We start from the raw sequence: 233662 nt of genomic DNA, 5'->3' as shown, positions 1-233662 counted from the left end.
CCAGAACAATTTTGCAAACAACACCTGCGCACGTTCTACCGCTATCTTTGGTGGGCAATGTTTGTAGAGGGTACAACACAAAATCAAACGCGCAATAAAGAAAAAAAAAGTGTGGGCGATAATATAAACTAGGACACCCTTTCGGAAATTACTTTTAATTCACGCTCGGTGCGTGCATCTCTTTAGCCTTTGCGGCAGGAACAAATTGCCAATTACAAAATTTTGCATAAGCTCATTCATTTATACCTTTGAACACAGGAAACATGCGTCATTTTCTCTAGCAAACTGAAAATGTTTTATCCACAGTAGATTATTAAAAGTTATCAATAATGTGCTAATCATTCTAGTTGAATGTTCCTCCTTTTTTGCTGCTGGGGCTTTGGAAAGATGAAGCCAAAGCCTGATGTCATCGTTTACGTTTGAAGCATCCTTGTATGTTTTGTCATGCTCCAAGCGGCACCAACTTTCTAGCCGTAAGGTTTCTTCCAGTCTTGAATTGTTGTATAGATGAAGGTTTGGTGTTAAAGAAACGGTCAAAGCTAGACGTTTTCTTTCTGTTTTCGCTGCAATCACGTTCACCTGTACTGGACTTCCCCGCTTATTGTGAACCTGTTTCTGGTGAAGGGTGCAAACATAGCACGTATCCTTCTAACCGAAAAAGCACGTTACCAAAATGTTTGTTTAGTCTACCGCGGCGTGAGTCGCGTTCAACACTCATTTTTACATGACTCTTGCAGAGGACAAAAACAACAACATTACAGTGCGCAGCATTTTCGCAAGGAATAGCTGAAACCAAGGTATTGTTTATGTTCATTTCCTTTCATGCCATTGTTTCTGTTGAAATCATAACACCGGAAAAGAGTTCCATGTCCTTTCCGTTATCAGGTAACCCTAATTCTTTGTTAAGTTTAGTTTTGATTTTTTATTGGTAAAGGTGGGAACGTGAAAAATGGATGCGACCCAAGAAATCGATCTCTCGGGCCATACCAATCGCGCTTTTCAGCAATCGCAGACGGAATTAAGCGAGTCTCCGAGGCTAGAGTTCCAACAAGCGAGCGGAGTGAATTGGCTGACACAAGCTCAACAACGACAGCAAGCTCTGACTGGACTTCAGTCTGTCCTCAAAAGAAGCATTCAAGACCAATCACCTAACATCACCGCGGGCAACTTCTGTAGTCTCTTTTCGCAAGAGGTATGTAAGATTCTTTTCTTTTAACTTACACAAAATCACGAAATACAATTGAAATCATCATTTTATCATTTCTTTGGACAGAATGTGTTGCAACTGGTGTTTAGATTGTTTGATCACGAATCCGAAGGTCGACTGGTTCAGCTCGATTTCGTCGATTCTCTCAAAGAGAAACTTCGGTAATAATGTTCGAAAATCAATTTACATAACTGGTCTGAATTCATATTTAATCTCAACTTAGCGAAAAACCGAAAGGGACTGAATTTGTTGACCTTTTGGATACCTTGTGGTACATGTTTCTTAAACAGGCAGACATCGATTTCGAGACCTTTTGTCACGTTTTCAAGTCCCGAGGGGTAATTAACTAGAGATAGCTTTATGCGCACGTACAAAAACATAACGTTGCTAATTTAAAAAAAACAAACACAGGTGTTGCCTAAACTTTTCAGTTTAATCGACACATACAAGGCGGGTCAGGTTTCAATAGAAGATGTGATGGCCTTCTTCACCGATTTGACTCTATACAGGTGAGCTGTTCGTTGCATTATACACAGGGATATGTATTTTATTGTCACAATTGCAAAGAAGGGAGGACGGCGTTGAAAGGTTAAAGCCCGGATTTGCTGATGAATTATTTCGATCCATCGTAAAAGACGACTCTCGAGAAATGAGTTTCCAAGAGTTCAAGAAGCTCATTCCGTCTAAAAACGTAATTTCTTTTCTCGAAAGATGGAATTCAAAGCTTATTTATAGCTTCTATTTTTCTAGAAATTTTTCGCCGAACGCATTTTTGGCATTTTCAATAAAGACGGCTCCAGCAGCATTTCAATGGCCGAATTCCGCGAGGGCCTTGAGCAATTTTGCGGACAAACGGATGAAGACAAAGTCCGATGCCTTTTCCAGATTTACGATGAGGATGGTAATGATCATTTAGCCCGCTCTCTCCTACTTTTTTTTTACTAATACACATTGATTAAAATTGTACATTTCCACAGGGGACGGTTTGATCAAACTGCACGAGCTCAAAGCCGTTTTAAAAGCGTGCATTGAAGAGAACGGAATGAAATTCAGTGAGATGCAAGTGGAACAACTCGCTTTGGCTCTCTACGAGGATGCCCAGGATTGCAGCGAAGAGCTCGACAATCGCTCAGAAAATGGTCTTACCTACACCGAGTTAAAAGCTCAAATGGCTAAACATCCTGGCTTACTAGAGAACCTTTCCATCAGGTCGAATGTCCATTTTATTTAAAGATCTACATTTATTGAATGTTTTGTTTGAACATTTCCTAAATTCAGCATGGACCGGTTTATACTACCTGCTAAGAAACCTCCTCCACCTCGTCTAACTTTCAAATCCATTTCTTCTTATATAAAGAACAATGGAGCCTACATTATCTTTGTCGCTATTTATGCGCTCATCAATATCTGTTTATTCGTCAGCCGAGCCATCCAATTTAAAGACACAAACATCTTCTATATTTTGGCTAGGGCTGGTGGTAATACTCAGAATTAACATGAAGCATAAGACGATGGTAGCTACAACAGATATTGAATTTACAGGACAGGCGTTGAACTTCAATTGTGCCTTCATTTTGGTGCTGATGCTTCGTCAGGTCATCACCTTGTTGAGACAAATCGGTTGTGCCAGTTTTCTACCACTCGACCAGCACGTCTATTTACACAAAGCATGTGGTATCGTCATCGTATTTTACAGCGTTCTCCACACAGTGATGCATCTCATCAATTTCCGTAAGCCAATCATAAACACGCTCCTTTTTAAAATGATACTTGATTTATTTTGTTCTTTTAGCTTTGAATATTGCCGGAACTCTTGTCTCTCCAGCAACAGGAAGAAATCACACTGCTGCTGGTAAGAATAGAAGCGGTCATAATTAACCCTCCAACATTGAAATCAATAACATTTGTTTCTTAAAGAATGGCTGTTTACCACAAACCCTGGAATGTTTGGGCTTTATCCGGGCATAGCTAACATAACCGGATGGCTGCTTTGCATTGTTTTGGCGATCATGGGTGTATGCTCTCTTCCGTCTGTACGTAAAGGCGGTTATTTTGAGGTAAATTTTTATATTATGACTATCTTTGCGCACCTGAAACAGATTGAGGCATTTCAATAGGTGTTTTACTGGAGTCATTTGCTTTACGTACCTTTCTGGATTCTCGTGATTCTGCACGGCCCTAGATTTTGGTATTGGTTTATCGTGCCAGGCTCCATTTTCATCATCCTGAAGATCCGCAGCGGAATTTATCGTCACTCTAACGAAAAAGGTCAGACGACCGTCTCTTCGGCCGTTCTGTTGCCATCTGGCGTTACTCACTTAGTGATTAAAAAACCACCGGGTTTTCATTTCAATCCTGGAGACTACCTCTATCTTAAAGTTCCAGCAATCACTAAAACCGAATGGCATCCGTTTACCATCAGTAGTGCACCTGAACTTCCAGGTAGGTTTCTCAGTTGCGGTTAACCATTAGGCGATTTTCTAATCACTGGACATTTCTGTTTCGAACAGATTACTTATGGCTACATATTCGCTGTGCTGGAGGCTGGACGAATAAGCTTCACGAATTTTTCGAGAAAGAGCAGGCTAGGCAAAATCTTTACGAAAATATCGGCCACGCTCCACAATTGAATAACGTCTCTAACTCTTCCACGTTAACAAGAAATCTATCTGCCAACGCCACGTTTGCTTACAATATCAATCCAACGGTAGACTCGCCATCGTTACGGTATTTGTTTTCCATTATTCGATGGATGTTGAAAATGCTGGTACTCATAATTTCGTTCTTCTAGGACACAATCATTGCCAGCAGATAATAGTTTGACTAATGCGCAAACAAGATCTCCTCAAGGTTCCGCTAAGCAAGCAGCCCATCATTACATACGCAGTGGACCTGCTGACGTCAGTATATCCATACCAGCCAATGGCAGAAATGTCCCCTTGGATTCGACCAAAGTGAGTTTGTCACCTCAAGCTTTGTCTGGTCCCAAAGCCATTTCGAGTGCAACAAGCAATTCAACGTTGAACGAGGAAGAGAAAGGCAAAAAAATTGTGAAAAGACGTCTGCCCAAAATTGGGGAAGCCGGTCGTATCTATTATCCATTACCGGTACTTTCTATTAGCCATTTCATTGCATCTTTGGCACTCTTAATATTCAAGTATCCGCATTTCTTAGGTATTTATTGATGGACCATATGGAGCACCCTCCAGTCACATCTTCCGTGCCGAACGGGCCGTTCTGATTGCCGCTGGTATTGGAGTGACACCTTTCGCTAGCATTTTGCATTCAATCATGCATCGTTATTATGCCATTCTGCAACAATGTCCCAATTGCCAACACTCGTGGGCGCCACAGATGCCCGATTCCATTATGAATCTTAGAAAGGTAATCTGACGAAAGGAATGCAAATTACAATTCAAATCTTAAACACATACCGATCGTTTATCGTCAGGTCGATTTCTTCTGGATCAACCGTGACCAACGTAGTTTCGAGTGGTTTGTTGACATGTTATCGCAATTGGAGATGGAACAGACAGATGTTGGGGGCGTACTCGATCGTTTCCTCAATTTACACATGTACATCACAAGCGCGCTGAAAAAGACTGACATGAAAGCTGTTGGATTGCAAATGGCCTTTGATTTGCTCTACGCTAAGGTAGTATTAGACATTAGTTTTATTTAACAGTGTTTTATTGCCCTTTGATTTAACAGGAAAAACGGGATTTGGTGACCGGATTGAAAACTCGCACGAACGCTGGCAGACCGAATTGGGATAAAGTTTTTCAAAAAATTCTTGACGAAGATAAAGGGAAGGTAACCGTATTCTATTGTGGTCCTCCTCAGTTGGCCAAAGAACTGACTAAGAAATGCAATGACTTTGGCTTCGATTTCCGCAAGGAAATCTTCTAACTTGTTGGGAAGGTTCTCATCAATGAAATACGTTTCGTTTGCCATGCCGTGCTATGTTGTGCCCTTTTGATTACGTACATTACATCAAGATACGGTGGTTGTTATGAATTTCCTTGGTACCCTTAGAGTCATTAAGTTCGTAATTAGATTTTAACAGGCAGGTTCTGAACAATTGCTTTATTGCTTATGGGTTAGCGATCGTGACTGTATACGTTTACAACAATCCATGGAACAATGAATTTAACGATGTAAAATATTTCAGTGATTCTGATAAAGCTTAGTTCTCTGCATGAACCACATAAGAAGGATTGAGCAATTCCGCCTGAGGCGTTTTGATCGAGGTGTTCGCCAAGCCAAACCACAAATTAGATAACGTGCGTTGAAAAATCATCAAATTGTCACGTACTTCTGATGCACAAGATTATATAGCGAAGGATTACCTCGCTGATGCAACTGTGTTAAAAAAAACGTGATCGTACCAGAGTCTAGAAAGCGCACACAACCGACATCACGAACACATGTAGAATCCTTTACAGGGTTTGCGCAAGTCAGCTCACCGTCCCTTCTACATTTTCCGTACGTGTCTATGCGCATATTTGTCTTATCAGAACATTTAAGAGCAAATGGTTGGTCTGCGTCATTGGATATTCCATTTTTCTGCATTTAGTATTCGGATCTCGACTGATGTTACATAGTTTATCATTTTGTCTTGACGCATCACACATGTAAGTGAAAATTGATCAGTGTCAATCAGTTCGTTATCGCTGTGGAATATCCCGCACAAGTTTGCCCTTTGCTTGGGAAATTATTATCCCCTCTATTAAGGAATAATTACAATAAAAGCAATTTTCGTTGAGCGGTAAGGAGAGTGCCGCGTGAATGTCGCAACCTTAGACGGATAGTGTTCGGTAATTTTGGTGACAGTTTTTATTGATTTTTCCGGATACGTACGTCCTCTTTCATCACGTAATAATCAAGATATCAGTCTATATCAGCTTTCCTACTTTGCTACCTGAAAGGACAATGACAACTGACAATCATGGGGAGGCTGGTAAAAGGTGCGATGGTGCACAACATAAAAAGCTATTTGGGCATTTAGAAGTGCATTGGTACTCGGTAAAGTAATCTACAAATCGTCTTTTAATTGTGTTGATAACGACGTGTAAAAAGAAGGAAAACTTTTTTAAAGTTGGCATTACCTTTGAGTCGATGAGTAGTTGTGGACAAAACGGGTCAAATTCATTTTCAGAGCTATCTTCTAGCATCTTAAAAGCATCTTGATAAACGATGGCATCGTCCTCCAGGCCTAGACCCAGTAACTTACAATTGGTAAGACATAAAAATTTATTATTATTATTTTTAATTTATTAAGCCATTACTGTACGAAATTTGGCCAATGATAAGGGATTTGCTGTGTGCCGCGGACATTACACGTTTAGTATATGTCCCATTAAACGTAACTCGTAATTTAAAAATACTCTTTAAGTTAGTGAACAGCGAAAAATTCGAACATTTCAAATATAACTTATTTTTAAGCTGCAATGAAAGTGCAGGTCTAGTTTCTTTGTCTACCATTTAATTTGCCCTAGCGTGTATCCGCGCCATCATGTTGTTGTAACGCCAACGCGTCCCATTTGACGAACTTTATCCCGAAACAAATAAACGTGGACTGAGTTTGCACGATTCTACACAACTTCCTAGATAACGAAGGGGGTTTTCAATGTTGAGCAGATTGGGAAACATGAATTATGGGTTACCTAGGACGAACTTGTTCCTTATTTATGTGACATGTAAGTCATGTTTTATCTTTTTGAAAGCTCAGAAGGTCACAGATTATGTTTGTCTTTCGAAATTTAGGACGTTTATACATGTGACCTTATTCTTGACGAATCCGTTTGAGTACGAATACTATTTTCTCCATTGTTTACGTTCGAGCGATGTCACATAACGCATTCGCTAAAACTTTTTTGCAGAAAATTATTTCCTTTTTCTACTTTCCATGCCAATACTTTATATTTCTAATGTTGCAGAATGTGGGTGATCAAAAAGGCGTGGTTGGAACCCCTAAAATCCAATGGAGATTTCAAGTCAATGGCTCCGATCAATCGCTCAACATCGTTAGGAATAGCAACGCGTCATCATCATGTCTTGATTCTCCATCATCAGCAAGTGGCCGACTGTCGCCCAGAACCAATAATCGACCGCAAGCCTTGGCAAATCTGCAATCTATGTGCTCACGTGCGGCTACGAAGCGCAATGCAAAATTTACAAAGGATAGCTTTTGCGAATTATTCGCGAAATATGTAGGTATTTCTTATGTCTAGGCGCTATGGTTTCATTTCATTTGCTTTTTGTTTGCAAGGAGATGCATCAACTGCTTTTCCAACTGTTTGATGACAAATCAAAGGGAAAGCTGGTTCAGTCGCATTTCGTCGATTTCCTCAACGAAAAACTGGGGTAAAATGCTATAATCTTCCAAAATAAAAAAGCAATTGTATTTAGGCTAATGCGCTGCATAAACTTTAGGAGAGAAGGCCAAGATTTCGTACACTTGGTTGATACGTTAGTCTATGTTATAGCAGGGGAAGCCGATTTGGATATCCAGCTCTTTTCTCGGGTATTCCAAACCCAAAAGGTAAAGGATTTACTGCTCATTTTGAATGCTTCTTAACTTGTTAACGTAAAAACCATTCCAGCTTCTTTCCAAGCTTTTCAAATTAATCGACGTTGATCGGTCCGGAAGTGTTTCCGTTGAGTGCATAGTAGTTTTCATCATGGATTTATCCTTGCCAAGGTAAGTGAACAACTATAAGGCTCAACGATGTCTACATATGGTGAAGAACAACGCTGCACATTCGATTAATGAACGTTTTAAATCATGTTTTTATAAGACCAAAAAGTAGAAATCTCAGAAAAGTGAGATTTGAAAGTATCGAGGAACTCTTCAGCAATGTCAATGGAAGAACAGAGCTTACCATTGAAGAATTCAAGAAGTTAATCCCATCAAAAGACGTGAGCTGGATTAGTATTTGATCCTTGTGTTTGTCTCTCTCAAGAAGTTTATCTTATCCATCAGGCGTTCTTCGCTGAGCGTGTGTTCCACATCTTGGATAAAGACGGTTCCAATGGTATCTCGACGTCTGAATTGAGACTAGGGCTAGAGCAGTTGTGCAGTCAATCAGTCGAAGATAGGGTCCGTTTCCTCTTCCAAATCTACGATCGAGATGGCAATATTTTATAGTAACAAATCGCCACCTGCAAAACAATTCTAAAAACTAGTTTATTATAGGTGACGGACTGATCCAACTGCATGACTTGAAAGCAGTCTTGAAGGCTTGCACAGAAGAAAACAAAATGAATTTTAGCGAAGAACAGCTCGATCAGCTTGCTTTAGCCCTCTACGAAGACGCTGTAGACTCTGTGAATAGCAATACGCCCAGCGCTAGTAATGGGCTTGAGTTTGAACATCTAAAGGCTCAGTTAGAGAAACATCCAGGACTTATAGACGAGCTTTCTTTCAGGTATCGATACGTTCTATTTCCTCTTTGTTTTCGTCACTCTATTTATAAATTGATTGTTTAAGCTTAGAGCGATTTTTGCTGCCATCAAGCACGCAAAGGAGCAGGAAGACGCGATGGTCTTCTAATGTAATCCGGTCTTACATTCGAAATAAGGCTGCGTTCATGTCCTTCCTCGGTGCATACATCTTCGTAAATCTCGTATTGTTTACCACTCGCGCCTTTAAGTACAGGAATGAAAACCTTCCCTACATGGTCGCAAGAGCTTGCGGTAAGTAGGCAACTTGTTTCACGTAACTTTGAGCATTGTACTTATTGTAGTGTGGTGTGAAATAGGCCAGGTGTTGAATTTCAATTGCGCCTTCGTTGTCGTCCTCATGTTGCACCATTGTATCACGTGGTTGAGGCAATCTAGGATGGCTATTTTTCTACCACTTGATCAGCATGTTTACCTACACAAACTCTGTGGCTTTGTAATAGTCTTATTCAGTGGTTTGCACACTGTCATGCATCTCATCAACTTTTGTGAGTATATTGTTACGTTACGTTATCAAATCTACAACCTGTTGCTCTTCTTATTCAACAGCTTCTAACGTAGCCGATCAAGTAGTTTCACCGGTTACTAATGAAACACACTCAGCTAAAGGTAAACGTGTATTTTAAATAAGGAATGATAATAATTATTGGTACAGTTGTAGTACTCGTAACTAACTGATTTTTAACGTCTTTAATAGAGTGGTTATTTACAATGATTCCTGGATTATATGGTCTCATCCCCGGTATTGCTAATCTCACCGGTTGGGCGTTATTAATAATATTAGGGATAATGATTCCGTGTTCTCTGCCTTTCGTCCGCAAAACGGGTTTTTTCGAGGCACTTATACTCAATCTATTATCTCTCAAGAGTTCAATAGTCTATCATTGTTTTGTTTTTGAATTTGCAGTTATTTTATTGGACGCACTTCCTTCATTATCCATTTTGGGCTTTGCTAATCTTGCATGGCCCTCACTTTTGGTATTGGTTTGTTGGTCCTGGCACACTTTTTATCATCCTAGAAAAATTACGTCGTCAAAGAAGGCGCATGACGGGCAAGGGCAGAACATTCATCAACTACACACTCCTACTGCCGTCACGCGTCACTCATCTAGTCTGCCGGAAACCCCCAAACTTCAGGTTTCATCCAGGCGATTATGTCTATCTTAACATACCAGCAATTGCCTCCTACGAATGGCACCCTTTTACAATTAGCAGTGCACCTGAACTTCCAGGTACGTGTGTTCATATTCATTTCAATGAAAAACAAGTCAATGAACCGACATCCTTTTTTATGAAATGGGTAGACGTTTTATGGTTCCACATCCGGGGTGTGGGCGGATGGACAAATAAGCTTTATGAATATTTTAAACGGGAACAAATCAAGCAAGAACAATTTCAATCATCAACTAGACCAACCTTACCTTTTGTTTCTTCTTACTGTTCCGAGTTGCAGCCGAACATGCAACCCATAACGGATGAGTCGTTCGAAAATAGCGCTGAGCAAAAATCTTCGCCCAAATGTACGGGAACTCGTATACCCTACAGGTACGACACGTTTCTAAGAGTAAATAATTTCACGTTTGTCATTCATTGTTAATTCAGTCCCCAAGTTTCAATTCCACTGAGTGAAGTGAGCATGAACGAGTCCGTTTTAGGAGCTCAGGCTGTCAGACATACAGGATACCGATACATGCGACACCCACCAGAAGTGATCAATTTACCGGTTCCGGACCCTCGTGATACAGACCTTCTAAGTGCACCGTGGCAAAAGTGGAGCAAGAAAAAGAATCCTCGTGATTCTTTTAGCACGGAAACATTGCGATCTCGAAGAAAAAAGTCGGAGAGAAAAGTGGAAGAAAATGTGATCGATAATTCTAAATTTTTTGATGCAACAGAATGTGAAACAAAAAGTACTAACAGAATGTAATTTAGGGAAATCCATCTACTGAAGACTGTGCATCGAATGGATTAGCATCCAGGGGTAACGATGTTCCAAACCCGTCGCAAACAACTGAGGGTGTAAGCATTTACCATCCGCTGGAGGTTCGTATGTGCTTTTGTTCTGTAAAATTGAACAACGTTGGCTAAGATCCATTTCTTTTTATACCGACTTCGTGAAAAATTTAGATCACCATTGACGGACCGTATGGAACTCCCTCTAGTCACATTTTCCGCGCCCAGCATGCCGTTCTTATCGCAGCTGGCATCGGAGTGACTCCGTTTGCCAGTATTCTGCAATCCATAATGCACCGCTATTATGCCAGTTTACAGGTTTGCCCAAATTGCCAATATTCATGGGCATCACGAATGCCAGATTCCATAATGAATCTAAAAAAGGTACTGACAACGCACATCATCAATGCATAGTAACGTCAAAATGAGTAGCATCAATTTTAGATTTTTCTTTCTTGCTGTTTGAAAGGTTGATTTTTTCTGGATTAATCGTGATCAGCGAAGTTTTGAATGGTTCGTTCACATGCTCTCGCAATTGGAAATGGAACAAGCTGAAATGGGCAGTGCTTTGGGCCGATTCCTCGATTTGCACATGTACATCACAAGCGCCCTGAAGAAGACTGATCTAAAGGCTGTTGGACTCCAAATGGCCCTCGATTTGCTGCACGCTAAGGTTGTTAACAGCAAGCAAGAAGCTATACTTAAATTTATTGTAGCTTTATAATTGGCCAATATTATTGCAGGAAAAGCGTGATCTCGTGACCGGTCTTAAGACTCGAACCAATGCCGGCAGGCCGAACTGGGATAAAGTATTCCAAAAGCTAATAGACGAAGATAAAGGAAATGTAACTGTTTTTTATTGCGGCCCTCCTCAGTTGGCCAAAGAACTGAAAAAGAAATGCAACAAGTTTGGCTTCAATTTTCATAAAGAAATTTTTTAATGTAACATATCTTAATTTGTACAGTTTTAGCCGCAATATAATCGCCATCAATATCCTAATACTCATCTCTACTCTTAGAAAAATGGGGAGGAGTTAAAAAAAAAAAAAAAAAAAAGGTCGATGGGCCACTATAATGGGCGTTTCAAGAGACAGGGAGTAGGTCGACGGGCAGACTTGAGAGGACAGGTAGAAGCAAAAAAATGTTAAACGCAAAAAAAAGAAAAATATTTATATAATATAACAACAAAGATTCGACCCCGTGAAATTAGTAAGGCAGCCGTAAACTACACCATAGCGCCATACTTCACTAATAACATCTATATACATAAGCTGCCTATCTGAATGGGAGACACCCAAAGCAAAATTTGGTTGGAATGTGCGGTCCTGGTACAGTTTGACCACGCTTTGTGTTCTGTAGTCCCCGGGTTCAAATCCCGCCACCGCCAATTTCCAGCTAATCATCGAGCTATGTGACCCTCTTCGATACCCGTAAGTTTTTGTTTTCCATGAACACCAGCAGGTATGTTGTAATTTTGTAAAAAAGGAAGGAAAGTGTATTCAATTAATGCAGTCATGCTACAACATAAAATAATGATTCATGGTGAGATTGCATGTTAACCGATCAAAAACTTCACGCGGACGGAGTAAAACGGACGGAATCAAGTTGCGATGTCACCTAATCCGTGTTGCACATCATGAAATTCTATATACTAAAATACGATGGAAATAAAACAAACCGGCTCCGGTGTGCATCACCCCCGGCAACAATCACTCATTCACATTCAAACACTTATGCAAAAATCTAATGCTGAAAGACAAAAAGTAAAGTCAGTGGTAATAAAATGGCTGTTAATGAGATTCGTATGTAGTCTGCACTAGCTCTAAAACTGAACGTCTGAATATATGATTCAGACGTGCTCCACGGGTTTTCACCATCATCGAAATTCATTGGGCATTGATCACCTATTTAGAAAGCAAAACATTGAAGGACGAACGATAATACTTAAATATTAAAAACCTACGTTCTCGCTCGTATTCCTCCATGTTTAGGTGAACAGCCGCTCCTTCTGTATAGTTCCAACTCGTCACATCTTGATTGAGAGGACAGTACGGGCCTAGCGCCTGAGACATGTAGATTTTGGTCAAGTCAGCCCGCTGGTATACCCAGCATCTGTAACGGCTGAATGCATCAAGCTCGTCGTAGGTGATAAGATATGAACGAAGATTCTCCTTCCAAAACCCGATACACTTTAGCTTGTAATCCGGGTCACCTATAAGAGTGATTAGAAAGAAATGAGAAAATATCCCAAGTTTGGCATACGAGAAAAGGTTAAAAAGCAGAAGAAACGCGATAAGCTGATAGCGGACTACAAAAATTCAAATAACCGAAGTTATCTAGAAAGCAAAGCACAGAAGCGAAGCGAAGCAACGTAAAGCCAATAATAAAATATTAGTAAACATGTAGCGAGCATCGACATCGACTGCAAAGCACCATCCTGTTAAGCAAATTATTAGAAAAGCTTCCAGCACCAAGCAAATTGCACCATCAAAGCGACGACACGAAAGAAAAAAAAAATCACGCAAACTGCATAGCATAATAAGCGGCGAAAATAAGCAGCGTTCAAAATAAAGGATATCTGTATACTGTAAATGTCAACGGGCCGTCCTTTGTAATCCACCGAAAGACAATAATGTTCGTCGATCCACATTTCTTTTTGCTCGGCATCGCAAACCGAAAAGTCTGAAATGTTCTCTTTGCAATAAATATCAGGACGAGGTGAATCAGTCACACCACCCAAAATTCGTGTTTCAAATTTGATGTCACCCTTTTGCGTGAATTTGAATTTCCCGGCCACTGGACAACGAATAGGAACTGGATCCCGGGCTATTTGATAAACCAGAAGACATTACTTAACAAATCCATGCGGCAGAACACCACTCTGAGTATAAACATTTGTACAACATTATTTATCGAATGAGATTTGTAGGAGTATAGCTGCGCGAAACCATCACTTCAGAGACCTATAAACAAGTAATATGGCCAATGCCATTAGTACGAAGAGGGAAACGGTGACTGAGGAAAGAGAAAAGAATAATGTCGGCAATTAAGTACTATAGATGTCAACAGGGCGTCCATAAGTGTCGGTGGAGAGGCAAAATTCTGCATCAATAACCATCTCTTTCTGTCCAGAATCACAGACTTGAAACGAGGACACCGAGTCCATGCAGTGGATTTCCGGACGAGGGGAATCCGTTACTCCGCCTAAAATACGGGTCTTAAACTTGATGTCGCCATTTTGCTGAAAACGGAACATGCCAGCCACGGGACAGCGAATAGGCACCGGCTCTTTGGCTGCCGTTTGGACAAAAAGTGTTACATTTTACATACAAAGTTGATGTCAAATTCACGACCCTCTGGCGACAACTCCTCAGAAAATTCGTGCAATTTAATTTTAATATGGTAAATAAAATTTTTAAAAAATTTGTTCCAAGTACTCGATTGTTTAACCAAACTGATTACATACCTAATAATAGATCATATTTCCAGGCATTCTTAGCAGGAAATTGTGTCCAAGAGCAGACAGTGTGAAAGTCATCTTTAATCATGGCAAGTCCTTTTCGATATCGGATAATGTTATGGTGTCGAGGTACGATGTCGAAGCAGATGTAGTCTTTTTGACTGAAACATTAATAACGCGTGTGATTGAACTGCAGAAACTATGTTACAACAGTTGTTACCATCCATCCACGTTGAGACGAGTAAGAAGAATCCTTGAATCACGTGACTCTTTGCAGACGTACACGGTTTTACGAGACCTTCCGATATCTGGGTGCCATGTCTCCACAATGTGAGTTTGATTAATATAAACATCAGCGTCAATATTGGCCGTGTTGATCCAATGTCCGGAAAAATTTAAAGGAAGATTACAACCGGGAGTAACAGTTTCCGATTTGACTGCACGTTCAAGCCGAAGATTAGATCAAATTTGTTTGGAAATCTACACCTAATAACATACCAGGAGTCATGCGATAACGCTCAGGACTGTCTTCAGGTGATTTTAAAGTATTACATTCTGGTGTGATAGATTTCCCCATATATTCGTCATCGTCACGATTTTTCAAAAAGCAACGGAATTTCTCATCCTTTCGTGATTCCTTAGTATTGGCTACAGCAAAATAATGATTTTTTCCAACAAACCAATCTCCTAAACAGCTAAATTCAACAGCTAAAAACAGTGGAAATTAATAAACATACCTTTTACAACGACTAAACCCAATGAAAACGCTACTTACTCCCATCCAAAGATTCACTCATCCCATCACATTTCCTGTAGCTTATGGTGAACTTCTGATTAGTAATCAAGAACTGGGATCCAGGTGTCTGGCAAGACTGAATAACATTGCCAGGATGATTGCATTCTCCAGTAAAACGGAATCGATTTTGATATGCAAATTGCCAGACACCTTCTAAACCTGATCTGCAATTGACTGGCACAAAATTTTCAGCATAGAGTGTAATGAGCTGCTGATCAGGATTGATTCCTTCACATATTGAATTCAAAGATGGAGATTTGTCCCTGAGTGTTTTGCATCCAGCTGTAAACAATAAATATAATAGAAGAAATTTGTAAAATATAATATGTTTACAGTGTGTTGAATGATTGCAACTCACATTCAATTTTGTCAAGGATGTTGACTGTTCTGACAAAAAATTTGACACAATGATAACAAGTTGTTTGTACATCATAAAAGACAAATGTGTAGTTGACATGATGTGAATGATGGGAAGAAAGACAATTTCCTCTTCCAGTCATGGAATCCCCATTGATTTCAGTAGTGAAGTATTCACCATTCTCTCGGTAAAACCATGTTCCTCTCACAACAAATGGAATGTCACAGTCTTTGGATGCAACACCTGCCAGAACAACGGCATTAATTTTAAATTGTCAATTATAATGTAGTATTATCAAGCACTGGATAACTCTGAACATGTGATCAATTTTCACTAATAATTGTGCACAGATCCTACCACAGGCCATTAGATTACAACTTGGTTATGCTCTTCCTATCATTAGGTATCAAACATTTCTTTACCTAATATGTTGCCTTGAAAACTCTTTAAGTTATAAAAATTAAGCGAAAATTACCTTGAATGCTGATGAATACAAAACACGATATAAAAGTAAACAGCATTTCAATCTTCAGACGGCACGCCCTAGTACAGCCCGCCATCATTCAAGCTGGAATGAAAGTCAGGTTGTGTTTAAGATACCTGTAATCAAGGTAAATACGGTGCTATAGTTTCTACAAATTCATAGCCGAAAAAGAGGGAAAAGGGGAGGAGCAAAGGTCTCAAAAGTTGAGCCGTTGTCCCGTATGCTTTTTCAAAGTAGTGGCAACACAGCATTAAACATTTCCGCCGAAATTGTACTTTACGAGTGCGCCACTAACATAACGTTTCATTACTGTCCTATCTTTCGTTAGATTCTTTGGCATTCCATAATTTAACGCCACACAATACTCCGTTTAAATTTGCGAGTATACATTTCTTAAAAAGTTTCATACATGTAAGCGTTTGGGGATAATTACCTGTATCACGTGACTCCTAAGTGTTTATTCTTTGCTACCAAATTAATACTGCAGCTAAACTGATCCGGTGCCTTGCCCTGCTATACTTTTTACTGGTCATGATAGGCTACTTGCCGACATTATACATTTGTAAACAGTCGGTCAGTCTCAGCTGGGACTCAACTCTTCCCTTTGTGATGTTCATGTGTGTAGTTGTCATCCATGAGTAAACGAAATGCCATGTACATTTGGTGTTGTCTATCGAATGGAAAAAATTTTTTCTGAGTCCCCTGTCCGGCAGAAATGGAAAGTTTAGCTCCAGTAGTTCACACACAGTGTATTTGATTTCTATACAATGTAAGCGCTTGTAAAACAAACAAACGTATGATAAAGTTAACCACAACAGACGAGGAAAACCAATCAAGACCAGCTTCGTTTTTTTCCCTCGCGTTAAATCATGGCGTTTAATATAATCCCGAGATACTATTCGACGTTATTAGGTTTATTAGTAGGAAAACAGAGATATAAATGTATTACTTATTAGAGGTGAAACTTATGACAAAGTGAGTTGTATTAGCACTTTAGCAGTCCCCAGTCAAAGGAGAACGCCGAGAGACAGGCAGCAAATGTTCAGTAGCTAGCGCCATCTTAAGGCATCAAATATTTTCGCCTTCATTTCAATAGCTTTCTCGATGAATACCCCTAAAGGCAGATTATTTGCAACAATAGTCTAGTCATCCAATCTACTAGAAGATTTCGATAAGTGTAGTTGGAAATCGCTCCTCTTCAGTCTGCCGTCCCGGAACTATTTACAAGGTATTGCCTGAGCTGTACTATGCGATGAGAATGCATGTTTCCTTAACTAGTATGAATCTTGTAGTATCTATTCTTTACATGGTTAACAATAAAGAGTTCAAAACGATTGACAATCTTTTCAATTTTTGGCGTGAAATAAATGATTAATGTCACTTTATTTTAAAGTTTAGCCGTGTTTATTTTTAGATTACACACGCACCATTTGACTACCATACTTTAAATAGAAAGCCTTAAGGACTTGCAGCAAGATGGTGTTGCTTAACACTCAAAGCCCGAAGGGCAATATTCCTCTTACTATAAATTACAAATAAATCGTTAAACACTGAATTGCAATATATGAATGATTAATAGAACTGCAATTATTTTCACGAAACGTATTCACTAGTCGCTTAAAAATTATATAGGACTAAACATAGGATTTGGAGAAGAAACATGTCCCTGCCGATACAGCATCCTATGGTTTAGTACATTCATCCGGGCTCCTTTTCAGCGCAGTCGCAGAAGTCACTCTTCTTTTTTGAGGCACTCACATCCCGTATAACCGAAGTTTCCACTAAATATTCTGCATTTACAGGTAAACATTGTGTGGCAAATGGAAAAGGAAATTGGAGTTCTTTAACTGGAATAGTTATGCGCGTTCAAGTATTTGATGTGCTTCACCCGAACAGGAGTTCATTGTAGCAACTGCAAACGGATTTATTTTGGATTGTGACTTTTTGGGCAAGAATGTATCTAGGTCGGGGCCGTGAGATTGGATGGCGAAATTTTTGGCGTTTAGGACACTGATAGTTAATATTAATCATACAATACTGATTTTATTATGCCACAGTTCCAGGTTTTATGCTAATTTTTAGTATTTAGACATTTGGAGGGCAAGATTGTATACTGACCTTCAGTAAAACAAAGTTGTGTGTTCTGACATAAGTCTATAATTTTTTTATTTCTTTTTGTTTACAGACTTTTCAGTAAAGCAGCCCCAGCTTCAGACCAGCTTCAGAACTACGACATAACTTTTAGCTATCTCTTCATTTACTTCTGGAAAACCAAAATGTCTTCGCTAAATCACAGTGGAGAAGAATCCTCTGAGTGCCCTCTCTGTATGGAACCTCTTGAAATGGATGACCTTAGCTTCTACCCTTGCACTTGTGGATACCAGGTCATTTTTTGCATCTTTATTCAGTACAGTGAAAAAATTGAATTGCCATAGAAACAATCTGGAATTGGCATTAGAACAGACTAATGAACTAGTGTTTAACAAAACAGAGATAGAACACACTTCATACAACTATCCACACTGATGGAATACTTTGTTTACTAGATATGTCGGTTTTGTTGGCATCGGATAAGGACAGATGAAAATGGGTTGTGCCCTGCTTGTCGGAAAGCATACCCAGAAAATCCAGCTGATTTCAAACCTCTTTCGACTCAAGAGATGCACAGAATCAAAGCTGAGAAGCGTCAGAAAGATCAACAAAAAAAACAGAAAGCAACAGAAAATAGAAAACATCTTGCTAATGTGAGGGTGGTTCAGAGGAATTTGGTTTTTGTGGTTGGACTCTCTCCACGACTAGCTGACCCAGAGGTAATTTTACTGAATTGCAGTCTGATAATCAGTCTTAAATGTTCACATTATATCATAGGTTTTGAAACGGCATGAGTACTTTGGTAAGCTTGGGAAGATACACAAGGTAGTCATCAATCATAGCACTCAATATGCAGGTTCTCAGGTATTACAGAAAAACATTATTTATTTGCCCCCATTAAATGCAAACTTTATGCTGTTTCTGTAGGGGCCAAGTGCTAGTGCCTATGTAACTTACATACGAGGAGAAGACGCTTTACGAGCGATACAGTCGGTTAATAATATTAGCGTCGACGGTAGAACTTTAAGGGCGTCCTTAGGAACCACTAAATACTGTTCACATTTTATGAAAAACCAAGTGTGTCCTAAACCAGATTGTATGTACCTTCACGAAATTGGTAAGTTGAATTATCTTTTTTTTTTCTCCCATGAACTGCGATGAGTCTGATTCATTTGCATAATAAAATAGGTGACGATGCAGCTAGTTTCACCAAAGAAGAGATGCAGCAAGGCAAACATACGGACTATGAGAGGCTATTGCATGAGCAACTCTTGTCGCCCTGTCAAAACCATAAAGAGGGCCGGTAATGTTCATGATGTGACTTTGCATGTTACACACGTTGCTGATCTATGAGTTATTATAATAAGCAGGAAAGCGTCGGCATCGCCTCCATTGAAAGAGGGAGCTTCAAATGCAACACACAGTGGACCTAAAGACGGTTGGCCTTCCCTGCCTCCCGGTTGTTCCACGGCCAATTCTTCTAGCCTTAATACCTCAGGTAAATGTCACGCAGTTTTATCTATTTCGGCGTGATACCTATGGAACTGAAAAGATGCAATTGATTTCAGGTAAAGTTGTCGCGCCGATTGCCAAGAATGAACCACCATTGACCAAAGAGAAGAGCGGGAAAATCAAAGGAAAGCCAGCACAGCAACCCCCAGTTAATTTGCCAGTGGCCGTCGTTCAACCGGAGGAACCTAGTTTGCCTCAAGCTAAGACGAACGGTTCAAATCGCAAGGCAAAAGAGAAAACAGTTGTGACTCCCGTGTTACCTCCTGTGTTAAATCCGACTGCTCCTGTCCCGACACAACCAACGAAACCGGAACGACAAAGGTCAACCTCGCTTTCTCCGGCCCTCTCTTCCTCCTCCAATCCTACACCACCACCCATTTCATCCTCGTCTTCGCCGTCATCCTCTCAAGACAGCGGCTTTTTGCCTTCAATTCAGCATCAGTTCGAAATTCTCAAACAAGGCGCTTCGATGGCTGCAGAAGAAGAGGAGATCGATAGAGCAAGAGATGAGGCCGAGGATTTCGGTAAGTGCAAACATTTTAGCTCGTTTTTTTTTCAGTCAACATTTTACATTTTTCCTCCTTTCTAGACCCTGCAGGAAATAAAGTGTCGGTCAATTCCTCTAGTTTCGCACACTCCATTCTCGATAATAACAGTAGTAACAGCCACAGCTTCTTCTCAACTGGTCCACTCCCAGCCTACACAGCGCGATCAAATGGCACATCACCCGCTGGCTGTAAGTCTTTCTTCTTGAAACGTTATCTGAAATCTTATTGAACTGTTCTCTTAACTATTTGGATAGGTTGGTTAGCGAATGGTGCTGAAGAAGAGTCAATTACCTCTTCACTCCCTAATCAAAGTGCAGCCGATTGGCAATTGGCGTTTAACGTAAGCCACACGTGTACCCTTCTCTTTCGTTATTACAGTTTTTTCTTTTGCGTTATCAGGATCTGGCATCGTCTTCACGCCTGGTTCCCAATGTGGCCCCAGTGGAAGATCCCAGCAGTCATCAGCAAAAGAACACTGACGACGACCTAGGATTCGATCCCTTCCACGAAACGCAGAAGGCTTTGGCCGAAATGCTTGAAAAAGAGTCCATCTCAAGCCTCCCCAACGGTTCGGCGTACAGCAATACCAACGGCTGTAGCAATCTGGGTTACTCTGGTCCCGTCCAGAGTTTATATTCCAACCCTCCCGTTCCGCCATCAATGGCCCGACACAGTCCAAGCTTTAGTCCTTTAGGGTTAGGACTTGGGCTGGGCGTCGGCGTAGCACCGCAGCCACAACCGACGCGTACAAGAATTCCTCCTCCGGGTTTCAATCCGACTCAGGTTCTGCGGATTATTTTAATCTCAGTTTTTTTATTCCTTGTAGTCTGAAAGAAGTATTCATTTTGTTTATTTTGCTTGGTTTTAGCATCTCGCTGGGTCGGTGAATCAAGGTGGTGTCAATCACTTTGGTTTGAGCCTTCCGAACCTCAGCTCAAATCGGCCAATGAATCGCCTGGACATGGGCACCAGTAAAATGTTGCCATTTATGAACAATCAGAGCACAGCAAACGGCGGTGTGAATGGTCCTTCGACAGGGTACGGTCCCCGTCATTATCACGAGTCACCGTCGTTAGGTTTGGGAATGTCAGGAATCGGAGGCATGAGCAGCGGTGGCATGTCGTCAAACATGAGTTACATGGGCGGTCAAAATGGTTCGCTAAGTCATATGTCAAACAACAAGCCTCAAGGTGGTGCTATTTTTAGTTATTTTCCCTCAAATGAATTTGACGATTTGTTCCATCGTTTGTAGGATATAATAGTGGAATGGGAAGCAACATGCCCTATTCCAACGGGAGCAATAGCCTTGGCCTTGGAACAAGTGGTATTGGCGATGCGGCACCAACCATGAAAGACTGGCAAGACGGGCTTCGTGCGCTCTTTCCTAACGTGAACATTTCCATGGGTAATGGAGGTGTTTCTAGCAGTAACGGCAGCAGTAACAACAGCAGTAGTCGTATGGGTGCCTTTCCTCCGGGACTATCTGGCCTCGGCAATGGTCAACAACAACAGCAGATGCACCATCAACAGCATCAACATCAAATGGCTCAACAACCAAACAATCTGGCCACCAAAGGCTGGAGAAACAATGTTTCCGATTGGACTTCCCTCGATCCCGCCATCGTCTCTAGTGGTCAGATAACCGAATCACGATCCGACTCGCCGCCACATTGGCTTCGTTCGCTGGAACAGTTGACAGAAACCGGAAACAGTCCGGCGCAGCAGCAGCCTCCCTCCAACCCTTCCAATCTTTTTGGCCTGGCCAATTCAACTCACTACACTTTGCCTTCGCTAGCTGGCCGTAGTAACGTCACACCCGCATCCGGTCTGGACGGATTGAATTCCATGGGCTCTTTCTGGCCACCGTCGGTCTCCCACACTACCCCCTCCATGCCTCCTCCTGGTTTCAGTCACATCAGACCTACTCCCAAAACAGCAGCAACGGCAGAGACACACAAAATTGACAGTAAGTCATCCCTCATCCATCCATTGACTCTTAGCTCGTACTAGACTCATCCGACGTCCGTTTTTCGCATTTTTTCTGATTACAGATCTCTGAGGTTGGCGTTTGCCTAGGTGTTGCATTTGTTAGGGATTGGCAGTGATACTATCGTTATTTTGAAATCCTTTTGTGTCTAATTCCTGTTCACATTTTTTTTTGTTTAATTTATCCTCAAATTTCTGATATGTTCGACTTCGACTCCCCTCTGCTCTTCTTATTATCTTTTCTCTTCTCTCCGCTACAGTACATCCCGTTCATCTTTTCTATTGGCCTTCGTCTTTCTACCTTCCTATCCTCATATCCTTTCTATTGGTTTTGGTTTTTTATTTTACATCCATCAAAAGAAGTTTAATTTAGAAGAAGTTGAAACATTCGGGAATCGGTTCTTTTCCTTCAAATAAAAAGAATTGAGGAAACGTTTGACTTAAGGAGGATCAAGTTTCTTGCACAAGATATTATAATTTCCTTTTGGGATGTTTGAGTGAACCGAAACTGTTTTCTTTGCATGTTGCAACTTTCTCGTTACTCGTTTTTGGTACAGCGTAATAGCTACCTAGAACATCCAAGATTTCTTGCTTTGCAAAACACCAATCAAGCAAGATTGATCTACTCCCAAAAGCCAATGTTGCCCTGCAAGGAAACATCGGATCGCGAAACCAAGAGTGCGTTCAGTCGACGTGCAGATCGCATGAAGAAACAGGAAAAATACCTTCCCCAATATCTCGCTTTCTCAATATCTCTACTTTCTTTCTTATTTTCATCCCATTCCCTTTTTTTTCCGGGAGGAAAGGTCTTGGTTGACCTGACATTTGATCGATAAAGAAAATGTTGGCCCTGTTTCGGCGCCGATGTGAAACAGAGAAGAACAAGTGTTCAGAACTGATGGCTTGTTGGAAATGCTGATTCAGAGAATAAACAAAATCATGAATTTAATGTTTTTAAAATATTTTTATAGTAGTATTTATATATACTTTATATATACTTATTATACTTTCGCAAAAGTTGCCCTCACTATACTGTAACACAAAGAACGATGTGGTATAAAGAAAGGGGATTTTATTTCTCAACACTTACATTCGGGAAGGGTTATGAATTTTCGGACTCTATATACGATGTGTACTGGTAGTCTTCAAAAACCATGGATGCTGTCGATTGTGCGTAGCTCACCAGATTAGATATCGTTGAATAGTTCAGTAGTAATCACTGGTATTGGTAAAGCACACACTTTTTAATATAAAGCTTTGATTTCTGGGGACAGTTTGTCGACATACAATTTGATTGCATATACCGATTCCTTATATAGTACATAGTGAAATTGGTATACAGCTATTGGTTGGAGAGAAGGGTATGTGATGACATTATTTTTTGCAGTCTGATGGGACTATTTTCTCCATTGTTGAAGACAACCGGTACCAAGGCGATGAACATCGCTTCTTCCATCCTTGGTGATAACAGTTCCATTTTTCTTAACCACAACAAGGCAAGGAATTCCACTGACATTATACTTTGCTTTTAGAGCCCTGAAAATGTTTAGAAATTAAATGTGGTGTAAATACCTAAAATAGTTTTTTTGTTTACGCTGAAAGTTGATTTCCCCATGGTGTAGCAAGCCAATCAGCATGTGACTCTTGCATGTATTGCATCATGTCATTTTCACTGCGATCTGAAGAGATAAAGATGCATTCTACTCCATCATCAGGCAAGTCCTTGGTTCCAAAGATAAAACAAAGATACTGATTAGCTTTGATACCTCTATGCAGGGAAGAACAATTTTTCTTTAATGAAAAGAATCTTACTCTATAGAAATCTGCCAGTATTGGAGTAAACATACGACAAGGAGGACTGCAAAATGTGTTGGTAAAAACATTTACTTATGAAATACAAAGAAAAAGAATTTATATCTAGCTCTTACCACCAGTGAGCTGAAAAGTAATAGCAAATAATATCCTTGTTCTGAAGAGCTACTTCAGCTGAAATAGATTGTCGTTGCTTGTTCACAAGCACCTGTCCTTGGAGCATATCCATCTTATCTGTAGAAAGAGTAATAATTTGTATTATGAAATACTACTGTTAGTAGTGTTTGGCTGGCGAGTAGAACAAAAAATTTTAATGAACAGTTAACTGCTGGTAACGACAAGGACTACGAGACACGACTGCAAGTCTGCAGTTAAGCAAAAAATGCTATTTAATGTCCCAATTAACACCTAAACACGCATCTAATTTTATTTATGAAATTTTTCCAAGTTGCAACAGTCGATGTGGGTAGATGTGGTGGTTACCTTCGGTAGCAGCTTTAATCTCGCTAAGCTAAGCTTAATAACGCAACAGCGGTCTGCTTCGATGTACTCTTAACATCAGGCACTTCAAAAAACTAAAAACGACGATGCCTGATACTAAAAGATAACTTTGTGATAACCTAAATAACTAAAAAATAAATGTTCTGAGAAGCATACTGAAAAGTTAAAGGTAGGCTACAGTATTGACGTCAAACTGTCGCGTTAGACAAGCTGATCCACACAATCATTTTAAAAATTAAGTTGCCAACTGTCTGCATATCACCATTCTTAGACTCCACGATGATCTTTCCTTTACTCACTTCAGGTGAGCATACATATCGATAACCTAATATACAGCCATTAAAACGCCCAAACTGTCATTTTCCAAGCGTGTATGTAACCTCGTATGCCATTTCATCAATGTGTAACATTTCAAAAGGTGTAAAATTGTCCTCATTCCTTATGCTGAATTATCTGCCAAATCGATTTTTTTAGAAAAAAGGGACCAACAAAAAATATTACTTTGGCAGATTCTAGAATTTTATTTTTTCTTAGTATACTCACCGTTAAACAGTCAAAAGTTAAATATCTGTTTTACCAACATTTAATTAACTCATCATTCCTCTTTATCCAGAAGCCGAGTTGCATGGCACTTTTAAAAGCGGGAAAAATGTTTTCGTTTCCAGAGATATATGTTGCACATAGGCCCAGCAGCCAGCCAATCAGAAAAATCCACGCGATTTTGCGCTGTTTCGTTTAGCGTGATGCAATAAGTAGTACATCTTTTTATTTTTAATAGAGAAACTATTTTGTCTCTGTTCTATTGAGATATTTATGCAAGAGCATATGTTTATTTCTGTAGTAATAAGAAGTATTGAAATTCCTAGTCTAAAAGCTAAACTAAGTTAACTGTACCTTGTTTCTTCTACAGACATTAGACGTCCAGCAGGCACCAACCATTCCTGGAGCGACTCGCGCACCTTCAATCACCATTTGACACGTGGCAACGTTTGATATCATTGAGTGTAGTGTCATCGTTGCACGATTTTATTGTTGCAGTTGCCGGTAGAGTAAGAAGTCTAAGAACTTCAGTTTAATACGTGGATCTAAGAATAATGCAAGACTTGATCTAATTTTCGTGAACGTGTTTACAGTTTGTCGCTCAAATCTTCAGTTTGAGAATTAATTTATTGTTTTTGTAAGTTAATTAGTTTGATTATTTTCTAGGGAAATAGTTTGTCAAATACTTGTTTGACACTTTTGAAGTATTTAACTTGTTTTCTTTTGACACAGGTAAAGAAAATGGCACGGTCACAATTTCTTTGTTTAAGCCTGCTTGCATTATGTGCCGTATCCTGGAATCCAGTGCAAGGATTGGCAGTTATGAGTGTGGACTTTGGAAGTGAATGGATGAAAATTGCAATTGTTTCGGTCAGTTATGAATATACCTATCCTTTCTTAAATGTCTATTATAATAATATTTTATAGCCTGGTGTACCTATGGAAATTGTTCTCAATAAAGAATCAAAGAGGAAAACTCCTGTTGCCATTGCATTCCGCAATGATGAGCGAACTGTTGGAGAAGATGCATACAATATTGGAGTGAAATTCCCTCCCAATATGTACTTCTATCTTCTAGAACTCTTGGGGAAAAGTATTGACAATCCACTTGTCCAACTTTATCAGAAAAGATTTCCATATTATAATATTGTGGAGGATCCTGAAAGGAAGACATTGCTTTTTCAACATGATAGGTGGTTTACTTTCCCCATTATTTAAGTTAAAATGAATTATAATTAGGATGTTGAAAACATGTTTCATTTTTATTCAGTGAAACAAAATTCAGCCCAGAAGAACTTGTTGCCATGATTTTGACAAAAGCGAAGGAATACGCTGAAAGCTTTGCGCAGCAACAAATTTCAGAAACTGTAATAACTGTACCTGCGTTCTTTGGTCAAGCAGAACGCAGGGCAATGTTGAAGGCCGCAGAACTTGCCGGAATCAAAGGTATCGAGCAAAACTTGGTCATTTAATAAATTTATCTTAAATGAATTCCGTGTTGTTTGCAGTACTACAACTTATCAACAGCAACACTGCCGCAGCCTTGGACTATGGTATTTTCCGGCGAAAGGATTTCAATGAAACTGCCCAGAATATCCTCTTCTACGACATGGGCGCCTCAAGCACCGTAGCTACAGTTGCTAGCTACCAAGTTGTTAAGACGAAAGAAAAGGGTTACGCAGAATATCATCCACAAGTTAGCGTGATTGGTCTTGGGTATGTTATCAGGCTAATTTCGATTCGACGGGTTCGCTAATCTCATTGCAATCTGCAGCTATGATCGCACGCTCGGTGGTTTGGAAATCCAAATTAGGTTACGCGATTTTCTCGGCAAAGCTTTTAATGAAATGAAGAAAACTAAAACTGATGTATTCCAAAATCCGAGAGCTATGGCCAAACTATTTAAGGAAGCCGGAAGAGTAAAAAATGTTCTGAGTGCAAATGTCGATCATTACGCCCAAGTGGAAAACTTGCTTGATGAACAAGATTTTCGTTATCAGGTAAGAAAATTTCAGCAACTAAATGTCTTAAAAGAATCGTTTTTTACGTATAAGTACTTTTAATAGGTGACGCGCGAACAGCTGGAGAACCTCTGCTCTGACCTGTTTGAAAGAGTTACTGTTCCGATCGAGCGCGCATTGGCATCAGCAAAGCTTACTTTGGACGAAATAGGTCATATTATCATAGTAGGAGCTGGAACTCGTATGCCGAAGGTTCAAGAAGTTTTGACCGCATTCACGAAACGGGAACTTGGCAAGAATTTGAATGCGGACGAAGCTGCAGCGTTGGGTGCCGTTTATCGAGCAGCCGACTTGAGCACTGGTTTCCAGGTTAAGAAATTCATGACGAAAGATGCCGTGGTGTTTCCCATCGAGGTACGGTCGACCATCTGCATTAATAGTTTAGAAACTAAAGCAATCCACCTGGCAAATTAGGTCGATTTCGAACGTGAGCTAGATGCCGGAGAGGACAACAAAAAAGTTGTTAAAATTGTACGTCGAACGCTATTCCCTGCCATGAACCCCTATCCACAGAAAAAGGTTCTGACGTTCAATAAGCACCATGAAGACTTTACCTTCTACGTCAATTACGGAAATATGTCATCTTTGCCGGAATCGGAAGTAGCCGTTATAGGGTCGACTAACTTGACCAGAGTGCAACTTAGTGGCATAGCCATTGGTTTGGCTAAGCACCAAGATGACGGTGCCGAATTCAAGGGCATAAAAGCGCACTTTTCTATTGATGATAGTGGACTGCTTGGTCTTAGCACAGTTGAAAGTACGTTCGAAAAAATCCATCCTGTCGTTGAAGAACAACCTGAAGCTGCAAATAACACTCAAGGTACTATATGTACTTCTATCTTCACATTTTATCTTCTGTTTATAACGCTGTTAAATTTGATTTGATAAGCCGACGGAACGAACAGTACAGAGGGCTCCAATTCTACAGAAAAGAATAACACTAGTACTAAACAAGAAAAGAAACCAAAAGTTGAAATCATAAAAGAAGAGATTAGCAAAACAGAATTTGTCCTTGATCTTCAGGATCTTACTGGTGCATCTCTCACCCTGGTCCAGAAAAGGTAATAAGTTTTACAAATGCTAAGAAGAATAACCTAACATTTACTAACTCCGATTTTTATTTTCCTGCAAAGAATTAACGAATTGAACGAAAAGGATCGCGCTCGCAAAGAAAAAGAAATAGCACAGAATAATCTAGAGACTTTCATTCTGGAAATCCAGGATAAATTGAGCCAGGAAGAATTTCAGGCACTTGTGACTGAAGAAGACCGCACAAAAATTTTGGAAAAATGCTCTGAAGTACGTTTTTTTTTTTTTTTTGCTAATAACATATATTGCTCTGTCATTTCTAAATTTTGAACCGAATGATAATTTAGACTTCAGAGTGGCTCTATGACGATGGGAGCGATGTTGAAGCAAAGGAATATCAGAAAAAGCTGCAAGTGTTGAAAGATCTTACTGGCGAAATGTTCGAGAGACACCGTGAACATCGAGACCGACCTGAGGTTATCGCAGCATTCAAAAACGCCCTGAATGTTTCAACACATTTTTTGAGTAAGTTAAGAAACGCTACTCCCGATGAAAAATATCTAGATGACGACGATCTCGACGGACTGGAAACGCTTCTTGAAGATAACCAAGTATGATACTACACCAAAAATATTTTCTTTTCTATTGGTTGTATAACGTTTCGAATATTCACGTGGCAGTCCTGGTTGGATAAGAAAATGCTGGCGCAAAAAGACGCACCGTTATACGAGGCTCCTGTTCTCACGCTTAGGGCTATCGCAGAAAAAATGAATACTATGGATAAAGAGGTAAAAGAAAAACAAACAAGGGAAATCAGTTTTAAACGGTGCTTTACTAATGTTAATGTTCAGGTAAAAATGCTTGTGAACAAAGCAAAAAATGCACGAACAAAACGTCTGAAAGAGTTAGCTGAGAAACTAAAGGAGTTCGACAAGAAGGCCAACGATACCACGGATGAAGCGAAAAAAGAAAGTGCCGAAAAGAAAGACAAAGACGCAGAAGACACAAAAGGAGACAGTGAAACTGAACAATCTACTAATCCTTTAGAAGATGATCATGTTGAACTGTAACTTTTTGCGAGACATGAACATCTAGGTTTTTTGAAGAATTTTTCTCGTATCTTTTTTTTTATGAAGAGAAATTTTTCTCTCCAAATAAGTCCCTTTCTTGTGAGTAACTGGCCGGGTACATTCCTTTTTTTTTGTTAGCTGTATGCATGCATGTCAGCCCACTACGTCGTTTTTTACCCGCTAGGAAGGGACGTCTCTAGGTAAAATACACTGACTTTCAACGACCATGATTTGTTCATCAACGGCCAGGAAAAAAATCGATCAGTAATGCAAGAATAAGTCGATTTATCAATATGTTTTCTTAACCGTATCCCGGACTCCGGCTGTATGCGACACAAAGCATTCCCTAGCAGACGATCGTTGATCAGGCATTTGGTGTTGTGAGTAGGCATTGGATTCATTTGCATCAATCGTCGTAGTACACATGTTTTAGTCAAACGATTTTATCTATTCTATTGGAGTTACGTCGGTGGCCAAGTAAAAGGAATTCAAATCATAGCCCATATTTCTTTTACTGAATGAGTATCAATTGTATGAAGAATCCATCAGAACGCCATGGCAGTGCCGCGACGTGGAGTACTTCGACATCACAAACAGCTAGCTGAAGCCGAAGTAAAAGATAAATTCGAAGATTTGTTAGTGTTTGGATACGCCTGCAAATTGTTTCGGGACGACGAGAAAGCAGCGGAAATTGATCAAGGGAAACTGCTAATACCATGGATGGGAGATGATTCAATCAAGATTGATAGGTGAGCGTGGCTCAAACATTTTATATTCCCTTCTTGCTTCCCTGATAGGATTGGTCCTGATGCTTCTTTGAAATAATTTATCCTCACTAATGTGTCAGACTCTACTCCAACAGGATTTATTGGGTGCGCTTAGATTCAAAGACAAAATTTCTGAGCTGAATTGTTGCCCAACATCTGCAGCACAAGTTTTGGATTACTTGAACAATGAAGGTTTGGATCGAATTGTGTTGTTTTTCCTCAGTGTGTGCTGATTGCTGCCTTTTCTGTGGTATCAGATTCTTTGTTAACTTGTTTTATTTTCTTCAAATTTACAGGTATGATGCGCGAGGCACGTTGTTTGACCTGAAATCGCACGAAACCCCCCAAGGCGGCTACGATCGCACCGAAGGGCTTACGTCTGAAGAAAAGCGCATTGAGAGATTGTGTGATGAGGAACGCTATTTCGCACTTTATAAAGATGAAGAGGAAGAGGCTGTCATTAAAGAAGAGGAAATCAAAAGGCTTAACCAAGAACTGAATGAAGTAACATCTGAGGAAGTTTCGTATCATCAGGTTCCCTTTAGCTACAACACCTCTTCTGAGGTTCGTATCTTTTCCTTTCCATATGAAAATATATAAAGCTTAACTAAAGGTATTGTCAAAACAGGCCGATGGTCCGAATTTGAGCCCAAAAGAAGCACCCCTTCAATCAACGCTTGGGCAGTTGGGTGATGCCGTCTACGTACCTCCACCTATGCTTGATGTACCACCAGACATCGTTGTGCCACCAACACAAAAGTTAGCAAGGATTGTCGAAAAAACTGCCAACTTTATTTCCTCTCATGGAACTCAAATGGAGATTATCGTCAAAGCCAAGCAGGCGAACAACCCCATGTTTCAGTTTCTACATTTTGACACCGCCTTGCATCCTTTTTACCGTCATATACTTGCAGCCATACGGAATGGAAGTTATGTCGTTCCAGCCGAAGATCCTGTCGAAAATGACGAGAAAGAAGAATGCAAAAACAATGGACATGTTAATGAATCTGACAGTGAAAACGAAAATTACTTACATCCTAGCTTACAACCTAAAGCTTCAGTCAGTTGATCAACTATCTGAAATCTGTTTACAAGTCAATCGTAACAATCTTAATGTTTCAGGAACAGGCTGTTCATCGTGCAATCGAGACAGATTCTACCGAAGATGTCCAGCCTATACAACCGTCACTGGACGTTCGTCTTCTAATGGATAAAACGGCAAGTTATATGTCACGCAATGGACGCCACCTTGAATCTGCTGTTCAAAGCAAAGGTACTACATTCGCCTGAATTCGTTTTTGATAAATGTTTTTAAAAATCTTTTCTTTATTATTTTCAACAAGGCGACCCACGTTTTGTTTTTCTCAACCCGGAACATGCTTTCCATGGTTATTACATTCAGAAACTATCCCTGTACAGTAGCATGAATCTGAACGTGGAAATAACCAAACAATCAGAAACACCCAACCAGTCCACAGATATAAAACTTGATGTCAGGGAGAAAAGCCCTGCAGAGCGTTGTGCTATTGATCCTGAACTTATGAAGACGGAACGTCGAAAAAAAGCTGCTTTATTCCTAGATCAAATGAAAAGGGACAAGGCTACAGGTACTAATAAACTTTATTACTTCAAAATTATCGAAAATATGTCCTTATTTTACTATATGTTAAGGTAAAAGTGCAATAGAAGATGCCGATCCGATAGGCATTGAATCTACAAGTAGCTCAACGAAAAATAGCAAATCGTGCAGTCCTGATGACATAGAGATCATTGGTGCAGTTTCTGGAGAGGGACGAGAAAGATCACGAAGGTGTGTTGTGTATATCGTTGCCTGTTGATAACAAAACTGACGTTTATTATTTAGCCGTTCGTTGTCTTGCTCTCCATCCGAAAGTCGGCCGGAAAGAAAACGACGAGATGTTCGTCGTCGTAGTCGGACACGCAGTCGAAGTCGAACACGACATCGAAGCGTGAGTCGAACAAGGCGACGAAGTAGAGAGAGAAGTCGAAGTCGTACTAGACCCGTTCGTAGAAGTCCTTCACCTGAAAGACGCAGACGTCAACATAAGAAACATCGCAGTCGTGACAGGTAGCTTTAGAAATGTTCCTATATTTTCACCTTTTTAATTTCGATTTATTTTCAACAGGCGCCGAAAGGAGAAGAAGAAACGCCACAGTCGTGATCGATTACGTAAGAAGCGTCGTCATCGATCTCGTAGTCGTTCAGCAAGTGATAGCCTCAGTCGAAGTAGAAGCCGAAGTAGAAGTCGTATGGACAGCAGTCGATCAGCCAGTGAGTCCAGGGTTTCACCGATTACGTCCGCTGTTCGTAAACTTGCAGCAGGTAAAAGGCCCTCTCGTTTTATGCATTTAAATTTTAAATTATAATTTTTTTTTTCATAGACGCTGCTGCTTCCAAGAGCTGTTCCGAGGCTTCGAGTCCACTGCCGTCGCAATTACTGACGATTCAGCCCGCTTTCGCGAAAATTGCTGAGGTAATTAAACCTTTGGGTTGTTACTTTAATTTCCTGAATTATTTAACCTTTTTTTATTACAGGGTATTCGAGCCAAGGTGATCGCCATGATTGAAGGCGATAAAAAGTAGCTGCATCCTAGAAGGGAAATGAAACCGGATATATGGCGTTTTTATTCGATCCTCCTGTTGCAACTAAATCAATAAATGGATAATAATTTTTTGCCTCTACCTTCAACTACGAATAAATGAATTAAATTGTTTTTTTTTGTTTTGCTTTGTGTGTAATAATCGATCAAAGAAATGACATGATCATGAAATCACTTTTTTCATTGTGCTAATAGAATATAACGATATTTGTGACATTTGTGTTTGATTATTCAACGTGAAAAATAATACAATTATCAACAGGAGTGCGGAGCGAAGGCACGTGATGCGGCATACCCCTTTGACTAGAGGGAATACACGAGAGAAAATAGAGGGACAACGAAGAACGTGTAAATTAAAACAATTTGTTTGCATTTGGAGTTCCAGTGAGTGAAGCCGAACTGGGGCCCGTCATCATCAGGTGATGGGGACCGTGCTGGAACATGGAAGAAAAGTGCATCATGGGGATCAAGGGCAAGTGGTGGGACCAGCCGGCCAGCCTTGGAGCAAAGACCGAAGAGTATGGATTGAGATGATGAGGATGTTGATGTCCACCAGCCATCCACGGATGCATCGCTGGATGAAGATGATGAAACGATGTTGGCTGATGTTGATGCATTTCCGGCTTGAAAACGATAGGTGCCGGGCTAGTTGTTTCTCCCACTAGACGGGCTATGGAGAAATTGGTGGAACATTTCACTGGCGATGTTACCGTCAACGAAGGTGGTGGTGTAACGGACTCTTGATGGACTCCCGGAGCCGTCGGTGGATTACATTCATCATCGGTGATGTTCAGTGATGAATGTGAACTCGACGCGCTGCTTGGACGCGATTTTTTACGATTATCTATGCAAATCAAACAGAAGAAATGAGTACAAAAAGATGTTCGAACAACATATTCAAATGATCTTACCAGGTGAGATGTCTCTTAATTGTCGCTTTTTCACACGCAGTTGGCCGTTCTCGCGAAATCCCTTGGCAAACGGATTGTTATCGATTTTCAATTGCGTCATTCGATCATTCTGCGATAACAAATAATTAATGTCAAAATGAAATTCGCTAAAAAAAAATCGTTTTGAAAACTTACAGCGTAGGCTGTGACAGCAATGAAACTGCAAACGTTGAAAGCCGCCGTGTTAATTGTGGTGGGCATTCCCCAATGAAGACTGGCATAATCTGATGCTGCAATGACGTGGATGCGTGGCACGTACTTGTGCATAGATGTGAGTACCAACTGTAGAACAAATCAATTATAATCTTTGTCTATGCAACGTTTTCTTATCACATTTTACGTACATGGCCTTGCTGATCCATCGTGTTGTTGGTTAACTTGACTTTCTGGAAAGACACTTCGTGTTTCATCCATTGAGCTCCGGTGGCCGGGCTGTCGGGATGTGTGTAAATCCGTGATGGCCATTGAGGTTCAGCCTTGCCGGAACGCAACCAACCCGCGTTGAAGCGGAATCGAGAATCATCGGCCAGGACGAGATCCAGAAGTACAAAGTACTTTGTGTTGGGATCCAAACCGCTTAAATTGACTTTTAATGTTGGGAACATTCGTCTAATTTCAAATTAAATTTCAGATTAAATGGCTGAAACAACAGCTGGATCACAAACGGCTGACGCACCTTCCCAACTTGGTGATGATCATTTCGGTGCCAATCTGGTGAAATTGCTGCCACAAATCGGCGTTTTCCAGAGAAATCTTGATGTTGGGATCGCTCTTGACGGAAGCGGCGGCAGCGGCGGCCAAATGACGATGGGCCATCATCGCTGCTGCCGAAGCACTGTGAGCTGCTGCTGAAGGAGGAAGTTGGTACGGCGATCCAGGGCCCATTGGAGGCAATTCTGTTGTTAATCGAATGAGAAATAAGTTAAATGTCAACAGGTGAGTTGAACGAACGAATCACTTGTTCGGTATGATTTATCAAACATACCGTAAGGTCTCCGTTCATTTGGAAATCGATTTCCGGCACTGATTGCCAATTGATGAATGTCATCCTCACGTGTATTAGATATCTTAGTCGCATCCATTTTATTTTCAAATGTCCTTTTGAGCACACACGAGCAAACAGTTGTTCACTACACACACAATGTCACACACACTCTGGTCAAATGTTTTTGACACACTTTGAAGAAGCAAATGCGGAAGACAACCGCACTGGGCTGAAATACTTGAACGACTGATGCTGGAGAGTGAAGACGATCCGATAGATATCATGTTTTTTTTTCGCAAGTCTCTAGTGGTGGAGACGGACCGTCGGAGCCCAAGATGGGGGTAGAGGAGCCCTTTGGGTGGGCCGCAAATAGGAAAAGGATACCTCCTTCGCTATTGGTTGGCTTTAAGCTTTGGCCTTCCTCTTTTCTTTCTTATTTTTCCATCCGTTTCAACCCCCAATCCGCTTTTTATTATCTCTCGGCCATTCAAGTCCGACGCGTTCGATCCCTCCTCCTGTTCGTCGTCGTCTCCGCGTTCATTTCCCCCTTTTTTTTTTTATCTTTTATCTAATTATCACCATCTGCTTTTCATAGAGATAGACGCACCACCTTCTTCCATGTGCCATTTATAGATGTGTGTTTTATTCCAGGGCCTTTTGTCCACCCACTTATTTAGCCCATTTATACAGAACACAGAAAATGTTAAAAAAAAAAATGATCCCGACATAGATACGTCTGGAACATACGCCGACAGTTTCTCGCTATATAAAGCGCGATAAATCGCCCTTCTTTTGTTTTATTTTTTAGTTTACACAGATTTCTTTTATCCATTTGGTTCACATTGCAAATTTGTTTGTGTTTTTCGTGTTGAAATACAATCGATTGCAATCGAGTGTCATTTTTGTCATGCAGAATTTTTGAAAAAAAAAGAGAAACGAGAACAAAAAAAAAAAAATAGTTCCAGTGGGAACTGATCGGCCGAGAAGAACATGGCGCCACGTCTGTTCCTCTTCTTTCAACTGCTACCTGAAAATGAAAGATAATCCACTCAGTCACGCTCCAAGGTTTACCGCAAAATTGGTCAATGAGATACACAATCTCGAAAGACACGCCACATCATCATGCAGTCCGTCCTACCGCTTTCACGCGACAATCGACGATGACGGACCGCGGTTGCAACCCACAGGCGTGTCTTGTATCATCCCCTCGACACAACGGCGACATGACCACGGTGGGGGGTTGACGACACACAACGCAATCATTTGCCTATGGGCGGGAATGATCAACGACATTTTTTTTCTAGAGTCTTTTTACTTTGAGTTTATCGGCCTTTTTTTTCTAATTATTCAAAGTTGGGTACATGTAGGCAAAAAAGAAACTGCTGTGAGTGATAACGTTGGCGCGACTGGGTCATCACTCCGGCGCGGAATTTCGAGCGAAAAAGAGGGAAAATACTTGTACCTCCGTTTTATGTACCCTAAAAAAAAAAAATGGCAGAGGGAGAGAGACCTTGTGGATTTGTGAGGGTTTGTTTCTGGTCAACAGCGATAACGAGCATGATTTTTTGTTTCACTAGAAAAATCCGGCCTCATCTTTGACAGGCATTTTTTTTTTCGAACGTTTAGCGAGTGGTTCCTTTTTAAAACAAAGCACAAAAAAAAAAAAAGGTTTGGAAACTATAAAGGTAAAAGAATTGGTGCTTCCCCGTCTGGAATTCCGGTTCCTCCATAAGAATAGTTAAAATCCTCGCGGGGCCTTGTGCGCGCGCGTTGCAGTTACTGGTGCGGATGCTGGACAGGGGGGTCCACACAGTACATTCATATGTATCTATTCTATCTCTCTACACATATATTTCATTTTTTTTTTTTTTTCGCCAGTTAAACACTGGCATGGGTAATGGGAAAATAACCACACAGAGCCAAGAGATATGAGGGGCTTTGGAATTTGTTCTTCTTCCACCTTATTATTCTTATATTTTGTGTATGTGAGGGGAACCTTTTCTTTTTGTACCTATTCTCTTTGACTGCTCTTCTTGTCTGAGGGGTTTGTTCCTATTCATCTTTCTTATATGTGTGTATATGCCTTGGGTAAATAAAGAGAAAAGAAGGGGGGTGGTTGAACATACACAAATAGATGGAGAGGCTATCTACGCTGGCCACCAGAGCAGCCAGGGGTAATTAGACGATTTGAGGGGAGAAATTATAAAGCAATCCGCAATGGTTCGGATTTGTTGTGGTTTGTGTGCGTGTGTTGTTTCTCCTCCGAGAGAACGAAAGCTGTTGCTAGATAATAGGGAATAATAAAAAATGGCCACACATACAGGTCATCCAACTAGAAACGTATTTTTTTTTTGTGTTTGTTCTTGTTTGAAAAAAATCCCTCTGACACATAGCTGGAGCCCCAACGATGGGGAGGGGTCTCCAAAATTCCTGCTAGAAGTAATGCTTTTAATAATGATAATTAGACTACGCGCATCGAGGAGACCTTTTTTTTCCCTTTTAGCATGACTATGCCCACTTTGAATGTGGGAGTTGTCGACAATAAACTTGGAGGGTTGGACTATTGTTATTATATGCATGCGACGAGACTGACTTTACATGTCTATAAAGATGGCTCGATGTCGGCGATGATGGAACAACCGCGCACAAGAAAGAGTTTGTGTGGTCCTCTACTTGTCTGCAGGCTTTTTGTTGGTATTGATGTCCTCGTGTCATGTTTCCGACCCAAACGTTTGCTGTTTTGCATCTGTTTCGGGTAGATATCAGGTCTCTTGAACTACATAGGGACCTCCCTGACGAACGACATTTGGCCTTTTAACAGCTTTTTAATAACCAAAAAATGAGTTTTCTTCGTCGCCATTTCTTCCCCTACAGTCATGGGGGGTTCTCTTGTTCACACATCACGAAATGGCCTTTGTTTTCTGATCATGGGGAGCGTGAACAATGTCATCTAGCAGTCGTGCAATGGCTCACTAATAAATAAAATGTACGAACATTTATAGTCATTTTGCATTTAAACGAAAGAGGGGTTTGTGTTTAAAAAAAATTTCCGGAGAAAGATGTACAGCGGTCTGTGTCAAAAGAAAGAATCCGTATGTGTGTTTTTGAAAAGCACAGGAATATAACGATAAGATAAAAGAAAACTCTTCTTCTTGTGGCTTTTTGTAGGTTCCGGAGTATAATCTCTTTCAGTTGTCAAATACAATCTCTTGACACACACACACAAGGAGCGACTGGCGACACTCGTTATCACAGAGCATCATTCTTCGTTAATCAATAGGTTGATTAACTATCATACAATTATTTTTGGAACAGCAGCTGGAGTCAATCAGGTGTAAACAATTTTATCCTTAAAAAAAAAATGGACTTTTTATTTGTTGATGTGCTAAAGAAAGACTTGAGAAAAAAAAAATGATGAGCGAAGATGCTAACCTACAGATGTTTACTTCGTTATCCGGTAACAATCGGCTCCAAGTGCGTGTGTGTATACATCGTACAGCACCGGCTGAAATTGTTTGTTTGACAACGAGAAGAGAGCAGCTTGTCAAACAGTCGGCATTTTCTATGCACATTGATGGTCTTGGCCAAATCCTGTACTTCAAACTTGGCTTTTTATACACACAAGGCCAAAAAGGACAACAACGTCGTTGGAAAACAGGGTGGCGGCTTCACTGGCGGCGGCGGATGAGATAGAAGAAGTGCCTGTGATGTGTGTAACTCGAGACGAGTTCTTCCATCGTGCCGACTCCCTTCACTTTTGCTCGGATAAAATTCGAGAGAAAAACGGGCTCCCGTTTCGTCATTCCATTCGATTTGTTGCTACTTTGCAGGCCCGTGCCCACCTGTCCTTTGTTTTTTAACCCCGACTTTCTAAATCTTCTTTGTACATCAAATTTTATTGACTCCCGGTCCGATAAACAAAACATTCCTTTTACATGCTGTTATTGACAGCTTGACCCATGTGCCTTATCCTCCACATCCACACGAATACTTAAAAATAATTTCTTCTACAACATAAATCTATAAACAAATTCTTTTTTTCTTTCCTACTTTAAGGCTTTAAAAAAAAAAACATCCACGTGTTTTCTAACTGTTGGTGGAATTGAATGAATAAGTGAATAATAATCGTTCTCATAAATCGTGAAGGGGGTGAAGGGCAAAACCAAACACCCTTGACGTTTTGAGAGGCGAAATTGAATAGAAAACCAAACAGATCCCGCTGAGTGTGTTATAACCCCAACAGCCCCAAAACATCCCAAACACACATACAGAGAAAAAAAAGGGGGAATAGAAAAAAAGGTATTTCAAATATTGGTTTTTCAAGTCCCACGGTTTTTTCCCCTACAAAAAGACCGAAAACCTAAAAAAAAAATCAAATCAATATATACAAATAAAAAAAAATGCATAATACATGCGCTATTCCGCCTTGGGCATTACCATTTCTAATGAAGATGTCTCTGTATTGAGTCTAACCCCTTAACGTATAGCCACAGCACCTTGACTAGAAGAAAAACATTTAAATAAAAAGAGAAAACTGCCTTGTACCTTACGTATGTTCACCTTTTTTAAAGGTACAAGAAGAGGTTCGGACTATACAAGAGGGGGGGGGGGGGGTCAGACGCACGCCTGAAAAAAAAAGGGCCCCAAGAAAACAATCCGTGTTGTCGCCAGGAAAAGTGGCGACTTGTCAGTTGTGTGTGTGTTATATCCACCATAGAAATGGAGAATATAAGGTAGTTAAAGACAGAGAGAAAAAGCCCCCAGTAGGAATAGGTTTTAAAGTGAAAAACCAACGGGGGGTCGTTGTATAGACATAGTAGACGAAGGCAAAAAAAAAAAAAAAAAAACAACACAAAAAAAAAAAAGGGTCTAACTGGAGGGTTAAGGTTCTACCATCCATTTTCATCGTCTCTCATGTTTTTTTGTGTGTCAGACAGTCAAAAAAAAAAAGTGTCAGATTCCCCAGTTTACATAGCGGAGCCAATCATATTGACTTAAAGAGGTCTGTGTTGTGGGAGGACTTGTGAGCACAAATTTCGATAAGAACGGGGAAGGTTGACACACAACCAGAAATATTTTTTTTTTTTTTTAAAGGAAGACGCGCCGACATAGGCGCCCGTCCGCGCTCAATTGCACCCGCGCGCGGCGCGCAAAAGCGGGGGGCGCCATCTCGGCGCCGGAATGGCACAACGAGGTGGAATTCTTCTAAGGGTCTTTTTGGTGTCGCCTCTTCCGCACTCGGTTTCATTTCGACCGCGAGCTGGACAGCAGCGGTTTTCCGTTTTTTTGGTGACAAAAGTCCAACCACCAGTAGCATCCACAGCTGAACTAACAGAATTTAAAAAAAATAATGATCAACTTGGAATAATGTTCGCAGGGCGCTTCCTCAGTTACCTGATGGGTTGAAATAAAAACCGCAATTCAATGACGGTAACGTGAAAATGACAAGCCATTCTAACGCGGTGATATAATAATGAGAGAGACTTGGACAGCCGCAGAAATTCGAATCTCACAGCGGTATGTGTCGCCTGCTGTCGTTTGTTTGATGTCTCATCCATCATCGTTAGAGCGACACAGTCCATTGTCAACGCAAAAGAAACGGCCATCCAGTGAGAATGGGCATTATGTGTGGAACATGTTACGTTGTCTTGTTATTATAGACGGGCTATGGCAAAAAAATTCTTGTTATTGTTCACTGTATTAAAAATCTACGAGCGCTTTAAGCAATGGTGGCATCGTCAGTCATCCGCCGGATGATGTTTCCATGGCGGCAGCTTCAGGGGGCGGTTCTGCACTTTGACTGATTAGACTAGGAGTTTTGTGGATTTTCACAGTTCGCCTTTCTCTCGAGTGTACGTGTCTTATATGTGTGTTTGAGTTGATGGTTTTCTCTTGAAACAAAGAGAAACCCTAGTCAAGAAAGAAAAAAACACACCCCCCCCCCCCCAAAAAAGAGGGGTTAGAAAAAAGCTGAAATATCTATCTCTCCGAGAAAAACACAAAAAACGCATAAAGGGTCGCGGCCGCCCTCCCCCGCGTTGGCTCCGGCGACTCCGCGGGTGCCCCGTGCATGGCCTCTCATCCCTATGTCTACTAGGCAAATATTAGGGTTAGGCCCTTCGTCTTTTAAAACAAGACTCGCACTCTGTACACACACACACACACAAGAAGCAGCAGTCCATCCAGCATGAAGAAGAAGGGCTTTTGTCTGCCTGCCCCCCAACCGCGCCGACCCCTCCCCCGTCTAGCTGAATGCCCAGCATGTTCATCTCTTGCTCGGCACCCCAGCAGAGGGGCCCCTTAATGGGGGGGTAGGCCCTGATAGACCCCCAATAAGGTGGCAATGGCTTAATGAGTTTGGCGCCGACTAGACTCTTGTCGCTCTCTTGTGTCCAGCCCGCAGTTAAAGAGAAACGAGAGAGAAGAGACACCCTTCTTTGTTTGACAAATCAAGTCGTGCGGATAAGTCTCTTTCACCCCATTCGGGCCCGCTCATTTTGTTTTCCGGCTGTATCTTTTGCTCCTTCAAGTCCGGCTTCCGAGTATGAAGACCTGCGTGTATGTCGCCGTTTCTTCATCATTTTGACCGAGAGATCCAGACTGAGATAACCTTTAACGGCACCAGTACCACTTTCCCATAGTCCCCCTTAAAGACAACGGATGGAAGAAGGTCAACGAAAGCTCATTGTCACTATTTTAGGCTGTCGGAAGCGATATCGATCCGAAACCTGTACGCACTGCTATAGTTTTTATACCTCACGGGCCTAATGATCTTTATAATGAAGGCCAGCAATACGTTGTCTTTATGGATTGTGCTATCGAAACGGGTCATCTTGGTCACACCATGCGATAGACATCGAAGAAAGTTTTATTAGATTTTAGTTCATTTCCTTGTCAATATAACTACTGTGGAATGTTGTACGGTTGTATACCTTCGTTAGCTATGCCATAATGTCCCATGTCTCTCTAAACGTGCAGGTTGGAATGATTTCTGGCTTTACGGTATGAAAAGTTCCACTAGTGATGGTCATCATAACATACTATTTAGCTCATCATCGTATGTTTAACATAAGGTAAATGATCTCTAGAACAGAGTCATTGATGCTTATCGAAAAGAAGTGGCACACGAATGCAGGTTTTCTCCTGGACCAATTACGCGCTTCCGTTAAGCATATTCCTAACTCCGTTCTTAGTGTTCATTAAGCAGGGAACTTTGATTCGCGTACATCCAATAAGATATTTCTACATCCGATAAGGATATTTCTTCGCTTATTGAAAGAACATTAAATATATACTAAGATCATTTCACAAATTTTGGTCACGTACGTACAGTCGACGGTAGCTAATCGAACTATTTTGGAATGTTTTTTTCTTTATTGGAGATTTTCATGGTGCATAAGCCGAATATTTATGCTGCTGTATCGCGCTAAATAATAATTTTTAAGCCCGACTAAATAAGCCCGACTTTTCTTATTTTTGCACCAAAATTCGGTGTAATTCAAAAACGGCTAACTTGACAAGAAAACGAATGACTTTTTCTGAATCAGCGTTAAATTTTGATTATACTGTGTGATTTTCATCGGATTCCAAGAGATGTCATTTTTGGCCGATTTTGACAAAAGTGGTAAGGCTATAGCCTTTGCACTTTTTCATTTTTGGCTAAATTTTAAATTTCGCTTAAAATACGTGATTTCCATTCAAAATTGAACGCTTATCACGAAAATCAAATTTATTTTTCAACTGGCCTTATGGTTTTTTAATTAAACGTAAAAAAACGAAAAAATAAGAAAAGTCGGGCTTATTTCGTCGGGCTTAAATTTTTTCTCTGCAAAAACTGAAACTCATTGTAATTGGTTGAATATCACAGGATATACTCAAAATTGGATGCTAATTCCGAAAAAATTGCTATTTTTTTCATCAAGTTAATCGTTTTTGAAATACACCGAATATTTAACGCATTGCTAGCGCGCCAGTACGCTACAGCGCTAGCGCGATGCTGTAGAAATATTCGGTATGGTTCCAAAATGGTTGAGTTAATTTGAATACTTATCACGGAAATCAAATTTATTTTTCTATTGGCCTTATCGTTTTTTAATTAAACGCAAAAAACGAAAAAATAACAAAAGTTGGGCTTATTTAGTCGGGATTAAAATTTTTTTATGCATAAACTGACACCTATCAGAATAACATAATATAATATAATACAACGCAACCACCAGTAACGAGTTTTTATTCAAATGCATTATTTATATCTTAAGCACGCAATTATTCTTATTATTATAAGAATTTTTATTTTCATTCCCATTGCTGCAGTATGAAATGGACTTATGCAATAGTTAATAGCAATAATAATTAAGTTAGGTAAATAGAATAGAAAAAATAGAATAGAACAAAGAAAATAAGGTTTATTTACAGTATATGTTAGTTAAGTAAAGTTAATAATTTAAAAGATTTTATTTTTCTATAGCTTGATATGTAAAGTTGTCTTCAGAGAATTTACTGGAAATCTTACCGGTAGATGGCAATAGCAGTAAAGCAAAAAAGAGGCAGATTTTTTGTGTAATCTTGAAAAATAGATAAACATAGAAAAGTGTAATATGACAAGTACTGTATTTCCAAAAGGATGCATGTTCTCATAATTGGTTGTACAGCCCAAAGAAGTATTCCACACAGATAAAAACAACTGGGTTAGGATGTCGCCTACTGTATATGACTGGACCGTAACCAACTTTATGTGTTAATCGGTGGATGAAAAAGAGGGAATTAAAATTCGGTGCAGAAACATGCGGACAATCATAATAATAAGAATACACTTAAAACAGACTTACGGATATTTCTTGATCATGCACAACAGCACGAGATGAGCTTTTTACTTGCTCGCTTCTTGATCTATAGTTTTATTCTCAGAATCTTGAGATTTGATTTCCAGATTTTTAAATTGTTTAGCTAACTTATCACATTCCTTTTTGTGGATGAACCAGTGTATCTTCTGACAATCCCGGTTGCAGTACTGTACAGACTTGCAAATGGAACATTTGCTGGGCACCTTTTCTTGGCCACAAGTCGCACACGAGTCGTCATCTTGAAATCCACGCTGACCGTTGATACACGACGTTAGAAGGTTGAGGGCCAGTGGGGAATCTTGCTTTGTTTTTGAGAGGTTGACAAGCAACTGGCGAAATATGGTTGTTTCTTTAAAAGGGAACGTGCGGATAGATTCTCTGATGAAATTATCCAAAAATTCAGGGAATCCATCCGACGGACGTTGCTTTAGGAAAGCTTTAATGTACTGATTAATCAAATCTACAACAGATTTCTCAGGGTGCTGCTGTTGCTCTTTTGCAATCCTTTCAACTAGGAAACGCAAGTAATGGTATTTAAGTGAGAGTATTTCATTTGCTTCTCGACCGCGTTTCATTTGATTCTCGCTAAGCAACTCTAGTGCGTTTTTTACTTTTGAAAGATTTTCGTAAAGCATAGGAAGTTTTTGAATGGTCAACAAAAGATGAACAGGATGCAGATTAACCTAAAAACAAAACCAACAAAAAGCTAAGTTAGGTGTCTTTTCGTGGTAAAACAAGAAATGACATGATGTGTCTATTCAAGCGCACAACCTGCATGACAAATTTGTGCAAAGCTGGTGCAGCAGCTGGTGGTAACTTTGATTCATTTTGGTCAGTGACTGTTGCAGTATAGAGCTCTATATCTGAACGGGGAATGAAGTTGTTGATAATGGACACAACTGTGTGGTTTCCTGTGATAATCTTTGGATTTAGTTCTGCATTGTTTCACAAGTGTGTTTAATTAATTAGATTACCTACAAATGCAGCCATTTGAGCTGCAGTCCTGCCTACTGAGTTAATTGTGTCAGGCTTGGAGCCATACTGAAGCAACTGTTGACAAATATCTAGATTGCCAGACAAAGCAGCAAAGTGAAGGGTAGAATATTGATGTTCATGATGGCCTCCATTAGGATCAGCTCCCTTACAGGAAAGAAAAACATTAGAATAACCAGCCGATATACCTTTAGCTACCAAATCACCTACCAGATCGAGAAGTAGCTGGCACATATCTTTTTTTCCTTTAAAGGCGGCATGTTGTAGCAATGTCATTCCATGTTCATCTTCACTATCAATGCCAACTTCCTGAGATTTAATGAGTTCTTGAAGACCCGTAGAATCATTGTTGTTTATCTTTTCGATAGCTTTATTAATATTCTCAGAAACCATTTTTTTTTACAAAATTTGCACAAATCTTTTTCAGAGGCAATTAGATTCGCAATTGTAAGGTAAACATATGAACATTCAGCTAGTCTTTGCGTCTGCAAATGGTTGCCTAGCAACCTATTATTTTATAAATAACGCAGCAATGCCGAAGAAATTGTCTAGTTGAAAAATGTTTTACTTTTATCCTTCAACTAAAACTAAACTATACTCATCACATAAATTTTTAGCGAGCAATTTTAATTTATTTTTTAGCTTTTTCACTGCGACTCAGTTTTGTGATTTCATATCGTGCTTCAGCGTGAAGTTTGTATTGTTATTTTCCCGCCTTCTGGATGTCGTACAGACGGAACCAAGCGAATATCAAACACTCGCACGTTTTAGAACGAAATATCTATCTAAGATAATTCTGTAAGTTTTGAAGAAAGTATGAACAGAAGGAATCAACCGAAACTCACCAGTGGAGCAATTCCAGTAAGTTTTTTGTTATTACGTCGCATTTTTCAGCAAAAATACGTTTCTTGTATTGTCTTTTACAGGCCATAATTGGAAATGGACTGTACGGTGAAACTCCGGTTCTACAAGTTTTGGTAGATTGAAAAAAAACTAAATCTTAAACCAAATCTCAGTATTTTTGTTCCAATAGGGTTATAAAAATCTTCAAGGAGAAAGTAATGACCGTTACAGAATTCTCATCTCTGATGGAAAATATTCCTATGCATATGGAATGTTGGCCACCCAACTAAATCATCTAATTACAGAGGGCAAACTTGAAATCTTTACAATTATTAAAGTAACAAAGTTTGTTGTGAATAAAGTTGCTACAAAGGCAACTGCAGGCAAAGATCAAAAAAAAATTATCATCCTTCTTGATGTTGAGCCAATTGCGCCTGGGAGTGAAGTATGACACTTTTGTACAGTCGTGCTCTTAAGGAAGTTTTTTAATGTTGTTATTTTTTAAGGTAGGAGAGAAAATCGGGAATCCCCAGACCTTGAATGATGTTGGAGAAGTGTCAGAAGATGCAACTGTGAACTCTAAACCAGCAGGTAGCATGAATTATTCAAAGCCTGCTCCAGCCAGCAAAACTGGTGGATATGGTCAGCAAGCTGCAAAGCCAGATATTATAACCCATCCAATTGTGAGCCTAACACCATACCAAAACAAGTAAATATTAAAATTGTAATAATTGGGAAACCACTAAATAGAAATTTTCATGTAAAACAGATGGACCATTAAAGTAAGGGTAACAAACAAGTCGGATATCCGTACGTGGAGCAATTCTAGAGGTGAAGGCAAACTTTTTTCAATGGACATGATGGACGAGACTGGAGAAATCCGTGCCACCGCATTTAATGCCGAATGTGATAAATTCTATCACATTATTGAGGTAGCTAAAATACATCTCTGTTTTAAAAATCTCCTATTACTTTCTCATTTCGTTTTTGTCGTATAGATCGACAAAGTCTACTACATTTCACAAGCACAATTAAAGGCCGCGAACAAGCAGTACACAAGTATCAAGAACGACTACGAAATGACGTTTAGTCAAAATACCACAGTGAGAAACAAAAAAAATATTGGCTTTAACTGCTTCATCAATATCTGAATAATCAAATTTGCAGGTGGTCCCTTGTCATGACGATACGTCAAACATCCCATCTATCACGTTCAACTTCGTCCCTATCAATCAACTGATTAATTTGGAAAAGGATAGTATCATTGGTAAGCCGATCTGCAACAGTAAAATTTGTAGTATGGTTTTGTATTTATTGTATTCACAGATATAATTGGAGTTGTAAAATCGGCAAATGATGTGCGCGTTATTGTTTCAAAGACGACAAGTAAAGAATTGAGGATGCGAGAAGTACAATTGGTGGACAGCTCCAACACTGAGGTATTACACTTGGATCTAGCCGATAATTTCATGTAAAGCCAATAATGTATTTTTTATGGAATAATTAAATCAGGTCAATTTGACCTTGTGGGGTAAAACCGGAGAGGAATTTGATGCAAGTTCTCAACCCGTTGTTGCATTGAAAGGCGTGAAGCTCTCTGATTTTGGAGGTCGTTCAATAGGAACAATATCGTCGACTGTCATGCAGGTATACATCTAATATGAAATGTGTAGTTGTGCCACTAATCTTACGAATCAATATTGTAATAAGATCAATCCTGACATGGCGGAAGCTCACAAACTACGTGGCTGGTACGACAATGGTGGGTCATCATCGGTAATTTCAAGCATATCGTCGGCTCGCGGCTCGGGCACTGGTGGTAGCGGGTCATACAAAACTTTCGCTGAAGCCAAATTCGAAAACCTTGGTGGAGGTGAAAAACCAGACTACTACAATGTGAAAGCAATGGTGGCTATGATTAACAAAGAGCGAGCGTTGTACATGGCTTGCCCTTCAGAAGACTGCAACAAAAAGGTAAAAATATGGGGAAAAAATGAATTATTGTAAATTACTTGGCTGCTTTGCATAAAACTAGTCTTTTACGATAGGTCATCGATCAGAACAATGGTCTCTACCGATGCGAAAAATGTCAACGTGAATTTCAGGACTTTAAGTGGCGTATGATGCTTTCGGTATAATAAGCTAATAGGTTAATAAATTAGCCATCGTAAATGTTTTATTCATTGACGCTAGGTCAACATTGCCGATGCCACAGAACAACAATGGGTAACTTGTTTTCAAGAAACTGCCGAAACTCTGCTTGGTAATTTTTTGTCAATTAAATTGTTTGACATAAATGTCAGTTTCATTCTGAACTGTAGGGAGATCGGCAGATGAAATTGGCAGATTGAAGGATACAGATAACGCCGAGTTCCAGAAGATTTTCGAAGAAGCCACTTTCAAGTGGTATATTTTCCGGCTGAGAGTTAAGATGGAGATGTACAATGTAAGGCTCCAAATATTGATAATTCCGTTTTCATCCTATTAACCGTAAGCGTTTTTTTTTTTCCAAAGGACGAAAATCGTCTAAAAACAAACGTCTACGAAGTCAAGGAGGTTAATTACAAAGAGCACAATGAGAGGTTGATCCGAGAAATGAAAGAAATGGCAATTGCTGAATAAAATATTGCAACATGTACCATCCACTACATCCCTAAACACTTACGAAATAATTTAATTTTTGTATGCAAATAATTTCTTGTATCATGTGCGAGCGAAAAAACAGTTAAAAAAAAAAAACGTTTGAAAAAGCAGAATACAGATACCGCTTATCACAGTGAATTTTCAGAATAAATTATTTTTAGGACAACTGCAAATGTATTGGTTTCATTTTTGCAGTTCATGTGCAATACATTTGACAATATTTCAACCACTGAGGCAAAGAAAAGAAATGAAAATAAATGAAGATCACAGTGCAGCGCACATTCACTGCTCTACAATGAAGTGAAGAGGATAAGGGGACCAGTTTCAAAGTTTTAATTTGCCTCATTAGCGTAGGATGAACACACATAATTTAATCACTTTAATCACTTGGCCTCTTTTCACTGTTCTTTTTAGTAAACTCTTCAGCATTTTTCATGAATTTTTTTCTGTCTTTGGAATACTCTTCAGCAAGATCAGCCCTGAGTGGGTGTTCAGGCTCTGGATCATTGACCAAGGCAACTAGTGCTTGTATCACTTGATCTGTTTTAGTGGCAGGTTTCCAGTTTTCAGCACTAATGATGGGCAAACAAACCTAATGGCGAAGATTTAAAAAAGTCAAATGATTAGCAACAAAACAATGGAATAGAACATTTTTCTTAATCAGCAAGGACTATAATATTAAGTATTTCTTTCAGTTTTACCTGTCCTTTCTCATCGATATTGGGATGGTAGATTTTGGTTTTAAATGCTATTTTAGGAGGTTTGAATGGATATTCAGCAGGAAAATTAATTTCAATCCGAAATGCACCTTTGTTATATGGAGCATTTTCCTAACAGAAAAATGTCAATGGTTAGTAACCTAGGTGATGAATCAATACTTTTGTGTCAAATATTCAGCCATCAGACTCACAGGAACGATAAGTCCATGCCAGGTGAGAATGTTCTGTTCATCAACTTGAATGTCACGAAACGATTTCAAACCAGACTTCTTAATGTCTTCCAACTCCTTTCAACAAAAATTAAAAACATTTAAGAAGTCGGAAAATTTTAATAATGACGAGGAGGATTACCTTATGTAGTCTCCTTGTGGCGGCCATGACTGTTCCGTTTAGGTTTTTTAGAATCCAAAAGCAGCGTTGCCAAATGCTCGTAACACAATGTCTGAAGTCGTTTTATTACAAATTTACCTCAACTCGTTACCTCCACATTGTCCAATTTATGCTCATACTTATGCACTCGGTTATCCTCTTTATGAGGTAACTTGTTGAAATATTAAATTCCACAGTTTTTATTTTGAATTGTCTAAACGGATATTATTTGTAATCTTAAATGAAGCTATCAAACATGGGTAAAATCCTAAAAGAAATTCCGATAATGTCATCACTCAGTAGAGACTGGCATTACAAACTGTTTCTCGACGCTAACAAAAATCTACGTTCGCTTAATTTGAAATTAATTTATCTTCAAGGATACCATTGAACGCCATGCGAAAAATATTAAAGTTTCCAATGCAGCAAAAGTGTGCGTTGCAGCATTCAAAATAAATTTGTAAAATGAAAACAACTTTGCTTATTTGAACCTGCTACTCCAGTCACCACCAGAGAAACGGTAAAAGGGCATCAGCGATATTCGGTGAAAATATTGAATTTTCTTAGTGTTCTCTACAAGAAAAAGAAGTACTCTCAAAAATGTTGTTTCTAACATCGATTTTCTCCTTGTTGCCCTCGTGGCCAAAAGCACGTACAGAACCCCAGACCAAAAAAAGTTTCCCGCCTGAAGACTCAGCTCGTGCTCAGTTGACTGATGAGAAACTTGAAAACCCAGCAAACCAGATCGGCATGAACTCATATGTTTTAACCTATGAGAATGAAGTAATGCCAACACATCGCAGCAGACGCCATTCTCGGCTTCATCCCCACGTAGAGACGCATGAACTCAATCTGCATGCAGTTAACATCCAGCAAATTCCAGGGGCTAACATACAACCCAACCCAGCAAACGAGATTGGCAGGAATTCACATCTTTTAACCTATGAGAAAGAAGTAATGCCAACTTCTCGCAGCAGACGCCGTTCTCGGCTTCATCCCCAGGCAGAGGCGTATGAAGACAATCTGCGTGCAGTTAACACCCAGCAAATTCCAGGGGCTAACATACAACCCAGTCAAACCGTTACGCCACAAAATCCCTTTTCACGAGCTGACAGCCATAATGGCACGGTTCTTCAACATGGAAAACCCAATTCATTTACGCCACAAGAAACTCCATCCCAAGATTTTGCATATCGACTTCAAGCATTGGAACAACGACTTGCTTATTCAGAAATGAATAACAATGGTATGTTTCAACAGCTAAATGAAACGAAGATGGATATGCAGGAGCTCCGCCAGGCTCTACAGGCTTCGAACGCAATTATTAAACAACTGGAAGAGATGCTCGACGACGTCGCGTTAACTCGGGAGAACACGGTTAATGTTAGAACATTAGAAATTAACTCTAGTTTTGCTGAAAAGCAAACTCTAAATGAGCATCGATTGAAAGAAGACTGCGGTATTGGATCCTCCCCTAAGCCAGTCCACCCGGCAAATCCGGCATTTTCACCACCTCACCTGGAACAAAACTGCCCAATCAACCAAGGAGATGAAAATGTTAAGAGCTTTGCTCCAACTTTTCAACCGGTAGATGAAGTTCCGCCCTCTGTGGCCGTCGAACGTAATACTGGTGAAAACGGTGAAAATACAATTGAGCAACCTCAGATCCTGCAACCAGTTGAAGAGAAGGTTAACCCATATCGAATGGTAAATGGCAACGGTATTCGACCCTCGCCTAGGCCACACTTCACTGCAGTTACGGGATTTCCACCACCTAGAGAAAACCCGCAACGAAACTGGCCACTCCTACAAACATCTAAAAACGTTAAAATTTTTGTACCTACTTTTCAACTGGTAGATGACGTCTCGTCTTCTGTGGCCGTCGATATTAATACCAATGAACAGACATTTTTTGAAACTCAGGTCCTATATCAACCAGTTAATGAGAAGGTTGATCCCTATCTAATGGTAAAGGACAGCGGAATTCGATCCTCTCCTAGGTCGGTCCAGCCAGCAATAACGGGACTAACACCTCACCCGATCCAGGAACGGAATCGGCCTATCGAAATTCCTCAAAAAGAGCGACCTGCATCTGGGCAACGCTATCAAAGTCAATCAGTCAATTACCAATACCTACCTCCTTCCCGACAACAAACGGAAAATTTCGTGGCTCATAAACATGGCTCGATTTTTTAAAACTTGTACTAATGCTTGTTCTAACTTAAATAACGCTCTTTCCGTGTAGCAATCCAAAGGGACTGGTCGACTCACCCGTTAATGGTGTTGTTCAGCACCGCGAATAGAGTACACCATCTACATTTCCTGCTTCACTCTTCTTCTTCACGGCGCAGCTTGAATGCATGTGTTGTGATGTCGGTATTGCATTCGTTAAAAGTGCTGGCCAACATCTCGACGCTTGCATCCGCTAGTCTGAAGAACATCAAATGATGGCAGGAAATGTAAAGGTTGTCTCAACTTTCGCGGCACTGATTCAGCTACCTTTTCGGGGGATTATATATGAGTTGATCGGTTCTTGAGGTGCGCTAACGGAACAGCGCTGAGCATGACATTTTCACATGTTTTCCTTATCAGTCTTGTCAATAAAAGGATTCTGTTCCGCCAAATGAACCTCTTGTTATTTTTTTAATGCCCCTTCTTACGCATTACGCAAAAGTTAGATAGCAGTCACGAAACAAAAGGAACACGACAACTAATTTATAGCGGCCTTTGAATTTTTCAAAAGGAATTCTGTCTAAATGAGATGGTATCACATTTAGATCCTATCATAGTTTTAACACTAGCACGCCAATACGCGACAGCGCTAGCTAGCGCAATTAAAGTAGTAATAGCGCAACTACTTTTATAATAGGGCTTAAAAAAGTTTCCTTTTAAAAAATAATATCAATAAATCTAGATAGCTATACATGATTTAAATTCAAAATTTAACTAGAATCATGAAAATGAATTTTGTATAGTTTTCGAATTATCTAAAATATTTAGGTAGTTGCGTTATACCTACTTTGATTGCACATAATTTAAAAACTTCAGATGTAACGGAAAAACTACCATACCAGCTAGAACCAGCGTTTGATTTTGAGCATAATTTCTGTTTTTTTATTAAATTCTGAAAGATGTCCATTTTTGATGATTTTGTCAAAATGAGAAGGCCTTTCCACTTTTTCAATTTTCATCAAATTCTAAATTTAGTTTTAAAAACATTATTCCGATTCGAAATTGATCGTTGATCACGAAAATCGGGTTTATTTTGACGTTGGGCTTACGGGTTTTGAATTAACCGTAAAAAACAAAAAATTAAGGTGGTGCGCTAGCAGCACCTTTTCCTTTATTTAAAAAACGGCTGGTTTAAGGACAAAATAAATTACTGATTCGAGATCAGCGTTCAATTTTGATTATAACCTGTGATTTTCGCCCAATTCCAAGAGATGTTGCTTTTCGACGATTTTCGTAAAAATGAGAAGGCTATAGCCTTCCCACTTTTTCGATTTTCGTCAAATTCTAAATTTAGTAAGAAAATACATTATTCCGATGCGAAATTGATCGCTGATCACAAAAATCGGGTTTATTTTGCCATTGGGTTTAATAAAATGAAGGAAAACGAAGAAAATGAGGTCGGGAAAGGAAAGTCGGGGTAAATTTAAGCCAGACTAAGTCGAGCGTACTAGCGTGCCAGTACGCTACAGCGCTAGCGTGACACATCAAAGTTCTTTGATTAATCAAAATCCACAAATTCTACGTAAAAACAACGTCTATTTTCGTGATCCTCGTTAAATTTGGAATCTAAATCATGTATAGTTATCTAGATTTCTTGATATTATTTTTTTAAAGGAAAAATTTTTAAGCCCGACTTTTTCTATTCATACTAGCGCTCCGGTACGCTACAGCGCTAGCGTGACACATCAAGGTTCATCGATTACTCAAAATCCATAAGGTCTACGTATATTATTTCTATGTTATTTTCGTGATCCTCGTTAAATTTAGAATCTAAATCATATATAGTAATCTATATTTAATGGTATTATTTTTTAAAAGGAAAAGTCGGGCCTATTTTTTTGTCGGGCTTAAAATTTCCATCGGCCACATATATTGTTGTGGCGCGCCAGTACGCTACAGCGCTAGCGCGACACATCGAAGTTAATCCATTTTTCTTAAATAATCAATAAATAAAGAAAAGTATGCATGATTTAGATTCAAAACTTAACCAGAGTCACGACAATGAACTTCGTTTTGGCGTGGAGTTTATGGTTTTTAAATTATCTACAATATAAAAGTAGGTGCGAAAGAAATTTTAAGCCCGACAAAATAAGCCCAAATAAAAAAAAAAAATAATATCAATAAATCTAGATAACTATACATGATTTAGATTCAAAATTTATCCAGAATCACGAAAATGAACTTTTTCCGGAATGGCATTTACGGATTTTGAGAAATCTAAAATATAAAATATGGGAAAGTAGGGCTTATTTTGTCGGGCTTAAAAATTTTTCCCTTTAAAAAATAATATCAATAAATATAGATAACTAATATGATTTAGATTCAAAATTTAACGAGGATCACGAAAATAGACGAGGATCACGAAAATTTAACAAGAATCATGAAAATGAATTTTGTTTTTACATAGAGTTTATAGTTTTCGAATTATCTAAACTATTTAAGTAGTTGCGCTATAACTACTTTGATTGCGCATAATTAAAAAACTTCATAGGAACGGCTAAACTAATACGCCAGTTAGAATCAGCGTTTGATTTTGAGCATAATGTATGTTTTTTTTATTGAATTCTGAGAGATGTCCATTTTTGATGATTTTCTTCAAAATGAAAAGGCTATAGCCTTCTCACGTTTTCAATTTTCGTCGAATTTTAGATTTAGTTAAGAATACATTATTTCGATTCTAAATTGATCGCTGGCAGGGCAGTTTTTCCGTTACGTATAAAGTTTTTTTAATTAGAGTAAAACAACTTCAATTATCTTTGTCAAATCGGAAGAACAGCAAATTTATTTATGGTAAAGCCCCAAACATCTGGACGGATACAAGCTGAGTAGCGGCAATTTTAAACGGACAAAAAAATTATTTTTAACCGAAACAATGAGAAGTCTTCAGACCTGCTCGTCGATAACGCATACATTTTTTTCTCATTATACAATCTATTCATTTTTGTTTTATTCATTTCCTTCTTTTCTAGAATGGGTATTTCAGTTTCGTTCTAGGTTTCATATTTTAAGCTGTTGATGAGCAGACCAATTTCTTCAAATGTTCCATGAAGACCTGCAAGCTGACGTCATCTGGGAATAGTGGAGCCCCTTCATCCTAAAATACCACACCCATAATTATAAAACAAAGAAGAATTCAAGTCAGTCAACTTACCCCGTCGTATGAGAACTTGCTGTTGTGAGTTTGCAATGGATTGACTTTGGAAAGGAGGAAATGTGCTTGTGGGCCTCCATGCTCCGTGTCAATGTAACGCGGCATCGGGAACCGTGATTGCAAAATATCTTGGGCGTCATCGATCGGGGCTTGCAACAACTGCTTAAAGTCTTTGTATTCCGGGGAGTTTGGATAGCCTGACGCTCGCCATTGGGCGATCGTCTACCAAAACCGGAATGTTAAAACTGAAAATGAAGCTATTGGGGAAATGGTAAAGTACCTCGCCATGGTAAATGACAATCTGGAAAAATGTATCCATTAGCAAAATGCGTTCGGGCTGGATAGACGATGAATCCAACAGTACCGGTTCGGGTGGACCGTGGAAACTATAGCTGTACAAAATGGGCTGAACCATGATGAGGACCTGCCTCAGATCTTCACGATTGAGCATATGCCTGCAAAACAGCCAGGCTGTAGGAATGAGTTAAATAGCATAAGACGGGCACATGAAGTTACCTGTAATATGTGGTTTCATCCGGGCTATTGTTGAAAACCTGCAAAAATTGTGATCTTCGAAGATGGAACATGTATTGAACATAAAGGGCGAAGTTCTCTGCAATATTAAAGCTGCTGGGATCGTCTTTAGAATATCCACCGAATTTCTGACACTGTAACGCAATACCAAAGAAGATGTTGGAGAATTATATAATTTAATAAAAAAACGAAAAGAGATTTCGTACCAAGCGAATAAGCATGCAGTCGAGCCAAGGAAGTACATCACGTCCTTCACCAGAATCAGCGCGGAAAGCGGCAAGGCGAGCCATTAGGACGGCAGTCGCTTCCTGGTCGAAGCCGGCCGTAATGTTGGGTAAATTCGTAGAGGCATCGACCCAGTTACGAGCGACTGTTGTTACTCGAATACACTTTTGGCCGTTCGAGGGCTGATACTGCGTGATAAATTGAATGTGTCCTTGGCCTCCGCGTGGAATATGTGCCCCGTCCTGCAACATCCACACAAATAAGTTTGGCAGTTCTAGGTCAGACGCGTAAAATAAGATGAAACATACCTGATGGACGACTTCAAAGAACACGGCCGGTGTCGTATTGGTTCCTAGAGCGCAAAACTTCCATTGCGAAGTGCCGCCAATGCCAAGTTCCGTTTCCGATACGTTGGGGCCTTTAACGTTCATTGAGATACAAGGACCAATCGCGCCGCAAACTTTGAGTTCGCGTGACGTTTTCACTTCCATTAGAGCGTTGAAGGCCATCTTGTACTCATTACGGGCGTCCTTGGCAAAAACACGCTGAAACGTCTGCTTGAAGAGCGATGAGCCGAACGAGTCACCCATCACCAAATGGCCACCGGTAGTGTTACAACAAGACTTCATTTCAAGCAATCCAGTTTGATCGAGTGCACAAGCGTATATGTCAATCGCGTGCCCGTTAGTACAGGCACGACTGGCCAACGCCTCGTAGTGCTTCATGGCTTTTTTCATGAATTTCGCGTTATCTTTGTCGATGTCGTGATGTGAACGAATCGGTTGTTTCAAGTCATCGTTGAGAACCATGCCTGGCCCCTGAGAACAAGCACCTCCAGCAAACAGCATGATACGGGCGCCGGTGTTCGGGAATGTACATTCCAGCAGACCAACAGCAAAGATAGAGCTGAACCAGTTGAGCGCAGAGGACGTTTGCCTTGTGCAACAGGCCAAGGGTCACGCTGCAGCTCTCCCAAAAGATCAGTTAAATACACGTCGCATTTGTGCACTGGCTGCAAGAAACGGCTCGATGGAAGAACGGACTGGCTGCCACCACCTGTTTCTAGATCCAGAATCTCCTGTACTTGTTGAGCTGAGAAATCCTTAGTGCCAGGGAAAATGTGCTCTTCCTTAATTCCATCACAATCAAGTTCATGAACCTAAAAAGATAGGCAGAGAAAAAAAAAATTTGGTTTCATCATCTGCTGAATGAGAAATATTTGTGAATTTCACATACTTAACTTCTTTGCCAAATGTAATTAGTCCAAACAAAGCATTTGGTGGCAACAGAGATAAAGCCATCTGCAGCGATTCTTTCAAAAACATAAGCTCATCCTCATCCACACAGGTATCAACCACCAAAAGGAAGATGGGTGGTAAAGTTTGTGATCTCTGTAATAATTAAAGAACATTATTATTTAGCCACTTCATAAATGTTCACTTTATTTACCGTAAGAGTATACTCAATAGTTGAGAATTGTGCATGTAACTCAGCTGGAGTGTTTACTTCTGAAATTTCAGCATATTGGGGTGGAAACTTAACGAATCACAAAAAAAAATTGAAATGTAATTGGAAGACTATTACAAACAAAAGGCATACAGTGACTTACTGGATTTCTTTGAAAGCAGAAATTACAAAGCCATAATTTTCCTCTGTAGTCAACTTGGCATAATGGGTTTAGGATAGCTTTACAATTTCCATGAGAGCACATTACTGGGTCGTATGTAATTGCTGGCAAGTCTGTTTGAAATACAGATAAGCTTCATTTCTCAATTTGGTATGACATCAATTTAGGGTCACTACCTGGTTTTTCCTTGAGCGGAGTATACAAACACGCAAGGTTGACAACAAGCCTAGTGGCTTCCAGTCTACTTGATGGCCATACGTTCCACGAAAACCGTACACCGTCCCTATCTTCATTCTGTTGGATGTTTTCTTGAAAGGCCGCCATGACTAAAGACCAGAAAATTGGGGTTATTATATAATGTAAAAAGCTTACACCAACTGCTGTGTTGGGCAGAAAAGGAAGGGACAAAAATAAGTAGGTAGAATAAGAGACTTAATTTAAAGATTAAGTTACCAAAACGTAGTCAGACTTAGCCTCTTCGTGGTGAAAGAAATTTCTGAATTTATTATTATAATAAATAGTAAACTTAAAAATTTAACACGAAAACTGTAACATCAGGCGTAGTCAGAAGCCGGCTCGAAATTTCGAATTATTGCGTATCTCTGCATGTTGCCAAGTCGCACAAAAACGAGTTCCAAATAGTGATACCGTGATACCATTTGGTAACGGTTTCATTTTTGCTGGAAGTCGTTTTTTAAAACTAACGTTAGTTTAAAAACTTAAATCCGGAGAATTAAAACGCAACATTTTTGTAGAAAATTGCTCATTGTATTTGCGCCCAGCACACTGAATGGCAGTGAAGGTACCCGAAACACCCGTGAATCAACACCTTAATTCGGATGTGACATGTTATTTACATTGTGAAAATCTTGCTTACTACTCGATCAAAATGTGCAAGTTGAGACTTCTCTTGCAACATCATCTAGTAGGTAACAGCAGCGGGAGCAAAGATGCTTTTGAAAAAGCCTTTAATAGCAGGCCAAATTGCAAATAACGCCAGCAGGCCAAATGTCCTCTCTTCTGCTGGTGTTTCTTCATGAATTTGTTGATTCTGTAAACTAGCGGCTAAGATCTCCATGCTGAAAACAGCTACAAGGACAGCCAGTGCAAGAATAATTTTCATCATGTTACCTAACAAGAGCTTTTCATTACACACTGTTTAGATACGGAAATAAAAAAAGCTTTTCCGTAATTAATAAATAGATGTTGTTCGCTTCTTAGCACTCACCGAAATTTAGATAGAAACTTGTTCCTAGTTGAATGGATTGAAGAACAACAAGAAGCAACCGAGTTCTTCCTTGGTCAGATGAATTATGCGTACAAGCCTAGAACCACCTCCAACCTTTTATACCTCGATAGATTGTCAGGAAACCATAAAAACTTTGAGAACTATTTTATTTGTAGAATCTCATAGGCATAAGAGTTTCTCCTTTTGACCAGAAATGGAGGCTTCTTGACCTATTTTGTTTCATCGATTTCTACACCTTTAAACGGTACCTTGCTCTCAAATCGTATTTCGACCTTAAGCTTGACCCCTCTCCAAAAAAAGGACAAAGAACCAAGGTCTTCCGGGTCATTAACTATACCCTACCTCCAACTTTCTCTAGAATTCTAACGGTTAGATTACAGTTAGTTTTCCTCATACAAAAATCTATTAAACAAAAAAAAATTTACACTAATATCAACAAATTTAATAATTACCTGTTTTTTCCGTCAATTTCTTGAACACAGTGAGCGCTTTTCTGTGATTTTAAACTGCATATACTGGTGTAATTGCGTTTACAATTCCAGTCACATACACATGAATTTATTGGATTCAAAGGTATTCTCGATATTTCATTATACAGTAAAATGAAAATACGGAGTTCACATTTTCGTAAAATAGGCAGGCTAAGACACGGATAATTCGAGAATAGAGCGACTGACACGTTCAGCGGTATGGAAGTAAGTCTCCAATTTATCCTTCATGTCTTTCAGCAACTAAACATACAAATAAGAACTGAAGCGGTTATAAAAACAAGTTACAAAGAGAATATTTACCATCTTGTAGGTAGAATCGTTTGAATTGGCTTCCAATTCCATGATTAAACGATCTATAACGGTGTAGGGCAGCCAGATAGCAGGAGCGTTGATCTGAAGCGGATTGCTGGTGAACCCAAAGTATTCCTTACCTTTGCCTAGCATAGCATCCACCAGTTCGAGAGCCACCTGATAGATTTTGTCAAGTAATATTTTTAAATTAAAACTGACAGAATCAGAAACTAAAATACCTGGGCTGCATCTTCCAGAAGTCTTGCCTGATGATAGAGGCTGATAAGTTCACCGGGATTCCTCAACTTGTAGCTGGCGGCCAACCAATAAGGCAGAGTGCAATCCAAGCCAAGAATTTTTCGGGCAGCCGCTCGATGGCAACGTGTTTCTTTATCACCTCCTTCAGCTTTCGGTATAATCTTTTCCAGTAACCGCCAGGCCTGTTCCGAAGCCTTACCAACTCCAGAGGACTGATTCAGAGATAACCAAACCCAAGCATCATCTTCGTTGGCCTGTTCTCTCGATAACGCCATGCAATTGGCAGCAAGGTGTTCCACGACGGGCGAAGTATCTAGTTAAGATTAGATTGTTGAGAAAAACACATCAAGCCTCATGAAAGGAGTCAGTGAGATTTTATACCTTTTACGTCAAAAATCTTGGCAATGCGCAGCGCGGATTCATAGCGGTTACGTGAAATCAAAAGAGCTACTACATCAGAGGCGGATAGCGATGTGATCGGCTGTCCAAGATTAATACAGGCGTAGCTAAGTTCATACTCCTTTTCGATATCAGCATATTCGATGACGTCTACTGTATGCTTGAGTGATCCTGATGAATTCTTCCGAACAGACGAAGCTGTCACTGGTTTCACCAGCCAAGCTTCCTGCCTCGAGACTAAACGCAGGGCGTTGAGGCATGCCAAAAGACATTTGACCATTTTTGCAGATTCACCTTCACATCCATATCGAAGTGCCTGTCATCAGAGGATATTAGTTTTCATAACCAAAAGCTGTTTCTCGATAGTGCACTTCACCTGTTCATGCATCACAGCAGCAGCTTTGCGCATTTTACCCTGTCTGACGTTAAAGGCATAGAGGAACGAATAGTAAAGCGTCATAGACAGAACGTCCGATGATTGAGCCCGCCTTTCTACTATTTTCTCCAACTCTGACTCCAATCCAGCGTAAGGAAAGGTTAGAAGAGTGTCCATCTGTTTGCGCTCTAACAAAATATTGACCAAACGTCCCAGTGTTTCGGGCCGTTGACTGCTATCCGGATTATTAACAATGGCTTCATATGCTTCCTGTTGAAATATGGTTTAGGTACAATGTCATTTGGTTGTAAGATGTTCTCTTATACCTGATAATGACCCAAGTTCAAATGAAGTTTGGCGACAACAGACCATATTGTAGCTAACAGCGGGTCTTCCTTTCTGCTACCGTTTAACGCAACCAGTGCAACACGAAGTGCGGCACTGCTCAGCCCAGCTTGCTCTAGCAACTGGACGCAGACGAGGTGAAAGCGAATCACTGGGTCTGAGCGACTCATGGAATCGCCACTTTCATCCACGCTTTTTAAAACAACGGAGCTCAGGAGTTGTTCCTTGACTATTCCTTCAGCAGCCTCAAGCATCCATCGACTGGCCTTGTCTCCTTCACCAGGAGCCATCAGGGCGACGGCCATGAGGAATTTACGGGAGCACGTATTCCATTCACACCTTAAAGAAATTTTAAATAAATATCAAACAAATCTCAAGTGATATCCAATATCCATCTCGACACAAGCCCAATCTTTACATGAAACCACAAAAATCAAATCAAATATAGAACGTGATTTCTCGTGTACCATATGACATATGCCCACCTCAAGTCAGCCATCTGTCGGGACGATTCGGCTAGTGCGCCTAATCCAAGTGCTCCATTGAATAGCAACCGCAGAGAATTTTTGCCGCTTAAGAAAATGTCACTTGATTTCGAATTGCCTCCATTCATGCCGACACTGAGCTGTTGCAGCAGGCTAGACAAAGCCATGTAAACATTGACGGAAGGCAATGCGATGTGCATGGTGTTCAGCAAGTCGAGCGATTTGTTCTCAAGGAGTTCATTAGCAATTTCGCGAGCAATTTGATCCGCGCTTTATAACTGGAACATGGAATGGTCAAATCACGTTATTTGTTCTGTCAACAAATTATCGCTGACGAGAAGCAGGACCTGCAATAATGCAACTGTTTATACACCATCGCGAAGAAAGTTAAAGTTGTGATTTTTACCTCAAGTAGGGCAGTAAGGCCGGAAGCTTATTGCTGGCCTCCAAAGAGCGGAGAAATGACGTCTACATGTGGGTGCTCATTCCAACGAATTCCTCGTTGTAAAACCAAACTCTCAACGAGATCTAAGGGACGCCGAAAGGAAATCAACCCTTTTTTAAGAAGAGCATGAAAGCCAGCATTTTCATCAATTAACAAGCCGATGGGAACGGGTCGCTTCAAATGGTATTGTACAACATAGGCATAGAACTGAGCCCAACATTTGGCTGCGAGTAGCAGGTAGTCTTCTTCCGTCAGATCACCTGCATCTGCTGATTGATCGGATAACTCCCTCTCGAGTGCCATAATGATATCTTCTTTGATGTCTCCCATTCTCCTTCTTTTGGTTGCCCCGGAATGATCAAAAGCTTGTAGAGCTTTGCTCAATGTAGAAACAGAGAATGCGCCGGGTTTAAAAAGTGCCTGCATGTAGGCTTGTTTCGGATCAACAACGGTATCATCGTGCTCAATGTCTGATTCAAACCCCGGCTCCAAGGCGATTTGTTGCCACTGTAACCGAGTCGTTTCAGCAAATTCCCATAGATGTTCTCCTTGACTCCTTGGCTCCTTGGCTAAAATCAATCAAACGACTGTGCTGTGCCGCGATGGAGGACTGGAAATTTAATTTGAGTGTAGGGCCCGTTTGCAGATTGATAAGTAGAAAGACCTCTTTTTGCCAAAGGAAGAGAAGACTCCCAGTGTGAAATTTTCACCTTCCGTGCACCACCGAATGCAGTGAAGAGAGCCAAGTTGTTTAACTGATTTCTCACCAAGAAACTCAATCAGGTCAAATTCCAATCGGCAATCTTGTGTTGTCGCTGATCAAATACGCAACTTCAAGCCTTTGCTTACGGCCAATACGAGAATGTCATCGTTTGTTGGCAGCAAGCAAATAGTAGTCGTGGTTTCTTCGTTTTCTTGCTTTGACGTGCGTCGTAATACAGTTGGTAGATAACTGGAGAGCAAACGAGGAAAATTCGAAGATGGCTGCAAATTAAACGTACTCACAGCAGAGGGTGTCTGACCCATGCGAATAAGAGATATTGACGTAGTGTTTGCCAAAGCAAACAGAGCTTCTTTTCCATTGGCAGATAAACAGGATGCTGCTGTGCTGGGAAGGGAAACATTTGCAGTGGTGCTATTGATGACCTGGTGGCTGAAGGATTCACTCAACCATGGGAGCGAGGCTTCAGTGAAAATAGAGGGGACAGATATATTGGTTCCCATTGAACTGAATGCTGATGGATCATTATGTTTTGATGGATGTGGTAGAACGAGAAGATGAACTGAAGATATAGTAGAGACCAAGATGACAACACTGTTTCTAGTTTCATGTATGGATGTTTCCTCCAGGATCGCTAATCCTTGAAATCTAATGAGTAGACAGTTTCCATGAAGGTTTAAACCTAAGCTATGCTCAACTAATTCCAGGACATCATTATTAATTTGCCTATTTAAAAAATATATTAAATTGTGCCCTAAACTTTTTCTCTAGCTTTAAGTTCTAAAACAAATTCAGAAATAAATAAGTTTTTACCAGCATGTGAAACGGTTTCGTGTAACTACTGAAGGGGAATCGGTAAAACAATATCTTCCTGATATGCATCCTTCAGGTAGCTTAATATCTTGAAGCATTCAAGGCTAGATGTATCCCATAAGACCACATTCAGCAGTGAATACGTTATTTTAATTTTTTTTTTTTTTTTACTAACCTGCCAACATAGTTGATTTTTTGGGGAAATGCATTAGATTGAACATCAAACCCAAACATAACTTGGCACTGGATTTTCAAAAGCATTTAATGCTGTAATCGAATGGGCAGTATTTGCTGGGGAAACTGTTAAAATCACTTGTTCAAACAAAACCCCGTTGTGCCCATGGTCTCCAACTAAAAAGACCATTCCACCAAACCCGTCTGACTTAAATTAACTCCATGTGGAAACTGAGGGCAACAAAGGGGCAAAGGGCGCTGTGGAAACTGAGGGCAAGATAGGTCGCTCAATTTATCGGACCCTTCTTCGTTTCTATGAAAACAGTTGTCAAATCTCCGAATTAAAACTTATTTAAAAATACTCTCAATATTAATTCGTTTATTTCGAATAAAAAGCCAATTTTTTTTCACATTATCTCAATCTAAATAGGACGAAAATTTTAGAATTCCCAATAACGCATAGTTATTTAACGGCTCTGTCGTGATGCTGACGTCGGCTTTAAGGCATACGTTAACATACAGGTCTTGAGAGATACGTTGGGGGAGTACCACCGAGCTTAAGTCAGACTGGATTGCAATTGATATTCATAGTCAATCTTGTGACCCCTAATTTATTCGAATACAGAGGTGTGTGTGTGAAGTGCTCCATTTTGATTGTCGGAAGTTCTGTTTGTACAGCAACTGGCGAATTAAGGAAAGCTGATGAACGCCAACCCTTTTTAGTCCTATCATTTTTTCTGGCTCCTCAATTGTTGACCTTTCACGTTTGCTTGTGTATGACGTACATATCAGGCTGGTTTCTTCAACTGTTTCTGCTTTTCCCGATTTCATAGCACTAGGTCCAGTAAAAGTTAGCGTTCATGAGTGATTTAACATTCCTGCTCTGTCAATTTATTTCGACACTCAAAATGTTTGTGTTGGACTGGTTAACAGGACTTATGGGTATGGTTGGTAAGAACTATTATAAAGTAAATATATTGTAACGCGGTCTTGGACAGAGACCCACAATACGTCGGGGATATTTTCTGTTTTGTAAATGGATTGACGTGCTTTTGGCCACCTGTTAGTCTTGATAGTTATTCTTCGGTCTGATATTAGTTTATCACAGAACTGAAGTCTAACATGTCAGGCCGCCGGGCCTCTACACTAACCAAAACAAAGGAACAACTGCACGGTACCACTTAAACTATCAAAACGAAACCATCCGCACAAACACCGACCGTCACCAAAAACTAACTAGCGTTATACAGACAAATTAAAACCAGAATCTCTCTCTCTGTATCTCTCTTACCCCCCCCCCCAACTCTATATTCTACCATTTTTATATACTCCCCTCCACCAACGCGAAACCCACGATCCACTGATGCAAGATCGACGACAACCTTGTATCATTCCCGGGATCTATTTACATTTCCGGATGTCCGTTTTTAACTCTATTACAAGGGTTTAGGGCAACTTTCAAATGACTTTTTATTTCCAGTTTTATTTATATTTCTTGTTTAACAAATCTAATATTTTAAATTTCGTTACAATATATTGGATTTAACTATTGTTTTGTTCTTTAGGCCTGTGGGAAAAGTCTGGGAAGCTTTTCAGACACTGTTCGGCTCAATGTAAGAGCCAAACGGTTGGCCTCGGCCACGGAAACCAAGTAGGGTGGGGTTCAATAAAAACAAATGAAACGCGAAACCCGCACAATTTACGGAATTTGACTGAATCAGAGTCATAGAGACCTGGTTGCTCCACGCTGTGCTATAAATTGCCATAAGAGTCTGCGGTGACTTGTGGTTGAAATTTCACTGATTTTGGGGGAGCAGCTGGCAGCGATAGAGAGCCATCTATTGAATGGTCCGTGATCGAAGTTAATAACGGAGCTAGGTGATAAAGCAAGAAATTTTTTTAGTTGTTTACCAAAACATTTGAGTTTCTTTTTCTCGGCACGGAAAGATACAACTCGCTTCTGTATTCAAAATTTCACTTCACTACACCGACAAATTGAGCTAAAAGCTCGACAACCCATACGTATTTTGCTAACTAAAGATTCATCTCGAATGAGAAAAAAAAATGTCCATGCAAAATTCTGAATTAGTTGCCAACAAACAACGGGGCCAAAATATACAAAGAGTAATCGCATATGACGGCAAACGACTCAAAAAATACATTGAAATTTTTGACAGAAATTACATTAAGGGACAAAAACCGAGAGCCGATAAATTAATTTTTGCTGAATTCATCTTGTTATTTGTTACAAACCGGAAAAAAGGAACGAGTGCAAGGGGGGGGGGGGGACGAATAGGAAACGTCTTGGAATTTTTTTTTCTTTTCGTTTAAGAATAAAAGATTGGATGAGGAGGGGGTACGAAAGGTGTGTTTATTCTCCTTCCCGACTCGAAAGTTAATATTTTCAGTCAATGTATTGAGCTAGCCAGCGGAAATCTTCGCCGTAGCCTTGGCCTTCCACAACAGAACACATGAATAATTCAATGGGCCGAGAAGATAACTCTTGGCGAAAGAAGATTGAAGATCTTGGCTTTCTGCCCTATAAACGGAAATTAAAATTTATCTTACGAGTACTTAAATAAGTTAAATTGAAAGGGATATTTTACTTTTCTGGTAGTGTTGTGCAGCTCAAAATAAGAACGCAATTGATCTTCCGAATCTGCTCCAAACCTATCGATCTTGTTGTCGAGTATAAGGATAGGACAATGTCTCAATTGTTCATCGGCTAAAAGCGAGCATAACTCGTTTTTACTTTCCAGCTGTAAAGTTTTTTCGCATAACAGATTCAGAGGAACTAGTGATTGGCAACATAAGGTTCACCACATTTGATTTGGGTGGCCATATTCAAGGTGTGTAGCAAAATTTACGATATTCTTTTGAATATCTTAATATTAAATGATTTTTCAAATAGCAATTGCAATTGTGTTTCTAGTCGATGCCTTTGACACCCAACGCTTATCGGAAAGTAAAAACGAGTTATGCTCGCTTTTAGCCGATATTAAGATATTCAAAAAAATGCTCGCTAAAAGCGAGCATAACTCGTTTTTACTTTCCGATAAGCGTTGGGTGTCAAAGGCATCGACTTGTTCCGCCGACTAGTTCCGCATCGACAAAAACGAGTTATGCTCGCTTTTAGCGAGCATTTTTTTGAATATCTTAATATCGGCTAAAAGCGAGCATAACGCGTTTTTACTTTCCGATAAGCGTTGGGTGTCAAAGGCATCGACTAGAAACACAATTGCAATTGCTATTTGAAAAATCATTTAATATTAAGATATTCAAAAGAATATCGTAAATTTTGCTACACACCTTGAATATGGCCACCCAAATCAAATGTGGTGAACCTTATGTTGCCAATCACTAGTTCCTCTGAATCTGTTATGCGAAAAAACTTTACAGCTGGAAAGAAAACGAGTTATGCTCGCTTTTAGCCGATGAACAATTGAGACATTGTCCTATCCTTATACTCGGCAACAAGATCGATAGGTTTGGAGCAGATTCGGAAGATCAATTGCGTTCTTATTTTGAGCTGCACAACACTACCAGAAAAGTAAAATATCCCTTTCAATTTAACTTATTTAAGTACTCGTAAGATAAATTTTAATTTCCGTTTATAGGGCAGAAATCCAAGATCTTCAATCTTCTTTCGCCAAGATTTATCTTCTCGGCCCATTGAATTATTCATGTGTTCTGTTGTGGAAGGCCAAGGCTACGGCGAAGATTTCCGCTGGCTAGCTCAATACATTGACTGAAAATATTAACTTTCGAGTCGGGAAGGAGAATAAACACACCTTTCGTACCCCCTCCTCATCCAATCTTTTATTCTTAAACGAAAAGAAAAAAAAATTCCAAGACGTTTCCTATTCGTCCCCCCCCTTGCACTCGTTCCTTTTTTCCGGTTTGTAACAAATAACAAGATGAATTCAGCAAAAATTAATTTATCGGCTCTCGGTTTTTGTCCCTTAATGTAATTTCTGTCAAAAATTTCAATGTATTTTTTGAGTCGTTTGCCGTCATATGCGATTACTCTTTGTATATTTTGGCCCCGTTGTTTGTTGGCAACTAATTCAGAATTTTGCATGGACATTTTTTTTTCTCATTCGAGATGAATCTTTAGTTAGCAAAATACGTATGGGTTGTCGAGCTTTTAGCTCAATTTGTCGGTGTAGTGAAGTGAAATTTTGAATACAGAAGCGAGTTGTATCTTTCCGTGCCGAGAAAAAGAAACTCAAATGTTTTGGTAAACAACTAAAAAAATTTCTTGCTTTATCACCTAGCTCCGTTATTAACTTCGATCACGGACCATTCAATAGATGGCTCTCTATCGCTGCCAGCTGCTCCCCCAAAATCAGTGAAATTTCAACCACAAGTCACCGCAGACTCTTATGGCAATTTATAGCACAGCGTGGAGCAACCAGGTCTCTATGACTCTGATTCAGTCAAATTCCGTAAATTGTGCGGGTTTCGCGTTTCATTTGTTTTTATTGAACCCCACCCTACTTGGTTTCCGTAGGCAATTCCGTTTAGGCAAGTTCAAAAAACGTAAACGGAACAGCTATGGCCGTCACAAGGAGACTACAGAAGGTAATCCTCCTCGTCATTATTGAAATTTTTCATATTCTTTAACCATTGTCTTGATTCTCGTAAAATTTTGAATCTAAATCATGCCTAGTTATCCCTATTTATTGATCAATTAAGACAAATCGAGGAACTTTGATGTGTTGCACTAGCACTGTTGTACTGGAGCGCTACATCAATGTATACGGCTGATGGAAATTTTAAGCCCGACTTTTCCTTTTAAAAAAATAATACCACTAAATATAGATACTATCCATGATTTAGGTTCCAAATTTAAGAAGTTGGATTCCTCATATTGGATTCCTCATACAAAAATCTATTAAACAAAAAAAAATTTACACTAATATCAGCAAATTTAATAATTACCTGTTTTTTCCGTCAATTTCTTGAACACAGTGAGGGCTTTTCTGTGATTTTAAACTGCATATACTGGTGTAATTGCGTTTACAATTCCAGTCACATACACATGAATTTATTGGATTCAAAGGTATTCTCGATATTTCATTATGCAGTAAAATGAAAATACGGAGTTCACATTTTCGTAAAATAGGCAGGCTAAGACACGGATAATTCGAGAATAGAGCGACTGACACGTTCAGCGGTATGGAAGTAAGTCTCCAATTTATCCTTCATGTCTTTCAGCAACTAAACATACAAATAAGAACTGAAGCGGTTATAAAAACAAGTTACAAAGAGAATATTTACCATCTTGTAGGTAGAATCGTTTGAATTGGCTTCCAATTCCATGATTAAACGATCTATAACGGTGTAGGGCAGCCAGATAGCAGGAGCGTTGATCTGAAGCGGATTGCTGGTGAACCCAAAGTATTCCTTACCTTTGCCTAGCATAGCATCCACCAGTTCGAGAGCCACCTGATAGATTTTGTCAAGTAATTTTTTTTAATTAAAACTGACAGAATCAGAAACTAAAATACCTGGGCTGCATCTTCCAGAAGTCCTGCCTGATGATAGAGGCTGATAAGTTCACCGGGATTCCTCAACTTGTAGCTGGCGGCCAACCAATAAGGCAGAGTGCAATCCAAGCCAAGAATTTTTCGGGCAGCCGCTCGATGGCAACGTGTTTCTTTATCACCTCCTTCAGCTTTCGGTATAATCTTTTCCAGTAATCGCCAGGCCTGTTCCGAAGCCTTACCAACTCCAGAGGACTGATTCAGAGATAACCAAACCCAAGCATCATCTTCGTTGGCCTGTTCTCTCGATAACGCCATGCAATTGGCAGCAAGGTGTTCCACGACGGGCGAAGTATCTAGTTAAGATTAGATTGTTGAGAAAAACACATCAAGCCTCATGAAAGGAGTCAGTGAGATTTTATACCTTTTACGTCAAAAATCTTGGCAATGCGCAGCGCGGATTCATAGCGGTTACGTGAAATCAAAAGAGCTACTACATCAGAGGCGGATAGCGATGTGATCGGCTGTCCAAGATTAATACAGGCGTAGCTAAGTTCATACTCCTTTTCGATATCAGCATATTCGATGACGTCTACTGTATGCTTGAGTGATTCTGATGAATTCTTCCGAACAGACGAAGCTGTCACTGGTTTCACCAGCCAAGCTTCCTGCCTCGAGACTAAACGCAGGGCGTTGAGGCATGCCAAAAGACATTTGACCATTTTTGCAGATTCACCTTCACATCCATATCGAAGTGCCTGTCATCAGAGGATATTAGTTTTCATAACCAAAAGCTGTTTCTCGATAGTGCACTTCACCTGTTCATGCATCACAGCAGCAGCTTTGCGCATTTTACCCTGTCTGACGTGAAAGGCATAGAGGAACGAATAGTAAAGCGTCATAGACAGAACGTCCGATGATCGAGCCCGCCTTTCTACTATTTTCTCCAACTCTGACTCCAATCCAGCGTAAGGAAAGGTTAGAAGAGTGTCCATCTGTTTGCGCTCTAACAAAATATTGACCAAACGTCCAAGTGTTTCGGGCCGTTGACTGCTATCCGGATTATTAACAATGGCTTCATATGCTTCCTGTTGAAATATGGTTTAGGTACAATGTCATTTGGTTGTAAGATGTTCTCTTATACCTGATAATGACCCAAGTTCAAATGAAGTTTGGCGACAACAGACCATATTGTAGCTAACAGCGGGTCTTCCTTTTTGCTACCGTTTAACGCAACCAGTGCAACACGAAGTGCGGCACTGCTCAGCCCAGCTTGCTCTAGCAACTGGACGCAGACGAGGTGAAAGCGAATCACTGGGTCTGAGCGACTCATGGAATCGCCACTTTCATCCACGCTTTTTAAAACAACGGAGCGCAGGAGTTGTTCCTTGACTATTCCTTCAGCAGCCTCAAGCATCCATCGACTGGCCTTGTCTCCTTCACCAGTAGCCATCAGGGCGACGGCCATGAGGAATTTACGGGAGCAAGTATTCCATTCACACCTTAAAGAAATTTCAAGTAAATACTTAAAAAATCTCAAGTGATGTCCATTGGATAGAATTTTTACAAACCAGCTCTGTTGCAAGCGAACATATCCCTGTACGGCCAAGGGCTGGAATCGTTCCATTAGAAATTCCATGAATGTTACATGATTTCCTATGGGCCATAGCAACTGGCCGATAGCTTTCATGAAGTGGGGGAAAACTTCCAGCCAAGACGATGTCCATTCTGAGGCATCTTCTTCCTGAAGAACCATTTCTCGGACAGCCCTGCCTCCATCGGAAGAAAGAAATAATTCGACCAAACTCTTGCATGGTAAAGTCGCTAAAAAAATAAGTAATATTATTTATACTGATGTGTGGAATGGCACAGATTCTTTCCTTACCATATGACTCTTGCGATTTTTTAAATCCTAACAGAGTCATTGCACGAATATTTTGTTCAACGAGAGAATTCGAAACTGTTTGGGCAGGACAGTGACACAACCACGACAAAGCGTAGTAAGCGTGAGCGAGAGGGACGCTGCGAGGAAGGAATTCAGAGCGGATCGTTTCTGCATCCTCGGAACTAAGTTGGAGTTCTTCCTGGGTCAATATCAGTAATTGCTGCACGATCAGTACATCTCGACACAAGCCCAACCTTTACACGAAAAGCAAAAGAATTATATCAAATGAAGAAGCGTCTCGTGTGCCATATGTGACAATTAAGGACAGATGCCCACCTCAAGTCAGCCATCTGTCTGGACGATTCGGCTAATGCGCCTAATCCAAGTGCTCCATTGAATAGCAACCGAAGAGAACTTTTGCCGCTTAAGAAAATGTCACTTGATTTCGAATTGCCTCCATTCATGCCGACACTGAGCTGTTGCAAGAGGACAGACAAAGCCATGCAAACATCGATGGATGACAATGCGATGTGCATGGCGTTTAGTAAGTTGAGCGATTTGTTCTCGAGGAGTTCATTAGCTATTTCCCGAGCAATTTGATCAGCGCTTTGTAACTGGAACATGGAATGGTCAAATCGCTTTATTTGTTCTGTCAACAAATTATCGCTGACGAGAAGCAGGACCTGCAATAATGCAACTGTTATACACCATCACGAAGTAAGCTAAAACTGTGATTTTTACCTCAAGTAGGGCAGTAAGGCCAGAAGCTGATTGTTGGCCTCCAAAGAGCGGAGAAATGACGTCTATATGTGGATGCCCATCCCAACGAAGGCCTCGCTGTAAAACCAAACTCTCTACGAGATCTAAGGGGCGCAGAAACGAAATCATCCCTTTTTTAAGAAGAGCGTGGAAGCCTGTGTTTTCATCAATCAACAAGCCGATGGGAACGGGTCGTTTCAAATGGTATTGCACAACATAGGCATAGAACTGAGCCCAACATTTGGCTGCGAGTTGCAGGTAGTCTTCTTCCGTCAGATCACCTGCCTCTGCTAATTGATCGGTCAACTCCGTCTCGATGGCCATAATGATATCTTCTTTGATGTCTCCCATTCTCCTTCTTTTGATTGCCCCGGAACGATCAAAAGCTTGTAGAGCTTTGCTCAATGTAGAAACAGAGAATGCGCCAGGCTTAAAAAGTGCCTGCATGTAGGCTTGTTTCGGATCAACAACGGTATCGTCGTACTCAATGTCTGATTCAATCCCCGGCTCCAAGGCGATTTGTTGCCACTGTAATCGAGTCGTTTCGGCAAATTCCAACAGATGTTCTCCTTGAGAAGTACTCCATAACGCATAAAGATGATCAGAAGTAAGGCTAAAATCAATCAAACGACTGTGCTGTGCCGCGATGGAGGACTGGAAATTTAATTTGAGTGTAGGGCCCGTTTGCAGATTGATAAGTAGAAAGGATCGCTTTTTGCCAAAGGAAGAGAAGACTCCCAGTGTGAAATTTTCGCCTTCCGTGCACCATCGAATGCGGTGAAGAGAGCCAAGCTGTTTAACTGACTTCTCACCAAGGTACTCAATCAGGTCAAATTCCAATCGGCAATCTTGTGTTGTCGCTGACCAAATACGCAACTTCAAGCCTTTGCTTATGGCCAATACGAGAACGTCATCGTTGGTTGGCAATAAGCAAATGCTAGTCGTGGTTTCTTCGTTTTCTTGCGTTGAAGTGCCTCGTAATACAGTTGGTAGGTAGCCGGAGAGCAAACGAGAAAAATTCGATGATGGCTGCAAATTAAAAGTACTCACAGCAGAGGGTGTCTGACCCATGCGAATAAGAGATATTGACGTAGTGTTTGCCAAAGCAAACAAAGCTTCTTTTCCATTGGTGGATAAACAGGATGCTGCTGTGCTGGGAAGGGAAACATTTGTAGTGGTGCTATTGATGACCTGGTGACTGAAAGATTCTCTCAACCATGGGAGCGAAGCTTCAGTGAAAATAGAGGGGACAGATATATTGGTTCCAGTTGAACTGAATGCTGATGGATCATTATGTTTTGATGGATGTGGCAGAACCAGACGATGAACTGAAGATATAGTTGAGACCAAGATGACAACACTGTTTCTAGTTTCATGTATGGATGTTCCCTCTAGGATCGCTAATCCTTGAAATCTAATGCGTAGACAGTTTCCATGAAGGTTTAAATCTAAGCTGTGCTCAACTAATTCCAGGACATCATTATTAATTTGCCTATTTAAAAATACATTAAAGTCTGCCATAGGGTTTTTCTCTAGCTTTAAGTTATTAAAGAAAATTCACAAATAATTAAGTTTTTACCAGCATATGAAACGGTTACGTGTGACAACTGAAGAAGAATCGGTAAAACAATATCCTCCTGATATGCATCCTTCAGGTAGCTTAATATCTTGAAGCGTCAAGTGAGTTCCGCCTTGTAAAAAAAAAAACAGAAACGTGAGTACATAAAAATGACACCGTTTTGGTTGAGGAAGAAAGAACTGTAGCCGGTATGGCTCATCAAGTCTACTTATATTACCCGTATTCAGTGAAAGTTCCTTCCATTGTTCCACGCCTGTTTGATCAGGAACTACTTCTCGTAATCCGAGAAATGAGTAACCAGTTAAATTTTCTTTGAGGCAACTAGCCATATTTTTAAATCGTTTCTGCAGTTGCAATAGCGCGGGCAGCTGAGAAACAAATAGCGTTACAGACGAATTTATTCAAACAACCCACTCGGCAACCAAAAGAACTAGATGGGCTTCAGCGCCATCTAACGATGAAATGGCGAAAGATATACTAAAAATAACAATAACATGATCTAAAAATGACCAGAAGAATAAGCCGGCACAAAGATGTGTATTTTTCTACATATTACAATATAGCTGCCAGACAGTGGCATAATAGAATTCTCCACTATGTTGATAACAAACGCGATAAAAACGACATAAGATGTTTTAATAAACTGTTGAAGAAAAGTAGATGCGCCTAAGTAGAAGACGGCTAAAAGTACACGGGTGTGCGGCTGAAGGTGGGAAATGACATTTCAAAACAACTACTTTCTCCCTTTTCCCCTTATATAGGACTTCATGTGATTAAATTTCAAAAAGCGTCTAAAAGATCCCAAACAATGAAGAATTCAGTAACAGCTCTCGACTCACAACTTGTTGATGTTCATGTTCTGTTTATGTTCGATGTTGTCAAGCTCATACAAAACCTAAAAGGAAAAAACATGAAAACCAATTAAAATTATAAGACAATGACAAATTATTACTACATTACCTCGAGAATTGTGGCCATGGACCAAGCTTGAGCTGGACTTGAATCAGGACAGACTTTACCATTCTGGTTGGTAAGTTCGGGCAATGAGCGCCACGGGGACTGTTGAATTTCCACGAAGTGGCGCGATAAGATCGATTTCACTTTTCGGATGGTTTTCCTGAGTTCAGATACTCCACCGACCAATGGAGCAAAGTACAGCATAGCCTGGAGCAAGAATCCGACTGGCCAAAGCCATTCGGGTCCTTGATGGTAATTGAAACCGTGGGCCGTGCTCGGATCATCACTTTCATCGGAGTTGCAATAATTTGGTCGGTAAGACCAATCTGAACTGTCCAAAGTTGCCATGCCCAACGGTCCTAGCAAGTGTTGGAGAGCCATTTGCAATGCTTGCCAAGCTCTCGACGGTGTAAACATTGTAGGAGCCTAAAAAAGCAAAACCTTTTTAATGCGAGAAAAATTGGAAATGTCAGTAAATGATGATGCCTACCACAGCCATAGCAACAACAAAGTTGGGTCTAAGCTGATAGTCAGCCCATGGCTTTGATGCCAAATAGGAATCCTTGTAAATGGCCCTACGATTGATAAGCTCGGGGTGCGGTTCCATGGACGAATCGGGTTCAGCATTGATCCAAAAGTATCGTTCAAAGTTTCGATCAATTTGACGAGCCCATTCGTCATAGGTCCAACGAGTTTTCGTGCCATCTTCGTTGAGTCTTTCGACTCCAGCATATGGGTAAGTGCCAGCGGTGAAAGACTCCCATAAGTAACCAATAACAGAACGTGATAAGCCAACAATTTCAACAGCTGAACCATCTCGTGGAGTAGCTGGTTCCCCTTTATTGCCGGCCTTGGCACTAGATCCCATCTTGTCCATCCAAGTTCCACAATTTTGAGCAGTGCCACCAAAAACGAAACCGTTTTCCGTGTTGACACCGATCTTGTTATTGAAACCAGCATCCAACATTTCGCGATCAATTGCAAATCCGGCATTACGTTCACGGAACTCTACGCCTTGGAAATGACGTTGCAGAGCCTCTTGCATGACATCGCAAAGCGGTTGATTCTATTGCCATTAAATATCCACAACATTAACTCTTTTAATTATTAAATAATGAATTAAAACCTTACTTTGGTTCCAGGTGGCATAGGAGGTGATTCATCATCCGGGAAGAGTCTGCTCACGGCATCGTCTAAGATCGTGTGGCCTCTAGGAGCCAAACGGCAGTAATCGCAAATGGATTGCAACCACCACCAGACAGCATCGCGACAATTGAATCGGGCATTGGGACCACCATCCAGTAAGTTAGGAATCAAACCGTGGCGAAGACACCCTCCAAAGGCAAGAATGATGTAACGTGCCTCTTGGTAACGACCGGTCAGCAACAGAAGACCACGCAAAGAAATGAACGTGTCTCTTCCCCAGTTGCGCATATAACCAACTGAAAAGTGGGGCAAACCTGTGAAAAACACAAGAACAATTTTATAATGTAGAAGAAAACATTTTTAGAATTCAAATTACCAGCTGAAATAGTCGGACAGGCTTGCTCCGGCTGGCCATTTCTTACCCGGACGAGGGGCATGGGTGGAGCCAAAGAGGGCGATAATTCGGGCAATCGTGCATTACCCATTAAGCCAACGAATTGAACTGATCCCATTGCAACAGCTTTCACAAAAGTGGAGCTTTCGTTGACAAACCTAAAAAGCAAAACAAAATGATTGTATACGTTTTCACTCACAGGTTCATACTTTGAATAGTTTTACTTTGACATGAGAGACCACGAGCGTTCCAGCAGAGTTAGATAAGTCCCAGTAATGATGGCGTCAAAATAACAAGGGACCAAGAATCGTGGCAATTTGCTCAATGGACCCAAGGCAGATTCCAACCAACGGCCTAAATCAGCTGTCCCTGTGTGTTGCATGAGTCGGCTGCTGATGTAGGCTGACAGCCAATCACCCTCCCTCAGATTGGCGCACAAGGGATGGCCAAGGTCGTTTTTAGGTCGAATATCACTCAAGAGTGACATGACGCCCTGAAGACCGCAATAAATGATTGGTCCACTACCTGGTACTACGTAAGAACCGGGACGGCCATCTTCCACTTCTTCTTCGTGGCAGCGGTAAAGCGCCAAATTCAAATCGACCAATTTCATGGCACTAAGTGCTCGTTGCAATTCGTCCAGATTGGGAGTTGTAGCAACTGGAGATGGTGTAGGCGAGGATGAGATTGGAAGAGCGAGGCCAGTGAGGAGGCTGCGAAGATGGACAACAGCTGATTGTGCTTCCGAAGTCAAACTAACTCTAATGGCTAACACGGAGCCAGGCAAGAAATTTTGGAAGTGCATGACCGTTTTGCCCGACGAATCCGATGATGCATCGCTAATTTTTTTCAACATATGCGCCTCCTCCACCCTAACGTTTTGACGAATGATACACTGGTAGTCATCACAACCGTTGATCCTGCTAGGATGCGGCTGATGACCGTTGGGCGCCACATAACGCGATCCTCCCTGACTGTAAATCATCATATAACACAATTTAAACACGTATATTAAAGTCAATAGTCAATTAACTGACCTATGGTTCTTATGGACGACTTGGGCTTCTAAAATCACCTCTTCGACGCATCCATCTAGGACTAGCGGTTTAATATATCCTTGTTCAGTGCCTTCATTCGGATGGTTGAAAGCCGTGTGGGCAACTAAAACAATGGATTGATGAGTCACCGGGCAATGGCGAGTGACGGCTACAACATCGGGCGTCATTTGATCGACATAGACTTGCGAATAGCCTGAGGTGCCGAGTTTCAGGTGCATGTCATTGAGGGCTCGTTTGGCCTTTATGATGCCGTAATCCAGCGTACTCGAAGGTCCAGGCAATTCACTCGTGGATGCGTAAAACCGATTTTCCTTCACCACGTGAATCTAAATTCAAATCAGATTCAGCATTGCTTTTTTCACATAAAAAAGGGAAATAAACTCTATTTTACATGATGAGGAACAAGTTCATCATAGCCGCGGTTGCTTCCAGTGGCGCACGACGCCATGCTGATAAGCGCTGCAGTGGGCAGTAAATCATAGACGGAACGTTTCTGAACAGGCGAAGGATTATCGTGGGATTGATCCAACAAAATGGCATGGGCAATGGATGGTTGCAGAGGGCGAGCCAAAGGCTGGATGAAAGCTCCTACAGGATCACCGCCAAATCGATGAATAAGCCGGCCGAGCTCATGACTATTGCCTGCCGACATTCCCTCTATATGTAAAAATGAAGAATAAGCAAATCAAAATTCATGATAATTAATTTCTAAATACCGCGGATCAAGGACGAAATGCCCAATCGATTAACAAAAATGTTATCCGTGCGATCGGAATTGGTGAACAGTTCCGCGATAACGTAGAGATCAGGACGCACTTTCCTGGCTGCATCCAGCAAATATTGAGCTACATGTATGGGTGTTGAATGACAGTTGTCTAAACGTATGCCGTGGAAGACGCGGGCCGTCTCCTCCGTGTACTGGCGCATGTGCTCCCACAGGTACGGCGAGTCTTCCGGCCGTTCTCCGTACCTGCAATGATTGTTGTTGTCCACATTGTTAATAGTTATTAATCAAAACGGTAAGACAGCGGTAATTAAAACAGTATAAAGATATCAGCTCTAATCTACAATTGAACGAGTTCTGTACCGCAGTTTGACGCTATCTCCCCATGCGATAAGTTCACGACGGATGTAGACATTGGAGCTCTGTTCGGCAAAGTTACGCAACGGATCGTCGTTCATTACCCAGCCATTATGAGCCATAATGAGCGCCGCATCAGGAGTGAACATATTCGCCTCCTCTTCCGCCAAAGTGTGCGAAGCCGTTTGATAAAAGTACCTGGAACGTAACGTACAAATTAATTTGAAATGATACAAAACAAAATGAATTATCATACGGTGTAACTAAAGGCTGCTGGACGGAAACTTGTTTCAATTGTGGGCCATCCCATTGAAGCCTTTCGTAACGCATAGTAGCCAGGACGTTATTGACGGCCGACGATAAGTGGCTCTCGATTTCGTGAAATTTGGCGCCGTTTAATTGCTCGATTGCCGAACGGAATTTGTCTGCGCTAATACGTCGTCGAGTGTCTTCATCATAGGCTTCACTCCTATGAAATTAGGAGTTAAAGTACGGAAATCTGAAGGTCAGCGGACAGACCAACCTCGGAGTATTGTACAAATCCAAAGCGGTATCCATGTCCACCGTTGTTTTGAAACGTCGGTACTGAGGATCCTGAATCAGTTTCAATGTAATGGGCTTTGATGGAGGATGGATTTCGTCCAAAACGAGACGTTCGTCCATCCTTTCCAGGAATTCGGTTACGAGGGCTTCCAAATCGGCAAGGAAGAATTCATGCAGCAGAAGAGACGGGACAAGTTGATCACGCAGCAGGCGGCCAATAGCCTAAATACTCGGCGATAACGCACATCAATTGGAAAGATAAATTTAAGTATTACAAACCTCAATGTGATCCTCGGATGTGATGCTAGTGTCGATTCCTCTATCGGTGTATTTACCATTTCCAATATCAACCGACAAGTGGTGGAGAAGACGATCGAGCAGGTAGGCAGGACGCAGGTGGGGAGAGTTAATGAGATTGTAGGTGCTCTCCGGATGCTCTTGCAGCCACGGACTATCATTGGCAGTATGGTTCAAGACAATGTCGCAGATGCTGAGCATCTGTTAAAGAAATTAGATCATTTTAGTACGCAAATTTTCTTGCTTAAAGCCAATCAAAATCACCTTCCATTCGTTGCGCATCTTGTTAACCAATTTGGCCACGTCTTCCATAGAATATTCTCGTCCTTCATCGTAAAACATGGGATTGAAACGAAGTTGATTCCTTAACGAGTAACACGACAAGGAGCCGCCCAGTTCCTACAGAATAACCCAACATGTCAGAATAACGGGTGAGTTTAATGCAATTTAAATGAACGCAATTCACCTGAACGGGAGTAAAATGAATGAGATTGTAGCCAGATTCTTTGGCAACCCTGAGTCGATCTTCCCATTGGCTGAATGGACCAAGACATTTCGTGAGGACCGTTTGACAGTGAATGCAGTCGATTGGCAGCATCTCGTCATCATAACCGTAAGTGAGAACGGGATCGACAAGGAAATAACCAGAACCGCACGGCTTCGGGTCCTCGCTAATTGGCAAAATATTTAATACAGAGAAGAATGTAAAAAATATAAATAACCAACCTTTCATGGTCAATCATGTAATAGTGATAAGATCCTGGAGCAATAGTGAGAATATCAGCATAAACAGCCGTGTCGTCATCCTTGTTGCGGCTATCATGTTGCCATTCCACCTGGCGATATTGCGTGCGTTCAAACAGTTCTACGTTCCCATCTTCATCAGCTATAGGATGATTCACGTATAGGCGTATTCGTCTGCCTAGCAATGAAGGTCCGAGACGGAATTGAAGCTTCCAGCCTTCAGAATAAAAATAAAGAAGTTAAGAGACCAAACAATTTTATTTTTATAAGCAAATGTTACCTTTTTGCAATCGATAAAGAATGTGTTCCGTGTTTTCTCCGTCGTTAAGGGACAAAACGCGAGTCTGAATAGGACCCGCAGTTCTATTACTTCCATTTGTTGCAATGGATTTCTCGGACCTCTCTGATCTATCCGACGCAACCGTCATAATGGTAGATTTGCTACTACTCTCAAAAGGATAACGTGGTCAATAAAGTTGATATTTGGTCAGATTAGTTGCAAGCTTAACTAGTTTTAGCGAGGTAAATGAGTACGTCACAATAACACAATTGATAAAGCATGATCCCCTGTTGTTTGTTTCAAGTGTCTATAGCTTCGAGAGCACTAATACATCTAGATTTCATTTAGTTCTCACGTTAAAAGTACCTGGCGGAGTTGGTTTCGATTATGTTTTCACAACGACGACGACTTGGCCTGCCGAATACGAATTGGCGCAGAGAGGAGCCGATGTATCGTAGGAAATTCCACGTTCCTAAATCTGGAGAACTGGACTGAGTTGGAAGGCAGCGATCACTGTACTCCTGCATGAAAAGCATCAAACCGTTTTATATAGCTAGCTGAATGACGACAACAAACTTGTCCGAAACTCGTCTAGAGACACACAGTCGTCAGCCAAAATGACCAGACATGTTTGCACCGAGGAAAAAGATCCAATTCTTAGATGCAGCTCCGATTCTCTTTTCAAATTCGGCAACCGAGAAACTAGAAAACAGCAACACGAAGCCAGGTAAGAAACCATCATCATTACGGTATTCGATGACAAACAAAGTACACTTTATTAGCCATGCGAGCATCATGGGGCGATATTCTACGGTCTTGTGAATTTCGGAGAATGAGACAAAAATTCACTCAGTCGCCTTGACAACCAAAGGTCACCTTGATGCGACAAACCTGTCCGCTTCACGCTCACTGCCTACATTGCTGTCGCAAAACGCCTCGCCGTCTCTCGTTTCTCTACATAACCTTAACTTTCAAGTGCAGAAATGACATCCGACCCGGCCGAATGGCAAGTGAAGAACTACTTTTTAATAAAAATAGACGCATCGAAAACAAAGCTGTTATAAACGAGAAAGACAGTATACATAGGAAATTTGCATGTCGATCATTTTTTTAGAAAAAATGTCGAAGGAAATACCGGGTAGGCATAAAAATTGCTTGTTGCTGCCAAAAATGCTTGTCGGAATGGGCGCGTTTGTTAAATTCTTGTTTGCGTTACGAGATTGCACCTAACAAGGTAAAACGGTCGCTTGCAACTGATGACGTGATTATATGAAACATTAATCTCACCATAGCCTATAAATGTCACTGGTGGAGCTCCACTTGATATACAAATCCATTGCTCGCTATTCATCCCCTTTATTGTAAAATGGATATGTATAAGCACTAGGATTGGTGTTTTATGGCGTAAATTGTTGAATGCCGTTGGCTCTTCTGACTTTCCTTGATTTGTTCCCACCTGAAATGACGCAGTTGTACCCCAGGTTTTAACATGACATAGATAAGCTGCATCAAATCAGAAATGTATAAAAGCTAATGTTCTCATGCGCGAGTTGGCTCTCAAGGATCCAAAATGAAATCGACAGTTTTCACTATCGATCTCATCGCCGAAAATGGAGAGAATGTTAAGCAAGATTCTCCATTCGATTTCAAGATTAAAGATGATGCTGGTGACACAAGCAATCCTAGCGAGACATCTAATATAGCACAAGGGACGCCTACGAGTATCAACTGCGGCAGCACTCCTGTTCTGGAAAGAAGCGTTTCTTCAAGAAGTCACTATTCCAACACTCTATCGTAATTTTTTTAATACACTTCTTTGGACCATTTGGACTGCGAATGTTGCTAACCTTGATCTGTTTCCTTAATAGGACAGGGCGAACGTTATTGTACCTGATCAAAGGTAATTTGGGAGCTGGACTGTTCGCTATACCAGCCGCATTCAAAGACGCTGGTCTGGTGGGCGGATCCATCGGAGTCCCTCTGATGGCCCTTTTCTCCATCCATTGCATGCACATGCTTGTGAAATGCACAGAAGTCTTAAAATCACGATGTGGCGATCCAGATATGGCCATGGACTATTCTCAAGTGATTGAAACTGCCTGTCTTACCGGACCCCCAAAAATGGCGAAATACGCTACTATCGCGAAGTGATAAATCTTTACAAACTAAGTATCAGTTGTGAAAATTTACAGTGATTGTCTCATAGGCGCACCGTAAAAATATCCTGTTTCATCAAGGAGGTGGCATTCTGCTCGGTATTTATCCTATTCGCTGGGTACTATTTACGACAGGTAAAAAACATGATCGAGTTTGCGCACGAATTTGTTATAAATCTTTACTATTTGTTAGTTGGTAAGCTATTACTGCCCAGAGTTAGATTGGACAATAAGGCACTGGACCGCTGTAATGAGCATTCCCGCTCTTGCGATGGCTTGCATCAGAAATCACGAGCATTTGCACAGCTTGTCCTACCTGGCGAGCAGCATCAAAGCTATCAGCTTGGTAGTGCTCTTCATTTACATCTTCAAGGAGGACTTGCCGCATGTAGACGAGCGGCCAGCATTTTCTGTAGCTACTCATTTACTACTTTATTATGGAACAGTGATTTTCGCTTTCGAGGGCGTCACTCAAGTTCTGCCCTTACATGACAATATGCGAACAACGAGACACTTTCGAAAATGGAACGGAGTCCTCAATACGGGAATGGTTTTTATCGGTTGCCTTTACTTTACCCTTGGCTTCTACGGCTATCTAAAATACGGAGAAGACACTTATCCCAGCATTACCATGAATTTGCCCAAAGATGAAATGTAAGTAATATATCTTTAACCAGTACTAAAGGGGAGGAAATCTAACATAACTCTTTTCAACAGTGTGTGTCAAGTAGTCAAAATTGGTTTGATTATTGCACTCTTGATTAATTACGGTAATCAATTGCATGCCGCCTTTGAGATTACTGAACCAACCATCGACAGGTGCTGCAAGAAAAAGGGAATCAGGTTGTCTGCAAAGATTGGAATCCGAGCTTTGATCTTCATCGCAAGCGGTAGGCAAGCAGGAATAAAGCAAAACCCTAACGTAGAACTTACTGACGCCCCTGCAAAAATTGACAGTGTTGGTGGCTTTGATCACAGAAAATTTAGATTTGCTGATGTCACTAGCTGGAGCTCTTACATGTACTTTTCTGTGCCTTCTCTTCCCACCAACTTTGGATATCATCACCTTCTGGAACAAAATGAGCTGGTTCAGATTGAGCAAAAATATTTTCCTCATTCTGTTGTCTTTTGGAGCTTTCGCCACAGGAACATTAGCGACTGTCATGGCATTTGAAAATTACTTTGAAGAGGACTTTTTATACGGTGACAGGGCCACAGCATGAGCCACCTATTTTAAGGACCATCAATTGTCAAAGCTTTCTTTACTATACCAAACCAAATCTAACAGACGGGAATGAAACCACCCTTTTCCATCTCAGAAAACCTGATTTGAGAGAATTGGCATAGTCTAGAGATTATGTACATATGCCATCTGTACGTAATCTACCTCTTGATCAACAGATACAGTGCCCTAAAATATCTTCTTTGCTTCACTAGTGTTCAGTAACATAGTATTTAAACATCGATAATGTAAATATCTGGAGATTGTCTTACCTGACGACGATTTCAATCCTAATGTCCTTCGAGAACTGTTTAACGCCCTCTGACTAGAACACTGTCTTCTCAAAGTGACCCGATTCACATATTTTTATTATTTGACTGAATCTGACCTTCATGTGACTTTCGTATTTCGTCTGCCTAGCAGCAGACGAATTCCCAGATTTAAAAATCAAAATAATACCTTTTCGCCATCTAACGATAGAAAATTCGCTAAGTGACAATGAAATTGTATTTGAAACCCACATTGTATACGGACATTTCCAACATTAAATTATATTATATTAATTAATAAAGCATATAGAAACATGTGGATTAAAAAGGTAATTTAGACGAAAAAGGAAAACCGAAAATGTATCAAGGCGTTAGCCTAAAGAATAATCAAAAGGCAAAAGGCGGCGACATACAGACGCCATACAGCGACAGACAGTCCCTTCGCTCCATCCATCCGGCACCCCCTGGATAGGTTCCGCACCTCCACCATAATCGAACGTTAATTCCGTATAGGCGGTAATGTTTCGTCGGGCAAAGAGGCAAATTTTCGGAACAACTGTGTCCGTGCGAACAGGCACAATCAGTAGATTGGGATCGCAAGAATGATTGATATAACGTCCTATGTTACCGATGCAGGAAGGGTCGATATACGTTAGGACTGGTGAGGTTTCTTTCCCAAAATGTTCTCGCAAGGCAAAGATATAATTACGGAGACCAAGACTTTTCTGTTTGGCGTAGCGCCGCCGAGCCTCTTCTGCTCCTATTACCTCTCCGGCGTATTCACAGACGAACGCTCCTTTCGGCAAATCCATTTCGCACCATAAGCCAATCCCTTTTGGGCCTGCATCCATCAACGATAGCCCAATGTGTGGCCCCTTTTGAACCAGACGGTTGGAGCACTTGGAGTCACACTGACAATTAACATGACACTCATAAATCAAATTAGGAGGAATGTCTGGATCCGCCAAACCACAACCGGAATAGTAAAATGGCGTTCCACCTCGAATACAACCACAGTTGGTGTCAACACAAGTTCCACAGCACGCACATCCTTCGAACTGTTCTGCAAAAATGACGTCATCAACACCACTACCAGGAATATTCACGGGAGTGTATAACAAGTTCTTATCTTCATGCTCGTAATCATCTCGCATTTCTACTTCGATTTCCATTGCCGAATACCAAACGATGACTCCTTTTAGAAATCGGCTAAAATTCTGAAGATAATATAATTTATTTTAGAATATTGTTAAACCATGCAAACTTTTGTATAATTTCACACCTGAAAATAGATTTAGGTCCTAACGCGAAAAGATGTATTGGCGAAGAGAAGATAAATCAATGCCGCTTAAACGGGAAGGGAGGACTTTAGGGATGACTTTGTAACATCCGTAGCAAGCGAGGCCCAAAACAGACAACTTGAAGGAAACAACGAATACGCGACTTGCCATCGTCTGTGGCGGTATACTAAATAAAATTATTCGAAAAATTTCAGTAAAGGTTAAAAATAAACAAATATTGTGTAGCGTATGCTGAGGGAAAATAAACTAGTTAATTACCTCATGACTTTCTTGACATCGCTCTCACTAACTTTTTCAAAGTAACGTGAAATGCCAGCCACATGACCAATGCCAACAACACCGACCACTGTGGGTGGCTCGTTCAATTGTCCGTTGGAACGCGCCTCGGACGCGGCATCGGCGGCGGCAAGTTGCATTGAATGTGCCAAGCAAAGATCTCTTTCTTGGACGAAAACGCGACTCAACGGAGGGAACTCGCCCGTCATCTCCTCCAGCATCTCCTCCAGCAGGTCCTTTTGCTTGCAGCGTTCCACTTCCTCGGCGCTGATTGGTCCTCTATTGAGAAGTAGGTGCCATACTAATTTAGCTTTCTGCCACAGTGATAAAGCAGCTAGGGCACGGTGGAGTGTCACATGGATCGGTCGATCACCCAAGTGAATCCGACAGCCATGAACATTACGTGCTTCGTGATAGGCCCGACGAAATTCACCACCAGGAGCCATCCCCAACTGACGAGTTAAATGGGCCGACGTAGAAAGGAAGAGAAGATATAAGGCGCCTTGCACAGCTCCATATTGCTTGATGGTCGAACGCACTTTCTCTAAAAGACAAAGCGTTCATTTGAAGTATTATGGGTCTACTTTATCAATAATAATTTTTGATTACCCATATTGAGGTTCTTTGCCTCTTCCAGTATGGTTTGCTCGTCAAAGCGAAGGATATTGAGGCGAGAAACGCAGAGTTCTACAACAACCACTCGAGGCCGTGTCATGAGGATAGTCTGCAAAGAGATGAATTGTCATTTAACCGATGGATTGATGTAACAATAAACGTTTACCTTGGCAACATCTTCCTGACTTTCTTGACTAAAATGGGCTGTGCCAACCAAAAACACTTTGACTCCATCTTTGCTGGTAAGTTGCGTTACTGTTTCAGGCAGTTTCATAAGTTGTTCAACCTCTGGGTCTGAACTAATTGTTTCATCATTCAAATGGATCTCCACAGAAGTACGTTCTGCAGCCACAGGTTCCCTTTCTATAGCTGTGTGTTTTTCGTCATTTAGAGGCGCTAAACCATAAAAGGTAACCTTTTAGTTCGTTGTAATTATGGGAATGGTCACCTGAATCCTCACCTTTGGCATCTAACATTGGCGTTTCATTCAAAGATTCGATTACAGGATCGCCATCTGATTCTTGTATTCCATTTTTGGTCGTCTCATCATTGGTAGGTTCTAAATACGAGGCCAAGTTTTTGTAACAATATTTTTAACATGTATTTTAGACGTCCTTACCCTGGTTTACGGTAGCGGCCGTCAAGCAATTCATCAAAACTTCCACCTTCGATTCCCCATTCGGAAGAGACGAGCTGTTGTCATCGGGCTCTACATGCTGATTTGGTTCTGAAAGAGTTCAGCGGAAAAACCAACGGCTGTCATCATTGTTAAAATTGACTTCAAGGAAAATTCTTACCACAATTGCCAGAAGCTGAAAATACAGAATCGTTCAGTTGTTCAACAACTGAATGGTCGGCATGTGGTAGAATATTGCCATTTGGTTCAGCATGCTTGTCTGTGTCAATGAGTTCTAAACAAGAAACAAAATATAGATATGGTCACAATCAGGCACTCGAAATTCAACCTTGGCTTTCCGAAGCAGAATTTATAGACTCATTGAGGCATTCCATATTTGAATCTATGCCTGAAGTTAGCTGAACATTTTCTTCTGACTCAATTTGTTGGTTAGAACCTGTAAAGAAATAACCAAATGATGATTTTAAAAAAGCTTTTAAGGTATAGACAATAACTACCTGCATCAGAATCCTCTGCAAACACAGAAATTTCATTTGAATCCAATTTTGAGGAAGACTGATTATCAAAGTTAGGTTTTACAAAGCCAGCATTTAAAGGATTTTGTGAGTCTCCAGTCTCTGATTGAATTTTGCTCAAATCTGCATCTGTCATGCTAAGCCTTGTGCTCTCTAGTTGTGGCAACTTTAAAAGCCCTTCCACTTGTACATAACTATCATTTGCTGATTCATTAAGGGAACTTTCAAGTTGAGGAGCAGGGGAGAAGGCATCATTTGCATTCGCCACTTCGGCTGATTCAACGACTAAATGTTGAGGGCTGTCATAGTCTTCATTTTTGCCTTTCTGGATTTTTTGTTGTTCGTCATCTAAACTCGTGACGGGAATGACGTCGATAGGCTCATCGGCTTTATCCATTTCAGATTGGCTCGAAATGCTTGTGAAAAGAAATAATAATAATGAATTAGGCGATTTTTCCTGTCGATCAACTGCCTATTATTTGGCTTTTCAATCACTTTGCCAAACTGACATGACAGTAACGTCACAAATTACTTTCACGTGTTAGACTTTCTGTAAATGGATCACCGAAGACAGAACTGATAGAATGACGTCTGGAGGTTTTGCAATGAAACACGACATTGCCAGTTATTAAAAAATGTTCCTATTTTACACCCATTAATGTTCAAAATAGTTCGATAAGAAAGTTATACCCTATCTATTCGTCAATAAGGAATAGGTTTTGTATCTAATCAGTTCATATTAAGACATTCATTTTAAATAAAGGTTCTATCACCATAGGAACAAAGTTCGTGGAAAAGCTGGACTACGGCACAAGTCTCGCACTTGTTTTTTCGAGCTGAATGGCATACTGCGACCTCGTCTGTTTGTGTTGATTTCTCAAGACAGAAAAGGAAAAAAATAATGAAGGCAAAAAAAAAAAAAGCAAATAGAATTGTGAACCCATCTAAACATTGACTGAGATTTGAAAAAAGAGAAGCTAACGTACGTGTCAGCCTGATGTGGCGGACTCCCGCTGTTGGCCGGTTATATTTGTAACAACAACAAATACAGTGCCGTTAGTATATATACACACACAGCACAAGAAATACAAGGGGTGGTCATTAGCCCTTTTTTTTCCTTTCTTTATTCTTTCCATCCTGGTACTGTTCCTATAGCTTCTTTCTCCCCACTGGTTGTAGTCGTATCAAGTTTAGCTTCGCGACCGCGGTCCGTGTCAATCACATCACGACATTACTGCCGTCAGTCCGCTAAAAGCTTTTTCCCACAAGCTGACGAGTTTGGACGAGCGATTCGTATATACACAGTAAACACACAGGCAAAGAGAGACAAACTCTTTTCCTTTTTACAACAGTATGCGTGTAGTAAAGGCTGTATTCATATACACAGCAACTACTGTCCATTCGTACACTTTAACGAAAATGTGTGTAGTCTATATGTATTTGACAGATGTAACGTACACACATCTGTCTTAACATCAGCAAGAATTTTAAAAATCTTATTTAATCCTAGACAAAAAGAATAGAAGCAACTCACGAAGTCAGGCCATGAAAACACACAATTTCAGAACAACAAAGTAGAAACCAAATATTCTAATTTACTTTATTAATGGATCAATGAACAGTACATTTGTGTGAGGTTCTATACCCTTGATTAAATTTGGCTTTACTCGCATAAGGAATACATTTTATTTGAATTATTCTATAGTTTATTTCAACTATTGTATACTTGTCTAATCACTCTCATTAAGTATAATTTTTAGGATTTAATCCTTGTATGAATTATTGTGATTTACGGTATCATAGACTGCAACTATTGGCTCATTTTTCGCCTATATACTTCCAGGATTGGAGGACATGGACACATGGTGTAAAGGGACAACACAAATGCTGGACCAATCACAGTTGTTGGGTTTCGGCCGGCAGCCAGTGAGATTTCAGCTGGATGCTGCTTCCCACACAAGACACACGCTTCCTTATGCCAAGCGAAGGTGTTGGACGTCGAGAGCTTAAAGCACGAGGGTTTAAAAGGAGAAGTATTTTATGTCATTACCCTTTAGATGTGGTTCAGTTTTTGAGATGGAAACGAGCAGCAACAGTAAATCAGCAATGTCCATCAGCAATGGGTCTGCATCATGTAGTAACGGCGGAGCAGCTCTTCGTCGACCGAAATGCGCCCGATGTCGCAATCACGGAGTCATCTCTTGGCTCAAAGGCCACAAACGTCACTGCCGGTTCAAGGACTGCCTCTGTGTCAAGTGCAATTTAATTGCAGAGCGACAACGAGTCATGGCCGCTCAGGTATGACTCTAATACCAACCCCTTTCGTTTAAATGAATCAAATGTTTAATTTTGCGTGAATATAGGTAGCACTGAAACGGCAACAAGCTACCGAAGATGCTATCGCTCTTGGATTGCGCTCTGTCGCCACTGGAACCCGGATGCCTTTCTTGCCACCTGGGCCCATATTTGGAGGCCGTGATTCACCCAAGAAGGACGATCCACTTGACGAATCCATGTACAATTCTGGTAATTATTTTGATTACACATTTCTCAGTCACATAATTGAATGGAAATACATTTTGAATTCAAAAGGTTCAGATGAGGAGGAACTGCAAGCCATCGGCCAAGAAGATCAACAGCGAACGGTAGAAAAAGTTCTGAATTTAGCATTGAACAATAACGACGATCCTGCAATCACCGAGTCGCCAGCTGGGCCCAATAAGGAACGTGTTCTTCAGCATCACGGATCACTTGACATGCTGACCAGAGTTTTCCCGTTTCATCCGAAAAATGCAGTAGAAAGTGCACTGGAGAGTTGTGGTGGGGACGTCGCTAAAGCTGTCCAGCAGTTAGTTGGCCATCAACCGAACCATCAATCGTCTTCTTCAGATATTATGACGATGAATAATGTCGATGATGGAACTATGACTTCAAGTAAGGCCAATAATAGTGGAAGTAATTATTCAATGACAACAAGCGGCTCGAATAAATCCGCCTTCATGCCAACGACATCCTTACTCCCGACCACATCATCGCCCAGTCGTTCGCAGTACGGACATTCGATGTCTGTATCTTCATCAACATCAATGGCATATCCTTCAGCTTTGAGAATGATGTCACCTTATCCTTCGGCTGCAGGAATGATGTCGTTTTTGCACCCGTCGGCTTATTTTGCGGCCGCAGCCGCTGCTGCGGCCAGCAATCCACATTCGTACCCTTGGCTTTTCCCTAGCCATTACAGGCCGCCTAGCCAGCATCCGTTCCAGCACGTTTGTTTGCCTGGATGCTCAGTATGTCCAATAACATCAGGTACGCCCTCGACATCATCTTCCTCATCACCTGGTGAAAGCATTAGTTGTAATCCCAATAACAGCAATGTGAAAACCTCAACTTTAATGTTGTCCTCATCGCCAGATAAATTGTTTAAGACTAACCTTGGAAGGAATAAAGATTTCGTGTTCCAGCACGGTGGCAACAACTTTCCCTGATCTACGAATTTTGTTTTTCATCATTTAATGTGTCTTCTATTAATCATTAACAATATTCACCTTTATCTTTCTGTCAAGGATGATGTACAGTACCTAAATGCAATACATACGTCATTAAAATATGTCTTCTTTGTCATGACAATTCTCTGTATAGGTCTAGATCTACAAAAGAAATTAATTTAGTGCTACTCTAAGAAAAGGATAGTCTTGCACGACACTGTTTCCGTGATTTAACAACGTATCCTAGATCATTGGGTTACCTATTACAGGTCTATAGGTGTAGCTATATCTACCGCTGTGCGCTGCAGCAATAGGGTAAGAGGTCATTTCGTGTTGATAAGCGTTTTATGAAACCTTAAAATGAACACTCTTCCCTGTGAAGCTCGTACATAGAGTGTTGGACCAATAATAGACCACGGCCGCTGTCAAGACAACAAAATGTGTTGAGCTTGTCAGACAACGACGTAGGTCGACGGGCCAAACAAGAAAATGTAATACAACGAAAGATGAAGAAAAAATAAAAGAGATATAGACGAAGAAATACAAGTCGGTTGAAGCTGCCTCGTGACCTGAACAGTCAGCAGAGGTTAATGGAGTCGAGACAGGGGGATAACTACTACAAACTGTCACTTAGTGCTGCCGTGCCTCGTATACACACAGACGAAAACATCACCGTTTCACAAACCCTCCGCTTTTCCTTTTTTTTTACTTGTTATTCATTTGTTTTTTAGTTCAGTTGTTTTGCCTGTCTTGTTTTCAGTGGGCTGCTGCGCTAGTGTTTACAGTTTAGTACCAAATAGCTATATATCTCTAGTTGTCGAGGTGAATAGAACTAATAAACTATAACAAAGGTGGTGGTGGCAGAATACAATGTAATACATTCAGGTTACATCGCTGAATTAACTCTAAATGTGCTTCTTGTAATGAAAAGCAAGAGAGGGTACGTCTGACGCGTAAGCTCAGGTCATAGCAAATGTTTTGTTGTGCCGCGCTTCTTGTATTTCCGCATTTTGCCGCTGACGACCACGTTCCGAAACGAAATCTGTTTTTCCCGTTTGTCGGCCGGAGTTTCAAAGGTCATCTTTGCGGTACCACTCTTGTGCTGTTTTCTTCTCTTTGTGTTTCTGCGATTCCGCCGGCATTTGGAGAGCCGGAAGAGCATCGACTATTACGTCATGTGTAGGCCTTCTCGCGAAACGCTGTAGAATTAAAAACTGAAATAGAGGACGAGTCAAAGAGGCTCTTCCGGCACATGAAACAAATGGCGTCAATCATATCATAAAAGCTATTTAAAGAGGAGAAATAATAAGGGCTGTGAACTTGCGAGGTCATTGCGTAGCGCTGTGTTTATTATCAGAGAGTCATTTCTAATGGAATTGATAGTCTAATGAGTCAACAAAAGAAGAATGGATCCTATGTATATAGCAAAAGCAAACCCCGTTCCCAATTGTATTGACATTAGCCAACCCCCAATAAAAACGTGCGCCCTTCTTTTAACTAAACTACGATGATGGTAAACTGATATTGCCCAGCGCAAGAAATTGACGGCTGGCTACCGTGAAATGATCGATATTAGATCCTAATAATGTATTTAGATATGGATAGATGTCTTGTTTACTTTGCCATCCGTGATATGATAATGCAGTTTCATTCGCCTCCCTATGTGTGTACATTACCCGTATTGTTGACATAGCATAGATGTGTGTTTGCACATTATTCATTGAGCCTAACTGACCGCTTGTGGATTCGGCATCAGATTTCACTAAGATGAGCAAACTGCCCAGCGAAAGAAAATGTCCATCCCTTCGCCCAGCTGGACACCTCCGCATGTGATATCCCCTCGGCAAGCCCTAGACGTCAAAAGTGTCAGCCTTTAGTGTTACCTCGATAGAGCCATTTGAAATTCACTGTACCCCTGCTGTGGTTGTCACCCTTCTGAACCCTAAAAAGGGGTTTTAAAATGTCATTTGTCAGAATGGATGGGTTCGTATTCTTGACAGTGTTTTGAAAATTAGCGAATCGTTAGAACGAGTAAATTTGGGAAAAAAACAAACAAGTGAATATACTGCAGTATAATTAACCGTAATATAATAATCATATCAACAAGATTGATTAAGAGAAGTTATGAGTGTTACAAAAGGGGAAAGAGGTGGGAATAATAGGCAGCACGTTCCGATAATTTGATGCTACCACCGTAAATACTTACTTTCAAGATTTTTTAATCAGACATCATCTTCAATAATGAGCTTTCGTCTGTGACCGATTAGTTAAATACAAATAAATAGAAGACAGAGGTCGAAAATTTAAATTCAGGGGGACAAAACAGAATGAAATGGAATAGATATTAAAGCTGATGATGGGCAAATGTTATTAATTCAATGAATGAAGATGAAGGACTCTACTGGAAACCTCAATCCATGCTGTGCGTTTAAGGATCGCCAATCATTTCATCAGGGATGTGAGATTCAATGTCATCGCCACTCAATAAATGATTCAAATTCAGAACGGCCGGAGAAGCTGACGGACTGAAGTGATCCGCTTTGGCCTGGTCTATCCGCGATGAAGTAGAAGATCGTGCAAGTTCAACAGCTTCCCGACGCATTGGTGATCGATTTCTTCCTTTTGAGGCCGTCATTAAATTAAACCTTTTCACTTTACTAGCAGCAGTGATGGTCGCCATCTTTGCTGTATGGCGAGTCATGGGTCTCTTGTTATTGGTGCTCATCATCAATTTAGTGCTCAACATGGGACTGTTCGGAAGTCGACCAGGTGCTGTAAAGTCATCGGTGACACCCGTACCGCTGATGTGAAAGACAACAACAGGGTCAGAGGCCATAATGGCCGGTTGCTCTTCTGGGCTTGCGGCAGTTTGCGATCCACTGCTAGTGTTGCTACTCTGCGAACTCATACGTTCTTTCTTCACACGTGTCGCCGTGTAAAGACTCTCTTCAACACCGCTAGAGCTGCTGGCCAGAGACTCGTTGTCTGTCAAATGTACCCGATGATCCACTGGAATGCTACTGGAACTCTTCAGCATCTGGATCCTCTTGCGATGTTCATTTTCTTCTTGAGTAACTGTGATAGAGCGTGCCAATAACGAACGTGCGTGAGGATTAGAAACTGTTTCAACGATGACCTGTTCGGGTTCAGACCTTGGTGATTCTTCTTCCGGGGCAGGATCCGGCTGGGATGATTCGGAAGTGGAGTCTTCTAACTGACAGACTTCTGTTGTTGGCTGTGTTTCTGGTTCAGGGAAAAATTCCATGGGTGCGACAACGTTGCTTCGAATGAATTGATGATGTCGCCGATGATGACGATGTTTCGAACGTTTGTTTTGATTTTTAGAAACGGAAGGATCGCGATGAACAGCGGCTAGTAATTTATCATCTACGACGAGTGGAGGTAATTTTTCTCGTTTTAATTCAGTGTTGATAATAATCGTTGGCTGATGGATGCTATCGCTGATGGATGGGCTTTTGGGTTCATTGAACTGTTGCCGGATTCCAACTACATCGATGCTCTCAGCTCGTTGGATTACACTCGGACTACTACGTCGTCTGGACTCGGTGGTGAAGTGAACTGGTGTCATCATGGGCACCGTCGTGTTAGCCGGAGTGCTACAAACAGAAATGGCGCTTTCCGTCGATCCAGCAAAGATCAGCTCTCCTTCGATCGATTGATTCGGAGTATCGAGAAGACGGGCCCGAAACAAAGGCGGAAGAGAATCCTTCCCGGGATGCGAGTTGGCCGTTTTTCTATGTTTGACATTGCCACTCAACAAAGTTTGAGCAATAAGTTCATTTTCAATATCGGACAATTGTGACGAATTGTCCAGTTGATCGGTAAAAGACGGACCGCAATCGAGTGGCAAGGGTGGGAGTGGTGGAAATATCGAGGTCGTTGTTGGAGTAGGTGGAGTGGGCGTAACCAAAGGTGGGTTCGAAATTTCTATAGGGGCAGGCGGTACTGGATTGGTAGGGATCGGTGATGCCATTGCAGTTGCTGACGTCACAGTATCTACGGGTACCACCGCCGGTGCTACAACGGCCATCGGTTGTGCCACAACAGGCATCGGTGCGACAGTTGGCAAGACAACGGGCATCGGTGCCACAACGGCCGTCGGCGTCACATCCGGCACTACAACAGCCGTAGGTGTTACAGGAGCAACGGCCGTAGGTGTCACAGGAGCTACGGCTGTCACGGCGGCTACAGGAGGCCCAGCGGCCACAGGTGCTGTACAAGTTGATTCGAAAATGTCCTCGAATGGCAAGTTCATTGAAAGCTTGTTCAAAAGAGCCGCATTGAGTATATCCTGATTGACTGTGTAGAAAATGACATACAAATGAATGAAAATGTAACACATTAAAACACAGATCACATTTTACCCGGTGCGGGATTAGGGGCGTTGTTCTGCTGATGGCCACCACCTCCAGAGAAACCGGACAAGTCGTTGAACGCAGCCCCAAAGGCGAAGGAATCAATGCCGGGCCCTCCCATGGCGACACCAGAGCCACCATTCATGCTATCCATCAAAAGCATGGCAGCCGATGACGGACAAGGTATAGGAGTGACGCACGGGCTGCATAGAAATATGTGGAAAATTTTAAACTTATTCAATGACTTCTTGACGTGCAGTCGAACTTGACATTTTGTCCTTAATACCTGGCATTGATGGATGTGGTAGACGGTGTGCGGGGCTCCCAAATTTGGCGACGCAATTGATCGCCCGTGATGCCACGACGTTTCAGTTCTTTGATCGTCCGTTTGCCAACTCTCTGAATTTCCCAACGACATGAGACTATATCCAAATAAAATCGTTTAATGACATACCTTCCAGTTATTGAGTGCACCTTTCCTCTGTCTAGCTCTCGTTTTGTTTTTACCTGGAAAACAAAGGAGTTCAAAATGTTAATCTATTTGAATATGAAAATAAAATTTGGAAACTGACTCTTGATGACCATGACGCCTCGCACTTCTTCTTGAGGTGGAGATCCATCTGTTCCATCACTTCCACCTGATACTTTGATGCTGTACGTCAGCAAATATTCTTTGCAATGCATTTGATTGACCGCTCGCTCCAGGGCGATGACGATTTTGGCCCACTGTTTCACCCATTCCTTCTCACTCTGCTGGATGACGAGCGCATAAGTGTTGCCCATCATGGCGATCAACATGTTCAACAGCAGAATCGGCACCATGATCATGAAGATGACGAAAACGATCTTGGTCAAGGCCGGATAAACCGTGTCTTGCAGCGAATTGTACTAATCAATGTGTTCATGATGAGTGTAGTCCTTTGATTTTATCCTAAGCTTTTATTCTTACGTTGTAGTCGCCGAGTGTCCACTGGAAGAGGCCCATCCACGTGGAGAAGAAATTGCTGAACAGTGGAGGCTTGTCCGGATGTCCGCGGTGAAGGAAGAAGAACGCCTGAGAGAAGGCCAGCAACATGATGGCGTAAATGATGGCAAAGGTGAGCATGTCACCGGTGATCATGCTGTAGATCATGGTGACGAACGGACCAGTGAGACGAATGGCTCCGGCGAAGAACATGAGAAAGAACCAGGCGGAAGGCAAGGCAAAGATCAAGATGGCTTCTTCTAGCTCTCGCTTGCCCAGCAGTCGACACGGAATGCACGACAACGTTAAAAAATTGGATGCCAAAAAGATGGCCTTTGCAGGATTGTTGGACTGCACATAAAACAAGGTTGAATAAATGAGTACAAGATGAAATTGAAAACATAACTAACCAGTTGATAAAGAAATCCTCTTAGGCCGACATTTTTAAGTTCAGAAATTTGTTGAATGACGACGTAACCGATGCAACTGAGACACGTGACAATCTCGAAACAGAAACGAGCGATATCCATGGCATTGAGGTCGTCATAGTCGTGCGGAATTAACGGTCTGTCTCGTCTTGGCCGCGTGTACACTGCAGCGCTGAGTGCAAACAAATGGAAGAAGAGGATGCCAAGTCGTTTGAGGAATTGCCTCTGGGCAAATGTCTTCCATTTTTCTTCCAGTAATCGTTGAATGATGCCACCATCCAACATGTCCAAATGTTCCTCTTTCGTTCCATTAAGGATGATCATCAGAGCGGACGTCATGTCTGAAATTTGAATAATGGATGTATACATTTCTAAAAACCATCACATTTTTTGAATGTAAACGAACTGCATCGTCCATCCGGCAGGATCGTATCGAGAGCGTTCAAAGGGTAAGCCGAACAGGTAATGTTAGAGTATCGCCAAAACTCTTTGGCAGTCAGTTCAAGCATCTCACGAAAAATAGTGGCACGACCCAGGTGGCAAGAAAGGGTCAACGGGGTGAGTCCTGCTTTGTTAATGATGCCCATTTTAGCCTGGATGCGAGGATGTCTCAAAGCATAGCCGTACATTTCCTGATGTATTTAAAATTCATTTTTAAAAACATCACATATCTTTCATTGTTAACACATTTACCAGCTTATTGCAAACAACTACCATGTGGAGTACCATGTTACCAAAGGAATCTTGGCTATTCGGATCGGCCCCACGATCAATCAGCAGATTGTAGGCGGCTTCGTTATTACAACAAGCAGCCCACGATATTGGATATTCACCGAAATAGGCCAAACCTTCGTAATCGGTGACTCGGCTAGGTCGTTCCCTCTGCTGATCGCGAGGCAAGAAGAACGTGCCTTCCAATGTTCAACGATTAAATATCAAGCGATCAAAGTAGAATGATTTTCAAAAGTTTATACCTACGGCTCGTTGATCGACTATTGCACCAGCTTCTACTAGCAGTTTGATGACTTCTAAACTGTCGTAGGCGATGGCCAGGTGAAGGGCACTCGCTCCTGCGTTCCAAATGTGTGAAATCGATAATATCGACCCAATTTTTTTTTTTTTTTACATCATCAAGTCGTTGTCTGTCAAACCTCTGAACTCGTTTCCCTCGACCACGTCCAGCGCCAAATTGGGGAACAATACGATGAGCAATTTGGCCAATTTTGTGTGGACGGATGTGTTGCAAACGATCAGAACGTGCAAGAGGGATTCACCTAACGATCCGCGATAATCAAAATTCCAACAGGCAAAATGATCCGCCCAGCCGGGGACATCTTCATTGACGGCCACTGCCATCTGATTTCAAACACAAAGAGTTAACATCGATAATAACAAGCAATCGATTAATGAAACTTACGTGTCGTTTTTTACGATACTTCCATTTGAGATAGTCCGATCTTCTGACCATTTGTCCCTCTCCTTTGCGATAGAGGAGCATTGGAATCTGTTCTTTAAGAAGTTCTTCAGTAGCACGAGGTCCTTCTTTAGTAAAGTACCTGATGAGATCCCCACCTTTCAACATGATAAATCCTAAACTCAATTCTTAAAAAAAAAAAGCCAAAATCCAATTTCTTACCTTTCTGATAGTCGGCCAACTGGTAGAGAAGGCAATCATCATCGGTGGAAGTGCGGGACGTAACACGATCGAAGGCCGAGCTATTTTGCTTGTTAAACGAATCACTGCCTTTGCCTTTGCAGTTGCCCATCTCCAAAGTTGTGCGATTAAAAGATAGCGAAACGTTGTCGACATAAAACGAAATGACGTCAAGGCATGTTTTATGCACCACCTTGTTCCAGCAGTCAGTTTCGTGAGATACTGCAGCAGCACTGTTCGCAGTTGGACAGTGTCAGACAAGCCCTGTCGTTCGTTGCCAAGACAACCTCACAACACGCCTCGTCGTTGAAGCTCCGTGCGCTTTTCCTCTGGATTTGCCTTTCGTTTACACCGTACATTCACGACGGCATCACGATTTTTTTCTAGCCTTTATGAACAAAATTCAAGAGGCTTTTCATAACTGAAGAAGAACGTAGATGATGAGTGGGGTGGACTTATTGCGTGAGATGGCCGTTCAATCGGCTACGTAACATGTTTATTGGTACGACGTAGCAACGGAACGTAAAAGAAATGATGTATAAAAACCGGTAGTATACATAGCAAACTTCTTGCCACTGGTTTTAATGTAGCCAAAGCATTTCGATCAGGCTGCGTATGCTAGTTCGTGTTGCGACGTACGTAGGGGCTGCCGTTTAAACGCAAACTTTCTCACCCGACTCTTTTCATTTTCACGGTTGCACACAACGAGAAGAATCGAGTCGATAATGTAGCGTGACACGAGCTTTTGACTGGCCGCTAACTCTTTGGGCTTATACGACGTCATGCATATAAAGTGCGTCGTGTAAACCGAGAGAAAGGAAAACAAGAGAATTGGGGGACTTGGAAGTAACGTTGGAGAAGCCCATATCGACTTGTATCCTCTCGCATGTTCATTGTTTTGTATACTGAACGTTATCGCATACTCTTCGTAAGCCTTAGAAATCTATACGCAGCCAAGGTAAATACAGCAGTTCCACGCACTCAGCCCCTCGCACACACAAAGAGAGACAAGCAAATAAAAAAAACGCTGCAACTCGGCACGCATCGTGATCAACCCCGAACACGTTTATCGAACTACCGTAGCAATTGCGTGTGATTTTTAATCTCTCTACCTCCACGATTGGCCCAACATTTTTCGTGATCTTTACAAGAAGGGACTGGCTTTGATTCCGACGTACGTAAGCCTGATAGGCCGTAAGCAATACGATATCCATTCGTTTGCATTCCTTTTTGAGTAGTATTTTGCATGCCATGTTTTGTTTTCACGGCCACACACACATACATCCAACATTTTGGTACACAAGAGATGAAAACAATTTATACGGACGGGTTTCACGTGCTATCGACATTGATGCCAATAACCAAGAAAAAAAAAAGGGAGCCATCATGAAACACATTCGTATGCCTCAACACTAATAATATAAAGTATTACACGCAATCTCAGTTATGCTCAATGACATGGGATGGCAAGGGGGTTTCAAAAAAAACAAAAACAGATCTACGCATGATTTTTTAGGCAGCAATTAAAGTCGAAAGGCATCAACCATTATTGCAGGTGGAGCAAGAACAATGTGCGACATGTTTTTCTTCATACTATTGCAACCATCAACTCGGGTTATTAATTAAATGCGGAAGCAATAAAGGATTAAGAAAGCACAAAAAGGGATATAACAACAAAACAAAAGAAAGCAGCCAAAAAACAAGGATATAATATCGACGCGAATGAGTTAAAAAAAATCTGCTACTGTTTCATCGGCGATGACGCAACATCGATGGCCGCAAGGTCGAATACGTTCCGCCCTGATTTGTGCTGTTGTGATGATCCAATCCGCTGCTAGTAGAACGCAAAAAATAAGTAGATGTCGATGATGATCCAGCTACCGATCCTCCTCCTCCTGACGGCCGGCTTGAAAAGGGACTAGGCGTTCCATAAAAAGTCGATTCTCTTCGCGTGAATCCCGAATCTGTCACGCTCGTGTGGCGACGTGTAGAATTAGGAGAGAGAACGTTGCTCGTCTGATGGCCTACACTACTGCTTCCGCTTTCTTCCAACAATACAGACGAGTACCGCGACGGCCGGCTGGCCGACGATCCAGTTGAGCGAAGACGGACGTTGGCGTCTGGAACATGCTCGTGCACGCTGTACCTATTGATGATATTTGGCGGGATCAAGTGAGCGAAAACAAAGTAAAACGAATGTCATTTTTTTTGCACATTTACATGATAGTCTACTACCGATTGCTGGATCTCCGGGGTAGGCTGCTAATGTGATCCGCATTCGATGACGCTGGATAATAACTGCGACGGCCCAAACTAGCAGACGAATATGATTCGGAATTGCCCGCAGGTGGCAAATCGCTAAACGCTCGCGAAGTCGAGTAGGTCCGCGTGTACGGCCGCACTTCACGTCGATCTACGGGCTCGGAGGGCGTTGGGCTCGTCACACCTTGCTGCGGCTGTTGGGGCTGTGCGTCTGCTTTGACCGAACGGGCTACAGAGACCTCGCGGGACATCGATCTCCTCGGATGGACGACATCGACATCAGAGAAATCGGGAGGCGCTGGCGTTTGCCTACGAGAGGCGGACAGACGACGTTCGCGATCAAAATGTCCGCCACTGGTGGCGCTAGTGTCCACCGACAAGAATTTTCGCACCATAACGGCCTCGGCCGATTCGTCCCGTCCATTGATGCTCTTCCGGTGCTGGGAGGATCTTCGAGCGATGGCCGGTTGAGAATCACTGACGGACAACTCAGCGCTTTCCGTCCCTTCGGCAGCAGCAGTCAGCTCTCTGTTCATGGAACGTCGATGTTTCATCTTGGACGGCTCGTTGAAACGCGTATAGAAACTCTTGCGGAAGATTCGCTCGCTGACGCTTTCGTCCTCGCCGGAATCGGCTCTCTGGTCGCGTAAATCCGAGCAGACGGACGACGATTCGTAGCTGTCGGTCGGTGTTCCAGGTGCAGCAGCCGCATTGTCCATCCCATCAGCGGTCCAGCTGTTGTCGTACGGTTGCGGTTGCGGTTCAAAGCGCTTGATGATGCGGGCAAAGCGGACGGCCTCATCGGCGAACGGTGATATGGTAGGTGGGCCGCTCTCGTTCGGCGGAGGTGGGGAAAACGCGTCTCTGCGGCTGCTGCGATTCGATAATTCACGCAGAGTTCCATTCGTGCCCTTGTACTGGAACGGTTGGAATTCAGGTGGAACAATAGGCAGTTCTGCGGGGAGCGGCGGTAGGTCTTCAACGGGTTTGGCTACTAGAAACACAGGTTTGACCGGAATGGCCGGTTTGAGGTTTCCAGTCGGACCGCCTGGGGCTATTCCGCTCTTGAGGGCAAGTTCGTATTTCAGCGCGTCTAATCTGGCCGTCGCCTGGGCTTTGATGGCCGCCGTGTTTTTGATTTCGTCTTCCAACTGTTTCAGTTCCAAAGACACCGAGTCGGGGTGGGCATTGCTGGTCGATACAACCGGGGTAGGCGGTGTAGGAGTAGAAATAGCAGGTTGTGAAGTCACAGCCGGAGCGACCTTGTTGGGCGATGAGGAGCGCTGAAATTGGGCCGCCGCCAAGTTGATCAAATGCTCAAACTGGCGACGGACAGTCAACTTTGGTGAGTTCTTGGATGAGTTATTGCCATTGGATTTAGCTGGAGGCTGTGGTTCCATGCTGACGGATTTCAGAGCCACTTGCTGTTGAATTTTATTGTTGGGAGACGGGTCCTTTTGGGCCGGTTCGGGCACCGGTTTCAAGACGACCGATGCGATGCCGGGAGGCGGGATCGACATGTTGGGTTGGGTCGGGGCAGGTATAGGCGTTAAATTGTGCCTGGCTTGCAAAACGGGTTGGACTGGGGTTGGCGGGTTTAAAGATGCGGATGTCGGCCGATCTTTTGGGATGGGCCGTTCGGCAGCGGCTGATTGAGATGTGGGTTTAGTTAAAGCCACTAATCCAGCGTCCGGATTATACTTTTCCCAACGCTGTTCGACCGCTTTGAGGAAACGCTGTTTGTCGTTTGTTTCTTCCTTCGGGGCGTCGTAGAAATCGGGTCGTAGGAATCGTGAAACCCGACGTGATTTGCGTTCAATCGTTGCATCTGCACTGTCAGGAGCTGGACTGGTTGGATTCAAATTCGTGATGGTAGCCAATTTACTTTCGGCCGCTCGTTTCGGGCCCGGACTGTTGTCCCCTTCAACGCCCAACGGCCCGTTCTCCAAGACGGTGCTCAGTTGGGGCACAATCGGGTTCATCATCGGGGCTACGTCCGGACTACTGACATTCGTAACGATGGATGGTGCGTTTAGATTGCTGGCCGGGATGGGCGACGTACCCCGACTGCTCGTGGGACTCATAAACTCTCGACTTCGGGTCCTCGTGTACGTTCGATATGAGGTCGGGGTCGAAATGCCCGATGAATTCGGTTGTTCCTCATCCGATAAAGGCGACCCGATCCGATGGAAGTAACCCGTTGTAGAAGCAGACGACGGGGCTGTTGTTGAACTATCTGCATCGATGTTGTCTAAGGTGGACGAACGGCCGTAACGCTGATACGTTCGTTGCTGTTGTGGTTCGTTGTTCAAATCGCGGCTACTCTTCGTCCGGTTGTACTGCGGTTGATCTCTGACTGTCCGGCTGTTGGTTTTCGTTTCTGCAGCGAAACGCGACAAGGCCCACGACAAGCTGGAACGATTGCCACCAGATGTGGTCGATGTATCGGACATGGCGTCACTGGTGTTGTGTTGGGCCACCAGCTCTGGATTGGTTTCTTTTAAATGTTGATTGAGTTTTCGTCGTGTTAAAGACGAAGTGAACGGCCGGCCGGACGTTGGTGCATTACTGACATCTCCGTCTCCATTAACAGCTGGGCTATGAGCGGTACCTTTTTGTTGGATTTGCAATTTCATCCAAAACAAAAGAGGACTATCAGTTGATGATCATTTGTTGTGATTCAAATGAATTAAAAAATGTGGATTAAAAAAAAAAATAATAATGGAAAATCATTGGATCAATAAAAACAAAAAAATAAGCCACACTAAAAAAGCTTTCCGGTTGTACCTTACTGTTAATCATGTTTTTTGGAATCAGATGGCCGGCTTGATGGTTGAATGGGGGGAGTAGTGCAAAACATTCCATTCGGTTGGGAAGCATATCATGCGGTGGAGGCGATGGTTTGTGATGCACCACACAATCTACCAGCAATCCGTTTTGAGGGGTAGGTAAAACATTCGATTCAAGTCATGGCCGCCTTGGCCGTTGCGCGCAACAAAACATCAGGGGGGGGGGGGATGAAAAATGAAAACAATGTCACACATTTGACTTTGAAAGAAGATGGCCATTGAAATGATAAATGATAAAAACGAGCAGATGTGTGTTAAAGCGAAGTTGCGAGATTTTCAAGTACTGGCTGCCGGTTGAGATAGAACGAAGCAGTTGAACGACATGGCAGGTACAACATCAGCTTTACTCTCCTGTTCCGGACGACATTCGGGACGGAACCAATAACTTGCAGGTGGTAGAAGACGATGCTCCGTAACATGCAACAGACTCCTTCCATCAGCCGACCCAAGGTGACGTTGTTGGACTGCAGAAAGGTTGCGGGGCGGGGGTTGTTGGAAAAAGGAAATGAAATAAAATTCAAACACGAAAACACGGAAGATGAAAGAGCCCACTAGCAAAATCAAAGTAATAGAGTGGGACGAGCCAACCAAGAGCGAGCTGATGACGTAACAGCTTCAATCAATCTACCCCATGCAAAATGACGCCTGACTGCTTTGCTGGCCAACATCCGCCAGGCGACGGACGACTTGATTTTGGATGACGGATAAAAGGGTAGACGTCTACTGTTGCTATGACTAACATGAAGATGACTAGTACTACAACTACCACCGCCATTACTACCGATGGCCCAACGACGACGACGGCCACATTTAGACACACTCGTCATCCTAAGCACGTGCCGGATTCTAGTCATATCTGATAAATGTCGTGCGAAAAAAATTCAACAGGGGGGATGTAAAAGCGCAGACGGAATAAAAAAAAAAAAAAAAAAAAGCCAAACATCAAAACACAAAAGGTGGGGAAAAATAACAAAATGTGATCCAATTAAAATAAAATGTTACCTTTTGATATCCTATTTACAGTTTTGATTTTGTTTTAACAACTGTAAGCTGCACAGAATAGGAGACGGTGTTTAATCAATTTGAAATTCGGCCTTGGGGGCAAAATAACTAATTCAACACTAATAAGTACCGGTACTAACACTCATTCTTTGGAAAATATCAATAAATACAGTCCTGATGATTTTAAAGCATCAGAGCCTGCTGCTAGTAAATACTTTATATTTCAAAAGTGTTGTGGGGGTAAATAGAGCAATTGCTAAATCATTGTGTACCTCGCGGAGACATGGAGGCCGACGCGATGCTGCAGTTGCTCTCGCCGTCGACCGACGTCGTCTCACGTCGCCAAGAAGGTCCAGCTGCCTGTTGAGATGTTTCGGCTGTGTAGAAACGCGGTGGATCTAGAGTCGAATACCTCCTGCAAAATTCAACATTTAAGTGAATGGAACGAAATTGTACGTGAGAGAGCGAAACCTAGCGTCAGATTCGGAAGCCACGGAAGAAGCTCTGGAGTACACGTTGTTCCAGAAACCCTTATTATTAGCCGATCCAGTTAGCAGATCAGAGCCGGTGCTGTTGCGATTGTTGTTATTGTGATGAACGTTGGGCGACGTGCATCTCGGAGAAGCTTCTTCAAACTCACGGTGGATGTCGGTGACGTCAGTTGCTCGCGAACGGCCACCGCTCGGCGCTGGGCTCGTGAATCGCGATGAGTTTCGGAACATGACGAATGGATCTGTGGGATTATCGGCTCGTTGGTTCCTTTTCGTTAGCTGTCGAACCTGGAACAATCCATGTTTTTTTTTTTTTTTATCATAATTCAAAAGAGCAAACGTGATTATACCCGTGAAAGTAGCGTCGAGAAAAGGGACTCTGCCGTTAGAATTTGGAACGTGTCATCATCATCATCGATGTCGTCATCGATAGAACTGTCACTGCCTCGTCTCCCTCGAGCACTTTCCCTGTGTAATTATTCAAAATTAGACCAATAATAAGGAGAAAAGAAGACGGTAACGTACGGCTCGTCGTGTGATTTTTTAAAGGAACTCAAACGCTGCAAGTGATGAAGCGAACTGGATGGTTGATCGATATCGGTTGATGTTTGAGTAACGTCGACATCCGTTTCTCCGTCGTGATACAAACTCCTGTCCATGGAGAACAAACCGATCAAAAGAGAGAAATTTAAATTACAAAAAAAATTCAAATTATACCCGTAGCGCTTGGTCCTATCGAAACGACTCGTCCTCAAGGATGTAGTGGATGAAGTTTCAGTCGTGGCCGGAAGACTAGAACCAACGCCTTCTATCGTTATAGGAATAATAAATTCACGTGGGGACTTGCGAATGGGTTCCCTGGCAGATTCCCGCACCGGTTCACGGACCCCTTTTTTGTTATCGGGATTAATAGGCTCTGCCAATCCCGCGTTCGCTTCCTGACGATTTCCACTACTTGCAAAATTCAAATCAATCAAATTCAAATGAAGAAATGAAAGAAAAAAAAAAATGTTGAATTTTTACCTGGGGCGGATGGGGACGGGTTTTGCGGGTTGGGTCAACGGTGGGGAAGCGACCCGAGGCGGTGTGGCTCGCGCTTGGACGGAAATGGGATTGAGCGGTTTGACAGCAACAACCTTACTGCTGTCCGAAGCGGCTAATCCTCCAACGGCCGGTGTTTCTCCCCTTCCCTCCACGCGGATGGGAATGATCCGCTCCCGCGGGTTAGCCGATGCAACGTTGACAGCTACGTTAATTTCAGCTTTTTGAACGGGTTTCGCCTCTACCATCACCATGCCAACATCGAGCGGCATGTCGCCAGGCCCTTTCGAGAAACGCTTGCTCAACGCCGGAATGGCAGGCGGATGGTCTCGGGTAGGACTGCGGATGCCGCGGATAAAAGCATTCTCAGATCCGGCAATGCAGTCATCGTCCGTCCTGTCCGTTGACGTAACGGACGACGCATAAACAGGAGACATTGGCCGGCTCGATGGCTGCGTTGGGGCCGGGGACGGAGGCCTTTGATTAAGCGATTGATCGGCTGGGGGAGGAGACACGACCACTGCACTCGTTTGTTTATTGCTAACAACCGCAGTCGGTGATGCGATCCGTGCGGGGCGGGGCGGAGGTGAAGCGATGCGGTGCGCAGGTTGCGGAGGTGGCGAAGCCACTCGATTCGATTTCGGCGGAGGAGAAGTCATCCTTTCGTTCGTTGGCAACGTCGTTTTGGTCGGTTTGGCAGGTGTCACGGCAGTAGGGAGGCTGGTGGGCCGGACCGCTGGCGGATCCTTCGGTGGGGTAGGTACGGAAGCAACTAACATGGAAGCGATTTTCGGCTCAGATTCACCCGTGTCTAACGTCACCTGAATTTCATGCACTTTCGGTTCTTGATTTGGAACCGGAAGTGGTTCTTGATCTTTAACCGGAAGCGGTGGAACCTCGTCGGCGGATTTCGGAATTTTCTCTTTCGTTGGGGACTGGACCTCTTTGGAAGGTGCAAGGTCAACTGGCTCATTAGCTTTGACCTCCTGTTCTCCGCTCGATTGTTCCACTTTTTTCTCGTTGCTGGACGGCTGTGGTTTAGCATCGCTATCTTCTTTTTGTGCAGAACTGGTTGGCGTATCCTTGGGAGCTGCCCGATTAGCGGACTGGTGATTTTCCTCCGTCTTCACCTTCATGCCGATTTCCGTGACTTTGCCGATGGCTCCAATTTTAACGCCGAGTCCACCCACTACTACCTGCTCGCCCGGCTGTACTCCCTGCTAAACATCAAAATGTTAAAAGGCAATTCGGATAGTAAAAAAAAAAAAAAAAAAAAAAAACAATTCAATTTTACCACGGGTTGCACTTGATTGACGTCTTTGCCGCTAGATGACGTAGCGGTGGTAGTCGACAAAGACGCAATGGAAGTGGCATGGCCGGCACGTTGTTGATTCAACGTTTTGGGTAGCATAGCATCCGTGCTGACGGACGAAGCCGGAGTTTGAATGAGCGTCCGTCTCGGTAGACTATTATGATGTTGACTAGACGTTGTGTTGCTGCTGACATTGCGATGCTGCTGGGCAGCAGCGGCAGAATTCTCAAACGCACGTTTGGCATCCGACACTTTCAAAACGGGGACAATGGTGGGCACTTTAGGTTCCGTCCGATTGTCAGATGGCCTCGTGTCCTTCAGCTAAAAGTAAAAAAAAAAAAAAAAAAAAAAATGCAAATAAAAATATTAAAAATCAACCTCATAGAATCCACCAATCAGAACCACGAGACAGTGGGTTCCAAAACCACAAGACACAGGACATTTAAAAAAAAACCGTCACCGGGCATAATCTACTGAAAGTTCATAGCAAAAAGGGCTACTAAGAAAGGAATAAATTGGAGAGAGAACGATGAGAGAGATAGGAAGAGATATGGAGAGAGCGAGATGCGAGGGGTGGTGTTGAATCTGCCGAAAGCTTCACCGCAAGCCGGAATGAATACAGACAGAAAGAAGAAAAAAGAACAAGAAGCTGACGGATGGATGGTAAGAACAGTCATAGTAAAGAAGAGGTTTTTTTTTTTTTTTTCTAAATAGGTGGGTGTGGCCATATCCGGCCATCATCTGTCTGTATCACGTTGGTGATGTGATGAGGTGCGGGGGGGGGGGACATATCGAGGCCAGCTGACCTTGTAGCCGTAAATGGTGACTTTTTTGGGCCGTTCCAGCGTCATGGTACTCTTGGGGCCCGACGGTTCGCTTCGCGATTGATTGAGGACGAGGCTGTTGAAGATTTCTGCCTGTCGGAGGATTTTCGAGTGCCGCTGTTCGGCTGCCGCCGTGGCCGCCGCTCCAGCCGGTTTGTTGGTATTGGCCGGACGCCGACTGGCAACAGCCAGCGAAGCAGACGACGCCTCGCAACGAGTCCCGCTGGCCTCCTTATTGGCCGTCTTGGCTCCATCGTCGCCAGCCGCCTTGCTCTTGTCGACTGCGGGCGGAGGTGGTGGGGAGGGAACCTGATTTAAAACGGGCGGTAAGGTGGCGGGTGAAGACGGGGCGGCATTCTCTGCGATTGTGACGACATCTGCAGCAGCTGGCACACATCCTTTCGCATCCATCTTGTCTACCGGCACATCGGATTCCGATTGTCCGCTAGACGTAACGAGATGGGCCGCATCGCAAGGGGGACAGGTAGGAGCCGTAGGCGCAATCAGCTCAGCTGCTCGATCGGCAGTTGAATCGATTCGACTAGCGCCGTCGTCTGCCAGCGCCAAGGTCACGGGCGTCTCTTGAAATGCGGATGTCATTGGAGAATGTTGGCTAACGGGGACACACTGCGGGACGGGCGAAGTCACGGCCGCTGCGGAACAAGATTCGGGGACGGGATCGGGTGTTGGGTTGGGCATACAAGAGGTGACTTGTACGCTGTTGGATCGATCATCCGCTTAGCTAGACGTGCTAATACCCTCGTCCATATCAACGTCGTCTACATCACATTTCGGTTTGGCTTCGGTCGTTCGTACCTCTTCCGTCGCAGACTGGACGCCTGCTGTCACGTCTTCCTCACGCATCGACGTCTGGATGCCCGAGTCGTCGATGGGACTTGGTCCCGCTGAGCTTTGAGCGTCCAAATCAGCTGACGGCCGACAAGCACCGCCGTCCTCCGTCATCAGTTCGTCAGCTGTTTTGATTTCACCCGTTTCCGCTCGGCGTCTCTTGATCGTCGACGCCTTGTCGACTTCTTTGCCGGCCTGGCCCGGACTTTCTTTCTTCTTCTTGACGCCACCCGATTTGGCAGCGTCGGACGAGGCCATCGGCTCCGCTGCCGAGTAATACTCGTTCATCGAATCGCCTTCCTTTCCCACCTAAATCATTAAATTGACGCCATTTATGGGAAAAGGGGTTTAAATTTAAAAAGAGCATTAAAGGGCGTCTCACAGTTACGGATGGATCCGCTTTGGCGCTGTCGACGACGACCGTCTCAGTCGACTCTGGTGGTGGAACGAGCGACAGAAGTAAATCGAGCCGGACAGGCGTCTGGTTGGCCAATTCTTCAGCCACTTCCAGACACGATTCGCCGTAACCTTCGTTGACCCACCTGCCAAAACGCAAAATATTGAATACCCTTTTGTTAAAATTTCAAGAAAAACGAGGGATTGAAATGAGATACCAATGGGAGCAAATGTCTTCGACGTTGGCCCGTTTGGCCGGATCGACGAGCAGCATGTGACGAACCAAAGGCGAAGCAGCTAGACGAAATGTTCCAGCACGACGAGCATGGACAAATAAATGAAAACGCACGAAAGCGTGAAACATGATGTTTTTTTAAAGAAATGTTCATAATAATAAGCCACTCGTTTGAGACGAAAAAAAGAAATGTGAAACCAACTTGATGGCTTGTCGGGTGGTTCGTAGTACTCGCCGGACGAGATCTGCTTGACGAGCCGTTTGAAATTGGACCCGTCGAAAGGCATGGCTCCGTAGACGAGCGTATAGAGCAGGACACCCAACGACCTGAGGCATCACAAACAATGCAACAATGACGTTCTCTTATTTCCGCAACAACTTGCGAATGGCATAATATAATAAAGAAACTCACCAACAATCCACTTCGGGTCCATGGTACGGCGTTCCGCGCACAATCTCCGGACTGGCGTAGAGCGGGCTGCCGCAGAATGTCGTCAACAGTCGCCGGTCGTCAAAGACATTGGATAATCCGAAATCGGCAATCTATTTGAAATTCAATTCAATTCAATAAAAATTGGAGAAAACATAATTTTTGCCCGTTCAATAACCTTGGCCGTCTTGTTTTCATCCAGCAAAATGTTTTCCAGTTTCAAATCTCGATGGCAAATGTTGTGCTGCAAACAAAAATGGCAGACACGAGATCAAATGTCAACCCGACTTGCAAAAATAGACTTTTGAATAAATGATGGTACCTTGTGGCAATAGTAGACGGCCGATGCGACTTGGCGAAAGACCCGTCTGGCTTCCGTTTCCGATAAAACTTTGCGCTGGCTGAGGTAGTCGTAGAGCTCGCCGCCGGCCGCGTATTCCATGACGAGGACCATCTTCTCCTTGTTCTCAAAGACTTCGTAGATGTGGATGATGTTGGGGTGGCGGACGGAAGACATGATCTGGATCTCGCGGCGGATGCGAATCAAATCCGCTTCCGTTTCGATTTTCGCCTTTTTGATCGTCTTGATGGCCACCTGATCCCCATTAAAAAAAAAAAAAAAAAAACACGTTCGATGGAATAATCCGATTAAGATTGAAATCTCTCGGCTTACCTCTTGGCCCGTCTCTTTATTGATGCCCAATTGAACTTTGCCGTACGTTCCCTGTCCAAGTTTACGCACCAAATCGAACCTAAATAGACGGGATTAAAATTCATGAGCATACGATTTCAATCAGATTGACGTTATCTAAATTATTCGTCGTATGTAATTTGAATAATAAAAATAAAATTAAATCTTACCGTTGACGCAATTTGCGTCGGTGATTGTGCATGCGCACTCCGACCGTCTGCTCGATTCCGCCCATGATGTTGTTGACGTCCGGCGGAGGCGGAGGTGCCGGCTGCTGCTGTTGACTGTTACCTCCGTTGACGACCATCTTGAAAGTGCAACTGGTTCAGTTATTGTTTCAGTCATTCAAACCGGCTGGGCGGGCGAGCGGCGGCGACCACCACCACTAGCGTGTCGATGATGACGACAAAACTGGAATACGGCGCCAGGGGCGTTGGCATTACAGCCGGACCACTTGGCCAGCCATCGGCGTTCACCAGGCACTGCACAGTCGTCTGTTGTCCATCAATAAACTTGTTTGAATTAAAAACTTTCTTGCTTTTTTTTTCCCTTTTTAAGCTTTTCGATTCATGGATAAAGAGACATTAAGGGTCCGGCCAATGACTCCGTTCAAACAACACAATCTGCCTGTTTTTTTTTGTTTTTGTTTTTAATATTCCAGTTTTTCTTGCCTTGCTGGCCTTGGATGATCTCGTTCCTTACTTTTTATTTTATTTTCTAACAGCCCTTTTCTAAATGTGTGGTGTGTATCATTTAGGTTGTGCGTGGGCATCTGTCCTGCCGGCCAGCCGGCAACACATGGCGCTACTTGACGCGCTTCTCCATCACTTTTCGAGTTTGCTGTTAGTCAATTGGCCAACATCGGGGAAATCGAAATAAACGAGTCAATAATGAAAAACAATTCGATCTTACGATTCATACACACACACACACACACGCACGCACACACAGATTTTTTGTTCACTGGACACACACAAGAAAATGTGAGCTTATTGGAGAAAGTGATCCATCGGACAACTCATCCGGAATGCGAATGGTAGTAAGAAGAATATGGGGGTTGGAGAACTGCTGAAACTTACTGCTACCGGACTATGGGGGCCAAGGCTTTAGAGTGAAGCACAGACGAAGAAGAACGAAAACTCGAAAATCATGTGCAGCGACTCAACTGTACGGCTGACGGAAATTCTATTTCGGGAGCCGGGACCCGAGTTCGCAGGAGGGGTGACCAGAGGGAGGAGGGATACGAAACTAACGTCCCGTTGGGAACGGATTACGGGCAAAAGCGGATGATGGAGCCACTCCACCCCTTCTTTTTCAAAAGTGAAAAAGAAAATTCTGAAAATATCAAGCGAATGGTAGGAAGTAAAAGATGAAAGGAGGAAGAAGAAGTGGAGGAAGCCAAGCAGAAAGAGAAAAAGGATGCAAGACGCCGGTCCAGTGAACCGACTGGATCACGTTACGACTCAAGAAAAAAGAAAAAAAAAAAATAAGAAGAACGCAAAAACAAAAACAAAACATGGTTGCTCCTTCGCGCCAGCGCAATGAAAAATGAGATTGGCCAGACCCAGCTCAACGATCGTTGTTGTCGTCCCGGCGACACACACACAAGTAGGACGGCGATTGACGCAATACCCTCACACACTATATGTTTTTATTGGATGATAATCTCGGGAAAAAAAAAAAAAAAAAAGAAGATCTGGGACGTTTATATATCCAGGAATGGCGGATATGCGGAGAGTATGGATTGAATACAAAAATCTGAACCGGTCGTGAATAATTTTGAAGAAGCCCACTTTGACAGATGGGCTTTTTTACATTCGGCATATGGAAATAGTCCGTCGTGTTTGGCTATAAAAACTTACGCAGACTTTGCTCGTATTTTGCTATTGATCTTTGATACATTGTCGTACGTTCAAACGTTAAGGTGACAGACCGGAAAAGGAATTAAAGCTACTTCCGGAGCGCAGGAATTTGAAGAAAGAAGGAAAAAAAAACTTCCCATATTTGCCACCATCGAGGAGGGAAAAAGAAAAGTAAAAAAAGGAAAGAAAAAAAAAAAGATTCTCCATCAAAGGACTCGATCCTTGTGTCGCGCACAAAAATCTCGCCATCGAAACTAACTAATAAGGGTCTTCTTGCATATGTATGTGTTGTGACGTGAGAGGGGGCGGGCTGTGCAGAGAGACGCAAAGGGAAGCCAAGAATTTTCTAAAAACGAACGTCTTGTTCACTCGGCTATTTTTAAAAAAGTGAAAAACGAAAAGAGGAGCACACAAAAACTGCGGCTGTTGCTCAGCCATTGAGCTCAAAACTTGTGACTCTAATGTACTGATGTTTTTGCCCCGGCAATCGTCTTCCTTCCATCGAACACCCGCATCGCCAACACACAATTTTCTTTGACTTAATCACACTCTCAAGAATGTTTTTTTTATCTTGGCTATTTAAAATAATCGGAAAAACTTTCCGCTGTATATAGGCTGGATTAAGAGGAAGAGAGACCCTTTTTGGCCAAGCCAACGGGCCCGGAGCCATCCGTCACTCATCTTGCCGACTAATGGACATCTCACTAGAAAAAAAAAAGGAGGGGATAAAAAACAGATATATATATATCTCGTGAATCGATTCTTTGGCCTATACAGCAGTTTTTCTTCAACCTCATCTCCGATGAATAATGACAACTGAGAGAGGGAAAAAAAAAAAAATGAAAGAATCGAAACGACGAAACATGGATCGATGACACTCGCCACGAACAAGAAAAGGCGGCCTGTGGTCCGTATACGGTAAGATACTGACAAATAAATCTTGTGCCTGTCGTCTTCCTTTCTGTTTCTTGCCTTCCTCCCCAACTTTATTGTCATGATGAGTATAATCTGTTTTTTTTTGTGTGTGTGGATGTTTTGCTTCATCCACTCAGTTAGCTGGCCAAAGCTCTTGTAGGTTGGCTGGCCTGTCTTCTCTGTCTGATTGTGTCATTACAGCAGATTAATGGACTGGACAACAGACCAAACACACTAGCTCCTCTAGGGGGCTTGTTTTCACTGCCTCATGTCTTTCAATCTAAGGGGAGAATTGCACTCGTCTGTGGTGCAATTACAAGGACTAAAAGCTGCACAGATCAACACCTGACAGCCATTATCAAAAATTCCTAGTGAATCATGATCAAAAGCTACAAAGTTACAAATGGCTACAGAAAATCTTCTTCACACATCTTTCGAGTAAATACTAATGGGCCTTGTGTGTTTGCGAATGCAGAATCAAACCAGCAAATGAACTGATTCCCATAGGCAATACATTCTGATTCCATTCTACAGCTATTGCTTTCATTATGCCAATAGAGTATTGATTTTACCATTTCATTCAGATTCAGTACAAACGTAATGCGAAAGTTTTAGTTACCATTCGACGGTGTGACTGATCAATGCCAAGTCTTCGGATCAATTTGCTCAGAGTCGAAAACGATGTCGTGGATGAAAAAGCGATTTCAATCCGATGAGCCCACGAGCCTGGTTAGCGGTAGTCAAATGGCAGCTGCGCCATTACCAGTTGACAATGAAGAAATGGCACTACGTTGCGAGATAATGTAAAAATAGTGCAAAAAAGATCGTTTTCGTAAAAGGATCGTCAATGGCCAAACGACCCAGGCGGTCGGCAGCAGCAGACGAACTGTGAATCGTAAACAATCAAAAATCCTCGACGAAGAACCCATTTTTTTTCCCCTTGGGTTTGGGTACGTGTTTCCAAATCTTTGGAGGACCATAGCGACGCCATCTAGCGGCGATCCTAACAACTACTAGGAAACACACTGAGCCTTACCATTAGGCAAAGGCTTTACGTAATAAAGCTGATCTAATAACAAGTGACTTGTACAACTAATACAACATGATTAGATAACTAAACCAATCCATTTTCCTAAATCCTTGTAAGAAAACGACATGATCAATGAAAATGTTATTAATGTTTCAATGCGCTGTCGTCCACAGCAGGATGTAAAGTGGCCTCCGGTCTCATACCATGACGCTGATGACGTCTTTGGGCCGCGGTTTGCGCTCGATTGATTATATAGAAACGAAAGCCAGATCGATAGTGCGGTTCGTTTCCCTTTTTGCGTGGAGCTTAGCAACCCTCAACTTACTCGTCCAACTCCGTCCGTTTTTTTAGAATTACATCGTTCTTTTCTTTCCATGTTGCGTGTGCGTGCATTCCTCGCCGTCCCGCCGAATGGGTTTCAATCGTGACTCTTTCTGTGCACGCGCTGTAACAAGAGCTGGCACGTTTCCCGCCGTACCACTGAAAACCCATTATTTGAATCTTTCCCTGTGTAATACTTCGATTCATCCCTTTGCTTGTGTGTGTGTGTGGCATCATTTGTTTCTTTCTTCTTCCCTCATGTTGCAATACTTGTCTCCCATTTTATTTTCGCTTTTTATCTAACCCTCTGACATCTCACTAGTGTATAACCTAATTCAGTTGTTCTGCGTATTGTACGGCAAGCCAGCCGTGCCCTATTGATCTGTCACTTGATATAATGTAGTGACATTCGACTGTATCCTATGGTTACGACGACATTAAGATAATTCCTTTTTCTCCGTTTTATCCTTGGTTTTCCTCTTGTAACGTTTCGTAACCTACGGGGAGTTATTTCCTCCTTTCAAGTTTCGAGTCAACTGCGAACTTCTCGAGAAATTTCCATGAAAACGATACAGAATTCGAAAATAGGCTCATCGAGGCCTACGCCATCTTACAATGTATTCAACTTGAATGTTGCACTACTCGGCCTATATCCTGATCTTCAGAAATCCTTTCTTTTTTCTCTAAATTACGTCACGAAGCGTGTAGAAATTGCAGCTATTTCTAGAATGGATTGTAGATATTATGAATAATAGGATCCCTAGAGTACGAAATGATGCACGGCTAAGGTGCACGTCGAAAAACAGTTTCCCTTTTCATTGGTTGTCATCTACATGAAATGGCAACTTTGAGTTCCCATTTTGAATTCCCACAGAAAGTCTTTTATACGTTATCGAAAAATGAAAAAAAAACTTACGTAAACAGACATGCAACTGTCTGTCAGATCTACGTGTATACGATTGCATCGCATTAACTAGTCGTCGCACGGCATCGTGCTTGATTGCTTTTCGTTCCCAACTGCAATGAGCTTATTTTAGTTCCTTGTATAGAGCCAATTGTTGTGCACAAACAAGCACGAAACAATTGCACATACAAAGTAATGCCTCTTCTTCATTCGTCTATACGTCTTAACGTTTCTTTTAAATATCTATGTAATCAGGTCAAGTCTTTTGACTCTCGTCTCTTTCATAATACAGGGTCTACAGGGTTCATGCATTCGTCCAAAGGGGCTTTCAACGGAAGTCGTTTGAATAGGTATACCCTAAACATACTGGTCCAATGAGTTTTGTTAATTCAATAAATTATGGCAAGGTTGGGCACTTTATTTAGGGGGCTTACAGCCTTAGTCATCAATCTTATCATGCAAGGCGCGCAACAACATACAACTCCTGGCTCTTTCATAATAAACTATCCGTAGGGGGCCATCAAATTTTGCTGCTATATCTTCCATCCACCAACTCGTAATGTCTCAGGGAATCTAGCGGGAGCTGCTCTAAACATGTTGGCTCTTTACACAGTCCTGTATAAGACTTCTGGCGAAAAACATTTATATCTAAATCATACAAGATGGATTTTGAGAGAGCAATTGAAAGCTGGGGCGAACGATTGCCCCGATTGGAAGGAGACGGGGCCACCGTCTATGGAGAGATACTAGATGTTAGCTGTGTGTGTATACTTCCGAGTGAAATCAATCCTTAAATTTGCTGTTCGGATTTATATCCTGGATAGTCGGGCACACGGTAGCCATGAAAGGAAAACGGTGTGGTATATATTTGAAGTTTCTTTTCCCCCCGGCCTCAAGTGCTGCGTCTCTCAAATGTCCTTTGCTCTGGCACTGCAAGCAAAGTTTTTCAGGAGATATGCCTTAAACTCTGTTGTAAGTTGATACTTTCTATTCCCACTCCCTCCTTCCGCTCCAACTAACTTTTCTATGGAGAGTCCTTATATTTCAGTCCAAGGCTCTCTTAAAAAACTTTGTCCGGCAAATAATTCTTAGCTATGGTTGTGCGCACAGAACGCGAAGCCGGGAAGCTTAGAGTCCATTTATTGAGTGGAAAAAAAAAATGAATACCAAACGATGGACACTCCAAAAAGGGAAAAGAAACTTAAATCAATTTAGTCCTTCCTATGTCCAGAGTGGTGTCATTTGGGCATTTTAAAAGAAATGGTTTCATGTTATGAATTACACATTGATTGACATTTATTCGTAATAGCAATGACGTAATATCAATCTTATGGTAGATGAAATTTTGTCTTGCTGTCAATGTTGATTAAGAGCGAAATCCTTGTTAGGCTGTGATAATAAACGAAATCGAAAAGGTTATGCAATTGAACGCCAACTGAATAAAGTAGTAGTCTAGCATATTAGAAAACATTTATATGAGGATCAAATCAATACAAAGTAACTTATGCCCGGCCATCAACAAGGGGCGTTAGAAACGCCCACGCCCTGCGTGTCATCCAGAAGTAGGTTTCTTAATTGTTTTCATTTCCTCCTTCCATTGATTGTATTCATTTCAAAACGTTTTTTTTTCTACGCTTAAAAAATTCACGATATGGTCTTGTTTTTAATTATTTTGATACGTCACCGTCAGCTGCACGTCAGATAATATAATGCTTCTGTCACGAACATTTGTAAAAAGCCACTCGCGGCACACGGCCAGGGCGTGCGCCATACACGGAAAATTTGCTTATGAAGGACACTCACGAAGCTCCTAGACTAAAAATTATCATTTGTAGCATGTCTAAAACGCTGTTAGACGTAGCTCTCATTAACGGCCATCACACACGTATACAACAAGAGAAAAAACATTTGTTTCATCCCCACATCGAAAATTTGCATACAGCCATTCCCATTAGCCACAACGAGATCTCGAAATAGAAATTTACCTGTTACATCCCACAATATGTTATTCATTCATTAACGCAGTTGGTTGCATTGGCAAATGTTTACGAACCACTTCAACCAGGTGCATTAGAACTTTATTGCCGTACCTGTGCGTTAAGAACCATAGGTATAGTATAATAACACGATGGGGCCCCGTCTAAACAAATTCATTTTTTTTTTTTTTGCTGAGTTTGTATTTGCAAAAAGACAACATTTTTTTGCAACGTGTCGTGCAGGATAAGTACATGTTCCCTCTTTAGGATAAAAGAAAATAGAAGTTAAATAAAAAAGAATAAAGGCGCAGCAGTTGATGAATAGTCGGGTCGATAAATCGACTGGGAAATCGATAGATTGGGTGCTGATGGTAGACAGTGACGAAAAAAAAAGGCACAACAAAACAAGAATGAAACAATAAAACGTGTCGGTTTTATAGTCGAAGGCAAAGAAAAAGAAAATTAAAGCAAGTTGAAGAACGGTCTGTGGGGGATTCATTACCTGTTCTTTTGTTTGTCATCAGCCAAACGGACAATGAGGAGGAATACATTTTTTTTTTGTCTGAAAAGTTAAGAAATCAAAGACGACAGCAACCACAAGAAAGGAAACGCTTATAACGTCTTACTACCTTAAAGGTGATACCAGCGTTGGATCATCTTTTATGTGCTCAGTTTAGTACACTATCGACTTCAAAAAGCTCATCCTCCGTATGAATTGTGGTGCCATTTGCTTTCGCATCTAAGAGACATTGATGCGAGCCACTTTTATGAAATGGATTCTTTTTGGCCCCTATACGAGTGTAGTTAACGTTAGGATGAAGTATAGACGTCTGTGTGTGTGTATTGGCCGCCATTAGGTGGGAGGCATCGGCCGGATCAATGGAACATCGGATCGAAACGTTCTTCGGCTCGATTCCAGGAAACTGTACAAGGGTCTTATCTAACCACGAATAGCCCGGCAATAACATTCATCATAAATCCTTCTAGATCATCGTCATCATATAAATAGCCTACTCAATGACGATCAAGTATTGTTTCTGATCGCATCCGTCCATTTTCTTTTGTCCGCCAGTCTCTCTCTCTCTCACAAGTTTTCTCTTAAATCCCCATTTTGCTTTTGAAATACGCGTTCGGTCTTTTTTTTTTGTACTCGTTAGACAATAAATAATTTCATTCAACTAAATGTGGTGGCATCCCAGGACCAAGCCAAATGTTAACATTGCTTCTGTTTGTTGTATGAGGCACAATCGTTGCGTCTCTTTACAAAAATGCTGACCTTTCTATTCAATGCCTTGGGTTTTTATAAATCGCAGCCATTTAATGTCGACGTTCGCTGAACGCTGTGCGTGACCAAACATGTACAAGTCTATTAGTTTCAGCTCACCTTATTCAAATCTAGTTATAGGCTGCGTGCCAAAGGCAATCAGAGCCCTTATATAGCCAGAGGTTAGATAACGTGTGCAATAACTGCACAGTTTACTATGAATAAACGAAAACATGCGCAAGATTGGCGTACCTGTGGTAACATCTATCGCAGCATCAACGCCCGCATGTCGTGTCAGGGATATCATTTGTTATAGCAGTGAAACACGCGATTTATTTCGCCATGGACGTTACACAGCACCAGGAGCCAAAGTTGTGGCGTCAACGGACAGCTGGTTCGAATAATCAAGTCTCATCGTAGATACACAGAGAGTTGTAACTAAAAATCGATAAATAACTGGTGTAGATTTATTGATAGCGCAACTCTTGTTTTAAAATCGGAAGGATACACAGAACGTATATAAGGTCAATTCTCAAAGAAGACAAAAGTATATGTGTTCTTATCGACTCGTAACTTGCAATGATGATGTGTTTTGATCTTCAAGGCTTTATCATTGCGAAGGTAAAACTTTATTTTTCAAATTTGCGCAATTTAAAAGTTTATTTACTTTCATGAGAGCATGTTTCAATTTTTGCCCATAGGATTGATCCTGTGCTTCAATATTTCAATGGGGACTTTATGTCAGCTTAAGTTTGTGAAAAATGGCATCTCTGTTTGAATTTTTTCTTTTTTTTATTGTAACACACCATGTCTTCTAAATTTCGTTGTTGTAAAACCCATTAAATCGAACGGCAAGTTTTTTATCCGATCAATCGATTGGACTCTTGCCAATCCTCGTGTAGTACATTCTATCGAGCACAGGGCCTATCGGAAAAGGCCTTTTCTTTTCTTTATTTATTCCATCTATATAGTTCCTGAAAATGTAAAGACTTGATCACCTCCTTCGATACAAAATCATGCGTGAACGAACTGAGCTCATCTTTAAACAATCGAACGACATTTTCATTTGTAAACACGTCTGTCACCACATCCTACTGAATTCCCACGTTCCTACCCATCCTCATTCGACAAACAACGTGTCGTGTCACCCGTCAAAATAGCAATACAGCCAATACAATCTGACGAACTGTCACTGATGCAATCATGAATTTTAATATAGCCTCAATAAGGTCTGCTGTTGATCCGGAACACGAAATCTTTCGATTATTATCCGAGACATGTCTGGACAAACAGTTCACCTTTAATTATGTACAAGCTGGTAGGGAGTGAGGCAAACTGAAGAGTCTAAAAAACGAGCATGAAGGAAAACATGATTATATGATACAAGATCTACCGCAAATCTTCGTTTGCCTCATCAGCTGTTACACACGGGAGTCTTAAATCTAAAATATTTAATGTTAGGATGTTTACACATCACGTTCCCATTAGTGACGCTGATGACGGACAAATCAGGTAGAAAAAAAAAGCGCTCACCAGTTGGCAGAATAAGGTTTATTCGTTTGTTATTTGGCATGGCCAACTTCCTTTTAGGGTAAATAACGCGTGAAGAAGGCGCACTAAAAGATTGAGCTATCGCCAACAGCAAGACATTTTTTGTTGTTCTTACTTGTCCCGGATTTCCAGCCTAGTTAAGCCAGTCTACCTGATGGCTCGTCTATGCATCATTTCGTTATTGCACCAAGTTCTTGAAACAGCGAGTGCGTCAGGGACACGATTCGCAATCACGTTGCACCACCCTTAAACTTGTAATAGCTTCTTGCATACACTTCCCTATTGATATGTGTTATCGAAGAACTTATCAACTTTGAATTGCTTTTTTATTTTTCTCGTGTCAACGGGGTCTGTTGTGAAAGTTTTGCAGTCCTTTCTTTTGCATAACGGCAAGTTTGAAGCGAGAAATTGCTGTTTGCTTTTGGGTATGGTTTTGGAACGTCTCTCTGGGTGGCACAGAGTGTATATAGGAAACTTTACTTCCTTAACACTTATTCCAGTTCGGAAAGAAATCAAACACTTAATAATTTATTATTTCTTTTATTTTGTTGAAACATAGATTATCCAGGAAGAAGGAGAAATTTGGAAATCAATGGTTCTTGAATCGGAAGGTTAGAATAGAGAACCGTTGAAAACCTTAAACACCCGGAGCAATAGATCCAAATGAATTAGAAGGAAGTTCCTAGTTACATTTCTTCTTTTTCCTTAGGTGCAAACAGATTTTTTAATATCCCCTTCCTCCTATTTTCTTTTTTCTTATACTTCCGTATTTAAAAATAGCAGTTAAATCAAAAGAGAAAATGCAGAAAAAGGAGTTCAATCGAGGTACTGAACGACCTCACTTTGTTCCAATGCAATCAACAAAAACAAAAATGATTTTTCCTTTGTTAAAGCCGAAAACAATGTCTTTTTGAAAGGTTGCTCAGTACAGAGTCAATACACGTTTAACCATTTGTTTCGGTAACACTAGTAGTTAAAAAAAAAAAATGAGTCAAACGGTATCTTACAGCGCTGCGGGGTCTTTTTTTACGGTAGGTCTAGTTTCACGTTACCGCAAAGTCGTAAATAAAAAACATGTAGAGACTCGTCAGTAGAACATTTGAGAGAACTTTTCCATCTACTAAAATCGAATTTTTGAACCGGTCCACAAATTTCTTGATTCAATTCGCTTTGCAATGAATTTGGGTTGTGTATTTTTTCTTTTATGTATAAAATAGATATAGGATTGGTGGCATATAAATAATAAAACTATTGATGTTTAGGACGATGGTTGTGGAAGTTGACCAGGATTCTGATTGTTGCCAACAATTTTTTGCTGGGCGGAGTTACGGGACGTTGACGGAGCAGCTGCGTCGAATCGTAACAATCGTCGGGGTCTTCCAGCGTTTGACACGGAAGTCTCGACAGTTCCAGCGCTTCCAGATAGGAATCTTGCTCGTAGATTGGCATCCTGTACAACGATGCCGTCGGCATTGATTTTCTGTACACGTGATTGATGTCGTTCGGTATCACACGAGTGGCTATTAAAGATGAGTGCCTCGACTGGGCTTTGTTTCCCACCACTTCCGGCTCGTCCCACTCGTCAAAAACATGCCCACTTTCGTCAATGAGTTGACCTGAATGGTGTCGCCCTGACGGATGATTAGGCTTTGTTGATCTGTCAACGTCTTGGGCAACAGCCGCACCGACAAACCCATTTGGACGGATGCCCTGCTCGCTCAGATTGACGTATTGCAATTGCGGATTGGAAACAGAAAGCCGCCCACTTAACTTTGACGTGATCGCTTGCAACGGCCGTTTCCAACGATTTCTTACTTGACAGTCTACCGTTTGCAAAACTGTGTATTGAAAATGTGATTGTTTGAGTTTCAGAATGTGTTTTTCTTTTTAGGGTATGTAAAAATTAAAAACAACTTACCGAGGACGAACAAAACAAAAGCACTTGGAAATTTCATTTTGTGAAGGAGAGAATTGCAAGGTCCTTCCTCTCTTCCTATTCGTTGTATACTGATCACTTTGAAAAAGAAAACGTGTGCAACGAGGATAGAGGGGAAAAGCAGTTTGTGTATCCACACATGTGACGTAACCTAGTTTTCCGTTTAGCTATATGGTACATCTTTTCTCTTTCTGGCCAGCAATTTGGTCACCGATGAAGTAACACATGTCTCTATACTAAACATAACTGTATATCTACACAGGAATGAAGTATACGAGTCTTGATTATGGCCCCGGCAGAAACACTTTTTCAAGTAGGAAATGTCCTGTCGTTTGGAAGATGTTCAAGACCTCCCGATGATTCTTTGCATATAGCAGAAAATGCGATTTCATTTTTTTTCCGTTATGTTTTTTGTTTTTGGGTTTTTTTTCAAATAGCAGTTGTATGTCGAGAAAATTGAATTGCCTTTAGCTATGAAAAATACATTCAGGCGGTTTGAGCTATCAAAACCTCTTTTTGTTTCCACTTTTTAAATATAAGAGAAAAACATTTGATTTTGGGACAATGAAAATCAATAATGCTTTTAAAACGATATTTATTGTTAGGTGAAATAATTAAATGACAATTGATAAAGAAAAATGCATCGAAGATGCGCTTTACGAAATACTGGGTTGTTTAATTTGAGGCTTTGGACTGGTCCAGAAAATTCTGCGTGAGACGGGCTGGACGAGGACCTGGAGGACGTGGTTGAGGACGTAAGCCACCAGTTGGTGATCCAGTAGGCGGAAGTGGACCTCCAGTTGAAAGAGGAAATTCAGTCGGTGGCGGAGGTGGCATTTGGAAAGCCTTTCAAAATTCAAACAGAAATTTAATAAAAAAAAAAAAAAACGAAATGAAACGGAATAAAAATTATTACCGCCATTGAAACGGTGACCATGGCAGCCAAGGCGAAGAAAAGAAATTTCATTTTCTCGTATGGATTGTTGCGTGTTAATCGACTAGAGATACAATGTCCAATTTAAACAGCGAGAAAGAGTGTACGCCCTTATATACACGTCTGAATTCTTTCTGCCGCTTCGTGGGCAAACACATCCACAGACACAATCCAGATGCAACGCAGACTCCTCATCAGCTGAGTATGACGCACAATACGACAGACAATACGATCGTGCGTTGTTATGTAGCGCATTTTCGAGTCGCAAGAGCTGCTATGATTTATTGTTTGGCGTGAATGTTTATGTTGTCTGTTCGGAAACAACCGCAGAACACCGTTAAAAAAATAATAGACAACATTTAAAAAAATATTTTTACAAGCATCTGCGTCTGGTTTTGGTGCTGGGCATGGCCGTTTTAACTGCTGACTCACCTGTACGTGTTTTTGTCGCTTCGAAATTGGAACACGGGATATATTGACACCTGATATAGTCTCAGGTGGTGGCAAACAAACGAGGCTTTCCACGTGAACCAGGAGTTTGTGAGCTATTATATAAAACATACAACTGTCATTGTTTTTAATAAGCGCGATAAAGAGAGAAGATTGACATTATGTCTCATCATTTTGCTTTTGGCAATTTCATTTGTTTTAATTTTTACGTGTGACAAACATCTGACTAGTTCAATGAAATGAACTGCCTCTTCTTCCTACATCGAATTGACGAAATAACAACTTATATAATTGTGTTTGAGCAGAGCTTACGTAAAGATATTGTTCACGTCCTTTTCCATCACTTCTAATCTGCAGGATGTTTTGAACAGGAAATGAATATATAGCTTTGTTACGCACACACATTCTGAGGGGTCGTGCACGTTGACGAACAACGTGACTGACAACATGATAAATATTAATAGATATATTCTTCACATTTTTTTTATTGTCTCTATATAAAGACAAAACTTCCTGGGAACAAACGGTCAATCGCATCATTTTAATTATTCGGTTACAAGTGAAGAAATAATGGATCAACGATTTGCCTTTTTATTTCTCTTGTGTTCCATCATCGGCCATGTCGTCTCGTTCCGTGCTGGTATAACTTATATCATTCTTCTTTTTAAACAGTTTTTCATGCAATGTTTTAAATGGACGTAGGAGCTTGTGGGGGCGAAATGTTTGTAGAAAAATCAGCGGTCGTTGATGCACCAACTGACGTCGATTGCGTCTGGAAAATTGAAACCGAACCCGATCGCATTTTGGCCCTGAGCGCAGTCAACATCGGAAGCTTCGAACAAGTCCAAGATTATATCACTGTACTTAAATGTTTTGAAAAAAAAATAATTTGTTTTATTCTGATGATTGATGGCCTTTTTTTAACCGTCAGATTCACGATGGACTTGGCTCAGCATCTCCAATCATTTATGCCAAGGAAGAAGAGACGGTCGTTTACACAACTCAATCATCAGTTGAGATTCGGTTCAAGAAAATGCCAACGACTCAAATTCAATTGAAAATCCAAAAGGTAGAAAATTAAGATCTTGATGTGCATCTTAAATTTATTCAATAATTTTAAATTGTAAAAAGGCCGTCATTTGTCCTGCCGATTTGGGATTGGAAACTAACTGCACTCGACTCGTTGATGATGTTTCGTGCCATTGCGCTTCCTACACCAAGGTCAGTTATACTTTAATAACAGTTTAGTCCAATGTTACGAGATTTATATTTCAATTCAACAGAGGAATCAAACTGATCAAAAAGCTTTTTGCGAAGACAACGGTATGTTGTTAGTGTCTATCGAGACTCCCGAAGAAGACAAGGCCATTTCCGATACGTGGGGCTTAGGTAAATGGAACAAATCATTATAGCCTTTATCATTAATTAAAAAAATTAAATTAAATTCAAAATAGGAAGCGATTTTTGGACGAGTTGTATCAAGACATTTGGACGATGGGTTTGGGAAGCCACCAATACGAATCTCTATCCGGGTTATGTCAATTGGTATCCTATTGCAGAGCCATTTTGCAACGATCAATACGACAAAAATTACACGTGCATGTTAATCGGTTACAACGGTCTGCATTGGGCCAGTTACCATTGCGATGGTGTTTGGGGTGCCGTCTGTGAACTTAATCCTTAATTGTTTTTATCGCGTTGATTTACGTAACAAACGAACAAAGTCCGTTTAATACACGTGTCGTTATACAAAGAAGCATAATCAATGTTCCACTTTTCGAAAGCTAAATTTTGAAAAGCACAAAGGTACAAGTTGTTGGTGATCCTTGTGACTGCGTTGCACACATCTTCGAAGCCTAACACGCAGGGCATTGGGAACAGCAATCATGTATTGACTTCCTTGCGTTGCATTTTCAATTTATTTATAGCTCAACTGATAAATGATTAAGTGTTGTGGCATGTCAGTGAACCAGTCACGGGTTTTTTTATGGTTTCTTGAATCAATACCAGAGATTTCATTTTATTGATCAAAAAATAGTCACGCGTGTATCACAAAGGGAAGGAGGTTAAGTAGACACCGCAAGCGAGTTCGTTCAATCATGCTTGAACAATCGTGATTGCTTTAACTTTGCGGTTTGCTTATTTTTAGCAAACTCGAGGAAGTCCTTACTTGCTCCATACCAATAAACAGTTGGCTGTGTTGGGTGTTGAAATTGGGATGCCATAAAAAAAAACAATTTGGTGTTTTATATGCATTTAATCACTGCCAAATCATCGCCAAAGGGCCAATCCAAAAATGGCAACAAGAAAAATTCCACTTGCACAAGTAGGAAAACGTGTAATATTTTGCAATGTGTACATCATTAAATATTAAATGCATCATTCGATAGCTATATAATAGATTGTTGTGAAAATTGTTTTTTGAATTAGAGAGTTAGTAGGAATGTAGACTTTTTTGTTTAACTCTTTCTTTATTATTTTGCTTTTAAATAGAGACCTTGAGCGCTTTGCTAACGTGAAGAGGGTGCAATGGGATGGGTCAGCAAATTGTAGATCCTATTCAAATTTTTTTTTTTTCAATCGGTCCATTTGGGTTTTCTTACTGTTCGTTTTCAATTGTTCCAAGGTCGTTAGCACTAGGGGAAGGGGCGGATAAAAAATCCATGATGGCCGCTTCATTTTCTCGAACATTGTTGCTGACCCAGCCCGCCTGTTTCTAAACGCTATTGTTTAGACTGCGCCAAAAATGACACTTGTACCCAGCCTCTTTTTAAATTTCTCCTCATTAATGCAGACGTTTTCTTATGTTTTATTTATTTTATTTTTTAAAAAAGGAACATAAACGTTTGATCTTTTTAAAACGTATTCCAAAGCTATGTGTTTTGGCGAAGACGCCACGCTTTACGTATTTCATTTTGTCAAAGCGACTGCGGCAATCTCGTTACGTGACTTTGCATAAGAACGGTAACGCGTCTGGAGCAAAGTCCCACAAATTAATATCGTGCACTTCCATACGTGCAGGCCGGATGTAAATTTCGAGAAAAAAAATACAAAGACATTTGTGTGTGTGTGTGTATAGGCGGCCTAGAATGCACATAGCAAACGGGACAAACCTCAAAACAAAATACTCTTTCGCGGGGTGTGCTGTTCTGGTGACTAATCAAAATATATTTACAGCATTATATCGACACAGTGCAACGGAAAGGGCTAAATAATCAAATTCCACAATAACTAAAGAAAGAAAAAAAACATTTGAATATTTATAGACTCTTTTTTTCGTTTGTCAACAAGCATCAGCACGTAAACGAAAAGAAAAACAGCTGACTAAGAATATTCTTTTTGAGCCACATTTCTCTATATGTACAATATGCGTGGGCACGCGTATAAATTTTTATTTCTTTTTTTATTCATTTTCGAGTGCTCTGGTTGACTGGCGTTCGTCTACAATTTTCGTTTCGTCACGATACAAATACGTTCTTATAAATGCACATCCCTTTTTTCCCATTCAAATAATCATTTACACCGCAGTATCGTCGCACGCAAAAAGCAACAGAGAATTCACGAAAACTGTTTACAAGAAATGTGGTCAAGTCCGCACACACACTTTGCTTCATTGGATGTGAGGATATAATTTGTTTACAATCTATTGTTTTGCCGCTTCAACGGACTGCTTCCATTTTGTTTAGGCAAGCAGTCACGTTTTTGTTAAAATAAAGGTACTACGGTATACACAAATGATGCTGCACTTTTTGATGATTTTGGTATATAGAAGAAAAAAAAAGATGGTAGGGGGATGACCGGACGGTGTTAAAAGATGATGACCCGATGAAGATGCGTGTCTATTTCAATTAAGAAGAAGGAGATGCTTGTCGTTGTTGTTGCTGCGCCTTTTCATAGCCTTCGACTAGCGTCTCGATCACCAAATTGATGGACACTTTGTAGATGTTCTCTATGTTCTCCGTGTAGCGGTCGCCAAGCGTCATCTTGACGGCCTCCAGGAACGGATTGCGGATTTTCTAAATAAAAAAAAAAATAATTGCGCGTTATCGTTGAATAATCAAACAACACTAAAGGAACTACTTACCCAGAAATATTCTTTTTTAAAACCTGCGACTTTGTAATGGGATTGGCCGACCTGATGGAGATAGAGCAGGAACGTGTCGACATTGTCCAGCGATCTGATACTCTCGTCCAACGTGTTCATAACAGATGACGCGTGTTCGGCCAATTCTTCGCTGCTGGCCTGCTGGTCTCTCGTCGTCAACTGATGAAATTTCGTAAACAAACTCAGCAATTCTTTGTGCTCTTCAAACAGTCTGAAATATGAATACAAAATAAATATGAAAATCTTGTTTTTTTTCCTGCATTTTTGTTCATCTTTTGATTTTTTCGTTCTTATATTCAATTGGCTGCATAACAAAAGATCCTTCAGGGCACACTGGACGTTTCGCAAAAGTGTTTTGCATACGTTGGCCATCCTCGCAGCAAGACAAGGCGTTCAACAACGTTTTGGGCCTTTTTGCTTTCTCGTTCGAATAGACAGAAATTTAATCACGACTTATGCAGACACATGTTCTCCGCATACGACTACTAATTCAATTGCATTTGAATATTATACAATATTTGCTGATGGATAGCTTTTATTCAAATTGTATATGCCTCAAATGTTTGAAACCCATTCGATAGTCAATCCATTATCAGATTACTGTTCGTCATTGAAATTTTTATTTTCAAAAGGAAAACTCTTTTGAAAATATTTTGCCGTGGCATTGATCTATCGAATAAGTATAGTAATATATAGACGACACAGCAGCGGTCCGTAGAGGCTTACGATAGCAACAAAAGAGGTTGCGGACAAGCTCTGATCGCATCTGAGCGATGAAAGCAATTTCATCAGCAACATTAACAATGGTATATAGCTCCTTTAACACGCCTATATAGATTATTTCCACGTCAGCTCAACTGCGAGTTATCCGCTTTTATGTTATGGCTGTACATTTGATTAGAATTCGGCTGTAGACGCCGTTGCAGCAACGCAATTGAAATTCCCTTTCTGCATGGATATAATGTGTCAACAATTGGAAATCGATTAACCTTCGTTTCGTTTGACCTTTTTAAACCTTCTTTAATCTTAAATCTATGAAAGTATATATATATAGACGTATCGTGGTATAAGCTTCGTCTTTTTTTTTTTTTGTATTTGTTTCATAGGAGAAAGGAAGGAAGTCGGGTTGAATGTGCATAGATGGTCTATAGACTTTTCTATCAATAAAATGTCTCCACGTGATATAGCCGTCGACGATAGATACATCTTTGTTCTTTTCATTGGAGAGGTTGTATCACTTTCCACCCCTTGGCCTTTTTTTTTTTTTCCTATATAGACGGGACGGCTCTATTCTTATATATTTCCTTTAGTCATTTTCTGGGTGATATTGCTGTCAAATGGCTTTCTGGCATGATGCCGGAAATGGCGCCGATGAGCCTGTTCCGGCAGGTTCCTTTTCTTGAATTCTTTCCGTCTTTCACTCTAAAATACATAGATTTCTCTTGTTGGTGCTATTGAGCCAATAGATCGAATGCGTTCTCCCTGGCAATGGGTACAGCGGTCTTTTTTTTTTTTTGCAACAAAATAGAGCATGTCATTTTCGTCAGGTTGTGCCTTTTTTGTTTACATTTGATAACGATGCGTAAATGAAATTTGCAATTTTTTTGTGTATGATAAACGCCTCTTGGGCGTATACGGGGAAAAAAATGCGGGAATTTTATAAATTCCCGTTGAATGTTGCCCGTGGCAATAGAAAAAAATCAATATTTTTCCCATGACAAGGAAGAACAGCAAATCGGGTTGAAAGGTTTTCTTTACGACGTACTTAAATCTATTTTTTTTTTTGTGGTATAAGGAAAACCGATTTTTTTGATATATCGCATTTGAATCTAATTCAATTGTCATTTGATGGCTGTTTCTCTACGTAAAATTCTTGCAACATTAACAATTTAACAGGCCACCCACGCTCAGCTGATGCTACCATTTTGCACCACTCTGCACTAATTGGATATTGCTGCATACTTCATGTCACAATCTCCACCAAAAAACACGCGAACTCGTTAATAACAACAAACGCACCCGATAACCTCTTTGGCAATGCCTATGTAATTTCATTTGCGTTATAAAAGTACAGCACGCAAACCAAAATACATATCTTCAAAATGTAGAGATAAAAACATAGAGATGCGTATGTAATCAGGCAGAGAAGCCTCCGATGGCCTTGTCGCTTTTCACTCTCCTATACAGAGAGACGTACATAAATTTTGTATACGTAAGGTATATAATTATAGTGCTGCATATATATATACTGATCGAATCTATCTCTTCTAGATATATAGCTTCCCTTTTGCGATATTTTATAGATGTACAGCTGCTTTTGTATCTATATTCACAAGGATACCGCCGAAAGGCCTAGTTCTCTACGGACATGGACAACATATCCGTGCATACATAAATGCAGACATCCAACAACTGGAGAGTCGTTTAAAACAAATGCTTTACAAAGGCGCACAGGATTTATTCTTCTCAAAACATCAAATCTAAGTCAAAGCTACAAACAAATTTTATTTAGTTTAAGTTGATCATTTTAAGAACAGTTAAATGAAAAAAGCATGAGGCTATACGAATGCAAAAATTATTGTAGCTATCGTTGATCATAAGCCCATGGTGCAGAGAGCTCATCAAAGTTAATACGTTAATCCGTCGAGCTTCTAATAAAACTTATAAAGTGTAACATGACGATTGTACATGAAAAATAAGCTCATAAATGCTATTAAATGTTGATCAATTAATTACTTTAAATAAAAAAAATATACACAACCATTTTATTTGTATGCGTTTAAAGCTTCTTGTTTGTTTACCATGTAAATGCCCAGTGTATGAAACGAACGAAGCAAGAAACAAATAGTCTTTTTCAGTTTATTTCCTTTCTGATACATCAGTGTATATCTATCACGTCTAGCTGTTGCCACTGTCGCTCTGTCCGTTTGTATTTTGCTGATGTGCTTGTATTCCCTTTTTCCCCTACATGTTCTCCCTTTTTTTTTTATTTACGTAACCAAGAATGGTGTATATATTCGCTGACTCAGAGTTGTTGTGTAATATTTACATAGAGTTCCACAAATCAAAAGAAATCGGCAGAAAATAATGTACGATTTCTTTGAAACGCACCCGAAGACTACTTAGCATTTTATTCTGGTTGTTCTCAGCACGATCGTTCAACATCCATTTCAACAGATTCTGCGTATCGTATCTTTCAATACACATCATTAATCTACGTACACGTGTACGATAAAGAAAGGAGACATATATACAAACATCATTAGATATACGCGTATAAATTACAATAACACAAATACAATAAGAAAGAGCGGCTTGATTAGTTGTCAAAGGCGTAAAGAAAATAAATAGGCGGCTGCTGTTCTATATATAGTTGTACGCGCTAAATAGACCTGTAATTGAAAATCAGGCAGAGCAACGCTCACGGAAATATCGTCCGGGCGCAATCAAGAATCCTACTTGATTGAGTACCTTGTTTATATATTTATTAAAAGGCCTTGATTGAGCATTACGCCTCAATCACGTTCTAACAAAAAAGGGAACTGACACACATAGTGTTGAATTCAATTTGAAATCAACTGATTCTTTTAATTACTATACATGTGTAGCGTCCTCCATCATTTGTTCTTTCTTAAGCTTGATTGTAAATAGAATTAATCAATTAGTTTCTTGTTTTGTTTTTTTTTGGCTGATGTCCACTACGGCCGTCATGTCATCTAAATCTGTTGTTATCGAATCTCGTATACTCGATCGGACATATAGAATCAAAAGGGATCTGTGATGCACTGTGATAGGGATCGACGTTTATAACAACAAACTGAAGCATCTACACAGCATCTCTTCTTTGTGTATATACACTGCAGATGCTTCACTTTCTCCCCTCTACACGCATAGCAGCAGGGGCAAAGAATGGGTCGAACCCTATATAACAGAGAAGCAGACTGTGCATACGGCACTGACAACAGATCAATACTCTTGTGTGTTTTGTAACGCGGCTGAACTGCGTAACACGGAAGATGTAGACGAAAAAAGAATCCCATTTTTGTGTGTGTGTGCCTTATATCTATTCCTCTATACGGATATGAGGTGTTGGTTGCAGGGTGGGTGTAAAAGATACACAAAGATATTTGTTGTGTTTTATTCTAGAGTTTATTGCCGGCAGGAGCGTGACTGATGTGTGTGTGCATAAAAAGCTATACCCCCTACCTTGGTTGGTTTTCTGGCCAACGTACTATTATTGGAAACGTAACTTTGAGCACACAAGTTAGAAATATAAAGAAAAAAAAGCCGAAAGTATGCTAGTGCTAAATGACGTTCGTAAGTGGAATTGTAATTAACGACGAACGGCGCTGATTATCGCAGCAAAATGTAGGCCTGGTTGTGTTTCATTAGAAATGTATTAATGAGTAACAGGGCAAAGTTGAGTCGATCGCAGAATAAAGAACGGCAAATATTAAGCCTTCTGTGATACTGCCCAGAAAGAAAAAAAAAAAAGAGGGAAACTCGTTTTGTTGAAAGAAGAAAGTTTTTATATGTATAGAGAAAAATCGATAAAAGAGCCTTCGTAACAAAAGAACATTCCCCAGTCAGTTGGCACAACGCTACACATCTTTCACATGCATAGAAATACGAGGATATTCAAAAAATATACATGTCTCTCTAACACGGATTGGCCTTTTTTTTTTTAATTTTCCACATCAGATAGAACTGTACTCCACTATACGCAATAAAGATGATGATGAAAATGGAAGATGTGAAAATAAAGGAGAATTCTTGCACCCAATGGATTGCATCCCAATAGACCCGATGGCTATCCATGTTGTATGTGCAACATATAAATATGCAACTCGAACGTATAAACAGATGGTAAATTATATTCTATATTGTATAATGTGAAAGTCCATCGACTGATAGTGGCTCGTGAATGTAACATCATGGGAGTCGCCATCGCGCGTCATCCGCGATTCGCATCATTTATCACTTAGCAACAGTATATCCACAAAAACCCGATGCAAACAATACATGACCTTAAGGTTGGAATCACAATGTGGAACTCATTGAGCGTTCCACAAATCAAATTTTCCCGTAATTCAACGGAATCTCTTGAAGCCGTCAATGTTCAATGACATCAATCTGCGTCAGATATTACTGGATGTACGTGGAAAACGAGAATCCCCGCCGTCATTCTGAGGTTCCGTGTTTGGACATAAAGTCACGCATCTCTACCGCTAGATCGATTATGAAAGATCAAAGCAAGTCTCCAATCATCGAAGCGGATAATGAGGTTCGACGGTGATGCCCCGCTCTAAAGGTAGCCATACGTGGTATTGAATTACCGTCGAATTTCTGCAACGCTCGGATAACAACGCACAAATGGCAGCAAAGACACGATGACCTGTGGTTAGCCATCGTCAACAGCAAGAAATTGAAAGAACGGCAATTACATTGGAGGTTTTGTTTTATGACGCATCGCGCTATTCGATCTAGCAGAGAAACGATGTCAAATCTGTTTGAGCAGAGAGTATAAACATGTGTCTATTAAGCCACAGATAATCGTTGGTTGCGTGAATAACAAACTTTCGTATGTTCGTCGCGGGATTTGACACGGGTAGCACACAACTTGAACGAGCTAGATGTGTACACATAAGCTATTTTATATGAGATGATCGTCACTGTGCGCACTCTGTTATCTACTCAATGGCTTGCATTGCCAAGCTGAGCTTTAACTTGCAAAGTCTCTGTAATCATCCGCTTTTGTGGCTTAGAAATGCTGTTTTATATGCACCATCGACATGATGTACGGTTCAAATCTGCGTGCATCACTTCAAAATCCTCTTGAGAAAAACACGAAGGCTATAGCCTGAATTGTGCGTCGTTATATTCTTAGCTAGAAAAGGAACAAAAAAGAATGAACAAATCGTTTTTACTTGATAAACATGTAGACGCCAGTGGGTTCAAGTGCCCGGCTGATGCCTTTCCAGGAAGCCAACATGGAATATTTTTGACGGGCATTGAGCGGTAAACGAGGGTCAAGTTGGACGGCTGACGCTCCACCTTGTCCGTTGTTGTCACCAATGACTGAAGCAGCTCCTTTGTCCTTGGACGTTTGCCCGTTTGATTGACTCTGAACACAACCCATTGATGACGGGATAATTCGTGACGATGATGATGATGATGATGATGAATTGGGTGGTACCCACCCCTTCTTGCCTTATCTGCCAAGTTTTTTCCCTTTCCTTCCCTCCTGTAACATACAGGGACAGTCAATCACAGATACGAAGTCTTCGCTAATCAAGCCTCTTGTCGTTTTCGCACTTACGGGACACGTGTGAAATAAACTTTGGTTGATGAACAGACGTGAGTTAATACTGTCGAATTTATTTTTTGAAAAAGGAAAATAGATTTTCAGAATGCGGATGCACCTGCGCACGTCACGCAGCACTTGACAGCTGCCGCATAGTATGGCTTACGGAAAACTCGGGACTCACGCTCACTCGTCACGATTTTTTTTTTGAAACACAAAATCAAAACGAAACAAAGTCACTAAAAAAAAATGGTATTTCGAAGGAACAGGGGCATAAGCGAATTAAACCAATGGCGAAATGCACAATGAATTTTCCTTTCGGTAGATGAATAATTTTCAGTTGCACACGTTATCAACGCGTCTTGTGCTGCCGCTACCACCTCTTAGAGGACTAAGACACGTTCGTGACTGAGCCTCTTCTTCTCCTCCCACCCATCTCACTCGAGGGGTTCGTCGCCACGTCATACCAAAAGTGAAAACGGACCGCCATCCCGATCATGCGCCGAATGATTCTCTCCTCCTTTTTGTTTGGACCCCAACGTCCATCAATTTTCTTTTTTTGCTACGTGTCGTGTAATATAATTTTTTTTTCCCCTCCCTTCACTTTCTGCATCGCACACGATTCTATTTACAATTGATGTTTTGATTTCATTGACGTCACACGAGGTGCTACATGTACATTGCGTCCACCCAACATTCACATTTGGGTTCAAAATCTTCATAGAAATGTATTCATTTTTGTCTTGTTTCGATTGATTTAGTGCGAAATAGAAACATGTCCAAAACCCCTTCCCCCTTTTTATTTTTAAACGAAAATTCTTCATTTGGGTGGGCGTATTAAATAAGCTTCAACATTTATCTTTACGGATGATGTATAGGGATCTCTCCATATCAGAAATCATATGCTGTAAAAAAGGGAGTTGATATGATAATCAACACCAGTCGTCAGGGCCGTATCACGGTGCGTGTGATCGTGACTACGTGCACATCTTGACGTCGCACAGGATTTTCAAAGAAAATCTACCCTCTTTTTCTTTACTCTCCTTTTTAAGTATTGACTTTAAAACAAAATGTGGATGGTCATTGTTCTTCCCCTGCACCATGAAAAAGCTAGTGAACGAGGTGACGGCTTGCTGTCAACGATTTTCTTGCTCGTCCAGTCGTTTTCTTTATTTTTGTCGCACGCAGAAAAATGATATAGTGGTGAAAAAGACGAGAGAGCAACCGAGAACATCACGAATGTGGGCGTGTCTCTGATGTCTGCAATCCGTCTGCGTTTTTAGTAGCAGACAGCGTTCAGTCAATACCATCTCTCGGCATATTTGTTTGCAATACACACACACGGGAGTGAATCATAATGACGATGAAAATGGAGTGGGGAAAAGAAATGACAAACATCTGCAGATGACAAAGTTGGATTACCAATTGGACCCGGCCATTGGTCCGCTCTCTCTCCCCGCTCTCTCCTACTGCGTATCAAGTTTCCGTGAAGGATTTCGTGGCACGAATGTGAACGAAGAGTGTAGATTCGAAAACGAGGAAACTTTGATTCTTTAAACATTTCGCAACTAGATTTGTATTTGTCACGTTGTGGCGATCCCGCGTTCGCAATTTACCGGAAGCGTTCATCTGCAGGCGGTTAATGAATAAAATGTTTGAATCCGTTTTCTGTAAATAGATTTCCATCATTTATGTGCGTAGTCTCGGTCACAATTCAAGTGAACCGTCTTCCTTTGTAATCACACACATACCACTTGATAATTCATTGTCTGCATGTAGCTAAAATACGAGGCCAGCTCGCGTTGAATTTAACATACGTCGCAGTTGCTGAATATTTCACGTTAACGACCCGATGGGGAGGACTATGAAAAAGTTGGAGGTCACTCTTCGATCAAAAAAGAAAAAGTTTGTGTGGGAGGATATTTTCCGAATACTTGTGACTTTCTGTGCAGGGTTGCAACTTATAGAAATGTGAGCTTGCCGTGTGTGACGCGATCGGACTGATGGAATCGTCTTTTGCACGGCCAAACTTTTTCGATTTTCTCTCGAGAGATGATAAAAGTTGGTCGTCAGCTTATTGATTGATTCTCTTTTTCCACCCCCGCGCTTATGATTTCATGACGCTAGAGGTTATTAAATCTATGGACATTTTATTTTTATATACGGCTAGCAAAGAACTTGATCAGATTATCCTCACGCTGTCAACCAAAAGACGACATATGACGTCCTTTGCGCGCGGCCGCTTTCACTATCATTGATTTAATGTCTCGCCGTGGCCTTATCGGGATATTTAAAAAAAAATACATCCATTTAAAGGGTTGCATAAACCATTTAGGTTGTTATATACAGGGGAAAATTTTTTTGGCGACCTGACGTAACTCATTTGCGAAAATGAGCTGAGGCGTCAGCAACACGAACTTGGAAACCACCAACGATATACAACTCACAATAGAACGAAAAAGGATCAAGTTTGTAAATGAAACTTTCAAACAGGAGTGACGGCAGCTGCTTCTTAGCATTGAAATTTCATCTTTTAATTTTCTGTTATAGAGAAAGAAAGAACGGATCAAGATTAGAACGTTGTTGGACACCTGGTCCCCTTACGACGAGATGATGAAGTTTTTTTTTCTCATTAATCCATTTGACAGGACAATGCTTGTCATTCCAGCTGAACATTTGAGACCAGTTCAACTGAATAGCAAACGAGGAATCTAAAAATACGTGTGTAGAAACTCTTTCATGTGGACGTCACACAGTACGTCGCATACTCCCCGTGGTGCTGCCAATCAAAACGGAGACAACATGCAACGAACATGTCCATATAATATGCTGGCTGCTATCCGCTTATTTGGCATTCATGTCATCAAAGAGGCAGGACGAGATGGTCTAATCGATAAAGATGTTTCTCAAATATGTACACCCCAAACAAAAAAAAAATTCAAAAAAAAAGGAAAGGGCAAGTATCGAATTATCGATTTGTTGATTCGGTGTCGATCTCTCCTGGAAAGAGTCATCAGTTTTGAAAAAGTGTCCAACCATTTTTCGTCTCTCATTCCGAAAAGCTATAAATTTTTGTGACTTCTTTTTCTGCCCCCATGATGTACACGAGAAATTATCGACCAGCTGTTTTATTCCCAGCTGGATGTATATTTGATGACGAGACAGTATACGAGTTTCGTGTAATGTGCTAGTTTTTGGATTTTCCCCAACCATTGAAAAGATGACTCATTGGCTCCAAATATGAAACCAACGACGTCGTTGGCAAAAGCAACTCGATACGTAGTACTTACGTCGTTTATTTTAAAAGGATTTTAGTGTCAGCTTTCAAAGAGTGTTTAGCTCATTCATGCAAGTTCAACAAGATTTTTGCTAATTATAAACTCCATTGCTTATCTGGTTGAAACAGATAACTGTCAGTTGTAACATTTTACTTTTTTTTTTATCTAGAGATAGGAAAACTCTCGCTAACGAAAAACACGAGATTTCAAAATATTTATTTTCATCGTGAAAGTTTGCGTACCTCACAGTTTGCGAACGCACCGCTCGAAGAGGGTATCAAACTTGCATCACATCTTTCGCCTTGTAAAACAGTTTTGACAAGTCGTCCGTTCGTTTGTCAAGTCATTCAGTCTCTCTTTAAATTCAACACGCTCATATATATTTAGATCATAGAAATGGCGTCGACTGAAAAGACAGTCACGTCGTGGCTTTACAGAGCTATTGCTTTTTTATCGGTTGTCGCCTTATTGTCGGAAGTCGTAAATGCCGATGACCTTCGAAGAAAAACTTTGACGTTTCATACTAGTTTGGAACAAAATAGCAGAAAAACAAGAGATATTGTCGTTCCAGTTGATGAGTATGGTGATGGAAAAGATTTTTCCATTAACCAGCATATTTCAGAACACATTGAAGACGGCAGGGTAAAGCGACAAGCTCCAACTTTACCCTCACAGGGTGGCAGTGTTCGTGGTTTCTTGCCAACACTTCCTGCCAACAGTACTAGTGTGGTGAGTCATATTTTGCAATGATTTTTTAATACTTATATAAATTAGCATCTTTAATTCTGAAGCTGATTCTTGTGCTGTAGCAGTTCGTTTTTTTGTGTAAAATGTTTCTCGAGAAACATGCAGGATCTTATTTTTCTGGTAATTGACTCGTACAAAGTGATTTCCTGTTCCAACTTCAGATTATTGTTCAGTTTCCTTCTTGTTGCTGCCTGCATCATTCTTTCCTTTGTTCTTGCCCCCAACAGCCATGTAGGAATCAATATCCTCCCCCTCTTCTGGGAAAATAAAACCCCATTGGCATTTTGACAAACTAGGGTTAAGAGATTTTCTTTGCTTGCCTGATGTTTTTTAGATTCCTGTAAACATTCTTTTCAATCACGTTTGAAGAATCTAAGCAGAAAAACGTTTTGTTATCCTGTATGCATAAGCCGGGATGAACAATCTCCACGGATCTCGTCGTATCTTTTTCTTGTGCAAAAATGTGTTTTTATCATACAAGGAATATTCGAGAAGGTGTACAATTCCAATTCTAAGATTTATCGATTTTTATTTCAGTTTCCTCTCAATGACACACACTTTATGCTGACTGTTCACTGGGCTGGAGAAGGTTCAGATGTTGTTGTTTGCCTTGCTCGAAATCCGACACAAAGTGCTGATACCTCCTCATCCGTCTTCGTGTCCTACGATTACGGACGTACATTTGTCCGCAAGGTTTGCATAAAAAAAAGATCTATAGTTAAATCTAAAAGAACCATTTTATTTGGAAAACGTTGTTATTTCTAGGACCACCTGTTCCTGCTGCCTGATGGCAAGCCAGCATCCATCGGACGTTTCTTTAACCATCCCAAAGTCAACAGCCATGTAAATATTACACCTTCGACTACAAAATTTGCGCTTCAATAATACAATTTTTTGTTTACAGTATGTGTTTACTGATGTTACCAACAAGCACATGTTTACAACAACAAACAGTGTACATACGGTCCAGTCATATCCATTGGATTTTGCTCCCGAAGACATCACATTCGATGAGAAGAAACCCTTTTCTATTATCGCTTATGATAAATCGGATCGCCTTCGTCGAGTAAGTCTGCCCTAAACTCGTAATTTCTCATCTAAAGTAAAATTTTTTATTTGGACAGTTGTGGTTCAGTCGAAATTTTGGAATGGATTGGTCGACAGTGCGTGAATTTGTCAAGTCGTGGTTCCTCGACGTAACAACATCACCGACCACCTTATACGTGGAATACGAAACACCGGGAGCCGATAATATCGTCCTATCGTCAATCAGCATGTTTACCGCCACCAATGATGCCAAAGTCGTCGTTGCCAATGTGGAAGATTTCGAATTGAGGGACGATTTCATGCTGGCCACTCGACGGTATCCTGGTGGCGATCTAGACCTACTTGTTTCCTACAAAAGAGGGCCGTTCATGGTGGCTAGCTTTCCTTCTAAATTACGTCGTCGTGATTTCCATATTGCCGATATTTCCGAAGGCCAATTAATGGTTTGCGTCAATCACGACTCGATGTTGACCAATCTCTACATTTCAAACGTGCCTGACGACACGAAGGGAGTTCAATTTTCCTTGTCGCTCGAACGAGTTCTATATTTCTACCCGGAAGGAGCTTTTCCCAATTCTTGGTTGAAGGATGTGGGAGCCGAGGCCTTTATCGACATCCATCGAGTTGGGAAATTAAGAGGAATTTACATTGCCTCGCAATTCCGCGATCCGAATGCCACGGCTCTGACAAAGACGACCGTCATTCCCGATGATTTGGTGACAGTTGTCACTTTCGACAAGGGCGGTGAGTGGAAACTTATCCAGCCGCCCAGGTACGATGACGAGGGTCAATCCATCGACTGCCAACGCAGTAAAGGATGTTCGTTGCACCTCAGTCAAAGACTGTCACAGCTCTATCCTATTAACAAGACGGCCCCGATTTTAACAAGCTCTTCTGCGCCGGGAATTATTGTAGCTACTGGCGTCATTGGAGCTTCTCTTAAAGGTATTTATTTGCAATTCATTGCAAGTCATGACTATTACGTATGTCTTTAATTACACAACTCAATAGGTCACCCGGGAGTGTTTGTGAGCGCGGATGCCGGATTGACGTGGCACCAATCGTTGAAAGGTAGCTATTGGTACACTATGGGAGATCACGGCGGGGTCCTGGTAGCGGTCAAGATGTTCCGCGCCGATGCTGCTACTCGCGAATTGCTTTACTCGACGGATGAAGGCGAGACGTGGAACACGCACCAATTCATCGACGAACCCATGCGCGTTTACGGACTCATCACCGGTTCGTTATCTTATACTTTTTTTTTTCTTCTAATTATTGAATGTGTGTTTTATATTTAGAACCCGGAGAAAACACAACAACATTCACAATGTTTGGCTCGAAATCTGGTAGTCACCAATGGATTATTGTCACTGTAGACCTCAAAGCGGCTTTTCGTAAGTTTCAGTTTTGTGATTAATTTTTTAAATATTCATTTTTTAAATTTTTATTCAAAAATTATTAGAATACGAATGCAAAGAGGAAGATTATAAATTATGGTCGCCAAGCGGCAGTTTATCTGGACGGCCTTGTCTATTAGGACATCAACTTAGCTACCAACGACGAATGGCTCATTCGAACTGCTACAATGGGAAAAGTAACAATCAGATTTGATTAGATTTTAATTTTTTTTAACGATAATGAAATGATCTAAATTGCCAAGGTTATACCCGTCCTACTATTGTTGCCAATTGCGAATGTCGACGAGAGGACTACGAGTGTGATTTTGGATTCAAAGAAGATGAAGTAACGAATCAATGCATTCGAGATCCGGATTCTACTGTCGATGTTTTCTCTGTGCCCATCAAATGTCCGCCAGGCGAATTCTATAATCGAACCAAAGGTTATCGATTAGTTCCCGGCGATACCTGCGTCGGAGGAGATGGTGGTTCTCGATTCGCACCTGATAAAGTGGCCTGTCCCGTCACGGAAGAAGCCGATTTCATCCTAGTTGCTCAACGACAAAAAATTCTTCGTATCGACTTGAGGAACACTGGCCGTTTGGACGAACTTCCCCTTCCAGCTTTGCAGAATGTTTTCGCTCTGGAATTTGATGTTCGCTCCAATTGCGTCTATTGGGCCGATTCGCTGCAAGACAAGATCTGGCGTCTCTGTCTGGACGGAAAGAGCGTGCCCCAGGTGTTGGTCGAAACTCAATTGGAGAGCATTGAGGGCATGGCCTTCGATTGGATCAGCAACAACTTGTAATTGTTTCAAAATTAATGAAAATTGCTGGCCATTGTTCATGTTTTGTCTTGTTGGTTAGGTACTTTGTTGACGGAGCCCGTGCCAAAATTGAAGTCATTCGAACAGATATAAACAATACGGGTAGAATGAGGCGAACCATTCTCAATGGAACTGTTTTGGACAAGCCGAGGGGTATCACGGTGCACCCCGTACGCGGTTACATGTTCTACACGGACTGGTCGACGGAGAAAGCCTGTGTTTGCAGGGCCAATCTCGATGGCTCATCTCAGGTATTTTCGCGGTTTATATACTTCAACGCGTTCTGTTTGATTCATTTAGGTTATTACAATTAACAGGAAAAGCTGATTGGAGCTCCATTGGTCCAGTGGCCCAATGGCGTAACTATCGATTTCTTTGCCGATCGGCTCTACTGGGTTGATGCAAAAAGCGATTACATTGCATCTGCTGATTTGGATGGCAAAAACATTAAAAAGATATTGGAGGGAACGGTGAGTATTTGCTTATCTTTCTCCTTGTGTTCCATGTTTCAAAATATATGTTTTGTTTTAATTTTTCAGGATCAAACACTTCACCCGTTCTCCGTGGCCGTTTTCAAGAACGTCATGTACTGGGATGACTGGAATGCTCAGGGTATCTTCATGGCAGACAAGAACCGTGGCACAGGTCTATCGACTATTGCTAGTCGCCTTCCAGGAGTCATGGATTTAAAGGTATTCAATTCAAATAATTCCCAACTTTAAAAAGGTACAAATCACTAATTATTTCTCTTTAGATCTTCTCGCAAAGTTTGCGACACGGTAGCAATGCATGTTCTGCCAATTCTAGTAGCCCAATCTGTCCATTCTTGTGCATGGGTCGACCCAACAATGGTTATTCTTGCATATGTCCGGATGGAATGCACGTCGAATTGCAGGCCAATGGCAGTGAAAAGTGTCTCTGTCCTGATGGCCATGCCCCTCAAGCTAATGGATCTTGTTCATTAGGTGAGTTACTTTTCTTTGTCAAATAGCTGTGATCCTTATCCGTACATAATTTTTTTTTTCCATTTTAGTGAACCAAACTTGCCCAGAAGATTATTTTGAATGCAAAACGCTAGAAATGTGCATCCCTAGTTTATGGAGGTGCGATGGAGATAACGACTGCCATGATAAATCAGACGAAGTAAGCATTAGCTTATATCTTTTTAATTACAAACATAATCTGACACCAAACTTGATAATCTAAAATGAAAGGCTAATTGCACAACACCCTCCTGCAGTACAGCCCAGTTTCAATGCGGAAATGGCCGTTGTATCCCGTTGCATTGGCGATGTGATTTCGACAACGATTGCTTCGATAGCAGCGACGAAGTTGGTTGCGGTAAGTGAAAGCATTTTTTTGTTTTGATTTTGTATACGGGGGGTTTTCATCGCTTTTATTTTCACTTGGCGCCGAGTGCACTAGTCTTCCCCACCCTTTTCTCCTGTTATATTCTCTTTTCAATGCAACCCGCACCGCACCCGACCCTACTGGGAGGGTAGGATAGGGTGGGCTGAGTTGCCGACTGAAACCAACCCGTTTGTCGCAAGGTGGCGGACCTCAGACGCCGGCAGTCCCAGTCCGAGTTGTGTTCGGTTTCACACACTTTCCCTCGAATTCTATCCATAAAAAAAATATAGGGAAAATAATACTATTTTCTATTATAGCATTCCTCGTTTTGTAATCGTATTCGCGAAATTTTGTGATCGAATGTTAGTAGTGTTGCAATCGTCTGAGCAGACTTCGCTCGGCTTGTGTTTTTGTTCGACAAAAGTTAGGCAGCGGCCATCTTGTTTTTATAAAAGTGCCACGTGTGCTACCTCACCAAGATCGATGCAAATTCTTCCTTTTTCGATGAACTCCGCACGTCGTAGTGACACCTGGATGCAAGTAAAGTGAAAAAGGGAAACAAAAGAAAGCAAAAATCTGAGTTCGTGTGGCCGATAGCGTGCAATCTCGCTTGTTACCAAGCTCATCGTCCTCCCAAGGCCGTTCAAGGGCTTCGTTTCTGTTTGTCTAATCAAGCCCACATCGCAGCGACCAAACATTTCACAGTCTAACTCCGCCCCCATTGGCGTAGAATTTGGACTGGCGCCATATTTGAAATTACTTTAGAAGTGAAATCGAATGAGGCTGCTCGTAGCCTTATGAAAAATACAACGTGAGCAAAATGGAACAGAATGCCGAGACAGGCGGTGGAGGTCCAGCTGCTGGTCCAGGAGATGCACAAGTTGGTGCGGCTTCGGCTGCAATGACATACGCCAATTTGGAAACGTTGACTCGACTCAATACAGAAGAATTGACCTCCATCCTGTCTAGCACGGGCCATCACGCCCATCACCATCATCGACACGAAGAAGAAGAGGAAGAAGATGGAACTCATTATGCCGACGCTTCGGCCAATGGCGATGGCGAAGAACCTGCCGGTTATATTGTAACCACGGCCACTGAGGCCTATCATCAAGGCTCTTATGTTGTTACAGCCGCCTCGTCCGCTGACACAGCGGCCAATAATGGTGGAGGTGGCGGAGAAGGTGGACTAGTAGACGATCAATCGACGACGGACAATGAAGCGTCGGGTCTTTCAGTCCATTCCTATTGTAAGCCGAGTAATAGTCAAGAAGCCGTTGAAGGACGGACGTCGACTGGACCTTCAGATGTCGTCCCTACGAGGTCTTCATCCAGCGTGAACGCAACAGCCGCTGAATTGCTCGACTTGAAAACGGTTCTCCCAGGTCCTACAACTCGTCGAGTGTTGCTCATCGATGACGGCCATGGCGATTTAGAAATGGCTAAATCTGATGTCGAATTCTTACTGAGAGGTGATGCTGCTGGAATTGTCCTCCGCGAAGGCAAACGCAGCGAAGTTTGGGCCCGTTTCGGCAAAGTCACCTTCCAGGGCCGCAAAGTCAAAGGCTACGTCGCTTGCATCTACTGTCGCCAGGTATCGGCTCGAATAATCACGTTATTTAATTGAATATTTATTATCTTTTTAAACGGGCAGGTTTATGCTTTCGGTGATGCCCATTCTACTGGCACTTCAACATTGAAAAAACATCGGTGCCTTGCCCAGTCGTTAGTAACCACAACTGGTGCTTCACCATTAACGCCAACTAGTGGTGGATCTGATCGATTAATGCCTAGTCCAGCTCCCGGTTCTTCCTCTCAATCTGATCAACAGCAAAATGCGTCGTATGTCAATTTCCCTTCACCGTCCGTCATTGTCAGCATCGCCACTGCCGTCCGCAGTTCGACGGATGCGCCCGAACAGATTCCGCTCAATTCATCTCCACATCAAGCGTCAATGACGAACATTGTAACGCGTTTTCTAGCACCAGGTGATCGCGATGAATTGATTAGAAATGCAGGTGTCGTTCTCGGCTCTGGATCAATCAGCGCTGCATCGTTTCTTCAATTATCTAAAGCTCTGGTTGAACTCGGAGCGAAACACGGAGTGCCTCTCGTAGATGACATGTCTGCGATTTTCACTTCGCCATCATTTGAGACGATCTTGCCCAGCATTGCTCACGAGTATCGCAATCATTTTGCAGAAGAAGCACGTACCATCTCCGCCGGAGGCATTGGATTGATTATCCGTGTTCAGCCGGGTTCCACATCAAGAGCCCAAACTAACGGCCAGTTGGTTCAAGTAACTCTGGGAATCAGTTACTGCGTCGATAGTAATCAGAACGGGACGGACGTATCTCCTTTCTTGCGTCAAGTGCCTTTACGACACGTCCAGCTGAGTGTGGATCAAGACACGTCGACTCGTATTGGCCAGCTTGTGCAGCGGACCTTAAAGGAAGAAAGATTAGATCATTTGCGTCGTGCCATTGTTTGCAACTCGATCGATGTGATCAAAGAATCGTTCGCTGGGCAGATGACGGTTCCCTGTGCTCACCACTCAATCGGAAGGGCGTTGGCTTTAGCCCAAGAGAACTGTGCGTCATCTCGCCAAGATTGGAGGAATTTTCATGACGCGATTCAGAAAATGGCTAACATCGTTCAGGCAATGGGTTGGGAAACTCAATTGGCCAAGGCGATCCAACCGATCGGTGGGGCCGCTGGAGAATCGTCCACCGCCTTAGATTGGATGGAACTGGTGATCAACGTGTCGTCCCAAATTGGCGAACTATGCAAATTTTTTCAAGATCCGTCCGTTTCCAGTGTCTGGAATCAACTGGATCGCCAACTTCTCGGCCATTTAGCCGCGTTTTATTCCAGTATGGCGTCCGTTGTGGCTAAAATCAGCGGTTTGGCAGCGTGTCCGACGCTTTGTAATGTGCTGCTGGCAAGAAGTCACGTGATGTCGCTCTGCACGCCTAAATGTCACGTGGACCCTCCCGCGCTTTCGGCGTTGAAACACGCCTTACTAGAAGCCTTGAACGGACATTGGCCATTAGAGCTGGCTCATCGACTGGCCTGCGTCCTCCACCCGGCTTTCAAGCACATGCGTCGGCTGGACGTCAGCGACCGCGAGCGAATGGAAACGTACGCCATGGTCCGCAATTTGTTGCGCCAAGCGGACAGCTCGTCTCAGCAGCCCGTCTCTGAACACATTTTGCGCAGCACTTTGGACAACGCGATGGCGGCCAACAACCGTAACGGAGAATTGAAACGGAAAATGTCGAGTCGGACGGTGAGCAATGAAACGACGCCGACTAATAGCTCGGCTGCGAAGCGCCAACGATCGTCCATGCAGAACATTTTGCCTACGACATCGACGACAGCGCCATTGATCTCTAACAACAATGACATGGCCTTTGATTTCAGCGAATTGGCCGATTTTAGTTTGCATTGCGAGAGCGCCAACGGTTTGACGTTAGTGCCGGAACAGCGGGACGAGTTGGATCTCTATCTGGAAGAGAAAGTCATCCAGCAAGATCTGATGGAATTGACGAATGTTTTAGTTTATTGGAAACATCGGCAATCAGTCTTCCCCGGCTTGTCGCAGCTGGCCTTTTGGTTGCTGGCCCTTCCCTCCTCCGCTTCTAGCGTTGTAGCTTCGTCCAAATCCGACGCCGTCCTCCATCGTCAGCTCTTTCAAGTGGTGGCTCAAAGCAGCTCTTCCACTACTACTCTTGTTGAATAATAGGTTTCTATCCCGTCAAAACGTTCCATGTAATTCTCTTCCCCCTCACTTCTTCCTGTGTCTGACCAAAAAAAAACAACGATAAAAAAGATCGTGTGTACATTTATTAAATCGGCGATTGTATTTGATATAATTATTGACCATGTCTTTAGACTATAATCCTTGTTCATCGGATCAATTTCGTTGCAACAATGGCCGCTGCATTTCGGCCCGTTGGCGTTGCGATTTCGAAGACGATTGTCGCGATGGATCTGATGAAGTTAATTGCACCACGACGACCATCCCCAGTGGCAATTCCAGCACGGCCACGTGCCGACGTAAGTTTGATTCATTTTATTATTTTTTCGTGATGTTAAACGGAATTTTAAATTTTTTTTAGCTGGAGAATTTTCATGCGCATCGCATCACTACTGTCTTTCAACTGCCTGGAAATGTGATGGAGAACACGACTGTCTCGATGGCTCAGACGAGCTTGATTGCGACAACAACTCGTGCGAGCCGTGGCAGTTCCAGTGCGCCAATAAGCGCTGCATCATGAAATCTTACGTGTGTGACCGAGACAATGATTGCAATGACGGATCGGATGAAATCAATTGCACAACCACAACCACTATTAGCCCCCTGAGGCCGTTTGTTCCGCTCTTTCCTCAGGTGAGAGATAGTTTTTTTTTTAATTCCAGGAGATAATTGAATCGTAAATGACGTGTGTGTTGATAGGGAAACTGCAGCGCCACCATGTTCGAGTGTGCCAATCGCAATTGCGTTCCGCTTTGGTGGAAATGTGATGGCCAAGACGATTGCGGTGATGGATCGGACGAATTGGCTTGCCCGGGATCTCCTCCTACCAACACGACCGTCACCACGACGGCCCCTCCAGACAGCCACACTTGCGGCGAGAATCACTTTCAATGCAATAATGGTGAGCTTCTATTTTGCCCGTCGTTTTGTTTTTTCTTAACGGCGATTTGTTTGGGCAGGTGATTGCATTTGGGAGTCTTGGGTTTGCGACAAAGAATCTGATTGCTCCAAAGGAGAAGATGAAGAGAATTGCCACGGAACGGAAACGGGTGAAGGTGGCACCGAGTGCACCGAATTCCGCTGTCTCCACTCTGGCGGATGCATTCCCTTCTCTGCTTTGTGCAATGGTCATCAAGATTGCGCCGACAACACGGACGAAGAAGGTTGCGGCCTCATCATGCCAGGTAATATCCGATCAATTTCATTTTCAGCTGTGAAACTTAAAAATTAATTTAAAAATAATTAAGGAACTAATTTAACTGTGGAATGTCCGCGAGGATCCTTCCGCTGCGATGGCTCCATGTGTTTGCCCTTGCGTCTCTACTGCAACAACGTGACGGATTGTTACGACGGCACTGACGAATTGAATTGCGCATCGGATAAACGAGTGTACCAAGTCTCTCGTATCTTTGTCGATGACAAGTATTCCAACAGCACAACTCTGTTGGTCGAATGGGAAATTCCTCCACCTGCTAACGGAATTCAGCTTCAGTATTTGCCTTCTTATTCTGTCGCTGGCCGACCAGCTGTCAATGGCAGCCAATGGCTCAACACGACGTGGACAAACGCCACTGAATTGCGCCTCTTCAATTTAACAGCCTACACCGTGTACAATATCACCGTTTATGCGAGACCATTGCAAGCATCTGGTGTAGGAGATGCGCATCCACCTTCGCTCTACGTCACGGCTCAAACGGCTATGGGTGCTCCGTCTGCACCGTGGAACGTTAGTCTTCATCAGGTCAGTCACACGGAAATTCACGTCCGCTGGAATGCTCCGGTTAAGCCCAATGGATTAATCACGACGTATCGAATTTACGTGGAGCCCGTATCCCCTCCTCTGGTGGTTGCCGTACCCGTCAGCAAAACGGATGCCATTGTCAGCTACAAGTTTACGGCTGGAACCAACTACTCATTCCAGGTGGGCGCGGAGAATCGCTACTCTGCTGGCCAGCGATCCGCTCCCAAATATTTAGTGTTTGACGGCTCCGCTATTATTCCGTTGGTGGAGAACTTGCGGACGTCTTCCATCGGCAACTCGTCCGTCCTGCTATCGTGGTCAGCGCCCAGCGGCAGTAATAGCAACATCACGGGTTATCAGGTGGTGGTCAAGAGCGGTAATTATTATGCTCAATATCCGATCATCAATACGACGTCGACCAGCATCAACGTGACTGGACTATCTCCTGGCGTCCGTTACAATTTGGAAGTTTCGGCCCGTCGTGCGCGTTTCACTGGACCGCCTTCTTCAATATTGGCCATTACCAGTGGCGAAGAATTGCCCGGTATTAGCAATTTGCACGCCAACGTCGTCAAAGGCGACATGACGGCCGTCAAATTGGAGTGGCATCCGCCCAAGGACAAGCGTAAACTCAAATGGGAATACGGCGTCTATTACGGTGTTAACTTGAAGGTAAAACAATTTTTTAATTTCGAAATTTTAACCCACGTTTTTTTGAATTAAAGAGCAATAATTGGCCACTTCCGGGGGCTATTATAATGTATTTTTAAACACGAAAATAGATAATAAGCAAGTACTTATTATTAACGAGTTTCCGTTTTGTCGTTGCGTGCAGGAAATGTACCTGAACGGAGTACGTAACCGGACAACGGACACGACCTTCACTGTCAGAGAACTGGCGGCCTGCGAGTCGTACACTTTCGATGTGGCTATTATCGGGCCCATCGGTTACGGTTCCGGCTCGGATGGAATGGTCTCGTTGACAACGGAATTTGACCACCGTTCGCCACCCAAGAATTTAGCTGTTCGTCCAGCCATGTCTGGCTCGAATGACATGGCTGTCATCAGCTGGGCGCCGTCTTGCGCCGTTCTCGGCATCGATTCGACCGGTTTAGGTTATTCGGTGGACATTCGTGACGTAACGCTGGACAAAATGTCGCACGTGACTCTACAACCGAGTCGGAATGCAACCGTCCAATTGCCACTAGAAGTCCATTACGGAGCCCAGTATGAAATTAGCGTCCAAACAGACGCTCCCGGAGCCCGTTCATCACCTGTAGTGACATTGTCAGGCCCAGCCATTCCACCGCCTCATCAGCTGTCCATCGGCAAACAAGTTGGCGGTAACGTGACGTTGTACTGGAGAAATCAGGATCTCCCTCACGAGATAGTCTCTCACAATTATTCCTACATCGTATGGATCAGCAAAGATATCACTTTCCAAGTAAGACATTGTAGAGCAATCTGAAGACAGGTGTTTTGAATTGTTTTTTTTTTTTTTTTTTTGGTTAGGATCTCAACAAGACGCTGCGTTACGAGTCAAAGGAGCCACTGTTTCAATTGCCACAAGATCATCACGGCGAAATGTATTACGCGGCCGTGTCGATCGTCGACTCGCACGGCTACTCGTCGCTCCGTTCCGATCCGTTGGACATGCTCTTTGTCTTTGCCGAAGAAATAAAACCGTCATCTGGAACAGCTGGATCGTCCCACATTTATGTAGCCGTTTCCATTGGTGTCATCATCGCGTTGGCGTTGGGTGCTGGTTTAGTGATGCTCTTGATCCGTCATCGTCGACTTCAACGCTCTTTCTCTTCGTTTGCTTCGACCCATTTTAATACGAGGTATTTTTAAACGTTTAAAAGAAAATGATGGAATTTGTTTTTAATTGAATTTTGACGAATAGATCGGAGTCGACTATATTTTCCGACCAAAATTTGGAAGACGATGATTCGCCCGTCATTCGTGGCTTTTCGGATGACGAGCCTCTTGTGATTGCGTAGTTGAAATAGGAATTTCACTGGAATTCTATTAAAGCATTTTTACTATTTTCTTATGGTGGTATGCATCAGTCCTAGAATTTCTGAAGAAAAACAAAGAGAAAAACGTAAGAGACCTTGGTCAAATATCCCACTTCTTACCATCCTGTATTTCCTATCCTTCTGACCTAGAAAAAATCCGAAAACTTTAAAAATATTATCCCCCACGTTTTTGGGTTTCCTGTTGAATGAGGGAGAGCAGGAAAAATGTCGGTGATCGCTATAAAAAAAAAAGGCCTTGTGTAAAGATCCCGTCTCTCCTCATTCCCATTTGTGATAATTCCCGATTTTCTACCCGTTTATTCCTTTAACCCCATTTGATTGTATTAATTTTTTTTTTATGTGATGGGCTTGAGATGAGGGAACCGGGAACATCCTTGCCGATGTCGCTCTCTTTTTGTTTTTCCCCCTCTTCTAAACCAAAAAAAAAAAAACATTTCAACATATTAAAAAGAAAAAAATCTTTATTGGATCAAATTCGGCATGTTTTCTCTTTTTCGTGTCCCGTAAAAACATGTATCATAGTTTTGTTTTTTCTTGTATTTTCTTTTTCTTTCTACTTCTTTTGATACGGCAAAAAAAAACGTGAACCGGTCGCCATTCGTTGCGGGTAGCGAAAGAAAATAAATGAGCAAATGAAAAGATAAAAAAAAAAAAATGATAATTGTTAAACATTGTTGTTGCTAGGCTAAAGAGAAGGGAGGTGAGTAGTTTGAGGTCACGGTCGTTATTTTGTGTAATGTTCTTATTATTTTTTTTTTGATCGAGTTTTGCCTTTTGAATAAAACAGGAATTTTCGGAGAATCCGAAATACGTTGGGTGGGCCGTTAACCGGATCGTCGACTGACCGCCTTCATCCATCGTAGGGATTCAACCAACTGCAAGATGGGACGCCATACTTGTCGGTAGATTGATCAAATTCCAAGTTATTTGAGTCACGTCCTCTTTTGTCATCGGCTTTTGATTCCTTGTTAAGGCTTCCATGTGTCACGATAGGACGAGAAAGGAAACTGGAACATTTTCAATAAAAACCGAGAATAGCGGCTTATAGAAATGCCTCACCACATTTGACACGTTCTCGATGCTGATGATGATATAGTGTGCGAACATTGGGATCAAACCCTCCACTTGCGGACGAGCCACCCGTCAAGCGTATCCTCGCCCTCGGGTCATTCGATCCCCCCCCCACCCACCGTCAGTACGTAACTTTCACGGCTAAAATCAACAAATATGTGGAAGCGCTCGCCTTTGTTTTGCTTGTGTTCACATCAAACAGAAAGGAGACCTTCACCCGAACACATTCACCGAATTGTTTGGACGATCCCAACTCGGATTTCGGCATTGTTTTTGGGGAAAAGAGGCCAGGCCAACGAAAGAAAACGGTACACACACTTCACTTTTTTTTTTTTTTCGATTCTTTTAATAATAAAATTCTTTAAGCAGCTAAAAGGAGAAAAAAGGATTTTGCTGTTGCAGCTGTGCCGGATGGAAATAACTATGTAGGCATCTATATATATGTAAGAATCATTAAGGATGCCTGGCTGCTCGACTGACGGGAGTAAGGGTAACTCTTTTTTTTTCTTTCATTATTTATTTCTCAAAGTTTTTAACAACCAATGACCTCCAAAACAAACAACGGCGAGGAAATATCTCATAAAAATGGCATAAAACAATAATCAAATGCGCGCTAGCGTCGTATTGTAGAGGAAAAGAGAGGAGAGTGTTGGATTACAAGTATAGAGAATGAAAATATTAGAAGACAATCAAACGTGACCGGAACAATAGGTTGGCTTTCATTTGAAAATATCATCCGCGTAACCCGGTGTGTGTAAAATTGCGTGATCCGCGCCCGCGCATTTTGTTCGTCATCGTTGGTTTGCTCGTTGAAGCGTGCCAGCGTGCGAACGTGTAACGAATTACAACTCGATTTTTTTTTTTTTTTTTTAATTCTTGTGTAATCTGAAAATTTACCTTGCTGATGATTTTATCGAGAAAGAACCGGTCCATCTGGTGTGACGAATTTCTACGTCGAAAATCATCTTGTTGCCATGGTGACGAAATAACCCAGGAAAGAACTGAAAATTTTAAAGCACGTCGTGTTCGAGATGATGTCGAGCGGATGATTGCCGACTCGCCGTCGAATATCCAAGTGGAAATGGAACGTAAAAAAAAAATGGGAAGGAATTTTTTTGTTTTGTATTTTTGAAAAAAAAAAAAAAAAGAGCAGACGAGATGGGCCGATGATGTTCCGTCTGCTTCCAATTGAATGCACACACATAGAGCGAATGAGAAGGACGCGGTAGCCAACACACGCGCAGATCTATAGCAAATGGACCCTCTTTTTTTGTGTGTGTGTGTTGCAAACAGAAGCAAATCACAAATTCACAATGTCTTTTATTTATTTTTATATAGGATGATGCTCCAGTATATTCTTTCCCGTTTTTTTTTTCGGAACACAACGTTCACTATCCTTCCTCGTATCAAAGTAGAAAATTGATTGATCGGGCGTATCCCCTAGCAAGGTCTTTTACAAGCCGGGGAGGGGAATAAAAATGAAGGAAACCTTATCAGAATTTAGATTGAAATAAAAGTAGAAACATTTGAAGCAATACTAAAAACGGCTATCTACCTATTGCCCGAAGCTGCAACCGGTTCACGTCTTTTGACTGGGAAACATCTGACGAATGCCGTTGAAATTCACTTGATGGGACCCGATCTCTAAATCGGATAAATAAATTCAAAAAAGAAATGTCAGGCTAAGAAACGAACTGTAAAGACGGCGGTATTTACGTGGGGACAAATGATGTCAGCCAACGTGCACGACGCACCTGCTGAGCTATTTTGACACGTGAACAAAATGTCTTCAAAAAAGTTTGTATTTTCAAAGTCGGGTGGTCTTTTTTGGTTGATTCGCTTTCGATTTTCACGTATAGGATGACACGTTTGAGCGATGCCGTGTTTTGGTGTTGTGCAAGTTGTGTGAACACGAAAAACAGAGAGGGGCAATGAGTCACCAGCGTGACCGAAACAACTTAAAAATGTGAAACTTTTTGTTTGTTTTCACCAAAGTTTGTTTGAGGGAATTGTGGGAGAGAGGGGGTGAAGCCCCACCGCTATACATCGGCGGGAACCCCCCCTAGCCACGGGTAGGTGAACGGTCGTTTCCCAGGAGCGCAAGGAGTAAACCGGACATTGTTATGTTTGTCATCGATTTTTTTTTTTTTTTGTTTAATTTATTTTGAAATTTTATATGACTTATTGTTGTATTCATGTTTTTCTTTGAGGGTTGTCCGGCTTCACACCGACAATAGCACTCAACCGCGTATATTTATTATTATTATTCGTCACGGAAATCTTCCCATGGTTGTAAGCAACTGATAAAAAAACAAAAGGAAAAATACAAATTTTCACTTGCCACTAGTTTTTTCTGTCTTATTTTAGAGTTGCTGACGACGAGGGCGGTCTGATTCATCTGCTGCGGTCGTGCGGTCGATTACTCGGACATCCACAGCGTAAAGTGCAGCGCCACACACACACGTTGCGTGACTACGGGATTCGAACTTGCACATACTCCCACACAATCACCATATTGGGATCAAGGGAGCTGATGCATTTTTTTATTTTCACATTTCGTTGAAAAATTGCATTAGGTGACTCAATAATCGGGGGGGCCTTCTGTTTTTTCATCATTTCCTCCTCTTTTTATGTCCATGATTAGAGTCAAAAATTATTTACGAACTGACAAGTTAATTCCATTGACAGCGGCAGTAACGTGGAGAAAAATGAAAACAAAAATGAAAGGAGAGGGTAATGATGTTTCATGATAATATACGACTCGTTCCGTACAGACACGCCTCGTCATATTCTATATAATCCTAATCATCTGCTTGTCATGTGGAATAACTGCCGTATAACCGTACTAAAAAAAAAGAACCCTGTAGCATTAAACGGAGGGGGGGCCCACAACAACAACACAAAAAGAGCAGCAGATGAGGGGTTGACATGGTTGTTTGCCACACAAAAAAAAAAAATTTCAAATGTTATGCAAATCCTGTCCAGACCAGGCTAAGGCCCAGAAGCTAAAAGTCAAACGAATAAACTCTCTTTTCTGCTGTCTCTGGGCTTCGTTTCTTTTTGAACCAACCGGTTTTTTTCAGTCGATCCCACTCGACTGATAACAACATCTGTCGTCGTCCATAACGGTTAGTTCTGTGGCTGATGGACGATACTGTGTGGCTCCACAACACCGCCACCCATTGCCGTGTGTTTCTCTCTTTTTAATTCACAGAATTTGTTCTTTTTTTGTTTGTTCCACTCGTGGAAATGTATGTATCTTTCAAACTTGTAATGTAGGCAACAAACACACAAAGAAACAATGGGATATTAGTATTGAAATGGAAAGCGACGCCATTTTGTTCGTTTTCTTGGCCTTGTTTATTGATCGCAATCGACTACATGTTCTGCTGTGTGGGGGCAACTTCTGCATTTTGCAAGAATAGAAAATCTATACATTAAGAATGTGTCATTGAACATTCATCAGAAAAATAAAAAAGAAATAGTTGGGCTGTTGCATCAAACGGCCGCCAGGGGAAAAAAAAGGAAAGCTAGCCTTGCCGCCCTGTTTTTCACTTTTCACCCAGTCGCAATGGCGGCTTTCCGCTAGAGGCGCCACGAGGTGTGGGTTCGTCAGCCTCGCGGTAGCGATTCGACTTGTCGGTTAGTCCGTTGATTTCAGTGTAGTTGCGCGGGATCGGAGCGAACGGTTTGTCGTCTCGACTCTTCTCGTGTCTTTTTTTTCTTAACGTGTTCCCTGTGTATTCGGTGAAATCACAACAAAAAGGAAAAGGTACGAAAACGAGAAACGCACAACAACTCGTCGCAACCCACATTTCAATCTCCTTCGTTAAATCAAAGTAAAAAGGGGGAGAGAGAGAGCCAATCACGATTGAAAAAAAATCGAAATCGTTCTTTTTTGTTTTCTGTTCGTCTTGGGGTTTGTGTTTGCTCACGGCGAGAGTCCAGGTGCGTCATTATACCTGGGGAAAACACGAAAAAAAAAAAGAAGGTGTGCTTGTCTCTCACGGTGACTAGTGCGTTGGAATTTTATCGGCTCTACTACACTGCTCGTGCACACGAAAATACACGTGTGCGTTGGTAGTGAGTGGTGTTCTCGTCATCGAGAGAAAAGAAAGCTTTCGAAGAAACATACATCACCACGAGAAAGTCATGGGAGCTGAACAGAAGAAATTTGCGACCACCGCCATGCGGCCGATTTCGTCATCGTTAATGGCCGCCGTCTACTTGATCGCCTACCTGTGTTCATGTAAGTCTCACTTCTTTTTTGTTTCTCGTTTTTATTGTATCGCACACATTCTGGTGAGAAAAAAACATTTTGATTGAGGAAATGTTTTTTTTTTTTTTTTTTTGGAGGGGGACATTCAAAGTTCTTTATTGATGAACCGGATGAAGTCAATGACGCTTCCGGTCTGTTGGAGAAAATTCGTTTTTTTTTTTTTTACCGGTGTAGGAACGAAAAATTCAATTTTATTTTTTTTACATTCAATTTCATTTTTGGGAGCTGGTGTTAAGCTTCATCGAGAAATTCGAAAACTGGTTGGGGGGGGGGGAGAACCGAAAAAAGAGTTTCAGGGCGTCTTGTGGTCGGTTCCAAATGGCTGCGGGGCACGAAAGGTGTGTACAAAGAGAATCAAACGGTAAAAAAAAAAAAAAAAAAATGTGGGAACAAGGGGAAAGAAAAATTGGGTACAGACAGGTAAACCAGTTCATCCTGAATTTCGAGATTATTGCTTTAGGAAGATTTTCTTATCATCAATTGATGTCATCAAACTAGTCGTCATCTGATTTCAGAATCAAAAAAAGGGGGAGGTGGGTGGGAGAGCGACGTCCTCCAAATTGATTTGCCAATGTTGTGCAGCAAACGTGTCAGCATTCTTTTGTACCTGATTTTCTTTTTCTTTCTTGTTCTTAATCCCTTTTAATGCATTCTAATTGGCTTGGGAACTTGTGTGTGCCAATTACCATTTTCTTGTGTTGGCTTGCGGTGAGTTGTTTCATCATGATTGGCCCAGACGGCCATGAAAAACCTATTAAAAAAGTCAGACTCTCTCTCGGCCTTTCTTTCGTGAGTTAATATGTAAAAAGTGGGGAAAACAATTTCTTTTTACGTCAAAGAAATGCGTTACACTAAGACGGAAATTCGTGTAGTAAAAAGCAAGGCAGTCGGCAGTCAAATGGCTCTCTCTCTCTCTGCCTTTTCGTGATATCCAATCAGCATAATGATATCAATACGAGTTATCGCATTTATAGGGGAGCAAAACATGGGGTGGAGCTCTCCCTTTTGATGAAGTAGACGATGCCGACCCCCCCCGTTTATTCGCATCTTGCAAAGAGGAAGGGGGGGGGGGTTTATTTCTCTTTTGTCGAAAAAAGACATGTGTATAGCATGTTCCAGTTGTACTGGATTACATCTACCAGCGAGGGGAACGGGAAATTCTATTATTATTAAAAAAGAAAGGTAATAGAAGAAATTTATAGATATCAGGCGCTCTGCGTGTTAGGCGCATCGTTCCCCTCGTATCGTTTCCATTGTGTTTTTATTTTTTGATGTATCGAAGAGTAAGGGAGGGGAGGTAGTTTTCTTTTTTCATGGGCTACTGCATTGATTCGTATGGAACGAAAGAGAAAAAAAAAGGGCCGGTTCATTTCTTCCCCCCCCCCCCCTATTTTTTGAGGGTCGAATCTTCCACCTGGGGTTTTTGAGGGTCTCTTTCACCGGGTATTTTTTTTCCAACGACCTTGTGACCCCCCTCCAATGAGAAGCTTAACTAATTGAATTTAAAAAAAAAAAAAAAGAATAGGAGAGATTCTAACGGTCTTGTGTTGTGTCTAAATATCAAAGTCGTGATACAGACTTTGGTTTTTATCGGTATTTTGGAAGTGGTGGCGCCACACATCTAAACATGCTTTTTGAGAAGAGAGAGAGACATCTTGAAATCGTTCTTTGTCGCCACTCTGCAAAGCTGTCTATAGTGTCTATAAATACCCGGAGAGAGAGCCTCTCTTTTTTTTTTTTCCCTGATGATGTTCCCAAACCACGAAAGAAAAAAAAAACGAAATTGTTTCTGTTTATAAGTTTGTGAATGGAGGAAAACGAAAGAGGTTGTACTTAAAGAAAATCGGCCCTCCCATCGACTGTTTAGACAAGTGAAGAAGGTTGTGGTGAAACACGAGCAGGTGTTGCGTCTATTTTTACGGATGACGAGAGCCATCCCGTAATAAATAAATAACAACACCTAAAAGGATCCCTTCATTTTTTTCAAGTTGAATAGCTAACCCCTACAAGTTTATTTTTTTTTTTAAATAAAAGAAAAAAGGGGGGGGGGGGACAAAGTGGTGGTAAGTCGAGAGAGAAGGGCATTGAGACGGATGAATACTCTACTTATTCAACATTAGCATATTCAAATTAGAGTGAAACCAGTTGGACGATCAGCCACTTGGCAGCTGCAGATACAACGAAAACAACCCCTCAATTGCACCACTAAAAAAAGAGGAGATTCTCCGACATCCTTATAGAGTTCCTTTTCTAAATAGAGGGGGGGGGGGATGTGTGTTTATAAAGAAATAGGGGAGTGTTATCCACTGAAGTTGTGTGTGTGCTATCCGACCTAGTTTTCTCCCTCTCTTGTATGTGTCAATAATGGGCCACATACATAACCACCTATCGCTTTTTTTCTTTCTTATTTTCTGTTTGACTAAAGTGTGAAAATAAATAAGAATAGAGGGGGACTATAATTTTCTGGCTAGTTGAGTTTCAGTCAACACACCTGGAGGCAGAGATAAACAACATTTTTTTGCTCTCTTATCCAACGAGCAAAGAGAAGATTATAACTCTGTCAATATTCTTTTTGCTTAGCATCTTGCGCACCTTTTCTAAAATTCTGGAACGCATAATTGTATTTTTTTTTTTACCTACACCTTTCGACGTTTATAAGAGATCCATCAAAAACGCTTGAGGAATTCATTTTTTTCTTGATCCGAGAAAAAATGTTGGGCTTATAACTCGCAGCCGATTAGGGTCTAATCATCGTCATTTCCTTTTCAAAATTTATCTCTCTTTTTTTTTTATCTCCCCTGCGGGGGCAATTCGTATTGCGCTGGCACAGGTACAAAAAAAAAAAAAAAAAAAAACCAATGCGTCGATCTTTGTGTTTAAGAAACGAGAAAAAAAAAAAGAATAGTATTTCTTCTTTCTATGTATTCAAAACCCCATTTTTTTTGGAACATGAAAGGCCCTTTTGTGTTTGTTGTCGTACTCTTTTGTGTTGGCCGGTTTGTCCAGCCACCGGGACACCGACCTGAATTCGTAGATTCCATAATCGAAAAAAAAAAGAAAAAGCGGTTACACACAAAAAAAAAAAGTCGAGTGAATGACATCATTTTCAATCGTCCAAAAGTGAAGGTAAAAATTTATTTTTTTGGCACGATACCTTAGCAAGAAAAAAGGGGCCAATGACTTGTATCACATCATTCAACTTTTTTTTTTTTTTTTTTTTATTTATTCCTTTCTCAGCGTGATTTTGGCGATGGCCATTATTCCTGCCTATATCACAGTCCACCTCCCTCTGAATTTGTTTAAAATAAATTATTTCATATGTGCGTGTGCGGCTGGGAAAGGCTGAACAGCAGCCTCATTAGCATTTTGCTTATCGCGCACGACCAGTTACCGACACCAAGAACATCTGAACAGCTGAGAGAAATGATTTCCTTTTTTTTTTGCCAACGCTGCTCACATAGACGGGCACTAAATGAATGGCGTGGAAACAAAAGGGGGGAGGAGCTTTGTCTTGTCCGCGTGTGTTTTTTTGTTTTATTCTTTCTATAAATGTACGAACGCACTGTGTGTGGATCGATACGCTGGAACTATTCGAGCCCTGCCATTGGGGCACGGCTGGCCACACGCTCTGACGAATCGGATCGATAGGCGAAAATGCTAAAGCGAATGAAAGTGAACCTGATTTTTTTTTTTGCAGTTGCAGTTGCAGAGTCAAACAAAAATGGACGTGTCTAAATGCCAATAGGCAAAAAAAAAAAAAAAAAAAAAAAAATTGTCTTTGACGATGTTGCGAACGGCACCTTATCCGAGATCGATAACGTCTACAAAGTGAATGTAATAAAATGGAAAGGCAAACTGAAAAGATGAAGCTTCTCTCTCTCTTTTTTTTTTGTTTTATTGTTTGCCGCATCTTTCGCACGCGAGGCCAATCTCTGATCGATCCGTTTTCCATCAATTTCGTTTTGGCTTTGGCGTCTCTTTCTTGCGTGACTCGTTCACTACCATCGTCTTGTTACATCTTTTCTATTTTTTTCTTTTTCTTTATTTTGCTGCTCACGTCCTTCCCGCCAAGCCAGTTTCCGGCTCTCAAATCCAATTGTGGGTTGGCTCCGCCCACGTCCCTACACCCTGAAAATCGTAGAAATAGAAGGGGGATGTTCAATTTTTATTTTTCAAACAGAAAATAAAGACCCAACTGTCGGGATCTGTCGGATTTTTGTCTTTTTTTTTTTTTTTTTCACGTCTGGTCAATTCAACGCCACGTCCTTTTTACAACAAAAATCGAGGGGCTAGTCGGTTGGCAGAGCCCGTCATTTTTCATCTGGATGCGAGAAAGGTTTTTCTCTTGTTTTTGTGGTCGAGACCTTAAAAAAAAAAAAAGAGAATTCGTCTTTTGACCCTCGGAAAAAAAAAAGACGTGAAGATGCGCATCTTATTTAACGCGTGATGATGCACAATGGGCGGAGGGGCAAAGCCGTTTTTTTTTTTATAAATTGAATCCCTTAAAAAATGTCTTCCATTCGTGTGTTGGACATCTTGATAATGGTGGCGAGTTTGTGGGAAGGAGATTGACATTAGCAGATGATCTGTGCGCTGATATCCATTAGCCGATGACGTCATTCTCGCAAGTCGTTAACGCAACTGTTAAGCACTTGAATGTGAAAAGACAACAGACGGTCGGGGCCAGAAATAACAGCAATCATATCGCATAATGGAAGCTAACGAGCTTCTTTTTCTTGTGTGCTCCCCCCTCTTCATTCTGTTAACCTCTACGAGACAATCAGGATAACAATCTTTTCAGAGTGAAACAAGGTCGTTGGGGTGTCACGCGATGATCCATCAATTTCTGAAAGGAAAAAAAAGAAAAGAAATGAAGTTACGTGGCTTTCATCGATATGGTCGTAGGCGAAAACATCTTTTTTGGGCAAAAGCCCGTCGTCCAGCTTCGACAACTTTCTCTTTCTCCTGTCGTTCGTCACTGTCGGTCAAACTGTCCCCCCCTTCTCCAAAAAATACAACGAGGACACAAACACTCCAATGGTTTTTCTACAAACTATCGAGAACTGTTTTATTGTTGCCCGATTTTTTTTTTTTTGGGAACGTCATTTCGCTTGATGAATTGCTTTGCTCCAAAAATGGCCTGTCGTGCAATGCGGAGGCGACATCTATCAGCTCCGAGGGGCTACACAGCAGCTGGCCATTGCGCACGGGATTTATGTACGGGTGTTGCGATTCGTCCAACTGTGAAACAAGAAGCTTCTTTTCCCGGACATGTGAGACACGAAGCCGGTACTTTTTTGTTTTTTGTTTTTTTTTTAGAGAAGCTTTGCACCGTCGCCCCTCTCTCCCATCTTATCTATAAAAAAAAAAACGTGTGTGTAAAATAAAAGAAAAAAAAAACTGCAGAACAAATGGTGTGATAAAGAGAAAGTAGGAACAAGGGCTCTGACGTCATACGTGCTGCAAGGAACACGTTGAACGAAATTGGCTAGAATTAAATAGACGATATACGTGTATAGTTCGGGAGTATCCATTTTTCGATCGTGAATGGTGAGAAATCATGACAGCGGGTTGTATTCAAAGTGGCAACTTCAAAGAGAGGGTTGTTTTTGGGGGGGCCAAGAGAGGGGTGAAAGGAATTGGAAAAGTGGTTTCCAGCGGTGAACGGACTGCGGTGAAAGTCCGAGTGGGTTAGAAATCAATCTCTGCCCCGACTCAAAAGGGGTCATTCATGTCCGGTTGTTGTTCCTTTCTCATGTTGTTGTTGTTGTCAACGAAGCACGTATACAATAAATGTCGAAAATCGACGCGTGGCATCAGCGGATTATGCCGGAAGAAGAAGAAGAAAAAAAAAAAAAAATCCCATAGCATCCGCATTTGATGGGGGGGGGGGGACCCCTATAGAAAAAAAAACAAAACCGGATTCACGGCGAGTGAAGTTTCCCCTCCTGCCAACGTATGGCATCCGATGATATTTGTATGGAACACAGTTGTAGCCACTACCACCATCTTTTTTTTTTTTTTTTTTTTTTGTATAGTTGCCTTCGTCATCGCATTGCCACGCACAATGTGAACGGATCAATACTCGACGGGGAGTGCCGTGTGTATATATATATATGCGCCTTACTCCCACCAACTACTTTTCTTTCTCATCTATACCCGCGGTTGGACGAATTCCGCCGTCGGATCCGCTAGATCCGATGCGGATGGAGTCACACCCTTTCGCTTCTCGGCGGGATATAGCGCAGCCTGGGAAACAAGAAAAAAAAAATGGTGGGGGGGGGGGGGGGTTAGGGAGAAGAGTTTTGATTTTTCTTTACTTCAAGTATTAAGTCGTTTTAAATATTCCCGCACATTTTTTTGTTTTTTGTTTTGTGAAATGAGAAAAAAGAAAATGAAGTTTTCTAACATTCTTGAACCAATTTCCCTTTGTTGAAATAGTATTTTTTCCTACAACAACAACAACAACAACAGCGACGATGATGAGGATCACGGGGGCCATGAGAGTTTGCGGCGCTATTTTTGGGTTAACGCGTTTTCTTACGTTCATTTCCCACATTCTTTTTTTTTTTTTTTCCGAGTTGTTTGAAACGGGCTCAACGTGAACCACCTCTCCCCGCGACGCTGTTGGAAACAAAATGGAAAGAAAACACAAACCAAAAAGCTCCCCAAAAACAATGTCTTATTTTAAGGGCGAATTGTGGAAAAACGTATTACGATGGAATATGCAGCAAGAACACGTGTAAGTTTATCTTGATGGACGAGTGACATGTAAAATCCTAGGCTCGTTGAAAAAAAAAAAGAATTGGCTTTTTTTTTTTGTTTCGAGTGCGTCTAATCGCATGACTCACCAGCACGCAACTGAAAATCACGAGGGTAAGGGAGGAGTTGGGCCTGTTTTTGACAGATGAATCGTCCTTTTTTTTTTTTTTAGCGACTCAAATCTGTTTAAAATAGAAAAACGTGTGTTCTCTTTGAAAATGATTCGCTAAAAAATAAGTAAGGGCGTCAATATAAAGATACGGCACGAAGAAGAGGCGCCGATGACGTCGTCAACACAATGCCCTCCCCCAACGAAAAATGGCTCATCGATTATCACGTCTGAATACTCTTCGTCTATCGCTTTCGCTCTGTTACACACACGGTAGATATTGAATAGGAAATCAAAGAAAATGGGTCAAAAGAAAAAAAAAGGGGAAAGCCGATTTCAATCTAAATGATAATGGATGTGAATTGTAGATGATCCTCTTTCATGCGTGTCACTGGCAAATGGAAAAAGATGAAGTGGTCGCACCAATATTTGATAATGTGTGAAAAACATCAAAATGTACATCCGTTTGATTTTTTTCTATTTTTATCGTTCAATAAATGAATGGGAAAAAGGATGTAGCCAATTGTAGTAGCAGTACTAGTAGTACGTGAATGAAATGAATGGAAATCAAATTGAAAGGTTGAAAATTCATCGTTTTCAATCAATTGAAACATATTTATTTGATTAATCTAATGTTCCATTTTCACTTGACATGGCAGTGGCTGGAGCTCAAGAGGCGCGTTTAGTGATTCTGCCCGACGGCGGTAATTTGATCCGACCCGTTGGCGCCAACATCGTCCTCACCTGTAAAGGTGAAGTGCCCGATCCCGACCTGATTAGCGACTTGCGCTGGCTCGGACCCGATGGCCGCGATCTGCCCAATGGAGACAGGTAAAACACAAAAAATTGTATTATTTTTTTTTTTTTTCTTTTGAAACCGCCAAACATTTTTGGAGGAAGGGGGGGGAGGTCGTTACTGCAGCTGTTGACAGCTAATGGTTTTCTGTTTAAAACAAAAACAAAAGACAATGGCCCCAAATCCACACTCGGTACAACTGAATTTGAGTTGGGGGTTCTTGCATCTAGGGCATTGTCAGTTAATGAGGTTAACCACAGGAGGCATTGTTTTACATTAACATATTTTTTTTTTTAAGCGTATGATTGAATTCATTTCTACGAACTTCTAACGGTTTAAACGCCTTTCACTGCTGGATGCCTTGATCAAGGGATTCTCGTTCAGTCAGTTCATTGTAACATTTTTTTTTTTTTAATCAAAATTGAAACAACGTGATTGTTTCTTTGCAGCGGTGAAGCTGATAATTCCAGGTAAAGAGAACACGTTTTTTTTTTAGGTCGTCGTGTGACTTTTGAATGGCTCTCTTATTTTTCGCTAGTTTATGTGCCGTGTCCGTCCATTTTTTCCTCCTTATTTTGAATTGGTTAAAAGCTTTCGACTAGCTGCTGATTTATTGGATGTGAAGGCGATCTCGTTTGAATGCCGAAAGCCATCAAATGTTACTACCCTTATCAATAATGGGACAAGTGCAAAGTGTATAGATTTTGCATAGACGGATGACGTCATTGGCCTCTTTTTGTTTTCCTTTATGATTTGAATGAAACGTTCAACCTTTCGCCTCTTTCTGATTGCGCCACCTGAATACAGCATGTGTGTGTGTGTGTGTGTAATTTATCGATCACATGATGATTGATTGTGTTTTTTGTTTTCATATTTTTCCCATAGCGTATGTCTGTGTGCCTGATATCATTTGGCTGCTGCAGCGTGTGCACGCCAGCTGGGCTGATTTATTTATTTTTATATGTTACGCCATAACGTAGTTAGCCCCCTTTTTTGAGGGACAAACGTGAGCCAAGAAAAAAAAAAAATCTCAATAACATGTTTGTCGCTTTTGTTTTTATAGGATCTCGTCTGAGGAGCTGGTCAGCGATGTCGGTCGCATCCTGTTCATCAAAGGACTTCAAGAAGCCGATAGCGGCAAGTATACCTGCTCTGCTGTCTACACGAGCAGCCAGCGCCTCGAGGCTCACGTTAACCTCACTACCATCGGTACATAATCAATTGTTTTATCCCTTTTGATGATTCATTCATTCATTTTTTTTTTTTTTGTGGGGGAATTAAATCAGTCGGCATCACATGGGAGGATGCGCCAACGGAACAGTCGGCCATCTTTGGACAACCTTACAAGGTCCGTTGCGTCGTGCGAGCCAACCCACCGGCAACGATCGACTGGCAAAAGAACGGCGTTGGATTCCCTACGAGTACGTTTTTTTTTTTTCAAAATATTCTATTTTGCTATTGTCACATTTGATGAGGGGCATATCATTATCGCCTTGTTTTTTTTGTTTTTTTTGTGTCGTCGTTGTCTACTCGTCACACGATTGTTTCTGGAACCGTTCCAGGCCAATGTTCATTGAATACGTCGGCGGCTTTTAGAAGAGGAGAAAAAGAATTGCTTGATGGGGACATTCTGCTTTTGCGTATGCATGGAATATATAGACAGACTAGGGAAAGTAGATCGTCGACAGCAAGAAATTCTCTGTTCTCACTCGGTCCCAAATGGACCGAAAACATTCCTCTCCCCCTCCATTTTTTTTTTTTTTGTCGTGTCGTTCTGTTTTTGCCGGCCGACTGGAAAGCATCTGCGTCGTGTCTCATTTAAATATCAAAAGGAAGCGTCGGATCGCCAGCCTTTGAACAAGGGAGGGGACGCTCGACCACGCCCTTAACAAGTTGAAAGAAAACGAGGGACTTTATTTTAAAAAGAAAGTTTGGAAAAAATGAAATTCTGAAAAAAAAAAAATGCAGACAAGTTGACAGTGCCAAACCGGCTGTCGTGAATCAATTGGATTCTTTTTTTTTTCCTTAACCCCCGTCTTTTAAGTTGGCCCCTTATACGCGTGCCCAGCATCATTGGTGAAGCAGGGGACGATTTTCTCTCTCTCCTTTTCGGTGTGTAATCCACTGCCAAGAAAGCGTGTCGTTTGCATAATTCAACTACAAACTCTTGGGGCTGCTTTTTTTTTTTATCGCTCATTGGGTCGATAGTTTTTTTTGTTTTTTTTTTTAATTAAACAACATACACTGTACACGTAGTTTTTATATGTCGCTTAACAAATTATTGTGGAGGGTTGCAGCCCGCGTTGTTCTAATTTTAAATATTTGAATTTCCAACAACAGACAACCAGTACGTGATCGAGAACGACGGAGTGCTGATCCGCGAAGTGAGCCTCGAGGACGACACGTATTTCACATGCCGGGCGCGAGTGCAGACGACCGGCCAGCTGGAAGACCGACGCATCCGTGTCGAAGTTTTCATTCCGCCCGAGTTCATGCGCGAGCCGGTCAACACGTCCATCGTCGAAGGCGAGGGCGGCATCATGGAGTGCCAGGCCTCTGGTAAACCCGACCCCGTCTACACTTGGCTCGATCGCAACAACCAGAATCTCAACCTCAACCGCGAACGGTATTCATTTCTTTTTTTTTAATTGCCAAAGTTGATGTGGGTGCGGTTTAAATATTTTTTTCCTACACGAGATGACGTTGGCAAAACTTATCCGAGTCCCGCACTCGATTTCCCATTGAAAAACGAGACGCTTGGCAATTTCTAATGGTCGATAAATTTTGCCGTCCGTAACATTCGACAAACATTTTTCTTACAGATTTATGTTATTTAAACGGAACTCACGCTTCCGTTTTTACATGCAAAGTGAAGGACTTGCCCGTCGCTTGTTGCTGGGTGGTACGAAAATGTTCCAAAAATGGAGGGGGGAAGGATCCGACTCATAATTTTTGGGGTTTTTTTTTTTTCGTGGAAAAACATTTTCTCTTTATACATTTTCTTTTTTTTTTTTTTTTGGTTATTACATTCCACGTTGTGTAGTTGTCGTGGGTTTGGCGTGATTCCAGTACCGCGGGCAACGAGTTCACGGGGCTGGGCCCAAGAGCCCTTTCTCAATTGACTGGCTGTGTGTGTGTGTGTGTGTGTGTAAAAACTGTGGTGTGCAACCGTTAGAACAATAGCAGGAAAATCATCAATAATGATGACGAATGAGACTGCGAGAGAACGGAACAACAACAAACGTGGAAGTGCAATCATGATAGAGGAAGTGTGTACGCGCGCGCGCGCGCTCTTTTCTATTCACACCAATACTGTTCCGTTCGATGACAATGACGGAGACCGAAACACACGTGTCTAGTCAAACCGGAAACTTTACCTTTATTGGCTTATGTCGGGAGGACGCGTTGAAAAAATCAGTGGCTAGAGAATAAAAACAAAGTTGAAAGTCAATAGTTTTGTTAGGGGGACGATCCCGACACGGTGCAAACAAAATACCGTCGTCTGTGTGTTGTTTAAATGACTTGAAGAAAATGGAAACCTTTTCAATGAAAATGGAATCCTTAGAAGAAAAGAAAAGGTTTTTTTTTTTTTATTGAGGAAAGTTATTTACGTTGTGTTATTGGAGCCTTGCTGTTTGTAAGGGGAAACGTAATCAGTAGGCGAGATTTATTGTTCTACGGTTTTCCTTTAAAAACGAATTTAAGATCGTCATTTTAACTTTTATTGTTTTTGTTTTCTAGATTCATCGTTGATGAACAAACAGGCCGTTTGACGATCATGGACACCAAGCGGACGGACGAAGGCGAGATCAAATGTTTGGTCGAAAATCGAGCCGGCAAAATTCAAAAAACCGCCTATTTGAAAGTAAGAAAACACAAAGGACTTTTTTATTATTATTATTTTCTGAAATCGTTTCATCTCGAGCTATAAATTCACTTGTAGACCTTGGATTTTTATACGGCACGTTAAATCAACAAAAGGGGCCCTTGACATTTACTATATCCCTTTTTTTTTTTGTTGTTTTTGTTTCCATGGTGATATCATCAGGTGATTATGAAGCCGGCGGTGGTCGAGTACCTGAACGCGTCGGGCATCATGGGCCGGGAAGTCAGTCTGACGTGTAAAGCTTCGGGCGATCCGCTGCCGGAGGTGACCTTCTTGAAAGAGGGCACGTTGATCCCGTACACGCTCGGCGTCCAGAATTCGGACGATCGCATCATCGTCGACACGAGCCGCGAGGGAGAATACGCTCAGGCGCGTCTCGTCATCCGCGACCTGATGCGCTCCGACGACGGCCTTTACGCTTGCATTGCCAAAAATTCCGGTACGTTCCGTCCTTCTTCTCTCCATCGCTCATTTTCACGCAGTTTTATTAAAGAGAGCGCTTTTCTCCCTGAGGGCTCATTATTAAAAATTTACTTTAATAACCGCACTCGTTGGGATTAGGCGGCAATTACACCAAAAATGGTCACATTACGGTCGAATTCCCGCCGTCGTTTGCCCTGACGCCAATGAGAGAGGCTTGGTCGTGGGACAATCATTTGGTCAACCTTACCTGCCGAGCCGAGTCCATCCCCAACGCCACCGTCAGCTGGTTCCTCAACGGACGCAATCTCGAAACCGACTACAATATCCGCATGCACGCCTTTAACGGCGAGAGCACCATCACCGTAATGTACTTTTTTGATCTCATCAATCAAATCAAAGAGGGACAACGCACGTCTCTCGTGATTTGTCGTTTACATCATTTGATTGTGCCTCTAAAAATGGGTCTGTGTGTCCTACTTTTGATGTATGGGGATGTATCAGGTGACGCCAGTCGATCTCAGTTATTACGGTACCTATCGCTGTCTGGCCATGAACATTCACGGAAAGGACGAGCACGCCATCGAGCTGCGTGAGGCTCGACCGCCCGGCCCGCTTCTCCAAGTCAAATTCGAGACCATTACCGGTACGTGTGATTTGATTTTTTTTTTTTTTTTTTTTTTTCCTTTGATTAGAGAAGATTATTTGATTGTAATTCGTTTTCGAATAGCTACGACGATCACGTTCAACTTTATCGGCCCGGTCGACCATGGCGGTCTGCCCATCGAGGCCTTCTCAGTTCAGTACAAATTAGCCGGCCAAGTTTGGGACGAGAAACCTTTGCAGCGCGTCTGGCCTGTCGGTGGGCACAACCAATACTACAATTTGCATGACTCGATGTCGCACGCGAGCACCGGTTCGTTATCTCCCCTTTTTCATTTGAATTTTACCTGCCTTCTCATTTCTTTGAATTCATAACGCCCAAATATGAATCATTTGTCCCGGTTTGAGCCGGCACAGTGCACTCTCGTATCGATTTCCCTTTGCCTTTTCTCACTCCCCTTTTCGTATCTCGGCAGCACTAGCTGCAGCTTGTTTTTGGCCCCCGTCCGTTATTGATCTGACGGAGCTCTTTCGTATATACAGAGAGTCTCTCTCTCTCTCTCTCTCCCAACCAACGACAGAGAGGACCGGACGGTTATTGATCCAGCAGCTCTAGGGGCTGTTTCTGCATGCGCTATTCGTTCTTTTCCTTTTTTAAGACAACTTGTCTCCCTCTTTTCCTCTCAATGTATAGCCTATCTGTCGACTTTGGCCTCTTCCCGCCAGAGGAAAAACTGCATGGCTAATCATACGTAAATGCCCCGGAATGGAAAGGAATGATGATGATGGGCTCTTTTTGAAAATCGACAAAAAATGGATGGTCTAATGGATTTCCCATCTGTGTGTGTGTGTGTCAAATGACATTGTAGATATCCCGTACATTTTGGAGAATCTGGAGCCGCAGACGATGTACACGTTCCGGTTCGCAGCCAAGAACCAGGTTGGCTACGGCGAGTGGTCGCGAGACGAGACGCACACGATGCCCAAACGGGCCGCTCCCGAGGAGCCCTACATCATCGCCAAAACGGAGAACAAGATCGTCTCCACTCCGTATCCCGATCGCTACGAGCTGCTCTGGTCTGCGCCGCCCAACAATGGCGAACCCATTGATTACTTCGAAGTCGCTTATTACCCCGTAAGGATTTTTTTTTTTTTTTTTCATTTTCGTTTTGAAATGCAAAAATAATCGACGTCGGTTTTGTTTTTTGTTTTTTCTAAAGGTGCGCAATACATCGGCTGGATTGATCGAAGCCGGCCAGTTGGTCCGCACTCAGGTACCCTACCCGGCCAACGTCCGTTTCGAAATGAAAAACCTGAAAGCTGATACGATTTACCGCATCGAGTTGAGGGCACATAACGTCATTGGATTCAGCGCTCCCGCCGAGATCCTCCTACGCACAGCCAAAGGTCAGTTTCAATATTTTTTTTTTTTTTTTTTAACATAATTATTTCCTCTTCTCCGTCTTTCCTTATTTCGTATTTTTTTTTTATTAAGCTGTAAAAGAACATTTTTAGAAAATCGTCATTTTTGTTTTTTTTTCCGAGTCAGTTTAATAAGGGGCCGATTTGTTTTTATCGTTTTTTTTTTTTCATAATTTCCCCGTCGTCATTTCTGTTTTTGATTGGCGCTTTTGAACACTTGTTTTTTTTTTCTTGGTTTTTTCGTCCTTTTTTTTTTTTGTTGTGTTCGTTTTGCGGCGGCGGACTCTACTACACCCTACACACATACACATTCCACTGTACGCGTGGTATATATTTTTGGAACAATTATAGATCCTTCTCGCTCGTCGGGCGGCGTGGCGGAAGGTTCCAGCCAGTGGTCCACAACTACTTCCGGCTCACACCCTACTTCTACTCCTCCTACTCCACATTACACCACCGCTATCTGCTCCTCCTTGTTCCTCATCCTCTCCTTCTTCTTCTAATAAAAAAAAAAAAAAAAAAATTTGAAATTCAGAAAATTTTTTTTTTTTTTCTTTTCTGCTAACTGTTGCATCGTCGTCGTTTGCTTTTATTCCAATTGACCATATAGACAACAATTTGAGGGAAGATAATCATTTTTTTTTTTTTTTTTGTTGGGGGTGGGGATTTTTATTTCCAAACTGTGCTGCAACGTAGAGCATTTACACAAACACACGAAAAAAGATTTGCTTCTCTGTCTCCCCTCGCTGTTTCTTCCTTTCTTCTACTGCTTATCACAACAGCTTTCAACAAAAAGAACTAAATCGAATGTTTCGATTAAAAGAAAAAAACAACATAGTAACTAACAATAATGAATAATAATAACTTCCCATTTCTTTTTTTTTTTTTTACAAAAGCAAACAATTCCGAATTTTAAAGCAAAAAAAAAAAAATGTTTTGATTTTTATTTTTTAATTCTGAAAAAAAAAGAACATAATTCTTTTAACCATTCCAATGTGTTGTCGTGTCTTCATATCTTTATATATATATATACACACACAATGTAGGCTGTATGTATATATAGAGACCTTTTTCTTTGAGTTTGAGTGTGTGTCATTGATGATGAAACGCGCAGTAGTTCTGAATCCCCCACCCCCTACCCAGCGAACAAAAAGAGAGCCAATGTCTGTACACAATAAGAATTAGAAAAAAAAAAACAAACAAAACATGTGTGTTAAGAAATTATTAAATGCTGGCGGCTGAATATCTTTTAAAAATAGAATGGGGAGTTTTTTTTTTTTCTTTTGCAATCATTTCAATATATATATATACCGTGTCATCTCTATTTGAAAGAAAACACTACAAAAAATGTGCATGTTATGGCCTCTTTTTGATTTGATCTAACATGGCTTCTTGATCCCCTTTGATCTTTAACCCTCTTTGTTTTTACTTTAAATCTTCTCCCCCCCTCTACACATTTTCTTTGGCTTTCCCGAAAAGAAAAAAAAAATCTCCTTGATCCCGAAATTCTTTTACGCTGAACCTTTGGATTGTCTTCTCCTTATGTGCTACACACACACACACAGACTTATCGGATTTTTTGAAAACTAAATATCTTCAAACAATTGGTTCACTTCCCAAGACATTTTGAGATGCCTATTTAGTGATCTCTCGTTTAAAAAAAAAAAAAAAGGAAAACAAACAAGAATTTTAAAGCTTTTTCCCTTTTATTGCTCCCTCTTCTGCTCGATCTATTACATTAAAAAAAGAAATAACTAAGAGATGATTTTTTTTTGGCCCAAATGTTTTTTTTTTTTTTTTTTTTTTTGCTGTCATGTTCATTTTCCTCCTGTCCCCTCCTCCGACTCTATCAACTTTGATTTCCGGAACAATTACATTAATCCCGACACATTTCCCTCCTATCTCTCGTGAGTTTTGTCTCAAAATGAAAGAATTTCTTTTTTATTTCCCCTTTTTGAGACGATCGAAAAACGATCGAGAGATCAAAAACAGGAAACAAAAAAAAAACTCCCAACAAAAAGAAAAAATTTAAATGAATAAAAATCAATAAAAGTTTGAAAAATAAAAAAAAAAAAGACGAAAATTTCCAGAATACACGGTTTTGTTTATTCGCCCCAGAAAGGAAAAAAAAAATATATAAATTAAAAAAAGTTAACGATAAAACAGAAGTGAACCAATCATAAATTTCAACATGTCCTTTTTTTTTTTGGCAATCTGTTTTGGTTTAACCGATCATGTAAAAAATAATATTTAATAGGCGAATAGTGCAGTAGTCATTCCTTTTCCCCTCTCCGCCCAGTAAAAAAACAATTTACCTTCCGTTCAACTGGCTTTTTATTGTCGTTTGTCCTATTGTGTATTGTCCTTTATAGGAAGAAGAGGGGGGTAGCGCTATACTACTTTGCATATTTAGAATTGTATAGAAATTTGTCCCAATGATTTTAGCGAAATTAGAACAAGACGAATGTGAAAAAGAGAGAAAGAGAGAGATAGAGTGTTTATATGTTTCAATTGTGTCGTTCGCTTTTTCTTATTTTAAACGATCACAAATGAATATTGTAATTTTGTAGAGAGAGACAAAGAGGTAGCAATGTAGACGTATGAGTAGCGAGACGAAAACAAAGAGCCAGCAAAAAACAACAAATAACCTCTGACACACGAATTTGTCTGTCGCGTTATGGGGTGTGGTGCGTTGGCCTCTCTCTCCCATACACATACAGACGCTGCCACCGTTGAATTAGGAACGACGACCACCGCCTTGCCTCGCGAAACTGCGTCGCCGTCCCAGCCGCAGTCCAACACCATCCCTTACGTCATCATCGGCGTCATAGTCGCAATCCTCGTCTTTATCGCCTTGATCATCGACGTCTCCTGCTATTTTGTCAACAAAAAAGGTAAAACATTTTTTTTTTTTTTTTAAGTAAACGAACTCTCGACGTCGTGACGTCATTTTTCTACATTGTGTCGACGCCCATTGTCGGCTGTTGCTTGCGTTGAACGAGCTGCATATCATTAAGCGACCAGACATCATCAATTTTTGTCTCGGCACTTTGCTCGCCTTCTCCTCTAAACTTTTTTTTTTTTTTTTATGGTGCCCGCTATAATAAAAAAAAAAAAAAAGGGAGGAGGGGAAACTTCGGCGTCGTTCCGCGTTCGGGAGTTTTGTCGTCTCGCAATAAAGAAACAGCAGAGTTTGTCGGTTCCCCCCTTTTATTTTTTTGAAATGCCCCCATCATTCATGAAATGAAAGCAATTCGCTCGCACTCGGCAATTACATGCTTTTCGGGAAAGTGGTTGGGAATTTTTGTACTCACGAAACCAGTTTAAAAAAAAAAAAAAGAAAAACGGGTAGCAGTTGGTAGTGCCCTCCGGCAGCTGTTGTTTTTCTTTTATCCAACGCCATCTAGCGCCCGTAATTAGACCTATTGTTGAATTCCCAAAGAATGTGACAGATGCACTTTTTCAAGCATGACATTAACTAAAACGATGCATTTTGTTTTTCAGGTTTAATATACGTAATTTGCAACCGATCGGGACGGAACAAAGGTAGTGGCCGCAAAGGCAGCAACAAAAACTCTGCGCTCATGGAAGGTGGCAAAGATGAACACAAGTAAGTGACCCTATTTCTTTTGTCTTTCGTTCCAACGTCTTTCGTATTCGTTTCTTCACGTACAATCATTGGCCTATCTTCGTAGCTTTGTCGTAACAATTTCCGTACAAATTAGAAACAAAACAAAAGATCTGTTTTATGATCATGGGTGGTAACCTGTTCGTTTATAGTCCGTACTGTCTTCTGTAGTCGTTTAATTTCGCCCTTTATAATTCATCGTTTGTGTCCTTTTTTCAAAAAAAAAAAACGTCTTCTCTGTCTATTCGTCTTTGGCTTCTGTGTAATACGTGTCCGTGTCTCAGTGACGAGAAAACGCCTCTGAGAGAAGTGACGGTCGAGTTTCAGGATGCCTCCCGCGATCCACCGAATGACGTTCAACAGCAAAAACAACAGACGGCCCAAGTCGATCAACCTAGTCCCACTTTGATCAAGTATATTTCTTCTTTTCATTGACCCCTTTCTAGGAATGCCTTTTTTGTTAGTTGTTATTGATGTTGGTTTTGGGTAGCTGATGGTGTTGGTACTTTTCTTTGGGGAGGAAAAAAACGTTGTTTATATTTCGCCTCAGCCTTCTTCATTACCGCTTTCTGCTCTTTTCCTGTAGTTGTTTATGCCTGGTTCATCCGGTTTGATTTATTAGCCAAGTTTGGTTATTATTCAGTTGTTGTTTTATTTATTTACTTTTAGTTTATTTATTTATTTTTCTTCCGCCTTTCTGCACGCTTGGTCTTATCATTTTCTGTTTCCGGTAGAGCTCTGCGTTTTGCTGGCGGTAAACTGCACAAAACTCAAGTAACTGCTCGCTGGCCGACTAACAATCCTCATAACACCGGTTTGTTGGCAACAGACGATCGGTCAATTGGAAGAGGACCAACTAGTCGAGAGCCCCACCAGCCGTTAAACAGACGATTCGAGCCCCTCCATTCCGACATTTAAAGCTGGAAACCATTTTTTCTACTTTTCTTCTTCCTCTTTCATCTTTTTCATCATCTTCGCATCTTTCTCAAACACCATTACGTATAACACACGCAGACAAATGCTTTTTTTTTTTTTTTTTTTTGCTTGGCTATCAATTTCAAGATAATTTGTACTATAATCAATTAACGTTCTATTGTGCATCCCAATTTTACAAAGGCATTTTTTTTTTTTGTTCATTGAAACTAATGGATTGAAATGATTGGACGTTAGTGACGACCAGAAGGAGTTGATCAAGGACGATGCGACGGACATCAACAACGGCCTCAAGAAGAGCGCGTCCAAGTCCAGCGTGGCCAAAGATTCACCAGTTTAAGTTAAACATCCGCCCGTAGTTGTACTTTTTTTTTTCATTTGTATTATTATTAATTTTTTTTAATTGCTTAAAAAATCATTCGACATACCAATCAGCTCTCTATCTGCCACAGTGGAAAAAAAAAACAACCAAAATTCAAAGATCATTTTTTTTTTCAAAATCTATGCTATCCATTTCACTCTTTTCTCTTCTATTGTACGTCACGTTTCGGTTGATTTGCATTCCCCATCTATAATGATATCATAAGTGCAGTATATTATTCATATGTCCTTGCCATTGAATGATGTCTTATTTTGCTCTCTCGCAGTATCCCTTTAACTGCGTCTCTCTGCTAACGATGCATTTTCATACATGTTTGCTCTCTCGATTTGGAAAACCTACGTTGATCATCTGGACCAAGACAATAGTAGAATTTCCCTTTTGTAAACGTACGAAAAAGATAAGGCAACATTCAATATTTCTCACAGTTTTGCTCGTCAATTCGTGTAGCTCTCTTTTCTTTTTTAAGTTTCAGTTTATCGTAGTAAATTTGGATTGGTTTTAAAAACATCTCCCTTCACAAAAGAGAAGTCACGTCACCCCCATGATTTCGTTTTAATCTAGAATTTTTATGAAAACCAAAACAATTACGCTGTATGCCCCCCTCGCTCCCCCCCTTCTCTTTCTTGTTTTGTTTGGCTGCTATGAATCGTCGTGCATTTCGTGTGTGTGTCTCATTGAAAAATCAAGAGCGTATCAAATATTCAATACAGAGGAGAATTGAAAACAATTAAAACCTGGCCACTTTGTAATGTACCAGTCCTCTCCCCTATGTCCACGATCAATGTTGTTAGTCAATTATTCAGAAAGTGCACCAGTCTAGGATGGAAGGGTCCCGGCTCTATCACGCAACTTCAACGGAACTGAGAGTGATGGGCATGAGATTTACTGAAGCGACAAAACGTACCGGGCAAAAGCGACGCTAAATCTTCAAGCAACGATGTCTTTGAACAAACAACCAGCGCTTTGTTAGTGGACGACGTCTGCTCTCGTCCTAATTGCTTCCAATGCGAAAGGCTTCTTTACGACAATGTTGTCTTAAAAGGACACGAAGCATTATCTATTTGCAGAGAAGAGGGCACTCCGTACACGCATCCGAGGATAGCGAGATATTATTCCCATGCCAAGCGACTTGCAATCGATTCTGAACTGGAGCTCCTGCCACGTCCCCGAGAGCTCGGAGACAACGTAAATGAGCAATGATAAAGTTTATTTTACGGCTCCCGTCACAGTTGACGCAACTTTGGATTTCAGAGTTCTTAAAGATTATGAAGTACGTGAAATTGTTGGATGGAAAAATGGCCAGCATCTGGCTTGGGTAAAAGGGGTTAAACTATGGCGACCGTTATCGTTTCACGTTATTTCGTCTAGCAGTCACCAAAGCATCGTTTGAATGCGGGAGAAGATACGGGAGAGATTAAAAGCAGCTGGCCGTCTCACTGTGCAGATGGTTGAAGTTGCTGCTGGACATGCACGTAAAAGAACAAAAAAAAAAAAAAAATGGGTCTATTGAGACGTGCCATCTACTTTACGTGCACGCTAGAGAGAGTGGCATTCAAATGATTTAACCATCTGCACCTGATAGAATCAAGCTTAAGCCATGAATTGCATCTGGTGTAAGTCACCGGTGATCGTTAAAATACAGGACTGACGTCTAGCATCTGCTTAGATTTCGGTCGGAAACTCTGATAGACCAACAATGTGACAACAGGGGGAACTGGAAGCCATTTCCCCGTCGAAAGCGAACCAGGTAAAATGTGTGGAGGGGAATAATAGATACCCGTGAGAGAAGAACATTTGGGAAAGAGTTATGGAATCACAAAATTTCCTTACCGCCGAATCGGCCAATCATTTCGTTGCTTTTCGGTTTCCGTGCTATTTTTTTTGTTCATCAACGAAGAAATATGGCCATTCCATGAGCAGATTACCATCTGGGCGTTCTGAGATAGGTAACTACAAGAAAAGGCCACTATAAAAACAAAAAGAAATTACTGCTTGCCCTGAGACAGTGCCCCCTTACAGAGCGATCAACGATATGCTGTCATTGTTGGTATCTACATTTTAGTTTGGTTTGATTTATCGGTCGATTTCAAGCAATATATATTCAAAAGGCAAAGTGTTGAGATCACTTAAGACGAAAACTCGTTGTTACCTCCTCACTTCTTAATTAAAGTACTGACGGATAAATGAACGGAAATGCAATGTAGTGAGGCGTGATGCAGCTCATACAGTAGACATGAATCACATGTAAGCCACTGATGTCATCTTCTTTGATACCATCTAGATTTATAACTTTTTTTTTATGATCCATTAGTGCTTTCTATTTTTAAACACAGTTTCATGTCGAAAGTTGTAGCCAACAGGTACGTGAACGTCATCATAACCTTTGGCAGTCATGCATTTTTGGGCATGGATAAATCGATTGTGCAGTGGACGGCCATGACATTTACAGCCAACACAAATACTTAGAATACCAATATTTTTACAAACCTTCGGACTTATTCAATGACAGAGCTTTTAATCATTTGTTCCCCATCTTAAACATCTAATTGAGTTTGCAACACCTTTCATATTATTGCTCTATTCACGAATTCGATTTTTGTATAAATTCACAATTGACAGCAATGAATTCCAATAGGTGCTGGACAATGTCCTTCAAATTAGCGATACAGAAAAACCGGCAATCACCGTAGCTAGATCGATCGATTGTAGCGAAGAGCTGTCCTTGCTTCTTTGCCAAATTGCACATGTTTTAAACGAGCATAGCTAATGTTTTTGAAGATGCTCTTTAGTCTCATCTTGACAAGCATGACAAATACATAGAAATGGGTATTACCCGTAGTTAATAAATTCTGAATGAATTTGTATTATTCGAGGAAAATTGAAGAAGACGACATTGTTTTTCGGCATGGGTCTTATGGCAAATGGTATGTAAGTTATGATAACCGTTATCGGTTTTTTTGTGGGAGGTTTTAGACTTATAGCCCAGCTTTTCATTGTACGTAAAAACTGATTAAAGAGTGCTGTGTCATCGTGCATAGCCGCTTCTTAAAAACGTTATTCTGTTATAGGTTTTCGTAGTATAACGGGAGGAGCCCTTCTACTAGCCAGCTACTCTAAATACAGCACCATCATGGTAAAAATTTCAAAAAGTTATGGTTGTAGCAATTTTTTTAAAACTCTTGTTTTCAGGCCTCCCCATTAGAAGGGAATGGCAATGCCAACTATAAACAAGCTCAATCCATCTATGATTTTACTGCTGTTGATATAGATGGAAACACAGTGTCCCTTGACAGATACAGGTTGGTAATAACTTAACTATCTAGTTCACAAACATAACGAAAAATCTTATAAACAGGGGGCATGTTTGCATAATTGTCAATGTTGCGTCAAAATGAGGCAAGACAAAAGTCAACTACACTCAGCTAGTTGCGCTGCATGAAAAGTATGGTGATTTGAAGGTAACACTTGCACATTGCTATTATTTGCAGAATACTAACAATTTCTGATTGATTCATTTTTAAGGGTCTGAAGATCCTTGGTTTCCCTTGTAATCAGGTAATGGGAAATTAATTAAATGTGTATAGTTTCTGTCAGATTGTCTTGTATTTGTGTCTAATGAATTAAGATATAACATTTTTCACACAACAGTTTGGATCCCAAGAACCAGGAACCAATGCTGAGATCAAAAGCTTTGCAGCCAACTACAATGTGAAGTTTGACATGTTTGCCAAGATTGATGTTAACGGCGATAGCGCCCACCCTCTGTGGAAATACTTAAAGAAAAAACAGGGAGGAACCCTTACAGAGTAAACAAAAAAATGCAATTTTCTGTATGTTCGTTTTATGACATATATTTTTATTCATCTTATTTGTAGTGGCATTAAATGGAATTTCACCAAGTTTATTGTAGATAAGAATGGTCAACCAGTTGCTCGTCACGCCACGACCACGGATCCCTTTGTAAGGAAAAGCTTGCTACGCAAAAAGAACATCCTATATATAATAGTTATTTTGATATTTTGTAGGACATGGAAAAGGATTTATTGAAATACCTAAACCAGTAATGAGTGGTTCGGGATACTATGGCCAGTTTTGTGAAGCTAGTCTCAATTAGCGAGAACAATTGAAGATTTTTTTATTTGTTTTTGGCTCTCGAAGCACTGTTCATTTCTAATCGAGTTCAGGTTATAATCAGAAGGAATATAAATGATAGACTCTCTAAAAAGCCTTATTGGTATGGAGAAGTCAGGATGCTACTATTTCACTGGTGATTAACAATGAATTTGTAAGAAATTGTACTGTCGCCTTATTTGTTAGAAAATTAAACAGTGTCGAATTATAAACGTACTGCTATAACTGAAAAAAAGGGTTAAAACGAGTGCGAGCCCAAAAATCTTTATTTGGATGTAAAGGATCACGGGATACCACGTTAGAAACGGACAAACCGTAAATTGAAAATGTACACATATAAAATGTTGGAATGATTGTCGCCTTCATTTTGAAATTGTTTTTTTTTTTCGTCTAAGATAAACGCGTCAACGGCTTCAAAATCAACACAATGTTCCGTGTATAAGAGAACGTGCCAGTGGCAGTCCCGTGTCTTTAATAGGTAACGTCAGTTCAGACACTTTTATCTACGGTAGCAGTCGTACGTGGTCTTCCTCCAATCTCTGTGCCCTTGAAGAATGGTAATAAGAATTTTTGAACTCTATAGTTACTTGTAGATCTAAAACATCTAATAAAAGTTTTGGTTATTGAAAGGCTTCAGCTGAAGGTATCGGCAACGCCGACTATAAATCTGCAACATCCATTTACGATTTTACAGTAACAGACATAGATGGGAATCAAGTGTCATTGGAGAAATACAGGTAAAAACAAACAAACAAAACAAATAAGTGACCCTGCTGCTTTCAATCTAAACAGTACATTTTTCTACCAAGGAATCATGTCTGCATTATTGTAAATGTTGCCTCAAAGTGTGGGTATACTCATGGTAATATTCTAGATATTTTTGTGTGCCTGTGTTTGCAATGACCAACAATGATTTTCAATTCACAGTAAACTACACACAACTGGTGGACTTATATGACAGATTTGAGTCCAAGGTAAATTTCTGTCTTTCGTAGAGTACAGAAATTTGTTTGAAATTAATATCAAAAGATTGTGCTGCTATGCCAATTGTAATGCTATTTTTTGAAAAATTGCTGCTAACAGTAATCTCATTGTATCACTCCTACATTTAAACTAATGGATGGCACAGTTGATAACCAATTGATTAAGGTGTTGTTGTTTCGTACCTCACAAAAGAAGTGTTAATTGGCATTTTCTTGGTCGATAGATTCATATTATATTATGACTTTTAAGTTACTTTACTTTTTATCTCTACATGCGAATTTCATATCTATTTTATTTCAGGGTTTGAAAATTTTGGCCTTTCCATGTAATCAGTTCATGTCACAAGAGCCTGGCAATAGTGAACAAATCAAGTGCTTTATCTCTGGATACAAAGGAGATGGGAAATTCGATGTATTTTCCAAAATAAATGTAAACGGAGAAGATGCCCATCCGCTCTGGAAATACCTCAAAGAAAAGCAAGGCGGTTTGCTGATTGAGTAAGAATAAAATTGTAGAATTTTTTTCATTATCAATTGTTTATATTTTATACTCTGCAGTGCTATCAAATGGAATTTTACCAAGGTTGGTTGAAATATTTTTGCGCATAGTATTACCACTCTTAAACGTTATTCCTTTCCGCTGAACAGTTTGTCATCAACAAGCAAGGGCAACCAGTGGAACGATCTGCCGCCAACGTCAATCCTTTTGACATGGAAAAAACAATTGTGAAGTACCTAAATGAGTAACTGTCATCGGTGTAGTTTCATTTCCTCATTAATATCACACTGCTACTTTTCCATCGTTCTCGCTGATATCTTACAATTCAAAATTTTAACAAAGGAAAATGAGCAGTGAAATAGGAGATTTGTATTGCCGCGATGCATCTTACGTTGGTTGTTAAGAGATTCGATTTTTTTTTAAGGAATTGCAGTAATATTAAAAAGGAAAAAAAAATGTCGGATTCAACAATTACACCAGACAGCACATACCGACTATATGGGACGAAAACAAAAACTTGTTACAGGTTAAATAATATTATGGAAAATTCGGTCAATAACAGGGTATACAACATCTGAAGGAACACACCTGTTTAATTTCTTTTCTTATTTACATTGACTGGGTTGTCATCATCGATTGTTAGAGCGTGACGGAGAGTTGATGCACTCGATAGGGGGATCTTTGCAAATGTGAGCCGTCATCTCCTGAAGGGGTTCCAACTCTCGCTCACCTATTAAATCAAATTGCCGAACAAAATAGAAGAAATGTTTATAACAAGTATTGACGTGTGCTTCAGCGCCAATTGCAACTAAACGATCAAAGTGGTGTATGTAGACGTGGACAAATACGCGAAACAGGCGGGTCAAAATTTTCTTGCACTGGCTGATGAACGTCTTAGGAAACGGGATATCTGATTAAAAACGAAATTCTTATCAAATGTAAAAATAGTGACCACTGAAAGTAGAAAGATATACCAGTGCTGACAGGGAAAAGAGTTTCATTGTTAATCTGTGCTTCAGCCCATTCCATCAACAGTGAGATGTACTGGGGGGCAGGTAGTTTAGTGGGCTTCTTGTACTTATTACCATCAGCCCAGAGATACTCAAATTTTGGTCCACCAGACATGGTAGAGCATGATGCCTCAGTGCAATAATCAGAAATGGTTCCATAGATGAGATTTATGCGGTTGAAAAAATCCACAACTGTAGCAAGGAGGGAAAATGCAAATAAATATTTATTTGTATTCATTTTATTAAACTATAGTACCATGCACTGCTATCCAGTCATTCAGATCTTCACCAGGGGGAAGTAAAACTGCTGCTCGAAGGTTTATTCCAGAACTTAATGATGCTTGTGCTTGAGTGTGTAAAGAATAGCGAAGGGTTCCTGGTTCAAATTTTTTCTTTGGCTTAAAAGTCTGTTTTAAAAAAGGAGATTGAGAAAGGTGAGATAACACGCCGGAAATAGACTGTGGTTGTAAACAACTTGTTCCGATAGTATGGAATGTGGAAACAGCGGGCCATTGGGCGCCAACAAATCGTGTACATTCTAACAAGAAATCTCTAATACATGCAGGTCAGCTAATTCATGGATTTTATTACCTTTCCTTTTTGGAAAAAATCGACAAAGCCACTAAGGGCCATTTCTGTATGGTAGTAAATTCAATGCAACTTCTGTAGACAAAATTACAAACTTCCTTACTCGTCTCACACCACCATCACACAAATAGTTTCTGCTACAGCTGTCTTACCCTACGGCCTTTTGCGTGCAACGTCTTCATTAATCCTAATTTAATATTTATATTATTTAAACTAATTTCACTACATTCCATATTTAAAAATTGCAAATGCAACATAAAACAGGAAATTTAGTAATGAATTTAAAATTTTTCTTTGGGAAACATGGCAAAATTGCTCATCTGCCCAACAGACTTGCTGTTTAGCTCTACCCTTTACGTCTGTCTTGGTAGTTTTGGTCTTTTCCATTGGCTTGCTCTTTCGCTGAGCACCTCAACCTGGTACGTGAACTCGTGGATTTAAAGAATAATATCCGACTTCATCCTTTACAGAAATACTATTTTAGATACAAATTATTTTTGTTTTTTATGGTAGAATTTTTTTGGTTTATTTGAAGTGTTTGTTCGCAGGGTTTTGTGTGGAACACTTTTTGTGGTTCAATTTGTAATTTTTCGGGTTTCACTATTGGGACTAATGACGGTAATGTTTTTATTGTAACGTGTAGAATTGAGACCTGAAAATGGCCATCCGCCCAGCATCAAGGCCGAAGATCGTCAAGAAGAGGACGAAACAGTTTATTCGTCATCAGAGCGATCGTTATGACAAGCTCAAGGTAAATATGCTTAAACTCTTATATTTAATTGAACTTACTAACTGTTATTGGTTTTTATAGAGGAACTGGCGTAGGCCTAAGGGTATTGACAACAGAGTGCGAAGGAAGTTCAAGGGACAGTACCTGATGCCCAAGATTGGTTATGGTTCTGCCAAAAACACCAAGCACATGCTTCCCAACGGCTTCAGGAAAGTCGTCATCCACAACATCAAGGTTTGTAACAATTTGTCAAACAATTGAATTAGAGTTGAAACATTGTTATTATTTGTCAGTGGTTGCCTTTGGAGTAGCTTTAACCTAGGAAGCTGCAGCATAATTGCTTGTGCTTAAATTGTCATTTTCTCTTTCATAGGAGTTGGAAATCCTTATGATGCAGAACCGCAAGTACTGCGCTGAAATCGGCCATGCCGTGTCATCTAAGAAGCGCAAGACTATCGTCGAGCGTGCTAAGCAGTTGGCCATCAAGCTCACCAACCCCAACGCCCGCCTCCGCTCCGAGGAGAACGAATAAAGATGAAACATTATGCGTGTGTGGAATTGCTTGTGATATGTATTGCTATTGCGGTTATAAATACAGTCCAAAGCATTTTCCCCCTTAAAAAAGCTTTTTTTTTTTTTTTTCATTCAATGAAGATCTTGGTCTGCATTTGAAGTTAAATGTAGATAGCGATTGAATGGATTCTATTATGAACATGAACTGCAATGCTGGAGTGGAAGAAGAGGATAGTTGCGGAGCGTTTATACCGCCATCTAGCGACGGGATAACTACCAATGTCTTGGGGAGACATCTAACGGCGTTTCTGTATCAAAACAGTTACATCTTGGTTATTCCATTTGTTATGGAGAGCAAACATAATGAGTGAACTAGAATTCGAAGATGAAGCTGCTTCGGGGGAATTTTCCGAAGGTAAGTGCAAAATGACATTTCATTAAAATAGCGTATTGATGTTTAGCTTTTATTCTTCAACAAAAATCGGTTGAAACTATCCGAAATTGACGTGAATGTGATCCACTGATGTTCTTTGTCACTTAAGGGTCATCATAATTGGTTAACACAAGTTTTGTGCTTGTATTTACATATGTTAAACTCAGATATCATGTGTTTAGGTATGTATAATGATTAGTAATGGTAGTTTTGTAAAATATTTTACCTGAATCTCCATCTTGACTTTTCCCCAAAGTTGTTGCTAGGCGAATTTCCATAGCCCTGATAAGCAGCCAGATATTCTTCTGTTAATTTTTGGTCATAATTGGTCAGGAATTGACTGTCTTCTTCCTCAAATTGTTTTGATGGAAACACTGAATTGTCTTTATTTTTCTAGAGAAGTTGTCACTTACAACAAATGCAATTTTAAATTCGAACAGCTTCCTGGCAAATACCCTTGACTGGTTAGCTTTTTTTTTCCCATCGAGCTCAATCTTATAGCCAAGACATCTTCCAAGAGATTTGGTGTCTCACACATTATTTCAGTCCACCTTAGACATGGAATGTCTCAAGGATTTTCTTTGTAAACTCGAAAAGAAATGTTGGGGCTGTTGGGAATGAAAGTGTAAGACGGGTGGGGCCTTGTCATCGAACAGTTCCGGGGCGTCGAAACACGATTTCTAGAAGCATTTTTTTATCTATCTTCTACAAAACTACTCAAGGCTAATTCGAATGAAGTGTTTGTTTCGTTCACGACAGAGGCGGCAACAGCTAACAGAGTGGGATAGTGTGTCCAGCACAGTCAGGTCGGATTGATCCGTTAACTAGCTCTATAAGGGTTGTACGACCTTGTCCTTGTCAGTATGAATATGCATACACCTATACGTTGTAGCGGATCTCACGTTTCGGTTTTGATATAGGTGTTGACCAAGTCGAGAACGTATCAGGACGAAGTACCATTGTCGTTGGTAACCGATTGCTCGAGAAAGACGCCCATTATCAGTGCTCCAGTTAAAGAGTTACCTGTGCAAGTGCAATTTGTCTGTTTTTTTTCAATCGACACACATAAATGGTTTACGTTATAGGAGGTGATTGCGGCAGGATGGATTTTTTGAATCGTGCTTTGAATTACAACGACATCGATCCCGATTTGTGGGCGTACTGGACATCGATGGGTAAAGAACAATTTGATACGAGTTTTTGAAAAAGGGACGGGTTGGTCAGGTCTTCCGCTATGTAGGAAACCCAGTGGCACCAACAGGGAGATGCGCCTGAGTCGTTTTTGATGAAAATAAGGCAACATTTTATTTCGTGTTGTCGCTGCCGTCAGATCGCGTTTAAGGTGGTTGAACGAAACAGGCTTAGCGGGTTTTCGTTCAATGTTTTTCCGAGGAATCAAATGGACGCGTACAAATGTTTTTTACTAGATCTGGTTCTTGGAGAGCCTTGAGGAGAAAGCTGTCACTCGAAAAAATATGTTGAACTGAAAGGCTCTAGTACTACAAAGACCTTGATGAATTGAAATAATGTCCAGTTAACAATGCCATTGATTCCAAGTAATTTCTTCCCTATTTTTTTGTTTGTTTTTTTTTCAATTCGAATATCTTTGGTCCTCGACAATCTAGTATGCGGGCACGTGTTGAGGTGGTTGAACTGGCTAGACTCTTTTTTGAGGACGGTAGGGTAGGTCTCAGCATCTGTTCCGTTCAAGTCGGTCGGTGTCTGCGCTGTGGCCTCCTTTTTGGTTGTTGCCTTTTTGAAAACGGCTGCTTTGATCCCGTTTTGCACTAATTTTAGACTGCACTTATCTTTGAGACTAGGGGCGTTACGATCTACTTTGGTTCTGATCGGTCGGTGACATTGTTCGTTATCATCAGCACAAATGTTTGCGTCATTCCGCGATCCGTTTTTTGGCACTTTTTCTCGCGTCTTGTTCTGATCGGATGCAGAACTTTGAGGTGTTAAAGGTCTCATTCGCAAACATTTCGGTTTATTTATGTCACATTTTTCCTTTTTGGCTCTGATATCCTAGAGTCTCGTAAAACAATCGAGTTTATCAGCGTGATACGTGCGTGGGAATGAATTCCCCGGTTTCGCTTGATTCTCCCCCTCCCCTCTCTTTTTTTTTTTTTATCTCATTGAATAGAAAAAGGAAATGTGGAAAAAAAAAGAAAAGAAAATGAGACAAAGGTGGATTCCGGCCGGTGCTTTCCGAATTGGCGGAATGGTGGCGCTGAAGTACTGGCCAAAAAATCATAAAAGTGCCTGGGTAGTGTTGTCTTTGACGGCCGTGCAGTTCAGACCAGTCGGTGGCACGAAGCTGGCCAAAGCTGTTGTGTGTGTTGGACTGTGTGTGTGCGCGGGCGCGGGTGTGTGCGTGGTGTATTGTGCAGGGATCCCGGCCGACTCCTCCTATCCTTTCTAGCACCTCCTCCCGGACCACCCTTTCGTGGTTTTTCTTTTCTGTCTCTCCGCCGCTTTCCTTCCCCTCCCTCTCGAAGAAAAAAAGAAAAAAAAAAAATTGCAACTGCGGATTCTTGCGGATTGCTGGACTGAAAAAAAAAAAAAAAAAAAAAAAAAGAGAGAGTCTCTCCTTTCTCTGCTGGTTGTTGTACTGCTGCCGTTGTTTCGTTTGTCTCTTCGCAATTTGCCCGATTTCTTGCAGACCGTTTGAAGTTGTCGCCATTTCGAATGTGCTCAATCCAGCCTAGTCTGGGAAGACGTCGAAGACTGTTTTGCGCCGCCCGAACGAGCAGAGACGAGCACACGTCGACTAGTGTGTTTGGATTCGGTGTGCCGGAAGAAGGCCGAATCGCGTGCGTGCACAACAAAGGAGCCGTTTGGCAAGTTGGGCCGGATTCGCGGATCGACCGGTGCCGTGTCACGGATCGGAACCGATTCGCCGATCCAAAGTTTCGTCCAAGTCGACGTCGGTCTAAGACGACAACGACGGCCATCACGACGACGTCGGTCAATCACCCGCACCCAATCCGAAACTTTGTTACGACTAGGCAACAGCACCGCCAACCTTTTCTCGTGAATCGCAAGTCATCTGGCCAAACCAGTCGGACGCCTCGCATTTTTTTCATCATCGACGCCATTATTCGCCATTGTTGAAGTGTCTTTTTTTTAATTATTATTATTTTGATTGTTATCGTCCATCCGTCGGTTTGAGGCGCCCCAGACCCCCCCCCTTCCATTTATTGATTCGCACACGGAACCAACAGGGGACCAATTCACCCAACCCCCCCGCACTTCCAACCCACTTCCTCTCACCGAAGAAAACAAAAACGCCGGATAAAAAAATTTTAGTTGGTGTATTCAAATATTCGAGGCAAAAAAAAAAAAAAGCAGAACGTTCCAGCGTCAGAGTTGACAACGTCATCGTCCAGCATTTTTGCCTGCCTTTTGTCTGACGTCCATCTATCCGTCCCGGCCGGCCGATTAACACTCACGCGTTCACCATGTTTGGTGGTTCCGATTCAAGTGACGGAGGGGGTGATTTTGATAGAGACGCGTATCAACATCAGCATCATCGTCAACATCAGCGAAGCGGTCGAACTGATCAACGACCGACTCCCGGAGGCGGAGGTGGTGGTGGTGGCAATGTTGGCCGCGATTACCATCATGCACCGCGTGAGACTCGCCATTTCCGCAGCGGTGGCGGCGGCAGTGGCGGCGCCGATAGCGACATTTCTGGGTTAGGATCCGATTTAGCAGGTACGCAAATCATTGAGAGCGTCGTCTGCTGTCCTACTCTCCTCCCGCGCTCTTGTCTGGCACAATCATTTCTTATGTTTTAAATTTTGGATGTCTCGTTCATTGAATGCGCCACAACATCCCGAAGGAAACAAAACATGTAACAGAAGTGTGTGACGAGACTAGACAAAAGTTGAGCGTGACAGACGGTGTTCTGCAGTGAGGGCTAGAACCGACCCAGGTGACAACGTGGATCGATCGATCCTGCCGCTGCTAGCTAGAAGAGGGTTCACTTGGTTCTTCTCTTCTTTATCATTTTTGCCGTCCTGGCTTCTCTGTTCATCCATCTCCACGCCCGTCCCATCATTAATTAATCCAACAAACAGTAGTATAACAAAACAAAAGAGGATTGGCTTTTCTTTTTTTTTTTTTTTTTTTTCTTGTCATTGTTGCGCTTCAAACTTATGGGTTACATATATTTTTTTTTTTTTTTTTTTTTTTTTCCTCCCCCCAAAAATTGGCCATTTCTTTTCTCTTTTTCGCTTGGCAACAGCAATCCAAACACCGAGGACGAAACGATTAACCTACAAAAACAGCGTCCGTCCCCAATAACTAATATGCTCGCCCATTGAAATGATGGGAACAAATCGCACAAACCGTTCTATTTCAAACGGCACCGCTCATTTCTTTAACTATCTATCTATCTCACTCGTTTTATTAGTTGATGGATGTGTGCCGAGGCAGACGGTAGGCGCGGCGTGATCATGTCGTCTAACGAGCCGGAATCAACTGCTCGTTAGTATCACGTTTCCCAATCAGAAAAGAGCCCCCCCCTCCCCCCATTAGTTTTTAATATTCCCCGACTAGTAACTTAAACAGAAAACAACTTCCGATAATGACGGCGAGGCGATAAATTTTCTTTTTAAATAGGAAAAAGATTGACTCAGTTCATTTTCACGATCGTTCATCATGCGACACGTCCACTTGCTCTCGTCTCTCTTGTAAACGAACGCGGGTAAAAGAGTTTCAAGCCTCGTTATTTTTTTTCCTATTTCTCGAATAAAAAAAAGAAGCGAACCGAATTTATTCGCCAACCCGATTGCTTCCCATCCCGTTTTGCCATTGCGCCGTCATTTTCGTGAATAAGTACGCAATCGTGTTGCGCATATTTTGAACCAAAAACAAAAATGGAAGCGTTTGGCATAGGAAATCAGATGAATAAGACAAAAGTGGTATGATAAAGTGAAGGAAGAAGGAGAATCTGGAATAAAAAAAAAAAAAAAAAAAAAAAAAAGGTCTGCACGCACGAACCAGGTGGTGGAACGGATAGAGGAAAACGTTGCGGACAGTCGCCGCAGCCTCGGGCCCAGACGATTTGTCCATTTTTCTTTCGTTTTTTTTCCCCATATTTTTTTTTTTTTAATTATTATTTTCAAGAAAGCAAAAGAAAAGAAAATTATTAAACCTAATATATTTCTCTCTTTCCATTTTTTTTTTTTTTTTCGAAAAAGAAGAAAGGAAAAGAAATATGTTTTTGTATTTGCGGTGCGGCCGCGTGTGAACGGTCTGATGGCTGCCGTCTTCTTACTCGGCGAAACAAAACATAAGAAACGATGGCAAAAGAAGAAGAGAGAGCCAACCGAAAAACCCCACACCATTCCCGCTGTTATAAATGCAAAAAAAAAAAAAAAAAAAAAATTACGAAAAGAAGAGGAAATGGAGAAAAAAAAAAAAAAAAAACAAGAAAAGAAGAAGAGGACAACAACAATAACAAAAAAAAAAAAAAAAAAAATTCACACACACACCGCGGGCAAATGGAAGTCAGACGGTCGGTTCGGGAGAGAGAAATCGGCGGATCTGTCTGGAAACCGAAGTTCGGTCCAGACGCTCGATCCGCAACAAATGGGGGCGGGCCGCAGCGGGATAGCGACGCCGACGGCTTCGGGATAAAATACGCACACACACGGCGGAGAACAGGCGCGCGGGAGGGAGGGAGGAGTATTGATCCATACTCACGAACGCAACACACTCAGACTCATCGAACCGACCTTGGCCCGTTTTCACGCATCGGGGTTGTCTGCGTGCGTGTCTATATATAAGCTGCCATTTTTGTTTTTTTGCCCATTATTATTTTTTTTTTGTTTCGCGCAAATGGTTCCAGATCTTTTCATCGTATCGTTCGAGCCAAAGAAACGATCGATTGATCATCGACTGGCAATTTTTTTCCCGATTCAAATGTTCGGACACTTTGTTAAAAATCTTCTTTTATTGGATCTTCCTTTGTTTGATTGCGCCTCTCTTCCTTTTGTGCGCTCACCGAGAGATGGGCACGTGTAAACTCCTGATTTTACCTATGCATGGTGTGCGTCAGTGACTGCACGTCGTGTCGCACACTATGGACGAATCAGAAAGAAAAAAAAGGAGGAGAATAAGAAATGAGAAGGACCGCAAAGAAAGACATACAGGGAGCTGTCTGTCTCTTTCTTTCGGCCTTATGTGTGCGCTTCCATTTTGTAACGCAATGGCCTTGCGTACCATTCCCTCACGATGACGACACGTGCTGTACACCTATGCAACCCCTTTCCTGACACATGTCCAACTCTCAAACTCGACCATCGCATCTCGTTTGTTTTTTTTTTTCCCCACTTTTCGCACCTCGTCCCTGAAAAGAATTTTCAAATGCGATTAACTCAAATTAAAAGTTAACTTTTTAAGGAAAAAAGGGTGGACAAAAAAAAAAATAAATGGATAGGGAGAATGACGACCGTGACGAAACGAATAGCCCGGTCGTGTGACATTGGCGTAGGACCGACCACCCAAATCGTTTGCTGGGCAAAAACAACAACAAAAAAAAAAATCGTACAAATTTGGTGCAATCCTCCAGGAACCATCACCTTCTGGGTTTTTTTCTTTTTTCTTTGTTATGCCCGAGTGAACCAATGCGGAATCGCCGGAATTTCTGTCTCTCTTTTTATTCTTGGAAGCTTTTTTTTTTTTTTAAACATTTTTGAACGACGTCTAGGAAGAAGACGACGAACGTCTCCGTTGCACGCCTGAAGCCATTGCCGAAGAGAGAACGGGAGAGAGAGAGAAAGAAGGGAAAAAGAGAGAGAGAAAAAAAAAAAAAAAACAAAAGAGAGTCTGGGCAAGTAGCAGGTAAAGGTGTAGTGTAGGTAAAGCGGAGGTGGGGGAAAGGGGGGGGGGATTAGACGGTTGGTTTCGAGAAGCCCAAAGTGGAGTCTTGAGGCGAAATTGAACACAAGAGAATTGAACGCCCTGAAAAATCTGTCGGTTGAGACCGTTCGCCCTTTCTGCGGCAGTCTCTTTCTAGTCTCGGTCGTGGTCTGCCGTCGTCTGGGCCCGGGGATCATGCGATTTGTTCACTTACGCAACACAAATCGTGATTGCATCCCCCCCTGTTTTTTGTTTGTTTTGTCTCTTTCTTTTTCGGCTTGATGCAGCTCAAAGTCGTAGCCATTTAGCCCAGCAGTTCCTTCTTCTTCCTATTATTCTTTCTTTTTCTTTTTTTTTAATCGTTGCGCGTTGTTGCATCAACAAGTCAGCTCAAGTCATCATGGAAGATTGTAAGACTCCAGTGAACAGAATGTTTTGTTATCCGTTTGCATTGCGCGCGCGTGTGTGTTAGTTTTTAAGCTACTTGACATGCTTAATTATTGAAAGAGAAAAGATGTGTGGCGATGTAATGATTGAACGCGCTTTTGTGAAATGCAACAGGGCCGGGCCAACCAGGTGAGCAAGAGCTTGCCTCGAAAATGCTGCAGATCCAGTCGAAGAGGTTCTACCTTGACGTGAAACAAAACCGGCGCGGCAGATTCATCAAAGTGGCAGAGGTAATATCGAAATGATGCAATGTGTGTCGTTGCGACATGAGACCATTTCAATCGTGTTTTTTTTTTTTTTTTATCTGATGTCGTTAGATTGGAGCTGACGGACGCCGGAGCCAAATCTTTCTGGCTTTGTCGACAGCGGCGGAATTCCGTGGCCACCTATCGGCCTTTAGTGATTTCTACGCTTCTCTCGGTAGTACGATGGAATCAATCAGATGGATTAAATGCCAAAAGAAGCGCCATCATTGACATTTGTTTTTATTTGTTTATTTGATTGTGAAATGACACACGAAAACAGGTCCGCCCAATCCTGACAACTTGCCCGAGGATGGTAAACTCAAGTCGGAAATGATGACCAAGGACAATCGACGTTACTATCTCGACTTGAAGGAAAATTCACGCGGGCGTTTCCTTAGGGTTAGACTCCTCACGTTTGCCTTTGCCCATCAAACACATCTCATTTCTCTCTCTCTCTCTCTTTTTCTTGTTTTTGATCGTTTGATTGACATCTTCAGGTGTCTCAAACGATAGCTAGAGGAGGGCCCCGTTCGCAGATCGCTATACCTGCCCAAGGAATGATTGAATTTCGTGACGCACTCACCGACCTACTCGAGGAATTTGGCACCGACGATGGCGGATTCAAAGGTTCTTTTCAAATCATTTTTTCTTTACTCTTTTAATACATGCACGTGTGATCGCTTTGCTCAAATTGCAGGTGAGCTACCAGAGGGCCGACACTTGCGCGTGGAAAACAAAAACTTTTACTTTGACATCGGCCAAAACAATCGAGGCATTTACATGCGCATTTCAGAGGTTCATTGGATTTTTTTTTTTTTAAAGCATTTCGTCCAATGAATTCAAAGTCAAAAAAAAAAAAAAAAAAAAATTGGATGAAAAACAGGTCAAGACCAACTACCGTACGGCTGTGACCATTCCGGAAAAGTCTTGGTCCCGCTTCCGTGACATCTTCTCCGATTACGTGGATAAAATGAAGGATGGTGGCGGCGGTGGTAATGGTGGAGGTGGTAGCGCAGGTGGAGCAGCAGCCGCTGCAGCCGTAACGCCCATTTCGTCTGCTGCGGCCGCCGACAGTTCGCCAGGACCTTCTTCCGGCTCTCACAAGTCTGTAGCAATCAAACACAGATCTAGATACGATTTAGCATTTTAACTCTCTTTCGTTCCACTTTACAGGAAATGAGAACGAATCACTGGGTTTTCATTTTTTTTTTTTTTTCCCCTTTTTCTCCAGTTACCCCTCTCCCCATTCGCTTCACACTTTTAAAAAATGATTTTGTGATCAACTGAAACTATTCATCAAACCATCTCTTCTTCTGTGAGGATCGAAGAAGGACAAAAGAAATTAATGAATCAGCAGATGAATCAACTGAAAACGAAAATGGTCGTGGACGTCGCCCTTAACAAAAAAGGATGGCTCATAAAATGGATGATAGAAAATCCCCCCCCCCCTTTTCTCGCTTCGTAGTATGGAACTTCCATTCCACGACACAGACCCTGTGTTTTATTTATTTTTTCTTTTTTAAGTTTTTTTTTTTTTTTTTTTTTTCGTTTTGGTTAAGAATTTTTTTTCCTCCAAAAAATCCTCCATTTTCTTTTCCTTCATACCCATCCCCAAAAGTAACAACTGCCGCTTGGTAGATGGGGCAGTGTTTGTGTTAATCAAATCTTAAAAACAAAAAAAAAAACAAAAAAAAACAAAAAAAATTCTCGTGGGCTTGATAAGTTTGTTGTTGACAGGCAAGATGAGAGTGCGTGAGTTTTCGTTTCTATTTTTCGTTTATTTTTATTATTTTTCTTGATGGGCAGGTCAGGCTTTTTTTTTTTTTTCGTTTGTGTTTATGGGTGCCACTGCGAGTCCGAGTCGATTAGAGAATGTGCGATAGAGCAAACGAGAATGCCGAGAGAAACCTTTGCTGTGATGTTATCTGTGCGTCATTTCGATATTGAAAGATGAGAAAAAAAAAAAAAAAGAAAAAAAGATGATCCTGCTAGACTGTCCTAGACAATTGTCACGCGGGCCTCTCTTTCAATCGTTGGATGACGTTCGGCCTAGCTGTTGCCACACCTAGTGTCCCTCTAACCCTCTCCCTCCCAGATCCCCCCCATATGATTTCACGTCAAGATATTTGCAAATCATCAAATATTCAAAAAGAAAAATCATTTAAAATGATTAAACATCCATTTCTTTAAAAAAAAAAAAAACGTCCTCTTTAAATTGTCGGTTCCACGTTTGTCCCTTTTTTTTTTTCTTTTGATGCTTTTTTTTTTTTTCTCTCTCATATCGATAGGCAATTGTTATTATTAAAAAAGATAAATAGGAGCAAAAAATTGATGGTTGTGCAGCTACGTCTTCTTGTATTGTGGGAATAGATCCACCATGGAACGAGGAGGAAGCGATATTTTGACCTTAACCTTTTGTTTGTTTGTTTGTTTTTTTTATCGGAAAAATATCCCCTCGTGTCATAATTCAAATTATATATCTCAAGCAATTCATACAAATTTTGGAGAAAAACAACATCCAATCGACCGTCATTTGCATTTTCTGTGACGTCGTAGATTTAAAAAAATTCCCATTCCCAGCCGAAAAAAAAAAAGAAAAAAGCGGAACAAACCAAAAATTGGCAAGGAACTATATCCGTTTATTACACAGAGGAAACCCGCAAAGACAAATTATCAACAAAACCAAGAAGAAAAAAACAAAAAAAACAAAAATCACAGGCCGCTTCTTTCTTTCATAGTTTTGTCCGATTGGATCAAAAAGACTTGATTAAGCCACCCCCTCCCCCCCATATAAAAACTATGATAACTTACTATTACTACCATTATAACTAAGTTAACCAAGAATCTAGCAAAAGCGTGTTAGGAAATCGATGTAGCAAATTTATCTGAATGTGCGTTTGATGTATAACTCGTTTGAAAACAGACTTTGTTTTCTTTGATTTGATTATGTTTTCAATTGTCACCATTTAGCCGTATATAAGAGTGAGGTTTGAACCAAAGCGGGGGTTGGAATTATATCCTGGATTGGTGTATACACAGCACTACACTGCCATTTAATCTTTAAAAGGAAAAAAAGAAAAAGAAAATTTGTGTCTTGAGCGATTGATTGAATTTGGCCCATTCGAATCCGAGCCCGTCGCCCGTCTGTCTAGCAGACACGTGACGGGATGTTTATTACCACACACCAAACTTCATCTTTATGGAAGAAACAACCGGAAAGTTTCACTCGATTTGCGGTCTCCTGTCAACGTCACTCTTGCGCATCTTGACTGGATTTTTTTGGAACTTTTTGATTTATTTTTCACATGTGGCTGTAAAACGTTTTGATTGACTTCTTGTTTTTGTTTTTTTTTGTTTTTTTTCCTAGAACATTTATCTGTTTCCCCTTTTTCCATTTTCGGCTTCCCTTAATTGAACGATGATCTGACCCGTCTTGTGAGCGAATGTCGGTTACGTGATTCATCTCCCTGTCAAACAAATTTCAATTCCTGTTATTGTCCTAATCAATTGATTTGTTTTTCCGTTTCAATTCTAAACATTTGGCATCGTCTGGATATCATATTCATTCGGTACATTTTCTAAATAGGCAATTTGACAAATATTTTTTTTTGTTTTTGTTTTTGTTTATTCATCATTATTGAAATTCACCTTCAAAGTAGTAGATTAGGTGTGCGTGCGTGTGCAAGATGGCAACAATGTATAACGCTTTGACACTAAATTCTATTTCGTTTCTCTGGCAATGTTTCCCGCAATCCACTTTTGGCAACTTATCCTTCCGCGATTGCATATTATCCTTTTGTCCATTCGAGCAGTCTTTCAAACTTATCACATAGACATTTCAATGATTGACGATGTCGTCTGTTACTCCTTCGTCTTAGTTCTACAACACTTTTTATCGTTTGCATTTGTTTGTTCAGTTTCTCATTGAAGTGGTCTTTTTTTTTTCCAATTGTGTTTATTCTTTCGAGCTCTTGCACTGTATGATTGTCTCGTGTGATGGAAGAAGGTTAAAAAAAACACACTGTCGACAATAACCCGCTGTTTTGATGGAACCCATGTTAAAATGATGCTTCTGTCGAACCGAGGTAAAAGAACGTTAATCCAATTTTGTGTTTCGTGTAAAAGATATGACATGTGATTGAAACATGTTGGGACAAAAAAGGCACCAGCTGTAGCATTATTTTCATGATTTTCTATCGCCCCCTAACTATTTCGCGGTCAGTGTCTGATAATAATGTAAGGAAAAAAAAAAAACATTTTTATCAAAGGGAAGCTGTAGTTGGAGCTAGAAACAAAAGAAACACGTTTCCACACTCTATAGTAACTGCTAGGTTTCTGTGAATTTCATCCAAGATATCAGGACTATGAACCCCAAATCAATTATTTTTTTTTTTAAAAAAAAAAAAAAGGTTGCAAAGAGAGATAGACTTCCTCGTTATTACTTCAACGTATCTTCCCGTTATAACCGACAGAAGGTAATGGCATTTTATCGTTCAAGTTTCCTCATTTGGGAACCTTTCGTGAACGTCCACCTCGTCTGAATGCTAAGAAGCCAACATTTTGCATATTTACGTTTCTAGTGATGTGGGTCCACACGTGGATTATCACATTCAACGCTTCAGATTGCGGTTAGTCTGGCCGGTTCGTTAGAGACTCTTTATGGTGGTTTACATCTTGCTTTATGTCGTAGCCCAATTATTACCCCGTTACTTTTGAATGTTAAGCACATACAATTTACTTTTGGCAGCTGATTGCCACTTAAATATACACCAATTATTAACAGTGAATCTATCGAAACGTCAACTACAAGTAAAATCAAAAGGATTTCTGTTTGTGCTGAAAATGGAATATATTTTCGGTTTTCAATGACCGCCACCGGCATTTCCTTTTATGTTTCCTTGACCGTGTCCGAAAATCAAAGCCCGATGCATCTAGTGTAACATAACGTTAGCAAAAATGACCCAAATGCTTAAAAAATGACACATTTCATTTCACCAAATTGTATTATACGTGGAATAATTTAAACCAATTTTTTTTTAGCAGGCCATTCCATTGGATTCTAAACGTCCAACGTGATGCACTTCTGCAGAGACGAGTTGGGATTGCAAGCTCGGTTGGGGATGAATCCACAAATGTATCCAGCTTGGATGTCACTGACTCGGGAAACCATGGTAGATCCAGCGCCGAACGAGCTGATGATGCGGCAAAGGTTCGTGTTGTAATGATGGGCAAAATGAGTGCATCTTCGATCACCATAGCAGAAATGACTTCCACATTTGATGGGGTCGGTGACATTTTGGACGATGTACAACGGCGTCTCCGCGCTGAAGTCACAGTTGGTGCCGTAAGAGACGAAATCCGCATTGGGGTACATGTTTTCGGGAAACGTTTTGCGGAACATCAACGTTTCTTCGCGTCTCAAAGGAACTGCTCCGGAAATTTGACGGAACTTCTTAGCCGAGCTTCCGTCCACGGTGAAAATTGGGATGTCACTCTGCTTTGTTCACACGTGATTAGTAAAAAGAAAAGAACGTATTTAAATATGATTCTCACTGATTCGAGTTCACTGTCGTCGATGGAGCGGAAAGCTGGTCTTGCAGCCGCGGAGCTGCCCCCGGATGAACGGGAAACCGGTTGCGGGATAGCAGATTCGACCGAACCAAATAAAGCTTGTTTCGACGCAGCTAACCCATAACGGTATCCCATAAGGAACACTTCCATTGGCGACGGCTGGGTAGTCGCAACGACCGAGATGGCCAAGAAAACTAAAACAATAGACTGACGAACAAAAGAAAATTGCCATTTGAATTGGTTACTTAACACATTGCTCGGTTCTATCTTACCTATTTCACTTTGTTTTCTTACAGTTTATGAAATTATGAAAAACCATGGACAACAACTGAAATTGCCAAGATGGGAAAACTGATGTGTCCTACCTGCTTCATTGTCTGACGTGGACGATGGTTGAGAACGGTTATAGTGTTCCTTGCTGCTGGTCTACTGAATGACTTCTCTACCAATATCAGGCATTTATACTGGTGGGCACTAGCTGGAAAATCCTGTTCTGTCAGACAAAGCCGAGTGCAAAGGCATATGTGCAAGTAAAAAATGTGAATCATTATTTACAAACGAAAGGATGAGGGGAACGTGTCCTGATAAGTATACGTGTAATGCAGAGACTGTATAAACCTGATTATCTCGGGCAGTCAGCAGTCGACAAAGAAATTTTTATCACGGGGCAAATGACCGAAGTGGTCATCCTGCTTGCCTCAAGGTTAACAAGTGACTTGGTTTTCTAGCAGTTTGAAATTTTTTGAGAATCCTTTGCGTTTGATTGGGAAAATCAACCGGTTATTGCGCTATCATGACTTACGAATTTACTCACGTTCGTCGAAAAAGTCAAACTATTTGCATTAGGCCAATACACCCTAATCACATTGTATCAATTGTTCATTCGGAAATATTACTAAGTCGATTTGCATTATGACTTCTTGTTTTCCTACGCTCTTTTTTCTTTTTTACATTACCTGATAGATCATTTTTATGAAGATAGAAGACCTACAAATACCTCTGGTACGTTGACACCGAAGAAAAGAGCGGAAAACAAACGAGTTTTGCTGGGGACCTGATTGTGTTTTTGTTTGTTTTGTTTTTTTTCTACTTGAACTTTTGGTGTGAACGTACCTCAAATGTTACATCAGTTCTGGTGCTATGGATTTAGTTTAACTTCCCATTTTATTGCAATGCAGTTTCGCGATGGGGATTCTGTCTAGATGAGATGACACCACCGACGCCGTCGTACAGCGGCTCACGAAGTGGTGTAGTATCGCTGACATGACGACGGAACGCAGCGTCACTTTTTCCGATTTTTTTAGGGAGGACGAAGCAATGAAGCCCAATTTTAGGTTTGCCGAGTGGCGTGGTTTGCTAGATGGCGTTTATTTTGGAAACACGGTCCCGGGTAACTTAACTACTGGAAACCATATGAGATATGAAAGCTAAAAGAGAAAGAGTTTATGTAAATCATACGTGTTATGTCAAATCCATAGTTTTAATTTGATCAATGATATTCTTCTGTTAACTGGTAGAGGCAAAGGTTCTGTATCAAATACGTGTTGCCGGGTAGAAAATAAAGTCTTGTATATGAATTTGATATAGATTACTTAGAGCCCTCAAGCACGTAAAGAAATTATTGATTTATTTGCAAAATTTTGGATTTAGTTTAAGACACATAATTTCGATTCGGAATTGAACGAAAATAATGGAAATCAAGTTTATCTTTCCATTATTCTTACAGTTTTTAAACTAAACGTAAACAAACTTCATTTAAAAATGAGAGGCTTCAATCGGACCTACTTTTATATGTTAGATTATCCAAAATCCATAAGCTCCACGACAAAACAAAGTTCATTGTCATGATTCAAATTCATTTTGAATGTAAATCATGCATAGTTATCGCTATTTATTGAGCATTTAAGGAAAACCGAGGAAATTTCATGTGCCGCGCTAGCGCTGTAGCGTACTGGCGCGCCACACCAATATACATATATGGCCGATAGAAATTTTAAGCCTGATAAAAACAATAAGCCTGACTTTTCCTTAAAAAAAATAATATCATTAAATATAGATTACTATATATGATACGCGATACGCGATATGACGCTAGCGCTATAGCATACTGGCGCGCTAGTTGGAATATGAAAAGTCGGGCTTATTTTGTCGGGCTTAAAAATTTTCCCTTTAAAAAAATAACATCAAGAAATCTAAATAACTATACATGATTTAGATTCCAAATTTAACGAGGATCCGGAAATAAGCGTTGTTTTTACGTAGAACTTATGGATTTTGAGTAATCAAAGGACTTTGATGTGTCATGCTAGCGCTGTAGCGTACTGGCGCGCTAGCATACCCTTCCATTTGGTGTATTTCCAAAACGGCTAGTTATATTTAAAAAGTACAAATTTATCGGAATCAGTATTCAATTTTGGGTTTATCCAAAATTTTTTTTTTTTTTTCAATCAATTCCAATAACTAACAGTATTTACAAAAAAAACCAGACTTTTTTTTCCCGACCTCATTTTCTTCGTTTTTCTTCATTTTATTAAGACCAATGGCAAAATAAACCCGATTTTCGTGATCAGTGATCAATTTTGCATCAGAATAATGTATTTTAAACAAAATTTAGAATTTGACGAAAATTGAAAAAGTGAGAAGGCTATAGCCTTCTCATTTCTACAAAAATCGTCAAAAAGCAACATCTCTTAGAATTGGACGAAAATCACAGGTTATAATCAAAATTGAACGCTGATTTCAAATCAGTTATTTATTTTGTCCTTAAACCAGCCGTTTTTTAAATAAAGGAAAAAATGCTGTTAGCGCACTACCTTAATTTTTTGTTTTTTTACGGTTAATTCAAAACCTATAAGCCCAATGTCAAAATAAACCCGATTTTTATGTTCACCGATCAATTTCGCATCGGAATAATGTATCTTTAACTAAAACTAGAATTTGACGAAAATCGAAAAAGTGGGAAGGCTATAGCCTTCTCATTTTCACGAAAATCGTCAAAAAGCAACATCTCTTGGAATTGGACGAAAATCACAGGCTATAATGAAAATTCAACGCTGATTTCGAATCAGCTATTTTTTTTGTCCTTAAACCAGCCGTTTCTTAAATAAAGGAAAAAGCGCTGTTAGCGCACCATCTAAATTGTTTGTTTTTTACGGTTAATTCAAAACCTGTAAGCCCAACGTCAAAATGAACCCAATTTTCGTGATCGGCGATCAATTTCGCATCGGAATAATGTGTTTTAAACTAAATTTAGAATTTGAAGAAAATTGAAAAAGTGGGAAGGCTATAGCCTTCTCATTTTTTCGAAAATCGTCAAAAAGCAACATCTCTTGGAATTCGGCGAAAAATCACAGGCTTTAATCAAAATTGAACGCTGATTTCGAATCAGTAACTTATTTTGTCCTTAAATTAGCCGTTTTTTAAATAATGGAAAAAGTGTTGTTAGCGTACCACCTTAATTTTTTGTTTTTTACGGTTAATTCAAAACCTGTAAGCCCAACGTCAAAATGAACTCCCTTTTCGTGATCAGCGATCAATTTCGAATCGGAATAATGTGTTTTAAACTAAATCTAGAATTTGATGAAAATTGAAAAAGTGGGAAGGCTATAGCCTTCTCATTTTTTCGAAAATCGTCAAAAAACGACATCTCTCCGAATTCAATAAAAATGACACATTAGGCTCGAAATCGAACGTTTATTCTAATTGACGCATTAGTTTTGCCGTTACAAATGAAGTTTTTTAATTATGCACAATCAAAGTAGTTGTAGCGCAACTACTTAAATATTTTAGATAATACTAAAACCATAAACTCTACGTAAAAACAAAATTCGCTTTTATGATTCTTGCTAAATTTTGAATTTAAATCACGTATAGTTATCTAGATTTATTGATATTATTTTTTTTTTAGTAAAAATTTTTAAGCCCTATAAAATAAGCCCGACTTTTCCTATTCCTAAGTCCGCAGTTTATCCAGTCCACAGTCCGCCTCCGCACTTTATTCTGGCGCTGTCAGTTATTTGTGTCCCGAAAGAACGGTGAACGAAATAAACCAACAAAATTTACTTTTAATTATGTCAGTGCCGGATCTAACAACAAATTCAGTGGAGGAGAAAAGTTCAGCTTCAGTTTTCTTGTGGAAGGCTGCTATCAGTACAATTGACTTCCATCCTGCTATAACAGCAAACCTCTTGTAATGCTCAATTTTTTGTAGGTAATTTGTTGATAAATTAATCACTTCTTAAATTTTGTTATAGGTTAAGATGCAAACGAGCTCTAAATGACACAAAAGTTGGTATAAAATTTAGAAAAATAAGCAAATCCAACATTTGTCAAAGTTGTGGTAACCCGTGGAGTTTAGGCAACTATAAGTTAGAAATCAGAAAGACCTTCAAAGCAGAAAAAATCAAACAAATTACAAAAAAATCAAAAAGCCAGAAAAAGATGAACAGTTTCAACAAACACATTCTTGACCGTTTTTTAGAACGCAAGTCAAATTTGATTATTAGATGTAATTGCTGCTTCAAGCCGACAGCTTTCCCAACACCTCTTGCTCCAAGAGAACCAAAACCAGTCAAAGAGACTACATCTCAAATAGCACATGTGAAAAACAAAAATTGTAAAAAAGATAAGCCTCCTGTACAACATGTTAACCCTGGCAAAAAACATGACAAACAGCAAGTTAGTAAAAACGCTGTTAAAGCCTGTAAAGTCACGAAAGCCTCAACAAAACAGCAATTTTCGCGGAGCCAATTAAAGAACCTATCAAAAACGCTCACCAAAGGTTCTTCTACAAAAAGCTCTTTGCAAAGTTTTCTCAGTTCTGTAAAGTAGAACCAATAAAAAAATCAATCACTAGCGCTTGTTTAGTGTTTTATTTACCCCATAATCGTATTGATGAAACTGTTTAATAACCGCAAAAAACAATACTAATGACACGAGTTGTTGAAAAATAATGAAGTAAGAATTATTCTTTGCTTAAAGTAATTAAAAGTAAAATACATGAAACTGAATTAGGCAGACATCACAGCCTCGATCTCTTCAACGCTATAAAAAAAAATAAACAAAAAAAGATGAAAATGTTTGAAGATTAACCGTCAGCTGTAAGAATAATTTATTCAGCATGTACCTTCTTGGGACTTCAGTCATTACTTCGACTCCCGTTTCGGTTACGACGATATCGTCCTCAATGCGAACTCCACCAAATCCTCTATGTTCGTTTATAGCATCTCTAATCAAGAACTTTGAAAGCTCTGGATCTTCTAATGCTTGATCCAGCAATTTGTCGATGAAATAACATCCAGGTTCAACAGTCAGTACCATTCCTGGCTGAAGAACCCGTGCAGTTCGTAAACTTTTTAAGCCAGCTTTCTCTGGGCGAGCAGGATGGCCCTCCAGATATCCACCAACATCATGAACGTCGAGACCCATAAAATGCCCGAGACCGTGAGGTTGAAATGTAGCCGCCAAGTTTGCCTTGAATAAGCAAAAGAGTGGATTAGTTGCCTTAGATCTTTTATATATGCAATTGGTTTTTGAAAATTTACATTTATGTTTTGTTAGTACCTTCATCATGTCATCGACATCTCCTTGCAAGAGCCCGTGCTCCTTCAAATTCACCAACATCACTCTATTGGCCAGCAAATGCATATCAATCCAGCTGACACCTAAGTTGGTTTACAAAAATTACCATGTTGGATAAACAAATGTTAGTTGAGCGCTTACCCGGTTTAATACCAGCAATTACAGCCCGACTCGCTTCCAGTACGGCATTGTAAATTCCTTTTTGGCGTTTCGTAAATTTCCCATTGGCCGGAAATGAGCAGGTGATATCAGAAGCAAAACAGTAGTACTCGGCTCCCATATCAAACAGGCTTTAACAAAATAAAAATTATATTAGCACACTTCAACTTGAAAAAGACTCTTTTTAAGAGAACAGGAAAAAGTTTAGGTTTTTTTTTTTTACAAAAAACCTTTATAACGGCGAAGTATTTAACTCGTTGAGGAGAGGCTAAATGCTTACAAACAAAAAACCAAGCAGGGCCAGATGAAATATTCACTCCGACCTGCAATTATAATTACCACATGTCGCCATCGTGAATGGCCTTGTCGTTTGGGGCTCCGGCATGGCCGTAGTGAAGTATACTTCCATTTTCCCCGGATCCGCATATGCAGGTATACGAGACATGCCGGCATCCACCACTGTACGGGTTGCAATTCCATGGTTATTTGAACATTATTTTGCATTATTGTGATTAATTTCAAAATAGATATACTGAAAATAGGCGTGATGAAGGAAAACGGATTCGCACTGATACTCCTTCATTCCTAAAAAAGAAAATTAACTGAGAGTTCAAATGTGTTATCACACAGTCCAATAACTTTGACACTTGCCTGGACGTATAGCCTTCATCACGGCAACGTGGGCGGCAGAAGAAATCTTATTAGCATAGCGCAAAACGTCCAGCTCCATAGGTGTCTTGATCACGCGGCTAATGATACAAAGCAACTCTAGAATAGCAGTTACTCGTTCGTTTACAGAGGCAGAGAAATGTATTTCAGAAAATATCACGCGGACAGCAAATAACTGTTAACCTACGATTACGAGCGCGTACAGTCATTTAATAAAGAAGCGACGCGACTATCAAGATACAATTGAAGCATTTCTTTTTTGGCCTCCAACGAAACGAGCTCCTGCCAGTCAAAGTGGACCGGTTGAAAACCCATTAGTACCAAATGACGATGCCTCATAGCCTGAACGCCCACCAGTCTTTTCCTAGAGGTCGTATGAATCGCATAATGTTCTGGTGGATGGATAAGGATGGCTACGCAGTTGCGGTTATCGTACGTTCGACCGTATCCATAACGGAAGATGGCCGGTTCACCGGCTGGTGAAATCAAAACATCAACCACGTAAATAGGATTCAGCGGAAGGTCTCTCAATACGATGGAGGGAGTCACGTTGAAACGATGTTCGCAAATCTGTTGAAGTGGGGTAACCAGTAGGTTGGAGGCACGAGAGATTCGTCCGTCCCGCAACATCGCTTTTGCATGGTAATCCTTGGGTAGAACATGGGATGTACCGTACTGGCCGCATTCGAAACTCATGGCGGCATCAAGCAGTTTCATCTTGGAACGGCATGACTCGATTAGCTCGTCTTGCGTTTGGCTATGCAACCGATGGATAAAGTGCGAAGAGAAAAGTCTGGGGACGAAGTTTAATGGATAACGTTGAAGGTAAATGCACGACAAGAATACGTCCAAAAGCGATTCCGGTCGAAATTCAATAAGTCTTTTGTCGATAACTTCTTCAACTGCTGACCAGAATGCGTAGTCATTTTCAGGATGAAAATCAAGCACGCCAAATGCCGTCAAGACAGCTTCAACAGTGTTGACACTCAATTTTTTATGACCTAGACGGGAAAAACTGTTTGCTACCACGTTTAAAACCACGGTGGGACACAACTGGAAGTGCCGAAAATAATCCGATGCTGCTACTATCAATTCTTCTTGCACTCCGCTTGTCCTCGATTTGAAGAATCGTTCCATTGCTTGGACCAGGTGGGGATCAGAGTAATCCATCTGGCGGTACAACACCAACATCTTTGTTATCCCATCTTCAGTCATAGTATGGAGATTTAGTCTCATCCATTTAGACATACGGAGGCAAAGTCGTCTGTGTGGTAATCTAAGTTCGTTAACAATGGCCAAAATTTGTAGGACACTTCTCTCTTCTAGTAAATTCGCTTCAGCGACCAAGAGTCTCTCTAGATGGTTGAAGACGGCCCGCTGACTTTCTTTCAGAAGTGGTAAAATTTGGAAAACTCTTACAATGTCGGCTTCGTCGATCTTTCGGCCCATCAGCCCTACCCAGCATTTATCGGCCCACGATTGCTGTGACATGGCTGAGAAAATCTCGACAACTTGACATACTTGAACAATGTTGCACATGTTATCAAGTACTCGATTAAGGCACTGTTCAGCTAATAGTTTCCTCAGAGAGCCAATTCTGCCAGGAAATGAGGGCAAGAGAATTAATTTCATACATCCAATTAAATGATCTGTTGTTCCAGATTTGCAAATTATGTTTCCTAGTTGCAGGAGTACAGAGTCTATGGTGAAAGACTTGTCTAGTTCTGCACCTTGATTGCGATATTCAATATTCATTCCCAGTTCGGCTAATTTGGCCAGGGCGTGATAAGCAAGCAGAGCAGAAACTTCATCTATATTGAATTCATCCAATTTGGAAAATACTGCTTCAGGATTTTGACAGTTTTTGAAGATGGAATCAGAAGAAATGATTCTTGTTGACGTAGAATTGTTCTGGACATCAAAATTACTTTTCAATCTCATCTGTAGAAATTGATTATTGGCTCTTCTTACTGCAATAGGCAGTTCTTCAATGTTTAATCCGTCTTGAAGTAGAATCACAGAATGGCCGAATTGTGGGCTAGGAGGGGTACTATCATGGCTACACCACCTTTTAGTTTTGCCTGTCCTACTAACCCGTGATGCAAGTTTGATAGTAGACATAAACCAACGGGTATAATTTTGAAGAACTAGTGCCATTGCTGTCTCGTAGTAAGAGACCTTTCAATGCAAAGTTTCTACTTATGTAACAAGACTTTCGAATTCGTGCTGCAAAACATGACGGATTACTACCTCACCACTGTTTACGGGTATCGTCTGCTAGAACAACAAGGTTCAGCAACTCGATATTGAAACAAACGATTCGTTGCACAAATATTTCTGTAATCTATAATAGTTGGTATAACCAAAGGCAACTTACCATTCAACGATGACAGGATGCAACAGCTCATTATCGATCTTGAACCTACGATGCAAACAATTTTATCTTTGTTTTTCAGTGGGACTGTATCAGTCTACTGACATAACACATACATACTTGCTCATTCCTTCAAAAACGGCTTCACGGGTCCATAGGTTACTATCCGTGTTCATTCCTTTCTAAAGTTCATTTGCAACGGTTACCAATTTCATTAAATGAAAATTTGTTTTTCAATACTTACTAATGTGAGCACCATTTCTGCTTTGCCTTTTTCTAGAACCATTGCCATCTAAATGAAAAGCAAAATTTGACCTAGCATTTCAGTATGACCACGATAAATGTGTCTGCCAACTTGCCTCATCAACATAATGAACTTGATCAACTCCATACTTTTTCTGGTAATGCTCGCAACCAAATATTTTACCCATCCAGACTGCATATGCCTCTGGATATTTAGGGATGAAGAGATGAGACACACCAGTGTCCACTTCAATGGCACCAAAGAATTCTGGTTCAATGACACCAAAAGCCCAGTGGAAGAATGATTCCTATAATGTAATTAAAATAATTTAAGTATGTGGATTAATACATGGCTGAAAGTCACTAGAAATACCTGGCGAAAAAGATACTCAACATCTGTGCAGTAACGAGGCACTCCCTGGCCACCTTGTAAAATTACAACACTGTTCTTTGGTGTTTTAGGTAGTTCCTTTAAGCTTTTGCATAAACGCTTTCGGTTAAGCGCAAATAAATCCATTGGTACCTGAAGAGTACCCTCTCCTAGTGAGAAATGTCGACTCATTGTCGAACGATTTGAAGAACGTCGTGAAAGGATTAAGTTGTGAAAATGACGTTTGCCAAATACGACGGTGGTTGGGGAGCGCTGTAAGTTTCGCCACAACAGTCTGTCAACAACAGACGAACGTTTGAATAGTTCCTTTGAACAAAGCTGTCGCACTTGTGTACGATGACGAGAGAAATAGACTTTCGACCGAGATATATCAGACTGAAATGCCTTTTTCGGAATAGCAGTACTACCAATAATGCAACTGAAACTAATGCCAGACGTTACGCCCCTAATCATGTCTCGGAGCTAAATTTCTAACAAGAAACTTAACTTGTATTTCGACTGACTTTTCATTGTTATTGTCTATAACACTTCTAAAAATTGCCAGCAGGTGGAGTTATTCAATAAAATTTTCCTCATTTTTCGATTTCAAGTTCAACCTAGTGAAAAGAAAGTAATTAATATGAGTCAATTAGGTAATATAAGCGTAGAAATGCGAATTTTACTCTGTAGCCAGACATTTTTATTTTTACACTACTCAAATATTGACTAGCTTATCTGCTGATAAAGCGTGTATGATATGAATGGGGCAATACAGAAGAAGTATGACAATAGATTTCAATCTTAGTGAACGTCAGTCATTCGGACCTCCTAAAAAATGTAGAAGCTTATATTTAACAGATTTTATTTTACATAGTTGCTCTTAACAAGTTTTCTGACCCCTGAACTGCAGGATAACAGTCTGCTCGGGGACTGCTGGGGCAAAGTCGATGCCCAAGCCTCCGTACTTTACTCCGTCTCGCAAAGGCATCATCGCTTTCCGCTCTTTTTCTTTTGCCGTATAACATTGTAGCGTATAGTGCGGAGCAGCTCCAAGATCATACGGGTGGTCCGCGGTCCCTTTTCTCTTGAACATCCCGGTTTACCGCAACTCGATATGGTTTTTTCCATATTTCCATGCCTTTCCATAATGTTATTTTGTTTAGACTATTGTTATTTCAAACTAAAGTCGACGACAACTATCACCCCCTAGTGACCGTGGCTGATTCCCTATGTGTGGTATTGGCCTTACACTGCGACCACACTTGGTACACTGGTGTATACACCTTTTCAAATGAAAATAAGACCATCAGCAAGGCTGGCCGTCGTCGTCAAGAGAAGCAACGCGGGGTGTCGAATTCTTATCACAATAGCCAAAGGTCGTAGTTACCGTTCTGGAGACCCAAAGGTCTCCGATGTCTGAAGGCACTGGAAAACGCATGGCCCATCCCAGCGTCTGCCATTACAAGATAAATAAATCCGTTAGGCACCGTGTTCTGTTCCAAAAAGACGCGAGCTTGTTCGAGACCCACATCAGTGATGTCGCCCATAGATGCTGCTGGAATTCCTCCATGCCTTTCGTTTTGTCAATGTTTTCTCTGTCAGCATGCTTGTACGCATAGTTCTTGCATCACATCCAAGCCCTTTGTGTTTTTTCTAATGTCACGGACCTTTACTATCTCGATTTAATTATAAATAAAAATGTAGGATTGATAGCTACAAATTTGTTTCATTCCTTCAAGTGCCGTTCATAGACATCAGCTTGATGATTTTCTATTAAAATGAACGCCTCACTAATTCGGATTGGTAGTTAATTTAAGTGAGAGTTGTTCAATGCCTCTTTCTTGTCTCTTTTTCCCTGTGTCTTGCTGTGTTCCCTTTCGAGACAAAGCCAAGGCATCAGCATTTGATTGTTGATCTAAGAGTGGCAGCGCCGTCCAGCAACCATCAGCAGCCGTTTCATCTGCTTTCGCCAGAACATCAGCTTGAAGCTGAGAACGCCAGCAATTTTTTACCGCTTCCTCTGCTTGTTCCATAAATAAGGACGCATTGTCACTACAGACTATTCTTCTGTGCTTTATTTTGTCACGACTACCACAAAGGTTGCGCAGGATATTCCATGTATAAGACGGATTCATTGTTATCTTTCCTATTTAGTGAAATTTATGTATGTAAGCAAATAGAGCGGAGAAAACCCAAACATGTTTTTCCTGCCTTATTCTTAAGCGAAACGAAAACAAAATTGTAATAACGCTTAGTTGAGGATGTGTTACATGGCTTCTATCTTGTATCATTATTTAGTGCGTTTAGAAATAAACACGTCAAGAAATCGGAAATTTGTGAACGAGAGAAGATCATTAGGTCTTGGCACAACCATATGTGATGCAATCTAAATCAAACATCCCATGCCATACGTTAATCTGATCCAAATATTGAAAAGTAACCTATTGAACAAGGAACTCCAAATGACATAAATCTTTACGTTTATCTTAATGATGGCGGAAAAATGGACGTGCAATTTACAGAAGCCAACAACTTGATAGGTCGTCATAAAAATAATATCCGTGTCATCGAAAGCCGTGAACCTTAGGAAAGAAAAACAGAATAGAAAAAGACAGCGGGTTATAAGACACTAAACTGTCTGTCAAAGAGAATTCAATCTTGCTGCTTCCCCTGATTATGTATACAGGGCTGCCCTGATGTTAGTGCTGCATGTGCTAATGGAAGGGCGGAAGCTCAATTTTGTCGAGACTCATTATGTTTCATGATGGGTTGGCTTTGGTCGCCTCACTGTCTGTACAAGTTGTTTCAACAAGCATATGATGAGTCGCTCCTTTTAGTTTACACAAATTGATGTGTTTTCTTTTCTACTGCTGGCTTGGATAACTAATGATTCGTTTTTCAGCCTCCCACTCTCTTTCTCGGCTGCATGTATAGCTACGGATTAGCTATGTACGAACATAATAGTTATTCATGACACTTTGTTCTGGTACCAGCAACCAACATGATCCTCTTGTTTCTGGATTTTTACACCCAGCTTTCTGGTCCCTCATTTCAACCTCTCGGCCAGTGCAAGTGTCATGTCGAAACAGCATTGCGTTATGTTCTTACATATACACACAACACTCTTCTTTTTTTTTTTTTACCGTATGCCTCAGCCAGATGCTTTATCTTATTTGGCATATTACACTAAAACGTCCTCCGTTCCGGGGGCTCCGCAGAACTTGTCACTCGCAATTGCATTTCATCCATCTCGTCTCTCTCTTTCTATCTTGCCATCAGCCCTCTCTCTCTCCGGCGCTCTCTTGCTTTTGCTCTCCTTTTGTGTAAACAACATGGCTGGGACATGATGTTCACCACTACTATACTGGCTCGGGCCGGCTCCGGCCTTCAAGCCCGTGTGATGGGTCAACAAACAACCCTAAACTCCTCTCTATAAATAGGAGGGTTACGGAAGAAAGTGAAACGAACAAAATTTACTAATTTCAAAAGAAAAAAAATAAGAGGAAAGAATGTGACGATGGTGAGTAAGCTGAACTATACCATCAAAAATCAAAACTCTAGCAAGACATTGAATTATTTCAATCATTATTTTCTGACGATAAGTCTAGGATACCCATCAAACCTGTCGCAGCACCTTACAATTAATAGTTGTGACCTTATCGAGTCACTAACATCCGTTGATGCATCCGCCGCTGGCTCAATCCAGCCCGCCTCTGTCCAAGAAACAGATAACGGTCCAAGCCATCCAATAGCTGGTGGAACACCCAGTATATTCTTTTTGCAAATTCTTTAAGAAGCTAGGCTACTGCGTATCACGGTACATTCGTCCGATGTTGCGCATTGGTGAAAACACACTTGGCTATATAAGGTAGGCTAGATATATAGAATGAAGGCATTAAAGCGAAAGTTTGCTATTATCTAAATAATATGATTCCACCCAATATTCTCATTTAAAAACATACAGCTCATCCATTCGCCGCAATTGATGTTGAATGAAGTTTGTACTTCCGCTTCATGCCATTCCATACATTCATGCCTTCTAAAATACTTACTTGACTTGACTGAAGATTTCAAGTGCCACACGAATGGCGTATGAACATCTAAAGCCGGTGCAGGCACGAGCGTTTGCCCATCATTAGCCTATCTATCACCCGCCAGCAGCAGCAGCCATCAAGTGGATCCGATGTGGTTCATTCAAGTGCTCGTTTCTCAACACGAAAAAAACTCTGCCTGTCATTTCATTTTTCATACGATTCTAAATCTATTCAAACGACGCGCACAAAAACAAAATCTGAGCAACGTAACATTGTTTCGTACTTTTTGTTAACTCATTGTTGGAAGTTGTAAATGTTTGGATCGAAGACGTACATGATGCAACAAAGCAAACGTCCTTGATTAAGTTCCCGATCGTACATCATCCAACTGTACGTCGCTACAGTTAAATTCCTCGTTTCCTTGCGCTTTTTTTTCTTCAACGTTTAATGTTTAAAAATGAAGATGGCTAGCCAACAGCGTCGGATCGTGATGTGTGTTGCTGCTGCTGCGATATATAACGAACTGAACGATGGAAAAAGTCCAGATTGCACGCGCGGACAGCAAGCAGGCGGCCATGAAGAGGGTGGGTTATAACTTATAAGAGTCACAGGGAAAAAAAAAAAAGAGTGAACCAAAAAAATAAAATAAAAAGTGAAAGAGGATGAGAGAGATGCGTAGAGATAGCTGGTCTCTATAGTTACACGCTATGGCGATCATAGGGTTTAAAGCTATACACTAACGATTGGCCAGGCCTCATACGCATGACGATGTTGGTACTGCGCCGATGCGCTGCTCGACACTATCAGGTGATGAAGCTGCAACCGACACACATGGCCAACATCGTCCTCCCACGGATGCGGACCGTTGCTGGACGAAGTTTTTATTTTCTTCGGTCGTTTTCCTTTTTCTTTTTTTTCCCTCCAGCTTTCCAGACTCCTGAAAAAGGATGAACTGTAAAAGAACCATTATATAGCTGGGCCCCCACTCTCTTGCCGTCTGTGCTGTTTCGTCTCTCTCTTTCTTTTCTCGCTGTCTTTTTCGGACGCAACAGCTCGGTCGAGTTGTCGTGTAAACAGGACGAGCCATGCCACCATGCGGAGAGCCGACCGATGTGCAGGAATGAGAGAGAGAAATAGGACGGATGCTTCTGCTACTTGCGCCTTTTGCCGACAGACACGCCGGAACGGAATGAACGTACCATCCAGTTTTTAGCCCTGGTGTGCAGTGAGCGACTGCTAAATCCAGAAAAGAAAAGGAAGCAAGCCTTAAAGGACTGTAAACTTAAGGGACAATGAAGGGGCAGCGAGTTGATGATGACAGCCATTTTGAAGAGGCAGGAGGAATACCAGCAGCCATCAGAAGGAGAAGGTGGAAGAGGGCGCGAGGGGCTATGGCAAAAAAAAAAAGGAAGAAGAGCATCGACAAGTAAAAAAAGACGCCAAGGAAAAAAAAAAAAAAGAAGAAGAAGATGCCACTGTCCAATGTCCTGTCATCACTCCTGAATTCTTGTGCCTGTATGCCGCCGCCGAGCAGCAGCAACACGCCGCATGGGCGCTGTTTGTCTTCCGCAGCTATAGCATTCATGCTGTGGCCGAACCGATCTGATAGATCAACAGCCCCATGTGAAATAGCGCGTCTCTCTATCCTATTATTACTTTCCCTCGTGACTTTTGGCCACTCCTTTTATGTCCATTCGCAATTTAATAATAGCAGCAGCAACATCGGCAATCCGTGCTGATATCTGGCTTTAACATGATATTCCATTCGATTGTTATGAAGCGATTGCCTCTATCACTTTTTTTGTCACAATAAATCCCATTATTAGCTCGTTGATGAAGTCATGCCACAATTCGTACGTGTTCCAGATAAATAAGAATCAAAAACGGGGTGGGGACAGCAGATGGGACTCTTGCTCTTGAATCAAGACAACTGCCGACGAGAGATGGAAAGATAAAGTCCCCAACAGATATGCCCGATCCGCCGATGATGAAGAGTTGGGCAACCAAAATGAAAATAGAAAGGAGAGAGAAAGAGGAAAGAAAAGTGAGATGATGGGGTAGAGTACAGAGAAAACGATAAAGAAAGGAACGTAATACCCACACAGCGGTTATCAGTAGTTGTGTGCTGGCTCTCTATATGTGTGTATATCGGGAGAAAGGAGAGACAGGGCCGAGATCATCACAGAGACACACGCACACACATCAGCCAGACTTACAAAAAAAAGATTGTGCACATGCCTCTGTCATCGATAAAAAAAAAAGGCCCTTCATGACGACACTGTTTGCATCAGCAGCAAAGTGCCGCACAACTTGATTGGGATGTTGATTGCCTCGTTTGATTCCGTGACCGTCGATATCCTATATCACCATTTCTTTATTCATCTTCCTTTCTTTTTTTTTTTTTTTAGTCAATTACCCCTGATTTCATTCATTTGCATGGAAGACATTTGTTTTTCACGTTTGAACGCCGCCTAATGGGTTGCACGCGGCGCTGGTGCGTAGACCCTTGGCCGCATGATGCGCCGTGGTGCCGCGCGCGCGTCGGGTTGGGCCGCAACATCTGACTGGCTGCGATCAAGTTGGATTTGTTCCGCTTCACGAGGACCGATGGACGGGGTCATCTCGTCAAGTCTTGACCCCGCCTTCTTTTCCACGAAAAAAAAAAAAAGAACTCGTCGTCGTCCGCCGTTTCTTGGGATGGATGGAAGTTCGACACGCTGGAACTGGCTGGAGCCGGCCAACATCAGGAGGAGGAGAGGGGAGGCAAGCCAAATAGGAGGAGGGATAAGAAGCCAAATTGGAAGGAGAAGGGTGGGCATGGCGCCTCGCCAGTGTCAGATCCACTATAGTCCTATATACTTTTCCTTTTCATTTTGACTTTAGAGTTCTTGTCTCTCTCGCTCTCTCTCTATCGTCCGCGCGCTTTCTGCTTGCTCTTTAAACTTTTTTACACATATATCGAGAGGGCACTCTCCAGTCTGTGCTGCTGTACATCGTCACGCTCCGGGAGTAGCGGACACACATTCAGTGAGCCTCCTCGTTTATTTTTTTTTTTTTCATAAATTCCCCGTTGGCAATTGTTTTTGTTTTTTTTCATTGCTGATGATTTGACATTCAAATTTGAAAGTGACATTGTGACAGTAGCAGATCACGAATATCTTGTGCGTCGGGTCTATTACGGCAAAAACATACGAAAAAAAAAGGAAAACATAAGCTATGATGAAGTTAGAACACGTCGAAGCATCGTCGTCCGCTTGTTTGCCGCCGCACCACCATCACCACCCGTTGATGATCATGGAACACCTGAGTCCGACTAGCGCCTCTTCCTCAGCGGCGGCCCTCCAGGATTTGATGCAGCAGCATCATTCAAACATGATTAGTGGTCACCATCATCACCATCTACTTCACCACCAACAGCAATTACACCAGCAACAGCCGTCGGTTGAGAGTTCGTTAGCCGATAGCAGCGAGGACAAAATCACGACGGCGAGCGTTGCTCCGACATCGGCCCCCAGCGGGGGAGGTACAGGATCGAGCAACAATGCGAGCACAGGTAACGGCGGCAACAACAACAACAACGGCTCAAACAGCAACAGCAGCACCAGCAAGAAATCGTCATCTTCATCGTCCGGAAACGCCGGCGGCGGAGGAACGGCGTCTTCATCATCGACGACGGCGGCATCGGGAGTGAGACGGCAAGAGAAGCCTCCTTATTCGTACATCGCCCTGATCGTGATGGCCATCCAGAGTTCGGCCAGCAAGCGGCTGACGTTGAGCGAAATCTACCAGTTCCTCCAGCAGCGGTTCCCTTTCTTCCGCGGCTCCTACCAGGGATGGAAGAACTCGGTCCGACACAATCTCTCGCTCAACGAGTGTTTCATCAAATTGCCCAAAGGGCTGGGACGGCCGGGCAAAGGTCACTACTGGACCATCGACCCGGCATCCGAGTTCATGTTCGAGGAGGGCAGTTTCAGGCGACGGCCCAGGGGTTTCAGGCGCAAATGCCAGGCCCTGAAACCTTATCACAGTTTCTTCCAGAACGTCAATCCGGCGGCCGTCACGGCGGCGGCCGCCGCTTCAGCCGCCCATCTCGCGCTGGCCAATTCAGGCGCGCCGACTTACGATCTTCAGCAGCAACAACAATCGCTCTTGTCGCAGCAGCAACAGCAGTCTCAGCAACAACAACACCAGCAATCGAGTTGTTCGTCGGGACTCGGCCAACTCAGCCAACATCAGCCGGACTACGGTAGTTTGCATGCGAGCTGTTCGTACAACGGCTCGTCGGCTTCTTCGATTGTGCAACAACATTACAGCAACGCGTACAGCAGCTCAGGTAGCGGAGGTTACCTGACCAGCTGCAATAACGGCGCAGATTATTACGGCACCAATGGCGGCGGCGGGGTGGTGGTCACGTCGACGTCGTCGGTTATTGGCCAGAGCAATCTCAGTCCCACGACGTCTTCGCCGGCGTGCGATTGGACCACAAACGCCGCAGCGGCAGCAGCAGCTGCAGCGGCGGCGGCGGCGGCTGCGGCGGCCGCTGCGGCTTCAACGTCCAACAGCAGCGCCATGCATTACCATCATCACGGCATGACGAGCCTATCGTCGAATTGCGCCAGCAGTTCGGCAGGTATCGTCCATCAGCAGGCCTACACGACGAGTAAGACGCCGCACAACATGAGCCCGGCGTCGTCGGCGTCGCACATACATCATCATCAACAACATCATCAGGACAATGGGCTGGTAGCAAGTGCCGACGGTAGTTACACGACGGCCAATTTGCAGGCCATGGAAGCCGTAGTCGACATCCCCCTCTCATCAGGTAAAATCAATCACTAATGTTTATCAATAAAAATAGCCTACAATTATTTTGATATGATTATTTTGATTGGCTTTAGATCCGTGGACGGTGAGCTACAACGCCTATTATCGCGGCCGGGAAACGGGTGGAGCGACTAGCAACTACGTCCTTTAGTTTCTCTTCGTCAAGTTGTCTTCTAATCAACTTTGTTCATTCTTCACTACGTCCGCCAAATTATTTTGCATACTCTTCGAATCGTCATGCCAATGCATCCTCAGCATAAACAGGTAAAAGAAGCGTTCACTTTAGATTTTCTATAGTTCTGTATGGGCTTATCTTGCAATCATTCCTCATGTCTCGATGTTGATCTAAGCTTCCTAAACGAAGGCCGCTTTCAGTTGCTGACCAACAACTCTATTACTAATCTGTACACACAAATTGTTCTGTGATGATTCCGCTAAGAATGGTCGACTTAAAACTTCCTGTCGGCATTGTCTGTCGCCATTTTTATTGAAGGGCTCCGGTTAGTTGGCATTGCTGATGGTCATACATCTGTGGGCAAAATAAGCGGCCAATGAGAGGAAAGCTTTGGTCCTCATTTTCTTATTCTTTAACACTTAGCTGCCGACTTATGAGCAATCTTCCCCCCATCTTTTTTAAGAACAAAGTGTGAGACTGCGTATCACCGAGATATGAAGATGATGAGGTTTACTTCAGAGCCTAAATGCCGATAACCGTCCTCACTTCAATTAGTGTGACAGTGGCCGAGTTGTGACCCGACCGAAGGCTATAAGTCGCTATTTATGCCATGTACCAATAATATGCGGGCGTAACATTCGTGGGAACCAGTCACCCCATGTTGCGTGGCTCTGTGTGTTAGTTCAACATGATATAGCTAGGGCGAGATATATATGCCTATATACATGGCAACTGCTAAAAAAAAGTCGGGCATTTTTTTTTTTACACAACCCACTGCGGTTTCAGTTTCGTCTGTGGCTATGTAGCGATACAGACTTTACATGGGATTTCACTCTACAACTAGTATAGGGCCAATAGCTATAAGATATCAGCTGTATCCTTTGACGACCCTAGCGACCCATGCGACCCGTTTCGTTCAGCAAGTAGCGCAAGTGACGTGAGAATAGCGCAGTCAAAGTCAATGTGCAATGGTCGATGACTTATATCCTTCTTATTTTTTTTTTCCCCTGGCCCCCCCAAAAACTCCCATGTATGCTTCGTATTCTTGCACGTCTTTATTTTCGTAACTGTACGTGATGTTACGTTATAGACGTAGGAGGCCTATATGACTGCTATTTGGGCTCTGTATTGCTACTGCTTTTGCGCTTGGGGGAAGTTTGAGTTGCAATCCGGTTCGAGTTGCGGTTCCTTCAGGTTGACAAGAGCAGTGCGCGTGACCCTGTCGACCGCAAATGTTTCAACACGTCCTCTCATTGTGCCGTATAGTCTTACGTTCTGTCCCTTTCTATTAGTATGTGCGTTCTCCCTCCTAAAGGCGCAAAGTGCTGATGCCCCTATAGATGCCAGTTGATATAGTATAGTCCTCTGTTGTATCGGAACGGCAGCCGCACTTGACCCCAACGACCGCATATAGCACAGCAAGGCCATTCCCATATTCCTACCACTGGTACTGATGCACTGGAAAGTATAACTGGGATATGATGGGTCTAACGCGATTGATTGGTTGAATAGCAACATGTTAAAGACACGATAGATGATGTTTATCTTTCTTTTATTGTTGTACAGGTGCAGATTTCAAGACGAAAACATTAGGCCTTCATCTTTCTAGGCCTTGGAACGTTAGCAACCGCTTCCAACTGTACATAAAGGCTACACAACGATGAATTCTACCAGTATCGACATATTATCTTGTCACTGGGTGACGAACCCTTTTTTCTGCATGACGACACATCACAGTTATTGATGAAATTATTATTTATGCTACTGCCGCTTTCTTGTGCCATAACATCGAAATTGATGCACTCTGACCTTGTTCTCGCCAATATCACATAGGGCCTTATGATGATGGGTATTGCGCTAGTCCGTCTATGTTTCAGATGACTCAACCAGTAATATGCCGTTCGACTGAATACTTATCATTGTAATAATGTTGTAATAAATTTAACTCAGTGGTCAAAGACATTGAAGCGTAACCAATTCAAATGTGCCTAAAATACTATCAGACGAGAATATAGAAGGTAAATGAAATTTGAGTTACGTTATGGCATTAGCAAACCTTTTCTTTATACAGACGTGTACATACGCCCTAATGTTTCATTTCATTTCCTGTACTTCTTTGTTATTTTTTTCTTTAAACATTTGAACCTTTTTGATAGCCTATAGCCTAATGATCCGTATGAATTTATTTGGCGCAATACAACGGCCATAAGCCTTATCAATTCCTTCAACAACTAAAAAGAAAACAATGAGAGCAATTGATTCGTTCATCGCTATTCAAATGAATTGTAAGTTACTACACCGCTCTAGGCCTGAATTTCTTTCAACTCGTTTTATATGGCAAAGGATAAAAGGCCTGCGAGTTGCCCTTTACGATGACATGCATAGTAGCCTTCAGCTTTTCAACATCATCGACGGCTGACACTATCCAGGCCATCCTTTGCCGTTTTCACTCCTCCCGTTTTTGACGACTTTCCTACAAAAAGAAAATGTTTCAGTAGAAATCGTTGACCATGTGGAACAAAAAAAAAAAAGATTTGTCCTTTCCTTGTTTCATAAAAAAAAAAGATGAAAATCTTTGAAATTGAATCTGGCTCAAGGCATCCCCTTTTAGAAGTTCAAAATCAACGAACGAACTAGAAATAAAAAGAACGAAAACAACTGTGTGTATGGATTAGCCATCTCATTAGGGTATCGCATTTCATTTTGATTTTTGCTATAACATCAACGGGTCGGGCGAAACTAGATGGATTTATCAGTTACACATGGAGAGAGCCGTAGGACTTGCAGAGTGATTCACATATTTACTTTATACCGGTGTTGGAAAACTCGAACGACGATCAAACATACGTTATGTTTTACACCAACAGTGTGCTATCATTCATTTAGCCATTCGACGAGAAACGAACTAGACAGATAGCATAAAATTGAAAACAATTAGAGAACATCAGTCAGAGTTAAAATCATTTCTCCATACGTTATTTAGGCTGGAATTGCCGCTGTTCTCTGAACATTTGATCATTGTCAATACTCGGAGCAGTTTGCTGTAAGACGAGTAACATTAGAAGCATGTAGCCTAGCATGTCGATGTCAAATGGGCGCGCCTTGGAGACGACGAGACCTCCATCGTCGTCTTACTTGGGGGCTATTATTATACTGTTTAGCCGTGGAAACAACCCGCTTATTCAACACCTATTGAGCCATCAATTGAAACAGCAACACGTAAGAGGAAACAGCGAGATTTTTAGTGCATTGTCGAGATCAAACGATGACCCAACCGTTGCATCACCGGATATTCCGGACAGCCATTCGCGAAGTCTCTCAACATGGTGGCAAACTGAAAGAAAAGGATTTAACCGAACATTGCCAATATGGAACGATCCCACGTTGTACTTTTCTAACAATTCAACGAGTTCCCTCCAATAGTCCAATAATAGAATAACCCTTTAATGCATTCTTTTGTGTATGGTACTGCGGACGTAAGTTACCACTCTATATTCAATAGCAATTAAGCTTGTTTATTGGACGAATTGTATTAGGGCTATGGTTCAACCTAATGGCCTAGTTGAATTTTGCTATCTTTATCCAGGACCATATTTATGAAAGCGGATGATGAAAGATGGTGGTGCAATGTGTGGGCACCACCCATCAAGCTACATCATCGGCAGGCTCCCAGCAGATGGACGCCGCATGGGCACATAGTGCCGCTGGATGCTGCTTTGTCCGCGCCTTGCCCTGTCGCCGCCGCCTCCCCAGTTCTCCGCGTAATTGTGGATCCCGATGCGCTCGTCCCTTTTTTCTTCTCACTTTTTTTTTCCCCCTTCTTCTTGTCCTGTTGTCTTCAACTAGTTTGCATGCTGCTGTTTTTAGAGCCCCTCAATATAATTATGACAACCATCGCTGTTCTCAGCGCTCTCTCTTTCTCTCCGTATCCCCCTTCCATCCAATCCGCATCCGACGTCTATCTAATAGGTTAGGCTATAGACAAAAAAAAAACGGCTGTGTGTGAGGACTTTTTCCTTATTGTTTTCGTTTTGTTTTTTGAAGAAAAACAAAACAAAAAGTTGGAAAAAAAAGAGGGGGCGGGCGCCGCGAATGAGCCGTCCAATATAGACTGGCCTGGCTGAATGGATGGGCTCAAATTTTTATTTCTTTACTTGACGAAGCAGAAAAGAAAACATGGCCATTTGGGGGGGGGATGATTTGAAGCCACTACGCTTCGAGAATAAGACGAACAGGCCAAGCAAAGCAAAGGCTGCTGGATGGAACAAAGAGCTGCACGTCGTGGGGGCATTAGAGCGAACTCCCGGCATCAGTATATGCGGTATGGACGTTTGAGGCAGGGGTAAAAGCAAGCATATAAACAATCGTCATAAACAGACTTGTTGACTGGCAATAGAAAGGATATAGATAGAATCCCGAAAGGGAAACGCGGCCGAACTTGTATAGTAACAGAAACACAAAATGCAGCCATTCATATATGTATATTGATTGGTTATACAGGATACGTACACTACTAACTGAAACGTATTGGGCAAACATTGGGGAAAAAAAACTGTTGCGCTCTTGTTCTTATTTTTTGTTTGGCTTTCTTTAAAAGAAAACCTTAGGGTACTGCGTGGGTGGAGACAAAGGCAAAAGAAATTCAAAAAAAAAAAAAAAAGGATTGACGTATCACGTCGGGTGTTGCCGGCTGGGCCGGGCTTACGGACGCAAAACGAAACAGAATGGTTGCATGGGCATTTTCATTTGATGAAGACATTTAGCGTTTGCTCATATATTTCGACAATTGACATTTACGACACGTTGGAATCGAGCGGAAGTGTTGAATTGCTGGCAAGGATTAGATAGGTGAGCGACTGTGCTATGCGCGGAATGCGGCGGGGCTTTAATGAACGATCAGACCACCGTGGCCATAGTATACATAGCTTATACAACTTAGGCTGCCGTATGTAAACAAGACAGCCGAGGGATAGTAAACACGTAGTAAACATGAAGCCATCAGACACGCGAGAGCTGAACGCTGGCACGCGCATGCATAACTATGTCACGCCGTTGTCATTATGTCGTTACCATTCGTGTTTTCTAATTTAAACCAATTCTTAATGAAAAGAATTGCTTCGTCTTAAAAAAAATAAAGCCTGCTTGTATAAATGTGGTCTACGAATTGTAATCGATTGCTCTCTGAAGATCAAAGTTTACCTTGACGACAATCTAATCGAGTTCGCACCTATTTTGACGCCTACAGGTCAGTTTCAGTACGATGATAAACGATAAAGTATTGGGTCAATCACGCGCTGAATTTGTCGTGCGTGATTGACAGGCAAGCGATGCGGGAGTAAGGTGCGATTAGTGCGGTGGGGGGGGTGGGCCAAAATAATGGAAATTTTCCAATTTTCAACCAAGAAAGCCATCTGGCGGCCAAAAAATACACTTTCAAAAGTCAACCGCGAAAATCAATTGGACGTTCAGAGACAGAAAACCGAAACGTCTTTGCATTTTCGGGATCAACCAGGCGGACGTGAAAAGACTGCTGCACTGCTCCTAGATGGCAGCTGTACCCAATGTTGTTCGTGATATCGGCGTAAAGATTTATGTTCTTTTTCGGCATGAATATGTAATAGATTTCGAAATCGTGGAAGTAAACTAGTACCGTACTGGATGTAATGAAAACGTTTATTACCCCAAAATGTACATCCCCAGACAAAGTGGTAACGATTTTTCAAGCTTTCCGTTTGAAGTCTTGCGAATAACACCGTCATAAATTTTAGAGTTTTACATGTTTTTAGTTTGTTTATTTTTCAAACAAAAAACGCCTAAATACCCTCTTAAAACTATGGCCCCTCTTTCAAAAATCTGTGTTTACGCATGTATATTTGGCCTAGGCAGTGTAGTATAATATTTTGAAACGAGAAGAAAAATATTCATTTCAAAGTTTCAAACAGCTCATACTTTCTACCCTGTTTGTATACTCACAAGTGTAACAGAGTACGTCACAAACAGGTTCTTTTTATTGGATTGAAAGAAGATTTCGGAACGTCTTATACTGCCATACGTGCCGTACCCCACTGGATTTTCTTAATCGACTGTATTGGTTCTTCTCTTTTATTTTTACAAGACGGTAAAAGCGTCTAAACGCCTTGTATTCTTTTTATTTCGCACTGAAAAGAAAAACATTGGGTCCTATAACACTAAAAAATGGAGGGGGGGGGGGATGAGCCTTTAGTATCACCCGAGACAAATGAGCTGCAAAATCATTTGTAAATGATGCGTGCGCGCCTGTCAAGACGGCGTAGAATTTCCGGTCGGGGGCCTGCCCGTCTCCCCCAACAATGGTTTGGACCATCTTCCAAGACATTTCAGCATGTGAAATATAGGCCTGCACAGCCATGTATAGACCCATCATGTATTATACGTACACATAGGGAGGAATGTTCCGGAGTAAGTCATCGCGACTCATTTGAGGGTCACCCCCACACGACAGCCAGGCGAAAAGGGAGAGAAATTGAGAAGAAAGTGGACGCCATCATCCAAAAAAGAGACGAGGGAAGACAACCCAGTTGACGAGTGTCGTCCGTGTCGGAGGTGGCTGCTGTACCACGGAAGCCTCAACCGGCCCCGGTTTTAATTTTTTTTTCGTACAAAAAAAAAAGACTATAAGAATATTTCCTAGTAGTACACTGAGTGTGTGTGTGTATTTCGAAATGGCTGAGTAATTCGACACCACCTACCGCTCATCCACGCACGGAGACCCACACACGCGGAACGCGTTCGCCTCCACCCCGGTTTCCCATCAGGAAAGAACGTTTGCATCCCATTTCTACTTACAGCTTTTCATTGACAGTTCGGGGGGTATATAGCTTTCGGCTCGCATCCCGCGAGTAGCTTATTATAGTTCATTCATTAAAAATATCCAACTGAACATGCTAATACAGTTTCACATCCGTTCAAACCGGGTTGTATTCTTTGAGTCCCACGACGTGTCCAATATAGATTTTTAATATAGATTAGGCAGCTAACGTAGGTGTCCTCGTACATCTTGACATTCCTACGTGCAGAATTGACCCCTTTTTCGATACGGTTGTCAACATCACGGCCCAAAGAAACACCCTAGCTTCTAATGACGCTGATGGTGTGTTAAATCAAGTACATACGAATGCATTTCATCCGAGAGAGATGAGGTCACAGATTTGCCATCAGGTAGGATTGTTTGTAAACGCAGATCAACAGTAAGTTACCCTCAAGCGGGTGATTGGTTTATACCGAATTAGAGGCAAGATAAAATCAACAATTGTATCTTACATCTCATATAAAAATCATTAAAAAAATAATACCGCAGCATGCGGGCATTCTTCCGCCTTGTTGGCAATCACCGTAGGTGTTGGGGGACTTTTAGATTTAAAAAAAGAAAAGTGTCACTAGCAATAATACTTGGTGAGTCCCCCGTCCTTCTTTACACACCTCATTCATTCACATACAGATAGACAGGTAGGTGTATAGTAATTTCCCCATTTTGTACTCACACTGAATCTTACAGCTTTCACACCTTTTATATTCAGCCAACCCTCGTCATCCCCTCGTTTTCTTAGGTTCACCATTCCTTCTCCTTCCCTTATCCCAACCTCCAGCCGAGTCCTAATAGAATAAGCTAGAGGCTCATGCCATCGAGAGAAGAATAGGGGACATCAGCGTGTACCTTTAGATTTGCCCTCCCAAGCCTTTGCCTTTGCCCTGTCTGCTACACAATCGGCCTCGTTGAACGGTATCTTAGAGACAGTCGCTCACACACACAGCAGTAGGACAATTGGCACGGTACAATAGGTCGACAGTCAGATGAGCTGTCGAGGAATGCGTGTGGCTCATTTTGGTGTAGCCGCAACAGCACACAGCGCTGCCAGGGATAGGTTCTATAGGTGGATAATGGCAGCATTCCGCACGTCCGGGCCTTTCTCTCCTTTCTTTTGCTTGTATTAGGAACATGTCATAACTCTCATAACCTTTTCTTCCTTTCTATAAATCTGTGGAAGGAAGAGAATAAAAAGAACAAAAAAAAAAAAAAAAAAAAAAGAAAATCAAATTGGAATGCAACGATGAAAAATTACGGTAAAGAAAAAATAAAATTTTGAAAAGAAGAAGAAAAAATAAACATGTCCATTCCTTCGTTTCCGGCTCTGGGTGTTGCAACTCCTTATGAATATCGAGTGTTCGAAACTTGGAATTTAACAGGTATTAGGAGGACACTAAAAAGCTTTCTAACAATGTGGGCTATTTGCATAGCAGTCAGTGTCATCCGTTCTATATAGAATGGGATGAGCATGTTCGAGTACTGTTGACATAGACTTCACCTGTACGAGAAAATATATCCGCTTGTCTTTCTGGTATGTCTAGAGAACGTCAGAAATGCCAACTATTTGCGTCGGGTTGCGTGATTGCAAGGAAGCTACGGTTACGATCGCCATACACACAACAAGATGGGGATGTGTTGGATTACATCAACCTCAAACTCACTTAATCTCGTTCAAAATAAGCTTTGATTATGTTCTATCCTATCATCTTGGCTGTTGGTCAACCGAGCGATATTGATCGGATAGAGCAGTCCATTCTCCAGCCGTGTGTAATGCAAAGTATCGTTACGTTCAACCATTGCTAAAGCTTCTATTTTCTGGTTTATACCTTGTGATGTAATAGAAGGACACGTGCCGTACAATTGAACATAAACCCACCAGGAGAAACTGCCGTTGACGTGGCAGAGCCATCATCATATTAACGATGAGACTACACAATAGATTACTAATTCAGAGGTACTGGGGATTCCAGTCTGAGGTTGATGACGACGCATACATGTATCGACTCCGTGCGTGCTCGTTTTTTAAGTTCGTGATGACGGCGGGTGTGTTACCGACCTTATAATACTCCGGTACGGTCTTGTGCATGATGCTACAATACAAGACAAGGTTACGTACTCGCTAAAGATCAGGCAAGACACACTTGACAACAATACGAGCTGGGTGGTTCTTTGCTGCTGGTTTCTGATTGTGTCATGACATTCCCGTGATAGGTGCGATTCTTTCTTTTGTTCTTTTTTTTTTTTTTTCATTTCATCTTCTCATTCACAGCAGCAATTGATGGGCTTTTCTCATTCGAACGACGCACCTCATGATGCACGGTATATCGATATGGTTCTCTGAATCGCTTGTGCTCGTTTATAGCACCTCGTTCAGGAATGTGCTGCGTGTATAAATCCCTTTAACGACTAGCGGACAGTTTGTTGCACGATGCATCTGTTGTATTGCGCAACGCGCACGCGTGTGTTGTATGGCCCGTTCTAACTGATGTGAGTCTGCGCAATGTTACGAACTTGCTGCTGGTCATCATCCCCATCAAGTTGCTCCTCTTGTAAATGCGCTTTGATAATAGGATATTAATTGTATTATTGCTTTTTGTGCACAGAACGTTTAGACAACCCATTCATGCAACATCTTTCAACTCTGCAAGAAGTAAGTGATGACGGAGAGGAAGGATATGAATGGCATTTTCGGAATTCCAGTCAAGCTTATACACTTGAACTTTTGCTTTCATTTTGGCTTATTGATTTTCGTTTTATTCTTGTAGGAATTCTTTTCCATACAAACCTGTGTCTGTCTACAATAGATTTCACAGCTAATACTATTCGTATTTCAATAACCCCCCTCAATTCTGACCCCTTGTTTGCAGGTATAATGCGAAACAATCCGACAGGTATACAAGCATTTGATTTTATGGGTTTGCAATTCACACAAATAAGATGCCAATTGGTTTTTTTTTTCCCCATTTCTATTGACTTTTCCTTTCTCTCTTTAACCTTCAGGTATTCGTCAGGAAGATATCAACACGTCTGAATGTTGTGGATCACAATCTCTAAGCTCTTCACCCTTTTACTGTCAAGGAAAACCTTAGTCCTTTCACTTAAATTAAAGCACTTGTATATTTTGAACAGCTGAAATATTAGAGAACTCCAGTTACGTCAAGTGCTGTATTTTACAAACGTTTTACGATAAAACTCTGAAATTTCAACATGTCCACATAGCTAGGCGTCTTCAAATCCACCGCTACGAATCCATTTTATTCCTGACCTATTATGTGAGCCTGTACGTGATATCGCAATCCGTCACCCTTTTCGTCAATAGCATTCCACAGGGCACAATGTCGTCCACGTTCTTTGTTATGCGCTGTATTTACTTATCGAGATGGCTATAACGTCTTGATAGAGAAAATTGAAATTGGATTAGCAGAAACTATCCGGATTAAACAGTCTGTCCACCCACCTGCGCCAAGGATCGCACTTTAACCTTCCAACAATAATAATAATAGTCTGTTATTGTTGCCCTCTTTTCGCTCCTGCTGATCGCTTCTTTCTCGACCCTTCGACTCAACCATGAACAAGTCTTTCTTCTTGAGATGCTCTCTTTAATCGCTCTTCTCAAGCTTGAAAAAGAATCTTCGATATCTTTTGCTCTTTTGTGTTCATAGCAACTGAGGTATGTGATTGTCCGTGATTGAGAGATCAACAGCAAAAAGGGTGGCCACATTGTATAGAAGCAAGCCCAGTGAACGTGCTAAGAAAAGACAGGAGAATAAAGAGCGAAGAAGGAAAGAAAATGGGGGGGAAATGTGTACACGAACTGACTAGATCTATTCAACAGTGTGTCGAATCCATTATGACGTTTGAAGGCTTGTTTGTGAACATACAGAACGATGACTACATGATGGCTTCATTTCTTGACAGCTGATTTTCTTTTCTTTAGTCCGGAGACCCTTTCGCATTTTTGTGTGGATTGACACGCAGAATAAAGGTGCACAATCGAACCACTTATGGACGAAAGAATTCGGTAGGGGAAAAGGTGTCGAACTATTGAAAAATATTTTGACGGGCATACTTCTGAATTACAGGAATTTTAAATTCCCAAATACTATTTCGAATGTGTCGTATTAAAAGAATAGAAGACGAGGCAAATTAAGGAACGAAAAAATTGGGATTTGATAGAAAATTGAAAGCCATCAGGGCGGCACTAATGAGCTCGCAGCAGGGCTGAACGAAACCCAAATGAACGCGGAGCTTGCTACGCGACGCATCACGAAGATGTCGAAAAAAAAAAAAAATGATCTTGATGATGATGAAACATCTGCTAAAATCATCTGCCAAACTATGTGTGCGGGTGCAACGAACGTTGGCTGGCTCACTCGTCTAGCGATCAGCACTGCTGCCGCTATACATCAGCTGCCAGCGGACAGAATCGATGGGCAATGAGGAAGTCGAACTCGGAATGAAAGCGATGGTGGTGGAGTCGACGCACGCGGAAAGAGAACCAAGTTAAAGATGGGAAAAAGAAGAAATCAAGGAGTCGTTGGCATTAGCAGCCACCACATTAAAAAAAAAAAAGGAAGGAAAAGTCCAAGAAGAGGGAAAAAAATAAAAGAGGAACTGCCAGGTCTGAGTGACTGACTCAGCTGCACCGCCACTTCATCATTCTATTGCAGAGTGAAAGCCAGAGAAATCTGTGGGGACATTTCTATACATGTTGCCGTCTTTTCTGCAGACCAGCATCACAAGACGTACATGTAAAGGCCATCCATTTTATTTTTTTGTTGCCATTCCAAACCATCAGCAAAATGCCTATAAGGGAAACAGCAACGAGGCATATCCGGCTACCGACATCGAAAAGCCTCAAACACGGACCCTACGTACTTCAGAACATCCGTTTCGTATTCGTACACCAATCCCTCCCCCATCGAACTTAAAATGGGACCTTCTGTTGGCCAATACACGACGTTCCATACCTTTCACGTCACCATTTTTTTTTTTTTTTCGATTTCCGCAACGTCATTTCGAATTTAAAGGCGAGAAAATTGTTTTGAAATTAGAAGAACTTTGATAGATTTAAATAATTCTGGACACGTAAGCTCTTACAATAAAATTGATAAAATAAAAAACTATGGGACTTTTCAGGGTGGTGATGTATGTTTCGTCATTCGCTCTTGTTTTTTTTTTCCTTGTTTACCCTCATCCCTCTTCGTATAAAAGAAATGGTGTGAAGCCAGCGCTGACTCGCGTGTGGTGAGATTGACGGAATCTGTCGATATGTACAGAGGAACAGTCCATAATTCAATAGACTGGCAATCGAAAACCCATGTCGACAGCTACGTATTTTTTTGCGTTCTATATTTACATACTAAATACAACACACAAAAAAACGATGAAAAGGAAAGACACATAGGGGATAAACGTTTGGCGTGAGTCATACTCTTGGAGGAAATAAAATAGGCCCATGTCTTTAACGTACTAAAATTTTATTAGTATAACAAATAAGCAGTCGATGCCTCAACTTCTTACGTTGGACGTTTCCCCCCCAAGACATACACAGCGTCGATGGCATCTGAACGAACGCGACGTATATAGACGTTCGTATAATAGACGACGACCGAGGACGACATTGAAACGTCGGTATGCGCAGTTTGATGGTTCTGCCGGCTGTGCCCACACTTTCGTTCCTCAAGCGACTCCCTACACTGGCCCAAGTTAACTGACGATGTGCCCGTTCACTCGTTTCTGCTGTCTGTGTGGTCTTTGCGTTATTCTTTTTTAGATTCATCCCTTTAAAAGAATTTTTTTTTTTTTCTACTTCACAGCCGCCTTAATTCCGTAAGCTATTCGAGGTAAACAGGGGTAAGGTCTTATGAGTATGTAAATCTGTTGCGCATTTATTAAAACGCTAATTTCAGCTTAATTGCTTGGGCATTATTCGCAGTTGAGCTTTTAAAGAAATCGTCATCATCGTGCAGCATTTCATTTTTGACTATTATGCGTTGTGAAGCGATGGCCATAGAATTTTAGCTCTATTCAGTTGCGTCATCTTCTTTTTCTCGTATCACCGGTCGAATGACAATGCATTTACGAAAAGTATCACAGAAATATATGGCGTTCGTGAAAATGCTCGAAGGCTTCAAGAGAGGCTGTGTTGAACGTGAGCCGATAGTGGATGATACTGCTATAAAAAAAAGACAATACAGCACTGAATGGCCCGGCTAAATGAACTTGGACATAAGACAGAAAAAAAAAAAACCTTAAAATGATTCGATTGCACCAAAGGATCCCCATCTATATGTCGTATGCAAAGTGGGATCACAACAAAAGATTGAAGCTATGCGCAGACTGATCGCAATCGATCAACATCGGCGTGAACTTGATATTCGTACGCTTGTCCCATTTTAAGTTCGCATGTGATGCGGTTTCAACAGGGGATTCATTGCTGGCGGCCACGGCCAGTCAACGATCATCTTATAGGAGTACCGCGGGACATGTTTAAATCATCAGCGCGTTCGGCTACATGCGCCACTATCTTTTAACGTCGCTCGTTCGCTCTTTGTCTCCTTTTCACGCGGCTGGAGGTGATGTGAATGCATGATGACTTTCCCATATGGAACACGAAGGAACGGCTATTGTTCAATTGAAAAGACTTTCTCGCAGCAGCAGCTCATCTCTTTTGAGCCTGTAGGAAGACTGTTTCACGTTTTTTTTTTCTGCAATCTTATGCAAATCGTAGTGTACGCAGGACGTGGCATTCCCATTCGTTTGTGTTCCAGCTGTACGTTCGATGAACCTTACTTGCCTTGACTGCTAGTCTCTGTCCAAGAAACAATTCTGATTCGTAAATAGAGTTGCTTGTCCGTTCGTTATAAAGAAGTTCGGTCTTGCCTCACACCTGGTGATTGAGACCGCACATCAATCGTCAGTTTATTGGCTCCTATTTGATGAAGACAACTTGCGAAGGTCTTCTTTCAGTGATATTTGTTTAATAGTGACATTTGCATTCTCTGAATCGGCCAGTGTTGGGTGCCCCAACACACTTTTCTCTTCGACACGAGACATGTATTTCTGTCATCACCATTTTGAAAAAAAAAACAAACCAAACAAAATGTTAGATATCAAAGGTTAAAACTGAGTTCAAGTTGGACTAGTGCCGAATGTTATTGCTATTTTCCACTGTATTCCCTCGGTAGTGGTGTTGCTCTGAGGTGTGTGTCAATGCATCCGTGGTTCCAACACAAACACCAACAGCACGTATAAGAAGTCAAACTACATGCACTATTCACCAGCTAACCGGTTGATGTTTGCGGGCTGGTGTCGTCAAACAAGTTCCTTTTTAGAATAACAGACACAAACTAGCGATGCTAAACAACAGAGTGGTAAATGTTAACATCAGCCACCCAGAGAGAGAAAAGTGCATGAAAAAAAAAATAAAAATAAAATAAAAACTAAAGAAAGAAATTGTTGTGGTGCACGGGTCACACGCATCTTATGTCTAGTTGACTGTATGGCGTCTCTGTTATTGTTGTATATGTTGTAACGTGGAGGCTATAACAGCACATAAGCGCTAACTCAAATAACCGACTGTGAAGAGCTTTAGAAATGAGTGCGTTTCATAACAAGAGAAAGACAAGTCGTTGGCAGAATGAAAACAATCATAAAACATTTCTTCTACGCACATGTTGAATGAAGTGGGGTCGTGATACTCGAAAACGTATCACATTGAACATTAAAGGCCTCGATAATGTCCAAAGAAAAAAGAGCAGACTACATCAGCATTACGTAATAGGAACTCACGAACGAAGAGGTGGCGCAAGAAGTCACGGAATTCGACGTTGATGAACCAAGGCGTAATATGAGAAACTGGAATCTCGAAGGGTAAAAAAAAAAAAAGCGTGAGAGTGATTAGTGAAACGCACTGAGCCATAGAGTGACTGCCAAAGAAAACATGCCAGCAGCTATGCAGCTCTAGATGAGGCCTACCGTTGAGAGCACCCATATTGTATTTTCTTTTTCTTTTTTTTTTCAAAGGATGTGTGTGTACTAGCCCTACTTAACAGATCTTCTGGATTTATCAAGATTGGATAAAATCATTTGAAATTCCCGTACGGAAATTGAGCGATCCCGTCCGAAATCATTTGCGTGTCATCGGGCACACGATGGTATTTGGATATTAGTTTCTCAGCCTTGGCTAATGCAACCGTTTCAATTTAACTTTGCGTGATTACTGTGTGACGCAAGAGCCAAGATAGCTCTAAGGTGGGGTGTATATATATATATATATATAGAAGAATATAGGCCAAGTCAGGCCTTGGACTGTATTACGAAACAATTTATCGTAGGGGGAAAGGACACATCACGAGAATCGCGTAGGGAGTTGTGCGGAGACGGGAGCATCCGAGCTGCGGACCGCTGACGGATCATGTCATCGCCCAACTCGGCTCTGCACGTCTGCTGCTCTTCTGCCCGTTGCGTTCTCTATTACTGACGGCCCTCCTATTGCAGCACTCTCTTTTAGACCCGTCCTTTTTTTTTTTTCTTCTTCTTCCTAGTTCTCGGCTTTTTATTTCGTTCTCTCTCATCGCTGTCTATAACGTTTCGTTCATGAAGAAGAAAAAAAGGGACCCGATTGCACTGTGCGCTTTTCTTAGTAGCATAACTTCAAGCCAGATTCAAATGCTTTTCTTTACTTCAAAAGTAGGTCATTTTGTGTAATTGTTTTAATGAGGAAACAGTGTGCTTTAGATGACCTGGGTTGCATCCGCTCTCGTTTACGGATATCTACGTGAAATGTCCCGGCTGTTTATGGAGGCACGTCATAAGCACGCTAGTCAGGCTCGGCTTCCATCCGATTCGTAGAAAAATGGCAAGAGGGGGACGGAAAACATAATTACCCTCATGAAAATACTTGCGAAAAGGCGTCTCTCTTTTTTTGTAACCTAACTGCTTGCCCTAGATTTTAGGACGTATACAGCTCGTAAAGAAATATTGCGTCTTATTTAAAAGACGTTGACAAACTAGCCAAGAATGATGGACGACTATTCCGCACAGTACCAACAAGACGTGCTGTCTCACATGCGACTCATCTGTCCAGTTTGATTCAAATTGACATTGGCTTTTAAAAAGAGACGGGCGAAAATGAACGATGCACATCTGCGTCATTTTACGTACAGAATTTTAAGCCAACTGGCATTTACGATCCAAACGAACGTAGTTTGCTTTTCAATTGAACAGCGTCCTGGCGGAGCTACTTGGCCTTCGGTCAAGACACGACGCCCATAAAGGCCTATGGGGCAAAGTCTGTTCATGTGCTGCTTTCAACACCCATTGACGATCGCAGGTGAGTGAAACATCATCAACAAAGCAGGTGACTTCTTTGTTGGGACCAACAATATTATTACAGCCACTCACACAAATAATTGACGCGCAACACTTTTCTGTTTGGTATCAAAACAAAGAATAAATAAGTGTCGAGTGAGAAACGAAAGGGGCAAACGAGGGGACGCCGAGAAAAAGTGCTAAGTGAAATCACCCCTCAATAACCGTTCCATCGATGCCAACCGAAATCATTGGCGTATTGCCGATCAAAAATGCAGGAATAAATATCAACGTTTCGTTACGAAGAAGGAGACACACGCAAAGCTGGAAGCGTGGCAGATTTATTATACGCAATCTCTCGTATACGGTACATGTGTGACGCAAAGTAAACACATGCGACTGCAGTTGTGTAGGTAGCGATGCCGTAGGATGCGCGGTGTCGCATTTGTCTGCGACCGTGTGGGACATTGATGGATTGTTTAATAATAGGCAGCTACAAATAGAGCAGCGAGTCGAAAAGGAGTGTCTTGGCCGGTGAGAGCCGCACTGTATACATGTTGGAGATGACGAAAAAGAACAAAAGAAGAACGGGAAAAAAAAAAAGACGAAACATCAGAAGTTTGAGACGAGTTCATCATCATGTGAATAGAAAAAAGAGAGACAGGTCTAGGGACATTAGCATTGATGCCACTCATTAAAACTATTTATAGACAAAACCTCTTTTTTTTTCCTTTTCTTTTTTCTCGATGACACGCAATGGCTCGTTTGTCATGGACTCCTCTGCTTCGAAGGTTTATGACCTGACGGACGACAACATCAAGAGTGAAGTGACTCGTCTCGTGAAAAAAAGAGAAAGGAAGTTTGAAAAAAAAAAAAAATAAAAAACGCCAAACGACTAGGAAATGAGCGTATGGTTGTGGTGCGTCTTATGAGCAAGTCGGCTCATTTGCTTCGTCGGCCTATAAGAAAAAACGTGAAAGAAAAAAAGGCATAAGGCCAAAGAAAGGGAGACTGACGGGAAAGAATCCTCCCATGCCATCATTCGGCCTGATTAGTTGAACTGCAAAGTCATCAAGTCCCGTAATCTCTTCACAGCTTTTCTTTTCTGCTGTCTTTTTTAGACTCTGTGTGTTTTGTTTTTTTCTCGTATCCTAATGCCTACGCATTGAGTCGTTTCCTTATTTCAGTTTTTTTCTCCACGCAGATCGTCTGCGATACTGTTTCATTTATTTTAGCATATCCCGAAAAGAAACTTCCTGTCACTTTTCTTTTTCATACCCCCTGCTGTATTCCCAAAAGATATGCTTCGAAACGGTACATCCGCGTAGACGTGCCGAGTTCCTTTCAGTCCACTTCCGTTGTGCTCGTGTCCAGATTCCCTTCAAACATTGTGCATAGCACAAAATTGGCCTAAACACAATTATCAAACTTCAACGTTCAGTTTTCAATGGTTTCCAAGTAACACTGCAAATGATAGCAAATATTATGAGTCTCACATTTGCTTGTTGAGATGTCTTTGGAAAATGGTAAAAATAAATCAAAAAGAAAGTCGAAACTCGTTTTTTTTTTCCTTTCGACAAAATGTGAGTGGGAAAAAAAAAAAAAAAAAAAAGGATCGAATGACATAGCCAACAGTAAGAAAAGGGACTGCTGTGAACTCGATGCAGAAGAGGTCTAGCGTCTTTTGCTTGCTGTTCCAGAAGCTAATGAAGTGGCAAATGACTTTGAACAAAGAATCCTTTCTATTTTCCTTCTTTGCCTCTCTATTCTTCCCTCGTATTTAAACCTATGTATACACACATGCGTATACATGCGAGGGCCGTATGGTGTGTACGTATAGGCCTACACAACCAGTAGCCTGTTATACAGACATAGATGAAACGATTGTACTTTGTCTTCCTTCGCTTTCACAATGAAGCTGTTGCCATACATCAAACAGCATAACCTTCCGTAACACATTTCACATCATTCGTGTAACCCCCACGTCCAGTTTCTAGACTGTCGAGTGAAGTCTAATCGAAATTTGATGATTCAAATGTTGTGTCGGTTACGAGGTACAGCTAAAACTCTTTTTACTTGATACAGCGTTGCTATGTGCTGATGATGAACGTTCTTGTGTGAAGAAACGGTTGCCTTGCGTATGTTGACGTTTGCCACTTGAAGCGTACGAAGACGATGGGGTAATTCTGAGAAGGTGGTGACAGTCGAAGATGGCATGCAGAGAGAGCCGTAATGTAAAAGCAGCTTAGTCTTGCGCGATAGTGCGAAAGACATCAGACGTACAGTCGTAGTAAGACAGAAATCAAATAGCAAACGTTGTTATATGTAGCTCTATTTAGAACTCGGCTCCAGCTATAGGGCATAAAGAGCTGCCTCTGTATGGCAATACAAGTGTGTGGGAAGATGAAACTATACGAGAGCAAAAATGAAACTCTAGAGCTTCATCATCGAAGACGGCCGAAGAGAGCCCACAAAGATGATCTGTTGAGGCCATTCATTAACACAAGACTGTGACCCTGTAGAAGGGCAGGCCACCACTGCCACACGTATACTTATATAGCTTTTATGTATATAATATTGTATACACATGGCTATTAATATCAAGAGTTTCGGAGGCGAGAAAAGGCGTGGTGTTTTTGTTTCATGTCTTCGGGACAAAAAACGAGTCGACATTTATGGATCGTTTGATCTCAATCAATGCGTGGCAGCAAACAACGTCAGCAAAGAATCGATTACAATAGTGAGGGAAATTTTATGATGAATCTTCAATATTAGTCGATAAATCAAATTTCACATAGGCCTAACACCTTTTTTGTTTAGTTCCATACTCTTTTTGATCCTTTTCGTTTGTATTCGGATGCTGCTGACGTGCTACGTCAAAGTTCTTTCGATTTCAAAACAAGTTTCTTATTGCATTCCTTATAAAATGTCTATCCGGTTTACGCAGTTTCGATATCATGTTGCCAGTATCAGCCATCACGTCCGCATTAGCGTTGTATTTTGTATAGGCCTAGAGTAACTCTGGCTCAAAACAAGGATTGAGTCATAGTTCTTAAATTACATTATTGCGTCTAAGTCGATCAAATACAAAGTACGGCCATATTCCCACCACTCTCTTTAAAACATTTTTCCTTTATTTTTTTAAACTCTTATTTTGTTTTGTTTTTGTCTTGTTTGCCTTTTGTTTTGCTTGACTTGTTTCATATAGTCTATACTTTTTGGCCGGGCGACGCGCGACAAATGGTCGACCGTTTTACTGCTGCCGATGCTTAACGATCCTTCTATATAGCCTCTCTTTCCATGTCCGTCTGTCTTTTCCCTCTGTGTATATATCAAGAGAAACTAGGGAAGGCCAGTTCATGGCAGAAGCAACCCCTTTTTCTCCCTGCTGTTAGACGCTTCTCGGGCTGGACGGCTGATGGGTGGATGCACCAACTTGAGCGCCATATGGAGCCTGTCTCATGGCTGCTGCTGCTGCCATCACCAAGGAAGTTGGGAGCTCTTCCCTTCAGCCGCACAGACGACTTCACATACGCTCTAGTCGTCGCCCTTCGGTCGTCTTCTCTTTTTCTCGATACTATTAATAAACTGCGATGATGATGACTCGTTTTTTTTAGAGCTCTTCCTTTCCAACTGCCATATTCCTCCCCACACATCCACTTCTCTATACAGCACCCGGTGGCCGCACTCGTCAATGTCAATACAGTTCTACCAGGCTCATCATTATATACATTTATACATGTTATTCTTGAGGACACACAGCACTCTCGAACGATGACAACCCTTATTCCCGAGATGTTAAGATAAAGGCCTCGCTGGCCTTTTTGTTTCAACAGTTGGTCTGCGTGTTATAGCCACACGTTATGCAACATTGATTTCCTTGCTTATTCCATGTTACAGGTCAGATGTGTTAAAAATTCAGCAGGTATATAGGAACCTATGTAGGCCTATAAGGCCTGTTTGCTGTGAGATTGACAGTGAGCCCGTGAGTTTGCCCAAGTGCGTTGGGGTATACATAAGTGGGTACGCTTGTTACACAACGCAAGTCAATATTCTTGATGATGCTGAAACGAAAAATTGATCGCAGTTTTACTAGTGTCCGTATAAGCTACGTGTTGGCGTAAGTTTAAAAAGCTTAATGCGC

The 233662-nt window shown here is 41.5% G+C and overlaps 34 protein-coding genes and 3 long non-coding RNA genes across 55 annotated transcripts; 17 read left to right on the top strand and 20 right to left on the bottom strand.

The window, feature by feature from the left end:
• Positions 1–549: 549 nt before the first annotated feature.
• On the top strand, positions 550–5224 carry LOC130692242 (NADPH oxidase 5-like). Of its 2 annotated transcripts, none has more exons than XM_057515317.2 (18): positions 550–797; positions 935–1192; positions 1274–1368; positions 1431–1545; positions 1619–1716; positions 1778–1898; positions 1958–2108; positions 2185–2416; positions 2486–2685; positions 2750–2938; positions 3000–3059; positions 3125–3264; positions 3325–3649; positions 3718–3934; positions 3999–4314; positions 4382–4591; positions 4659–4862; positions 4919–5224. In XM_057515317.2, exons 2-18 carry the CDS (start codon positions 950–952, stop codon positions 5114–5116), a joined length of 3114 nt encoding a protein of 1037 aa, XP_057371300.1. In that variant the 5' UTR covers positions 550–797; positions 935–949; the 3' UTR covers positions 5117–5224. The 2 variants fall into 2 exon arrangements, with proteins under 2 accessions (XP_057371300.1, XP_057371299.1); XM_057515316.2 differs by having other exon boundaries at positions 551–797; positions 1775–1898.
• Positions 5225–6215: 991 nt separating this feature from the next.
• Positions 6216–11618, top strand: LOC130692241 (NADPH oxidase 5-like). The gene is made up of 19 exons (XM_057515315.2): positions 6216–6445; positions 7147–7419; positions 7479–7573; positions 7643–7751; positions 7813–7910; positions 8008–8128; positions 8193–8343; positions 8406–8637; positions 8700–8905; positions 8971–9159; positions 9221–9280; positions 9369–9508; positions 9579–9903; positions 9976–10216; positions 10274–10532; positions 10604–10714; positions 10799–11008; positions 11094–11297; positions 11368–11618. Exons 1-19 carry the CDS (start codon positions 6404–6406, stop codon positions 11563–11565), a joined length of 3264 nt encoding a protein of 1087 aa, XP_057371298.1. The 5' UTR covers positions 6216–6403; the 3' UTR covers positions 11566–11618.
• Positions 11619–12096: 478 nt separating this feature from the next.
• On the bottom strand, positions 12097–15833 carry LOC130692253 (uncharacterized). 2 transcript variants are annotated; one of them, XM_059497453.1, is made up of 9 exons: positions 15714–15833; positions 15239–15481; positions 14860–15162; positions 14583–14792; positions 14305–14521; positions 14091–14245; positions 13679–13918; positions 12588–12836; positions 12097–12528 (listed from the first exon to the last, which is right to left on the bottom strand). In XM_059497453.1, exons 1-9 carry the CDS (start codon positions 15799–15801, stop codon positions 12368–12370), a joined length of 1866 nt encoding a protein of 621 aa, XP_059353436.1. In that variant the 5' UTR covers positions 15802–15833; the 3' UTR covers positions 12097–12367. The 2 variants fall into 2 exon arrangements, with proteins under 2 accessions (XP_059353436.1, XP_057371314.1); XM_057515331.2 differs by lacking the exon at positions 13679–13918 and adding an exon at positions 13211–13450 and having other exon boundaries at positions 15714–15832.
• Positions 15834–17379: 1546 nt separating this feature from the next.
• LOC130692243 (uncharacterized) lies at positions 17380–22138 on the top strand. Its single transcript, XM_057515318.1, has 14 exons — positions 17380–17524; positions 17908–18106; positions 18269–18532; positions 18591–18677; positions 18741–18930; positions 19002–19116; positions 19184–19311; positions 19382–19849; positions 19915–20061; positions 20128–20213; positions 20273–20656; positions 20742–21063; positions 21126–21839; positions 21925–22138. The coding sequence occupies exons 2-14, from the start codon at positions 17999–18001 to the stop codon at positions 21930–21932; spliced, it is 3021 nt and encodes a 1006-aa protein (XP_057371301.1). The 5' UTR covers positions 17380–17524; positions 17908–17998; the 3' UTR covers positions 21933–22138.
• A 776-nt stretch (positions 22139–22914) lies between these two features.
• LOC132088557 (nucleoredoxin-like protein 2) lies at positions 22915–24177 on the bottom strand. 2 transcript variants are annotated; one of them, XM_059497471.1, is made up of 5 exons: positions 24155–24177; positions 23788–23905; positions 23672–23717; positions 23454–23581; positions 22915–23395 (listed from the first exon to the last, which is right to left on the bottom strand). In XM_059497471.1, exons 2-5 carry the CDS (start codon positions 23898–23900, stop codon positions 23257–23259), a joined length of 426 nt encoding a protein of 141 aa, XP_059353454.1. In that variant the 5' UTR covers positions 23901–23905; positions 24155–24177; the 3' UTR covers positions 22915–23256. The 2 variants fall into 2 exon arrangements, with proteins under 2 accessions (XP_059353454.1, XP_059353453.1); XM_059497470.1 differs by lacking the exon at positions 24155–24177 and adding an exon at positions 24008–24067.
• Positions 24178–25099: 922 nt separating this feature from the next.
• LOC130692287 (hypoxia up-regulated protein 1-like) lies at positions 25100–32313 on the top strand. The gene is given in 24 exon segments (XM_057515369.2): positions 25100–25349; positions 25445–25582; positions 25640–25905; positions 25983–26158; positions 26221–26428; positions 26487–26712; positions 26779–27087; positions 27148–27553; positions 27623–27794; positions 27867–28032; positions 28110–28373; positions 28443–28550; positions 28614–28828; positions 28901–28931; positions 29382–29581; positions 29896–30163; positions 30228–30659; positions 30722–30872; positions 30943–31219; positions 31221–31409; positions 31464–31688; positions 31747–31943; positions 32003–32094; positions 32157–32313. Coding segments are annotated over 23 exon segments (4755 nt in total). The 5' UTR covers positions 25100–25349; positions 25445–25453; the 3' UTR covers positions 32205–32313.
• A 17-nt stretch (positions 32314–32330) lies between these two features.
• LOC130692288 (T-box-containing protein TBX6L-like) lies at positions 32331–34399 on the bottom strand. The gene is made up of 6 exons (XM_057515370.2): positions 34157–34399; positions 33848–34067; positions 33516–33780; positions 33307–33453; positions 33133–33241; positions 32331–33065 (listed from the first exon to the last, which is right to left on the bottom strand). The coding sequence occupies exons 1-6, from the start codon at positions 34251–34253 to the stop codon at positions 32575–32577; spliced, it is 1329 nt and encodes a 442-aa protein (XP_057371353.1). The 5' UTR covers positions 34254–34399; the 3' UTR covers positions 32331–32574.
• An 8348-nt stretch (positions 34400–42747) lies between these two features.
• Positions 42748–44481, bottom strand: LOC130692264 (ankyrin repeat and MYND domain-containing protein 2-like). Its single transcript, XM_057515344.2, has 4 exons — positions 44203–44481; positions 43974–44139; positions 43771–43910; positions 42748–43682 (listed from the first exon to the last, which is right to left on the bottom strand). Exons 1-4 carry the CDS (start codon positions 44383–44385, stop codon positions 43026–43028), a joined length of 1146 nt encoding a protein of 381 aa, XP_057371327.1. The 5' UTR covers positions 44386–44481; the 3' UTR covers positions 42748–43025.
• A 226-nt stretch (positions 44482–44707) lies between these two features.
• On the top strand, positions 44708–47616 carry LOC130692255 (replication protein A 70 kDa DNA-binding subunit-like). Its single transcript, XM_057515336.1, has 14 exons — positions 44708–44853; positions 44919–44969; positions 45026–45280; positions 45342–45544; positions 45605–45767; positions 45834–45938; positions 46003–46102; positions 46162–46274; positions 46348–46482; positions 46546–46809; positions 46884–46967; positions 47029–47098; positions 47157–47281; positions 47350–47616. The coding sequence occupies exons 1-14, from the start codon at positions 44809–44811 to the stop codon at positions 47455–47457; spliced, it is 1821 nt and encodes a 606-aa protein (XP_057371319.1). The 5' UTR covers positions 44708–44808; the 3' UTR covers positions 47458–47616.
• Positions 47617–47629: 13 nt separating this feature from the next.
• LOC130692281 (ubiquitin-conjugating enzyme E2 L3) lies at positions 47630–48611 on the bottom strand. The gene is made up of 4 exons (XM_057515363.1): positions 48549–48611; positions 48389–48484; positions 48180–48308; positions 47630–48070 (listed from the first exon to the last, which is right to left on the bottom strand). Exons 1-4 carry the CDS (start codon positions 48573–48575, stop codon positions 47858–47860), a joined length of 465 nt encoding a protein of 154 aa, XP_057371346.1. The 5' UTR covers positions 48576–48611; the 3' UTR covers positions 47630–47857.
• Positions 48612–53607: 4996 nt separating this feature from the next.
• Positions 53608–56661, bottom strand: LOC130692285 (protein transport protein Sec23B-like). The gene is given in 11 exon segments (XM_057515366.2): positions 53608–53892; positions 53950–54171; positions 54230–54404; positions 54466–54617; positions 54690–54950; positions 55017–55606; positions 55609–55867; positions 55941–56099; positions 56158–56244; positions 56318–56448; positions 56512–56661. Coding segments are annotated over 11 exon segments (2274 nt in total). The 5' UTR covers positions 56660–56661; the 3' UTR covers positions 53608–53802.
• Positions 56662–57081: 420 nt separating this feature from the next.
• LOC130692290 (uncharacterized) lies at positions 57082–57743 on the bottom strand. Its single transcript, XR_009001368.2, has 2 exons — positions 57564–57743; positions 57082–57466 (listed from the first exon to the last, which is right to left on the bottom strand). It is a non-coding gene; the product is annotated as an uncharacterized LOC130692290 (long non-coding RNA).
• A 3363-nt stretch (positions 57744–61106) lies between these two features.
• Positions 61107–62636, bottom strand: LOC130692237 (uncharacterized). Its single transcript, XR_009421646.1, has 3 exons — positions 62384–62636; positions 62209–62312; positions 61107–62121 (listed from the first exon to the last, which is right to left on the bottom strand). It is a non-coding gene; the product is annotated as an uncharacterized LOC130692237 (long non-coding RNA).
• A 4780-nt stretch (positions 62637–67416) lies between these two features.
• LOC130692235 (nuclear pore complex protein Nup160-like) lies at positions 67417–72493 on the bottom strand. The gene is made up of 12 exons (XM_057515311.2): positions 72312–72493; positions 72095–72206; positions 70498–72007; positions 70093–70439; positions 69757–70010; positions 69443–69695; positions 69016–69373; positions 68690–68959; positions 68296–68629; positions 67896–68227; positions 67666–67833; positions 67417–67605 (listed from the first exon to the last, which is right to left on the bottom strand). Exons 1-12 carry the CDS (start codon positions 72421–72423, stop codon positions 67516–67518), a joined length of 4140 nt encoding a protein of 1379 aa, XP_057371294.1. The 5' UTR covers positions 72424–72493; the 3' UTR covers positions 67417–67515.
• Positions 69386–123732, top strand: LOC130692270 (uncharacterized). Of its 2 annotated transcripts, XM_057515352.2 has the most exons (7): positions 69386–69394; positions 122590–122660; positions 122723–122880; positions 122952–123089; positions 123152–123241; positions 123304–123409; positions 123475–123732. In XM_057515352.2, the coding sequence occupies exons 2-7, from the start codon at positions 122591–122593 to the stop codon at positions 123702–123704; spliced, it is 792 nt and encodes a 263-aa protein (XP_057371335.1). In that variant the 5' UTR covers positions 69386–69394; position 122590; the 3' UTR covers positions 123705–123732. The 2 variants fall into 2 exon arrangements, with proteins under 2 accessions (XP_057371335.1, XP_059352696.1); XM_059496713.1 differs by lacking the exon at positions 69386–69394 and having other exon boundaries at positions 122536–122660.
• Positions 72613–82381, bottom strand: LOC130692232 (glycogen debranching enzyme-like). 3 transcript variants are annotated; one of them, XM_057515309.1, is made up of 19 exons: positions 82245–82381; positions 78961–79115; positions 78595–78758; positions 78297–78531; positions 78037–78241; positions 77835–77969; positions 77553–77771; positions 77254–77495; positions 76987–77199; positions 76737–76928; positions 76366–76619; positions 76041–76306; positions 75629–75975; positions 74816–75565; positions 74574–74749; positions 74183–74511; positions 73542–74117; positions 73055–73477; positions 72613–72989 (listed from the first exon to the last, which is right to left on the bottom strand). In XM_057515309.1, exons 3-19 carry the CDS (start codon positions 78740–78742, stop codon positions 72930–72932), a joined length of 4770 nt encoding a protein of 1589 aa, XP_057371292.1. In that variant the 5' UTR covers positions 78743–78758; positions 78961–79115; positions 82245–82381; the 3' UTR covers positions 72613–72929. The 3 variants fall into 3 exon arrangements, with proteins under 3 accessions (XP_057371292.1, XP_057371290.1, XP_057371291.1); XM_057515307.1 differs by lacking the exon at positions 82245–82381 and adding an exon at positions 80485–80731; XM_057515308.1 differs by lacking the exons at positions 78961–79115; positions 82245–82381 and adding an exon at positions 80485–80624.
• LOC130692175 (proton-coupled amino acid transporter-like protein CG1139) lies at positions 80608–81408 on the top strand. Its single transcript, XM_057515251.1, has 3 exons — positions 80608–80741; positions 80801–80885; positions 80944–81408. The coding sequence occupies exons 1-3, from the start codon at positions 80608–80610 to the stop codon at positions 81406–81408; spliced, it is 684 nt and encodes a 227-aa protein (XP_057371234.1).
• LOC130692251 (uncharacterized) lies at positions 82504–128307 on the bottom strand. 3 transcript variants are annotated; one of them, XM_059496648.1, is made up of 11 exons: positions 128301–128307; positions 85568–86042; positions 85399–85506; positions 85231–85344; positions 85053–85160; positions 84894–84992; positions 84600–84829; positions 84428–84542; positions 83801–84362; positions 83524–83708; positions 83323–83458 (listed from the first exon to the last, which is right to left on the bottom strand). In XM_059496648.1, the coding sequence occupies exons 2-10, from the start codon at positions 85980–85982 to the stop codon at positions 83543–83545; spliced, it is 1917 nt and encodes a 638-aa protein (XP_059352631.1). In that variant the 5' UTR covers positions 85983–86042; positions 128301–128307; the 3' UTR covers positions 83323–83458; positions 83524–83542. The 3 variants fall into 3 exon arrangements, with proteins under 3 accessions (XP_057371312.1, XP_059352631.1, XP_057371311.1); XM_057515329.2 differs by lacking the exon at positions 128301–128307 and having other exon boundaries at positions 82504–83417; positions 83610–83708; positions 85568–86179; XM_057515328.2 differs by lacking the exon at positions 128301–128307 and having other exon boundaries at positions 85568–86177.
• LOC130692259 (doublesex- and mab-3-related transcription factor dmd-4-like) lies at positions 87656–89073 on the top strand. Its single transcript, XM_057515340.2, has 3 exons — positions 87656–87883; positions 87949–88111; positions 88178–89073. The coding sequence occupies exons 1-3, from the start codon at positions 87662–87664 to the stop codon at positions 89071–89073; spliced, it is 1281 nt and encodes a 426-aa protein (XP_057371323.1). The 5' UTR covers positions 87656–87661.
• LOC130692234 (uncharacterized) lies at positions 91499–96664 on the bottom strand. The gene is made up of 13 exons (XM_057515310.2): positions 96478–96664; positions 96259–96413; positions 95993–96197; positions 95816–95911; positions 95535–95752; positions 95248–95473; positions 94824–95182; positions 94399–94764; positions 94022–94337; positions 93904–93956; positions 93736–93848; positions 93459–93652; positions 91499–93393 (listed from the first exon to the last, which is right to left on the bottom strand). Exons 1-13 carry the CDS (start codon positions 96605–96607, stop codon positions 91502–91504), a joined length of 4323 nt encoding a protein of 1440 aa, XP_057371293.1. The 5' UTR covers positions 96608–96664; the 3' UTR covers positions 91499–91501.
• On the bottom strand, positions 97392–112562 carry LOC130692231 (uncharacterized). Its single transcript, XM_057515306.2, has 20 exons — positions 112274–112562; positions 109048–109371; positions 108860–108938; positions 108509–108781; positions 108365–108430; positions 108169–108299; positions 107959–108083; positions 107740–107818; positions 107508–107667; positions 107093–107434; positions 105435–105773; positions 104123–105360; positions 103817–104053; positions 103625–103750; positions 103450–103567; positions 103080–103387; positions 102881–103023; positions 101891–102070; positions 98731–101368; positions 97392–98641 (listed from the first exon to the last, which is right to left on the bottom strand). The coding sequence occupies exons 2-20, from the start codon at positions 109182–109184 to the stop codon at positions 98245–98247; spliced, it is 7116 nt and encodes a 2371-aa protein (XP_057371289.1). The 5' UTR covers positions 109185–109371; positions 112274–112562; the 3' UTR covers positions 97392–98244.
• On the bottom strand, positions 119935–120694 carry LOC130692278 (uncharacterized). Its single transcript, XM_057515360.2, has 2 exons — positions 120619–120694; positions 119935–120538 (listed from the first exon to the last, which is right to left on the bottom strand). Exons 1-2 carry the CDS (start codon positions 120653–120655, stop codon positions 119949–119951), a joined length of 627 nt encoding a protein of 208 aa, XP_057371343.1. The 5' UTR covers positions 120656–120694; the 3' UTR covers positions 119935–119948.
• On the bottom strand, positions 121215–121692 carry LOC130692292 (uncharacterized). Its single transcript, XR_009001370.1, has 2 exons — positions 121553–121692; positions 121215–121482 (listed from the first exon to the last, which is right to left on the bottom strand). It is a non-coding gene; the product is annotated as an uncharacterized LOC130692292 (long non-coding RNA).
• LOC130692489 (neuroglobin-like) lies at positions 125863–132783 on the bottom strand. Its single transcript, XM_057515605.2, has 3 exons — positions 132053–132783; positions 126105–126336; positions 125863–126036 (listed from the first exon to the last, which is right to left on the bottom strand). The coding sequence occupies exons 1-3, from the start codon at positions 132262–132264 to the stop codon at positions 125869–125871; spliced, it is 612 nt and encodes a 203-aa protein (XP_057371588.1). The 5' UTR covers positions 132265–132783; the 3' UTR covers positions 125863–125868.
• An 834-nt stretch (positions 132784–133617) lies between these two features.
• LOC130692431 (phospholipid hydroperoxide glutathione peroxidase-like) lies at positions 133618–177251 on the top strand. The gene is made up of 9 exons (XM_057515541.1): positions 133618–133621; positions 175797–175832; positions 175977–176041; positions 176098–176207; positions 176264–176366; positions 176431–176463; positions 176557–176714; positions 176784–176868; positions 176934–177251. Exons 2-9 carry the CDS (start codon positions 175814–175816, stop codon positions 176970–176972), a joined length of 612 nt encoding a protein of 203 aa, XP_057371524.1. The 5' UTR covers positions 133618–133621; positions 175797–175813; the 3' UTR covers positions 176973–177251.
• LOC130692427 (sortilin-related receptor-like) lies at positions 135970–148584 on the top strand. The gene is made up of 23 exons (XM_057515538.2): positions 135970–136436; positions 136992–137147; positions 137220–137297; positions 137359–137520; positions 137579–138446; positions 138513–138740; positions 138800–138895; positions 138964–139095; positions 139162–139702; positions 139765–139975; positions 140042–140194; positions 140264–140416; positions 140479–140689; positions 140758–140867; positions 140939–141065; positions 144969–145133; positions 145196–145467; positions 145534–145735; positions 145794–146018; positions 146082–147247; positions 147411–148019; positions 148088–148419; positions 148482–148584. Exons 1-23 carry the CDS (start codon positions 136104–136106, stop codon positions 148576–148578), a joined length of 6627 nt encoding a protein of 2208 aa, XP_057371521.1. The 5' UTR covers positions 135970–136103; the 3' UTR covers positions 148579–148584.
• LOC130692429 (uncharacterized) lies at positions 141170–144951 on the top strand. Its single transcript, XM_057515539.2, has 2 exons — positions 141170–142668; positions 142729–144951. The coding sequence occupies exons 1-2, from the start codon at positions 141895–141897 to the stop codon at positions 144814–144816; spliced, it is 2862 nt and encodes a 953-aa protein (XP_057371522.1). The 5' UTR covers positions 141170–141894; the 3' UTR covers positions 144817–144951.
• LOC130692433 (fasciclin-2-like) lies at positions 153373–173641 on the top strand. 7 transcript variants are annotated; one of them, XM_059496624.1, is made up of 17 exons: positions 153373–153937; positions 161498–161669; positions 162084–162104; positions 162698–162843; positions 162921–163055; positions 163975–164260; positions 165376–165499; positions 165683–165959; positions 166082–166305; positions 166445–166586; positions 166671–166856; positions 167413–167678; positions 167764–167950; positions 170686–170859; positions 171470–171575; positions 171878–172006; positions 172328–172610. In XM_059496624.1, exons 1-17 carry the CDS (start codon positions 153841–153843, stop codon positions 172509–172511), a joined length of 2856 nt encoding a protein of 951 aa, XP_059352607.1. In that variant the 5' UTR covers positions 153373–153840; the 3' UTR covers positions 172512–172610. The 7 variants fall into 7 exon arrangements, with proteins under 7 accessions (XP_059352607.1, XP_059352617.1, XP_059352620.1 ...); XM_059496634.1 differs by having other exon boundaries at positions 166671–166802; positions 172328–172609; XM_057515544.2 differs by lacking the exon at positions 172328–172610 and adding an exon at positions 172764–173641 and having other exon boundaries at positions 153375–153937.
• Positions 177252–177499: 248 nt separating the features above from the next.
• Positions 177500–179104, top strand: LOC130692432 (glutathione peroxidase-like). The gene is made up of 7 exons (XM_057515543.2): positions 177500–177596; positions 177670–177776; positions 177849–177901; positions 177967–178013; positions 178324–178520; positions 178581–178605; positions 178671–179104. Exons 1-7 carry the CDS (start codon positions 177594–177596, stop codon positions 178767–178769), a joined length of 531 nt encoding a protein of 176 aa, XP_057371526.1. The 5' UTR covers positions 177500–177593; the 3' UTR covers positions 178770–179104.
• Positions 179097–180278, bottom strand: LOC130692430 (MOB kinase activator-like 3). The gene is made up of 4 exons (XM_057515540.2): positions 180123–180278; positions 179788–179938; positions 179496–179723; positions 179097–179431 (listed from the first exon to the last, which is right to left on the bottom strand). Exons 1-4 carry the CDS (start codon positions 180162–180164, stop codon positions 179151–179153), a joined length of 702 nt encoding a protein of 233 aa, XP_057371523.1. The 5' UTR covers positions 180165–180278; the 3' UTR covers positions 179097–179150.
• Positions 180279–180445: 167 nt separating this feature from the next.
• On the top strand, positions 180446–181451 carry LOC130691973 (large ribosomal subunit protein eL32). The gene is made up of 4 exons (XM_057515023.1): positions 180446–180538; positions 180763–180870; positions 180931–181083; positions 181223–181451. Exons 2-4 carry the CDS (start codon positions 180778–180780, stop codon positions 181379–181381), a joined length of 405 nt encoding a protein of 134 aa, XP_057371006.1. The 5' UTR covers positions 180446–180538; positions 180763–180777; the 3' UTR covers positions 181382–181451.
• A 173-nt stretch (positions 181452–181624) lies between these two features.
• Positions 181625–192284, top strand: LOC130691966 (transcriptional activator protein Pur-beta-like). Of its 5 annotated transcripts, XR_009422048.1 has the most exons (9): positions 185164–185515; positions 189230–189345; positions 189433–189538; positions 189641–189759; positions 189858–189987; positions 190058–190155; positions 190244–190464; positions 190534–191108; positions 191167–192284. XR_009422048.1 is itself a non-coding variant. In XM_059497506.1 (8 exons), the coding sequence occupies exons 1-8, from the start codon at positions 181726–181728 to the stop codon at positions 190538–190540; spliced, it is 849 nt and encodes a 282-aa protein (XP_059353489.1). In that variant the 5' UTR covers positions 181625–181725; the 3' UTR covers positions 190541–192284. The 5 variants fall into 5 exon arrangements, 4 of the variants coding, with proteins under 4 accessions (XP_059353489.1, XP_059353488.1, XP_057370998.1 ...); XM_059497506.1 differs by lacking the exon at positions 185164–185515 and adding an exon at positions 181625–181777 and having other exon boundaries at positions 190534–192284; XM_059497505.1 differs by having other exon boundaries at positions 190534–192284.
• A 2064-nt stretch (positions 192285–194348) lies between these two features.
• Positions 194349–195413, bottom strand: LOC130691972 (uncharacterized). The gene is made up of 3 exons (XM_057515021.2): positions 195297–195413; positions 194914–195138; positions 194349–194854 (listed from the first exon to the last, which is right to left on the bottom strand). The coding sequence occupies exons 1-3, from the start codon at positions 195303–195305 to the stop codon at positions 194420–194422; spliced, it is 669 nt and encodes a 222-aa protein (XP_057371004.1). The 5' UTR covers positions 195306–195413; the 3' UTR covers positions 194349–194419.
• Positions 195414–198929: 3516 nt separating this feature from the next.
• LOC130691971 (uncharacterized) lies at positions 198930–199834 on the top strand. The gene is made up of 2 exons (XM_057515020.2): positions 198930–199120; positions 199185–199834. The coding sequence occupies exons 1-2, from the start codon at positions 199002–199004 to the stop codon at positions 199759–199761; spliced, it is 696 nt and encodes a 231-aa protein (XP_057371003.1). The 5' UTR covers positions 198930–199001; the 3' UTR covers positions 199762–199834.
• Positions 199790–204860, bottom strand: LOC130691976 (xaa-Pro dipeptidase-like). The gene is made up of 12 exons (XM_057515026.2): positions 204330–204860; positions 204073–204264; positions 203958–204005; positions 203834–203895; positions 203717–203761; positions 201322–201419; positions 201204–201255; positions 201010–201129; positions 200653–200801; positions 200494–200594; positions 200057–200403; positions 199790–199974 (listed from the first exon to the last, which is right to left on the bottom strand). Exons 1-12 carry the CDS (start codon positions 204798–204800, stop codon positions 199941–199943), a joined length of 1719 nt encoding a protein of 572 aa, XP_057371009.1. The 5' UTR covers positions 204801–204860; the 3' UTR covers positions 199790–199940.
• On the bottom strand, positions 201462–203682 carry LOC130691958 (FAST kinase domain-containing protein 3, mitochondrial-like). The gene has a single exon (XM_057515005.2). It carries the CDS (start codon positions 203494–203496, stop codon positions 201529–201531), a length of 1968 nt encoding a protein of 655 aa, XP_057370988.1. The 5' UTR covers positions 203497–203682; the 3' UTR covers positions 201462–201528.
• A 6377-nt stretch (positions 204861–211237) lies between the features above and the next one.
• LOC130691961 (forkhead box protein F1-B-like) lies at positions 211238–215321 on the top strand. The gene is made up of 3 exons (XM_057515009.2): positions 211238–213182; positions 213259–213448; positions 214926–215321. Exons 1-2 carry the CDS (start codon positions 211577–211579, stop codon positions 213333–213335), a joined length of 1683 nt encoding a protein of 560 aa, XP_057370992.1. The 5' UTR covers positions 211238–211576; the 3' UTR covers positions 213336–213448; positions 214926–215321.
• The last annotated feature ends 18341 nt before the right edge of the window (positions 215322–233662 follow it).

Source organism: Daphnia carinata, chromosome 1, assembly GCF_022539665.2.
Source record: "Daphnia carinata strain CSIRO-1 chromosome 1, CSIRO_AGI_Dcar_HiC_V3, whole genome shotgun sequence".
NCBI classification, from domain to species: domain Eukaryota; kingdom Metazoa; phylum Arthropoda; class Branchiopoda; order Diplostraca; family Daphniidae; genus Daphnia; species Daphnia carinata.
The sequence above is the reverse complement of the archived record's forward strand: the minus strand, read 5'-3'. Positions and strand labels throughout refer to the sequence as shown.

Excerpts from the sequence above, each read along its gene's own strand:
- LOC130692242 (XM_057515316.2), top strand. The coding sequence starts at position 950 with ATGGATGCGACCCAAGAAATCGATCTCTCGGGCCATACCAATCGCGCT. Across the intron at positions 1,193-1,273 it reads GTAGTCTCTTTTCGCAAGAG|AATGTGTTGCAACTGGTGTT; the intron begins GTATGTAAGATT and ends TTCTTTGGACAG. Across the intron at positions 2,417-2,485 it reads CTAGAGAACCTTTCCATCAG|CATGGACCGGTTTATACTAC; the intron begins GTCGAATGTCCA and ends TCCTAAATTCAG.
- LOC130692241 (XM_057515315.2), top strand. The coding sequence starts at position 6,404 with ATGGCATCGTCCTCCAGGCCTAGACCCAGTAACTTACAATTG. Across the intron at positions 9,281-9,368 it reads TGAAACACACTCAGCTAAAG|AGTGGTTATTTACAATGATT; the intron begins GTAAACGTGTAT and ends CGTCTTTAATAG. Across the intron at positions 10,715-10,798 it reads GCATTTACCATCCGCTGGAG|ATCACCATTGACGGACCGTA; the intron begins GTTCGTATGTGC and ends TGAAAAATTTAG.
- LOC130692253 (XM_059497453.1), bottom strand. The coding sequence starts at position 15,801 with ATGATGGCGGGCTGTACTAGGGCGTGCCGTCTGAAGATTGAAATGCTG. Across the intron at positions 15,163-15,238 it reads CATCCTTGACAAAATTGAAT|CTGGATGCAAAACACTCAGG; the intron begins GTGAGTTGCAAT and ends TATTGTTTACAG. Across the intron at positions 14,522-14,582 it reads GCGTTATCGCATGACTCCTG|TCAAATCGGAAACTGTTACT; the intron begins GTATGTTATTAG and ends TTGAACGTGCAG.
- LOC130692243 (XM_057515318.1), top strand. The coding sequence starts at position 17,999 with ATGTCTTCGCTAAATCACAGTGGAGAAGAATCCTCTGAGTGCCCTCTC. Across the intron at positions 18,107-18,268 it reads CTTGCACTTGTGGATACCAG|ATATGTCGGTTTTGTTGGCA; the intron begins GTCATTTTTTGC and ends TTTGTTTACTAG. Across the intron at positions 19,850-19,914 it reads AGATGAGGCCGAGGATTTCG|ACCCTGCAGGAAATAAAGTG; the intron begins GTAAGTGCAAAC and ends CCTCCTTTCTAG.
- LOC132088557 (XM_059497471.1), bottom strand. The coding sequence starts at position 23,900 with ATGGATATGCTCCAAGGACAGGTGCTTGTGAACAAGCAACGACAATCT. Across the intron at positions 23,582-23,671 it reads TACTGGCAGATTTCTATAGA|GACTTGCCTGATGATGGAGT; the intron begins GTAAGATTCTTT and ends TTTGGAACCAAG. Across the intron at positions 23,396-23,453 it reads TGGGGAAATCAACTTTCAGC|GGCTCTAAAAGCAAAGTATA; the intron begins GTAAACAAAAAA and ends AAACATTTTCAG.
- LOC130692288 (XM_057515370.2), bottom strand. The coding sequence starts at position 34,253 with ATGGATGCGACTAAGATATCTAATACACGTGAGGATGACATTCATCAA. Across the intron at positions 33,242-33,306 it reads TTGCTGTCACAGCCTACGCT|AATGATCGAATGACGCAATT; the intron begins GTAAGTTTTCAA and ends TTGTTATCGCAG. Across the intron at positions 33,066-33,132 it reads ATTAAGAGACATCTCACCTG|ATAATCGTAAAAAATCGCGT; the intron begins GTAAGATCATTT and ends TGATTTGCATAG.
- LOC130692264 (XM_057515344.2), bottom strand. The coding sequence starts at position 44,385 with ATGGTTTCTGAGAATATTAATAAAGCTATCGAAAAGATAAACAACAAT. Across the intron at positions 44,140-44,202 it reads GCCAGCTACTTCTCGATCTG|GGAGCTGATCCTAATGGAGG; the intron begins GTAGGTGATTTG and ends CTTTCCTGTAAG. Across the intron at positions 43,683-43,770 it reads TGCACAAATTTGTCATGCAG|GTTAATCTGCATCCTGTTCA; the intron begins GTTGTGCGCTTG and ends TTTTGTTTTTAG.
- LOC130692255 (XM_057515336.1), top strand. The coding sequence starts at position 44,809 with ATGAACAGAAGGAATCAACCGAAACTCACCAGTGGAGCAATTCCA. Across the intron at positions 44,970-45,025 it reads CTCCGGTTCTACAAGTTTTG|GGTTATAAAAATCTTCAAGG; the intron begins GTAGATTGAAAA and ends TTGTTCCAATAG. Across the intron at positions 45,939-46,002 it reads CGTTTAGTCAAAATACCACA|GTGGTCCCTTGTCATGACGA; the intron begins GTGAGAAACAAA and ends TCAAATTTGCAG.
- LOC130692281 (XM_057515363.1), bottom strand. The coding sequence starts at position 48,575 with ATGGCCGCCACAAGGAGACTACATAAG. Across the intron at positions 48,309-48,388 it reads GGCATGGACTTATCGTTCCT|GAAAATGCTCCATATAACAA; the intron begins GTGAGTCTGATG and ends TTTTTCTGTTAG. Across the intron at positions 48,071-48,179 it reads ATATCGATGAGAAAGGACAG|GTTTGTTTGCCCATCATTAG; the intron begins GTAAAACTGAAA and ends CTTCGCCATTAG.
- LOC130692235 (XM_057515311.2), bottom strand. The coding sequence starts at position 72,423 with ATGGCTAGTTGCCTCAAAGAAAATTTAACTGGTTACTCATTTCTCGGA. Across the intron at positions 68,960-69,015 it reads TGAACTTGGGTCATTATCAG|GAAGCATATGAAGCCATTGT; the intron begins GTATAAGAGAAC and ends ATATTTCAACAG. Across the intron at positions 68,630-68,689 it reads CTGCTGTGATGCATGAACAG|GCACTTCGATATGGATGTGA; the intron begins GTGAAGTGCACT and ends CTCTGATGACAG.
- LOC130692232 (XM_057515307.1), bottom strand. The coding sequence starts at position 80,598 with ATGGATGGAGAAAAGGGCCATCAGAGGGACTCCGATGGATCCGCCCAC. Across the intron at positions 77,496-77,552 it reads CATCCGAGGATCACATTGAG|GCTATTGGCCGCCTGCTGCG; the intron begins GTTTGTAATACT and ends CCGAGTATTTAG. Across the intron at positions 75,976-76,040 it reads ATGAACTTGTTCCTCATCAT|ATTCACGTGGTGAAGGAAAA; the intron begins GTAAAATAGAGT and ends ATTTGAATTTAG.
- LOC130692175 (XM_057515251.1), top strand. The coding sequence starts at position 80,608 with ATGCTTGTGAAATGCACAGAAGTCTTAAAATCACGATGTGGCGATCCA. Across the intron at positions 80,742-80,800 it reads AAATACGCTACTATCGCGAA|GCGCACCGTAAAAATATCCT; the intron begins GTGATAAATCTT and ends ATTGTCTCATAG. Across the intron at positions 80,886-80,943 it reads CTGGGTACTATTTACGACAG|TTGGTAAGCTATTACTGCCC; the intron begins GTAAAAAACATG and ends ACTATTTGTTAG.
- LOC130692251 (XM_057515329.2), bottom strand. The coding sequence starts at position 85,982 with ATGGATAAAGCCGATGAGCCTATCGACGTCATTCCCGTCACGAGTTTA. Across the intron at positions 85,507-85,567 it reads TGCAGAGGATTCTGATGCAG|GTTCTAACCAACAAATTGAG; the intron begins GTAGTTATTGTC and ends ATTTCTTTACAG. Across the intron at positions 83,418-83,609 it reads TGTTACAAAGTCATCCCTAA|GGCAATGGAAATCGAAGTAG; the intron begins AGTCCTCCCTTC and ends CGTTTGGTATTC.
- LOC130692259 (XM_057515340.2), top strand. The coding sequence starts at position 87,662 with ATGGAAACGAGCAGCAACAGTAAATCAGCAATGTCCATCAGCAATGGG. Across the intron at positions 87,884-87,948 it reads AACGAGTCATGGCCGCTCAG|GTAGCACTGAAACGGCAACA; the intron begins GTATGACTCTAA and ends GCGTGAATATAG. Across the intron at positions 88,112-88,177 it reads CGAATCCATGTACAATTCTG|GTTCAGATGAGGAGGAACTG; the intron begins GTAATTATTTTG and ends TGAATTCAAAAG.
- LOC130692234 (XM_057515310.2), bottom strand. The coding sequence starts at position 96,607 with ATGGGCAACTGCAAAGGCAAAGGCAGTGATTCGTTTAACAAGCAAAAT. Across the intron at positions 95,912-95,992 it reads CGAGGGAAACGAGTTCAGAG|GAGCGAGTGCCCTTCACCTG; the intron begins GTTTGACAGACA and ends TTTGGAACGCAG. Across the intron at positions 93,957-94,021 it reads AGGCGTCATGGTCATCAAGA|GTAAAAACAAAACGAGAGCT; the intron begins GTCAGTTTCCAA and ends TTTGTTTTCCAG.
- LOC130692231 (XM_057515306.2), bottom strand. The coding sequence starts at position 109,184 with ATGGTCGTCAACGGAGGTAACAGTCAACAGCAGCAGCCGGCACCTCCG. Across the intron at positions 107,435-107,507 it reads AAGCGGATCCATCCGTAACT|GTGGGAAAGGAAGGCGATTC; the intron begins GTGAGACGCCCT and ends TTAATGATTTAG. Across the intron at positions 103,751-103,816 it reads GATAGGACCAAGCGCTACGG|GAGTTTGTATCACGACGGAG; the intron begins GTATAATTTGAA and ends CTCCATGGACAG.
- LOC130692278 (XM_057515360.2), bottom strand. The coding sequence starts at position 120,655 with ATGAAATTTCCAAGTGCTTTTGTTTTGTTCGTCCTCG. Across the intron at positions 120,539-120,618 it reads TTTTGTTTTGTTCGTCCTCG|TTTTGCAAACGGTAGACTGT; the intron begins GTAAGTTGTTTT and ends TTCAATACACAG.
- LOC130692270 (XM_057515352.2), top strand. The coding sequence starts at position 122,591 with ATGGATCAACGATTTGCCTTTTTATTTCTCTTGTGTTCCATCATCGGC. Across the intron at positions 122,881-122,951 it reads AAGTCCAAGATTATATCACT|ATTCACGATGGACTTGGCTC; the intron begins GTACTTAAATGT and ends TTTAACCGTCAG. Across the intron at positions 123,090-123,151 it reads TTCAATTGAAAATCCAAAAG|GCCGTCATTTGTCCTGCCGA; the intron begins GTAGAAAATTAA and ends AATTGTAAAAAG.
- LOC130692489 (XM_057515605.2), bottom strand. The coding sequence starts at position 132,264 with ATGGGTTGTGTTCAGAGTCAATCAAACGGGCAAACGTCCAAGGACAAA. Across the intron at positions 126,337-132,052 it reads GGCGTCTACATGTTTATCAA|ACTGTTTGAAGAGCACAAAG; the intron begins GTAAAAACGATT and ends TTCATATTTCAG. Across the intron at positions 126,037-126,104 it reads TTAAAAAAGAATATTTCTGG|AAAATCCGCAATCCGTTCCT; the intron begins GTAAGTAGTTCC and ends TTTTTTATTTAG.
- LOC130692427 (XM_057515538.2), top strand. The coding sequence starts at position 136,104 with ATGGCGTCGACTGAAAAGACAGTCACGTCGTGGCTTTACAGAGCTATT. Across the intron at positions 140,868-140,938 it reads GCCATGATAAATCAGACGAA|GCTAATTGCACAACACCCTC; the intron begins GTAAGCATTAGC and ends CTAAAATGAAAG. Across the intron at positions 148,020-148,087 it reads GCAAAGATATCACTTTCCAA|GATCTCAACAAGACGCTGCG; the intron begins GTAAGACATTGT and ends TTTTTTGGTTAG.
- LOC130692429 (XM_057515539.2), top strand. The coding sequence starts at position 141,895 with ATGGAACAGAATGCCGAGACAGGCGGTGGAGGTCCAGCTGCTGGTCCA. Across the intron at positions 142,669-142,728 it reads CTTGCATCTACTGTCGCCAG|GTTTATGCTTTCGGTGATGC; the intron begins GTATCGGCTCGA and ends TTAAACGGGCAG.
- LOC130692433 (XM_059496624.1), top strand. The coding sequence starts at position 153,841 with ATGGGAGCTGAACAGAAGAAATTTGCGACCACCGCCATGCGGCCGATT. Across the intron at positions 161,670-162,083 it reads GATCTGCCCAATGGAGACAG|CGGTGAAGCTGATAATTCCA; the intron begins GTAAAACACAAA and ends GTTTCTTTGCAG. Across the intron at positions 165,960-166,081 it reads TTGCATTGCCAAAAATTCCG|GCGGCAATTACACCAAAAAT; the intron begins GTACGTTCCGTC and ends CGTTGGGATTAG.
- LOC130692432 (XM_057515543.2), top strand. Across the intron at positions 177,902-177,966 it reads AAAGTGTGGGTATACTCATG|TAAACTACACACAACTGGTG; the intron begins GTAATATTCTAG and ends TTCAATTCACAG. Across the intron at positions 178,521-178,580 it reads CAAGGCGGTTTGCTGATTGA|TGCTATCAAATGGAATTTTA; the intron begins GTAAGAATAAAA and ends TATACTCTGCAG.
- LOC130692430 (XM_057515540.2), bottom strand. The coding sequence starts at position 180,164 with ATGGCCCTTAGTGGCTTTGTCGATTTTTTCCAAAAAGGAAAG. Across the intron at positions 179,939-180,122 it reads ATTTTTTCCAAAAAGGAAAG|ACTTTTAAGCCAAAGAAAAA; the intron begins GTAATAAAATCC and ends TTTTTAAAACAG. Across the intron at positions 179,432-179,495 it reads TCTTTTCCCTGTCAGCACTG|ATATCCCGTTTCCTAAGACG; the intron begins GTATATCTTTCT and ends GTTTTTAATCAG.
- LOC130691973 (XM_057515023.1), top strand. The coding sequence starts at position 180,778 with ATGGCCATCCGCCCAGCATCAAGGCCGAAGATCGTCAAGAAGAGGACG. Across the intron at positions 180,871-180,930 it reads ATCGTTATGACAAGCTCAAG|AGGAACTGGCGTAGGCCTAA; the intron begins GTAAATATGCTT and ends TGGTTTTTATAG. Across the intron at positions 181,084-181,222 it reads TCGTCATCCACAACATCAAG|GAGTTGGAAATCCTTATGAT; the intron begins GTTTGTAACAAT and ends TCTCTTTCATAG.
- LOC130691966 (XM_059497505.1), top strand. The coding sequence starts at position 185,260 with ATGTTTGGTGGTTCCGATTCAAGTGACGGAGGGGGTGATTTTGATAGA. Across the intron at positions 185,516-189,229 it reads GTTAGGATCCGATTTAGCAG|GGCCGGGCCAACCAGGTGAG; the intron begins GTACGCAAATCA and ends GAAATGCAACAG. Across the intron at positions 190,156-190,243 it reads TTTACATGCGCATTTCAGAG|GTCAAGACCAACTACCGTAC; the intron begins GTTCATTGGATT and ends GATGAAAAACAG.
- LOC130691972 (XM_057515021.2), bottom strand. Across the intron at positions 194,855-194,913 it reads ACGACAGTGAACTCGAATCA|AGTGACATCCCAATTTTCAC; the intron begins GTGAGAATCATA and ends TGAACAAAGCAG.
- LOC130691971 (XM_057515020.2), top strand. The coding sequence starts at position 199,002 with ATGTCAGTGCCGGATCTAACAACAAATTCAGTGGAGGAGAAAAGTTCA. Across the intron at positions 199,121-199,184 it reads GCTATAACAGCAAACCTCTT|GTTAAGATGCAAACGAGCTC; the intron begins GTAATGCTCAAT and ends ATTTTGTTATAG.
- LOC130691958 (XM_057515005.2), bottom strand. The coding sequence starts at position 203,496 with ATGGCACTAGTTCTTCAAAATTATACCCGTTGGTTTATGTCTACTATC.
- LOC130691976 (XM_057515026.2), bottom strand. The coding sequence starts at position 204,800 with ATGATTAGGGGCGTAACGTCTGGCATTAGTTTCAGTTGCATTATTGGT. Across the intron at positions 204,265-204,329 it reads TTGAGTATCTTTTTCGCCAG|GAATCATTCTTCCACTGGGC; the intron begins GTATTTCTAGTG and ends ATTACATTATAG. Across the intron at positions 200,802-201,009 it reads ATTCACGATGGCGACATGTG|CCTGTTTGATATGGGAGCCG; the intron begins GTAATTATAATT and ends ATTTTGTTAAAG.
- LOC130691961 (XM_057515009.2), top strand. The coding sequence starts at position 211,577 with ATGATGAAGTTAGAACACGTCGAAGCATCGTCGTCCGCTTGTTTGCCG. Across the intron at positions 213,183-213,258 it reads CGACATCCCCCTCTCATCAG|ATCCGTGGACGGTGAGCTAC; the intron begins GTAAAATCAATC and ends GATTGGCTTTAG.